The sequence below is a fragment of the Dipteris shenzhenensis genome, chromosome 23 (genome assembly GCF_047967505.1).
Source record: "Dipteris shenzhenensis isolate YYH24624 ecotype China chromosome 23, Dip_SZ_1.0, whole genome shotgun sequence".
NCBI lineage: Eukaryota > Viridiplantae > Streptophyta > Polypodiopsida > Gleicheniales > Dipteridaceae > Dipteris > Dipteris shenzhenensis.
In genome coordinates, this window is record NC_141618.1 from 2,305,259 (window position 1) to 2,581,403 (window position 276,145).

At 43.1% G+C, this 276,145-nt stretch overlaps 3 protein-coding genes and 2 pseudogenes across 4 annotated transcripts; 4 read left to right on the forward strand and 1 right to left on the reverse strand.

The window, feature by feature from the left end:
• Positions 1 to 11,833: 11,833 nt before the first annotated feature.
• Positions 11,834 to 12,340, forward strand: LOC147886859 (uncharacterized). The gene has a single exon (XM_087394989.1). The coding sequence runs from the start codon at positions 11,852 to 11,854 to the stop codon at positions 12,116 to 12,118; it is 267 nt and encodes an 88-aa protein (XP_087251115.1). The 5' UTR covers positions 11,834 to 11,851; the 3' UTR covers positions 12,119 to 12,340.
• A 24,116-nt stretch (positions 12,341 to 36,456) lies between these two features.
• Positions 36,457 to 113,425, forward strand: DWA1 (DWD (DDB1-binding WD40 protein) hypersensitive to ABA 1). The gene is made up of 13 exons (XM_087394588.1): positions 36,457 to 36,724; positions 53,043 to 53,074; positions 53,256 to 53,348; positions 84,746 to 84,822; positions 85,108 to 85,153; positions 85,661 to 85,721; positions 95,604 to 95,657; positions 95,761 to 95,841; positions 95,983 to 96,022; positions 96,138 to 96,262; positions 96,449 to 96,562; positions 96,993 to 97,109; positions 113,037 to 113,425. The coding sequence occupies exons 1-13, from the start codon at positions 36,545 to 36,547 to the stop codon at positions 113,118 to 113,120; spliced, it is 1,104 nt and encodes a 367-aa protein (XP_087250714.1). The 5' UTR covers positions 36,457 to 36,544; the 3' UTR covers positions 113,121 to 113,425.
• LOC147886861 (uncharacterized) lies at positions 49,246 to 50,239 on the forward strand (annotated as a pseudogene).
• Positions 113,426 to 130,254: 16,829 nt separating the features above from the next.
• On the reverse strand, positions 130,255 to 160,514 carry LOC147886862 (F-box protein SKIP28-like). Its single transcript, XM_087394670.1, has 2 exons — positions 159,668 to 160,514; positions 130,255 to 130,992 (listed from the first exon to the last, which is right to left on the reverse strand). Exons 1-2 carry the CDS (start codon positions 160,238 to 160,240, stop codon positions 130,378 to 130,380), a joined length of 1,188 nt encoding a protein of 395 aa, XP_087250796.1. The 5' UTR covers positions 160,241 to 160,514; the 3' UTR covers positions 130,255 to 130,377.
• Positions 160,515 to 165,246: 4,732 nt separating this feature from the next.
• LOC147886863 (uncharacterized) lies at positions 165,247 to 234,828 on the forward strand (annotated as a pseudogene). Its single transcript, XR_015543219.1, has 20 exons — positions 165,247 to 165,408; positions 165,874 to 165,947; positions 166,673 to 166,750; positions 167,030 to 167,258; positions 167,502 to 167,582; positions 167,777 to 167,968; positions 168,248 to 168,421; positions 171,103 to 171,174; positions 171,314 to 171,715; positions 176,313 to 176,378; positions 176,537 to 176,581; positions 222,092 to 222,151; positions 222,275 to 222,442; positions 222,528 to 222,668; positions 225,099 to 225,167; positions 225,324 to 225,674; positions 233,394 to 233,549; positions 233,669 to 233,754; positions 233,842 to 233,984; positions 234,080 to 234,828. The product of XR_015543219.1 is annotated as an uncharacterized LOC147886863 (transcript).
• Positions 234,829 to 276,145: the final 41,317 nt, after the last annotated feature.

Sequence of the window (276,145 nt, forward strand, 5' to 3'; positions counted from 1 at the left end):
TCTTGCATAGAGCTTTTCTTTTTATGTTTTTGATCTTTGGGATACTCTCCATTTTGGAGACCTCCAATCATGTATATTTATGAGCATATAAATATATACTAGATATTACCCCCAAAAAAAAAATATGTGTGTGTCTGTGTGTGTGTGTGTGTGTGTGTGTGTGTGTGTGTGTGTGTGTTCTTTGGCATGCTATTGGTCTCATGCTTGCCCCTTTTTTGCCGGCCCCTCCTTTGCAGCCTCTTCATCGGCTATAGGATTGGTGTCTCCTTCCGCGCTCCCCTTCTGGAGCTCCTATCTCTCTACAGGACCTTACTTCTCATAGGGTCTATCATGGGCTCTATTCGGTGCCATGGATTCAAGATCATGGTAATCGACTTTTGAGAGTGCTCTCAACGGAAGCAAGAACGGAAGAAGGAGAGAGAGACAGAGAGCCACACAAGTTTGGTAGGTGCAGAACCACCCTAATCTTCTTTTTCATTCATTTATATATGTGTTTGAGTATTGTACATAACCGGGTTAAAGGCACAGTGACCTTTAACCCCCACAACCTCCCACTTAAAGGACAATGTGCCTTTAAGGGAGAACAACCAGTGAGCATACTATCCAATGCCCATCAATACACGACAATACTCAAACCGCTGACTAGGTAGACTCTTCGTCAGCATATCTACAGGGTTATCATCTATATGAACCTTGACAAGCTCTATGTGCTTGTCCTCAAGTACCTCCCTGATGAAATGGTACCTGACCTCAGTGTGTTTGGTCTTTGCATGAAAGATCGGATTCCGTGCTAGCTGAATAGCACTCATGGAATCACTATGCAATGTCGGTACACCTGCATGAATCCCCAAATCTCCCACTAGCCGATCAAGCCATATAGCCTCCTTGCAACCCTCTGTGGCTGCAAACATACTCAGCCTCTGTGGTAGAGAAAGCAATGCACTTCTGTGCGCGAGACATCCACGACACTGCACCACCTGCAAAGGTGAACACATAACCAGAAGTGGATCTCCTACTATCCACATGCCCTGCATAGTCTGAATCTGTGTACCCAAGTACACGCATGTCTCCTTTACCAAAGCAGATGCACATCTCCTTGGTACCCTTCATGTACCTCATGATGCACTTAACTGCCTCCCAATGCCTCTTTCTTGGATTAGCCATATACCGGCTAACAACTCCCACTGCAAATGCAATGTCTGGTCTAGTAGCTATCATAGCATACATAAGACTCCCAACTGCTGATGCATAAGGAACCTTGGCCATCATGGCCCTCTCCTTATCTGATTTGGGACTATCTGTATGACTCAGTTTCACATATGGAGGCAATGGAGTACTCACTGCCTTCCCCCCCTCCATATTGAAATGTTGTAATACTTTTGTAACATACTCTTTTTGTGAAAGCCAAAGGAGTTTCCTACTCCGATCACACGTGATGCGCATACCAAGAATATGACCTGCAAGTCCCAAATCCTTCATATCAAAGGCCTCATGCAACTTGGCCTCCTTTAATGCATCTAGCTCATAAGTATTCTTGCTAGCCAATAGCATATCATCCACATATAGTGCCAGGATTATCAGGCTATTATCCTTAGCTCTTTTAGTGTAGAGGCAGTGATCAATTTCACTCCTTCTAAAACCCTGGGACCGAATGAAAGCATCAAACTTCTGATACCATTCTCTAGGCGCTTGCTTAAGACCATAGAGACTCTTCTTTAGCTTGCAAACTAAATGCTCTTTGCCCTTTTCTTCAAAGCCTTCCGGCTGCACCATGTAAATTTCCTCATGCAAATCCCCATGCAAGAAAGCTGTCTTGACATCCGTTTGCATAAGCTCCATATCCTCTACTGCCACTAGTCCAAGGATGCATCTAAGTGTGGTCATCTTCACAACCGGAGAGAATATCTCATCAAAGTCCACACCCTTCTCTTGCTTGAACCCTTTAGCAACCAAACGGGCCTTGTACCTAGGCACATCATCACCTGTGACCTTCATTTTGTAGACCCATTTACATGGCAATGCTTTCTTTCCATGTGGCAAAGAAACCAAGTCCCAAGTCTTATTCTTCATAAGTGAACTCATCTCTGATTGCATAGCATACTCCCACTTGCGTTGATCCTCACGCATCATAGCCTCTCTATAGCAAGAAGGCTCCCCGCAATCAGTAAGCATCACATAGTCTACCCCTGGAACAAACCTATCAGGCGGTCTAGACACTCTAGATGATCTTCTCAAGGGCATTTCAGCTTGCTATCCCACTTGCATATCAGCCACATTTGGCTCATCATTTCCACCAATAGATGATCCATCATCTACCCTTGATTGTATACCTGTGGGAGTACTTGGTGGCACCATTTCTTGCACATTTGGTGCATGGACAGCTTGCTGTCTATCAACATAGGCAGGTGGATTCACATCCTGGAAAGTTATTTTTCTCATTTCCACATCCCTCATGGGTACCTTATGCATCTTTTTCTCATTGAAGACCACATCATGGCTGCGTATGATCTTCTTTGCTTCTGGATCCGAGAGACGATAGCCCATCTCTCCACTTTCACCATAACCCAGAAAGATGCATTTCCTAGACTTAGGATCTAGCTTCTTTCGAAGCTCTTTTGGCACATGTGCATATGCCTCACACCCAAATATACGCAAATGAGAGTAAGAGGGCTTCTTGCCACTCCATGCCTCTTCAGGAATACCACCATCCAAACTCTTACTAGGTGATCTATTGATCACATGCACTGCAGTCTTCATTGCCTCAGCCCAAAAACCACCATAAAGACTTGCATTGGAAAGCATGCATTGCAACCTTTCTTGAATGGTACGGTTCATCTTTTCTGCAACGGATTTTGCTCTGGAGTATGAGGGGATGTGAGCTCCCTCTTAATCCCACGTGTATCACAGAAATGCTGAAAGTCATGAGAGAGATACTCTCCACCATTGTCAGTTCGTAGGCATTTAAGCATTCTACCTGACTGATTCTCAACCAAGGCCAGCCATTTCTGAAATATCTGGAACACATCACTCTTTCGAGCTATAGCATAAGCCCACACTTTCCTAGTTGCATCATCAATGAATGTCACATAGTATTCAGCCCCGCCTAATGACCGTGTAGGCATGGGACCACATACGTCTGAATGCACCAAATCAAGCATTTCAAACTCTTTCTTTCCCCTTCTTTTATGGGCTGATTTAGTATGCTTCCCATAGAGACAATGCTCACAAAATTCAAAATCAGAGAAACTCAAATGCGATACATAACCCAAACAGCATAAGAGTTTCATTCCATTCTGGCTCATGTGCCCCAATCTGCAATGCCACAAAGAAGTACTTGGCTGCTCGGTTATTGCAACAACATGACCAAATACCCCTGATACATGTAAGGGATACAAAGTCTCACACTTGGCACCCCTGGCCAAAAGCATAGAGCCCTTCTGAATTTTCCAACTCTGAAAGCCAAAAGTGGTGTGAAAACCAGCATCATCTAGCTGACCCACTGAAATAAGACTCTTGGTCAGCTTAGGCACATGTCTCACATGTTTTAAAACAAATGCAGACCCATTTGCAAAAGAAAACTTTATGTCACCTGCTCCCACTATGTCACATGCATAGTCATTTCCAAGATGCACACAACCTGTCTTTCCACTATCATAAGTGGAGAACCATTCCCTATGGGGAGTAACATGGAATGAAGCACCAAAATCCAAAATCCAATCCTGGGAATATGCATCATCTGAAGTGGTAAGCAACTCTGTAGATAAAGTAGACATGAAGAGAACATCATTGTCACTATCATGTGTGACTGCATTGATCTCCTCGATCTTCACTTTTCCTTTGTCCTCCCTTGGACTCTCTTCCTTTTGATTTGCACCCCAATTTGCATTCTTTTTCTTATCCTTTTGCTCTCTTTTCAGCTTGTAGCAATCCTTTTTCATATGGCCCTTCTTGCCACAATGGTAACACTCAATGTTCCGTGCCCTGGATTTGCTACATGACTTTCCTCTTTCTTGGGACTTCCCCCTGAACTGTGATCTGCCCCTTTGCACATTTAAGGCTGCATCCTGCTTGTTGCCATCCATAGACTTCCGTCTAATCTCCTCGGCCAACAAGCTACCCACAACATCATCAAATTTCAGCACTCCACCAGGTGCAGAGTTACTGACAGCTGTACGGAAGGTATCCCATGAGGATGGCAATGAACATAAGAGAAATATTGCCTTAGTCTCCGCATCAAAATTCATTTTCTGAGCCTGAAGCTGGCTGAAAATAATATTGAATTCATTCAAGTGAGAAGCAATGGAGACCCCTTCCTTCATCTGCAGCTCAAACAACCTCTTCATGAGGTAAACTTTATTAGAGGTAGTTTCCTTCTCATAAGTGGCACACAGTTTCTTCCACAAATCTTCCGTAGTCTGCTCATTTACTACTGTGAAATAAACTGACTCTGCAAGATGAAGTCTAATAGTAGACTTTGCTAATGCATCCAACTCATTCCAATCATCCTCAGACATATTTGCAGGCTTAGCTTCAATCCCTGCCAAGGGTTTAATCTGCTTCTTTTGAATAAGCACATCCCTTATCTATTCTTTCCACAAAGAAAAGTTTGTCCCATCAAACTTTTTAATGCTGAAAAACTCCTTTTCAGACATGGAAGAGGATGCCATGATGCAAATAAAGCAAAATCCTAAATGCTAGTGCCTCAAGAGAGAATCACACCAAATACCAGGTGCAGCCAAATGTGTATGCCACAATAGACTGAAATATCACAAAAAACTCAAAGCTCAAAGCATCAAAAGATGCATCTGACTCATGTGCATATACTATGCATCCATATGAGCAAATCTGACCCAAAAGAAAATGCCAATAAGTGCCAAATGACTCAAGCATAAACACCGTCCACTGGCATATGCATCAATAATATCTCATCCAAGAGAGCATAGCACTATCAATGCATCACCTGCAATGTGTCAAAGCTGTCCCTCAGCTTAAAATAGCATCCATGTGCAAAGCGTCCATAAAAATAGCATCCCACAAGGCAATTTGGGCCTATCAGCACATCCAATAAGGACCGCAATGCATCCAAATGGCCTATAAATCATCCATTGCAACCCAATGCATACCACGAATGAGCGCACACTGCTCAAACTGCAACCAGAGTGATCTGCATAAGGTATGCTCAAGAAATCATAGTCCCACGGTAATGAGCGCTACTGAAAATAGAACCTGAGATGCTTCAAAACATGGGCGCCATTGCATAATCGGACTCAGCAAGAAAATCTGCAAATATCTCTCTTCTGCCAGAACTCCAAAATCCCAACCGATGAGTGAGAAATGGGAGTCAATACTTATCCACTGCCATGTGGCATAAATCTAAGGTTTCAAAACCTTAGAATGAAAAATGCATAACAGAGAGACGAAATCGAATACACAGAGATTTATAACTCTGAAAATCCTCCACCGAATCACACAAGAACTGATAGGTAGGGGTTTTTGGGCATTCGGAACGCAATGGGACAGACGGTTTTGGAAACCGTGGTCTCAATCACTGGGTCCAACACACGGACTGAAAAACGTTTTTGGAAACAGAGCTATCTGTAAACTCCACCGGAGTGCGAATGATGAGCAACATAGAAGTTTTAGGACCTCCTGAGTCCACCGGAACTGACAGATCTGCAAATGGTTGCTCCAAACTTGAGTTCCAACACCCGGGCAAAAAACGCAAAAACTGACACAGAGAGCCAAAAATCCAATGAAATGATCCCGGATTCAGGAATAAAGGTGTTTCCAAGCTCCTGAAGTAATGTGGATACCAAAAGCAAGCAATAGTTGCCTCTACAAGTCAATACGAAGTCTCTGTCATCGAATGGAACAGGAAAAAGCTCAAAAAATGACTTTTTCTTTGAAAGCTCTTAAGAGGCTCTCAAAACCACTTCGCAAAGCCAAAGTGACTTTTCCAAAGGTTCCTCCAAGGTCTCTGCACACTCGAATGCAAGTAAAGTCACCCACAAAGCTTCCCACAGAGCTTCTCCTTCCTCCCACAGAGTTGCTGAGCTTCCAAGCATTCACGCACGCTCAGCTAGATGACCCGGGCTCTGATACCAGTTGAGAGTGCTCTCAACGGAAGCAAGAACGGAAGAAGGAGAGAGAGACAGAGAGCCACACAAGTTTGGTAGGTGCAGAACCACCGTAATCTTCTTTTTCATTCATTTATATATGTGTTTGAGTATTGTACATAACCGGGTTAAAGGCACAGTGACCTTTAACCCCCACAACTTTGGCATCTTTCAAAGCCTTTGATTTGGTGGCAACGAACTCTCGAATCTCTTTGGAAAAGTTCTTTGCCGCTCAAACAACGCCTTTTCCTCTGGCGTTGTTTGGTTGGAGCTTTACCGGTGGGCACTACTTTGGCTCGTCGCGGCATTGCTTCTTCTCGATGTCAGCGCTGTGCTGCTTCATTGGAGACCATCCCACATTTATTATGGTCGTGCTCCACCTCCAAGGATCTTATTCATCGGATTTCGTACTGTCTTCGGCTCCGCTTTCCTTCGGTGGTTTTTGGCCGCTTCTATTGGATCTTTGGTTGCACCCCTCCCCGACTTCACTCGTTTGCCTTGTTCCTCGCCTGGGTCCGTTTCTGGTCATTATGGAGCATTTGGTTGCAGAGGACTCATCTATCATTTGGCTCTGGTTCCTTTGATCCATTTTATTTCTTTCGAGGATCCCTTCGTCAGTCACTCTATGATTGTATTCAACAGGCAGATCTGGATACTTTGGTCTTGGATGTTTTTTTCCACTGCTTTTGACTTTCAAAGGTTGACTCCATCACGGAGTTCACCTTCTGTATTACATAGTCTTTGATAATTTAAGCTGTGGTTCTACCAAAAAAAAAGTGTGTGTGTGTGTGTGTGTGTGAGAGAGAGAGAGAGAGAGAGAGAGAGTGTGTGTGGAGGCTACCAATCGAGTAAAACATTGCTAGTTTTTTTAATTAAGTCCAGGCTACCAAAAGAGATTTGGTAATTATCTTGTAAACTTTTGAGCAAGAGCCGTGGTAGTGATCATTCCTAGAAGTGGTGGGGTGAGCCTAGAATGTCCAAAGGTCAACATGATTTCTTCATGCAATAGAGCTTGGAGAGGGTGGCCTTCTAGAATCAAATTGTGGCAAGTGACGTGGGAGGTGGGCATTAGTCAAAAATGTTGAAGAAGCCACATGGCAGTTAACCGATTGCCAGCTATAGTCCTTACTTATTATAAGTATATAATTCTAGCTTTTCATCCCCATCTCTTCTTCTTCCCCATCGCCATGTCTACCCCCATCGATCCTCCCACCTCCGATGGCCTCACTTGAGCTGACGAGTGGGACTATAAGTTTGATCCCCGCATCCCTTCCTCCAACCCTAGCACCGCTCTACTATGGTTGACTGCAATAAGAAGATCAAGTCTGCCACCATCATTAGTGTTGATAAGGCCAACATTGTTGCTTTTGTCAGTGCCAAGAAGGTCAGGACAGTCTCGAGAATTCGATGGATGAAAGAATGGTACCAGAAGAAGATGCGATAGTGATTTTGGTGAATTTATGTTGAAACATTGGTGGTCGCATCACACATTGAGTGGTCCAGCTCTTTGCGTATTACTTGCATAATTGAGTCATTTTGTTTTATAATATTGCGTCCTTCACTCTGGAAGGAGGATAAAATTTTTAGACCATGGTTGATTCACTTGTAACCATCGGATTTTTGGTGCATTCTTTAATAGAAGTACAATAATTTCTTGAGAGTTGACCCCTCACTGGAGACCCTCCTTGAGGACAACTAGCTACATGTCTCCTTTTTTGTAGGCTGTGTAGTGCACAGCATAATAATTCTTGGTCCTATAAGAGGCCAAAATACAATCCAAATTTTGATGAGACCATGAATAGTCCTTGAAAGAATTAAAAAATTTTCCTTTTCAATTACCTCATTCACATCTCAAAAAAAAAGCTTCCAATGATGGTCATTACGGATATGTGCTAGCATGGATCCTTTTCTAGCCCTAAGTACCGTGGTTGGAGGGAAACTAAGAGTGCACATTTGTTTTTGTTTGAAATATAATTGAGATGATGTAAAAGGAAAAATCTCCCAATGTGTCGAGAATCCACTCAAATTTGTGGATATCTTTTCAAAGTATAGTGGGATACATCATTTGATGTTATATCAAATGAGCATATGCTTAGAAGAGACTTAGAAAGTGTAGTCTACTTTAATTAGTCAATATAAATACATGGTAAGAAATACCCAATGAAAGCTTGCCAAATGCACAAAAAAATCACCTCACTATGCTCACCTTAACACGCTTGCTTGAGCATTCTTGCCAAAAAGTACAACCATTGGATTCTTCCTTATATTTGTGTCTCTAAGAATTCAACACAAGACCCTCACTTTTTCTGTGGTTGATCTTATTCTATACATGCACTAGTTTTACACCTACTCAAAATGTTGTTAAATACTTCTTATGAAAATGTTGTTAACTACTTTTATACATACTCAAAATTTTGTTAACTTCTCAAAATCTTCTTACCTACTTTTACAATTATTCAAAATGTTGTTAACTACTTCATATGAAAATTTTCTCAAAATGTTGTTAACAACTTCATATGAAAATTTTGAAGTCAAAGGGACTCACCAAGGTCCATGAAAGTATATTACTTGATGGAGACATCTCCATATAATAATCTTCTTCTTCAACTCCTCTTGCTATAGATTTGAATCTGTCATCAAATTGATGTGAATACAAAACACATCTTTATAGGTCTCTAATTTGGAGGCATGCCCATGATAGTATTTGATTTTAAAGATGCATGTTTCCTTTTGGTAGAATTTTGCATACCGTGTTATGTTCTAGGTTTGGGAAAAAGAGTTATGATATAAATTTCTATTTTTAGAGCACCAAAAATCAGAATGATTTCCCAATAATTGATGTTTTCCATTAAAATTGAGGTTTGATTGTCTAAATTTATTCCATATTAAATTGAGGGAGTTTTGTAGCAAGATGAAAGGCACGTGAAATATTCCTTTACAAAAAATAAGAGGGGTTGTTGTGTGTGGTATGAGCTCCCTATCTTCAAAAACACATTAAAATATTGTATATTCAAGAAATTGAAAATATGCCATGATTGAATATTTATGATGTTTAATAATATACTAAAAGATTTTTAAATGTTCTTTCACAACACAAAATTTAGATAAGGTGCATGAAAGTTATATGATTTCTAAAAGATGCACGTTTCACATTCATGTGTATTTTTTCATTTAGCCCCTCTGCTCTCTTGTCCAATTGACCTCCCTTTTTGGTCCTTGTATATTTTACAAAATATGTACAACTTATAAGATTTTCTTATTTACCCAACATAATGCTTCCACCTTTCTAAGGTAGGGTATTTTATTATGTCTTGGTTTTTATTTTAGATTTTATATCCACCTAAGATATGCAATCACCTACATTGAAAGTTTGAAGTTGGAACCAAAAGGGTTGTTGAAAAATATACTAATCCAACGGATAGTACACATCCAAATATAAACTTACAAATTATGAATTCTAACCATTAATTAAACAACCTAAGAAAATAGTAGGAACTTAGATAGTTGAGTATATATTAGTGAATATATGTAAGTTAATAGATGAATTAAATATCCTTATAATATTTAGTTACATATATTCCTTAGAATAAGATCTACATTAGTATTTAGAAGAGAAAATATCAAAAAAAAAAAGTCATTTTCTTTTGATATTCTCTAGTATTTTAAAGAGCAGTGTTATTTGGTCCTTACCTTCTAATGAACTTAGAAGCACCAATTAATCAGCCCAAGTTCATTATTTTCTCACATCAAGGACCATGATAGTTTGAGGAAAAGTGATAGACTAGATTTATTCATATGTTTGTACTCTTGTCCAATGGATGACTTCAGTATTATGGGTCTATTTCACAATGTTTTTTTTCCAAACCCCATCCTTGAATCATGGTAGTGCAATGGGCAACTTTTTCCACATATTGTGTAGTGTTCAAAATTAAGTGATTGTTGCCAAATTTCTTGGTTGAGGAAAAAGTGATAGACTAGATTTATTCACAGGTTTGTGCTCTTGTCCAATGGATGACTTCAATATTATGGGTCTCTTTCACAGTGTTTTTTTTCTCCAAACCCCACCCTTGAAGTATGGTAGTGCAATGGGAAACTTTTTCCACATATCAGGTAGTGTTCAAAATTAGGTGATCGTTGCCAAATTTCTTGTTCAAGTGAATTCAAAAATATGTACCAAAACTCCCTTCCAAGAAGGTCACTCGATTGCAACTTCTCTCTCATGCGCATGCTTAAAAATCATGACCTCCCAAATATCTGAGAAATTTTAAAATAGCAAATCATTTTAGGAAAGACTTATGATAGTGTATCTATGGTTGGATGCACAAGGATGGGTGGATGCTTTTGTCTCTTTCAATCTTGTGTGGGTTCCACGGATGCACAAGCATGGGTGTTACTCAACTTATTTATCTGGGTGTATGCTTTTGTCTCTTTCAATCTTGTGTGGGTTCCATGGATGCACAAGCATGGGTGTAACACAAGGAGGCAATTTCATTTGGTGTATTTCTTTTGTGAGTCAATGTTTGCCTGGTACATACAGTCATAATTTCTTTCATTTGCATATTCTCTCATTTGGAGGTCTTGGCTTCAAAATTCCCTTTCCATTTGATGCTAATGTTATTAAATATCATGCCTTAGATCTCTCCATCTTGCCAAGAACTCCCATGATGTTAATTTGACTTCTTGGGCATGGGCAAATCCTCATAGAAATAGATATGAAATTGTTTTGTAAACGATTTTCCATGTCCAATTAGTTCAAATTCAAAACAAAGTGATATTTGAAAATATTAAGACACAAATAATGCAATAAGGTAAGCAAGGAGTGTAAAACCTAGAAAATATAGCAAGGAGTGTAAATAATGCAATAAGATAAGCAAGGAGTGTAAAACCTAGAAACCATGGCAAGAAATTTTTTAACGAGATGGACTACATGCCCCATGAAGTTAAAAACTAAACACCAAACGCCATCAAGTATCTTGCCCAACCAGCATTAGAATAAGATTATTTCTTAATAGATAAAAACAACTAAGTTCTCATTTTTTAACTTGTTCAAAATCTCAAGCTCATTGACTAGTGAAAGCATGCTCACACTTGAGAGAAATCATCCATGCAAGGGTGGCACAATGACAATCAATTTGGGATGTCAAACATGAAGCTTCACATAACCCTAAAATACTCTAAACCATCCATTTGTTTTGAGAGAAGTCTAAGTATGGAGATGTTGTTTACTCAATAAGACTATAACTCTAGACAGAGGATAAGGAGACAAAATAACAAGCGGTGAGAGAGAAGGAGAAGGAGAAGGAGAGAGAGAGAGAGAGAGAGAGAGAGAGAGATGCACTACCTAGAAAATCTTCCTATCAAGTGGGCCCTTCGATTGTGGTTTGTTAAAATCAACATGCTTGTTGATTAAAACCTCAAGTCTAGAATCTTCTAGATTTAGTCACACCTTTTGAGCACCTTTACACAAAAGAGACTATAAAAAAGACTTTTATACAAGAAAGATAGTCAATGTCTTCCATTTGCTATAGGGTTGACGGGCAGGTGGGAGTGGCCTTCTGGAAGGGGGAGGTGACGTGGGAGGTGACGTGGAAGGAGGTAGTAGTCAAAACGCCACGTGGGCGTTAACCGACTGTCAGCTGAAGTCATTACTTGGAAAGTTCTATAAGTAGTATAAGGACGCTGTTTTCATCCCTGCTCCTCCTCCCCCTCCCCGTCTCTCCTTCTTCCCTATCGCCATGTCTACCCCCTTCGATCCTCCCACCTCCGATGGCCTCTCCTGGGCTGACCAGTGGGACTATAAGTCCGACCCTTCCTCCACCCACCACAACCCCCAGCACCGCTCTACCATGAATGACTACAACAAGAAGATCAAGTCCGCCGCCGTTACCGGCGTTGGTAAGGCCAAAACCGTTGCTTCTTCCGGCGCCAAGAAGCTCAAGTCCGGCACCGTCTCGGGATTCCGGTGGATGAAAGATCGGTACCAGAAGAAGACGCAAAAGTGATTTGGGCCGTGTTGGGCAGATCTGCCCTCAGTTTGGGTTCAATTAATGTCGGTGTTTCGAGCTCTTTGCGGATTACTTGCAGCATATTCGCGTCATTTTTTTGTACAGTACTCCTTCACCATGGAGGTAGGATAGAATTCGTAGACCATGATGGCTGATTCACTTGTAATCATCGGATTTTTGGCGCAGTTTAAGACTTGTCGTGATCAGATCACTTGTATATCACTCCTCAATTCATATCGGTTTCCCCCGGTAAAAATTACTTCTACAAATAATTTTACTTCTGCTGATGAATTGCGTTCAGGGTCCTCCTAAGGTCTCTCTTTCATGCGCCTTGCACAACAATACCGTTTTTAACGGAGCTAAGATATACTATTGAATACGATATTCTATAGAGGAGATCCTCTTGAAGTCTCGCTTTCAGGCACGCACTAGTGTTGAAGTCTTTATTCAGTCGCACGAGAACATGAACTGGCTGGTAAATAGTCGGAACTGCAAAAGGAACCGGCGTTGGTCTGTCGAATATCCTCGAATACCAGGACGCCATTTACAAGAGTTTACCCTTTAACGTGCTATGTTAAATTAAAGCAAGGAAGAATAGACCGTCGGCAGATATCGGAGCTTGCCTCTTACGAGTAGAACAGCAGCGAGGGGTACTTGCATGGGTGGCGTATAGCTCAACGGTGGTTAGCCACATCATCCAATATGTGCTTTATGGAAAACTCTAGATCCTATTTCAAATCCTTAGTGAACTGTCTGAAGCAACGCTGCGTTAGGTATCCTTTCCTTTTATGCCAGGTTGTTGAGTAAACGTTGTCAAAGCAATGTTCAGAAATTCATGTGGCACACACAATCAGGAAATCAGGAGGACAATGGAAAATTCCATTGGCTGAGTGATTTGATGTTAATCCAAGTATTCCGCTTGTTTTCAGAGCTTTATGGGAACTTCGTCCAACATGCAGATCTTTTTGTACCGGTTTCATGTGATCGTATCCATTCCCTCATCATCTTCTCACGTCCTCTTGCTTAGAATTAGGAACGTTAAATGTAGCACCGGGGGGGTGGTTGCAATTTTAGCACCGGGGGGGTGCGGAATTTGCAACCAGAGTCCAAACCCTTTTAAATATGCGAAACCTTTTTCCTGTATTTTGAAACACGTTTGTAGAATGGTCTCTTACACCAGGCTGTGTGGAGGAAGCATAATAATAAATAAACACTTGAATGCATCATTGAGTAAATGAAAGTCTCGGAGAGCATTGTGCCCACTTTGTCCCTTGGGAGTATCTGCTGTATCTGAACAGAAGTACAACGTTGAGCTCTCCTCCTGTCGACTGCGTGTAGGGCTCCATCGATGATCGGGCTGTTGCATCTTGGAGAGGGAAGATGCTGCAGATAGGGCGACAAGCCTCATATATAGATGGAGAGGACGGCTACTCCTGCATAGGCCCTTACTTCCACCTTAAAGAGGGCAGGCTCCAACCAGGACGTCTGGCCGGCCAGCAACAAGCTCAGTCATATGGCTGCATTTGGAAATTGCGTTTGGACTCGCCTTAAGCTCGTCCAAATGGTCACACCTTCTCCCTTGCTTTACTGAAGCCATTTGTGGGAGCTGCTTAGAGGATACCCTAGTGAATACATGTGCAGTCCCCTTCCTTTTAACGGATAAGGGATCACATGTGAAGGGGAGATTTCCTCATGCTTGTGTGACACTAAACTGCTCAAGACCGTATTGGACGTGGCCAAAGGGACGTATACTAGCTTTCATCTCTGTCTCCTGATATCCTGTGCCTCTGACTGTCCTCGGTGGTTCCAAACATGACTAATAGCTGGTTGTCCTCTCTGTGTGTGTGTGTGTGTGTGCGTGTGTGTGTGTGTCACTAGAAAGGCAATGTGTGATAGTGATCTCATTCTTGTATTGAGGCTTTGCTTTCACTATGATGACAATGACCTCGCTAGCTACTGGAATGGCTGGGGATCCTTTGTTGATTCTTAGTTGAAAGTGCGGGAATGCTTCTTATCACGATCCACTTTGTGATATTATAACTTCGATGCTGTTTGTTGCGCGACTGATGCATTAAGATAGCTACCAAACTGTCCCTCTGTGGGCTTAGAATCCTGTGTGGGTATAGCTATGCGGTTTCTTAATCCTTCTTTTGCCTTGCTTGCTTGGTTCATTTGGTTTGCGCATGTGGATCTTTGTGCACATCCCAGAGCTTTGAGCCAACTCGAAAGCATGCGTATGTGTAGCATGTTGATAACCGCGTAGTGTGTTGGTAACTGTGTACATACCAGTACGACTGAACTTTGTTTCTTTTTTGATTTTGCAATTTGACAGACTACTTTATTATATAATTCTAGTTTTTGTTAAACATCATTGTCTTTAACCCTATCGTATGTGATGAAGTGACCTTCTAATCATTTTCACATATCATCGGCTGGCAATCACGTCTTAATTGGTAAGAGTCATCTTGGAGCCAAAATACACTCGTAGATTGCCCAAGTGGACGTATTGGCTTATAAACTGGATGCATTGGTTACAAACATGAATCAAAATTGTTTTCATGTACATTGGTTAAAATCATCTCCTTGCAAAAACGATGTAGGAAAGAGCTACAAATCTTTCCAAAAGTAAATACCAATGCATAACTACCTTCATAAGAAACCCACAAGCTAAGCCAAAGTAACAAACGATGTAGGAAAGGGCTACAAATCTTTCCAAAAGTAAATACTGATGCATCCTTCATAAGAAGCCCACAAGCTACGCCAAAGTAACAAATATCTTAAAGCACCTTAACCCACCTGCTTTTTCGAGCAACCTAGCTGGTTAGAATCTCGTAGGGCTCACAAGCACTTACTGGCATGCCTCACATATTTATAGATATAATTGTCTTAGCAAGCCACCCAAATCAATAGTAGTACTTATCTTTTTTTCCAAAGAAAAGAATTTTATATTTATGCTTGAAAAAAGCAACTATACGAATCAACCAACCATGGGTGGTTGATCGAGGAAGAAATACTATAAGGAGAAAACCGGTTGTCCAACCAAATTTTCAAACACCCAACTCACTGCCTAGGGAATCTTTGCAATAGGGGCTAGCAACCAAGGTGGAGGGCTATACATCTAGCAAATGCCTCGCTCCATGAAGATAAAAGACACGTGCAAGCCAAGCCTTGGAGAAATGTGCCCAACACTTGGTGGCTGCAATCCTATGAAACACAAGATGTAGATGATGTCTTGCTAAATGGTACAACAAGGGTGGTTACCAAGGGACCTGGCCCAACCAGTGATGCTCAATACCATCTCCCATACATTGTCCTATGGTGATGGCAAAGGGCACACAGGAAGGAGGTGTCACATCTTGCGCCTATGTCCTAAAGACCTACTAGGCCTATATCCTGTAAGCTGGAGAGGCTAGATCAATGGAGAACGCATGGCCCCCCCCTACATCAACCAAGCAACAAGTCCGAGGATTGTTGTCAGAAGGGCACCCTGCCATAGCCTCTACACTGTGGGGCAGTCCCAAAGACTATGTGATTGTCTCCAGATCTCTATCCGTGCAATAGTGACATCTACTATCTACATGTATCTAATTGAGTAAGTTGACTTGTGGGATCATCTCAAAAGGTTTACATGAATCATTCTTATTCTAGCAATCTTGTCATTATTATGTGTCGTGGTGAAAGGGGCATGAATTCAACACTCAACTAGCACATAAATCATTTTGTAAGTTTAGGCAAAAGTGTTTGGTGAAATCATGATTATACGATGAATGAATTGCTCCAATGTACTAGTCATTGCAACCTCTCCATTCCTAAAAAACCAATAGGAGATGCGCATGTTCAAGCATTATCCTTACAATCATACTAGCTTGGGTAATCAATCCCTTGAACATTAAAAACAAACACAGGAATGCCTAATAGCAACTGGCATGAATGGTTTGTCGATGGTGATTGGATGTGGTTCAATGTCGGTGATGGCAGTGGCTAGACGGATTGATTGACATGTGGTGCAACAATTTGCAAAGGGTGGTGTGCTCGTGGTGTGTCCTACAGTGAGTGGTATCACAATCCATTAGATCTAAGATTAGATCTAATGGTTAAGAACAGTGTGATCTGTGCACTGTTGGATCAACTAGTCTCAATCTATGGTGGAGAATAGGTAGTTCGTGCATGCCATTGATGAAATTGAGATTAGATGGACGAGATTAATGTTTTGGCAATTTGACCATGATGCACTACATTCTTACATTTTGTGCACCGTTGGATACACATTAAGATCCAATGGCTCAAATCAAGCATTGCTAGTGAGGCCTTGATAATGGCGCTCATTGATTACCATATGTCAGATTATTAGCCGGTGGTTTTCATTCGATTCTTGTAATCTAGCCCATTACCCTCTAGGCCACCCATTATGATTATGAAGGCTTGTCCATTGAATGGTTAGGATGAAGCCTCTACTACACTCTCACCCAATTCTTCTATCCTTTCTTCACATTCCACTAAGAGCAGCATGGCCTATGCCCTTTCGAACTCCGTTAGAACCGAAAATGTTTAGCAGTATAAATCCATTAGGAGGAGGCACCTCCAACATTGGATTTAGCCTCCAAGGCTTTGGCCTAGTGGTTTTGGCATTGGGTTTCCAATCCCCAGATCACAGACTCAAATCTTGGATGCTGGGGCCTGGTGTCCTAACATATGGTTGGGTGTGTGTACGTGTGTGGTGCATGTGAGTTGACCATAGCTATGGACCCTATGCCCACCGGTCTAGCACATTTGCCCCTCGATAGGACCATGGGTGGGTGTCGATAGGACCACGGGTGGGTGTGTAACCACCCCCCCCCCAAAAAAAAGAAAAAGAAAACATTGGATTTGCTAGCACTACCTCCATAGGAGGGAGTGCTTTAATGAACCTTTGATTGTCCCTTTGGTAATTTTCCACGTGTATTATTCTTTTTCTTCTTCTTTTTTTAAAGCTTCTTGCTTTTTTTTTAAAAACACTTTGCAAGAAATTAGACCAAGTGATCCAAATAAGATATGGCTTCAATCCAAATTTGTTTGAGTCTCAATGCTTGTTCTTTATTGTTTTTTGCATAGTGCTCATAGATGACTAGTTATTCGAATTCTCTAATTCAGTGGAGATTAGTAAGAAAGGAATGTTATGGATGTCTACTTTTAGAGATAACAACCTATAAGAGTTTGCAAGTTTACTGGAAGCCTATTGCATATCATGTCCAATTCTGATGCGAGCTTGACTTCGACATCTGCAACAACAAGTTGGTCATGATGTAGGCTTATGGTGAAACAAGTGGCTAAAGTCAGCAACTCACAACTCTATTTCTTATGCGTGGGGTAGTGTTGTCCTTTTGCAAGCTTGCACAAAGAATTGCTCAAGGAGATGTTCCACTCTCCTTTATGAACTGAAAGTTACACTTACACATTGTCCTCTAAAATAGGTGGGGAGCGTAGCTCATATAGTGATGTTTAATTATTGGGAGCAAGAGTGATCCTTGTTGATCAATTCTGCTTTCTTCGTGTGCAATTGATACGTCTTCACATGAGGGCCTTGAATGCTGGTGCTAATATTGAGGAGAATTTGAGGATTTGATAGAAGCTATTCTAAAAGAAGTCACAGAGTAATTAGATGGTCAGATTATCCTCTTCATTGATGTAGGAAAGAGTTGATGGACATGATTTTTGGCTCAATGAATTCTTGTGTTGTGTTGTGTTGTGTAGTGTCATTTCGTGTCGTGTCGTGTCGTGTCGTGTTGTGTATGTGTAGGTGCTACAAAAGGAGCTATGGATGCAAGATACCTGTGAAATCAATGCTTGGTTGTCGTATCCATGCTACAACACTCGATGAGTCCCAACAAGGACTTTGAACATTTTAGATAATTTTTGTAGCTTGCTGCATCAGCGATCATTACTTGCCGCTTAAAGGTATCTGAATTACCACAGATTGGTGCAAGTTTGTTCACTTAGACTAGCTATGTTAGTGATTTCAAATTGTCTTGCTATGAAAATTTAAGAAATCACTAATTTTACAACGATTGACTTGGTGAACGCAATAGCAATATGGGCTAAAAATGGAAATAACTTTAAAGCCTACTGCTTTGGATGAGGTTGATCGACAAGTGTTAAAGTTTGAGGTGGAGAGTTTTTTGTTACAACATGATACTAATAAAGATCCCCGAGATTGGCTTAGCAAAATAGAAGGAGGAGTTAAAGATATTGCTTCTATCTATGGCCCTATTAATAGTTTGCAACTGCAAAGTTGGTAAGTCAAGCATCAACAAATTTCACCTCTTCTAATCTATTTTTGATGGCTTGCAAAATTTACTTATGCCATTTCTAAACGTGATCTTCGGATTTTCTCTAATGATGGCCCTTGATAATTCAATGAGTACGCACATGCACATGTCAGGGGGTACTATTGGAGATATTGTTATAGATATAGATACCAATATGTTACAGATATTGATACTAATCTTGTTACAAATATAGATACTGCTACTTCCATGTTGATACTTTCTTTGCTATTTGCATGGTATCATATATACTTGGTATTATGTGCTTGGAAATACTTGAACAAAATTATGATTACAAGAGCATAGAAACTTGAAAGTTGTTACAAATGACAAGTATTGAAATACAAATACTATTACAGATACTCAAAATTGTATGATCTGAATTTCTAGTCTTCTTTGCCCATTGGTATACTACCATACACCCCTTGTCTTATATACTTGGAAATACTTAGACAATATTTTCTTTACAAGAACATAAAAAGTTAATATAAATAACGATTGCTCATTCACAGTATCTACAGGCATATAGGCACAACCGAGGCCTACTCAACTGTGCTCATCAATTACCACCGAGTTACCACCCTAGATTCTATACTTCAAAACAAAATAAATCCACCCAACACCCTATAGGTAGCATTATTATCTTGATTACATTAACTCTAGCAACAGATATAAGACATTTTGTAATATGTCTCAGTGAACTAGGAGGTAGTGCATTCGAGCATTCATGCTCTCTTATTCACATGGGCCTACACACAAAACGGATCCTATTACCAGTTCCGTTGTTTCCACAAATTCAATATCCCTCCATTCCCTACAACATCCTATTCACCCTATGAATTCATTTTGCTCCATTTCATTTCCTACTTCCTCAAGCACCTTGCTATCACACCCATCTCACCTATAAAGCTTTAGTTGTTCTCCCTCTGTATACCCTAAAAACTCTCCATTTCCTACATAGCTTCTCTCACAAGAATTTATGCTCCATTCCCATCACCATTGAAACATTTTGTCCTACTATCCACCACATTCTACATTGAAAATTGTTATGTTGCCTTTGCATACTTAGGGCAATGGCATACCTTGCTACATTCTACATTGAAAGTTGTGTTGTTGCCCTTGCATACTTAGGCAATGGCATATCTATCCCACCACTAGTCTTAGGTATGGTGGTTAAAGCAATCCGGTATATGAAATCAATGATGGAATCAGCTCCATCCACGACCACGGTAAATAGTAGTAGCATAGTTTAGTGGGCAAGCAAGTGGAAATCACTCGAGGTCAAGCAGGCATCATTTTATAGCTTGAGCTTCTACATGAGGGTGATGGGTTTTAAAATGAGCACAAGTGCTGATTTAAGGCGATGGGTCCATCCACTTCCCTTTTCTATCATGGAGCAGATAGCTTGGAAGGGAGAGCAGCCATGGAGGAGGAGCGTTGGAAGGCATTGATGGAGTTGGAAGCCTTTTCCTATGTGCATTTGGAAGGGGGTTTTGGGCACTCTAATTTTGGTTCACAATCTATGCAAAAATTGATGATGTTCAATTGTCATGTTTCTACTTATTACTTTGCCCATATAAAGGATTGTCTCCAATTTCTTGCCAACCACTATGTTTGGGACACGTGAGGTTGTTACAAGGACCAGTCCAATTTGCATAGAGAACCACCAAAGGCAGATGCTTGTAGCTAGTAAGGAACACACAAAAAGAGAGGAAATCCATACATACACACGAAGTGAAGCATACATCCATTATAGGTGTGATCTATTACAGCACTTGCTCAGGTGCGAAGTGAATCATATGCACATAAAAAGAGAGGAAATACATACATACACGTGAAGTGAAGCATCCATCCATTATAGGTGTGATCTATTGCATCACTTGCTTAGGAAAGAATTTGTGGATTGACAGAGAAGGTTGACAGCTATCTATATGCCGTGGTAGTTCATGAGTAGATTATTCAAGAGAACAAATAAATCACCAAAAAGTCTCTCGAAAAGAAGCATTCAACATTTAAACATGTCAAACTCTTACGTGGACCACATGTGTGTACAGCTGCAATACTTGAATGCTGCAGCAATCCCATGCTATAAAATGGGCAAGGATGGGTGATTGCAGACAAGGTCTCGAAAGGGGAGTTTGAATTTCATCCTCTAAAATAGAGGCTAGATGGAAGCTAGCATTCCCATGGGTGGACATACCTTATTTAATGGAGATCTGGGGAGAGTGTGCGCAGTTGAATCATCATGCTTCTGCACCAAAATCAGACCTCAAACCACCCTAGGTGGCCAAATAGGGTGGAGTTGAGGCGTGTACAAAATGCAAGAGATGTCAAAATTGAATCGAAATCTCACAATTTTTTTCTATTTTCAAGTTGATTGGGACCTCTCCAACATTTTGTACACATCTCAACTCCACTCGCTATCTACTATGGTATTGAGATGTAATTTCTACTAAGAATGATGATGGTATAGTTGCGTGTACACTCCCTAGATCCCCATTAAACAAGGTTTTTCTTTTCCCATCAAAGTTCATCATTGGAATGTCAACTTCCATCTAGTCTCTATTTTAGAGGACCACAATTCAAACTCTCCTTGAGAGACATTGTCTATAGTCACTTCTCAATCACCCATGGGCCCAACCCTTTGTTAGTTGAAGGAGCTTGAGCAGTGGATGGCCGGGATGAGGATACCTTGATGGTAATAGTCAAGATTTTTGTGTCAAATCCGATGACGAGTCCAAATACTATCTCGCTTACTACAAGAAGCATAGAGGGGAGCCTTTAATCAAAGAGTTTAGATTTGGTCCTCGGTGTTGTAGGGCTCTAAGGGATCCCAAATTTGCCAAAGTTCTTCATGTGGCTATTTCTGACATAAAGGAAGAATTAGTACTATTAGTACTTGTATGATCTCCAAGAATGCATCATGGCCTGCTAATTGCTTGGATAAAAAAACACAAAAGAAGATGGGGGAGAAGAAAAGGAAAAGGACATGAATTTGAAGGAGAAAATTTGAAGCATGTTTTGTAGTATATTGGGGTGATGTATTTGAAGATCAAGCAATTTTATTTAACAGGTGGGGATCATTACTTTGTCATGATGCAAAGATCAACCAATTTTGTTAAACATATGTGAAGATCAAGCAGTATTGTTAAATGGAGATTTGACATGAGAAACTATTGTAATTCTTAGAGCAAATTTAAGCTTCCATTCCAAAACTAGATCCTTTGTCACATGCTACTATTGACTCTAATAAAATACAATGCCTTTGTATTGAACATACCCAACATTTTGTCACAAGAGTCTATAGAAGAAAGTGTACGAATTATTGTCATGCTGCATGTCTTTTTGTTGGCATGTGTTGTGATGGTGCCAGAATACCCACATTGTTGTCCTAGAGAAAAAATATGGTACTTAGTTGTGTCAGGCTACGTTGAATTAACCCTCTGTGATGTGAACTATATGATACACCAATCAATTGTCTTGAATCATGCCTAGATCTCCCTCAAGACTGAGTACATTGAGTTCCATTGTTTTAACCCATTGGTTTGGGGCTAAGCTATTTCTCTTCCAAATGAATGGGATGGTCTAACCACTAATCATCTTTTTGGCTGAAAAACAAATGTATTTTCTATTAGTACTAGTCTAGACTAAGGAACATACTACAACTACAAAACTGGCAATTGATGGTATCATGTTGCTCCTTAGTGATTATCTTAAGGCCTCTTGTCAAGGATGGAAACTAAAACCTTCTATTGTTGACCAATTGAAAGAGCACCCTCCAATTAGGAATGATGCACCTCCAAGACTAGTCCACACTTCTAGATCTAATGAATTCCCAATGGAATACCACAGGAAGAACTGGATCTAGTCATGCTTCCAAGTTAGATTTTATGTTAAGCTACTATTCACACCACAACCAAGGCTGTAATCAGATGCAAAGGACACTAACCTTCTCAAAAGGCCACCAACTATGATGGGCAACTGTTGCTACTCTTGCCATACTAGCCTAGTTGAGTTATTGTTGCACTTTGCCAAGATGCCATGTGGCTTTATAGCTATTGTAGGTAGTCACAACCTATTACGACTACTTGTGGGGCCTAAATTTTGGCATTAGCTATCCCAAAATTGTAGACCCCTAGCTAGCCCATCAATGCCCATGCCATGGACTTCATAGATAGCATCAATGAGTATCACATGCTTCTATTGCTAGCTAGAATATATGTGCCCTGATTAGATTTTGGTCATCTTGGGTTGGGGCCTAGTTGGAGAAGCCAGAAGCATGAATGACAATCTCTAGCAAGACTTGTAGCCCATCAATAGTCCATCTACAGGGCATGTAGCTAGCACAATAGACAGTAGAGGCTAGACATTTGGAGTCGATGACCATCACAACCTTGCCGTATAGGCAACCAATTTGTAGCAGCAAATATGTTCAATCACATCTAGAACATCCAAATAGGTCACATTTGTAGCAGCCTTGGAGTAGCTACCGAGAACAATTCAGACCCACTTAGCATAGTTAGTCTGGGTACCAGTCTACGAGCTAGGATAGAATAGTCATCCTATTAGACTGATTAGAAAGAGAGTTGACTGGGTGAAGAGACCAAGGAGCGGGGGGGAAATCTTATGTGCTAACTAGATCCATCTAGTTTGGTTTCATGGTAACTAAGTTCATATAGTTTGGTGACATGGTGACTAGATAGAGGTAGTTGAGTTCCAAATCTATGTTCCTGTGTACTTGAAAGTTTGTTTGTACTTAAATTTTGCTTGAAATCTTAAAACTCAAAGCTTAAGCTTATGGTACTCTTGTACTTGATTTGTATTTTTTTCTCAAAGGCTTGCATGTATGAACAACATAATTTGTTATACTTATGCTTTTTGAGTCATTGGTTTACCGCCATCCAGCCTTAGAAATCCTAATTCTTTATATTCAAAGGAGGGGCTCACAAAGAAGGTTCTTAGGATATCGGGTTCTCGAATGCAGGATGATTCTTGTTCTCTAGCAACATTGATCCTTTATGCCAATGATTTTTATCAATCAATTGCTAGGACCAAGAGACAAAATAGTCTCAGGTAGAAGGTTTCCATCTGCAATAAGATAGTCCCTAGAGTGGCACCAATTAGCAAGGAAACCAAGAGGTAGCCAATGGTACTTGGGTCAAAAGAATGGCCAAATCCAATTTGGAAAAACTCTAGAAAAGGACTTTCCTCCTAAAGCTCTCCACACTAGAGCAAACTACTAACTAGAAGAAATATCAATGCCAACCTGGTAGGCTAGGTACCAAATTGAAGTACCTCTCTAGATGCTAGTGAATCTAGGCTCCAAAATCCATGTTATAAATGCTGTTTAATTTGAGTTATTGCTACTCTTGGACGAAATATGTCAAATGCATTCTTGAAAGAAGCCAGAGTCTTGGGTGAGGTATTCAAGTAGATTATCGGATCATCAACAAGTTTACTTCCAAGTAGCTAGTAATATCACTTCTCAAAGGAGAGTTAAATAAGAGTCTATAACTAAGAAACAAGTCCATAGCCTTTGTAACAAAAAGGTAAAGTAATAAGAGGGCATCCCTAACAAATAGATCTAGAAACCTTGAAATATCTTCTCTCACATGTGTGATGAGAACCTAACTATGGGGGGTTGATCTTTAGAGGGGGATAAACCTATGATCCAAGAATGCGGGATTAGTTGCTGCTACGCTTGGACAAAATATGTCAAATGCATTACATCACCAAAGATTAGGATGGCCTCTTCCCATGAGAGCCATTGTTAGGGCTTGGTGTAGTTTCATTTTATGTGTAGGGTGAGAATCGGACTTATCGAATAGGATTGCACAAGCCTCACAAATAGTATATTGATGTTGAAGGGTAGCAAACCACCACCAAAACTCTCTTTCCAAAGATGTAAGTTAGCAACAGTTGAAGTGAATTCCAAAGTTAAATAATTTGCTTTGAAGTCAAATTGCACATATATGAAGTCATATGACTACATGTAAAATGAGTGCTAGGAGGATTTTTAGATTGGCAAAGATCAAGATGGCCTCTTATCATTAAAGTCATTGTTAGGGCTTGGTGAATTTTCATGTTGTATGTGAAGTCACACGTGGATGCACTTCATCCCAAAGTTGGCTAATTTGCTTTGAAATCAAAAAAGATGATTCTCAAAATGAAGTTGACAATAAGGGCCAATTGTTGTAGAAGTATGCTTAAATCTTGCCTTTTTAACATTAATGCTTAAATTACCTGGCCTTTTTGAGGTTGGAAGCAATGACCATGTGTGGATATTAATAGGATTTGATGACAAAATAAACCACCTCAAAAGTAATGTTGAGATCTTCTTTCGCAATCTTACCAACAAGTTAATATTCTAAGAAAAAATGAGCACATAGAGTACATCCACCATATCACATTGTTGACCTACGAGCACAATGGAATGGTGTTCCTTTCAATTCAAATGAGGATGTAGCTAAGAAAAACAATCTTTCTGAAAAGTCAGATGTGAATCATATCCACCATGAACCCACTAGGTTGTTTACTCATCACTTATGCGGGGTGATTGGACGACCATAAAAGTAGCATGGGGTGGTGTATCACCACAATGGATATCAAGTAGATGAATAATGAACATAATTAGTCTTATTAGCTATAGGACGAGGGGATAATAAGAAATTTTCACATAGTTATCGGCTTGATAAGAACCATGAGCTAGAGAATCATTGGCTTAATGTGGGGCATTAGTTTGCTCTTGCTACCTCTTATGTATTGTGGGCCTAGTGGCCTAAAAATCCACAATCATGACATGAATTTGCATTTTTGTGTTGAACATCTGCATTATCTATCGTCGAAAGGATTGTCATACATTGTGACAATATGAATAGTATTCAATTTGCTATCGATCCTATATATTATGCAAGGACCTAGCACATAAAGGTCCATTATCATTTCACTAAAGGAAGGTGCTACATGGACAAGTTAATGTGAAGACTAAAGAAACAAGCCTTTGGAATCTTTACAAAGTCACTTGGGAAAGAGAAGTTTTGAGTACTCACAAAGAGACTTAAAGCATTGAAGATGGATATGATGAGCTTAGCTAGGAGTGTTGAGATAGCAAGTTCATCAACGTAGTGTTAGTGTGTGACATGTATGTGGTGTGTTCTAGTAGTGGGTGTTTGTGTTATTCAAGTGGTGATGTAACCTTGTCTTACGAGACATGAAGCATAAAAAAGATAAAACATGGTATTCCCATCATTGTTTGAGCCTTCTGTGTATTTTCAATATCTAGTGGTAATGGAAACTTTGGATAACATAATTTTGTGGTTTTTGGAATCTGTACTTTGTTATTAGACCCTACTACAACTCTTCTTCACAAGGACGTACTTTATGCCTTTCCATTTACCTCTATCTCACTTAAGCTCATAGGTTTTATGATGATCGCTCCCTTAAATGTTGCTAAAAGGTGAAAGCCACTTTGAACTTTTATAAGAGAATATAAAATCCAACTTGTATATGCCTTATTGTGGATGTCTTATTTACCCCACAATCAATCTCCTTACTACCAAGATGGGGTTCATGCTCGCTTGAGCTGTTTGTCTCTAGGAAGACTCAATAACAACAAGCACATGTGATCCTGCTAACAACGTGCTCGATATAATGTGAGACATGCAAGGCTTGCGAGGTGGGTGAGATGGACCACATGTACATGTGTTTACAAGACATCGTGAGATGAGCCTGACCATCTTAACAAGACGGCATGAGACAAGTCATATATATATATACATGCATGCATGCATACATACATACATACATAAGCATGAGACAAGTCATATATATATACATGCATGCATGCATACATATATACATACATACATATATACCACACACATACGCATGTGTGTGCATGCACACACACACACATTACATTATTTATTTATTTATATGCACGTGTGTATGTGTGTGTATGTATGCCAAGCTTCATATACTCAAAGCTACAAAGAATAGGTGTGACTTGCTTGAATGGAGAGCACCCAACTCCTTCAACCTTACTAATTTGCACTCATCTAATCCAACAAGAGTATAACCATACCACTCACAATCCTCTGGCAAACCTATGTAGACAACTTGCTCCAACTAAGTTGCACGCAATATTCTGGGTGTGATTTTTTGGTGAGCTTTTGGTCATGAGTTTTTTTTCAAATTTCATGAGTTTTTTGAGCTTTTCATTCACTTGATGGGGGAAGTGGAGAGAGAGAGAGAGAGAGAGAGAGAGGGGGGGGGAGAAGGAGAGAGAGAGAGAGAGAGAAGGGTGGGGGGACGTGGAGCAGGGTTGGTTGGAAGTTTGGGTTGTGGTTATGAGGAGAGAGGCGGGGAGGGTAAGGAGATGAGGAAAGGGGGAGGAATGGGCGCATGGGTAAGGTAGCACAAAGAAGGGTTTGTTTCTTTTTTTTGGGGGGGGGGGAGTTGGAATGTATATTCATTATCATAGTGGAGAATGGAGAGGGAGAACATATAAGGTATGCAAAGAGGAGTGCAAGGAGGAGGGAGAGGATGAGGAATATGAAAGTTATGTTCATTTTCCAAATGTGAAGGGAAAGGGAGGAACTACGGGAGATATCATAATTTTGAAAGTTTTGACCTCATATATTTGACTGAATCCATGAAAAAAATACCATTTTTTCAATTTTTATCAGAATATGGTCATGTTGATACTCAAATTGATAAGAATTCGACAACGAATCCAACTACGAGTTCAAAACTTTCAAATTATTGGCACTTTCAAAAGTATCAAGTTCATCCCTTCTCCTTTGAATGTGAACATACCTTCCACTTTTTTTCCCTGTTGCTCCCACTCATATCCACTCTTCCTTTCCCCCCAACGCCCCCTTCCCCAGTGTCCCCCCCCTTTGTGCATAATATCCACTCTTCCACCTCTCCCACATGCTATGAAAATGAACATATCCTCTACCCCCACTCCCCCCCTTCTAACCTCCCCATCTTTTTCATTTAAAAAAATGGGTATGGATTTTTTTTAAAAGCTCACAAAAACAAAGGAATTGGTAAAAAAGATCACACTAAAAAGCTTGAAAAAATATTTCCCCCCAATTTTCTCAAGCTCAAGATAGCATGATTTACAATCTCAACCTTGCATGAGTCACAACAATTGAGACAAGCATGATGACTTTGTAGCAAGAGAGACAAGGTTTAAAAAGACAAGGGAGAATTTTTATGGAACTGTAGGTCATTGGGCAAAGCGTTCATCCACATAGAGTTATAAATATTATCCCATGCTACCATTTTCAGGGTTTCAATGGCTATAAGTATTTAAACATCATACATAAGTTATCATTTGAAAATTCTAGCCTTGTAAATGGCTTTGGATGACTAGTGCTGATCAAATTGCATAGCTATAGGGATAAATCAAAACTCACATGAGAAAGTTGCATTATTGGGTGAATTTATCAAATTTGAATTTGCTCTAATATTAGACCAACCAACTTAATCTTCCATAATGAGCCTCTTACGGGGCAAAGTAACCAATGGCGATATACTTCCTACTCTTGATGTGCAAGGGTTCAAAGTTGCAAGGCTATAATGCTCAACGACACAAGTGTGAACTTGGTGCTAGGTAGGTGCAAGTTGCCTAATGTGGTAGTCCTACCATTAATGGTGATGGTCCTTCTAGTACTTGAGCCATCAAGGTGGCACCTTCCATGTAAAGAGAAGTGGTTCTTGTGCTCCAACCACATATTCCTTGTTTAATCTAGGCAAATGTAGCCACATCAAACAAGTCAGATCCATGTGGCCGAGTCACCCCAATAGGTCTCCAACCAACACATTGTTGTGCTAAAGCCAATCTCATTAGTAGCAAGACAAATCTGGTCTAGTCCATCAAACCAAGCCAAGTTATGCCAAGCAAAGGAATCCAAGTTGGTCCAATTAAGCCAAGCCAAAACAAAACAAAGTTAGGACACTCTAAGTCAATACAATCTAGGCTTGGCCAACTCAATCAGAGCTAGGTTAGGCCAAGGTAATGTGGGGGTTAAAGGCCATTGTGCCTTAACCCTAGTTATGTACAATACTCAAAGACATACATATATGGATGACATAGGAGATTAGGGTGTTTTGCACCCACCAAAACTTGTGTGGCTCTCTTCTAGCTCTCTCTTTCTCTCATCCTCCTCCATTTTGTTTCCATTGAGAGCACTCTCAATTGGTATCAGAGGCCGGGTGCTATCTAATGCTTGTGGGCAATTAGCTGAGCCAGTGTGTATGCCTGGAGCCTAAAGTCTGTTGCTGCAGCTTTGTGGGAGGACGGAGCAAGCATGTGGGTGCTTGTTTGAGCTACCCAAGTGGTATTGGAACCTTGTAGAAGTGTGCAAGTGGTTTCTAGAAGTCTCTGAGTGGTTTTTGCAGGCCTGCAAGTGGTTCTAGAGCAAAAAGACGTTTTTTGATGATTCCCATGTTCCTTTTGATGACTGAGAGTCCAAAATGACTGTAGAGGCAACCATTGCCTGCTTTTGGTGTCCATTGCACTTCAGGATTTTGAAAACCCTTTCATTCTTGAATTTGGGATCATTTTGTTGGATTTCTGACTCACTGTCTCTACTTCAACGTTTTTCAGCCAGTGTGTTGGAACTCAAGTTTGAAGCAACCAGTCGCAAATCTATCAGTTCCAATGGACTCAGGAGGTCCTAAAACTTTTGTGTTACTCATCATTTGCACTTCAATGGTGTTTATAAATAGATATGTTTGCTAAAATATTTTTTGGTCCGTATGTTCGACCCAGTAATTGGTACCACAGTTTCTAAAACCATATGTTCCATTGCATTTTGGAGGCCCAAAAGGACCTGTCAGCTCTTGCACGATTCTGTGGAGATTTGGAGAAGTTTTGTCTCTCTAAGACGTCAAGTAATCTATTTCTTTGTCAAAAATCCATTCAAAGGTTCAAACCTTTGATTTTTTGATTACAGGTCAATTGCAAGGTTTGACTCCCCGTTTCCCATTCATCAATTGGAATGTTGGAGTTCCAGCAAAAGATAGATATTTGTAGATTGTCTTGCCAAGTCCGATTATGTAGTGACACACATGTTTTAAGGCATCTCAAGTCTTACTTTCAGTAGTGGTCATTGCCTTGAGGTTGTGATTTTGAACATACCTTATGCAGATCACTCTAGTTGCAGTCTGAGCCATGTGTGCTCATTCATGGTTTGCATTGAGTTGCAGTGGATGCTTTACAAGCCATTTAGATGCATTGCAATCCTTGTTGGATGCCTTGAGAGGCCTAGATTGCCTTCTGGGATGCTTTATTGATGGAGATTTAGCACATAGATGCTATTTTATGCTGAGGGACAGCTTTGACACATTGCAGTTAATGCATTGATAGTGTGATAGTGCTATACTCTCTTGGATGAGACATTATTGATGCTTATGCCCATGGACGGTGTTTATGCTTGAGGCATTTGGCTCTTATTGGCATTGAATTTGCTATTATTTTGTCATTGTAGATTGACATTTTCTTTTGGGCCAGATTTGCTCATATGGATGCATAGTATATGCACATGAGTCAAATGCATTTTGATGCTTTGAGCTCGGTGATATTACCCTCCATTGTGATAGACGTAGTTGAGTGCACCTGGTATTTGGTGTGATTCTTTCTTGTAGGAACTAACATTTGGGATTTTGCTTTATTTGCATCATGGCATCCTCTTCCATCTCTGAAAAGGAGTTTTTCAGCATTAAAAAGTTTGATGGGACAAACTTTTCTTTGTGGAAACAATAGATAAGGGATGTGCTTATTCAAAAGAAGCAGATTAGACCCTCAGAAGGAATTGTAGCTAAGCGCAAGCAACTATGTCTCAGGATGATTGGAATGAGTTGGATGCATTAGCAAAGTCTACTGTTAGGCTTCATCTTGCAGAGTTAGTTTATTTAACAGTAAGTAAATGAGCAAACTATGGAAGATTTGTGGAAGAAATTATGTGCCACTTATGAGAAGGAAATTGCCTTTAATAAATGTTACCTCAGGAAGAGGTTGTTTGAGCTACAGATAAAGGAAGGGGTCTCCATTACTTCTCATTTAAATGAATTCAATATTATTTTCAGCCAAGTTTAGGCTTAGAAACTGAATTTTGATGAGGAGAATAAGGAAATATTCCTCTTGTGTTCATTGCCATCCTCATAGGATACCTTCTATACAACTGTTCAGTAATTCGGCACCTAGTGGAGTACTTAAGTTTGATGATGTTGTAAGTAGCTTGTTGGGCAAGGAGATTAGATGGAAGTCTATGGATGACAACAAGTAGGATGTAGCCTTAAATGTGCGCAGGGGCAGATCACAATTCAGGGGGAAGTCCAAAGAAAGAGGGAAGTCTCTTTAGCACATCCAAGGCATGGAACATTGAGTGTTACCATTGTAGCAAGAAAAGCCACATGAAAAAGGATTGCTACAAGCTGAAAAGGGAGCAAAAGGATAAGAAAAAGAATGCAAATTGGGGTGCAAATAAGAAGGAAGAGAGTCCAAGGGAGGACAAAGGAAAAGTGAAGATCCAGGGGATCAATGCAAACATTGATGATAATGACAATGACATTCTCTTCATGTCTAGTCTACCTACTACAAAGTTGCTTACCACTTCACATGATGCATATCTCCAGGATTGGATTTTGGATTCCAGTGCTTCATTCCATGTTACTCCCCATAGGGAATGGTTCTCCACTTGTGACAATGGAAAGACAAGTTGTGTGCATCTTGGAAGTAACTATGCATGTGACATAGTGGGAGCATGTGACACAAAGTTTTCTTTTGCAAATGGGTCTACATTTGTTTTGAAAAATGTGAGACATGTACCTAAGCTGACCAAGAGTCTCATTTCAGCAGGTCAACTAGATGACGTTGGTTTTCAGACCAACTTTGGCTTTCTGAGTTGGAAAATTCAGAAGGGCTCTATGGTTTTGGCAAGGGGTGTCAAGTGTGGGACATTGTATCCCTTACATGTATCAAGGGTGTCTGATCATGTTGTTGCAATAATCGAGTAGCCGAGTACAACTTCGTGGCATTGCTATGAGCCACAATGGAATCAAACTCTTATGCCGTTTGGGTTATGTACAGCATTTGGGTTTTTCTGACTTTGAAAATTGTGAGCATCATCTCTATGGGACGCAGACTAAATTATCCCATAAAATAATGGGAAAGAAGGAGCTTGAAAGGCTTGTTTTGGTGCATTTAAATGTATGTGGTCCCTTCCTACACGGTCATTAGGTGGGGCTAAATACTATGTGACATTCATTGATGATGCAACTAGGAAAGTGTGGGCGTATGATATAGCTTGAAAGAGCAATGTGTTCCAGGTATTTCAGAAATGATGGCTTTGGTTGAAAATCAGTCAAGTAGAATGCTTAAATGCCTATGGATTGACAATGGTGGAGGGTATCTCTCTCATGACTTTCAACATTTCTGTAATACATGTGGGATCAAGAGGGAGCTCACATCCCCTCGTATTCCAGAGCAAAAACCAGTTGTAGAACATATGAACTGCACTATTTAGGAAAGGTTGCAATGTATGCTTTCCAATGCAAGTCTTTTTGGTGGTTTTTGGGCTGAGGCAATGAAGACTGCAATGCATGTGATCAATTAGTAAGAGTTTGCATGGTGGTAATCGTGAAGAGGCATGGAGTGGCAAGAAGCCCTCTTACTCTCATTTGCATATATTTGGGTGTGAGGCATATGCACATGTGCCAAAAGAGCTTCAGAAGAAGCTAGATCCTAAGTCTAGGAAATGCATCTTTCTAGGTTATGGTGGAAGTGGAAAGATGGGCTATCATATCCGGTATCCAGAAGCAAATAAGATCATACGAAGCCATGATATGGTCTTCAATGAGAAGGAGATGCATAAGACACCCATGAGGGATGTGGAAATGAGGAGAATCACTTTCCAGGATGTGAATCCACCTGTAGATGTTGATGGATAGCAAGCTGTCCATGCACCGGATGTGCGAGAAATGGTGCCAATAGGTACTCTCAGAAGTACACAATCAAGGACAAATGATGGATCATCTATTGGTGGAAACGATGAGCCAAATGTGGCTGATTTGCAGGCAGGATAGCAAGCTGAAATGCCCTTGAGAAGATCAGCTAGAGTGTTTAGACCACCTAAGAGATTTGTTCCAGGGGTAGACTATGTGATGCTTACTAATTGTGGGGAGCCTTCTTGCTATAGAGAGGCTATGATGCACGAGGATCAGCACAAGTGGGAGTATGCTGTGCAATCACAAATGAGTTCACTCATGAAAAATAAGACTTGGAACTTGGTTTCTTTGCCACATGGAAAGAAACCATTGCCATGTAAATGGGTCTACAAGATGAAGGTCACAGGTAATGATGTGCCTAAGTACAAGGCCCGTTTGGTTGCTAAAGGATTCAAGCAAGAGAAGGGTGTGGACTTTGATGAGATCTTCTCTCTAGTTGTGAAGATGACCACACTTAGATGCGTACTTGGACTTGTGGCAGCAGAGGATATGGAGTTTATGCAGATGGATACCAAGATAGGTTTCTTGCATGGGGATCTGCATGAGGAAATGTACATGATATAGCCGAAAGGCCTTGAAGAAAAGGGCAAAACGAATTTGATTTGCAAGCTAAATAAGAGTCTCTATAGTCTTAAGCAAGCGCCTTGAGAATAGTATCAAAAATTTAATGCTTTCATTCGGTCCCAGGGTTTTAGAAGAAGTGAAATTGATCACTGCCTCTACACTAAAAGGGCTAAGGATAACCAAGTTGCATGAGGCATTTGACATGAAGGATTTGGGGCTTGTAGGTCATATTCTTGGTATGCGCATCACGCGTGACTGAAGTAGGAAACTCCTTTGGCTTTCACAAAAGGAGTATGTTACAAAAGTGTTGCAGCATTTCAATATGGAGGAGGGAAAGATAGTAAGTACTCCATTGCCTCCATATGTGAACCTAAGTCAGGGAGATAGTCCCGAATCAAATGAGGAGAGGGTGATGATGGCCAAGGTTCCTTATGCATTAGTGGTTGGGAGTCTTATGTATGCTATGATAGCTACTAGACCGAACATTGCATTTGTAGTGGGAGTTGTTAGCCAGTATATGAAAGAGGCATTGGGAGGCAGTTAAGTGCATCATGAGGTACATGAAGGGTACCAAGGAGATGTGCATCTACTTTGGCAGAGGAGAGATGCATGTACTTGGGTACACAGATTTAGTCTATGCAAGGCATGTGGATAGCAAGAGATCCACTTCTAGTTATGTGTTCACCTTTGCAGGTAGCGTAGTGTCGTGGATGTCTCGCACACAGAAGTGCATTGCTTTTTCTACCACAGAGGCCGAGTATGTTGCAGCCACAGAGGGTTGCAAGGAGGGTATATGGCTTGATCGGCTAGTGGGAGATTGGGGGATTCATATAGGTGTACCAACATTGGATAGTGATTCTATGAGTGCTATTCAACTAGTACAAAATTCGATCTTTCATGCAAAGACCAAACACATTGAGGTCAAGTACCATTTCATTAGGGAGATACTTGAGGACAAGCACATAGAGCTTATCAAGGTTCATGATAACCCTATAGATATGCTAACGAAGAGTCTACCTAGTCAGCGGCGGTTTGAGTATTGTAATGTATTTGATGGGCATTAGATAGTATGCTCATTGGTTGTTCTCCTTAAAGGCACATTGGCCTTTAAGTGGGAGGTTGTGGGGTTTAAAGGCCATTGTGCCTTAACCCTAGTTATGTACAATACTCAAACACACATATATATGGATGCATAAATGATTAGGGTGTTCTGCACACACCAAAACTTGTTTGGCTCTCTCCTGGTTCTCTCTCTCTCCCATCCTCTTCTTTCTACTTCCATTGAGAGCACTCTCAGGTAAGGCCATGGTTAGTGAAAAAAAATAGTAAGAATGGAAGACCATCAACAAGACCACCAAATCCATCTATAGGCATTCAAGCCCTAAATGCTTCATTGTCCTTGATGAAGCCATGGGATAGGGCAATGAGCCAAGCCAATCTAGGGCCACCATTGGTGAAGAACATTAGGAAGAAGGTCTAGGAAATGCAATATGGAAGGCCAATAAATCCATCTATATTGGTCTCTTCATATGATAGTATATTATGCTTTGGATGACCAATGCAAGTTGGAGTGATATACATAAGGAACTCATGCACTCAAAGAGCTTCAAATTTATAAAGTGAATCCAAGGGTCACCTTTACAAGGTATGGGGATGTTTATCAAACTTGTTGGCTTTCCAAGAAACATATGGATTTCTTCCATATTGACATAATTTAGATGCACAACCTTATTAAGATTTTTTGAGAACCTGGTTCCCAATTATTACCACATATTGGGCATCCAGAATGTCCCTTCATTGTCAATCTATAAAATAAGAGCACACCTCAAATATTGAAAAGACGAGTGCACAAGCTGTGAAAACTGAGAAGGGGGATGTGGAAGAAAGAGCCAATTATAATGACCACTCAACACTAGGCTAGTTTGGCAATCTAACAAAGGAAAGGAGCATGAGCACCTTAATACAAGTATGAGACCTTATACATTTCAATCAAGTTGGAAAGGCTATGGCAACCTATTTAGAGTTGTCGTGCACACCCACTTAGGAATCACCACTTAGGGAAAGTAACCAAAGAAGCTGATTAAAGTTTGGGTATACTAGAGGTGCTCCACCTCCATGGGTCAACATGTCTCCATTGTGCCATTGGGCTCATTTTTGTGGGTCCACTTGTTTGAAAGCCCTTCGAAAGAGGAAGCCAATGCGATCATAAGCTCAACGAATGGACTTCAGAGTGTAAAGATAAACCAAATTTTCTCAAAAAATGATTATAATTTTATTCTTAAGCCCACATATGATGAATTGTATTATTAAGATCACTTATGATGAATTGTATTGTTAGGGTAACGCATGATCGGACATTGCAGTAGGAGATGGTGTTTGGGTGTTGATGTATTTCACACATGACTGAACATTGTAGCAGTGTCTACCCATTGGATTGGATCAACTTCTATGGTTGTCCACACCCTCGATTGGCCTCGAAAACAAATACGATGGACATGAAACTCTAGTATTTATTTTGTGCCAATGTCCCTGCCGGCCCAATGGTGCATTGAATGCATCTGAGCCGTGGCTTGGACATGGGTAGACAATCTTGCTCATCCATGAAGTGTCAGTGGGCTAAGAGTGCCTCCTTACGCTGACGCTGGTGCTAGGGATTGCGTTGAGCCAACAGTGGACACTGCTGGCATTGTGTGTCCCTCGTGTTGGGTCATCCATCTCGACCACTGTTTGCCTACAAATAGTCACCTTCTCAATTAGTAGTTTTTGCATTGGAAGCTTGGCAACGAGGGGTGCCTGCACCATCATCATGGCTGAAATTGCCTTCCAAACCGGTTCAGCCAGCTGAGCATTCGATTGCTAGGCTGGAATGGCTTCTTCTTTCATCAAGAGGTTAGATCTTCCCTTCATCAAAGACGGTCTCCTTCTTTGCTGATGTGCTCCTCCCTTCATCAATGTGTTTCTTATTTCTTTCATTCGGGGGTTGTATCTTCCCTTCATCAAATAGGGATGTCATAGGGGCTTATCCTTTCCTTCTTCATGGTGCAGTGTCTTGTCTTTATAAAAGAGAGCCTTTCTCTTTGTGGTGGCCAATTCATGTTGCATCTTTACTCTCTCTAAATAGATAGTTCTGGAAGGTAGGCACAATTGGTCTCTACATGTCTTGAGCATTGGTATATCATAATCTTTACATAAAGAGGCTACATGCCCAAACATCCCAATTCGCTTCTCCACGCTAGCAGCTCGCTGTCGGGATGTTGATGCCCCCTACCTGGAGCTGGTATAGTGCCACTGGCTGGCACGGGGAAGACGGGGAAGCGCTCTAAGTCTATAAACACCCTTAGGGTGTAGAGCCGCCCATGCCAGCCCAATGCCCATGGTGCATTTGAATGGAGGTGGGCCATGGGCTGGACACTCTTGTTGTTCTTAGTTTCAAGATCTTGAGAACTTTTGATGGCTCTTCCATGCACCCGCGTGATTGCTAGATTTATGGCATTGTCATCTTGGCAGTTTTGAGATTGTGTCGCCCACAAAAGGCTCCATGGGAGACGCGAGGAATTGGGACGAAGAAGCTTACAAAGCTCGCATTCGAGCTGATTTGGTGGCCTCCACCCGCACCGTCTTTGCTGCACGCTTCACTCCCTCACCTGACATTTTGGCCACAGCTTCCAGTGATGGCAGCGTCTGCCTGTATTCCATTCCCTCATGTATCCCTTCTGAGGTCAGTACTCTCCTACACATGTTTTGGTGTTTAAGATGCATGCCCAGCTCAGTTGCATTCCTTCTAGCTGAAAAGAGGACTTTGCACGATCTCGTGCCTTTGTTTCAAGAAATGCACCAGAGGAATTTTACGGGGAATTGTGCCGCCTTCTATGAAATTCAAAAGCGCCTTGTTTTTTGGTAACATGAACCCATAAGCCTATGTTAGAGTTTTTAAGCTTTTGTAGCCGCTACTAGCCACGTAGCGTAACATTCGTCCCCGAATAAAGGACCAATGTGGGTGGTTAGCGGATTTTGTAGACATCCGTGGGATTAGTCTGTGAAGGATGTTATTCTGACCTTCACGCCAACATTATGGTGCAGTTCATTCCTGAAAACACGGTTATCAGGATATGACATCCAATCTATTTTTAAGCCCCTATAAAACACCCCTGATATTCTTAGCAACATCCTCAATGCACATGGTTTAGCGGGGTCATGGGATCAAAAAAAGTATTTTATTAGAGGGATGAGGAGTATGATAAGCCCTCTTCCATCTTCTAAATGCGGTGATGATGTGTTCCCTGTGTGATTTTTTGGGATCATAAATGCATCTGATTCTCTCCTCATGGGGTACCATTTTGAATTCTTTCTTCGACAAGCAGTACAATAAAGACAAACTAGATTCTGGAGTGGGGCAGAGGTGTTTCTTGTAGGCTGCTTTACAAGAAATATTGTACAATGAAATGTCAGAGAGAGAGGCAGTCCGTGCACCAGGATACCAAACCTGCTCATCTTCTATCAGCTCCTTGATGAAGTTTAACCTCAATGTCCATGAGGTTCTTGGCAATGGCAACATAACTGTGGTTGTCACAAATGATCACCATCTCATCATTCTAATGAACATCCAGGTCTTCCAGAGTCTATTTATGCCACATGGTCACAAGCAGCTGCGCAAGCAACTGTGTCAAAGAGAGAGTGGCTGTTTCGCTGAGCCTCAAGATGGCCCTACCCCAAGCATGAACAAGAACTTGTAGTGGACAATTTGTGTCCAAAGCATCAGTTCCACTCCGAGTGGGTTCTGTCTTATAAGCAATCCCATAGTTGCATGTACCTCTGAGACACCTGAGTACCCTCACAACTGCATTTCAGTGAGTCACCTTCAGCACCCTTACTGCAAAACTGATGTCAATTCGCATATTGGTTAGATAGATCAAACCACAAGCTGGTACTTAGTCGTGAACCAACCAAGAAGTATCAGTTGTACTCATTTTGGCTCCAACCTCATGGATGTAACTGCTTTCTGAGACTTCCCTCCATTCTGAATATCCGTTTATAGTACTTCTACTGAGAAAAGGAGATTCTATTTGATTCCTGCAGATCTCTATGCCGAGCTGAAATTCCAAATCTATGAGCTTGAACTACTCTTGATGTATATCCTAGACCTCTTGGATCTTCTCCCCATGTTTCTTGGTGATGATCAGGTCATCCACATACAGAATGATGACCATCCTCTTGTCTCCCTCTAAAGAGTAATACAGTTGTTATCTATTAGACTACGAGTGAAACTTACCTTGTGTAATAATCGTCAATCCTGTGGTACCAAACTCTTAGGCCCTGTTTCAACTCATACAACACCTTGCAAAGTCTACATACCTTCTGTTATGATCTTGGGTATAGTAATATTTGTGGCTGCTCCACATAGATTTCTTATTCTAGGTCCCCATTCAAGAATGGTGACTTTGTGCCCATCAAATAATGAGCCGTTTGTGATGTGTTTTCCAATGCCATCACAATTTGAATCTTGGGCATCCTAGTTGTTGGGGAAATGTCGAGATCTTTAGCATGTACATGGCTCTTGGCGCCAAAAGAGCGGTCAGACTTAGCCAAAAGAGTGGTCAGACTTGTACTTAGCCTTGTATATCCACTTGATGCCAATAACTTTTCCCTTTTAGTGGTCTCTCTATCAAATTACAGCTGGACTTCAAAGCTCTTTGATGAATTGCATCATGCCTTTGATAATTTCCAAGGGCAGGTTCGTGGAGCACAATGTATACACAAACAAGCTCCTCTTTCCATGCAAATGATGCACCTGCATTGTATCTTTATTATTAAATGCAACTTAAAATATTTACTTTGCATCTTTACAAGGTTGTTAGAGATCACTGGCCCACGTGCAAGCCCACATATGAGGAGGACAAGGGGTCAGTAGATCCAGGGGTCGGTGTGGGCAGGCAGAAGTTGCAACAGACCTTATTCTGAGGCTGTTTGCAGTAGTTTAGGGACGAAGACAGAAGCCGTAATGTTTGGATTCTCTGTAGGCCTCTTAGGTCAACAGACCAGGTCAGGCGAGGTCTAGAATAGTTGGGTCCGTACAAATCCCGGTCGACTGCTTGGAGGGTTACTACAGACGCTGGCTAGCAGCCCTAGGCCGGTTAGAATTAGGGTTCAGGTCGGCCTGAACCCATCCAGCCCTTATAAAAGGGCCATATGCAGAGTCATTGGACATCCCACTGAAGCCCTCTTTAAGGCACGCAGGAGCCCCTACCTGAGCATCAATCTGCCCTTCTATACTTGGGTTTCTAACATCCATGCTTGGCTGTGTTTTGCCAAGCAGGTTTTGTGCTCACCTTGAGCTACTTTTGCCCACATTTATGGATGGATACACTGAGCTGTTTTTTGGCATATTTGTACGGTTGTGCCTTCTACATATCTATTGTTTTGTGGGTTCATCTACAGTGTACTGCTTGAGTAAAAATTAGAGAGCATTCGTTGTTTCCTTCCCTCACGAGAAAGAGGCGACCGCCATTTCAGCGACCTTGCAGGGCATTCCCCTCCTAAGCATTTCACATCTTTTTCATGGCCAGATTATCCGTCCCAAACTTTGGAAAGCTTGATTACCCACTCTAGAAGATGAAGATACGGAGCCACCTTGTGGTAAGAGTAATTGGGAGATTACGAAGATGACAGAGCTAAGACCACAAGACATAAAGAATGCAGCTGGGGTAGTTACAACTCCTGGTATCTTTGTAGACACACTTCCTACTCTTGGGATTAGCTTGGTCCTGGTATCTTTGTGAACATGAATCGAAAACTCTCCAGTGCTTGATGACAAGCTTTTACCTGAATATGCCCTCATGGGTATCTTCCCTTCGAATGCTTGGGCCGTTGTCCTGTTGCGGATGTGGGCAGCTGCATTGACCACCTCGCCCAACAGGTTGTTGGAAGATCATTTCCTTTGAGCATACTCAAACCATCTCCACTATGGTACGATTCTTCAGTTCAGCCACCCCATTCTATTGGGATGTCCATGCTGCTATCAATTGCTGCTCGATCCCATGCTTCTTGTAGTATTCATTGACCTCATCTGAAGGTACCCCCCCCCCCCCCCCCCTCTGTCCATCCTGAATATCTTGAGTTTCTTTCCCTTCTCATTCCCTACTTTCGCTTTCCATTCTTTGAGCTTGTTGAAAGACTGAGACTTCTTGGACATACAATACACCCCCATGACTTTGCTGAAATCATCTATGAAGGTGAGAAAGCACAGTGACCCTAAGAGTGTACTCCAATGCCTTTGTCTCCTAGAACCAACATTGTGCAGCCCTTCTTCGATTCCTCAAGCGATCATCTTGTCTGTCGCCATATTCTTGATGACCACTACGTCTTCATCAAAGATGACGCTCATCTCATTCAATTGCTAGCTAACTAGAGAACATTGGTGGGAATCTTATCCTGGTCGTGAATGGAACACTCTTGATCCCTTTGATAGCATAGCTACGATTGTCCCCCACCATGATGAACGGTCCCATACTATGGTTTTGCACCAATCTTTAGTCTTGGACATGTGTTTTGAAGCTTCACTATCAGCATTCTAATCATCACCATCTTGAGTCACTGAAAGTATTGAACACTTCTCTGTCCTCTTGGGCATGAATAGCTCCTTGTTGATGACAATGGCAGATTCTATCTTGGATTTTTGCCTTGGTTTTGTCTGTGTCTTCTTTTGATCTGCCTTTCTCTTCCGGCAGTCTTTCGCGAAGTGTCTAGTTTCTCACAATAAAAGCACTTCTTAGAAGCCACCAACTTCTCCCTTTTGAGTCCTCATCAATCTGGGACTTACCATTACTGGCCTTACCCTTGTCTGTTCCTTTTGCAAGGAACCTTATTGCTGGATCCTTCAAACTTCTTCTCTCGAGCTTCTTCTTGCAAAATTAGAGGCACTAGCTTTTTGAAAGTAACCAGTGCTGACTGCTGCCTGTTAATGATCACGGTGACAAAGCCCTTGTACTTCAAGGAAGCATGCCAAGTACAAGCCATGTAACCAGAGACGATTCTATTCTTTGACCAACCATTGAAAGCTTGTCCTAGACTACCTTCATTTTGGTGATGTAGTACTATATTGAATCCCCCTCGTTCGTCTTCATATTGTCAAAAAGCTACCTGCCTGCCTCTCCTATGCTGCATTCCCCGCCCCTTTCCCTTTTGTTTCTTCCCTTCCGCCTCTTCTCACCCTTTCCCTCTCCTTTCCGTGGATTCTTTCAAACTGTCTCTTCCCCTTCCAGCCTCGCTTTTGGTTCGCTGAGTAGCCACCTGGACTCGTGTGAAGTTTACTTGATCGTTGGCTCACCTGGGAGCTCCTAGGCTTGGTCATGGTATACAAGGCTTCCCCCCAGCAGGTCTCAAAGCTTCCCCCCCAGCAGGTCGCAGCTCTTCAAGGCTCCCTTTCAGCAGGTCGAAGCTTGCTGTGCAGCGGCACCAATTTGGCTCGTCTGGAGCAGCTCGTTTTGCTGGGCTTTCAGTTCAAAGCCCAGTTTTGGGGGTTGCCTTGCAGTTCGGACAGCTTGCAAGATCTACCTGTTCATTTTGTACTTGGGCCGGGGAGTTGCTGCTGGTTTTCTTGAGTTTCATGCTTCCTTGGAGCAGTTTTCTAGCTGCCTTTTGTGCGAGAGGTAGTGGCTGGTGGGTCCAAGCTCCTTGTTGAGCTTTGGTGTTTTTTCTGGCCTGTTTTGGCAGGAGCAGAAGGCTGTATCTCAGCCCCTCCTTCAAGCCTTTCTTGGCTCTGCTGTGCCTTGGGCTGGTCTTTTTTTATTCTTCTTTCCTTCCATTTTCTCTTTTGTTCCCCCCTTTTTCACAGCGCAAAGTTTTTGCTTTCACCTTTGGAGGAATGAAACTTGATAGTGACCTTTGGTCTGGCAAGGGAGCCTCCAATGGCAGCACCACTCGATTTCCACTGCCGTCAAGGTCCTACTCTCTCCACAAGACGAGCAACAAGCGGTGTTAGCAATTCAATCATTATAGAACCGAGCTGTGGTGGGCAGAATTGTTGGTCTCACACCATCGAGGATCAGAGACAAATTTGGTTATAGGCAAGCTTAGCGCTAGAAGGGACCACATATAGGAGGTCACCATCTGTGGGAGAGGAGTTTTCCTTCTCTAGTTGAGCCCACCTGACACCGCCCTAGCACTTGTGAAAAACCAGACTTTTCGAGAATGCAAATGTGTGCAATGCATGCAGAATTTAAATGCCAATTGGCCCTCCAATGGGGAAGAGCGCCCTCGTGAGAGTACTTGTTTCTATTTCGACCTACATGCAAGGTGGGAGAGAGATGGCGGATGAATGCAATGTGGTAGAGAGAATGCTACGTGAGATTTACAATGAAAGGGTGATACCCTTTCATTAATGTCCCTTGAGATCACTCAAGTTCCATCTTCCCATTTACACCTACCCTTATCCTATGACCCATGCACCTACCATTCAATGCACTAATGCACCCTTTGCCTTTCCTATTGCTCCTAGGACCTAGACACGTGTGTGCACATCTTTATCACTAATCATTGGCCAATGTTACATAGTTTTGGCGGTACTATCTACACTGCTTGATCGATCATAAATACAAACATATAACCGCACCATCAAATTGGGGCCTAACAATAATAAGGTTCTAATGACTATTAATTAACTAAATAATCATTTCTCCTGTCATTCCACTCTCTCCTGCTTGAATGAGCAGAAGTCCTCTTCTGGATTATTGCTTGTCTCTTCCTCTTACGTGCACTTTCTCTTGTTACTTCAGCAATTGCATCACCTCTTTATAATCTGTGAGTATCTGTGGAAAATCTGTAAAGAACTCTTCTTCCATCCATTGTGCATCACTAAACTTTAGTAAATACATATATCTCTTCTTTCCACGAGGTACATGATTTGTTCCGGAGTAAGAACTTGAGTCCCATCTTCAAGTTCAGGTTCTTCTTGATGCCGAGTATCCAAAAACGCAGCAGTGTCGCCATGGTATCTCTTCAAATTGCTCACATGAAAGATATTCTTCATACGCCAGTGGGCTGGTAATTTCAGCTCATACGCTTCACACCAGTGGGCTGGTAATTTCAGCTCATATGCTCCAGATCCTTCTTTTGGATATAAAGCTGCTGAAATCTGAAATGGACCATAAAACTTCGGTGCTAACTTGACATGTTTTGTACTTCCTCTCACCAACTTGATTCTTCTTTTATCAATCTTCAGTAAAACCCAATCATCCTCCTTGTAATAAACTTCTTTTCTTTTTTTATTGGCTACCTTGGATTGTTGAACCTGGGCCTTCTTAATATGTTCTCTTACCTACTCAATAATATCCTCAGCAAACTGGTCAGCAGCAAAAATTCGCTCCCCCAAGTGTGTTATTGGAGTGGGTAAACATTGCCCATAGATGATTTCAAATGAGGCTTTCTTGGTGGAAGTATGTACAATGTTATTATAAGCAAACTCTAACATGGGTAAGAACTCTGGCCACCTTCTAGGTTGGTCATGGACATAAGCTCGAAGTAAAGTAATTATGTTTTGATTGGCATTCTGACTTTGTCCATCTCCTTGAGGATGGAAGGCTGTAGTAAATTTCAGTTTGGTTCCGCGATTCTCTAATAGGGCTGTCCAAAAGTTGCTAATGAAACGGCCATCATTATCGGATACAATAGATTTTGGTAACCCATGTAACCTAAAGATTTCCCTAATGAATAACCTTGTTGTTTCAGGAGCAGAGAACTTTTTACAGGGAATAAAATGAGCTTGTTTACTCAGCCTATCTATAACAGTGAAAATCTGCTCAAACTGACCAACCTTGGGGAACTTGACACAAAATCCATTGTAATGTGTTCCCACCTTTCCGAGAAATAGGCAAAGGTTGCAAAAGACCAGTAGTATTACTTGTGTCAGATTTAATGCACTGACATATGTCACATTGTTGAACAAAGGTCAAAACTTCTTTACGAAGTTTAGGCCAATGGAAATATCTCTCAATATTGTCAATTTCAAAAAAGGAGTTTATTTTATAGCAAAAGGCAAGTGTTGTAGAGTTGGTGGTACTTATCCGACTCCCACTTCGTTTGTGTTGAGAAGACACTTAAAATGACCTCCTCTTTCTTCTCTTTTAAGCTTTTCTTCTTGTATTTCTACTGTAAACTGGTACGCTCTGTTTGGGCTACTTGTTTTGAGCGGATTGGAGCTCTAGATACCGTTATAGGGGGTACTTGATGGGTGGATCACCCCCTTAAAATCTTGTTCCGATCCGACATTCCGTTGGGGAGAATGGGGGGGTCCCTTTTCCTCACGGTTTAAGGATTTTAAGGGTACATTCACACCCGGGGGGGGGGGGGGAGTCACCCCGTTAGGACACCCGTTCACCGTTCAAAACAAAAAATTTTCAGAAAAATCCCTTGTTTCAGAACCTCAAGAATTCAGGGTTGGTCAGGAAGGAGATGTTTGCCTCAAGAATTCAGGGTTGGTCGGCAAGGATATGTTTGCAGCCCGTAAAGTTTGCTGGACATGCGTGCCGTCGAGGTTCTGCCATTAGATTTCGTTGTCTTGCATTCCTCTTGCGACTTTCGTGCCTTCTCCCGCCGTCCTTCTCTTCTGTCGTCCGCGGTTGTCACAAGCCGTGCCTTCCCCACACTAGTGCTTCTGCCACGATTCTGCACGTTGCTCTCTCGCCCTCTTCTCGTCCTGCTCGTAATGTGAAAAACCAGACTTTTCGAGAATGCAAATGTGTGCAATGCATGTAGAATTTGAATGCCAATTGGCCCTCCAATGGGGAAGAGCGCCCTTGTGAGAGTACTTGTTTCTATTTTGACCTACATGCAAGGTGGGAGAGAGATGGCGGATGAATGCAATGTGAGAGAATGCTACATGAGATTCACAATGAAAGGGTGATACCCTTTCATTAATGTCCCTTGAGATCACTCAAGTTCCATCTTCCCATTTACACCTACCCTTATCCTATGACCCATGCACCTACCATTCAATGCACTCTAATGCACCCTTTCCATTTCCTATTGCCCCTAGGACCTAGACACGTGTGTGCACATCTTTATTAGTAATCATTGGCCAATGTTACATAGTTTTGGCGGTACTATTTACACCGCTTGATCGATCATAAATAACGGCACCATCAAATCGCCCCCAAACAATAATAAGGTTCTAATGACTATTAATTAACTAAATAATCATTTCTCTTGTCATGATAGCACTTGTGGAGCAGAGCCTTCCTAGCAAGCTTTCTGCTAGCCCATTCAAAGCTTGGAGTAGCCTTTCTGTCCATGCCTTGGGCTGGTCTTTTTTCTTATTCTTTTCCGTTCCATTTTCTCTTATGTTCCCTCCTTTTTTCACAGCGCAGAGTTTTTGCTTTCACCTTGGAGGAATGAAACTGTAGACTAGGGCAAGCAATGAAGCAAATGGAGGTGGAAGCAATGGCACAAACCGTACTGCTGTAATGAATTGCAGGAATGAGAGAAAAGTACTAAGTACACCCAATATATCAAATCCCTAGGACATGCTGTACCTAGTGTACTAATTGGCACATGTCATAAGTGCCCTAACTGTCCTACTGGCTATATATAGGCCTACAAGGCACATACCAAGGATCAGAAGGCACCAATGGATAGCCCATGGGATGGCCTACAAAACCCCCTCCATTCATAATACCTGAAGAACTAATGTCATGGTTGCACATGTTCATCCTATATGGATGTAGCAACCTATGACTGTACAAAGCATAACAGATCAAGTTACGAAAGGTACTAAGCTCAAAGCTTGTGGAAAAGCTTCAAACTTAGGTCGAGGAAGAGCTTTCATAAAGAGACCTGCCAAGTTGTCTTCAATGGGAACATAATACAACTGAATATCACCTGCTGATAATCTCTCTTTGACATAGTGATAATGACCCTCAATATGCTTTGTGCGGGCATGGAAAATTGGATTCCATGCAACAACCAAAGCACTTTGACTATCAATGAGGATAACAATAGTAGCTGTCTGACATACATGGAGATATGCAAGTAACTTCCGGAGCCAAACACACTCCATTGTAGCTGTAAAAGCTGCTCTGTACTCAGCCGCACAACTAGAAGTAGCAACTGTAGTCTGCTTCTTGCTGAACTAAGAAATGCATGAAGTACCAAGAATGAAACAATTGCCGCTATGTGACACACGGGTGTCGGAACAACCAGCCCAATCACTGTCAGTGGATGTAACAATGAAAAGAAAAGGACTGGAGCAGAGCGGAATCCTCTATATGTCATGTCGCCCTGGTTGGTGCATAGCCGATGATGGGACGTTGGCGCCCGTCAAGGGGTGCCGTGCGTCTCGGTCTCCTAGACGAGACTTGACACAAGACTAGAGCCACCGTGACTCCCGTGGGACGTATCCTGGGTCTAAACAATGACGGGAGGTCTCCCGGAGTGATCTGTGTATCCCCTCGATGTCTTGTGTGTCGTGCTGCGGTCGTCGGGTTGGGGTCTCTGTCATTTCTGCGGCTAGAGACTGGACGAGCAATGTCACTCAATGGAAAGAACTCTGTGATCCTGCTCTGAGAGGTGTCTGATGATGTGGCCAAGCCTCGTCGCTTGAGTAAGTACTCTCTGTGTCGGACCCCCTCGTGAATGAAGGCTGCAAGGCATCTCTGATCTGGGTAGGCGAGGAATCTGGAAAGGAGCCCGGAGCCGTCTTTGAAGAGGTAGTGGTAGTGATCTTAGATCTCGTAGTACACTGGGCACCTGAAAATAAAATGCTCCTCCGATTGAACCTCCTGACAGTCGCACAATATGAATAAGCGATGCTCCCTAGGAATCCCCTCTGCTCTACGGCTCTCTATGCGGAGGTGGTGTGATGATACCCGAAACTGTCCGATGGAGATCCGTAGTGAGTGAGGCATATGAAGCTCAGTGTACCTCGGTGGTGTGATGAATCCCTCCTCCGAAATACGAAGACAGTAATCTTTATAGAAACTCAGCTTCACTGGAAGCTCCCTCGGCTTCAACCAGGTCCTAAAAGTGTGTAGCTGTAGGAGATCCTCTCGAATGACGTGTTGGTGTGTGGCCCAATCGGGATGGTGGGTGGGAGTACCAGAGGGGCATCTAAACTGTACTAAAAAGGAGGTATCCTATCGATGTAAAACCCTAGTCTCACAAACCATCTGTGAGTCCGTGCATACCAGCATCGCTCGTCTCTCTCTGCTACCAACCTCATGGAGGAATCGAGAGCCAACCATGGCAACCTCTGTCTCCCTGATGAGCAGTCCCCATATGAACTAACCCGGTGTAGATATGTGATGGTCTAAAAGGCTACATCTAGCTGGAGTGGAGAAGCACCGAACTTGGCCTGAATGATGTGATGTGGTACAGACGGTTTCCCCCGGATCATCCGTGAGAGCATGAGGATCTGCAGGCGCTCCACCCGTGTCCACTCTATCTCTGACATGTCAGGCCCCCAACAAGGGCTGCCATACATACCGGCTGGTCAGACCAAGGAGTCGAAGAGAAGAGCCTTGGTCCGAGGGTCCTGGAAGTGGAAGTAAAAGCATTGTCTCTCTAGCCGAGCCAGTGAGGCGTATCCCCTGCTCAGTCTGGCCTGCATCGCTGGTCTCATCGTGTAGATCGGGCCGGAGAAGATGACCCCCAAGTAAGTGTATGAGGATAGGATCTCAGCTGTTGACCCACCGAAAGTAAAAGTAACTTGCTTCCGTTGCATGTTTGCTCGAGAGGTGTTAAAGATAATGACCTTGGTCTTGCCAAGGTTGACCTCCAAATCATGGGATAAACAAAAAGCCTGCAGTGCATCCAGGTGTCACTGGAGCCCCTCGGGTGTGGACGACAAGAGTGCCACGTCATTTGCATAAAGAAGAATATTGATGATGATCCTGGCAAGTGAGCAACCGGTCCCTCCGAACGCCCCCATGAAAGTCTCAAGCTCATCGATATAGAGGCCAAACAGGGTCGGTGATAAGGGACAACCCTGTTTGATCCCTATGTGTCAGTCCGATGAGGTCTTGGTCATACCTGCTCCGTCTAGCTCCTTGTCTGGTAAGTATAGTTACCAAGGAACGCTGTTCCCACATCCAGAATGTGTGGAACACCATTCCAAAGAAGTGGGAACCCTGGAACCCCTCGGAACCTATCTGGAACGTTCCAGACTGGGTGTTACCAAGGAACTCCGTTTCGGGGTACCCGGAACCCATTCCGGACCTAAACCCGGCATTTCGGGTTTAGGGTTTCTGCCTATAGTCGTTTTGCAACCAGCGGCCTTGTTTTCTGCGCCATTTCTGCGCCATTTCGACCTCCACCTGCTTCCTCCCGCCTACTCCTCCAGCCAGCAGCTCTCCTACTACTCCCTTCCTCCCTCCTTTCATCCAACTCCTCCCTCCCTCCATCCTTCTACTCCATCCTTCCATCTACTCCCTCCCTCCATCCAACTACTCCCTCCCTCCAACTACTCCCTCCCTCCATCCATCTACTCTTGCTTCAGCCCCCTCCCTTCCCTCAAGCCTCAAGGCTCAAGCCCTCTCCCGAGTCCGGTCCCTCGGGCCTCAAGGCTCAGCCCCCTTCTCTCCCTGGGGGGCCCCCTTCTCTCAATGGCTCCTCCCCAAGGCATCAACCAAGACCACAAATCTCCGTGGTGGAAGGAAGTGGTGCCTAGAAGCTTCTACAACAAGTCAAAAGGAGGCGCACGTAAGTGGACATGCAAATTTTGTGGCGTAGAAAAATCTAGAGGCTCAGACTGAGTTCGAGCTCAGTTATTGCGAGTAAAGAAGAGAAACATTAACTGCTGCCCTGGGACTATTTCAAATTCAGGTACTTGTAGATAGATTGGATGTTGAGGAAGCACGGAAGAAAGTTCTTGATCCTCGAGGTCAAGCAAGGGCATCCTCACATGCAGCACCTTCTCCTACTGCTTCAAGCACATGCTCCCACTTCATCAGCCCCCACTGCGAGAGTCGTGTAGGCTAGCCTTGTGGCATCATGGAATCGTGGGAGGAGGGCATAGGTAGATGATGCGGTGGGCCGATTCTTTTATGGAGCAGATGTAGCCATAGCAAAGGCCCGCAATCCTTACTTCATTGATATGGTAAAGGAGATTGCAGCCTTTTGACCATCTTACACTCCTCCTTCATGTGAGGCCTTGCGCACCACAATTTTGGCAACAGAGAAGACCGCCATAGAGCAAGCTTTGACTCCCATCAAAGACATATGGGTGACCCTGACCTTACCTTCACTCCTTGCATGGCACATGGGCTGAATAATCTCTTGAAGGATATTGGTAAGTTGGATTGGGTGGATCCCACCATTGATATGGGGAATCATGTTGTCGCTTTCATCACTCGCCACCACTACATTTTGGCTGTTTTTTGCAATATATCCCCAAAAAAGAATCTCTTGAAGTATTCTGACACGCGCTTTGCCTATAATTTCATCATGTTGAAGCACCTTTATAAGCTGAAATCTCAATTGAGGCAGCTTGTTGTTTCTGCTGAGTGGGATGCATGGCGTGAACAAAACTCTGCAGGGGCTCGAAGAGTTAAGTCCATTGTCTTGGATGACATCTTTTGGGATGATGTTCGCCTCTTGTGTCAAGTTACTAAGCCCATTCTTTTAATGTTGAGGCTTGTTGATGGGGATGCTCCTTGTATTGGGAAGGTGTATGAAGGGATGGATAGAATGATTGAGAACATTCAAAGTATAGATGTTTTGTAAGCTTAGAGGAAGGAGGAGTTGAGAGTACTTGCAACCTCTCGGTGGACAGAATATCATTCATCTTTGCAGGCTGCAGCCTTTGTCTTGGATCTGGAATTTCAGGGGAAGGGGCAAGAGACTTACAAAGAGGTGGTGCAAGGATGGGAGAAGGTATTGAAACGACTTGTCTTAAGTGGAGATGATAGGAGAAAAGTGTGGGAGGAGCTGTCCTATTATAGGCAAGGCAAAGGGTTGTTTGGTTTGAAGGATGCACAGACTGAGGTTCAAGATTTCTTCCGTTCATTCGTGGGAGGACTATGGGGCAGATGCTCTATTGTTGCAGCATTTGGCCATTCGTATACTCAGCCAAGGCACTAGCTCATCACCCGTTGAGCGGTTGTGGAGCAATTTTGGAAACATTGCATCCAAAAAGAGGAACAGGCTTGGTTCAGAAGGCTAATGATCTGTATTTGTTATTGCAAACTTGCGTTTGCTTAACAAGTTCAGGGCAGAGTGCACTCCTGAACCATATCTTGGATTTTGACCAAACGAGGAGTCAAACTCTGACAGTGATACAGAACAGGATGCTCCTGAGCATGAGGATGATGAGACCCAGGACCAGGATAAGGATATTGAGGCTCAGCAGGCTGAGGGAGTGGGAGAGGCCTCTATTGCTATGTAGTGTGCGGCATCATGCATGCCACCTTTAGTCTTCAGCTGAGTTTTGTTCTATTATCCATATACCATGTACTTGGCTCGAGAGTCTCGAGTCCTATTTTGACATTTGTACTGAGGCATTCAGATGCTCGAGGCATGGCCTCCTTTTCTTGTATTTTGCATATTATATGCTCTCGGATCTATAGTATTGTCTACTTCTATGGCTCTATGCACATTGTAAACATGTACATTTCAGTTTTGAGTGTTCTAACTTCTTAGAGTGTCTTTAAATTTTAAAAGTCTAAAGTTGAAATGGAAAGTGTAGAGCTGCTATTAGCTAAAAGTGATTTCCTTTTCATAATTTTGTATATTCTCATATGAATTGATGACGTGTCATATGATGTGGCATTCTGGTTCTCGTTCCCCCGTTCCCCCTTCCTGGAATGTTCCCGTTCCGGTACCCGAGTTTTCAGAATGTTCCGGCTCCCTGGTAACTATGGCTCTCATGGGCATTTTATATTTCCATAAATGTAGGTTGATCGATGATGGTTATGTTTCCTATTAGTACATACAGTGTACACATGTCTTGTGAATCTGAGATAGTTTTTAAGTCTATTCCACTCCTCTTGAAAAAATAAAAACTAAATTGGTACCAACCAAAGAAAGCAGAACAACGAGTCCTGCAAAAGAGATGTCATGGGCACGCTACAGACCCTTGGACATCCAGCTATTCCCCAGGTAATCCAGGGCATGTCAGGGCAACAGATCAGGCCCAGCACAACCTTGAACAAGTACCAGGCTCATGTCAGCAGCCATGCAGGCAGATCATAATGAGTAACCAGCTGTACACGACAGTCATATGTTTGTCATCCTCCATGATGATCAAAGCATCTTCTGTAATATCAGGCACCTTCTAACGTTTTTAACCTACCAAGCACATGGTGATGCTATTGCCCTGCTCATCTTTCACCCATGGGACTTTATTTCCACTCTTAGTAGTGAACACTTCTAAAGCACTTTGGAGGTAAGTCTGGTTGTCATGACAATTTGAACTTTGGGTGTTTTTAAATCCCAGTAATCACTGTAGACAGTGAAATTGGTCTAGTTCAGTGGCACCTACTAGTGGACATCTAGGCAACGTTTCAGGTTAACATGATATCTGCCTTTAGTTATGCACTGCAAAGCAAAGTCATTTTTAGGGTCAGGAAACCCTTGGAACAATTAGTTTGAAGATTAGCATCTAAGGATAGGTATTTCTTGGAACAGTAACTTTGGAGATAACATATAAAGCTAGAGGTGTCATATGGATTTTTAAAAAAAGTATAGGTAATTTATGTCAACCTCTAACCCAGTGTTAACAATATTTAATGCGAGCCAGCCCTCTTGCATTGCTGTAAGTGTCTTGCCTGGTGTCCAATTCTACTAATGTCAGTTCTGGCTTATACTGAGCATTGCCATCAACCTTCCCACCCCACAGTCACTAGTAGACTGTAGCTCTAGAGATACATTGTCATACTGATGTTTGCTGGCCGCATGTGAATTTCAAGCCCTCTCCAATTGTGAATTGTTGTCTTGAGCACTATTGTAACTTTTGGAGTTGTAATTTCCTGTGTGGAGCCTCTTGCTTGCATCTTGTACAAAAAATTTTCATGTGTTTTTCATGTACATTGTCTGCTTAAGCAGTCCTCCTAACCTTGTGGAAATCATCTACATGGCAGTGAATCCTGCCAAAGAAAAATGCTATTTTGCAGACATGAATCAAGCAGCCTTTCATTTATGCATTGAATTTTCAGTCATGATTATGGATGTGCCCAATATATGGTGTTCTTACTGCTCAATCATGGTCCTGTGCAGTTCTATATTAACATGTATGCTCCTATAAACTATCTGCACTTCTATTAGTATTTGTAAGCTCCCTCACCCATTTTTTCCCTCTTTCCCTCCACTTCAGAAAAGCAAAGTAACAAATGTCATTACCATAATAATTCTACAAGTTTAAGGGTGTTCACAGTCTTGCATCTCAAACTGAATGATCCTTATGAATACTATAATGTTGATTAATAGATATGATTCATGCCTACGTGATGTGGTGCTGTTTATTCAGCATGGGTGTAAAGAGTCTTGCCCAAGTGGCTTAGGTTGTTGAATGTATTTTGTACTTAATCAATAGCAGAAATATTGTACAAGTACCAATGGAGGGGGTGGCTTCATTTTCACTATCTCCTGTTATGATTGCGGTTTTCTAAACCCTACATGCTTGGATTCTGTGCTCTTGTGTTTGGGTCAATTCATGATTTATTTAAGATGTTTAAATGGAATTTATGTGGATTAACGGCTCCATTGTAAGCTGTTTACTTTGACAGTGCGTGACTCCTTGTCAGTTGGATCCCTTTGAACCAGCAGAATTTCTTAATGCTATCTCTATCATCATTTCATTTTAAGTTCGTAAAGATCCAACATGGTCACGTAAAACTATAATCATGATCGTCATGGGTTTCTTGAGTCAACTCATCCTCATGTCAATTAATGTGTCGTACAGGCTGCGCATAACACTGAACTATTCAAACCAGTTTTGTCTCTGAACAGTTTTGATCTGCTGTGAATTTTCTCTGAATTAATCAATGTGTCATATGTTGTCCTTTCTTGCATGGCCTCTATCTGATGGGTCAGCATAATGGTTTGATTTGCAGCCGCTGAACTTGGATGACAGCAAGTTTCAACAGTAATTTTTCTCCTTCATTGAATCACCCTTCTGTGCCATAATTTTAAATATGTGGCAGATTATATTTGTCTCCTTCATTGAATCATCCTTCTGTGTCATATTTTCCAAACATGTGGCAGATTATGTTTTTTCTTCTTGTTTGTCTAAGCTCTTTGCACGTGTGTTATGAGACTATTAACAGGGTAGCAGAGCCAACCATATCACTGTCACGTCACAATGGGCCAGCTTATGATCTGCAGTTTTATGGGACAGATGAGCATGCAATTCTTTTAAGGTAGGCCTGGTTTTGGTCTTTGACTATGGCATAGTTGTTATAGGGTCTTATTGCTTGTAGGTTTTCTTTCAAATGCATTTATCTTGAAAATTTCAATGGTACATAGATTATACAGCATGTATCATGAAATATTGAGAGAAAAGAGTGTAGATGCATGTAGCTATACTTGTACATCATTAGGATGAGTAGTGAACACAAAGACCCATCCGTAGTCACGCAGTGATTGATATCTGAAAGGTGGGGCCTCAATAGCAAACTCAAGACCTTGGCTAAGGTCTTGTATGCGGTGTCCAATAGGGTAATTGGCCTCCACTGTCAAATCTCCGACCTGTCCCCCCCTTTTCGGGAGCAAGTAGATCCAACCACGACTTAGGGACTGTGGGACAGAACTTGTGTCAAAAATCTCATGGCAGGCCCACCAGAGCGAGTGCGGATTTGCTCCAAGAAGAAACAAAAGAAAGTCGGAGTCAGGCCATCCTCTCCAGGGCACTTTTGAGGAGCAAGGGCCTCGAGGGCCTCCCAGAGCTCCTCCTTGCCTCTAAGCATCTGCTCAGGCTCGGAGAGACCACCACTGGATCTTGCTCCCACACTGCCTCCCTGGCCAGGAAGATCGCGGTGGCCTCCTCCTCTGTCTGAAACAACTGCCTGTAGAAGTCAGTGGTCACCTCCAAAATCTCTGGGGGGTCCATATGCATCCATCTGTCCCTGTGCATCTCTCAGTTGCTGCAGCTACGTCCCTGCTTGAGCGTGGCCCAGTGACCTGGAAAATTGTTGAGTCATCCTATCCCCCAGCTGCACCCATCTGGCGTGGGAAGAGTGATACGAGAACTCGGCCCTATGCACCTCCATATTCTATAGGATCAGCCTCGTGGACTCATATCTCTCTTGAGCCACTGGGAGCCAAGCTCCTGCTCTCCGAGGTGCTCTATGGAGTTTAGATCCCTGCTCTCTCCCTCTCCTGCAGGGCAAGTCTTCTGCAGAGTGCCTAGGATGAAGCTCTGCGCTGCTACTCTGGATCGCCTCTGCTACCCAAGCTGCCCATCCCGCCTCAGGTCCTCCCTATAGCTGCTGCCATATCGCTACTATGGAGTGTTGGACCTCTGCCTGCTAAGATGCCAGTGGACCCCCCTCTGTGTAGATCCCAGTCCCCAACATAGAACCGGTCTGGATGCTTGAGTAGTCCGTCGTGTCTCCTCTGCCCAAAGGAGAAGTGGAGGCTGCCTAGAATCCTAGTAAACTTTGCCTCTCGCCAGGGGTCTCTGCCGCTGATCGCAAAAACAAATCGCTCCCATTGTTCCTCTCTGCTGCGGGCATCTCCAAGAAAGAGGTAAAGAGGTCCCCCCTTGCTTAAGATTGTTGTTATCGCCTCCACGAGTCGACATCTGGGAGGCACTCTGTCAGGTGTCTCCAAAAGGGGGCCGATGCTGTTTGAATGCTGGAGCATAGACTTTCAGGATCCCTGTCCTGAGGCCTCCCGCGTGAAGGACAATCCACATTGCCCTGCTTGCTATAAGGTCATCCTGATCAAAAAACCTGGAAGCTATTGCCTGCGAGGCTGAGATACACTCCTCTCTGCTCCTACCAATTACTGGGCACTAGATCTTGGGCCCCCTTCTTGGGAGGAGGTGATGACGACGTCCAATATCAGCCGCTGTGAACATATGTTCTTGGATCGAGAGGAGTCAACTGACCTCCTACCACTGCTCTCTGTAGCTCGTGGCAAAGAATCATATACTGAGGCTGACTACGTGCATGATCGTGAAGTTGTCGCAACTCACCACTATCCAACTCATGAGGAAGATGTCGAAGAGAACAAAGCTCGCCTATGAGTGGGAGCTTGTTCTAGAAAACGAGACTTCTATGATTTTGATGGGGGCTTGGACGGAGAGTAGTCTTTTGCGCCTATAGACCAGAATAGCGATTGGCTCGACACCCACCTTCCGTGCCCATTGCATCATGAAGGAAAAGTCTACCCCAAACGCCTCTGCACATTGATGTAGCGTTCAGTGCTGCTGTGTCGGATGAATCTTCACTTCAGGTGGCAGCCGTATCACTCCTACTGCCGGTCTCTTTGGAGTGAAACCAAGCTGGAAGAAAGCCGACGAGGCGTAGGCGAGCCACAGATCTAGCCCATACAGCCCCATCCACTTGTCCATCATGCAAGACAGCTGCTCCTTTATCATGTCATCAAACACCTCTAGCATCCACTTCTCCTCTCCTGTGAAGGCAAACTCTATACCCCAAAAGGGATGGGTGCGTGGTCTGAGCACACTAAAAGATCCCCCTTTACGGGGCTGCAGAATTAGAACTGTCAGCTGGAGAGACATGGGATAGGAGTTTGGAATAGGAGTCTGGAATAGCAAGATAATTTCATAGCCCCAAACGCCACTCAAAATCAAAACACATAACGCGATGCCCAGGTGGCTTTCCTATGAGCTGCAAAAATATCTTATATCTGTATCTGCCGAGTTGTCTCTCTCGGCAGTGGGGGGCGTGGTCTCCATGATCTCTATATCCAACACCATGTCAATAGTGATCTCTTTGGTTGGGTGATTCCCCTTGAATATAGTTGTGATGGGCTGGATGTCCATCGTGCGTGCCCTAGTCCATCTCTGCACCTCTGGCTGTGTCTCTCCATGTCGCCGTTTCATCCCGCTGGCCCACAATCCTCATGTCATCTATCTCTTTATCATCAACTCCACTATGTCCATAGGCAGACTCAAAAGTGTAACAATTTGTAACATGTCGCTATGCTCGATTCACCTCAGTCGCAGGTGCCAATGCCTCCTCTTGCTCTCTGATGCAACACTGTTAAGGTCTCTCTATGTTGTCACATCTCCATCAGATAGAGACCAACGTAGACGTGGTCTTGGAAATGAATCATCTGAGAGAGAGGAAATCACAGTAAGGGTGGAGCTACTAAAATGAGCATCATCACCCGTGTTGAATCCTAAGTCTGATCATACATAATCAAATACATCTGGGTATGACAATGAAAAGAAAAAAGACTAGAGCGGAGCGGAATCTTCCGTATGTCATGTCACCCTAGCTGGTGCATAGCTGATAATAGGATGCTGGCGTCCGTCAAGGGGTCCCGTGCATCTCGGTCTCTTGGAGGAGGCTCGACGTAAGACCAGAGCTACTGTGACTCCTGTGGGGCATATCCCGGGTCTAAACAATGACGGGAGGTCTCCCAGAGTGATCTGTGCGTCCCCTCGATGTCTCGTGTGTCGTGTTGCGGTCGTCGGGTTTGGGTCTCTGTCACGTCTGCGGCTAGACACTGGACGATCAGGGGGGGTGGATCCCAATGAATCATTTATGGTTGAAACAGACGCTAATGATTTTTTTGTTGGGGTGGTACTTTTACAAAAGGGATACAGATTCTATCTTTGATGCTATGTTGATTTGACGGCCAATTGGGCATAGAAAGCAAGCCATGTATGACAATGTGGGAATGTGGCCAGGCATGCTAGCCACATCACATGCTCCCATTCCTAATGTTCAGCCAAGCATGGCTCTCCCTAGTGAAGGGAATGCTGCAAAAATACAACCATCTTTGGGACAGCCAACATCAAATGTATATAAAGAATTTAAGGATGGTGGTTCTCATGTCAAGTTTGAGACATATAATGCAGTACAAAACAGGTACAAAGCCCTCACATTCCTTCAACAATTTGATGCTGCATTTCTTGGGGATTTGTTTACAGAAGCATCCAAGATGAGGAAGGTTGCCACATTTTTGAAAGGCAATGCACTTAAGTGGGACACCAACCTTATGCTTCATGGAGATGCACTTGCTACTTGGCTAGAATTTAAGCAAGTGTTCTCTTCTACTTGGCTTACTCCAACTTTTGAAGTTGAAGTACTTTCACACTGGCATGACTTGTCATACAAACTTAGCAAGAATCTTGATGATCACACCCAGAGGTTTTGGGATGTTTTGCTGCCATTAAGCTCTTACATGCAGCTTTCTTTGAAAGAGCAAATAGAGAGGTACTGTTGTGGATTGCCTAGTGAGCTACGTGATTATTGCCATCAAAACCAAGGTGGGTTCTATGACTCAATTAATTGAGAATGCAAAGACAGCATAAGGAGAGGAATTTGGGCTTTATGGACAGCAAGAAAGAAGACAACAAATGGGCTGCCAAACACCAGGATAAGAAGGACATCAAATGTGAAAACAAAAATTATGGGTAAACGAATGTTTCAAAAGGGAGGAAAAGCCCAATTCAAAGCTGGTCAAAGGCGTGGACAGCCTAATAAACAGCCCTGTACCAAGTTATCTGATGAAGAGAAAAAGTCACTCATGGAGCGAAACAAATGTTTTATATGCAAAGGAGAGGGACACCACTCTTATGATTGCCCATCCAAGAAAAGAGACAGGTCAGATGATGATAAGAATGATGATAATCAGGCTGATCGGAAGGGCAAAAGGCCTAAACCTTCTGCAAGACTTCTTGTAGATGTGATTGGGAGTTTGCCACATGCACATGATGAAGAGGAAATGAAAAAGACTGAGATGTGCAGAGCATGGGGAAAAATCAGAAATCAGAATTGTTTGTTTTTCTTTGATTCTGGGGCAAAGGCAAATTTCATAACTCCTGATATGGCAGGAAGGCTTGGCATCAAGCTTGAGGAAATGGGGCCATCCGGCATATGTGATATGGCCAACCCTGAACTCAACACACCTGTCACTCCTATCATTGGCAAGTTGAGGATGCATATCCAGGGATATCAGGATGCAGAGGACTTCTACATTATGCCTTTGCCAGAGTGATGCTTTGCTTGGGATGCCTTGGATGTACAGGGTAGGGACTGATGTACAGATGAGAAACAAGAAGATTTCTTTAACTCATAGAAGCAAAAATCATGTACTTGATGTAAAGTTGAAAGGGGAGTCCATCCCTGTAGTTTCAGCTTCTTGTATTTCCAATGTAATAAAGCGTCATATTTCAGCGTACTTGATTTTTGTCAAAGAGGACAGCCAACCAGTTCAGGAAGGCTCTACTCTTTCTGCTTTAGATAGAGAAAGAGGTGCTTTTATTTCAGATTTTCAAGATTGTTTCTAAGATGCACTTCCTCAAGAATTATCTCCCAAGAGGCCTGAGGATCATCAAATTGATATAATTCCAGGAAGCGCACCGCGTAATATACCTCCCTATCGTGTCAGTAAGGCACAACAGGAAGAGATAATGTCACAAGTGAAGGAACTCTTGAAAAAGGGATTAATACAGCCAAGTAATTCTCCTTCCTGTTCCCTTGTGTTGCTTGTGCAAAAGAAGGATGACAGTTGGAGAATGTGTATTGATTATAGGGCTTTGAATAAAGTCACACTTAAGAACCGTTTTCTAATTCCACGCATTGATGATATATTGGATCGGTTGGAAGGTTCCTCAGTGTTTAATCGTATTGACCTTAAAAGTGGATACCATCAGATAAGGATACGGCTTGAAGATGTCTACAAGACTGCCTTCCGCACTTCATTTGGCTTATATGAGTTCCTTGTGATGCCTTTTGGTTTGACTGATGCACCTGCCACTTTCAGTAGAATGATGGATAGAATTTTCAGAGCACACAGAAAGTTTGTGGGCACTTTCTTCGATGACATCATTGTGTTTTCTAAAAATGAGCAGGAGCACATGAAACACCTCACTATTGTGTTTCAAGAGTTGAAAGACACAAGCTGTTAATAAACGCCAAGAAAAGTGAGTTCTTTATGCATGAGATTCGTTTTCTCGGTCATATAGTGTCAAAGGATGGAGTCAAGACGGATCCTACAAAAGTTGAGGCCATAAGGAGTTGGCCAATTTTGAAAAATCTGCATGAAGTCTGAAGCTTCCTTGGGTTGTGTTCATACTGAAAAATCTGCATGAAGTCAAAAGCTTCCTTGGGTTGTGTTCATACTATTGGAGGTTTATAAAGTACTTTGCAGATATTGCTTCTCCCTTGCATGCTTTACATAAGTGTACTGTTTCGGTGGGGACCAAAGGAAAATGCAGCTTTTGAAGAGCTGAAGCAAAAGTTGTGTTCTGAACCTATTATCTTGCCAGATCTTGCAAAACCCTTTGCTGTAACTTGTGATGCATGTGGGAACATCATAGGAGACACTTTGATGCAGGATAGCAGATTGGTTGCACATGAGAGTAGAGTTCTCAAAGATGCTGAATTGTACTTGTAGACATACGAGGAGGAAATGTTAGCAGTGATACATGCTTTGACCACATGGAAACATTACCTTCTTGGAGCTGATTTTTATGTGCAGACAGATCATCAGTCACTTAGATATTTTCTCACGCAGAGAAAATCAGCTGAAAAGCACATGAGATGGGCTAACTTCCTCTCAACGTTTCATTTTCAAATTGTACAAGTGCTGGTTAACAAAAATGTCGTGGCTGATGCACTTTCCAGGAAACCACAGTCTGAAGCAGTCTCCAAGAAACCCAGTGTTTCAGCAGTGAGCATTGCTTACAACAATGTGTTAGATGTGATGAAAGATCAGTATGTTAATGATGCTGAATTTTCAACTATTTATGATCAGCTTTCTAATGGTCAAAGGCATGATCACTATATGTTGAAAGAGGGTTTCATTTTGATGCATGGACGACTCTGTGTCAATGATCAGATGCGACAGAAGGTCATAATCGAAAGTCATGCTTCTCCATATGCAGGACATAGGGGAATTATAGCAACAATTACAGCAGTGGAGCAATACTTTTATTGGCCATCTTTGAGGAAAGATGTGGAAGAATATGTGAGAACATGCATGGTTTGTCAGAAAGCAAAGTTTGATAGGCAGAAGGCACCTGAGTTGTTACACCCTTTGCCAATTCCGGATAGACCATGGCAAAGCATAGCTATAGATTTTGTGTTTGATCTTCCACGTACTCCTACTGGACATGATGGATTGTGGATAATAATTTGCAGGTTTAGCAAACAAGCCCGCTTTGTGCTAGTAAGAAAGAAAATTACAGCAGATCAAATGGCCAAATTGTTTCTGCAGCATGTCTTCAAGTATCATGGGATGCCTGAATCCATAATCAGTGATAGAGATCTGAGGATGACCAGCCTCTTTTGGAGAGGGCTATTTGAATATATGGGCACTACGCTGAATTTTTTGTCATCTTTTCACCCTCAGTCTGATGGACAATCGGAGCAGGAAAACTCTACCATCCTTGATATGTTTAAGTGCTATGTCTTAAACCACAAAAGCAAATGGGAGCATTATTTGCCTTTGTTGGAATATGCTTACAATAATACGGTGCACACATCCATAGGTAAAGCACCTTTTGAAATAGTGGAAGGTGCCAAGAAGATACCTCCCATTTTGCATATAAAAGAGAAAATCTTCAAAGCTGATCGTTTTGTGGAAAGCCTTGAAGAGGCTTACAAGAAGATCAAATATGCCTTGCAAAGAAGTCGGGACAAGCAGAAAAGAGCAGCAGAAGCACTGCAGGGAATTGGTATTCACAGAAGGTGATTGGGTTTTGTTGCGTTTTCAGAATGCAAGGCTGAAAAATAAGAAAGGCAAGGAAAGGTTGTACACAAAGCTGAACATGCGTTACTATGGTCCTTTCCAGGTTTCTGAAAATATAAACGAGATAGCTTACATGCTGAAGTTGCCTCCGCATTGGAAGATACATAATGCCTTTCATGTGAGCTTGTTAAAGCAATATCATGGAGATGTTCCCGAGGATTTACCTGATGAGGTACAGCCTAAAGTGGAAGAACAGGATGAACTTCTGGTCCGAGAAAGAAAGAAAGAAAGAAAGTTTATTAAAGTCTTCGGAAGACCGATGGGTCTATGAGACTGTGAAAATCCTGATACAACGAGCTGTGGTAGTGGAGCTACTATACGAGCGTCCATACCAATGCAAAATGCAAAATGCCAAAAATGCAGAATGGCAGTACTAAGTCCTAAGTACAACATAGTGATGTCGGTGGTTGACTATATATCAATCTCAGCATCATCATCAATATCATCATCATCCCCAGCAATAGCAAGATATCAGGATGGATGAGGCAGTGGAGGCATGAAGTCGGCAATAGAGTGTTGTCGGCCACTCAGAGGTGCGGTCCTGGCACGTCTCTTGGTCGTAGCTCTACGTCTAACCAAGGCTACTGTGACCCCCGTTGGTCGGGCTCCAACTCTAAACAAGGAGGGGATGTCTCCAAGTGTGATCTGTGTGTCGACCCTCTGTCTGAGCTGTCGGGTCACGGGTTTCGGGTCACGGTCATGTCGAGGCCTCGTCTTGTTGGGGTCCATGTGATCTAGCTGAAAGAACTCCGTGATAGATTTCTAAGAGGGATCAAGCGAGGAAGAAGTCTGCTCCTGTCTCCGTGCTCGGAGTATCCTCTCGCGGTGTCTAAGTGCCTCATGAATGAAACCTGTCAAACACCGCTGGTCTGGGTAGGAGAGGAATGGGCTAAAATCCCATAACTATCTCTGAAGAGGCAGTGGAAACATCCTTGGATCTCATAGTACACAGGACACCTGAAGATGAAATGCTCCTCTGTCTCAACCTCCTGTATGTCACATAGTGTGCATATGCGCCGCTCCCTGGGTAGTCGCTCTGCTGTGCCGCTCTTGATGCGAAGTCTGTGTGAAGAGACCCGGAACTGCCCAAGAGAGATCCTCATCGAGTGGGGTAGGTGAATCTGTGTGTATCGTGGTGGGTCAATGAAACCCTCCGCTGTGATATGTAAGAAGTGATCTCTGTAGAAGCTAAGCTTCACTGGGAGTTCACTCGGTTCCAACCAGGTCCGAAAAGTGTGTAGCTGTAGTAGATCCTCACGGATAACCTGGTTGACCTCGTGTGATAAGAGGGGAGAGAACAGAGCATCCATGCTATACTGAAAGGGAGGTAGTCTATCCACGTGGAGCCCCAGTCACTCAAACCATCTCTCTGTATGTGCATACCAGCACCTCTAATCTCCTCCTATTGCAAGTGCCATAGAAGAGGATAAAGCTATCCATGGTAGCGTGCTACAGCCCGAGGTATAATCCCCACATTCCCTAACTCGGTACAGATATGTGATGACCTGAAATGCAGCATCTAGCTGTAAAGTGTGTAGCTGTAGTAGATCCTCACGGATAACCTGGTTGATCTCCTGTGATAAGAGGGGAGAGAACGGAGCATCCATGCTATACTGGAAGGGAGGTAGTGTATCCATGTGGAGCCCCAGTCGCTCAAACCATCTCTCTGTACGTGCATACCAACACATCTGATCTCCTCTTGCTGCAAGTGCCATAGAAGAGGATAAAGCTATCCATGGTAGCGTGCTACGCTCCGAGGTATAATCCCCATATTCCCTAACTCGGTACAGATATGTGATGACGTGAAATGCAGCATCTAGCTGTAAAGGGGGTGACCCAAACTGAGCCTGAATGATCTGGTGAGGAACGGATGACTTACCACGAATCATCCGTGATAGCATGAGAACCTGTAGCCACTCCACACGGGCCCACTCTGTATCCGACAAGTCTGGCCCCCAACAAGGACTGCCGTACATCCCTGCTGGGCGAGCCAAGGAGTTAAAAAGCAACCCCTTGGTGCGTGGATCCTGAAAGTGTGAGCGGAAGCACTGCCTCTCTAGCCTGGCCAATGAGGCATACCCTCTACTCAAGCGTGCGTGCATCGCAGGTCTCATAGTGAAGCTCGGTCTGGAGAAGATAACCCCAAGATAAGTGTATGATGAAACTATCTCAACAGATGACCCCGCAAATGTGAACTGCTCCTGACGCATGATGGCTCGAGATGTATTAAAGATCATGACCTTGGTTTTACCCAGGTTGACCTTCAAATCATGAGACTCACAAAAGGACTGTAGTGCGTCTAGGTGTCTCTGAAGCCCCTCTGCTGAGGAAGATAAGAGAGCCACATCATCTGCATAGAGTAAAATCTGGATCAGCGTGCCTACAAGAGAGCAACCTACAACCCCGTGTGTCTGCATCACTGTCTCAAGCTCGTCAATGTAGAGGCCAAACAAGGAAGGCGACAAAGGACACCCTTGTTTGACCCCGATGGTACTCATGATCTCGTCTGTCCACCCGGATCCTACCCGAACTCTGCCAAAAACTCTCTCGTAAAGTGCCATGACAGCCCAAATGATCTCCTGGTCATAACCCAAGTCCTGTAGGCACCATATGAGGTGGGCTGTCGGGATTGTGTCAAATGCCTCGCGAAAATCCACAAAGCAACAATAAACCCTCTACTTCCGTGATCTCGCCTCCTCGATGATACATCTGAGCGTCAGAATGTGGTCCATGGTTCCATGATCACGCCGGAATCCGGCCTGTCCTGCTGCTCTGAGTCCTCGACACTCTGCAAGTCTGCTAACCTCGGAGTCAAGTACTGATGCATAAATCTTGGACATGACATGTCCAATCATAATGGTCCTGTAGTTCTTCGAGCTCATGGGATCCCCTGTCTTGTGGATGGGTGAGATAGTATTAATGGTCCAAGTGTGTGGAAATCCCAAACAAATTGCTTCATTAAAAAGCTTTGCTAAGATCGGGGCTAGGAGGTTAATCCCAAATGCAATGAACTTAGTACATAGTCCCTCATGATTCTTCGCTCGGCCATTATGAAGTTTCATTACAGCATCCTTTACCCCTCCTCTAGTGAAGAGGGTGCAGGATGTGGGATGAGGCATGTGTGAGAGGCTAGGGACTGGCTGATTTGGGATGTCATAAAGTGTGCGTGCATAATCAAACCAGATCTGGGTGTCAGTGAGTGGCGGAGGGGACCGTCCTTCTAGAAATCTCGGCCAGAAGTCCTTAGAGTTGTTCTAAACAAAATGTTCAGTAGCTCCTCCTCGTTTCGACGAACGAAGTCTAGTTTCTTCCTTCGTACCAGTCTACGGTATTCACGTAGCGTATGTGGTGTGCTCGGAAGACTGTTTTTGGTTTCGAATCTGAGTTGACGGCGTAAGGCCTTACACTCATCATCGTACCAACTATTACAGGGTATGGTTCCAGGGGGTGGTGGGCGGGTGGAGCGGGTGGTGTGGGGAAAGGCGTGAATGGCAGCCTCGTGTAGTGAGCGGGTGACAAGGGTAGCACGATCCTCTAAAAGGGGTATGAAGTCAATATAAGCGAGAAGTATGTACAGACGGCCAGAGTAAGAAGGTGAGTGATCCCGATCAAAGTGTATATCATGGTAGGTGGAGTAAGCCGTGAGTGGCGTGGAAGGTGCTGTGCGAAGGGAGGTGGAGATGCGAAAGAAAAGGTATGTGTGATCAGCCCCTGGGTAAAGTTCAAGGGTAAAGTTATCCGTCGCTACTTGGTAAAATTTCAAAATTACCCATCACTTGATGCGAAATGGATGGAGGAAGGTGAACTGGCAGATTCACCTAGGATATTGCAGCTTTACCTTGATGCTTTCCAGTTAGATCCGAGTGCGGTCTGGGCTCCTACAGGTAGTTCAGTAGAGCGAGCGTCTGGAGCATTACCTGGTGTTCGAGAGGGGGGTAGCACCTCCACTCCCTCAGTATAGACGGGCTCACCGTGGTTTCATGAGGTCGCTTGATGACACTGTATGTTTCATCCGAGATACTGAGCTGACAATATTTCTGCTGTGAGACTTCATGATATTGATGCATCTTGACTATTGATTGCTGAGGATCACATAGATTTTGAGCAGTGTATATGGATGGATGCATGCCTCTCCTAGCCATATTTTCACTGTCTCTGTATACTATAGCTGCGGCTTTCTTGTATACTCTTTCATGGTATATTTCATGCTCATTCCTGTGTTTTGGGGCAGCAAACTGTGGTTTATTGATTCAAGAGAGGGGTATGTCATGGGGGCGTGAAATTCTAAGTACTTTAATGTACTACAAGACTGTGACAACTTTGGTTTTAAAAGTCCAAGCGTGGGCTTAATAATGTGTAATTAAATGCGGCATGGTGCCTACCACATAAGCGTAATTAATCCCTAGGCCCAAAGGCATTCCAAGGAATTAAAAGAGTGGTTGTTGGGAGATGATGATGTGGCATTTTTAATGGGCCCCCTAGAGGGCCATGTACCTTCACTGGCCCTCCTAGAGTTCCAGGTGGCTCTAGTGCCTTCTACATGCTCCTTTGCTATTCCTAGATCGTCCTGGGCCTTCTAAACTTCACATGTGTGGTTTTCTCTCTCATCTTCTCCCTTTGTTAAGATTTTGGACTGGTTTTTCAGGCTCCTTCAGCTGCATTCCGTTTTTCTTCATAACTCCTCACCGGTTTGGATTCCTCGACATCCGTTTGGCTGGATGGCTTCCCCTCTGTCTCCCCTTAGCAGTGATATGCTTTTCCCTCTGTGCGTTTGGTAGAACGGTAGAGATGAGCACTTCTTTTGCCGGTCGAATTTGCAAAAGTGGCTTTTTTTGGACCTTTTTGCTTCTACAGCCTCATGGGCCTCTCCTCTTGCAAAGCTACAGCTTTCTGTTGAATTTCGAGTGGTCCCACGCACTGGTCGACTGGTTTTTCTCAGTATTGGAGGACTTTCCGGCGATGAAACTTCTCCAAAACCTTCTCAATGCATTCCCCTTTGAAGCACGCTTCTTTTGAGCCCAAGAACTCCCACTTCATGACATAAGTGCTTCTTTTCGCATTTTTCAGTGGAATTCTTGCTGGTCGGCTCTTGTAAATGCTCTTTCTTCGTGCCTTTGTACTCCTCTTTGGCTGAGAATGCAATTGGGCATTGGCTACTATGTCCTTCTGGCAATTGAGGACTTGGTTCGAGTTTTCAGGACTTGGTGAGTTGTGATTTTGCTGCTGCAATTTCTTTTTGCCACAAGCTATTCGTTGGCCTCGTGTGCCGCCTCTTTCTTGGTTCACAGGCGCCCAAGCAGTGCTACATGAGTCATTCTTTGGTTGGGTACTTTGCTGATTTGATTTTGGAGCTTTGGAAAGCTTTGTGAATGCCATCTGGAAACCACTCAAAGAGAGTGCAGTTGGAGTGCAGTGTGATTGCATCTGGACAGCCAATGGAATTGCACTCGGAAAAGAGAATGCCTTTGGATTGAGCCTATGGCTTTAGTGCACTTATGTGATGGTGTTCTATGCTTGAAAGCCTTGTGAAGGCTTAGTGAATTGGGGCTGCGTGCTCAGTTGCAAGGAAGGTCTCCCAGATGCAACTTGTAATCATTTCACTGTGAAATATAAAGAAATACCGAAAGGGGCGCCATGGTGTTTGGGGCCAATCGGGTGCACTTGTCTATGTTTGTTGAGCAGCGGCATTCTTGTTAGAATTATTATTATATTCTAGTAGTGACCAATGTAATGTAATAAGTAGGTTAGGGGCACTTTTCCCTGATTAGAGGTTTTTCCCCCTAACATTAGTTAGTTTACTAACTATGGTTAGGGAAGGATAAGGTATCGTCACTTAGACAAAACCTTTCCCTCTTCTTGTATTCAATTACTTCATCTATTGCAAACTGATGTTCAGCTCTCTTGCTTTCTTACTCTCCTCTTTCTTACATTTGGTATCAGAGCAGCAAGACCCTGCTCCTAGCGTCCTGCCCAGCTCCGTGCTCCTTGCCCGCAAGCTCTTCCTGCTCTAAGCACCCTGCTTGCAGCTCCTGTCTATACAATCTGTACAGATTGATTCTGTACAGCCATATAGCAGCCCACGCTGCTGTCCGTACGCCCGTACTAGCGAGATGAAGCTCCAGCCATACAACCTATCGTACATCAGCCTGTGAACAGGCCTGTACAACTTTTGTGGGATGTTTCGTACGTCTGTACCACACCTAGCTGCCCTGCGCCGTACTGCAGTTCCTATGCAATACTAGTTGTGCACCATCCGTACTTGTAGGTGTACATGTGCCCACAAGCAGTCGTACAACGTCTGTATGGTGTACGGATTTCGAGTTTGTTGTCTGTACATTCGCTGTACAGCCACACGTGCAGTCCGTACCTGCCTTCCGTACAGTACCTGTGCTGATTGTGTGTACTGTCCTGCGTCAGCCAGCCGTACAGAGCCGTACAGTCTTGCGTCAGCCAGCCGTACATCCATTCAGCACCAGCTGTACTTCCGTACAGCAGCAGCCCATACAATCATTTGCCGTACGATTGTACGGACTGTCAGTCATGTCGTTGCTATCTGTACAGGATACATCTGTTTTCGTTGATTCCTACAATTTTGTTCTAGCAGATTTTGTTTCAGAGCAGATTCTCTTTGCAGACTTTTTGCAGGCAACTGTGCATTTCAATTTGGGCAGGCTGATTTGAGAAAAAAGTTGGGCATTTTGTTAAATTTGGGGCTTTTGTCAAACTGCCCCAAGTTGTGCTGAATTTCATTTTGAAGCTTGGGGCTTCTATCCATTTTTTGGCACACTTTGCAAGCAAATTGCAAAGATTGTCCAAGAATTTGGGGCTTTTGCAAGAGATACTATTTAGGTGAAATTTGGCTCAATTTCACCTCAGAATTTGGGGCTTTTAGTTTTGCACTGCAATTTCTTGCATCTTTGGGTCTTTCAGGTAATTTGCCCTCTTTTGGATGCAAATTGGGGCTTTTGGCATTCTGTTGCAATTTCGTAGTGTACAAGCATTTTGGGACTATTGCAGGCAATTTTGGACTCATTTTGAGTGACATTGCAGACATTGGCAAATTTTGCAGTGTTTTTTGGCAGTTTTGGAGAGCATTTGCAGGATAATTGAAGTGCATTCTGAGCCTTTGACAGGCTGTGAAAGTATTTCTCAGTGTGGGCAGATTTTACTTGTGCATTTTATATCCCAGGAAGGGATTTCACTTGGTCAGTCTGCTGAAATTTTTTTTATTTTTTCTTGTAAAAATGGCTCAGAACAACTCCAATGAGGTGTTCGGGGTTCTCACACAGGAGGATAAGTTGGATGGCACCAACTACTCCTTGTGGAGTTTCATGGTTCGCAATATCTTGGTTGGCAGACATCTTTGGGATTATGTCAATGGAGATGAAGCAAGACCAGATACAGCGACTACACCTGTCACTCCTACAGCTGGAGGCAGGGGTAGAGGTACAAATGCAGCATAGGTAGTTGGAGCAGCTGCTCCAGGAGCTCCCACAGCAAAGCAGAAAAGATGGGACTTTAGAGATGCACAAGCTCTTTCAGTAGTTTCTCTTTCAGTCAAGAGGTTCATTATACCTCATATTCAGTCATGCAAGACATCTATGGCAGCTTGGGAGATACTAGAGAGTATGTTTGCAGCAAGAAATGATGCCAGGGTTTCCTTTCTGAAGTGAGAACTTTCCCATACATATATGGAGGAGGGAGATTCCATGAATTCTCACCTCACAAAGCTGCAGGACCTCAGGGAACAATTGCTGAATATTGATGAAGTCATTCCGGATTCAGAGATGATCACCACCACTCTGAACTCTCTTCCTGAGTCCTATCTCTGTTTCCACACCTTGCTGAATTTGTCATTGAGGGGGGGCAGCAATCCTCTCTCCTTTCACGAGTTGGTAGGACTTCTGTTGCAGGAGGAACAAACTCGCAGAAATATGGCAACCCGGACTGCCGAGCATGCTATGCTCTCCAAATTCAAGCCCAAGGGTAAAGGGCAGCAAAAGCCACATGGCAATCAGTCCACACATGAGCATAAAGCTGATTCTGGACAGCGTTCTTATCAGGCAAAGGGTGATACAAATAAGCAGAAAAAGAAGGGCATCTGTTATTATTGCAAGAAGCCAGGTCATTATATTGGAGAGTGCAAGAAGTGCATAGCCAAAGAGAAGGGATTGTGGTATGGCTGTGTCAGATGCATCAGTTCCACATTCTCATGATGGAGGAGATGTTGCAGCCAACTTGGTTGAAGAGCACTATGCCTTTCTGTCTTGCACTTCAGATTTTTCAATGGGTAGTTTTGATATTACAGCCACTAAAGATGATGACCCATATGCTTTCTTGACTTGTAGTTACGATCCTTCAAAGGATGAATCCTCCTTTAGTGTTGATGAAACACTTCATACTTGGTATTTTGACAGTGGTGCTTCAAAGCACATCACTTCCAAGAAGAGTCTGTTTGTAACTCTACATTCATCACCCACCAAGAAGAAGGTAACTTGTGCGAATAATTCTTCTTATTCAGTGTGTGGAGTGGGAGACATTATTCTCACATCCACTGATGGCACAGATTTCAGAATTTTAGATGTACTCTATGTGCCAGGGATAAAGAAGAAATTGCTTTCAGTGTCCTCACTCAATAGAGGAGGATTTCAGGTAGTTTTTTATGATGACAACTGTGCAGTCAGCAGAGACAAAGAAAATGATGCTTTGATGTTGTCTGGCACTTTGTATCGGGGTCTTTTTCAGCTTGATCTATATATGAAAAAAGATCCCATCTTGCATTATCAGTTAGCACTCCCACTGCTGCGATGTAGAATGCGGAGTTATGGCATGTTAGGTATGGGCACATGAGCTATGGCAGCTTAATGACACTTCAGAGGCACGATATGGTTGATGCATTGCCTTCTTTGGAGTCGCCTCCTCCTCATGCATCTGAAGGCTGCATTCTTGGCAAAATGCATAGACTTCCCTTCAAAAAGGATGGTGCAGTGAAAGCTACACGAAAATTACAGCTTATTCACAGTGATATCTGCGGTCCCATGAGGACACCTGCTTTTGGGGGTTATCTCTATTTTGTTACATTCATAGATGACTTTACCAACTACACTTGGGTCTATGGTCTCAAGGCAAAATCAGAAGTGTTTATGCATTTCAAACACTTTGTGACTATGATTGAGAATGAGACAGGACTCAAGGTGCAGACACTTCGAACAGATTGAGGGGGGGAGTATATGTCTCATGAATTTGAGACATTTGGCATCATGCATCAGCTTACAGTGAGGCTTACACCTCAACAGAATGGCAAACCTGAGCGGAAGAATCACACTACGATGGAAATGGATAGATGCATGCTCACAAGTAAGAAGTTGCCTCATAGATTTTGGCTAGAAGCCCTCATGTGTGCCAACTATATTTTAAATCGGGCTCCTACAAAGCCTTTGAAGACAATCACTTCCTATGAGGCATGGCATGGGAGAAAGCCTTCAGTGGACCATTTCAGAGTTTTTGGTTGTGTTGCATATGCACATGTGCCTATGGAGTTTAGACACAAGTTGTCAGATAACGCACTCAAATGCATTTTTGTGGGATATAGTTCACAAAGCAAAGGCTATTGTCTCTACAATCCTGCTACATGCAAGATTTTTGTTAGTAGAGATGTTATATTCTCTGAAAATTCTGCACATACACATGCTGAATTTCAGATTTCAGCCTCTTCAGATGATATGTTTGAGGGGATGCTTCCTATAGCATTTGGTTCCCCCGTTGAAACTCGCAATTTACATCAATCTACGCCAGATTCACATGTACAGATTCAGCCCCCAGCTGAATTAGTATAACCTCAGGGTGTGGATGAAGTTGTCCGGCAAGAAATTCAAGAGATACATGCAGCAAAAACAGTCCCGCATTGGTTGCTTTAGACTCTCAGGGAGAGTAAGCTTGAGGTTTCGTTGCCTGGCAGGACTCGTAGTGCAGTAAGGCACATGGGGGGGGGCTCTTTCAGTTGAATCAGCTTATGCAGGTACTCTTCTTGACGAGGAGGAGCCTGAGACATTTGAAGAAGGAAAGGATAATGTGCATTGGATGAATGCCATGCACGATGAATTGCAGTCCATTCATAAAAATCAGACTTGGGAGGCCGTGGATTTGCCACGAGGTAAGAATGCCATAGGTACATGTTGGGTTTTCAAAGTCAAAAGAAAGCCAGATGGGTCCATTGATCGGTACAAGGCAAGGCTGGTTGCAAAAGGATATGCTCAGAAAAAGGGCATAGATTATGAGGAGACTTTTGCTGCTACATCCAGGATGACCACCATCAGGTCAGTTATAGCAATGGCTCCAAATTTTGAATGGAATGTTGATCAGTTGGACATTAAAACAACTATCACACCCTTCACAGTTCTTCTCTTGCGTTAGTACAGTCACGGGCGATGGCACTCCAAAATTCCACCCAGCCAATTCCCAGGGACTTGATGCATGATCATTCGTTTTTTTCAACGTTAATTCCTTCATCCTTATCCCTGAGACCCACAATTCCCTAGATAGTTCCTGGCCACATGTCTTCATTTTAGGCCCTTACTTAGATGCATCCTTTTTCACCCCTCTCTTGGAGTTCCTTTAAAAAACAATTGCCCCTTGGCAATTTGCACATTTAGATGCACCTAGGCCCTAGCCCTATTAGAACTACCTAGTCAATGCCATTACGCGCTCACCTAGGACCTTGGCAGTTACTTCTCTTGACCATTTAATTACACACATTAACTATTACAAAAGTTGGTCATCTAAGAGAAAATGCCCACCGATCTATTCGAGGTCATGCTATCTCGGCTAGAGCATAACATTCCTTCCCTCTTCAAGCATCAGCGTCCTCGATGATGAAATTTGGGAATGCCCTCCGTAACTGGTATACGGATTCCCAGGTAGCTTCCGATAGAGGCTGACCATGCCATGCAACCAACACCGTGGGTATCTTCCGATTTCGTATCTGCATTGTTCCTCGGTCCAGGATCCTTGTTGGTTTGCGTCTTGCAATATCCTCTATCTCCTGAAACAAAACCACACCTTCGATTAGTGAGTCACCTGTATGCAAAAATTTCTTTAAGCGCGAAACATGAAAAACCGGGTGCACCTTACACCCCTGTGGCAATTCTAATTTATAGGCTACACTGCCTATTCTCTTTAGAATTAACCACGGCCCACAGTATCGAGGTGATAACTTAGCACACTCTCCTGAAGTCAACGACTTCGAGTGCGAAGGAATTCTGAGAAAAACTTTTTCTCCTTCTTCAAATACTCTTATAGACCGATTTTCATCCGCATACACCTTGGCTCTATCCATAGCCTGGCGGATATTAGCTCTCGCAAGTGCTAGCATCTCCCGCATCTGAACTACAAAGTTCGTGGCACTAGGCACTTTCTGAGGTACTCCAACTATAGTTGGATTGGCTGGTCTATAACCATAGTTCAGCTCAAACGGACTGAACCCAGTAGATGAATGTTTCCTATCATTGTAGGCAAACTCCAACAATGGCAACCACTTGTCCCACGTATGTTGCCTCAATGACACATATGCCCTCAGCATATCCTCTAAAGTCTGGTTGACTCTCTCCGTCTGACCATCCGTCTCAGGATGATCCCCACTATCTCGCTCCTACTTCGAATCACTATAAGTCTCAAGAAATGCTCATTCTCCTAACTGCTACTATGGCTACAATCAAATATCTTGTATAGCCTACTCTCTCTCTCTCTCTCTCTCTCTCTCTCTCTCTCTGTGCACATTAGAGAGTGTATAAAAGAAAGTGATATGGAGGGTTGAAAAATTCCCAACCCTCCATATCGCTTTCTTTTATACACATGTTCCTTTGTGCTCTCTAGCTTATAATTTGACATCTCTCTCTCTCTCTCTCTCTCTCTCTCTCTCTCTGTCTCTCTCTCTCTCTCTCTCTCTGTGCACACCAGAGAGTGTACAAAAAATAGCGATATGGAGGGTTGGATATCGCATTCTTTTGTACACCTGTTCCTTTGTCCTACCTAGCTTATAATTCGACATCTCTCCTCTCTCTCTCTCTGTGCACACTACAGAGTGTATAAAAGAAAGTGATATGGAGGGTTGGAAATTTCCCAATCCTCCATATCACATTCTTTTGTACACTTGTTCTCACAGAGAGAGAGAAGGGGAGATGGAGGGGGAGAGAGAGAGAGAGAGAGAGAGAGAGAGAGAGAGAGAGAGAGAGAGAGAGAGGCTGGCACAATGGACGGGAGCGACCTAGGCACGAATGGCAATGAGTGGTCCTAGCGTGAACAGCGAACGGAGGCAAATGTTTGAGGAAGCCGACAGATACGAGATAGATAGCGGATGTTTGAGGAAGCCAACAAAGTGATGGAGCCGTTTATGCTAATTAAGGAGTTGTACCCTATAAATAGCAAGTTTTTCTCAAGCATCCAGAAAAGGCCAAACTTATGCAAGATATACCATAAGTGATGGTATGCTAGTTAGAAACGGCAAGGTTGTAGTACCTGGTCAGAATGATCTCAGGCAGAGAGTCATTCGACAGTGCCATGATAGCCCGTGTGCGGGACATCCAGGAGTCGAGAAGACATATGATCTCGTGAAGCGAGATTTCTTTTGGCCAAAGATGAAAAAGCATATTCATGAATATGTGACACGGTGTTTCTCGTGTCAGGTAAGTAAGGCCGAGCGGGTGAAGCCACCCGGACTTTTACAGCCCTTGGAAATACCACTAAGTAAGTGGGAGAGCATTTCCATGGATTTTATTGTGGGGCTACCTGCAACACAAGGAGGGTATAATTCTATCCTTGTGGTGGTTGATCGTCTAACCAAGATGGCTCACTTCATTCCGACTAGAGAGTCTATTAGTGCCCCGCAAGTGGCGGATTTGTTTATTAGACATATATTTCGTCTGCATGGACTGCCTAGATCCATAGTGTCAGACCGAGATGTCAGATTTACCGGTCATTTTTGGACAGCGGTATTTGAGACACTAAGGACTGAGTTGGGAATGAGTGTCATCCTTTTCATTTTCCCCGGGTTTTAACACATGAGCCTTAGGCCATAAGCTCTGGACAAACTCGTCCACCTTCTGAGTTTCTTTGGTCTCGGTCATTAGAGCACTCTCTAATACCGTGAAACTCAGGTTGTGCATAATGCGAGACAACGCATCAGCTATCTTATTGTCTTTTCCTCTTCGGTACCGAATCGTTAGATTAAACTCCTGCATGAGCTCTGCCCACCTAGCTTGGCGGCCCCTCAAGTCAGGCTGTTTACAGAAATGTTTCAGAGTATCATGATCTACATCCACATAAAACTCTGAACCATACAGATAATGTCTCCATGTTTTCAAAGCATGGATAACAGCATACAACTCCAATTCATGAGTTGGCCAATTCCTTTGAGAGGGAGAAAGCTTCTTGCTTTCAAAGGCTACTGGCCTTCCCTCTTGAAGGAGGACTGCTCCTACCGCAATGCCACTTGCATCGGTTTCTAGGAACAACGGTTTCTGGGGATCAACTATTTTTAACACCGGTCCTGAGACCACAGCTTGTTTTATGGTGTTAAAACTTTCCTGTTGATTCTGTCCCCAAATAAAAGGTACTTTATCTGAGGTCAGATCAGTCAATGGCGATACTATTTCGGAATATCCTTTGATATGCCTTCTATAAAACTGGACAAATCCCAAGAATGATCGCAACGCGGTCAGACTCTGAGGGATTGGCCAAGTTAGTATCGCAGCCACTTTCTTCGATCCATTTCTACCCCCTGTGGAGTAATTATGAACCCCAAATACTCAAGCCTGACCATACACAGTATAGTTTTCTTTTTATTCACATAAAGACTGGCTTTCCTCAAAGTACTGAACACTATCCTTAAGTGTTCACAATGCTCAGTAACACTTTTACTGAATATCAAGATATCGTCAATAAAATGTACTACGAACTTTCCGATATACGGACGTAGTAAATCATTCATAAGCATGACGAAAGTCGCTGGAGCATTGGTAAGTCCGAAGGGCATTACCAAAAACTCATAATGACCAAACCTGCTTCTAAAAGCGGTTTTATGCACATCCTCGGCTCTAATCCGGATCTGATGGTAGCCACACTTAAGATCTATCTTACTGAAAATCACGGCTCCATGTAATGCATCTAGCAAATCATCAATCCGAGCCATCGGATACCTGTGCTTAACAGTGATATTATTTAATGCTTTGTAATCTATACAGAGGCGAAACGTATCATCCTTTTTCCTCTTTAATATCACTGGTGAAGCAAAAGGTGAGAAACTTGGTTGAATCTGTCCCAACTTGAGGTATTCTTCCAGTTGCCTACGCACCTCCGCTTCTTCAGCAAAACTCATCCTATAGGGAGGTCTATTTACAGGTTCTGCCCCCGGGATCAGTTCAATCTTATGCTGAACTTTCCGCTCTGGAGGTAACCCATAAGGTAGTTCATCCCTAAAACATTCAGAGAACTCCTCTGTTATAAGATTAGCCAGCTTGACCATCTCACCACTTTGCGTAACATCAGTGCTAGTCGAAGAATCATCCACCGACTCTACCGATGCTGTGCAAAGGTATAAAAACTCTACTTGAGCCTTTCTGATTTCCATCACGGAAACCAACGGTCCCTGAGGTATATCTTTTTCACCTCGCAAGACATAAAGCACATCATTCATCTTGAATTGATATACGTGCTTTTTCCAATCAATGGCTGGATTCTTCCTAGAATGCCACGCCATTCCCAGGGCTATATCCGCGTGAGCAAGCTTGGTCATTTCAAAATCAAGCTTCTCAGCATAGTCCTGAATACGAAGCTCCAACTGGGTAACCCTTTGGTCCCATACTTAAGTTGAACTTCCATCTGCCATCCTGACTGTATACGCATAGTCAGATGGACTTGTCTTTAGTTTCAGCCTCTTCACGAGCTTGGAGTTAATCACATTGTGAGTTGACGCCGAGTCAAACAACACAATGACATCATGACTGGCCACTTGCCCTTTCATTTTGATTAACTCCGTATCGTTGAAGGCTGTATACCCCGTTGCTGCGGGCTTAGATAGGATGTTATCAGGTGCACTCGTCACTAACTTAGCAACAGATACACATAACAAACAAGGTACTAACCTCTGAGAAGGTCCTGCCAGTTGCATCTGCATATGTTCCGCACTGGGACTCTCCCTGCATTTCTACGTCGCATTCAGATATTATCATATTAGCCGTGCGACGATCTTTATTCAGTGGACAATCCTTCCACTGATGTCGCTGAAGGCAGCCGAAGCACAATCCTTCTTTTCTAGCTTTCTCTTTTTGTTCAGGGGTCAACGAGGACTTTGACCAAGCCCGGGCTGCCATTGGAGTTATTTTCCTTTTCACCCCAACGGTGGTACTTGTTTTTACTGGTCCCTCAACCGGCTTCACCTGCTTGGTTTGGCCACTTGGCTGCGAGACACTTGTCTTCGAAACCCATTTCCTCTGAAATCCCCCTTTTCTCGGGTGCTCATACTGAGTCCCTGCCTGCACAAATCCACCAGATCTGCCTCTGGCATCCTCATAGTTCAGGGCTACTGCTATAGATTCATCTAGTGTAGTCACATATTTAGCCCGAACTTCCATTTTGATCTTGTCATTCAGTCCATAGATATAGTCTTTTAACTGAACCGACATAGGGAGAGGGTCTGTTATTTTCATAACACATTCCCTGAATTTGTCAGTGTACTCTGCCACTGACAAACTCCTCTGACGAAGATTTCTATAAGCATCCCAAGCTCGGGATTCTTCATCAGGTGGGAGAAAGTGTTTCTTGAATTCAGCTTTGAACCCTTCCCAGGTGGTTGGAGCAACTTGATCCCTCTGTTGCTTTATCCACCATCTGTCCGCTGCCTCAATAAACAGATGTGTGGCCTCGCGGATTTTCTTTAGATCGGATCTAATCTCACAAATGGCGAAGGCTTCTTCCCACTTGTGCAACCAAACCTCGATCACATCAGAGCTGCGCTCGGTCATCCGACCAGCGTACTTCTCCGGTCTATAATTAGCGATATTAGGCACTTTGACCCTTGCGCGCTCTAAGGAATGTACACTGGGCTCTGGCTCTGCTGGAGCTTTGCCCTTATCAATCCTAGACGGTCTAGCCGACAAGGCTTGCACCATCTCCCTAATCTCATTTTGACCAGCATTCACCTGAAGCTGCTGGTTCATAATCTGCTGTAAAGCATCCTCTAATATCGAAATCCTACCAATCAAAGTAGGTGTTGCCTGATGTGACATCTGCTGTGTAGACTGTACTCTAGACTCACTAGGATTCACTCTTGAATTCTGTCCTTCTGCTTCCATAGATTCACAGTGGAAGATGGGGTTTTTTTTTTTTTCTTCCTTTGTTGGGGGGTTTTTTTTTTTTTTTTAAATAATGGATTTCCCCCTATTTCTTATACACAGACAAGATAAACGACAATCCCTGCTGTATTGAACGAATTAACTACAACTCAGGATTTTTTTCGAAAAAGGAAAAAAAAATGCTTCCTGGATTCTCTAGTTCCAATCCCATTGTGCAGACTTGCGTTCCTGTTCTGATTTCAACCAGAAGACCCCCTCCGTCACGAGCCTTGACACGTCATGCTGGAATCATATTTGTCATCAATCAACGCACCTGCGACTATCTTCCCAACGGACGAACGTAATAGACTCCTTACGTGGCTATCTTCTCGTTTCAACCCCGTTTAACGTAGTCGACTATTTCATCTTGACGTCACTGGTTTCTCACAGGCTCACGATCCTGCAACCGCTCAGCGTTGTATACTCAGGTCTCCCACGATTCCTTTCCCACGCTGCGCTGATAGGACAGTTTTCCAAACGGCGTCACGACGTCACCAACCGTGGGTTTTCTAGCGGTTTCAATCCCGCGTTCCACATCCGTTGAAAGGCTTGCCTTATTTTTACCCTGTTATTTCTCCCATGCTCGGGTTAAAACATCCGCAACCTGTCCAACTTCTCTTTCACCAGCGCAATCTGCTCATCGGATTCGACAGCACAAAACCTACGTGAAAGCGCTTCCGTACTTGGATATCAATTTGTTTTTTAATCTTCAGCTCCACGCCTTTTCCCTTCGTAACCCGGCTCTGATACCAAAATATCACACCCTTCACAGTTCTTCTCTTGCGTTAGTACAGTCACGGGCGATGGCACTCCAAAATTCCACCCAGCCAATTCCCAGGGACTTGATGCACGATCATTCGTTTTTTTCAACGTTAATTCCTTCATCCTTATCCCTGAGACCCACAATTCCCTAGATAGTTCCTGGCCACATGTCTTCATTTTAGGCCCTTACTTAGATGCATCCTTTTTCACCCCTCTCTTGGAGTTCCTTTAAAAAACAATTGCCCCTTGGCAATTTGCACATTTAGATGCACCTAGGCCCTAGCCCTATTAGAACTACCTAGTCAATGCCATTACGCCCTCACCTAGGACCTTGGCAGTTACTTCTCTTGACCATTTAATTACACACATTAACTATTACAAAAGTTGGTCATCTAAGAGAAAATGCCCACCGATCTATCCGAGGTCATGCTATCTCGGCTAGAGCATAACAACAACCTTCCTTAATGGAGACTTGTTGGAAGAGGTTTATGTCAAACAACCTCCGGGCTTTGATATTTCAAGAAATGCACATCAGGTATGCAAGCTGAATAAAGCTTTGTATGGGCTGAAACAAGCCCCACGTGCATGGTATGCCAAAATTGATGCCTTTCTAACCAGCAACGGGCTGTACAATAGTCCAACTGAGAGCACCCTCTACATCAAGAAGGATGGGGGGGATATTTTGGTCATCATTCTTTATGTAGATGACATGTTGCTCATCGGATCAAATGAGGAAGTAATTGCAGATTTCAAAGTCCAATTGAAAGGTACATTTGATATGTCAGACTTGGGCTTGCTACACTTCTTTTTGGGGATCCAGTTTATTCAAGAGAAATGTGGCATTGTTATGTCTCAGCTTAAGTATGTTCAAGAACTCTTGGAGAGATTCAACATGCATGATTGCAAGCTTGTCCACTCCCATGGAGCTGGGGCTGAAGCTTACAATGCATGATGCAAGTGAATCAATTGATGTCACACTATAGCCAGGCTGTTGGATGCCTCATTTATCTCTACAATACACGACCTGATATTCAATTTTTAGTTTCTCAGGTGAGCAGATATATGCACAGCCCAAAGATTATGCATTGGCATTACTTGCAAGGTACAAAGTCTTTTTTGATGTTTTCGAGGGGGGGTGACCTGAGATGCTTGCTTACAGTGACTTAGATTGGGCTGGAGACTATGATACTAGGCAGTCCATCAGTGGGAATTGTTTCTTTCTAGGACATGCTTGCATTTCTTGGCTGAGCAAGAAACAATCTATAGTGGCTACCTCCTCATGTGAAGCTGAGTACAGGCAGCTTTCACAGCGACAGTTGAATGTGTTTGGCTGCATCGTTTGTTTGCTGATCTTCATCTTTCATTGGAGGGTCCTTCTCCGATTCTCACTGATAGTCAGAGTGCTATAGCAGTGGCAAAGAATCCTGTGTTTCATGCTCGCACGAAGCACATTGAGGTCACTATCACTATGTCAGAGAGAAGTTGCATGCATGGGAGATCAGTATGATCTATGTGTCAACACATGACAATGTTGCAGACATCTTCACCAAAGCACTTCCACGTGAAAAGTTTGAGGCATTTCGTAGTGTCCTGAACTTATCTCCTTTTGGTGATTGATCATTTCCTTGTACATGACATTGGCACTGCAGGGGGGTGTTAGAATTATTATTATATTCTAGCAGTGACCAATGTAATGTAATAAGTAAGTTAGGGGCACTTTTCCCTCATTAGAGGTTTTTTCCCCTAACCACATTTAGTTCACAAACTATGGTTAGTGAAGGATAAGGTATCGTCACTTAGACAAACCTTTCCCTCTTCTTGTATTCAATTACTTTATCTATTGCAAACTGACGTTCAGCTCTCTTGCTCTCTTACTCTCCTCTTTCTTACAATTCTAGCCTCCATCCCTTTTTCAGTGGTTTTGTTTGTGAATAAATGGGTAAATGCCAAATGGTGATCATGCAATGGTTAATGGTTGTGATATATGCTTTGTGAGCTGTAAATAAGTGCTGAAGTGATTAAAGGTTAAGTTCCACTACCCTCTGAGTGATTAGAGGCCGGTTTCATTCCTTGAAAGACAAATGTGAGTTTGATCGTCACTTTTTTGAAATATGGAAAGCAATCATGAGGGATCTAACAAATTAAGGAGATTTCATTGAGGAGTCACGTGGAAATGGTGACACACCATGGGTTGGTGATAGATGACTCAAGTGGTAAAAATATAGTATTGAAGATGGCTACTTTCTCTACAAGGGTAGTATGGTCTACGATAATAATGACATTAGGCACCAAATTCTTTTGAGTGTCATGGTAGTCTAAGTGCGGTATACCTAGAAATTCAGAAGACATGCGTGGTTTTGAAAAGGCAATTCTTTTGGCTTGGAATAGATAACGACGCCCAAGATTATGTATTAAAGTGCCAAATAATGCCAGGTCCACAGGTTGAACGTCTTAAGGTAGGAGGTCTGCTATATTCCTTGGAGATTCCATCTGGCAAATGAGAAGTATGTCCATGGATTTTATTGTTGGATTACCTCGGACACAGAGGCGACATGATTTTGTGTGGGTGATTGTGGATCAGTTGACCAAGATGGCTCAATTTATTCCAACCAATAAAGAGTTAAAACTCCTGAATTAGTAAAGCTATTTGTGGGGCATAACTATCTACCATCCGGTATTATTAGTGACCGGGATAGCAAATTTAACAACCATTTTTGGAAGGCTGTGTTTATGAGGTTGGAAACTACTTTAAATATGAACACTTGAGATACATCCACAGAATGATGGTCAAACTAAAAGGGTCAATCAAGTCATTGAGAATATGCTCTGAGCATGTGTAAGTGAACAGCAAGCTTATTGGGAACGGTATTTTTCCATATTAGAATTTGCATATAATAGTGCCAAGCATTCAACTACAGGTTTGACTCCATTCATGATGATATATGGATTTCAACCTAGAGCCACAATTGTGGTGGACTCAAAAAAGAAGAAGATCCAAGCAGCCAAAGGCTTTCTTGAGGATAGAATCAAATGTTTACATTAGCAAAAGATAGCATTAGAAAGGCTCAAGATAGAAGAAGATTTATGCAATCCCACACGTAGAAGGTTGGAGTTCGAATTAAGTGAGAAAGTCTACCTTAGAGTGCTCGAATCTTCAGAACCCCTAAAGACCGGTAAATGTACACAGTTGTGTCTCCTAGGTACTGTGGATAGAAAATTGGAGAACTTGCTTACAAATTAGCTTTACCAAAAAGATGTAGAGTACATCTAGGCTGAAAAGGAAGTTAGGAGATGATAACAATGTCATTGGAAATGAAGTCCTAGTTGCACTCATTGTTGCACTCATTGAACCTGCTTCTTTAACACATGAACTAGAAAGAATTTAGATAGACAAGAAAAAAGAACAAGGCATAATATATAAGGAATGTCTGGTTAAGGGAAAAGATAGACTCAAGAGAGTTCAACGTGGGAAAGGGTAAGCAATCTTTAGAGGAGGTTTCCCTATTTTGCACTCAAGGACATAAAACATTCTTAAGGGGAAGGGAATATGATGTTGGCCATAATCACGGAAGCCTAAGGCTTGGTTATGGTGAGGCAGGAAACCAAAGGGCTTGACCATGCTTGCAAATGTGGATTATAAGGCTAGGCTCTGGAAATCTCAGCAATCGATGGAGGAGCTGCTCGGTGAGGTCCCCCCCTCTGCCTGCAGCGGCCTGTTTGCTCTCCCGTTGCTGGCCCTGCCTCTCCCCTCCTCCCTCGCCGCTTCGCCCTGCCTCCCCTGCTCCACCTCTGCCCACCTCCGCCCCTCGCTCTATCTCCCCCCGCTTCACTTCTGCTCGGCCCGCCCCGCTCTACCCCCCCCGCTCCACCTCCGGCCCCTGCTCCGCCTTGCCTCCCCCGCTCCTCCTCACTCTCCACCTCCGCCATCTCCCCTGTTCCACCTCCGCCCCCCACCTTGCTTTCTCCCCCGCTCCACCTCCGCTCCCCCCCCGGCTGCCTTCCTTGCTCCGCCTCCCCCTTGTTGCTTCCCGCCCCCCCTCCCTCCCTCCTTCCGCCTCCTCGCCTCCCCTCCTTGCCGCCTCGAACCTCTTCCTGCCTTTCTACCCTCCCGCCAGTGCGCCCCCCCCCCCCCCCCCCGCCATTCCGCCGCCTCTCACCTTCTTCTCCCCTTCTCCCCCCTCTCCCACCTCCTTCCATTTCTTCATTCCTTTCTCCTCCTCCTCCCCTTGCTCCCTTCTTCCTCCCTTGCCCTCTCCTTCTCTCTCCTTCACCTCTCTGCTTCGTGCCTTTATCATTTGCCTCCCTGCAACGGGAGCACTCGTGTTTGTTACGTTGAAAGGAAATCTTGGTCGTGACCTTTGGTTTGGCCAGAGGGGCTCTATGGCAGCACCCTCGACTCCCACAGCCGTTAAGGTTCTTCTTTCTACAGTTGACAAGCAATAGGTACAACAGGCAGTCCAGTCCCTCCAGGAGAAGGCGCTTGTGGACAGGATTGCGGGCCTCACGCCTACATGGAGACAGGTGCGAGAGTGGATCTAGGCGAGCTTAACATTAGAGGGCGAGCACATCCAGGAGGTCACCATCTATGGACGAGGTGTTTTCCTCATCTAGTTGAGCTTCCCTGACACCGCCTCGACCCTTGTGGAGTAGAGCCCCATTCTCCTTGGCCGGCACCTTGTCTACCTCTTTCCTTGGTATCATGGGTTCACAGTGGAGGACATGGATACGACACACCATGTTCCACGGTTTTCGGTTACACTCCACTTCCCAGGGCTCCCCAAGGAGTATCGAGCCATCCTCCCTTCCATTGGCCGGGCATTTGGCACAATGCTCGAGTCCCTGCCAGAGACGGCCGCCTCTGTCCTAGCAGATGATGGAGTCCCCAGGATCAGACTGGTGGTGGAGAGTCCGGAGTCCCTCCTAGAGCTAATCCTTTTCGAGACCCTGGAAGGGAGCACACTTCGCCAGAGGGTGGAGATCTCGGGGCTATCAGGCCAGTGTCTTCGTTGCAAACAGATGGGTCTTCTCGCCAGAGATTGCCCTAGTGGCCACCCTCGTGCGCTTCCCCCTTCTCCTCCACAGAGTAGGTAGAGTCAGTAGGCCCGAGTTCAGCGCCCTTCCAGGTAGGAGCAGCAGGAGTCCCAGAGCCCATGGGTTACCCCCTCAGAAGGGAACTAGACACACGTTAAAAAGAAAAAGAAACCAAGCAAGTAGATACGTAACGTCGTAGACAGAGGGCCAACCTCAGGGAGAGGGTCAGGGTTGACCGAGAGGCCTTGAAAGAGGAACAGCTGGAGTCACCTCCCCCAGTAGCAGAGGCCATTGTCCATCTAGTCAATCCTCCAACTTCGGAAGTTCAGCCTCCGCACCCACCCTTGCAGCAGTAGAGAGCCCCAGGAGCTCCAGATGCAGCAATGGTGGAAGCCGTAGACACTAGCCCGACGAGGGCCATGAAGGAGCCGATCCAGACCTCCGGTGAGCCTGATCAGCAGGGGGGGCTTGTGGTGGCCCTTTTGCCCTCCTCCTCCCCCTCCCCTCCCTCCCCCTGACCCCTCCCCCTCCTCCTCTTCACTTCCCCCTCCCTCCCCCGCGTTCCCCCCGCCCCCTGCCCCCCCCTCAGCCCCCTTCTATGGTCACCCTCATTACCCGCCCACCATCCTTTGTCTCCCGCGTCCCTACCTCTCACTCTCCCGCCGCCCCCCTCTCCGCTTAAGTAGCAGCCTCTTCTGCTTCGACACCCCTGCCATCAGGCAAGGGAACGATGACGCTCCCTTTTGCTTCCTCATTGTAGCAGCAGGTCCACTCAAAGAGGGATCCTGAGGAACGAGGCTCGTCTTCCCGGCCAGCAACTCCCAACTTCCAGCCTGGGCATCCCTTACCGCGGGGAGCTGGGCTTCTCTAGAACAGGCCGGTTTTTCTTTCAGCCTTTTCTGGTTTTTTCATACTCGGCACCTTCCGGGCTGTTGTCTTGTATGAAATCTTTCAAGCATTAATAGAAGGTTCCTTTCTTTGAAAAAATAAATAAATAAATAAATAAGGCTAGGCTCTAGGAAGAAGATTCTACATGGTGAGCATTGGGCATAGGGGAGGGTTTTGGAGAAAGCTCCAATGAAGTAGAACACAGAAGGAACTCGTGGAGAGTTCACGTGAGAAAACTGAGACGGGAGCTTTCTAGGACCCATGGCTGGGTGGAAGACTTGCGCATAGCCCTCTTTGCTAGTTGATGTCACACCCCCTCCTTGGGTCACTCTCATTCATCCTTCTCTAAGGTTAAATGAAGGGCTATGTGTATGGATTGCCTTTTGGCAATCCGACACCCTATAGCCCTTTAGAATCTGCGCACGGAGAACCACCCATTGACATGCTTAGGCCTTGATCATTTAGTTTAAGTGACAAAGTCCGTAACCAACTATATTCACACCACAACAATATTTACATAGTCGGAACACTGATTACAACTTTCTACACACTCCAATTATGACAAGCTGCTAAATAATCTCTTTAAGGACCTCTATCCAGCGATCCATCCAATGTCATGCCACATTTGATTGGGATGTAACACTGGGTGAGTGAGCTTCAACGCTAGGGGTATATCTGTGCCACTCCAGTTAGCTTATTAGTAATTCATGGTAGATACATATTTTAGTAGTGATCTTGCATAAGCTATTAAATACCTGACCGTTTTGAGATTCTGCCCTGATTGATGTTCGTTGCAGCTGTGGGGATGATGGAAGAATTCAGGGATGGCGTTGGCAAGATATTGCACATGGAGTAGCTTCTGGAAATGATGTTGGTAAGTAAAAAGGGCATATCTTGGCTAGTTCTAGACTTTCTTGAGCCCATTTTATTTCCAGCCTTTTGAAGTATCCTGTACTAGGAGCCCCAAGATTGTTCATCTATCACAAGCAATATTAAAAGGCTGTTCAAATGCATGGTGTATCAAATAGGACTTTTAGAAGAAATTTGATGGTTTTTGGCATTGACATCCCTAGATAGCACATAGTCACGGATGCAACTTATTCTGAATAGTCGATTTTCTTTCTTCTCTTGTTTTTATTTTTGGTGAATTTGATTGCAGGAAAGCGGTGGGAACCAGCTTTTGTTTTGAGAAACCCTCAGCAGAAGTTTGTAACATACCAATCATTGGATTCCTCTATAGATGTTAAGCTTGTATGCGAACAGAGAATGAAGTCATTGTAAATCTATGAAATAAGAGGCGTCTTTTCATAAAGTCATTGATAAATTGTGGGAAGGGGCTGCATGCTGAACTGTTTACAGCTAGCGTTGCATGACAAAAAGGCCTCATATGATGTTATGGCGTATGGGTGCTGTATTAAATTTTGGATGTACATAAAATGAATACTGCTTTAGTTCGACATTCTGTGAGAAAGGCACTTCATTTTTCCCTGCTATTTGGAACTTGCACAAAGTGTTCAGGGGTAATTTATAGGGATGGTATCCGAAACGATAGCTATGTGACTTTGGTTATCCTTTGTCCTCTTGCACAAGTGCAGAGGACTGAGGTAGTGTATGTTCCTCTGAAGAGAAGAACAAGTTTGCAATTGTATTTTTGCATGATTATGCCTGACTGCTTGTTAAGGTGGAACCTTGACATAGTTGTTCCATTGCAGGGGCCCACGGGGGGCCTTAGCCCCTATGCCAGAGAATAATGGTCTTGCCACAAACTCACAGGTAGTCATTTGGTTCAAAGCAGAATGAAATGTGTATATTTAATAATCGGTTGTGAATTCTACGAATTACCCTTGCTAGCATGCTCATCCTACATATCAAGTGAATGATGTGTTTATATTTTCTTGTCCTTCGTCCTTTGGGAAAAACAAAAAGTACCCTTCTTTTGGTTTAAACTTTTAGAATGTCGCACTTACGGACTTCAATGCCTGATAATGCTAATCGGTTCACCTTCAAAGTGCAAGCCTTCATCATGACCAAATTTCCCCTCATTTCTGGACTTAAACATAAACTAATATGAATACCATTTTGTAAATGCTTGCCGGTGTGTGTGCTTGCATGCAATCTTGAAGTGAGTGTCTGTGCATGTGCATATGACTTGTTAATGGAATTATAGTTTTATGCTTGTGCAAAACATGTATTATTTTTTATGGGGAGGCGAAGCTTTGAAAAGACAAGGGGTCAGAATACACTTGGCCTGGGCTTGCAATTTCCTATAGATGGATTGTAGGTAAGATGGAAGGCTGCACAATTATTTCAGCAAGACCTTTCTATGTTTCCTTTATTTTCTGAATGGTCAATCCTCTTCACTCAACTTTAATACTGAAAAGTACACTTGGTCCTTGTTTTTCTGGTTTTATATGCATGGATTGTGTATGTAAATGTACAAATTTACAGGGGGAGAGCTCAGGGCAAACTGTTAGTCACTGTATTGCATGAAAGACTGCATGTAGATGCCATACATAGGTTGCTGGTGCCTTGACAGAGCACATGCAAAGTTCATGTTAGACAAATGGCAGCATGGAACATCATGCTTGCCACAGTCGTAAACCATACAAGAAAATTTGCGTAAGGCTGGCATGCACACACAACTGGTTGCAGCAACCAACATACAAGAAAAATATTTTACGGCCTGGGTGACCATGCAAAATAAAGGACATGCAAAAATTGCTTGTCCAATCATCTATGTCTTGCATGTCCAGTCATACTCTAGGTCTCAGTATGCAAGCTTTAGAGGTCTAGCTGTGCCTTCAGTCAGCTTCAATCTTGGTTTGTTGTTCAATTGACCCTTGTCAAGGAAACTCGGTCCAATACCAACCTATCTAAAGTTTGTATTAGGAAGAGGAAAAACACTGTTTTAGCTCAAAACAGGGCGGCACTTGTGCATCCTCTGCTCCCTTCCAGATATCCCACTTCAGTGCTGATTGCGTGCCACTTGCCATATGCATTTCTTGAGCTCAGAAGCCTTCATGCCAGCAGCCGGTTTCAGCTCATGTCAACCTTGGCCTACATTCAAAGCCTTGGCTTCTTTTTTATAATTGAATCTGATGGTTTGCTTGCAATTCTAGATCTTGTTCTTTAATGTCAATCTAGGCTTAGGCTGTATTTTTTTTGTATCAGTCTTTGTCTACATGTCTCCTGGTTCTATCGTTGTTGCTTTTATTGCAATAAATAGCTTATAACAAATACGTGAAGTTGGTGACAATGTGTCAATGAGCATCTCTTCTCTGCAGATGATTTCAATAGGGTCTTTGGCTTAGCCTGTCCCAGGCTTGCCCTTCCTATTATTCTTCTCTTTATTGCAAGCAATAATTGCCTTCTAAGACTACAAATAGAAAAGAACATACAGCCATGACACAATGCTACAGATGCACTCAAGCGGCAAACGTGCGTAAGGCTTCAGCCCACAAATAGTTACAAAGCTTAGCCACTAGTAAAACCACACATACTGACTGCAGCTCCCAAATCTCTGTAGCTGAGCCATGGGCTTAAAAAGTTGGTTAGATTCCTGATAAGATTCCTTGTTTGTGGATCTCAAGCGCGGGGAAGCGATGGATGGCAGTTCATTCCCGTGCAAAGAGAATTCAACCCATTCAATTCCGCAGTAACCATGAGAAGGAACAGGTGGAGATTTCTGGGCTACAAGGCGAGAGTGCCTTCGTTGCAGGAAGATGGGTCATTTAGCCAGAGATTGCCCTCGCGGCCAAGGCCAGGCTCCTCCCCCCCTACCCCCGCAAGGCAGGTAGAGTCAGCAGGCCAGGGCCCAGCAACCCTCCTAGGCAGGAGCAATAGGAGTCTCAGACTCCTTGGCTGACACCTTCAGAAGGGGTTTGGACATAGGTTAAAAAGAAAAAGAAACCAAGCAAACTGACTTGAAAGCGCCGCAGGCAGCGGGCTAGACGCAGGGGGAGAGAGAGAGAGAGTAGTTCAAGAGGCACAGCTGCAGGAGTAACTGCAGGAGCCTATATTTGGAGACCTCCCCCCTTGCGGCAAGGGCCACTATTCAACGAGTTGATCCTCCCGTGATGAAGGTCCAGTGTCTGCAGTCAGCCTTGTATCAGCAACGAGCCCCATGAGCGATGGCGAAAGTTACGAAGGTTAGCCCGCCAACGGTTGAGGAGTGGATCCAGAGCCCCAGCGAGCTTGATCAGCAGGGTGGGCCTATGGTCGTCCCTACTCCCTCACGCCTCGGATCCCTCTCCCTCTCCACTCCCTCCTCTTCCTCCCGAGCTCCCCCCGCCCCCTCCTCCCCCCCTTGCCCCTCCTGCTATGGTCATTCTCACCACCCGTCCCCCTCCCCCCCCCCCCTTTGCCCCCCTCCCCCTTCGTAGTAGGTTTTTCAGCCTTCCCGCCCCTCGACTCCCTTGCCATCGGGCAAGGATAAGATAACGTCCCCTTTCGCTTCCTCGTCGTAGTATCCCGTCCCCTCCCTCAATTCAGGAGGGGAGCCAGAGGGAAGAGGAAAGCAGCTCCCAAACTTCAGCCTGGGTGTCCTCTACCGCGGGACTTTTGGAGATTGGGGCCGTGGAACTATCTAGAGATTCCGGACTCTTACCCTCAACCCTTGGAGGTGATGCTTGTGATCTTGCAGTCCCAAAAAGTGGGTTCGAACAACGTAGTGGGCTCTCAGACACACCCAGTTTGGAGATTCCAGTTCACCTCCACAAGGTTGGAGAAGTGGTCCCCAGTGGTATTTGATGCTATGTTGGGAGATCAGATTTCACGCATGATGGACGAGTGGATGGGCCCACACGGACTGGACCTTTGGCATGCCCATGGTGCTCAAGTGAATTTTCAGGTCCGATGTGTGGTTTGGCAATAGGGGTTATCAGATTGCTGCCTGAGGCAAAGATCGATCAGGCATGCTGTTGGCCACTCTAGAAGTGTGCTGATTTGTTCGGGGTGGAAGTTTCCTTCATGATGAAGTGGGCACGGAAGTTGGCATTGAGCCAGTGTCCACCCTAGTACGCCGACCTACGGACACAAACTAGTGGCCCTCCAAACCCTTGGCAAAGTCACAAAAGGTAGTCTTTTTGGAAGAAGCACCCACTCATAGGAGAGCCTTGTTTTCTACTTCCCCGTCCTCATGAGCTGGACCATAGTGAGTTGGAACGTGCGCGGCCTCCATGACCATGCTCGTAGTCAACTGCAATACGTGATCCTTCCATAGAAGTTGTAGAGGGCAGTGGTAGGGTGGGCAGTGGCCATCCTTTTGATAAAGGAGCAAACACCAGACGGCAACACCATCTCCTTTTGGGGAGAGGCCCAGAGGTGTGGTCCTGTGCCATAGGACGGAGCGGAGGGGTATGCATCTCGGTCTCACAGACAATGGCCTTAGAGGTCTATGATCAGGGTGAGCTTATCCCAAGACAGGTAGTTTGGATGGGAGTCAGGATGGGAGAGTTTGGGATTGGGATCTTGAACGTGTATGCCCCGGAGTGCAAACGGCACCATCTGGCCTTTTGGAGGAGGTTGACAGAGTGTCTTCCAAATGTTAGACTCCTGGATTGTTGGAGGAGACTTCAACAACCTGGAGTTTGGGGAGGACAAGTAGGATGGTGCCTCACTCTCTGAGATGCCACCAGTAGAGCGGAGCACCTGGGAGTAGTTCATCTTCATGATTAGTGGCAGAGACCCATGGCAAGAGCTAGAGTTCAGAATGATACCTGGAAGCCTCCTCTTCTCTTTTGGCTAGAGGAGACATGATGGATTGCTTGAGAGGCTGGACCGTTTCTACATTGGGGGCTAGGCACTACACAGAGGCGGCTCTATCGAGATTCTGGTAGGTATCACCATGTCAGATCACTCTCCAGCAGTACTCCACCTAGAGAAACCCCGCCGAGGTCTTTCCCAAAAGGGGGTCTGTATTCTAGAGGACCTCCTGCAGGATGGGGAGATTCAGCAAGTTATGATTTGGTAGCAATCAGAGTCAACACCTTGCGAGGGCTTGGCTTCGTGGGTGGCCGATGCGGTCTAGAGGAGCAGTGAGGAGTTGCAATCTCACGCCCTTAGATGGAGGTGGGCTCTTCAGGAGCGTGAGCGTACACTGCGGAGAGACCTCGCCTCCATAGAGAGGCTCAGGGAGCAGGACCCAAGATCCCAGTGACTTAGTGACAGATTTGAGAGCGTATGCCTTGAGCTTCAGGACACGATGGTTCGGCGGGCTGAGTTCTCCTATCACTCCTCTCGGGCCCGGTGGGGGGACAAGATGACGAAGCAATTCTTTCATACCACTGGACCTAGATCGGCAGGCACGCAGTTGCAGCGTTTACGGGATCCGCAAAGCATTATGCACACTGATCCACATGAGATTCTAGAGCTGACCATGGTTTTCTACAGTCAGCTCTTTCAGACGGAGAGGAAGACTCCAGCTTGCCTTGTGGCCCGTGAGCTAGTTTGGGACCACGTTTTGACGGTAGTCTCGCCGGAGTTGTGTAGGAGTCTGGAGGAGCCTTTCACGGATGAGGAGCTCTGGGAAGTTCTCAAGGTCCTCCCGACCTAGAAGTGTCCTGGCGAGGATGGTTTGACTCTGGCTTCTTCCGAAACTTTTGGGAGATCGTTTCCACCCCTTTCCTCCTAGCCTGCTAGGAGATCTTCGACATTGGCTCCCTTCCTCGAGCAGGGGGTGGATTTGTTTGATCTTGAAAGGGGGAGATAGGTTAGACATTCGGCAGTGGAGACCGGCCACCTTGTTTGATATAGCATACAAGATCCTCGCCAAGGTCTTGAGTTTGCGATTACGGCCTCATCTCACCAACATCATCCACGACACATAGATCGGGTTTGTTCAGGAGCGCAGCATCGCGGACAATATCTTCACATTTTGGGAGGGAGTGGATTAGGCGAGGGAGGAGTCACAGCCTTGGGCCATCCTTCTCTTGGATTTTGAGAAGGCTTACGAGAGTGTGGAGTGGTCTTTCCTAGTGGGTATTATGCAGAGGTTGGGTTTCTCAGACAGATGGATTAGAGGAATTTATGCACTTTATGCAGGGAGCTCTAGTGAGATGCTTGCTAGTGGGACACACAGGCGAGGCCTTTCCTTTCTCTTGTTCAATCCATTAGGGCTGTCCCCTCACTCCCTTTCTCTTCTTGTTTGTGGCGGAGGCTTTGGGCTACTACTTGAGATCGCAGGTGACGGGCCTCACAGGGTTGAATTTCCCAATCAGACAAGAGGAGGAGCTGCTAGACTCTGAGTTTGCAAATGACATGGCCTTGTACGTAGAGGGCACCACAACGAGCTTTGAGAGAGTCAGGGTAGCCATGGCTATCTACTATAAGGCTTCGGGTGCGCTGATCAACTGTTTCTTCACAGGCTCTGGAAGACATAGGAGATTTGAGAGTGGGGGAGCGACTTTGGCTTCCGCTGGATTTCGTGGGGCCAGACAGCGAGATACCTCGAATGCTAGGTGGATATTGATATTACAACAGAGCAGTAGATCACCCTGGTACTTGAGAGTGTTCGGCACAAGCTTCTCTACTAGAGCTCAACCAAACTCTCCCTAGCGGGCCCTGTCCTAGTGGCAAACCAGGTCCTTCTTGCCACGGTCTAGTATGTTGCCTCGTGGTGGTGCTTTCACAAAGGGTGCATTGGGCAGCTCAGACAGTTGGTTCGGAACTTCCTTTGGGCAGGATCGGACGGCACGAGGAACACTAGAGCTTGGGTCGCTTGAAAGACTGTGATCATGCCGCCATAGGCTTTGGGAGGCTTGGGTATCATTGATCCGGAGATGTAGAGCAAAGCCCTCTTGGGCAAGCTGGTTGTGCGCGGCCTCACCTCGGGCGCAGAGCCTTGGAAGCTCCTCTTATAGCAAGGGCTTCTCAGGAACACCCCAGACTGGGGGGGCAGTGACAACATTCACACAGATGGATCTTCTCAGAGGTCTCCCTTACGGGGAAGGGTTCCCCCTTGATGAGAAGCCTCCATAGAGTCTGGCGAAGATTAGCAAGGGGCCTCATCCGTGCTCAGCCCGGTTGCAGAGAGGAGTTCGAGCGTTAGCGTAGAGACCAGGGATCAAGATGGGCATATGCTCGGGCAGTAGACTCACATTGGTTGGGCGCATGGCCCGACGTGCTCTTTTGGCAGATGGAGCAGATTATTCATAGAGGCAGATGCGAGGCTTGGAGCCTTAGCGCATTTGCAAGGGGCAGGGCAGCAAATGAGGGAGATTGACCTAGCCATCCCTGAGTCTTGGTGGGAGGGACTTCGGATGTGGAAGGACAGGAGATGGTTGGGTTACTTTTCTTGGATTGGGGTCCCCTTGAGGATGATGATGCAGCAAGGTAGCACGCAACGTGGTTTTTTCTGTGTAGGACATAGAGGTCTACCTCAGACACTCACTGAGAGAGACACAAAGATGGATGGGATTCATTGGCAGATGATTAGAGTGGTGGGCCGATTGGGGAAGGAGTGGCACAATGATCCTCCCAGCATCCCAGAGCAGGATGCCCCCAGATGGCACCTCTAGTTGTGGGAGGGTAGGCCATTGAGAGAGGTCCAGTGGAATCCGGGAGAGTGGTTTTGGCCCTTAGGGATCGGCCTCGCCGAGCGAGTGGACAAGGTGCCCTTTTTTTCCTACACCACACGGATTGGCAACAGGCTTCAGATGGACTCTTTGATTTGGACCCCTTTGAGGGAGAGGCACTGGGTGGCCTAGAGAGTGCCCCAGGAGGTCCGTTTTAGGTTTTGGAAGCGTTTATGGTCCAGTTTGCGGCCGAGGAGGATCTCCTACTTCTTCTGGTTAGCCGCCCACGAAGGCTTTCCCATTGGCCTGTGGTTGGAGTAGATGTGGGGGGAGGGGCAGTGTCACTGTTGCTCTGCTGGATTTATGGAGACGATCCCTTACTGTCTTTGGAGATGTCGTAGCGGAGCAAGAAATCCCTTAGGATTATGACCCGCATGCAGAGCCTTCAAAGGGACTACACCTAGGGGATGGTGGCTTGGTTGACCGAGGGAGGTCACACGTTTGAGATTGATGAGGTCTCTCCAGCTTACTGGATACAGGGTCAGAGCATTCAGAGGATAAAGCTCCATAAGACGGTCCCTCTTGATAGCCCGGATCCTCACCCCCCTCTAGTGGATAGCGTGTGGGAGGTAGTAGCCAGTATCACGGCATGGAACATTCGGGTCGCTCGCTTTAGTTTGGTGATGGATGAGCATCCGGTTTCACCCTCGGCTACCTTGGTGGCCATCTAGCAGGATATCATCTACACCCTGTGCTCCACCTGGGAGCGTGGGACCCCGGGCTCTAGGGCGATTGTCGCCAGGCGCGCACGTTTCTGCAAGGCTTGGCCTACAAGAGTTATCTACACTTCTACTCTGCGAGGGATTCACTGGCTGTATAGTCCCCGCACTTGGCTTTTAGCCCCTGTACCAGAGATTCCCTAGGCAATGAGCTGGGTTTCTTTGGAACAGGCTGGTTTTTCTTCTTTCAACCTTGATCCGGTTTTTGTCATACTCATCACCTTCTAGGCTGCTGTTTTGTATGAAGTTTTTCAAGCATTAATAGAAGGTTCCTTTCTTTGCAATAAATAAATAAATAACATGTTTTGCAGAGAATTGTATGAACTGAATGTTTTGCAGAGAATTGTATGAACTGAATGTTTTGCAGAGAATTGTATGAACTGAATATTTGCAAGTGTAAAATGCTGGAATATAATCAATACATAGGATGCCATCTTTTTAGAATGAACTGAATAAATATAAAGCCTAGTGATATGTAGATAGCGGATGCCATGTCATCAGTCCTATGTATGTGCAAATGCAATATGTCGAATGAAAGGATTGGGATACCATTAGAGACCGTCATGGATTTGTATCTTCACCTTCCACAAATTGTAATTGATTTGGTCCAATTTGTCTTCCTGGAATTGGCACACTTCACTGATGCTATAGTCCCCTTCCTTCATGCAAAGGGCCTCCTTCTGTTAGTGGTTGAAGTAGGTGACTGAGGCAGATCCTCTTGCCTCTGTAATCATGTCAAAGACAAACCTCACACACACACACATATTTTTTTAAATTTTTTTGGGTGAGAATTTTTGCCTTTATATTACAGAGTCAGCATCCCAAAGCAGGATGTGCTCAAATACATCAAGAGAAGATCTCAATATAGGACAGTTATACATCTTGATCTATAGACCCTGTTTGCAAGCAATCATAAAAGATTGCTACAAAGAGTTCCTGAAGAAAGAGTAAGGCGAGAAAATTGGATCACCAAAAATTCTATGATTTCTGTCTTTCCATAGAGTCCAAAGTGCCCAATATCTAACCCAAAGAAAAAACAAATCAAAATCTTGTCTAGGTGGGTGAACACACGTTTTTTTTTTAGTAAATCCAGTGCTATATATTTATAATATCAAAACTTTACAAGAGGGAAAGTCTCCAAGATGGAGAGTATTCCACAGATCAGAAGCATAAAAAGAAAAGCTCAATGCAAGATGCATGTATATCACCCTCATGGCAGGCATCATATAAAGATTGCCGCAATGAGGCTCTAAAGGATTCATATGACTTTTGAAACTGACGGCCCAAATATGCCAAATTATGTTCTTCCCAAATTGTCCAAAGAGCCCAATATCTCACCCATGAGAAAAAGAGTGAGTATTGAGATAAAGACGTCTTAAATCTGCCAAATAACCAAAAAAGTTTCCCAAATATGTGACTCGGGAAACAGAGGCGAAGATGATCTGAAATTTTCCCCAGGAGGTTCCGAGTAGACTGACATTGCCAAAGTAGATGAAGGACAGTCTCTGAACACACACACACGCACGCACGCACACACACATCCATCTCACTCAGATTTGGAAGAATATATAGCAAAGTAGGCAGCATATTTCTCAATTGGGGACTGATCAAGGAACGAAACTGTCACAGTAAGTACTCCACATAGGCAGCCTAGTGCTACCCTACCTACAGCCCTAGGCTGCACCAAACTGTGCACGACTCAGGTGGTCACAATGCTCCTCAACTGCTGTCACTCTCCTTGTTTGCATGCCTTCTAGAGGCTTCAATAGAGTTCTGGACTTGAGAGTAAAACCCAAAGATCTTCTCAACCAGGCCCCTGGAACAGACTGACCTGGTTTTGTAGGGTGAGTGGCCAAGCTGGAAGGGCTGACCCCTTGTTGCATTGACATGTAGGCAGCTATTTGAGGCCCTAGTTAGCTTCCTGTATGCCTGAATAAGGTAGGCCTTTGAGCCCCTTTGGCTGGGCCATATCTGCCCATGGCGTAGCCAGATATGCTGCCCATATGGGAGCTTGCTTGCTGTCCATATGACAATCAAACCGTGGCTCAATGGTTAGCCAAAATGTGGTACTCCATTATGGACTCCATACCCTAATTTGGGTTGCATGTAATGCCAACTTGGCACTTGCATCAGTCCCCTATCCAATTCCGAAATTGATCAATGTTGAGGCCTTGGTGCCCAAATTCAGAAAGCATTTATGCTCTTAATTAGGTCAATCCCTCAGGTTCTTCAAAAATTAGGCTATCAAAATATTCACATGATAAGCATTTGTGTGACCATGAGGTTCATCATAACAATTTTTATCATTCTGTGACATTTTATGGGAATAGTGAAGTTATTTGTGGCTTTTGTTTGGGAGGCAGGAAGGATGCATTTTCTCAGCTGCAGGGAATGGGCTTGCTTATTGCTGGGATTTAGTGAGTACATTTTATGGGCTTCTCTTATATTTTTTTTCCAAGCTTGATTTCAGGGTGGAATTCATCTTGTGGAATTCATGAGTTGGTATATTGAATTTTTTAGGAGACAGAAAAGATTAGCATGGTCTTTAAAGGTCATTCGGATTATTTACATTGCATTTGTTCAAGACCATCTCATAAACAGGTAATTGCTTATTTGGGAAATTATTGTGCTTCGATTCTGCTGTATCTTCGCCTTCATCTATGACTGCTTAATGTATGCAATTCTGTTTGATATTCTGCCCTGGATTCGAAGATCCCAGTGATGAACGAAATCTTCTTGCAGGTCATTACTGGATCTGAAGATGGAACTACTCGAATCTGGGGTAAATTACTGGACCTTTCACCTTTATGATCCTTATATGTTGCTGACTAGAGTTCAAGGATTTGGTTGAATCCTTCAAAAGAAGAAGTCTGAGTAATGATAGAAACGGATATCAGATTGCAGAAGTGCACATTGTATTGCCATCTTAGACCCTTGGAGAGCGAGTAAGATTTCAAAGGGTTCACAGAATAAATCTCCATGGGTTAGCTGCGCTGCAGTTGATTTAAGTGAAAAGTGGCTGGTAAGGATTGTCCTTAATAGCTTTCATCACTCCTCTTTCTTGAAATCAGATCACGGTATTGAACAATGCGGTGGTTTTCAAAAGTATGATGCAATAGTCTTGATATATAGGATGGTTTGTGTTTTTGAGGCACAGAGCAAGACAAATTTTTCTAACCCTTTTTTAGTTTGAGTCCTTAATATGTAGGTATGTGGGACAGGTGGACGCTGTGTAACTTTGTGGAGTCTTCCCGGTCTTGATGCAGTTACAAGGATTGCAACATTATCTTCTCCTCAGGCTATTACTATAGCAAATGACCAGGTCTCCTATCTTCAAAAAGCTATACATTTCACCTAATAGTTATGAGAGAAACTTGTCACCAATAGAATGCATAGTATCTTTTGGACATAGTCAATGGGATTTCAGGCATTGCTGTGCAATGCACTCAAGGCATATCAATGTAGGAGCTAAACAGAATAATTTTCTTGCAGCAGCGAATTATTGCAATTGAACTTGTTTTTGAAGTTTTCAAAAACCTGTTCTGATCCTCAAATACAGTAATGAGATCTATAACTCAGACAAATCGTCTTAAATGAATAGTCAAGGAATATAATGAAATACTGATTCTAATTTATCATGTGGTATTATGTTGTGAGCTGGGATTACCAATGTTATGCAACCATGTGCAAGAACAAATCCATACCTGCCATAACATGAGGACACTAAATCTACACACTGGTTTTCCGGACAGATAATGATGGTTGGAGCGCAGCCACACCTGTCCTGCTTCAATTATGGTGGAGATATTGTTTCACAAATCGCTATTGCACCCTTATCTGCATATTCTGTGTCTGGTCATCATTCTGGGGTATTCTAAGCAGCCCTTTCTCTTTGCTCAGTAGTAATCGTTGCATCCGAAATTGGCAAATATTGTCCTTGTATGCCACGGTGTGAAGGATAATGTACTTTCAGAAATTTCTAGTTTATGCTTTCATAAGGAGGAGTTGCTTTGGTGTTTCTAATCTGTTTGATCTTCTGGTGTAAGTTTGAGCATACAAGCCTTGCAGTTTAACCATTAACATGTGATCTTTCATGAATTGTCATGATGGAAGGTCTTTTATGAAGGACCGGTTGCATGAATTTGAGGAATTGGAGCAGTCAAGGGTGGCAGTATTGAGCAGCCAATTGTGATATTTAATATTTGAAACCTTACGTATTTACACGATCAATGGTGGTGCACATTTGATGCAGTTTCAGTCGATACAAATGTGAGACTGTTATCTCTTTAGTCACTTCATTGACCCACAAATTCTACTAAGTGACTCTGCAGTATCCTGAGCAGATGGAATCCTTCTCCAGGATCTCGTCTTGGAGGATTTGGTGTGCATGTCGCACACAGGCCATTGGAGGCAATTATGAGACGATAAAGCGATCTTGTCTCGGATAATGGATTGGTCAGAGGTCACCCACGCTTGAGGAGGCAATGGGAGACTGTTTAGGGACAGCCAGACTCAGGACAGACACATTCCTTAGAGTGGGGGATTGTTGGGTTTTCGCGATTGACGGAGTATGGCAGGACTTCGCATGATTCACCTCCTTGTTTGGTCTTTTTCGATATCGTTTAGGATTGAGACCTACTGAAGCTTCTTTTATATCTTGGAGTTGGGAATAGGGTTCTCCCTTACTTCATGTTGTAATCTAGGGTTTGGGTCAAGCTTTTGCTTTCCCAGTCGTTTTTTGTTGTTGAGACATGATTAATAATGTATATTTAGGGCCTACCATTTAATCTCCTGGAGAGATGCGGCAAGTCCTGAATATAAGATCAAGGAAGAAATGAAGATGAGCTCTGAAAGACTCGCTTAGTTAACAGGTTCCTGAAGCTTTCTTGCAAGGCTCTAGTGTGTCAAGTAGTCTACTCTAGTCTACTTCTATTTTAGTCTACCTAACTCAGCCTTGAGCATGCAGTACTGGGCATATTGTAGTGCACGGAATGGTAGTCTTAGGCAGCCTTCAAAGTTGTAGTTCCCCTACTGCTACATGGAAGTTAAAAAGAAGCACAACTTTAGGCAAGCAGCCCACATTCATCACCAATTATGTGGAGCTTCATGATTGAGTATTCACCACAATGTTTATGGATAGCTTTCATAAATTTCCTTAGTCCATGGTAGCTAGATGAAGTACAGACCCAACTGGTCTGTTGCAGATGGTCACGTATTCCTGGATGCTGACCAGTTGCCAGGCTATAAATGGCCCTACCCCTGCCATTGGCACTGTGCTGCACTCCTGCAGCAGTGCCACATGTCTGCTGCTGTCCGCAGCTACTCCCTAGCCTGGTGCAGCCCTTCATGGGCCTATGCCATCTTCTACTGCCTACTTCTACCCAGGTCTACTGAACTCCTCATATGAGGGCTCACAATTTGGTCAGTGACGTCTTCTAACAACTTATTCCCTTACACAATCAAAAACATGGTAAGTCACCCAAGGGGTTGTTAGAGTTAGTCATCTCCTATCTGTCAGTTAGGGAGAGAGGACTTCTATGTGGATGTGCCCACCTAGAGAGAGTAGTAGTATTTGTGTCCTTTCTTAGTACATTTCGCAGGTTAGGTGGAGGCTTAGCCAGGGCACAATGCCAGGGTTAGAGGCTGAGCAGCTGGGCCTGGTTGTGGCTGGGTTTAGTGCCGATTTAGGCCTGGTAAGAGCCCACAGTTTGGGCCAGTAACCAGGCTGGTTTGGGCCAGAAGTGACCCTGACCAGCGTCAGGTCAGCCAACCAGACCTGGTCGGGTCAGTCTGCCATGTCAGCAGGCTAGTCGGTTAGCTTAGCGGGGTTTTTCCTTTGCCCCTTATAAAATGGGGTATTTTGCCCTCTTGTATTCTAATTGGTGGGGCAGTTCAACCACTAATTGTTCACAGTTGATAGGCGCAGTTCACTCTACTCCTGGAGGAACTTGGAGGTGCAGTTCAGCCTCGGTCTCCAGTCCACCTGTGGTGCAGATCAGCTGTTATCATTCATTGGAGGTTCTCTCTCTCTCTCTCTCTCTCTCCCCCCCCCCGCAATTCTCTCTCTACTTTGATATGGTATCAGAGCGTCAGGCTGACTCTGAGATATTGTCACCACCTGTGTCCCAGCCCACCCTAACTGCATCACACATTGATGAAACCATTGCCTGTGTCTTGATCTTACAATGATATGGTGACTGATAAAAGCCTAAGCTCATGTAAAGTCTGATCTAGGAGAGCACTAGTGGCAGGTGAAAGTTGCTATTGATTTATGAAGGTGTGGATAGCATGGGAAGAAGGTGAACCATTCACGAAAGTGTTCTGAAGGTGTGGATAGTTTGGGAAGAAATCGACTTGCTGTAGAAGGTGATGGAGTGCTACAAGCGTGGAGAGCTTTGGAGAAGGAGATCCTGGAGAAGAAGGCATCACTTAAGCAGCCTATTCTTTCTCTCTTCGTTCCCGGCCACCCTCCCTTCTCTTCTTTCCCACCCATCCTGCCTTTCACAAGAGCAAGCTTTCCTCCCTGAGATGGCAAGTCTACGTGAGATGGCTGAGAAGCCAGTGCGGATCCCCGTTTTACCCACATTCCCAATAGACGGTCACTTGGACGGAAATAATTATGGAGTGTGGAGAGTGATGATTGAGTCATTGTTCGCAATCATGTGACTTGGCTGATTGTATTCTTGTTAGAGTTGTTGGACCAAATTCCGGAGGAGGAGGATCCTAGCATCATAGAGCGGGAGATTTTGGCCCAGTTGTGGGATCGGGCCAACGCCCAAGTCCGTTCCTTTATCTTCAGGTGAGAAACCGTGTGAAGCGCATGACACTGGCCAGAAGTATTTGGCAGCATTTGGTGTCTCTACACAACAGGGTCTCCCCAATGACGTGTGTCTCCTTGGAAGTCTAGGTGCGAGTCTTGAATCCCGCAAAGTCATATGCGGGAGTCGTAGGGTCTTCAACAGGAGTCCTTCAAGCACAAAAGGAGATCTCTTCGAAGGACATAGCCATTACTCGGCTGTCCCATCTTTCTGGTTAGTTACTCTGCATTCTACTCATCCATGATCATGAGTGGGAGCCTGAACACCCACTTGGGAAGAGTTGGTGCCGATAGTGTTGGACCAGGAGGAGCAGGTTCGACAACCCCTACATGGTGGAGGATCGGAAGCCTTGGCTGCCCCCCAAGTAAAAGGGTGGAGCAACAACGACAAGGAAAAAGAAAAGCCTTTTGAAAAAAAGTCTGATGCAGACTGCGAGGCCTTGAAGGCGAATCGGGTTGCAAAGAGTCACTATTAGAGAAAGTGCCCTTTGTGAAACCATGAATAGGGTATTGGTTCGTCAGCAGTAGCAGCAGTGCGACAACCCCAACATTCATACATCTGGAGATCATGGACGTAGGAGTCCATCTTCTTCAAGTTCAGATGTGGCAGCTCACACGGTGGTGAGACTTGAGAGTGGATTGTGGACAGCGGTGCTTCCCAGCACATTACATATTTGCGAGAGTAGTTCAAAGGCCTTGGATGGCGGTCAAGCGAGGTATGCATTGGTGATAATTCCATTATATACCAGTTGAAGGTCAATGGCTATTAGGGACAAGGTTTACAAGGAAGAGTGAATGGCCATGAGGGACAAGGTTATAGGCCGGGTAGTTTGGGAAGGAGCATTTGATGATGGGATCTATAGACTCCCTATGCTCTCTGAAGGAACATGTGGTAAGCTATTTCTAGGAAAGGAAAGGAAAGATGGCAAGCTTAATGAAAATGAACTCAAATGGAAGTAGGCAATAGCAATGAACCAAAATACTCACATGTAGATAGCTTGATGTTGATTGATATGAAAAGACTCAAGACAAGTACAACACTATATAGTGTGAGCCTCTAGACTCTAGAAAGTCACAATGCATATGGGATAATCTTCCATATGACACGTGTCAGTGTCTAGGACTCACTAGACTATAAAATAAGTCGTAGGGACCTAGGACACACAAATACACTCACTTTGACTTCATATTCTAACATCCCCCCATGAAGGAAAGGTGAGGGACTACTGGAATGAAGTCAAGAACAGAACATGACAATCATGGAGTCTATTGCTCTGTGCACCCCAAGTAGCTCAGAGGCTCAAATGAAGCATGGCTACTTGACCCAACAAATCGGTCTTGGGAAATGCACCAACATCCTGGAACTCAGCCAAGCGTGATAGAGAGGCCCATCAAAGCCAATAGAAAGACTTCCACAATACATCCCCCCTTGGCTTCATAGTAGGATCTGCTAGGAAGCCACACACCACTTGTAAAGGAAATACAACATCATTTGAGGAGGACTTTCCAAGGCTGAGAACCTTTATTGACTCAAGGACACAAGACTCATTATTACAAGCATTTTTGGGGGACTACCCAGGGCAGAGTACCCAAGCACACATAGAATAGATCAGAAACAAAAGTCCCGATCATCAGGTAGATAGACCTCTAAATGAAGAGAGAGATCTCTGATGTTGGCAGTAAGAGCATGGGTCGGTGTCAAAGCACCATCTTCTTCTTTGTCTTCACTTGTTGCAGCCCCAACCAAGTTGGCATGATCCTTGTGTTGTTGCTTGGGGATCCTCGGTGTGACCAAGCTTCCCACAGTGATTGCATTTGAAAGGCTTGAATTTGCCTTTGCCCTTGGAGTACAGTGCACTGGGGTCCGGAGTGTCTGCATACCGTTTTTCATGATCAATGAGCATAGCAACCATATCATGATAACCCATTTGTGTCACACCAATGCTGGTATGATCTCCCGGTACTTAAAATTTTCCTCAATGCTCAAGAAAAAAGGAATAAAGAAAGTTTATTAAAGTCTTCGGAAGACCGATGGGTCTATGAGACTGTGAAAATTAAAAAAATGCAGAATGGCAGTACTAAGTCTTAAGTACAACATTGTCATGTCGATGGTCAACTATATATCAATCTCAACATCATCATCAACATCATCATCATCATCAGCAGCAGCAGCAAGATACAAGGATGGATGAGGCATTGGAGGCATGACGTCGGCAATAGAGTGTTGTCGGCCGCTCAGAGGTGCTCTCCTGGCACGTCTCCTGGTTGTAGCTCTGCCTCTGACCAGGGCTACTGTGACCCCCGTCGGTCGAGCTCCGACTCTAAACAAGGAGGGGATGTCCCCAAGTGTGATATGTGTGTCGACCCTTTGTCTGAGCTGTCGGGTCACAGGCTCTGGGTCACGGTTATGTCGAGGCCTTGTCTCGTGGGGGTCCATGTGATCTAGCTGAAGAACTCCGTGGTAGAGCTCTGAGAGGGATCAACCGAGGAAGAAGTCTGCTCGTGTCTTCGTGCTCGGAGTATTTCTAAGTGACTCATGAATGAAACGTGCCAAACACCGCTGGTCTGGATAGGAGAGGAAACGGGCCGAAATTCCATAACTATCCATGAAGTGGCAGTGGAAACACCCTCGGATCTCATAGTAAACAGGACACCTGAAGATGAAATGCTCCTCTGTCTCAACCTCCTGCATGTCACATAGTGTGCATATGCGCCTCTCCCTGGGTAGTCGCTCTGCTCTGCCGCTCTCGATGCGAAGTCTGTGTGAAGAGACCCGGAACTGCCCAAGAGAGATTCTCAATGAGTGGGGTAGGTGAATCTGCGTGTATCCTGGTGGGTCAATGAAACCCTCTGCTGTGATATGTAAGAAGTGATCTCTGTAGAAGCTAAGCTTCACTGGGAGTTCACTCGGTCCCAACCAAGTGTGAAATGTGTGTAGCTGTAGTAGATCCTGATTCCTCAAGGATAACCTGGTTGACCTCGTGTGATAGGAGGGGAGAAAACGAAGCATCCATGTTGTACTGGAAGGGAGGTAGTCTATCCATGTGGAGCCCCAGTCGCTCAAACCATTTCTCTGTACGTGCATACTAGCACCTCTGGTCCCCTCCTGCTGCAAGTGCCATAGAAGAGGATAGAGCTATCCATGGTAGCCTGCTACGCCCTGAGGTGTAATCCCCATATTCCGTAACTCGGTACAGATACGTGATGACCTGAAATGTAGCATCTAGCTGTAAAGGGGGTGACCCAAACCCAGCCTGAATGATCTGGTGAGGTACGGATGGCTTACCACGAATCATCCATGATAACATGGGAACCTGTAGCCGCTCCACACGAGCCCACTCTATATCCGACAAGTTTGGCCCCCAACAAGGGCTGCCGTACATCCCCGATGGGCGAACCAAGGAGTCAACAAGCAACCCCTTGGTGCGTGGATCCTGAAAGTGCGAGCGGAAGCACTGTCTCTCTAGTCTGGCCAATGAAGCATACCCTCTACTCAAGCGTGCCTACATTAGAAGATAACCCCAAGATAAGTGTATGATGAAACTATCTCAAGAGGTGACCTATCAAATGTGAACTGCTCTTGACGCATGATGGCTCGAGATGTATTGAAGATCATGACCTTGGTTTTACCTAGGTTGACCTTCAAATCATGAGACTCACAAAAGGACTGTAGTGCGTCTAGATGTCTCTGGAGCCCCTCTACCGAGGAAGAAAAGAGAGCCACGTCATTTGCGTAGAGGAATATCTGGATCAACATGCCCGCAAGAGAGCAACCTACACCCCCCTGTGTTTGCATCATTGTCTCAAGCTCGTCAATGTAGAGGCCAAACAAGGTAGGCGACAAAGGGCATCCTTGTTTGACCTTGATGGTGCTCATGATCTCGTCTGTCCACCCGGATCCTGCCTGAACTCCGCCTGAAACTCTCTCGTAAAGTGCCATGACAGCGCAAATGATCTCCTGGCCATAACCCAAGTCCTGTACGTGCCGTATGAGGCGGGCTCTCAAAACCATGTCAAATGCCTTGTGGAAATCCACAAAGCAATAATAAACTCTTTGTTTCCGTGCCCTCGCCTCCTCAATGATACATCTGAGCGTGAGAATGTGGTCCATGGTTCCATGATCACACCGGAATCCGGCCTGTCGTGCTGCTCTAAGTCCTCGACACTCTGCAAGTCTGCTAACCTCGGAGTCAAGTACTGATGCATAAATCTTGGACATGACATGTCCAATCATAATGGTCATGTAGTTCTCCGAGCTCATGGGATCCCCTACCTTGTGGATGGGTGAGATAGTGTTAATGGTCCAAGTGTGTGGAAACCCCAAACAAACAGCTTCATTAAAAAGCTTTGCTAAGATTGGGCTAGGAGGTTAATCCCATATGCAACGAACTCAGTGCATAACCCCTCATGATCCTTCGCTCGGCCATTATGAAGTTTCATTACGGCATCCTTTACCCCTCCTCTAGTGAAGAGGGTAGAGGATGTGGGGCAAGGCATGTGTGAGAGATTAGGGACTGGCTGATTTGGAATGTCATAGAGTGTGCGTGCATAATCAAACCAAATCTGAGTGTCAATGAGTAGCAAAGGGGACCGTCCTTCTAGAAATCTCCGCCAGAAGTCCTTAGAGTTGTTACTAAACAAAATGTTCAGTAGCTCCTCCTTGTTCCCACAAACAAAGTCTAGTTTCTTCCTCTGTACCAGTCTACGGTACTCGCGTAGCGTATGTGGTGTGCTCGGAAGACTGTTTTTGGTTTCGAATCTGAGCTGACGACGTAAAGCCTTACACTCTTGATCATCTTCCCTGGGGTCTTCAGACTAGCAAGCTGAGTGACAAGGGATTCCATATGATTCAAGTGAGCAAGAAGAGAGTCTTTATGCTTCATTTGCAGCTTGAAGAATTCCTGTCTGAGGAATACCTTTGAATTGATGATTTTGTTGCCGAATAAGTCTTCAAACTTAGCCCATAAGTCGTGAGCAGTGGAGTCAAAATCAAAATGATGAATAACTTCATTACCCAACCCCAAACCAATGAGAGAAATAGCTTTGTCATTCAAATTTTCCCAGTGTGCAATTTTCTTTTCATCTGATTGTGGTTTTTTCTCCTTGCCACTAACAACATGCCACACTCCATCTTTCATAAGTACAAGACACATCTTTGTTTGCCATGTAAGGAAGTTCTTACCATAAAACTTCTCGAACGAAACGGTAGTTGATTTGGAAGACTCCATGGTTGGAAAAGAGTAGAAATGAGAGTGTAACTATGGAAAGATCACCTTGGTAAGTTCTTCATGACCTGGAGCAGGTTTGGAACTTCTTCATGGCAGACAGAAGTAGAAAGACAGAAACTGTAAAATCAGCAGCAGCTCTAAGAGAATGACGGGCACCAACTTGCGGACAAAAGGAGCAAATGGCAGGCTGGAGCAGAGGTCAACGATGAAGAGGATGGACAGCTCCGTGTTGTGCTGGCTGCATCATGCTTGGGCTGTCAAATCATTGAGCTCAAGAACAAAATCCGCGCGCAGAAATAAAGTTCGTCACTCCTTGCAGGAGCTATAACTTTTCACACAAAACTCGAATTGCAATGATGTAAAAACGAAATTTATAGTACTCAAGGTCCTCTACAACTTTGCTGAAGACACAAAGTCGTGATTCTGCTTTCAAATCCGGATAGAAGCGTCACATTGTCCATAGGTCACAGAAAGAGCAACAAAAACAGCACCACTCCAGGACGTCTTTGTAGCTGAAGGAAGGAGAAGAGAGATGGCAGATCATGGCATGGTGAAGAGAGGCGGTGGTCGATGTAGATCACCTCCTCAAAAAGCTCCAAACAATGATGAGGCTAAGGGAGGGGAAACTAGAAAGGAAGGAGGAGAAATGAGTGCCTTCCAAGGAGAAGGGAGAGTAGCATCATTGGCCTCCCTCACCTCATCCTCTTGGAAGGAAAAGGGAAAGAGAGAGCAGGGCTAGGAACATGGCTCTGATACCACATGAAGGAACATGTGGTAAGCTATCTCTAGGAAAGGAAAGGAAAGATTGCAAGCATAATGGAAATGAACTCAAATGGAAGTAGGCAATAGTAATGAACCAAAATACTCACATGTAGATAGCTTGATGTTGACCGATATGAAAAGACTCAAGACAAGTACAACACTATATAGTGTGAGCCTCTAGACTCTAGAAAGTCACAATGCATATGGGATAATCTTTCATATGACATGTGGCACTGTCTAGGACTCACTAGACTATAAAATAAGTCGTAGGGACCAATACACACTACTCACTTTGACTTCATATTCTAACACTCTCTTCTCTGATGGATACTCATCTTAGTGACTTGTGGCATTCTCGAGATTGTGGAGTGGGACTAAACCCCCAAATTATGAGCAATTCTGACTGGGAAGGTGATCCAATCAGAAGAAGTTTGACAGCAGAGAGTAAGTGTACCCTTGGTCCAGGAGTGTTTCTCGTCGAGCAGCAAGAAGCAGCCAGCCTTGTCATCCTCAAAGGCTGTGTCACAGGGACGTGAAAAGTGATGTAAAGTATCTTCGTAACTCAACCTACGCTTAACCCGAGATTAATCATGGTTAAGTGTTGTAATGGTTTGGCCGTGAGGGACTGGCTAGAGGAAGTGCACACTTCCTAGAAGTTCCTAGGGACAAAGTCTTGGTGTACCACTAGGTCCTAGGGGCAAGGAAAAGGCTTTAAAAGAGGGGTCTAAAAGTTGGGCCCAAGGACAACCAACGTTGTCCTTGGTATGGGGGTTAGGATTTTGATGAAGGGGAAAATGACAAGAAGGAGGTGTCATTTGTCATGCATGTGTATGCATGCCCTTCCCCCACCTTCCATCTCTCTCCCCTCACTCTCCTAGAGGTGCAGGATGTTGTGCAGTTTTGGAGTTCTTTCAAACCTGTTTCCAGCCATTTTAAGCCTGTTTCCAGCTGTTCCAAGGCTAGTACGCACGGCTAGGAAGTGCTAGAGGTCATTTTTCAACTTTCTAAGAATTTTTGTACAGAATGTGTGGACGTCCATACGTTTGTACAAAATCCATACGGACGTGTACAGAAGAGCCAAGGGTTCAACAGGTCAAGTACCATTACAGCTACTCGAAATGCGTCAAGAAGCAATGACGGTATCTGAGGAATAAGCATCAGCTAACTCTGTGCCAGCAACAGTGGTAAGACAGAGGATGCAAGCGTTATCCGTAATGATTGGGCATAAAGCGTCTGTAGGTGGCTTTTTAAGTCCGCTGTCAAATCCCAGGGCTCAACCTTGGACAGGTGGTGGAAACTATTGAGCTGGAGTATGATAGGGGCAGAGGGAATTTCCAGTTGAGCGGTGAAATACGTAGAGATCGGAAAGAACACTGAAGGCGAAGGCACTCTGTTGGGCCGACACTGACACTGAGAGACGAAAGCTAGGGGAGCGAATGGGATTAGATACCCCAGTAGTCCTAGCCATAAACGATGGATACTAAGCGTTGGTTGCCTCCAGCAGGTGCCCGGGGTTGTCTTTTCCTGTTCTGGACCTTTCTGCACGTGTTTTTAGCTGCATGGTGGCTTCCAGAGCTGTTTTGGACCAGTGCAGGGTGCAGGAGGAACTTTCCCTACTGCTTTTGGCATGCTCTCTTAGGACTCAAGCATAGATCTCGAGGCAATGTCATAGGTTTGGTTAGCAGTCATCTATTTTGCATGTTTGTCCATATGGTCTGTCCGGTTTGTCGTAGGTTTGTCCTTCTGGTTTGTGTGTCCAATTTACGCCCATCATAGATGTGTCCATCCCAGTCTCTTTATCTCTGTTAGTCCATGCTTGTATGGCAGCTAAGGAAGAGGATAAACGGGAAAATAAGCTCCAAAGAAGAGAGAAAGAAGGGCTTTGGTGAGGTGGCAACCTGTGCTGATGTGTCAGATAGGGCCTACGTGGCACCTTGACTTTGTCAATGCTGATGTGGAGTCAATGATGACTACTAGATTGCTGATGTGCTAGAAGTCCCAATGTTACCTAATCGCTTTGCATTCTTGCATCCTCATCATACCAACCATTCGGGAGACACAAAGTAAACTAGAGATGAGAGTCTCTGCTAGAGCTAAGACCCGTCCTCCAAGGGTGCCCACAAAGGAAGCCTACTCATTGATGTATATCCCAAAAGGGAAGGGAGGGGGGTGCAAAATTGAAGGCACCCCTACATCACACCAATGCTACTAATCACCTCCTCTAACATCCCTTGTGAAGTAAGGACTCTGCCCACCACTCTCTTCGATACAGACATAACGGACAATGCAAATGTGTTTTCTCCATAGATGAAACCAGACAAAAACCTCTCACAAGTTTGTACAGTCTTATCTTTTCAACAAATTTCAGCATCTGAGGTCACCACAAACCTCACTGAAGGCACACCATTTGTTTTGATTTGCTATAAGGCCATACTCATTGTATCTTTTTCTTGAGCCACACCGTTCAGAGGTGTCTTTTGCGCTCTGTCATATCCACAAGCACCACGCATTGAGAGCTTGTGAAGACACATTGTTTGTGTGTAGTTGCGTCATCATCAAGAACCATCCTTACATTTGTATACCAAAGTTCATCAATTAGTTGATCCTCTATTCTTATAGAGAAGGGCAATACACATTGCCAGTTGTATTACGTGGGCCCTATTATACCCACTTGATCCTCGGCATCAAGTGCTGCCCTTATGTAATCATCTCATACCGTATTATCCTCTCACACTAAAAGAAGGGCTTACGATAAGATCCTCTTTCACTGAGAGACAAGCACTAGCTGTCTGGATTCGAGGGGGAGCATCATTATCATTCTTGATCGACCTCTAATAAAGGTAAGGGATTAAGCCTTGTTTCTATTTGGTATCTAGTTCAATTGTGCTTCAATTATAAAGTATTAACCGCTTGCCTAGGTGTCATTACTTTCATTTGATTGATCTGTTTGTTAAGGCACAATGAGTCAGACCAATGAATGTCCTCTTCTAGAAAGCGTTAGGTTGGATGGAATCAACTATTGCATCTAAGCTTGAGAATATTCTAGAAGCTGGAAACTTGTGGGATATTATTGATGGGACTAAAAATCGTCCAAGAGAGAATTATGGGGTTACAATGAGAAGAGCCAATAGGTCCAGTGGGGAGGGGGAGGGGGGAAGCTTCTTAATAGCCTCTTCTAAGGCCTTTGCACATTATTTGAGCACCCATGGCGATGTATGAGAGAGTAACCGGCTGAGCGCACACCACCTAGGGGGGCGTCATAGAAAGTGTACAGCACCATTGGGTTGAAAGAGGGGTGTCCCTAATCTCTCTACATTGATGAGATGGCTTCTTTGTGTGGATGCAGTCAGATCGACCCTGGCACAAACTCTCATACCTCTTTAACTCTACTTTGATGGCGTGGTGTTGATCTCCAGCATGATAGAGGCACTATACATGCATTTGGCAGCTCTATAGACTGTTGGTGAGAGTTGGGACATGAAGGTCAACCTAGGTAAAACCAAGGTGATGATTTTCAATACCAATGAGACTCAGTTTCAGCGCGACTCATGATCCCTTCACCCTCAGGCGAGAACCAGTTGAGATACTCCAATCCTATGTATACTTGGGATGCATTTTCGCATGTCCCAAGTTTACTATGAAACCGGCAACATAGGCACACTTGACCAGGATTCATGCCTCATTGTCAAGACTAGAGAGGTAGTGCTTCCAAGCACACCTCCACCATGTAAAAACAAAGTCTCCTTTTCAACTCTCTAGTCTGACTAGCTGCTATATATGCAAGGGACGTTTAATCGTAGAGGTAAGCTAATGCATCTTTTGCTGTGTCAGACGCAAGAAGAGGGGACATCTAGCAAGTACTTATATGGAGGTAAATGATATATTGGCATGCTGTATGACTGGAACCATAGGGTGGCTCATGCGTACCAACACTGCTCATTGCAAGCTGCCTAGATGATGAGGGAGCTCTCCAAGGTGGTATTTGTCTGCCCATGTTTGTTATGCTTGTCTGACTTGGTCTGAGTAGTGGTGATCTGGAATGAGGTATCCGTGTGAAGGAGCCTCGCCACCACTGCAAACTTGGCCAAGATAACGTCATGTGGAGTGCATCTCTTCCCTTGAATCCTACAAGAGAGCCCACTCACTCTCTTTGAGATGGGATGACCTATGGCAGGTTTAGGTTTACAGGCCCCTATGAAGAAGACAATGATCTCTTGTTGTTGGGGACTGTGTCATGCAGCGGGCCTCATGACCCTAGATCTGAATTGGGTGATCTCGTGTACAAAATAACGCAGCGCATCTGTGATTGGGATAGTTAATGACTCCGCCATATGCTCATGTCCTTGAGTGAAAGAACAGTAATATCTCCCCGGGATCTCATAATACCTGGGACATGGCATCAGGCCATGCTCCTCAGTCTCTACCTTTCACGTGTCGCAAAGAGTGCAAAGTCTCCCAAGTCTCTATGAGCTGTGTGGCTGCAATCTCACGTCTGGCCTCAATCTAGAATCTGTGGGATGAGGTTTTGAGCTGGCCCATGGTCATCTTTACCATGCAGGATAGCCCAGGCTGCATACAGATACACATCTCATGCCACATGGGAGGCAGGATAAGAAGAGAGGGAAGGCTGTGCTCGGTGCGATACCTACAAGAGGTCGAAATATTCAGCTTTTATTGCCTGCTATGAGAGGGTTTCAGCTTTTATTGCCTGCTATGAGAGGGTTTCAGGACCTTGCCACAACCCATTGGGTACTCAAAAAATAGACAATAAGCCTTGTCTATGATTAAGATGAGGAGAGTGGGATTCCATTTGATGTAGTCATGCAGTGCACACCTGCAAGGCCCTACTTTAAGAGGCTGATTACATCCTTGTTTTGACGAGGACATGACCACTTACGGAGAATGCCTCTTAAAGCCTTACTCTAGATAGGCAAGGGTTGGAACCACTTCGTCCACCATACAGGTTGCTGAGATTTACTTGAGTGGATCCTCATAGTAGTCCACCTGGTTGTCCAAGGGTGATGACGGCCAGGCGCCCAAGTCTTTGTGGACAAGATTCAGGAGCCTATGGCTTTTCAAAGACAAACTATAGACATACTTCAAAGACATGTGCTAAGGTGTCCAATGCCCCTATTTGAATGTATCTGCTTTATGCAAATACATAACCATAAAGCAAGCGTTTTCCATAGTTCCAATCAAAAGTTTGGAGAATTTAAAGCATGATACGTTTGCGTGTCACAAGCCAAAATACCGTAGTCCAGAACATACTTGGCCTAACCCTAAGCCCCTTGCTAGCCCTCCCAGCAAAGCAAAAACACCACTTTCAAATAACATATTTTAAAATGCAGATGTATAAAAATTCAAACTGATGATCTATATTCATGATTCGTTATTCTTACAGCTTGTAGGCTACAGCCTACAGTGTACAAAGAATGACCAAGTCTTGAGATTCTGAAGCTAATACTACGTTTTTGAAGCTCCGAAGTGCAACAGGGCAGCATGTTTTGGTGATAAGAAGCAGCTAAAATGAAACAGGACCCAAATGTAGGTCTTAGGTCAATTCTACACGTTTGCAAACACTTGTCTCATGAAACATACGAGTATTTTATTTTTATTTTTATTATTTTCTGAAAGTGGTTTGGGGGGGGGGGGGCATTTTCCTGGGGCTGCGTGTTTTTAAAGACACACATACCAGATTTTGTGTCAGATGAAGCATTGAGGTGTTCGAAAGATATTAATAAAGGTTCCATAATTCTGTCTCTTGCACAATAAATCCAAAAAGTCTCTAGGATACCCATCATTCTTTTTTATATTTCAGGGATTTTAAGAGAATGTCTCCTTTCAGACTTCAGTGCAGCCTTAATGTTGAACCCCTCGTCCTTTGTCTCGTTAATGTCTCCCGTTTGGAGAGCCATATGTTACTCAGTCTCTTGCAAGTAGACTTTGGCAGGAAGAATGAATGATGGAAGGTTCTTTCCTCATGAATTTAATGGTGAGACTTTCCTATCGTCTTATTTGTTCAATAACCTGTCCAAACAAGACTGGTAGTTGTCTTTGGAGAATCTGTGTGTGTTCCAAACATCTTTTAACTTGTGTCTGGAGTGTTCTTCTGCAAGCTGGTGAACTGAAAGTGTCTAGATTGTAAGAGTGTTCCTCTATGGTTGCCTGGAGGGAGACACTGTCACATGGCATCTAGCATAACACCAGTTTGCAAATATTTGTGAATTGACAATTATATCAAAACTACTTTGTACATATTTTGGGGCATCTATCCAATATCTCCCCCATTGTTTTATGTTAACATTTGTAGAAATTTTCAATGACGAAAAGATGGGGGCAACCACTGGGCCTCTGAGGTCCTCCCGTAACTGGGCTCACTGGAGAGTCCTGTTAGGGGTCATAGATGTTTCTTAGCAAGCATCATTGAACTAAGTAACTCAAGTTGTAGGGCTCTTCCTCCGAGGATATACTGCCGGGAGTAGCATTTTTTGAACAAATGACAGTACCATGCAAAATTCTGGACAACTGCTTGCTTCAAAATTAAGCCCTTTGTCCCACAGGAGGGGATTAGTTGTCTACCCTCGTCCACTCGTACCATGTGTGAAAGATGCACCTGTTTGTATGAGGATACTTCTTAGGACGTGAACATCTCAGTAAGGCATCTGCATAAACATTTCATTTACTCTGGGCAGAAGATTTGACTTCATATCTGTTTTCTTATGAATAAAATATCACCAGCAGCAGAAGTGTAATGTTATAAAGATTGTGTCTTGCAGTACAACTCATAAGCACAATCCTTGTTATAGAGTGCATTCTTTTTGTGAAGGGTGAAGGGTGCACATGCAGCTCAAAAGGTCCAATAAAGGTTGTAGAGCATATCTAGATTGAGTTGCTAAGGACTGCAGTGCATCAGTTGTGCTCGTTAGAAGACTTTAGCACATCTTCAAGTGTGTTCTGCTTAGCTAATGTCAGATATAATTTTGCTGCAGGTGACACTGGTAGGTGGTTACGGTGGTCTTGTGGACCTAATATCAGAGTTTGGGAGCCATATTTGCAGATTTCGATGCAAATAAGACATTGGCCAGGCTCTTCAATTATTGCTATCAATTCTGTCAACAAGAGTAGATATTGCATGTTTCTTCCTCTGTTTCATCAACAAAAGCGCTCAAGCATTTCTTGGCATCTAATTGTTGTAAACACTGGAATCTTAAGAGTATCTTGTTCTTCAAAGAAATGCCGAGTGATTAAAGTTATCTTTGTGGTCCTTTTACGAGGTTTATCACATGGTTTTGTTGCATATACAATGGTTTCATGATACTATGGTGCTAGTCGTACGGGAGATGGTCCTTTCTGGTTTCGTATGAGCATGAAGCTCAGAGACAGATCTTTAAAAATGAAACGTGTAACTTAGCAACTTTCCCATAGCAGAGCTCAATAATTTTATTGCGTCTAGCTATGAAGTATAGCATAGTAAGTTAACAGAGGAAAATAGTTTATATTTACAAATACGAAGGGCACAATAATTGTATTACGTGTAACTGAGAAGAAATGTACTAAGCTAACAGGAGAATAAGTGGGAAAAGAGTTTATCTTTTCAAATAAGAAGAGCAAGAGTTTCATACATGGAGCTAACTACCTATGCAAAAATGAAAAGACAAGGAGTCGGAAGATTAGCTGGCAAGGATGTGGTACTTGGAAATAAGTTTAGGAAGCCAACCCTATAATAACTGCAAGTCATTTTATCTCTTGAAATCCAAGTTCATTGAAATCAATAATGAAAAGCACACAACAAAAGCAGTTCATAGGCTTGGAAATGCTGTTATTACTTGGGAAAAACTAGACTACTCACCAACCATCATCACATTTCTAACTTGTAGGTGCTTTTGGAAGAAAATATATACATGAGAACATCCATCTAGGATGTTATTTGTGAATTAACAAGCTAAATTCTTGTAGAATTTTTAGATGACTAAGCAAACAAGGGGTTTGGCTAGTGTGTTGGTTGTAGTACCCCAGTAGAAGCCATTTGGTCTAGTAATGACAAAGATTTTCTTATTCTCTTCACCTTTAGAGGGAGTCCTATGCACTGATGAACCATGGTGGAATGGATATTCCCCCCCATCCACGCGTTGGTGGACCAACCCACTCCAGTTGAGCCTTTGGTTGCTACGCCTCCTTTGGGGGATGAGGCGCTCTCCTGGTGCACCCCTTCTCAAGGAGAGGGGTTACGTGGCAGCAATGTTACTTCTCCTCTGCACGCAAAGTGTTCCTAGTGCTCGAAGGCGGAAAAGAAGCCACCAAAGGCTTAGCCTTTAGTGGCATGGCTGTGAGAATACCAATAAAAATTAGCATTGCTATAGGGATTTTGTTGGGAATGAGAGCAAAATAACTGTGTCAACTACATCGGGAAGGTAGGAGGGCCAATGATGAAAAGCATCAATCGTTTGAGATTGCAACTTCTACCCTTAGGAGTGCAAGGTCATCTTTTGTATGCGCCTCAAACTTCAGAAATTATTGTAAAGGTAGAGAATAGAGATAAGTAATTCACATGAATTTTTTGAATTGCTACCTGCTTTCGCTTTTCGAGGGTGACACCTTCGCACGTGAGGATGTGATATGCTATGAGAGCAGATCCCTATTCTCCAATAATGATAGCATTGCGTAGGTAAGCGTTCCCATCCTCAAAAGAAACTTCGTGAACCTCACTCAGCCATGGTAGAGGCTTTCACAGTATTATTTTGCCCTCTTGTTCGTCAATGTCATATTTGGTTTAACGGCCTCCAGAGTAGAGAGTGCATAAGAGAAGAACATACGAGAAGAACGTCTTTTTAGACAAAAAGTTACAGCAAACCAAAATGAACGGCCTAAACAAATGAGAAAATAAAAAGTTGATTAGTGAGCAAAAGAATCAGCACAAGGCCATTGTAGAAGTACCCAACTGACAGAGCAAATGCCAACAGCCTACTACGACAAGCCGTTCTAGTAAATCTTAGGCCATTTCTTTTCCATGTTTTGGGCTACGAGGGTGGTTGCCAAATTTCTATAAATGAGATACGTTTTTCCATCGCCGGTAAGACACAATTCCGCATTTACAAATGCTAAGAGGTCCACGAGGCGCAGAAGGAAAGCCTAGTATCAGGTAGTGCACATGATCATAACTGATAAGGATACAAACAATAAGCCGCGGAGAGAGAGAGACCTTATAAACATTTTACTATGAAGTTTATTTATTGGGAATGTTTATATTGTTTATTAGCAATGTTTATATTGTTTGTTAGCAATGGCTCTTCTAGAGATAGTGCTTAAGGAATGTTTATATTGTTTGTTAGCAATGGCTCTCCTAGAGACAGTGCTTACGGATCGAGTAAGGGCGTAGGTGTTTTTTGAATTTTTGAAATTCAAAAGTTGTATTTTTGGGTGAGTGAACTCCCCTTTTGGGTAAGTTCATCCCACCATGCTTTTTTGCTTCCACCATTCTTTTCCAACTTGCCTCTCCCTTCCCTCCCTCCTCTCCTTTGCTCAATGGTGCCGGGCTTCGCTCCTCTTGAGCAGAGCTTGACTCCACATGCATCGTCCCTGCTTTTTTCTATGGACTCCACTTTTGTTCAATCTACGTCTTTCAATTATTGCTCGTCGCTTTGGCTCACTATTGAACTTGTTTTGCGACACGTGTAGATTTGTACTTACCGTCGATTGTGAGCTTGCGCATTTTGTTGACCATGCCATTAAAGGCTACGGGGAGGTAGGTATAGCTACATTCCTTATATGGAACATAGATGTGACAATTTTAGTAGCACGATTACATTTAGATGACCCAGTTTGCCAATCCATAGAAAAGAGGAATGCGGCATCATCACGAGAATATGAATGGAGATTGGCCTATAGATGAGGGTGGTGGGCTATACAGGCTTTCCCATGAGATGGAGGAAGCAATAAGAAGCTTTTGGAAAGGTGCAACTTGCGGAAGGATGATGATCCATATTTGATTGTGGATTTGGAGCACTCATCATAAATCAATTTGGCAAATTTTCTTTGTGCAACCTTGTGAGGGTAGCAAGGACAGTGTATATCTATTTCATTAGGGGAGAATTGGGGTCTCAAAAGGGCCTCATAAGAAATTGATTAAGAAATGGATTAAGTTAATTACAAGTGAACCACTATGGTAACCCATGGGCTAAGGGCCCCTTAGCATATACTCAACTGAAATGGTTTGAAATTGATCAACCTTGGCCTTTGGATGGAGATGGGTGGTGGATCAAAGGCCTAGGATGGCTTTGGTGGGCTCCAAGTGGCAAGATCTGACAAGGGGAGGGCAAGCTTTGACTTTGTGGAGGCCTCATTAAGAGGGAAAAGGTGCCTTTTCATGTGCACCCTTGATCTAGATCCAAGGTCAATGGCCAAGATTGAGGCCCTTTGCCTCTCTTAACGCCCACGGTTGCTTTCTTTCCTTCCCTCATTGTTTCTCCGTGCCCGCAGCTACTTGCTTCCCTCCCTCTCGTCGCGACCGCTTTCTTCCCTCCCTCTCTCTTTCTTCCTCTCCCGCTCTTCTTCCCTTCCTCTCTCTTTCTCCCTCTCCCCCCACCTTCCTTTTCTCTGCCCCTCTCTCTCTCTCTTCTCTCTCAATTTCTCTCTCTTAGCTTTTTACAAAAAGTAAACATAAACTTAAATTTTTCATACGTGGCTGAAAGTTTTGTAGATAGGATGTAGATTCTCCATGCTCCTTGCTCCTTCTTTGTCTTTTGCTCCAATTGATTGAGATAAGAATGAATGAAGGGAAAAAGACCTTTTTATACATTTATAGGTCAAATTAAGATTTTCCTTCCCCTTCTTGTACGGATAGAAAATTTACGCAAGTTTTGGGAGGCGAGATTTTTTTGACTAGGCGAGCTTTTTTCAAGAAAATCAAATTAGGCAAGCTTTTTCTAGATTTATCACAGTGCCTTAGGCGAGCATTTTGATTCATTTCTCACATTTGCATGAGCAGACATTTTCTGAACTCTTTATGCAGATGTTTCTTTTGGATCAATAACAACACATACATGTACACATTTATCTCCCATGGGTGCTATCATTCATTAATATCATTTGTATCAATGTTGCATAGGTGGGAAACGGCCAATAACCCTACAAAAAGTATTGTATCGTTGTCACCCAATTATGAAAATAATGTATTGCGAACAACATCATCTAAAATTCCTACCACTACCTTTGAGATATATCCTTTACTTCAAAAAAATGCACCCCTTCTTTTTTATCCCTTAGCTTGTGGGCATAATACTTTTAGAAAGTAATAAAATGCAGGATGAACATTGCATTGCTTGAGGGCATAATACTTTTAGAAAAACGAAATCATCACTGGATTGCATAACTCTTTCACATCAAAGTGTCATTCATGGATGCTAGTTCGCCATCATGGACCACATAAAAACATGTCTGGGGTAAGTTCAAGATGTAAAAAGCTAAAATTCACAGCCTACTCCTCTCCCTCACCCTCGTTTCTTACAATTGCCATAGACATGGGTCATCGAAATGCGTCAAGCAGAGTGTCATCCCTCTCAAGCGAGACACAATGTCTCTCCAAATCCTGCACATGCACCCCACATATTTCCAGTCCTAGCCAAGGCATCGATGACTACATCTTCTTTCTTTGTGAATGCATCTAACAAAAACCTGCATGACAACAATAAACACAACATTTATATTAGCATGCACATTCCCCGCATTGTTAATTGACATGAAGAAAGATGTCATGCATTACCTGCCAAGACCAACTTGCCTCTCCACACCACCCTGAATGTATCCACTACCATATCCTGTTGAAAGCACATTTTCTTACCACTTGCATTCATGTATCCAACCGAACCCACGATGGCAGATGTCCTCTCCCATGATCCTCTTTGCTTTCTTCAGGGTAAATGTGCGGGCCACACAATTCTTGCAAAGAAATCTCCTAGTGCACCCCTTCTCAAGGAGAGGGGTTACGTGGCAGCAATGTTACTTCTCCTCTACACCAAGAGAGTTTTTGATGCTCGAAGGCGGAGCAGCCACCAAAGGTTTAGCCTTTAGTGGCATGGCTCTGAGAATACCAATAAAAATCAGTGTTGCCACAGGGATTTTGTTGGGAATGAGAGCAAAATAAATGTGTCAACTACATTGGGATGGTAGGAGGGCCAATGACGCAAAGCGATAATCCTTTAAAGATAAGTAATTCACATGAATTTCTTGAATTGCTACCTGCTTTCTCTTTGTGAGGGTGACCATCCCCTCACCTTCGCACGTGAGGATGTGATATGCTATGAGAGCAGATCCCTAATCTCCCAGAAGGACAGCATTGCCTAGGTAAGTGTTCCCATCCTCAAAAGAAACTTCATGAACCTCACTAAGCCATGGTAGAGGCTTTCATAGTATTGTTCTGCCCTCTTGTTTCTCAGGGCCATATTTATTCACGGCCTCTAGAGTAGAGAGTGCATCAGTGAAGAACAAACGAGAAAAACATCTTTTTAGACAGAAAGTTACAGCAAACCAAAATGAACGCCTTAAACAAATGAGAAAATAAAAAGTTGATTAGTGAGCAAAAGAACCAAACTCTTGGCTTTGCAAGGGGAGAATGTAGTGCCATTCTCCCCTTTGCAAGTGTAGTGCCCTTCCTCACAAACTCCAATGAGTATGTAGAGAATGGTATTAGTGCCATTCTCCCCATCCCATGAGGTTGTGGAGCTCCTCATTGCAATGGTGACCAAAATGGAACTAGTGCCATAAACCCCATTGCAAGTGGATAATGGCACTAGTGCTATTCTCCCCATTGCAATGGAGAGAGTCATATTCTCACCATTTGCAATGGCGAGAGTGCCATTCTTCTACCACAATATTTTCTTCACAATTGAGAATGGATTCCTCCTTTGCAAATGCAAAATCTTGTCTTTGCAAGTGGAGAATGACACTAGTGCCATTCTCCTACTTGCAAGTGCTTGCAAGTGTAGAATGGTACTAGTTTCATTGGTATTGGTGCCATTCATTTGAGTTTTTGGAGAATGGCAATGGTACGTACATTCTCCTCATTACAGTGGTCAAAATAGAACTAATGCCATTCTCCCCATTGTAGTTGCCAAAACATTCTCCCCATTGCAAGTGGATGATGGCACTAGTGCCATTCTCCTCATATAAAGACAAGATTTTGGATGGCATTAGTGCCCTTCCTCCTTTGCAAATCCAAAATCTTAGCTTTGCAAGGGGAGAATGGCACTAGTCCATTGTCCCACTTGCAAGTGTAGAGTTGCAAGTGTAGAATGGCACTTCCTCACAAACTCTAATGAGCTTGTAGGGAATGGCATCAGTGCTATTAGCCTCAGTCTTTGAGGTTGTGGAGAATGGCACTAGTGCCATTATCTTCATTGCAATGGCCAAAATGGCACTAGTGCCATTCTCCTTATTGCAATGGTTAGAATGGCACTGGTGTCATTCTCCCTATTACAAGTGGAGAATGGCACTAGTTCCATTCTCTCCATTGCAAATGAATAATGGCAATATGTCATTCTCCTATTGCAAAGCCAAAATATTGGCTTTGTAAGTGAGAATGGCACTAGTGTCATTCTCCTCCCTGCAAGTGTAGAATGGATCTAGTGCCATTACTTACAACCTCCAATGAGGTTATAGCGAACGGCACTAGTACCATTCTCCCCACAACCTCTAATGAGATTGTGGAGGATGGAATTGGTGCCATTCCCCCTTAAAATGGAGACATGTGGCACTAGTTCCAACCTCCTATTGCAAAGCCTAAATATTGACTTTGCAAGGGGAGAATAGCACTAGTGCAATACCTCTTCTGCAAATTCGAAATTCATAGCATTGTAAAGGGAAAATGGCCCTAGTACTATTCCTCCTCTACCAATCTCCTATTGCAAAGCCTAAATTTTCAAGGGGTGAATGGAACTAGTGCTATTCCTCCTCTACAAATCCCAAATTCACTAGTGCCATTCTCCATAACCTCATAGGAATTTTTTGGGGAATAGCACTAGTGCCGTAGTACTTTTTTGTCCTTGACTTTGTTTGCTTCGATGATTCCACTATGTTGAAGAGATTCTTTAAAAATGGCACTAATTTTGTTATCTGCAACTTCACAACAGTCAAAGATGCATGGAAGGAGATGGAGATAACAAGTATAGACGAAAACATACCATCAAAAGTGGGGACAACCAATGATGAGATGGAGACAACAATTGTTGATCTTTACATAGGACCAAAAATTGGGACAATTGCAAGGAACCTCGCTAATCCTATATTTTTGGAAGAGATCATGGCATGTAGAATTTCAGAGGATGCACATAATGACATGACATAGGAAAAAAAGAATAAATAATATTATTGTCGTTGCAACATGTATAAAAATTCTAGCACCTAGAACCTTTAAGGAGTCAAGAGCTAGAAAATTTGAGGCCAATCTGGATCTACATCCACCTCTAACACATTTGGATACACCAAGGATAACTATGAGATTGGACTTGAATGGCTTGCTATTGAGTCATTGCTTGTTCCACTCATCAATACACCCATATATTTTTGGATGACCACAATAGTTATATGGTTATTCATCGTGAGTGCATTGAATTCCTAAAAATATATTTAGAATGGTTTAATATACGCATTTGGTCAATTCCAATGGAGCATAATGTCCTTGAGATGGTAGGAAAGCTGAAAAACTATGCAGAGGAGATCCTCCCTTTCTTTGTGAGATGGGCTCACCAGGGATGCTACACTTATAACAAGAGGAGGATAAATAAGCCCGACAAGGTTAGTGTTGTGGCAATGTAAACCATTAGCAAAACAAAGGCATCCTTATTGATGACAATCCTTATTGATGACTCTCCATAACAAGGCTTGCATCAGTCCTCCATTAATTTGCAGACTTCCTTCTACATTCAATGTAAAAGACAAGGAGGATACCATTCTACTAGAAGAGTTGATACCTTACTTGCTATAACTCAATGACGCTAATGATGTGTGTAATATGATTGAGAATAATCAATATGGACAATTGCCTATGATGGAGGGACATAAAGATTTCAACCCCGTCTAAGATGTCCTTGATGAACAAAGTGAGGGAAATTAGCAATGGTGAAGAATGGAGTACAAAACATGAAAGCTTCCTCTTGCAAGCTTGCTAATAGAGAGGGCTATAGGTAACAAAGATAGAATTGGAGGGTGCATGCCCTATCCCAAGCCATGGTGGTGGTGGTTACATGATTAAACTCAATACATCACAACTATGACTTTTAAGGTGTGGTCCATTTATCTCTAGAATGAATTCCATGCAAGCTTCTCAATTGGCTATAGAACTAGGGTACAAAGGTTGTATATCAAGAAGCACATTGCTAAGGCCTACATAGCCCAACTACACACAAAATGCATATTTTCCATGAAGCTACAAATGTCAAAATTTTCTTTGTTTTTATCTCAAGTTACTATAATGGTTTCTAGTGCTAATTGGACTTCTCTTTTATCATATGGAGACATATACATTCAAATCTTGCTTGAGAGATACAAAGCAAAACGTGGTCTGCTTGGAACACCAAAGTTTCCTACCCTATCAATGAAGTGTTTCGGGCTTTCAAGGTGCATGAGTCAACCACTATAGGTGCACTAGGATTATTTGTGTATGATTCCCTCAAGAGAGGGACTACTCTTCTTCATTATGGAGGCAATAACTCATATAGAGATTGGAAAGAATTATGTAGATTTCATCCAAGGCTACAAAAGTATTCCATCTAAGGATATGGTGCACATTTTTTGTGATGTTTGGTATGGCAATGTGGTAGGGTTTATCAATAACAATAGAAATACAAATGCAAAGCCAAATGTTTGTTATATATTTTTCCCTGATATTCTACCTTGATTCGACTTCATGATGAAAATAGACATTACAAAATATGGGCACATTTGTGTTGAATCTATAGAGATATACGTGCAAGAGAGAAGCTATTTGCAACTATGATTTTTGATTAAAGACATCGTATTTCATTATACATTCATTACTAATCAAAATTATTACTTTCTTACCAATTGCGTAGTTTGGTGGTTGTATTATGTTGCATAACATGTGAATATGGTCAAGGAAATGTTTACATTTTCCATAACCACTTGGGAAGAATGGATCATAATAGATCTTCGATGGCTCTGTTACCATTCTTTCCCCAATAGATTATGGAGAAATTGCACTAGTAGAATTCAAAATTTCTCTACAATCATGTTTGATTTCATAGATTTCAATTGTGCATCAAAAAATTGTTAAGTTTGTAAGAAATACATATTTGTTGTCTTTGGAATGAGAAATCCACATAACATGTAAATTTATCCTTTACAATGAAGACTATTAGTCTAAAGATTGGAGGTGCATGATAAATGTTTGTCCTATAGATTTTTCATGTATGATGTTTTTCCTTACTTGGTCAAGTTTAGGATTCGATACAATATGAATGTGAATTCATGGTTACCAATTGTACTTTTGAGTTTTTTTAATGGTTTTTATGAACACCACTAAGGGTTATGACATGATGGTAGATCCTGATTAGGTATGAGAGATTCTATTTAGCTTTGGAGATGTGGAAATGCAAGTCTTACCAATGTAAAATCTATTACGATGTTTATAACACTATTAAGACCACCCAATCCAGAGTTTTTAGTATGCAAGTCTCAATGATGTAACTGTTGTTAAGGTGTTTGTAAAAACCACTATTCTCACAAGATGAGTCTCGCTTAATGAAAGATAATTGTTATGTACTTTCCCTTGATTCACCTCCTTGGTCTATCCCCAAGAGGAAGTAGATATAATTGCAAAATATGGAAGAATTTGTATTGAAACCATGGATCATATACGTACACCATAGGATATTTGCAAACTATGAGTCTTAATTAAAGACATTGTACTTCTTTATACATCCATTACATTCTAGCTTATTATGTGCTTTGGTGCTTAATTGTTGTGTATGTTGTGGATAATCTATGAACAATATGGAAAATCGTGATGCATTTTTCATAGACACTTGGGAAGAAAGGCTCCTAATAGAGCTTCAATGGCTCTGGTGCCATTCTCCCCATGGGATTATAGTGGAATGTCACTAGTGCCATTCTCCCCAAGGGGCCTATAAAGTTCAAGAATGAGGTTAGATTTTAGATTTTACATGTTCGCATCAATCAATTTTTTAGTTTTAAAAAAAAAAGTTATTTCTATGTATTTGTAATAAGCAATCCATGAAACACGCTTTTACAATGAAGCCTATTCAATTTAGTCTTAAGATTTGTCAGTATAAAATGAATGTTTGTGATTCAATTTATCAATTGCACTTGTGACCTTTTTTAGATGGACCTATTTATGAGAACCATATGAACACAGTTACACCACCAAGGGTCATGACATGATGGCAAGTCACATGAGTAAGTCTCAATATTAATGGAAATGAAAATAACAAAGCGAGTCTCAATAGTAATGGGAATTTGAAAGCCATTAAAAGGTGTTTATGAACACCACTATGGCTCATGACATGATTCTCACTCACATGAATTTGGGAGTTATTTTGTGAATGGTAGTGTCGTTTTCTATTTATTGATTGAGAACGTAGTTCATATTTCATACTTTTGTGAATGAGAATGTAGTCTAATTTACCTCTTTCTGTTGTTCTTTCATGGAAAAAGCCTGTAATTTTCTCAACGCTTGCTAGTCTAGAAAAAGTGGGAATTGGGATTTTCCCAAAATAACTAATATGGTTTTTTGGTTGCTATTAGAAGTAGTCAATAGGAAAAGAAGTGAAATATGATAATAGCTAGCTTGATTGTTATGGATTCTAAGTAAGAACTAGCCATGTAGATTTGAGTGAGACAAAGAACATACAAACATGAAAATAGCTTGCTTGTTGCATAATTAAATTCAAGTGCAACATGTAATAGACCAACCATCTTATTACATTCAAGCAAGGGAGAATAATCATTATACTTATCTAGTTGATTGTTGATGGAAATAAGCACCCCCCCTTGCTCACCACATGGTAGAAGGATATTCTAAGTGATTGAAGTAATTGTAACGAACCGGCTATTGGGGTTAAAAAGAGACAAAAAAACATGAGACTACCTAGATTAAAGATTAGAGATTTTGGGTTGGAAGTAAGGACTTGTTGCCTTTAGGTATGCAAAGACCACAAAACATGATCAACTAGTTGCATAAAGGAAGATAAGTGAAAAATATGATAGATTAGCCATCTTGTTACTTTGGGGTAGGAGAGAATAATGATGGTGACCAGCTAGTTGCTTTTTGCAACGAATAAGTACCACTTTCTCACTAGATGGCGAAAATATATCAATTATTGAAGTGATTTAAACAAGCTAACTAGTCCTAGAAAAGGAGGAAAATATTAGCAAAAGGAACTTGCTACCTCTACGTAGGTAAAGGGTACAAACATGGTACTAGCTAGCTTGTTGCACAAATGAAGAGAAATGAAAAGTATGGTAGACTCACCATCTTGTTGAGTTGAAGTAGGAGAAAAAAATGTTTATGATTACGCACTTGCTTACTACACAAAGGTGATCATGAATTAAGAATTACAAATTTGCAAGTTGCTGGCATTAGAGAAGATGACAAACTAGGTGGCTTAGATCAGCCAGCTTATTTTTAAAATTTGATAATATGTGTGGGAGAAAGAAACCAAATGGTTGGCTCCTACAAGAAGGCAAAGAACATAATACATGACACACCAACCAACTTGGTGCATAAATGGGAAAGGTGTCCTTATGAGCAATGGATAACCAGTGATCTATAATCTGATATGGGGAGGAGAATAGCACAATTGACCTGGCTACTACACACACATGTGCAGACGTGCATACAAACACATGAGCATGCGCACACATAGTTTGAGCAGTCAATGGAAGCAATAAAAGTAGGCAAGCACTTCAAGGTTTGATCACGAAGCATACCAAACTTGTGGGCTTACATAATATGCAACGCGCCTCCTTTGGCTCCAAGGAACATTAGGAAAAGACAGAGCTCATTTTGGGGCCTTTTAGGTTAGACAAAAAATAGAGATCCTCCAATGAGAAAGAGGCCAACATTACATAAGAAATGCTTTTCTTTTATTAAAAAAAAAAAGACTTTCTCGAGAGAGAGATGCTTAACATGCTGATCTTTTGAAGTTCCCGCTCTTGTTTTCTAGTGTTTCCTAAATGCTACACCAAATCGTGAAATAGGTAAACAACATCTTGAGGTTCCCGCTCCACTATTTTTAAATAAGAACGACCGAGATAGGCACCTGATAAGAATGTGCTTAAGAAAGTGATTTGGGCACTTGGCCTGGGGGCAAGTGCCCAAATTGATTTCTTAAGCACAAATGGTTTTCTACTATTTTGGTCCTAAATTTGGTGATTTTGGCATCACCATTGTGTCTTGCGCAGGCAAAAACCCCCAAAACGACTTTTGAATCACTAAATTCGACCTATCGGAGGGTTAAAACGACCAAAATAGGCGCTTGATAGGAGTGTTCTTTAGAAAGCGATCTGGGCGCCAAGTTGACAGGAGTGTGCTTCTTGGCGCCCAAATTGCATTCTTAAGCATGCTCCTATCAAGGGCCTATTTTGGTCGTTTTGACCCCTCTGCGAGACTGAATTTAGTTATTCAAAAGTCATTTTGGGGGTTTTCAACTGCTTTGGACACAATGGTGATGTCCAAACCACCAAATTCCATACCAAAATAGTATAAATCGATTTGGGTTCTTGGACATAGCATTTATGACACACTAAAAAATGCTCGAGCGGGAACTTCAAAATGTTTGTTTATCTGTTTCATAATTTATGTCTCTAATTGAATGCTTGATCGTATCAAGTTGTGCATCTCACTCTCGAACTTTTTAATTTTGAGCCAAGAAAATAAGAAACTCATGAATTTCTTATAGGGCCCCAAAATGAGCTCCGCTTTTTCCTAATGACATGATTTAGTTTTTCTTGAGGAAGTTCTAGCTACTATGAGAAGGTAAAGATGATAAGTGAGGGTTGCATCAATGGAAAAAAAAATTATCCATTTAAAAAAGAGTGATATCTACTTTACCCATCCTTGAACGTTTAACACGTTTTTAACCTATTCCAAAAGTAAGGGTTGTTTTTTTATTACATGCAAGAAACTTCACACCAACCCTTGTCAAGGCTTTAGCAAAATAAAAAGGCAATGAGAGTCTGTATCGCCATCATCATCTTTTCACACCACACAATCAACACTATGCATCAACGTTTTGTGATGCCATAAGCATGCTAGCGAAGAGCTTGCAACTATAGCAATCTTCTAATGTTAATTTGTGTCATACTTTGTTACCTATCTCTATATCGTTTCCTAGATTTTACAACAGGTCAAGTCCTTTGAAGGAAGAGTGTAGACTTATCAAAGCGTGCACATAGAGAAGAGTAGTGAAATGACTCCTACAACTAGTAAGAAAAGGCAATGCTCGAGCATCTAAGTAGATGAAAATAGCATTTTAAAGGCATTTTTCGGTTCATGAGTCTTTTCATTGGGCAAGTAAACAGCGGACATGTTAATGATGTCACATGTTTAATAGGATTTTAGTGACATAGTTTATGAGAAGGCTAGAGAATGATGTAACATTATTGTTGTGCATGTCGTGGCTCAAAAGACATCTAAAATCTAAGAGCCAATGAGAAGAGCTAAAAATTTTCAGTGGATTATATTAAATCCATGAATTAAGCTATGTTCTTGTCTAGGAGTCCTAAAGAACTATAGCAATGAGATCTTGTGTCTTAGAAAAGAGGCACATGATAGCTCCATCACAAAAGCTAGCTCACCCATCACATAGGTAGGTGATGTTTTTTTTTTTTCAAGAAATGGGAGTCTAATTTTTGGGCCTTGTAATAATCACTTATTGATGGAATAATAACTTAATTATTATAGGACCAATAGCAACTCTATGACCTCCCATTACATGGTTATTTTCCCATAGCTTTGATCAATTAAAGGCTAATGCTATGCTTCTTTGAGCTATTGAGGCAATAACTATCTATTTCAATGCTCAATAGTCATGGATAAAGCTTATTTACAATCACTCACAAAGAACAAAATTTACCCCACCGACAAAGTGCTCATACCTCTCATCTTTGCACGCAAAAGATGCAAGGAAAATAGTCTCACAAAAGATTAACACCAAAACAACATAAAAGAACAATGTCAACAAATTGACACAAGGGCTCTACAGCACAAATGTTTTAGGCAATCCCATGAAGAACCTACCTTAAGATTTGCATCATACCTAGGCATGTTATGTTAGCCATAATCATGGAAGCCCATGGTTTGGTTATGGCGAGGCAGGAAACCAGAGGGCTCAACTGCACTTGCATTAGCATTGCCTAGAGGGCTTGGGTCTACGGTCACACCTAGGCTTAGGCAATATTGAGGAGGTGCAACAGGAGCCCAAGTGAGGTCCCTTATGGTAAGGTGTCCTGTGAGACACATGACACTAAAGGAGAAGGCCAAATGGAAGTGCTAGGCATGGGGGAAGGCTCTAAAGAGAGACAGGTCCATTTGAGAGAGAGATGGTGGAGGGAGCTCGAGGGATACTCAAATTCATGCAACTCTCTAGCAGTCTTGTGGCTGGGTGGTAAAAATATGCAGGAGCTCTCTATGTTGGTAGAACGGTATAACACTGGCATCACAGCAACTATTTCCCTTGGAAATAAGACTTATAAATGGTGGATGAGCCTCAGAGAAAATGATAGGATCCCTAGGTATTGGGATGAATTTGAACAAGCCTTTTTAAATGAGTTTTTACCTGAAAATGAGCTAGAAAGAGCATGAGAGGCTTGGGACAATTGTAGCATGGGTAAGAACACTTTAGTCCAGTACATAGCAAACTATTGGGAGGTAGTCCTTAAGTTGAAAGGGATCGATGAGTTCCAAAAGATAAGGGGTTTTGTGAGAGGTTTGAAAGACACCTATAAGGTTGAGGTGAGAAGAAATTCTTGTACGACCTTTGAAGAAGCAATTAAATATGCCCAAATATACGACATATAACGAGGAAATCCAAAGCTGAAAATTCGGAACAAAAAGGTTTTGTTCCTAAGTTCAACAAATTTCCCAATTCAAAAAGAAGGGACACTTCAAGAAGGAGGTTTCTCAAGCACCACCTAAGAAACCTCAAACACAAAAATATCCTCTTCTGAACAAAAAGATTATGAAAGGGCAAAGCAAGAAAACCTTTGCTTCAAATGTTTGGGCAAAGACCATGCTGCTTTGAACTTCCCTAAAAATAAACAAGTGGGAGCTAAAGCCCCAAATAAACCTCCACAAAACAAGTACATGCAGTGTAGGTGTGGCTACTTAATGGTACTAAAAAATACACTGCGGTAAAGGTTCATGATGAGGACAACACCTACATGTGCTACCTATCATCGGCAATGTGGAAGTATGTATCATTGTTTAAGGATTTAATATTTAATTAAAAGATTTTTTCCCGAGTGTCTTACCTGATGGTTTACCTCCTGAGCGAGATGTTGATCATAAAATAAACATAATTCCTAGATCTACCCTTGTCTATAAACCACCGTATAGACTTAGTTAAACGAAAGAATGTGAGGTCAAAAGACAATTAGTGGAATACCTAAATTTAACATAGTAATTCACCATGGCCATCACTAATTTCACTAGTAAAGAAAAAAGACGGCACTATGTGTTCATGCATAGATTACAAAGTCTAAATAAAATCACAATAAAGAATAAGTGTCCCATGCCTCGCATTTCAACTACAAGGGATAATATTTTACTAAAATCAACTTAAGATCAAGATATCACCAAGTGCAAATTAGAGAAGAGGATGTCCCTAAGACATCAATGAACCATTCATGGTTGAAACAGATGCCAGTAATTTTGCTGTTGAGTCAATACTATTACAAAAGGATTGCCTAGTGACTTTTGAAAGCAAAAAGTTAGACCGTGCTCAACAAAATCACTTGGCATATGAGAAGAAACTGACTATAGCCTATGCTTTGCTGAAATGGAGGAACTATTTGTATGGTGCCAAATTCACGATCATTTTATATAACAAAAGCATTAAGTGGATTTCCAATCAGCCAGAGCTTAAAGGTAGAAAAAGCTAGATGGACTGAAATAATACAAGAGTTTGATATCCAATTGACATATTGGAAAGGCAAGTTTAATGTGGTAGCAGACACCCTAAGCCAAATGCCAATTGTTAATGAATTGAGTTTTACTCAATTTCAAAATGATTTCATTTAGTCCTTAAAATGAAAATGTGCCTTTGATCCTCAATTTTTTGAAATATGGAAAGAAATTAAGAAGAGAAATCTAACTAATCGAGGAACTTTCACTAAGGAGTCACATGGAAAAGGTGACACACCACAGGTTGGTGATAAAGAACTCAAATGGAAAAAGTATACTTTTGACGATGGCTACATGTTCTACAAAGGTAGTGTGTGTGTCTCGGATAATAATGACATTAGGCACAAAATTCTTTTCAAGTATCATGATAGTCTGAGTACTGGACACCCGAGAATTCAGAAGACATGGACTTTTGAAAAGGCAATTCTTTTGGCTTGGAACAGATAAGGACGTCCAAGATTATGTATTATGACAAAAATGCTAGGTCAATACAAATGAACGCCTTAACGTAGGCTCTCCTAAAACAAATGGAGATTCCATCTACCAAAAGGAAACGTATCTCCATGGATTTTATTGTGGGATTACCTAGGACACAAAGGAGACAGTGGGTAATTGTGGATCGATTGACGATTGCTCTTCTCCAAAAAAGCAATAGCTAGGACTAAGTGTCCTAGATATAGAGGTCATTATGAGGTCAAAGAAAGAGAGAGAAATGAACAAGCTGTGAAATGAAGCACCAAGAGAATCACACCTATTGCATGGACTGCAATCTAAACAAGTTGTCAATTCCAAGCATCCAGTAATTTATTGAAATATATCTCACATGACCCCATTTCATTTGCTTTACTATGATAGAAAACATTTGATCATCTCAAGGCCATGTCCTCCCTTCTCCTAATAGGAAAAATACAAGACCCCTTGATATTCATATTCATCAGGACTCGTACATCTTGAATTTGTGGAAGGCCCCAGTTCTTTAACATTCTCACTGGCAGAAAACCAAACTGTGGCCCTTGTACGACATTTTTCAGCTTGCTTTAACTAACCTCCTATTATTATTATTTAAACTTGTTCACATGTACAAAAAATTGTTTGAATCGTGTTCCGACAATCAAGTTTTGAAAGACAAAAAAAACACACCTAGCTCTGGTTGAGATTTAGCTTCAGATGTCGGGTCAAGCATAGGCATGAAATTCTGGGCCAATAGCATCAGGAGAACCACAGCAATCACCACAGAGAAATGTTGCCTCTGCAGTCCGAATAAAGTGATCCGCATGCCTGCCACAGCCAGGCCTGTTGCATGCTGAACATTTGGGTAACCTAAGCCAGCAAGAAGAGCATAACAAATCTAGACAGAAAGTCTCTTCGTAGTCATTATCATTAATGCATCCTCCACACTCTTCACATCGGACAATGCAGAATATACACGCCCGGCACTCTTGGAATTTACTCTCCCGTCTTTGCTGACACCTTTCCCTAGTGCAATCATACACTAACCTCACATTGGCACATTTAGGGCATTCTTCCACATCAATCGGTCGTTCATCATCACAAAAGAGTAATTGATGCCCATTGTGATAAAATTGAGGCTTCCACGAGTCAAAACGTGGTAGTTCCCCATTACAAAGCATGATCAGCAAACTATCTAGATGCTCTCTTGTCAAACCATAGATATTTCGAATTCTTAATTGCTTCAAACCAGGCATTCCAGGGACTCGGCAACTTGTATGTGTCTTTACCATTCGTATGACAGCCTCAGCACTTATCCTGCTGCAACCTGGGACAAAGAGCTGAACACAAAAAAAACTCAGAAGTAAGAAACAATGATCAGCACTCTCTCTCTCTCTCTCTCTCTCTCTCTAAACAGAGCTGATTACAAAAAAAACTGTTAAACCAGAATACATCAGGCAATGATCAACTAGCTCACCACCCACCTTCCAGTACAGGTTGGATGCTCCGTCCCTCCAGATCCCGCAAGATGAGATCAACCATATCATCGGTTGGATCTGCTCCAGCTCTATACATCACGGACTTGGGGGGGAAGCCAGGAATTCCCTACCAAGATCCAGTTTTACGATGCCCACTTCTTGAGAGTATCAGAGGATGGAATCATTATCAGAACCCAGTATCTGGAGGACAGATGGGTCTCACATGAATTGAGGATTTCCATCGAACAGATGCGGGTCTCACCAAATCAGCTGAGGATCGAGGCAGGGAGAGCCACAGGCACACCTAGAGAGTAGCATGGTCTGCAGATTATGCAGGCTGGAGGAGTTGCAGACAAAGGAGCACTTTCTATGTAGTTGCCCCGTCTACTATGAGATCCAAGGATGGTATCACCGTCTCTTTCAAGACAAGCACAGTTTCTCACCACTCTCCTGGCTGATCCATTTCCATGACCCGGTCTGCATTGGCCCATATCAGACGGCAGGAGGGGACTGGGCCACAGGAGACAAACAGATCAAGCACATCAGCTGAGGATAGAGATAGCGAGAGTCACAGGCCAACCTCGAGAGCAGAAGATCTACAGGTTATGCACTCTTGAGAAGTTGGAGACAAAGGAGCACTTGAGATCCATGGACCATACCATTGTCTCTCTCAAGAGGGGCTTGGTTTTGGGCCACACTCTCGACTAATCCACGTTCATGACCACATCAGTGTGTGCCTCTATCCGATTGAGATGCAGCGAGCTGCGACACTGAGAGACCTTACTGAAACAGACCGAACAACAGTAGGTGGTAGTGCCACGAGGGCAGAGACAGATCGAGCACAGCAACATGTCACCGATATCTATGCATTTGAGTCAGCCCCATGGCAGTGTGGAATAGAGGAGGAAATAGCTAACATGAGAGCAGAGTGCACGAACAGGAAGAGACAACGCGGAACAATGACCACACGATGCAGAGGATGACTAGGGCATGCACGATGGAGGTCCAACCTATCTCAGCTCTCCTCAAAAGGGACTGTCCGAGCCAAGGTGTCATTTTTGAATGGCTCACTAGATACAAAGATCACGGAGACCACGCCCCCTGCCACAACAAGAGTCGACTCGACAGACACAGATACAAGACATCTTCGCAACCCATGGAGAGCCACCATGGCACCTAGTTATGTATTTTGAGTACTGATACTAGTGTTGAGTTTTGAGTTTTTGAGCTAATTAGCATAGCACTCAGCAAGAATCCTAGCGAGCCCTTTGCCTCGGCCCACTGCGGCTTGTATTAGTTACTCTTTGATTGTACTTTGTTACATAGGCCTGTGAGGTCCCAAAGAAATTTCTCTCTCTCTCTCTCTCTCTCTCTCTCTCTCTCTCTCTATCTATCTATATATATATATATATATATTTGGAAGAGTGGATGAGGATAGACAAGGAACATGCGCTAATTGCAAGTTATGCTTTGGCACTGCTTATCTACGCAGATGATGTGGTATTCTTTGCAAAGACGAAATAGAACTTGCATGCACGTTCGGATGCACTGAGAGACTTCTACAGACACTCAAGAATGCAGGTCAATATTAACAAGACAAAAGTGATGGTGATTGGGACCCCTAATAGATAGATTGATGTCACCTTTGAAAGGATGCCCTTTAAGAGTGGAATTTACAGAGATGTGAATGGAATGCATGTGTGGATTCTCCTGGGAGCTTGAAGGCCCAGGTAACCTTAGAGGTAAACCATGCCATGCAACCTCTCAACATGCATATCTTCCAATTATGTACTTGCATTGTTCCTGGATCCAAGATTCTTGTTGATTTGCGCCTTGCATTATCCTCTATCTCCTGAGATAAAACAACACCCTCAATTAGTAAGTAACCTAAGTGCAAAAACTTCTTTGAATGAGAAACATGAAACACCAGGTGCACCTTACACCCCTGTGGTAATTCCAATTTATAGACCACCTTGCCTCTTCTTTTAAGTATTAGCCATGGCCCACAATATCGGGGTGATAATTTGGCACACTCTCCTACATTGAGAGACAAGTGTGAAGAAATTCTGAGAAAAAAATGTTATCCTTCCTTAACTTCTCTAAAAGATCTATTTTCATCTGCATATGCCTTAGCTCTATCTATAGCTCGGCGAATGTTAGCTCTCACAAGTGCTAGCATCTCCCACATCTGGACGACATAGTTCACGGCACTAGGAACTATTTGAGGTATCCCAACCTTGTTGGATTTGCTGGTCTATGATCATAGTTCACCTCGAACAGACTCAGTCTTGTAGAGGAATGTTTTCCATCATTGTAGACAAATTCCAATTTCCAAAAATGGACAACATAGTTCGCGGCACTAGGCACTTTTTGAGGTATCCCAACCTTGTTGGATTTGCTGGTCTATGATCATAGTTCACCTCGAACAAACTCAATCATGTAGAGGAATGTTTTTCATCATTGTAGACAAATTCTAATTTCCAAAAATGGTAACCACTTGTCCCACGTATGTAACCTTAATGAAACATATGCTCTAAGCATATCCTCTAAAATCTAGTTGACTATCTCTGTTTGACCATCTGTTTCAGGATGATCCCCACTACTCATTTCCAACTCAGTCCTTAGTGCCCCAAGTGCACTGTTCACTAACTTAGCAACAGACACACACAATAACACAGGTTCTGTCCTCTGAGAAGATCCCACTAGCTGAATCTGCATCTGATCGGCTCTGAACTTCTCTCCATCTCCACGTCGCACTCTGAGATCACCATCTCCGTCATCCGACGATCATTGTTCCGTGGACAATCTTTCCACTAATAATGAGGTTGAAGGCATCCAAAGCACAAACCTTCTCTCCTTGCTTTCTCTCTTTATTCTAGGATCAAAGAAAATTTTGACCAAGCCCAGGCTGCCATTGGAGTTAATTTTCTTTTCACCCTTATGATGGTACTTGGTTTTGAAGGAGCCTTTGTTGGCTTTGCCTGTTTGGCTTGGCCACTAGGCTATGACACACTACCTTTACTAACCCACTTCTTCTTAAACCCACTCTTTATCAGGTACTCATACCGAGTCCTAGTCTGCACAAACCAACTTGGCTTGTTACCTTTGGCATCCTCATAGTTTAAGCTATGGCTATAGCTTCATCTAGAGTATTCGCATATTTAGCCCGAACTTTCATCTTGATTCTATCATTCAATCCGAAAATAAATTCCTTTACTTGCACCACTGAGGAAGAGGTCCATAAACCTTCATTACACATTCTCTAAATTTATATATGTATTCAGCCACTGACAAATTTCTCTGACAGAGGTTCCTATACCGATCCCAAGCTTGAGATGCTTTGTCAGGAGGTAAGAAGTGTTTTCTACATTCTTTCTTGAACCCCTCCCAAGTAGTGGATGCCACACCATCCCTTTGTTGTTTAATCCACCACCTATCCGTTGCCTCATTAAACATATGTGTGGCCTCACGGATTTTCTTCATGTCATTCCTGATTTCAGAAATGGCAAAAGCTTCTTCCCATTTGTGTAACCCCTACGGTCAATCATTCAACCATAATACTTTTCTAGCCTATAATGCAATATTAGGTATCTTAGCCCTCCTAGGCTTGACATGGACGCTGGTTTCATGCTCCATTGGAGCTTTTCTTTAGTCCTCCTTGGATGGTCTTGCAAACATGCTATGAACCATTTGTCTAAGTTCATATATTACTGTTAATTTATCAGCTCTATGTGTTAAATGCCTTTATGAGGTTAACCATGATTCCATGTACCGGTGTCTTCTCAATGCATCTAATTCTTATGTAATCTACAAGGTAGATAAACTTTATTGACCTTCTCGATGTTTTAATAAATACAAATTTGGATCCAGATAGCTTTTTTTGATGTTTTAAGAAATACAAATCTGGATCAAGATAGCTTTCGACAATGTTTGAGAGTAGTTTGCCTTTCCGTTTACACAAAATATGCTATCTTTCTTTTTGAAAGTGTACCGTGAAGATTCCATTGTACCATTATGTGACACCCACGTTCATCATGTAGTATTCACCCACAATGGCCAACAAATGCAAAATATGAGTAAAAGCTGTTCATTGAGCCAAGATTTGTTGTAAGGTATCCTCTAACAAAGCAATCCTACCTGAAAATGTGTGGGCCGTTGGACGCGACACCTGTTGTGTCGGCCAGACTCCTGATTCTATGGGATCCACCCATGAGGCTTCTTCTTCGACCTCATTGCTATAGCTTTGCCTTTATCCATAAAAGTGTAAGTCTAAAAAAGGAACCCAGCTTGGGTTGGTTGGTTGTGCTTTTCTTTTAAACTGCCGAAACTATATTTAAAACTAGAAATCCCAACCTCCAATATGTATACACCAACTTGTAACTTTGACTACAAACTACCACTATACAAATATAATCTGAAACACTGGAAGCCTCCAACTACAAACTCTAAACTCCAAAGGCACCAGACAGCAGCTATACAGACATATACTATAAAATATGCAACTGAAAATGACCACACACTTTTCCCTATGCAAGGGAAATTCCTGCACCACCAAATAGCTGGAAAAATCTATTGCTGCAATCAGAAGACCCAGAAATTTCATTACACAACCAAAATAAGGAAGCTTCCTGGTCACTTCTATTTGCTTCTGTTCCGATCAAAATTTTGTCTTGATCGACCTCTAGCACTCTCGCACTGGCCTTCTTCTAAGTGCACTGTGTAGATGGCAAGAGAATTGAAATGATGGAGCCTGTATCCCCATTCAGACCATCGTATGTATATGGCGCTTCCAAAACACCATGTGTGGCCCAAGGCAAAGGCCTTGGGACCATCCAGCATGCGGGACTGCAAAGAGAAGGATCCCGAACCCCCACCTTGGACTCTCTGCCTCCTCCACTACAGCAAACAAGACACTTGGGCTAAGCAGCCCCTCTCCAATGGGGACACAGTCCACGAACAGCAGTCCTTGATGAGATATCGTATACGACCTCCATCTCTTCAATGCATCAGTTTACATGGTGTGTCAACCTCAAATTACTGACCATCGAATAACCATGTCATTACCACAACAACCCTTTACAAAGGGCTACAGCCACGTCCATGGATGCCCCAGCCTCCGCGATTCAGGCGCCCCCCCATGACCATGCTGCTTCACATCACGCAATTGTGCTTACCAGAGGTGGCCCTCTCCTTCGTCATGCAACTGACCGCATATGCGAAATGACCAAGCTTCCCAAGGATGTGCTACAAGACCACATCGACAATCGGACCCATGTAATGTCTTCAATTGTGTATCACGAAGCGCACATCACAGCCGTGTAACCTTGATTTCCATACGCTATACATGAAGTACACGATGACAGCGACCGCCCTACAGCTCTACATTGTGTCTGGCTCTGATACCAAATGAAATGAGCGAAATACAAATCACGTCACAATCACGGGCGACTTTTTCAATCCACCCAGCCAACCTCTAGAAAGAACAGCTAGTAAAATCCAGTACATGATTTTTTTCCCAGCATGTTTTCTCCAAAACCCTCATCTCCCTAGATGATGCCACATGTCAAAACCTAGAGGCCCCCATCAAACACCCTTTAAGCCCTCTCTTGGGATAAACATTAATTCCATTTGCCCCTTGGCAATTAACACATTTAGGTGCACCTAGGTCCTCAGCCTTCGATTCACCTAGTTCGTGCCATGTCACCCTCATTCCTTTGACCATTTACGTAAAGCACAGCGACATACAATATAAATCCAGTCCTCTAGGGAACCTCTAAAGGAAAATGTCGGCCTACCCTTCCAAGGTCATGTTACCTCAACCAGGGTATAACTAGACAACCTACCCCATTCTAATGGTTGAGACAGGTATGATACACCTAGTTGTAAAAATGAACGTCAGTAGGATACCACACAAGGCAATGGAATCTACGCAAGTCACGGGATGGCACAGAGAGGGAATGAAATGGATAGAATCATGGAGTATAACAGCAGCTGATACCTCAAAAGATACAAGTGAAATTAAAGAGATACTGATGCAGAAAATGCTACAGAAACTATGGCGAAACCCGGGGACAAAAATGCAGTTCTAAATTAGCTCAATGAAAAGCTATAATGGAGTGTAGAAATACCTTGCAGAAAACATATCAATGTGCAAAAGGAGTCTTATCTGCAAAAAATAAAACCAATTCACATGATATAGAGGTGGAGAGCCCTAGAGAAGAAAAGACCTGCAAAATCTAGCCCATAGGGGAGGCGGAAAATGAGCAGCATGTACTCCTAAGATGTAGAGCCTACGCACGTATCAAAGAAGGCTATGCGGACAGCAGAAACAATTTGAAAAATCTAATGGAGCAGCCAACCAAAATGATAGGAAGCTATTTAAAAGAAGTTTTGGAACACCACAACAAGGTATTAGAAGTAGCGCACAAGATAGCCCAACAAGTACTCACAACATAGCAAGTTTGTAATATTTTTCTTTTACTCATTGTCAGGGGATCACTATTAGTTAATAGTGATGGCCAGTCCCATATATTCTGAAGATTCTCAAGCGGACTCTCATATCGTCTCTCAGCTACAGATCGAGGTAGGGAGAGCTGCAGGCATACCCAGAGAGCAGAGGACTTGCACACTATGCCAGATGGCGGAGATCGAGACAGAGGAACACTTTCTATGTGTTTGCCCAGTCTACTATGAGATTCGAGGACGATACCATTGCCTCTTTCAGGAGGGACGGGGCTTTGGCCCATTCACACGATTGATACATTTTCACGATCAGGTCTGTGTTGGGCTCTACTTGCTTGAGATGCGCCGACAGAGAGACACACTGATGCGACAGGCCAAAGAGCAGCATGGGCCGATGCCACAATTCGCCATCGACAGATCACAGACTTGTGTCACAGATTTCTATGCATCTCAATCAGCTGCCAGCATAGCCGGGGGAGAGGAGCTTGATGAGATGAGAGCATCATGGATCAGCAATAGGGGCACACGAGGATCACACACTCCACATGCGACGTGGAGAGAGCCCAGAGTACACACAATTGAGGTCCGGTCTATCTCATCCCTTCTCAGAGGTGACCGCCAGAGAGGAGGCATCACCCTTGACGTAGCACACCGGATCCAAAGATCGAGGAGACCATGCCCTCCCCCACGTCGCGAGACAGCTCGACAAACACAGATACGAGAGCTTCTCACATCTCATCAGAGTGCCACCAGGTTACCTGGATATATGGCACCTGGGCACATACTAGGAGTGCTAGCCCTGAGCGCCTGACACGCTCCTGTTACTTTGCTACTCTACTATTTTGTTCACTAGCTGAGCATGTTAGTGTTTTAGCTTTTGTTTTCAGTCAATATTTCAGCTTTAGTTCTTAGCAAGGGTCTTAGTGAACCCTTTGCTTCAGCCCTTAGTGGCTTGTATGAGGTACTTCTTGGATTTGTACTTTGTCTCATACGCCCGTGAGGCTTCTTGTAGACGTTAATATATCTTTCTTTCTTTCTTTCTCTCTCTCTCAGACAAAGGAGTCTCACACGCACTGAGGATTGCCACTGGACACATACGGGTTTCATCCCATCAGCTGAGGATTGAGGCAGTGAGAGCCGCAGGTATACCCAGAGAGCAGCGGAACTGCATGCTATGCACATTGGGAGTGGTTAAGATAGAGGAGCACTTTCTTTGTGCTTGCCTAACCTACTATGAGATCCAGGGACGCTACCACTGTCTCTACCTAGAGGGGAGTGGCTTCAGTCCACTCTCAAGACTAATCCATTTCCATGACCAAGTCTGCATTGGGCTCTATCTAATGGAGATGCGCCAACACAAGGAGACACTCCTACGATAGATCAGAGAGCAGCAGGAGGCGGCTAGACCATAGGCTATAGAGGCTGACCAATAGTGACACGTCACGGATTTTTATACATTTGAGTCAGCTCCAAGACACAGCAGAGTAGAGGAGGAGTTAGCTGATATGAGGGCAGCCCGGATCAGCAAAGAGAGCCGACACAGTATCACTGAGAGAGGGACGCAGAGCCCACACGCGAGACAGAGAGCACCCAGAGCACACTCTATTGAGGTCCGACTTATCACAAGTTTCCTCAAGGGGGGCCAATAGAGACGAGGGATCACTCTGGACATAGCTCAGAGGTTCAAAGATCGGGGAGGCCACATCCCCCGCCACAGCGTGAGATAGCTCGATAGACGCAGATCCAAGATACCTTCACAACTCACCAGAGAGCCATCACTGTTCCGGGCTTCGATTTCTGAGTCCTAGCTACGAGATTGATTTGACTCAGTTTGTATCTAATTGTTTGTGATTTTGCTATGAGCTCAGTCAAGCAGCATAGATTAGATTAGTCATCAAAAGCCCTAGTGCGCCCTCTTCCTTTTGTGCACTTTGTCCCATAGGCCCACGAGGCCTCCTGCGGCCGTTAATCTCTCTCTCTCTCTCTCTCTCTCTCTCTCACACACACACACACACACACACACACACACACACCCCACCGACATATTACACCTAGATTGGAGGCCTAGAAGAGTGCTTAATATGATCTTTTTGACAATTACTTATTCCCAAATTGCTTGAATGTTGAAGTGTGGGAATGGAGCATATCAATGGCCAAGTGGAATGAACTGCATCATGTCCACAAATGTTTTTGACAAGTTCCCTCAAAGAAAGAACACAAACCCTCTTTCCCATCATCCTCCTAGAGACATGGAACCTTCCACTCAGGAGATAGGGCATACATCCCTTCAAGCTGATATTCAAAATTGGTCATAACTCACCCGTCCTAGGGCCATTTCCTTCACTGTTTGCTTGTTTGCCTCGGAACAACGCACTATCACCTAAATAAAAGTTGCTACTCGTTTTTGTTGGAACTCATAGGGTTGTTGCTTGCTATAGGCCAACTCCCTCACAGCAGAAGATTTACTCCGAGATGACAACAACTTTAAGAAGACACAACTCAACTTCGTGTGCTTACTTAACAGTAAAGAGAACAATACAGATCTGAAAGAGAAGTCAGATATACAACCCAAACGGAATATATAAAATCATAGAGACCAAGTACAAAAACTGCCAACAATTGTACCAACACCTTCAGTAAACAACCACTGATGTAGGGTACCAGACCTGGCTCAGATTGTTGCAACCTCTGAAATGGACTCCTCTTCTGCCATGGGCGTCTTTGTAGGCTTCAGGAGTAAGGTGAGCTCACAGATTAAGGTGAGGAAGATATGAGAGAAAAGAGGTGTAAGAGTGTGAAAAACATGGAAGAAAGCACAGGCTGTGTTGGAGTAGATTGTTCATTGTCCCACTTGTAAGCCACCGAATAAGGAGAGCATAGGGACATGAAGCATGTGTGTCAGGACTTTTGGATTGGGCCAATCATTTGAGGCCTCACGTCGTGGCTTGTGGGCATGTGGTATCCACCCCACATGCCACCAAGACAACCAAGAGAGCTCTCAACCCATATGCTGCCTAGCCGCCCAATTGACTCTCAAACCCCAAAACGGTACTGGGTTAAAGCCTCATTACATGGAGCAGGCCTTATATGCCTACCTCTTCATAAGCCCAAATTGTATGTGGGATAATATACACAAGGGTCACTGCCACATGGCAGCCCCTCAAGGTGCACCTATTTGCTTTATGGGCTTTGATTGGCCATTCCAAGCTATGGCTGGGGCTATGTGTGAGCCCAGCAAAGGGGCCCAGTACTGGAGTAGTTGAGACATAAATAGACAAGCAGCAGTCGTCCATCTTTAGCAATCTGTGGGTCTCAATCCCACAGAGCTGGTAAACCATTTTCCAGACTGAATAGTCTGTGAGATATGGCCAAGTAGTCCAGATTTGAAAGGGACGGGCAGATCAACCCTAAAGACGCTTATGAAGTCCACTGAAGCTAACTGAAGGAACACGCAGCCAGAAGCAGGTTAGGCAGAATTAGCGGCAGCAAAGGAGTCCTCAGCTGAGCATCCATAAGGAGCCCTTTGGTGCAGGTGACGGGATCTCTATTGGAGCACAAACATGGCCTATTTTGGCATATGTTTTGAGCAATAATCTGAGAGTTATTTTGGCTAATCTACTGCTGTTCATCATTCCAGATTTGAGTGTTTGCGAGTTTATTCTTGTGCACACTGTCAATTGAAGTTGGATCTACGTCAGTGTTCACCTTTAGTTCAAAGTTCTTCCATTGGTGCTCTACTCTTCCACTGCATGGAGGTCCAGCTAGGTAGAAGCATAGAGCCTCCAAGAGGTTGATGCCATCACATGATTCCAACTCTTCATCGGACCATGATGACTGTTCAAGGAGACTAATGAACTGGATCAAGCTTGGAGAGAAGCATGTAAAGATGAAGTATAATGGTGACCGCAAGCCAAGGATGGATTCAGAGCTTGGGTACTTACCTCACATGAGAGAAGCCCACAAAACGAGCGAACCTGACTTTTGTGACTCTCCTACCTGACGGCAGCAGCGTTGTGGCATCAAGCTCTCACTGTCGAAAATGTGGGATGGGTTCAAGAAGTAAATTAGAGAGCAATTTTTCTCCCGTGATCTAAAATGACAACTCTGTAGGGTGGGATAGATTCAAGCATAGGATGTGTGAACCTTTGAGGAAATATGGAGATTGATTTTGGGCTATCGTTTTAAAAGTTCAGACTTTCCTCTCTTTAACTGAGTGAGCAGTCCCAAAAGTTCAGTGAGTTGTCTAAGAGTGTGATGTGACAGATCCAAGGAAAATGCTTGCATTTGCAAATCAATTGAGGTTCACAGAAATAATGATGGCAGATTTGATTTAGGACATGATAGACTTGACTTCAAGAAGACAGATAAATTCCTAGGTCTCGATCATTTTAGCCCAAAGTATGAATAAACCAGATCCTAATCAAGGAGGAGGTAGTGGGACGAACACTTCAGCTCCACCACGAAAGTGCTTAGATGAGGAAACTTTGCAGAAGTATCAGAAGGAGGGCTTGTTCATCAAGTATGATGGTGCGCATAAATTCCTAGATTGTCTGTTTCAGAAAAATAAGGGACAAAAAAAATCAGTAGATCATATGGTTGTAACTGAGACAACATAGTCAGGTTCAAAACTTAAGAGCTGAAGAAGTTTCTGCCAATATACTTCTCCATATATGGGGATATATGACTCATTTTGTTGCGTTTTCAACACCTCAGAAATTCAGCGACGCTGGATGCATAGAAGTGGCATTTATTCGTAATTGGGTTTTTGACGGAAGTACTCATTGGAGTATCATCATTTTTCATTGAGCTCAATGAGGAGTTGTGCGGTTCCTCCATTCAGAAAAGAACTATACATATCCAGTTATACCTTTCTCGTTTATTTATTATTTGTGTAGATGCTTACTGATCATGTTGGCAATATCATTTTCCCAGGGTAAACCTTGTGGGGGGGTGAGTAAGGTAGGAGCATCTCGTAGTGGTGTGCCACTTGACACTAGGGGTTTCTTCATTACTTTTCTTGTATGATAGAAGAAATAGGATTAAATTGCTAAATTGGGAGATAAATGCACTCTTACTTGTTTAGAATTGGGAAGTAATCAGTCTTACTTGTGCAAAGACAAAGGAACCTATAGAATTGGAAAGTAATCATTCCACATTTAGCCATATCAGAGGTGTTTGAGTCAATGCCAGACAATCGTATGATATTCAACTCAGCATACTCAGGCTGTTATTGTTTATCATAGATACCAACTTCTAAACCTAAAGAAGATTGAGTAATGCTAAGATCCAAGAAACTACAATAGCTTCCACTAGCTGTACAATTAAATTTACAGAAACTCTACATCCTTGAGCTACAGCCAACTTGTAAGTTCATTCTCTAATTCTCTTTAAATATTAGAATTGGTCCACAATCCCCTTTTTTTTTCCAGCACCTTCACAGTGAACTCTCCTCACAGCCACTCATACATACTCACACACCCATCACTCAGGATACGGTTTAGCATGGTATCTTGTAATGAAGGGGAAAAAGAGGCCAAGTTAGAGGCCCTTTAGGTGGAAAATGTGGAGGGACTATATAAGTCTCTCCATCCACCCCATATTATGTACCTTTTTGATGTGACATCTAATCCTATCTACTCTCCCTTCTCCCTCTTGCTTCCTGCTCTCTCTCTCTCTCTCCTCCCTCTCTCTATCTCTCTATCCCCTTATCCTTCTCCCTCTTTCTCTCTCTCTCTCTCTCACCTATCCCCTGCTCTCTCCCTACGCTACCCTTGCGCTACCCCCTGCTCTCTCTCTCCCACTACCCCTCCGCACCCCCTCGCTACCCCCTCCGCTACCCCTCCGTACCCCCTCGCTACCCCCTGCTCTCTCTCTCCCACTACCCCCTGCTATCTCTGCTACCCCCTCGCTACCCCCTCCGTACCCCCCTCACTACCCCTCTCTCTCCCCCACTACCCCCTTGCTACCCCCTCACTACCCCTCTCCCTCCCCCGCTACCTCCCCCCCAACTACCCCCTCGCTACCCCTCACTCAGCCCCACCCCCTTTTTTTTTAAAGGTCGGAGCTGCGAGTGGGGGTTCTCCAACAGCTCCGACCTACTGCAATCCTCCAAATTTGCATACGCGTGGAGATGGGGAAGGGGAATGGTGACAAGGCGAAAACACAAAAGCAACTCAATTTGGAGGACTTCAACAAACGCAGCAACCGGAGCGGTTTGACAGTAGACAGCACCGCGGCCCAGAAGAAAGGGGCCCACCCAAAGCCCATTCTGCTCACCACATCCTCGACCTCTATGGTTACCACCACTATTTCACCACCATCGTCCGCCTCATCATCTACGCCACCTCTCTCCTCCCCCTCTCCTGCATCATCATCACAGGTCTCCTCTTCAGTAGCCTCACCATTAGCCCCACCGGCCACGGCTCCACAGTACTTTCTCCTCCTATCACCTCTACCTCTAAGTCAGCCACCCTTCATCACCTCATCCGGCCTTGCTACTCCTACATACCACTCTCCCGCCCATATCATGCTGTCCCCACCCTCACTACAACCTCAGCAGCCCACCTTCATTCCAACCCCTCTCGAGATCCAGTTCCCACCTGAACCAGGACATCTTAGGCCCCCACCAGATGCTTGGGACTCCCTATCGGCTGAGATACACAACATCCCGGCCCGTCAAGCAGAGCTAACACATTACACCCAAGAGCAGGCCCGATACACCCAGGAGCAAGCCCGCATTATACACGAGCAAGGCATCCTTATCCACGGACTCAGGCACGACATCACATAGCTTCAAGAGGAGCTTGGGACCCTCAGAGCAGTGCCTGGAGGGACCCCACTCACAGAGATGGAAGCACAGATAGCCACGATACAGTCGGCTATAGCACAGACGACTAGATGGGTGGACGTGGCGAAATGGGAGCCCGCAAAGGCAATCGTTTCAGCCGCCATTCAGGAGCAGCAGCAGAGTGACACGAACACTTTCTAATCCTTCAGCTTTTCGTTGAATCACTAGCTAATCCAAAATCACAAGCGCTAGCATCCCGAATATCCACCCAACCTATCTCGTGGATGGCATGCTCACAAAAGATACGTAATTCTATTCTTTCATGCCTATCCACAAGCCCACAACTCCCTAGATGGTTCCCTCTGCCACATGTCATCATTCTAGACCTTTAGCTTGGTACACCATTTACCCCTCTCTTGGGGCACAATTAAAACATTTGCCCCTTGGCATTATTACACATTTAGGTGCACCTAGGCCTGAGCACTCAGAACCGCCTAGTCGATGCCAATACACCCTCACCTAGGACCTTGGCAGTTACTTCCCTTGACCATTTTATTTACGCACATAAAATATTACAAAAGTCGGTCATCTAAGAGAAAATGCCGACCGATCTTTCCGAGGTCATGCTATCTCGGCTAGAGCATAACACAGAGGGCCCTCAACATCCGGATACGAGGGATCACGCTAGACAGCACCAACACCACTACGACGCCCATGGAGAAGGCGATCACCTTTGTGACCACTACCATGGGGGTCCCCAACCATGGCATAGAGAGAGCATGGCGTGTTGGGAGAGATCCCAACCAAGAGCAGCCCCTAGTCATTCGCTTCAGAGATTCACATGCTCGACTAGCGTCACTCCGACGCCGATCCGCTCTACAAGAGCATCCCACCCTGTCCATGGACGAAGATTTGACACCACTACAGATTGAGGAGCGACAAGTTCTTCTGCAGCAACGGGATGTTGCCCGCAAGGAGGAAAAATAGGCCGTGGTCTGAGATGGTAGGTTGTTGACTGGCACCCGTCCAGCTCCCAACCGTACCCCCTAGGGAGATGGGACCTATAAGACTCAAGTTTCCGAGACCCTAGATTGCACCATTTGGAACTATACTGGTACCTTATGGTCACACCCAGGGAACTTCTTGGAGTCTTATACAGGACGAGACATAGTCTTTTACATGGAGACACACCAGAGCCCAGAGCGTCCACTACCGATAGTCAGTGGCTACACATGGGAGTCAGCCTTCAGGGATGAGCCGAGGGATACAGGAGGAGTCCGAGGATCAGGCGGGGTCGCAGTATTGTCCAGGTCTTCCCTCGCTGGAGCCATCTCCATTGAGAGAAAGGACGCACACTCCCGATTCATGTGGATCCGGATCCGACGCACAGACACCCGTGACCTTTTCATAGCAATATGCTACTTTCTGCTAGACACATCCCACTTCGCCAGAGTGGCACGAGAGGAGGGTGAGACATCGCCATATGCACCCTTACATCAGGATATCCCAGACATTTCAGCCCGCGGGGAAGTTCTCCTTGTTGGGGACTTCAACGCCAGGACAAGCACGCGCCAAGCACCACTCCTTTCCCGAGACGACTCTATCATGCTACCAGACATGGACCTAGACGGAGCAGGTATGACCAGGACCTCATCGGATCGACACGGGCCTATTACACCATATGGACACGCGCTCCTTGATTTGGGCAGGATGCATAATCTCATCATCTACAACGGGCTTGACCTATGGCCCTCCTCAGGTGGCTTTACTTGCTTCCCACACGAGGGGGGCACTAGTGTAGTAGATTACATCATGGGATCCCCTACCTTCACTTCATGTATCACCAACTTCACCGTAGCACCACTCGCTCCAAGAGCTAATCACACATACCTATTCTTCACTATCGCCACCCCATGCTTAGCCACACCACATAGGAAGCACAACACCTACCACGACATACACTTTGATCACAGCCTCTCACCGGCCTACTCTAGACGCCTAATGTTGAAGATGTTATTAATTAGAAGGACCAACATGGCTCTAGCGGTTGAACATAGAGCAGAACCTCTTGGTTCTGTACCCTGCAACAATTCGTACGATTGCGGAGTGCAAGGCTTATCGCCGACAACTCCGACTTGAAACCAAATGTCACCTCCCAAACACACCAGACACGGTACGCAAGTACCACCGTCTCGTACGTCGGAAGAAGCAACCATTTCTTCGTCAAAATCAAGAGGAGCTGCTGCACATCTTGTACAGCAACAACTCTAAGGATTTTTTGTGAAGATTCCTTGAGCGTAGGTCTCCATCACTCCTCATCGACACGAGAGTCTAGCACATGTATGCACACCATCTTTATGATGTCCCACACGAGCCCACTCCAGATCTCATACACACACATCACCCCACCACTTGCACGTTGTTCACCAGAGGGGGAGTCAAGGACGCGACATTGAAACTGCACAATGGCCGAGCTAAGGATCACGAGGGGCTATGCACTGAGTTGATCGCATATGGGATCGACATGTTAGCCCCGATCCTAGCAAAGCTATTCAATGACACTGTTTGCCTTGGCTTCCCCTGCACGTGGACACTCAACACCATCACCCCCATCCACAAGGCACGGGATCCCATGGACCCGAGTAACTACAGGACTATCATGATTCGACATGTGATGTCCAAGATCTATGCAGCTGTATTGGATGCGTCGCTCAACCTGTTCGCAGAGATGAGAGGGCTCAGAGCAGAGGGTCAAGCCGGTTTCAAGCGAGACCATGGGACTATGGATCACATACTCACACTCAGGAGTGTCATTGAGGAGGTGGAGATAGAGTGGACACGGGTGGAGCGCTTGCAGATCCTTATGCTCTCACGAATGATCTGGGGGAAACCGTCTATACCACATCACATCATTCAGGCCGAGTTTGGTGCTTCTCCACTCCAGCTAGATGCAACCTTTCAGACCATTATATATCTACACCGGTTAGATCATATGGGGACTGCACATCAGGGAGACAAAGGTTGCCACGGTTGGCTCTCGATTCCTCCATGAGGTTGGCAGCAGAGGGAGAAGAGCGATGCTGGTATGCATGGACTCACACATGGTTTGTGAGACTAGGGTTCCACATCGATAGGATACGTCCTTTTCAGTACAGTTTAGATGCCCCTCCGGTACTCCCATCCACCATCCCGATCGAGCCACACACCAACCAGGTCATTCGTGAGGATCTCATGCAGCTACACACCTTTAGGACCTGGTTGGAGCCGAGGGAGCTTCTAGTGAAGCTGAGTTTCTACATAGATTACTGTCTTTGTATTTCGGAGGAGGGATTCATCACACCACCGAGCTACACTGAGCTTCATATGCCTCACTCACTACGGATCTCCATCGAACAGTTTCGGGTATCATCACACCGCCTCCGCATAGAGAGCGGCAGAGCAGAGGGGATTCCTAGGGAGCATCACTTATGCACATTGTGCGACTGTCAACAGATCGAGTCAGAGGAGCATTTTATTTTCAGATGCCCAATGTACTACGAGATCCGAGGTCGCTACCACTGCCTCTTTAGAGACAGCTCCGGGCTCCTTTCCAGATTCCTCGCCGACCCAGATCAGAGATGCCTCGCGGCCTTCATTCATGAGGGGGTCCGACGCAGAGAGTACTTACTCGGGTAACCGAGCTTGGCCACATCATCAGACACCTCTCAGAGCAAGATCACAGAGTTCTTCCCATCGAGTGACATAGATCGTCCTGTCTCTAACTGCAGACGTGATAAAGACCCTGACCCGACGACCGCAGCACGACACACGAGACATCGAGGGGACACAGATCACTCTGGGAGACCTCCCGCCATTGTTTAGACCCGGGATACGTCCCACAGGAGTCACGGTGGCCCTAGTCTTGCGTCGAGCCTCGTCCAGGAGACCGAAATGTACAACACCCCTTGACGGGCACCAACGTCCCATCACCGGCTATGCACCAACTAGGGCGACGTGACATACGAAGGATTCCGCTCCGCTCCAGTCCTGTTCTTTTCATTGTTACATCCAGATGTATTTGATTTGATTATGTATGATCAAACTTATGATTCAACATGGGTGATGATGCTCGATTTAGTAGCTCCACCCTTACTGTGATTTGTATCAGGTTTTCTTTCAGTCTCATAGACCCATCGGTCTTCCAAAGACTCTAATAAAATTTCTTTCTTTTCTTTTCTTTCTCCTTCCCCTTCTCCTCTCTTCTCCTCCCTACCTTCTACTATTATGTCCCCATCTCCAACTCTGCCCCTTCCCCCTTCTCTAGATTGGTATCAGAGCTCCCTTTTCTGGCACCTTTGCGCTTCCCTTTCACCCTTTAGTTATTGAGCTGCTGTCCAACAATGAAAATTGAAGGCACAGCCACAAGCTTTCATCCAAGCCTGACGATCAGTTCTGACCCTCCAAGCAAGACCTAAACGACAGCAAGCCCTCTTGCATCTACTTTCAAATCATGGTATCCGTGCTGACGCTCCAAGCAACGCCTAAACGATAGCAAGTCCTCCTGCATCTACTTTCGAATCAGCAACAACCAATCACAAACCATGAAATGGCTATCTGGTTCGACAGATTGACCCACAAGCTGCTCGTCAAGGATCCCAGGTCATACGTGAGGCCTTCACCCGCAAGCTGCTCATCAATCGTCAACCCCTGCAGCTGACCTCTCCTAGGACATCGTCCATGACGCGACCTACTCACCCTTGCTGTGCGTCACCATGACACCGCCGCAGCCCGTCCTCGTCACGCCGCCGCAGCCCGTCCAACTTTCCCAAAAGAACCTTAGTCCTCACCTATTTCCTAGGTTAAGTTAGCTAGGGTTAGTTTGGTTGGGTTTAGTTAGTGGGTTAGGTGTAAGTTTAGTTAGTTGGAGCTAGGTTAGGTTACTTCTAACTAGGGTTAAGTTGGACTAAGTCAGTGTCCTAACTATCTTACCAGTCTTAGGTTAGGAGTCCTAACTATCCTAGTGACTTAGGGACCCCAAAAAAAAAAAAAGGGAGGGGTTGTAAACAGTTCACTTTTCAGCCTCTTTTCAGGAGCCTTTCACAGGCCGTTTCGAGCCATTTTGGCTCCATTTCGAAGCTTCTTCAACGACCCTTCTTCGGAGCCTCTCCATAGACATTTTCGTGTTTCCATGCACTATCTCAAGTGCTCATTACGCAGGGTTTTGTTATCCATTTCTCCTTGCCTACATTCGAGCTCCCCTCTCCGTGGCCAGTCACCATGGCACCAAAGCGTGTTCCTCGTGATATATTGCATGACACTGATGAGGCTGCTCAATATGAGCAAGTGCTTGCCATAGTGGTTGCATCCACTGGTGGTGCAGAGGTTCCTTCCACTCAGCCTCTCTCTTCCACATCCCGGGAAGTGCAGGCAGCGCAAACGCAGTTTCTGGATGCCCTTTCCTCTATGCTCTAGGATGTTTTCCGCCAAATAGGACAGGAGTTTAGCCAACAGCTAACCACAACCATGGCTATGCAGGATACGGCTCTTGTCCAGATGGGACAACGAATTGGTCAGCAGATCACATCTGCTATTGTTATGCAGGATAAGGGTAAGCAGCCCACACCCTAGCACAGGGACCATTCAGACAGTCAAGATGTTTTGTTTGCTCCATGCAGGGGTTTTATGGCAGATGCCCATCGTGCCTATGAGCATCAATCTTCTGGACCATTGCATGTACCCCAACTTGGGGATTATCTGAACATAGATGATGCATTTTATGTGCCCCAGAGCAACTTCTTGCAGGATGTCAGGCCAACTTTTGGCTCTCAGCTTTCCGCATCTATGCAAGCTGAGCCGTCTCTTTTGGGCTGACCCGTTGGTGTGCATCCGGCTAGTGCTCCTTTCACCGCACCAGCGAGTATGCCTGGAGTTGGCTTGGGTTTATATGGCAGCCCACACCCCTGGGAGAGAGGTCAGTCCTCTTCTCAGCCCTTTGGTATGCCATCGTTTCGGAGAGATGCATTTGGCAGAGAGACCCAGCCCAGGGTTCATGCACCTATCGCTTCGCTAGCGAGCACATATACTCAGACACATCCAATGCATCAGATGGCAGTAGCTTCTACGCAGCAGGGGGTTGGTGGTGGGCAGCAAGCCACCTTTGATGGCATGTTGGCAGATTCTTTGCGTTCATGCAAGGCTACCTGAGGCCATCAAACTTGAGATACCCTTCTCCGATTATGAGAACCTCAAGTGTGATGATGCCCGCACTTCTGGAGGTTACACACACAAGAATTATGCAGCCAAGGATATCAAGGACAAACTCACAGTGCATAAGTTTAAAGGGGACACTCGCACTCCAAATGAGTTGGAGGAGTGGCTCACGAAGCTAGAAGACTATTTCCACTTCTATCCCAAGTCTGAGAGGGAGCGCATCATTTTTGCAAGTATGCATATGCAGGACTATGCCCACACATGGTGGCGATACATGAGGGATTCGCCTCACAGACCAACCACTTGGAGGGGTTTCAAAGAATTGATGGTCACTACATTTGTATCTCTACTTGTATTGGATCAATACTTGGCTGAATTTTATGCCTTGTCACAGACTGGTACCGTCCAAGAGTACTTGCAACGCTTTTGGAGGCTTTCCCTGTTTGTGCCGAACGTATCTGAAAAGGGAAAGCTGCTGCGTTTCATTCATTGGTTAAGTTCTTCTCTCGCTGCAGATGTGAAGGCACATAGCCCTCAAACAATTGAGAGGGCAGCTCAGCTTGTTAGAATTATAGATATAATTCAGCACTGACCAATGTAATTTAATAAGCTAGTTAGGGGCACTTTTCCCTCTTTAAGAGGTTTTTCCCCCTAACCGCAATTAGTTCACTAACTATGGTTAGTGACTACTAAGGTTTTGTCACTAGGACAAAACCTTATCTCTCACTCTTTGAGTTGTACTCTTTACACTCTTCTATTGCAACTCAGCTCTCAAGCTTCCAGCTCTCAAGCTCTCACTCTCTTGCTCTCTCTCTCTCCGCAATCTCTCACATTTGGTATCAGAGCAGGCTGATCCTACTCCCTACTCCTTCCTCGTTGAGCTCTTGCCTCCAGCCCAAGCTCCTTGTGCCCGTACAGTTCGTGCACCTGCTGCTTCATCCTGCCGTCCGTACCTACTCTAAGTTTGACCCGTACCTGCTACCTGCCTTACCGTACCCCGCCATACTGCTCCTACATCGTCCGTACAAGCGAAGCAACGTACATTCTGCATCTCCATTCCGTACAACAAACCTTCAGCCGTACAGTCCGTTGCCAGACTGTACGGTTCGCCGTACAGTTCCGTACCTATGCGTACGGTTCGTTGTCACCGTCTGTACGGTTCGCGGTCACCATCCGTACCTGCGCGTACAAGCCGTACAGCAAGTCATTGTCCCTACTTCCGTATTGCTTCCGTACAAACCCAACTTCCGTACTGCTTCCATACAAGCTCTGCTTCCGTATAGGTTCTGATTCCGTACAGCATGCGTCATCACCGTACGGTTCTGTGTAACTGTCCGTACAATCTGTACTCAGTCGTACATTCGTACTTGGTCGACTGTACTCAATGTACCAACAGACACTTGCAGTTCTTTGCTGTCATTTGGGTATTTTCAGGTTCACAGTTACTTGCGAAGCAAACATTGCGGACAGATCTGCAGATTTGGTCTGAAATTTGGGGCTTTTGTTCAGAAATTGCAAATTTGGGGCTTTTAGTGAATTTGCCCCTTCCTGATTGCAATTTCAAGCTCGAAATTCGGGGCTTTCAGTTTTGCAGTACAATTTCTTGAAGAAATTTGGGCATTTTGTGATTACACTGCAATTTTGCAGTAAAATTTGATGCTTTTGCATACAGAGGGTAATTCTTGCAACATTTGGGGCTTTTGATCAATTTGCCCTTCTCTGGTTGCAATTTCGGGCCTATTTTGGGGCTTTTGTGTTGGGAGAGCAATTTCTAGAGATTTCAATTCATAGTGCCTTTTTTGAAGTGTTTTGAAGCACTTTTGGCAGATTCTAGAGAGTTTTTGACGCTTGGACAGATTTCTGACAATGCAAGTACAGAAATCTGAGTTGCATTTACAGCCAGTGCTTGGCTGTGTTTTTTGGGAGTTGTGCATTTCATTCCCAGTAAGGGAATTCAGTTTTGTATCTGCTTAAATCTCTTTCTCAGATATGGCCCAGCAAAATCAAAATGACTTCCAGTTCGGTGGTCTTTCACAGGAAGACAAGTTGGATGGTACCAACTACTCCCTCTGGAGTTTTATGATACGCAATATTCTGATTTCTCGCAATTTATGGGATTATGTGAATAAGGGTGAGATCCGACCAGCAGGTATGGCACCTAATACCCCTCCTCAGCAAGGAGGTGGAAGAGGTAGTGCACAGGGTGCAAATGCAGAACAAGTTGTTGGTGCAGCTATAGCCACTACTCCAGAGCAGAAGAGATGGGATTCACGGGATGCCTTAACTTTGTCATGTATCTCTCTTTCAGTGAAAAGATTTATCATTCCGCATATCCGGTCGTGTAAGACCTTGAAGGCAACGTGGGATATTTTACAAAGCATGTATGCAGCCCGGAATGATGCAAGGGTATCTTTCTTGAAAAGAGAGTTAAGTAATACACAATGGAAGAGGGTGACTCCATGTCAGTCCACCTCACAAAGCTACAGGATCTCAGAGAGCAATTATTGAACATAGATGAGATTATTCCTGATTCAGAGATGATTACAACCACTCTGAATTCTCTTCCTGAGTCTTATCTCAGCTTTCATACCTCGCTGAACTTATCATTGAGGGGGGGTGCAAATCCTCTCACTTTTCATGAGTTGATAGGACTTCTGCTTCAGGAAGAGCAGACCAGGAAAAACTTGGCTTCATGTGTAGGTCAAGCTATGCTCTCAAAGTTTAAATCAAAAACAAAGGGACAGGCAAAGACATCAGTAAATCAGCCTTCCAGTGGGTCAAGACAGCCTTCACAAAAGGCTAAAAATGATGCAAGTAAGCCCAAGAAGAAGGGCTTTTGTCACTACTACAAAAAGCCAGGTCATCACATTGCAGAATGCAGGAAAAGGCTTGCAAAAGAGAAGAAAAACAGCTCCGGTATCGCTGTTTCAGATTCAGCTCCTCATGCATCTGACAGTGGGGATGCTGCAACCAACTTTGTTGGACAGGATTATGCCTTTTTATCTTGCATTTCAGATTCTAGGCTGGCTGCTCCAGATGCTCGGGATAGTACAGCCACTTGTAATGATGATACATATGCATTTTTGACTTGCAATTATGACTCTTCTACGGATGCATCTGCTTTCAGTGTCAATGAAACACTGAACACTTGGTATTTTGACAGCGGTGCATCCAAGCACATCACTTCTAGGAAGTGTCTTTTAACTTCCTTGCATCCACCTCCCGTTGGTAAGAAAGTCACTTGTGCCAATAACTCATCATATTCAGTACGTGGCACAGGAGATGTTGAGCTTACTGCCATTGATGGCTCAATTTTCAGACTTTCAAATGTCTTATATGTGCCTGGTATCACCAAAAATCTTCTTTCAGTGTCCACTCTTAACAGAGCTGGATTTCAGGTCATCTTTGAGGATGACAAATGTGCTGTCCGAGACAGGGAAGATGATTATGCCTTAAAATTATCAAGTACTCTGCTGCGTGGGCTTTTTCAGCTTGATCTTTTTCAGAAAAGAGCAGCCCATGCTCTTGCAATTTCTACCCCTACTGCTGCCATGCAGAATGCAGAATTATGGCATGCCCGATATGGCCACATGCATTACAATAGCTTGATGACACTTCAAAAGCATTCCATGGTTGATACATTGCCACCTCTTCAGATACCTCCTCCACATGCCTGTGAAGGGTGCATTTTAGGCAAGATGCATAGATTCCCCTTCAAGGCCATTAAGTGCATATTTGTTGGGTACAGTGCAGAAAGCAAGGGGTACCGTCTCTACAATCCTGCTACACGCAAGATCATTGTCAATAGAGATGTGATATTTGCTGAAAATTCAGCTCGCACTCAAGCTGAATTTCAAATGCCTTCTTCTTCAGAGGATGTTTTTGAGGGGTTGCTACCCATTGCCTTGGGTTCCCTTGTTGATATTTCTGATGCAAATCAGAATTTACAGCCACCTCCTGATGCTTTAGTTCCGCCACAGGATGTCTTGCCACCTCCACAGGTAGTGGAACAGGTGGTGCAGCAAGAAATTGCAGACATACATGCAGCAAAAACAATCCCAAACTGGCTGTTACAGACTCTCAGGGAGAGTAAAATTGATGCTCCGTTACCTGGCAGGACTCGCAGTGCAGCAAGGCACATGGAAGGTGCTAATTCAGTGGAATCAGCATATGCAGGTACTTTTCTTGATGAGGAGCCTGCCACATTCGAAGAGGCAAAGGACAATGTGCATTGGATGAATGCCATGCACGATGAGTTGCAGTCCATTGAAAAAAATCAGACTTGGGATGTTGTAGACTTGCCACCAGGTAAACATGCCATTGACACACGATGGGTTTTCAAGGTCAAATGGAAGCCAAATGGCTCCATTGACAGATACAAGGCAAGGCTGGTTGCTAAAGGCTATGCTCAAAAAAAGGGCATAGATTATGAGGAGACATTCGCTCCTACATCCCGGATGGCCACCATCCAATCAGTTATTGCAATGGCTGCACATTTTGAGTGGAATGTTCATCAGTTGGACATAAAAACAGCCTTCTTAAATGGAGACTTGCTGGAAGAGGTGTATGTCAAACAACCTCCACGCTTTGAAATTACAGCAAATGCACTTCAAGTATGCAAGCTAAACAAAGCTTTGTATGGGCTGAAAGAGGCCCCTCGTGCATGGTTAGCCAAGATTCATGCCTTTTTGACCAGCAAGGGGCTGCACAATAGTCCTACTGAGAGCACCCTCTACATCAAGATGGATGGGGGGGAACTTTTAGTCATCCTTCTTTATGTCGATGACTTACTGCTCACAGGGTCCAATAAATACAAAATTGCAGATTTCAAAGCTGATTTGCAGACCAACTTTGACATGTCAGATTTGGGGCTGCTTCACTTTTAATTGGGGATCCAGTTCTCTCATGAGACACGTGGCACTGTTATGTCTCAGTCCAAGTATGTGCAGGAACTCTTGGACAGATTTAACATGCATGATTGTAAGCCCATAGCCACTCCCATGGAGCCGGGGCTGAAACTCACAATGCATGATGCAGGAGAATTAGTTGATGCTACACTTTACAGTCAGGCTATTGGATGCCTCATATATCTCTGCAACACTAGACTTGATATTCAGTTTGCAATATCTCATGTGAGCAGGGACATGCACAGCCCAAAAACTATGCATTGGCAGGCAGTAAAGCGCATCTTCCGTTATTTGCAGGGCACGAAGTCTTTTGGCTGGCTATTTCCCAGGGGGGGTGACTTGCAGAGGCATGCCTACAGTGATTCAAATTGGGCTGGTGATTATGACACTAGGCAGTCCACTAGTGGCAATTGTTTCTTTTTGGGTAAATCTTGCATTTCCTGGTTGAGCAAGAAACAATCTACAGTGGCTACCTCATCATGTGAAGCTGAGTACACGGCAGCTTTCACAGCAACAGTTGAATGTGTCTGGCTGCGACATCTATTTGCTGATCTTCATCTGTCTTTGGAGGGTCCTTCTCCAATTCTCGCTAATAGTCAGAGTGCCATTGCAATGGCAAAGAATCCAGTGTTTTATGCTCGCACGAAGCACATTGAGGTTCACTATCACTACGTCAGAGAGAAGTTGCATGCAGGAGAGATCAGTATGATCTTTGTGTCCACACATGACAACGTTGCAGATATTTTCACCAAAGCACTACCACGTGAAAAGTTTGAGGCATTTCGCAGTGCCCTGAACTTATATCCGTTTGGTGATTGATCAGCCTTGTACATGACATTGGCACTGCAGGGGGGGTGTTAGAATTATAGATATAATTCAGCAGTGACCAATGTAATTTAATAAGCTAGTTAGGGGCACTTTTCCCTCTTTAAGAGGTTTTTCCCCCTAACCGCAGTTAGTTCACTAACTATGGTTAGTGACTACTAAGGATTTGTCACTAGGACAAAACCTTATCTCTCACTCTTTGAGTTGTACTCTTTACACTCTTCTATTGCAACTCAGCTCTCAAGCTTTCAGCTCTCAAGCTCTCTCTCTCTCCGCAATCTCTCACACAGCTTACAGAAGTATTCGAGCCTAAATATGCTGGCAAGCACAGAAATGCCATGGGCAGCTCGCATGCTACGGGGTATGACGCTGAGTCGAAGCCTAAGTTTGCTATGTGGACTGACAAGAAATCTGCAGCAGCACCATTTTCTCGCTTTCCTACTGTCTCGGGTAGTAAGATGCCATATGCCAAGCCTTACAGGTATCCTAATGCCAAGCCTGGAGGCAAGCCTACTGCTGGAAATGAGCAGGCTGAGATAAAACAGCATACGCGGGCAATAATGGACAGCAGAAAGAAGGCCAACTTATGTTTTAAATGTGGCGAGAAATGGACTCCTGAGCACAGGAATGTGTGCAAGATGCGCAACAGTGGTACCGCCAAGCTCAGCATGATCATTGACCTCTCAGATGAAGACGAATTGTTTGATGCCCCAGGTTCTTTAGATGCGTCTCAAGATGAGATGGCAAATAGACATGATGCAGATGAGGCTCCTGACACTAGAGCCACGAAGGGCACTGACTTTCCTTTTGATCCTGGTGGTGCTACTGTGCATGACACTCACACTTCGCATTTGTATGAGATTCTGCCCATTGGCCGCATGAGAGGCCGTAGGCCCACACTCTTTTCTGTGGAGCATCGCGATGCGATACCTTTTTATGCACGTGAAGATGCAGGTGGTAATGCTCCTGTGAACGGGGAGGAGGTTTATTGGGATGCCCAGCCAACACTTTATACTATTTCCATGCATGCCCTGATGGGTGCCAAAAGTGCTAATACTATCAGATTAACAGGGATGATTAATGGCAGGATTGTGCATGTGTTGGTGGACAGCAGTAGCACCCACAGTTTTGTTAACTGCAAGACCTTACACAGGGTGGGACTGATTGCTACTGAGATAGACCATGGGTTGAGAGTAGAAGTGGCCAATGGACAGCATATGATCAGTTGATCTTGTTGCCAAGATGCAAGGATTAAATTCTCTGATGACTATACATTTGCAGGTGATCTCTTGGCACTTGACATGGGCCCAACAGATGTTGTCCTGGGCTGTGATTGGTTGCAATCACTGGGCAAAATCAGCATGGATTTCAATGCCTTAACACTCAGCTTTGTCCACAAGGATGGATCAGTTACATTGCATGGTATTGCGGCTTCCATTCCTTTGTTAGTGAAAGGCATCATGCTCATATTTTCCTTTTAAGAAATCTACTAAGTTCGAATTGAGCCAAACTCAATTCCTTAGTCATTGGCATCCAACAAAGCCAATCTAGGACGACTTTAAATTTCTTCCGATGGAAATCAAATTCTCACATTAACATAGCCCATCAGGCTTTTCTTAAGCTCTACCTCATTACACATCCATTTGATTCTTTCTTGACCCAATAGAATTTCACCGTATGAATAATGCCTCAACTTTTTCAAAGCATAGACTATAGCACATAGCTCCTCATATGCAAGTAGATTTCTTGCTCTCAAAGCAATTGATCCACTTTGTAAAAGCACTACACCTATTGCACAGTTATGACTATCTACCTCAATCACCAATGGTTCACTACTTTTAAGACAAGCTACAGATTTAGCCACTTGTTAGTCTTTTAAGTCTTATTATTTAGGCTTTTTCCCATATGAATGTATTTTCTTTACCCTTGAGCTGATCCTGTTGGAATCATGCAGTCAGCTTCCAACTTGTCCCCCACATGGTGAGCAATCATGCGGTCAGCATCCCAATTCTGAGCCCCTGGAGCTCACATGTGGGGATGGGAAAGGGAGGGCCAGAAGGAATTGCCATGTGGGCAGCAAACTGGCTGCCACATGGGCAGCAATTCGTCCTTGGATATATTTTAGGGCAGACTGGGCCCCCTTGTCAACATCATTGGCAGACTGTACGCCCATATACCTAGATGAATCCAGGAACATTCCCAAACTCATCCTCTAAAAACACAACATAGTGCAGTTTCAACATAGTGCAGACTGTACGCCCAGGCTAAGGGCTGGCAAAATGGCTGGAGTTAGCAGTCAGATCTGGGGTCCAATCAGTTGACTGTATGCCCAGGTTAAGGGCTGGAGTTGCAATTCTTTAATCTTGTAAGGGTGGCCCCCTTCTCAACATCATTGGCAGACTGTACGCCCAGGTTAAGGGCTGGCAAGAGGGCTGGAGTTAGCAGTCAGATCTGGGCTCCAATCGGTCGACTGTATGCCCAGGTTAAGGGCTGGAGTCGGCAGTCTTTAATCTTGTAGGGTCAGAACTTGGGCCCAATTGGCAGACTGGCAGGTTGGCAAGTTAGGACAATTCAGAGAATGGCTAGTTTGGCCAGTCCTGGAGTAGTTCAGCTCCGATAAAAGGACCCCCTCTGCTCTCTTTTTCAAGCATGATGGTCTTGGATTTCCACGTCTACAACACATCTCATGGTATCCAAAATCTTTGCCAACAACACTACATAATTGTGAACAGTTGCAGCTTTATTTTCTTTGCTAAAAAGAAGCTCAAGCAAATATGGAATTCATTACCATAAAGCATTATACATACTTCAGCTGTAAGCGCCTAAAGCAAATCAAGTTATGTTTTAGGTATATGAGTAAGGGCCATTTTTCTTTCAATTGCTCTCAAAAGCAAAAGTAGGGACTTGACAAAAGCAAGTGCATGCGGTACAAGGTTATCGTTATTGGGCACTGTAGAGGTGGAGGTTTGTAATGAAGCCATATGCAATATGAAAGCTCAAGTTTGGACCTCATGATGTAGTAAGGATACATGCAAATAGAAGAGGGCATAAAGTAAGATCAAAAGGAGTTCGAGGGGATAGTCTTTTTTATGATCACAAATACTTTTAAGACTGACTCCTCTAAATACTTTGAGTAAGGGGGATTCTATAGCAGCACCTTGCAACTGCAGCTAGAAGCATTGGTTTTCTAATGACAACTTCTACCATACAATCAACAAACCCAACTCCTCTGCCCGAAATACAGAGGTCTGTATTCACCAATAAGGAAACGGTTGCCTATTAACTCACCAACATCTATCGTCCAAATAAAATAGACAAATGGATGCCATACAGAAACGCCAAACTACAAAATATGGAAAATGCTAACCTTAGTAAGCCTTGGATTCAAGCCGACCACTTGTTCTACGGCACTTTCAGTCACCCTCAGACAATCCACCAAACTCAGACACTGAAGCTGTCCGTTTGACCTGGATGCAAGATTAATGAGAGCTTCATCTGTAAATCTTTGACTTAAGGGAGGTTCAACATGCAATTGCTGCCACAGTAAAACATCATTCCTGGACCAATCTCTCAAATGTCTACACACTCTCTCCATAGTTAGAAGTTCCTCGAGACTCATATACGGGAGTGCATAGAAGAGTGCCTCAGCTGGCATGGTTCCTGACGTGATTCCATCTTCAATATCGCTGAGAACATCATCTTTCATTCCCACTTTAGAAGGAAAGCCCTCTTCTTCGATTTTAAATTCAGATGATCGATTTCCTTGAACGACCAGAGGTGAAGCGGTCCCAACACCAGGCAGTAAACTATATCCACTTGATACAGGTGACTGATCCAAAGACATTGCATGCCCTTTTTTAGAGTCCATTCGATCCACGAGCTCCATGTCTTCTCTCGGATCCTTGTCCTCATCTTTCTCAATATTGCACGCACCCTCCATCGCGGCCTTTCTGCTATCGCATTGCAGGTCCTCTCCTCACTTTCCTCTCAGGCGGACATCAGCGCCAGTAAAACCAATGCCAACCGTGACGGTCAATGAAGAAGGAGAGCGAAAAACTGGATAGGTGGGAGCCCGATGCGTTTGCCGAAATGGGCGCCTCCAAGGATGCGCAGAAACAGATTCAGTGGTAGTTAAAGCTCCTGCAAAGCTTTGGAAACGGAAGAAAGAGTGTATCCAATGCAAAGGGTCGCAGGATAAAGCAGCAGGTGGTGGATCGAGCATTGGCTCTTGCTCATCTCGTTGTCTATACTATCGCCTCCCACGTGGCACCCATACAACACACGTTTTTGCAGCTTTGATGTTGTCCACCATGATATACATGGCCGCCCCTGCACCACGTCACTGTCTTCCAAGAGTCAGGTAACTTTCAAATTTTCGAATTCACCTAAAATGAAAGCGAAGTATCCCCTCCCATGGCCCCCGGTACACAAGGACTTACTTGGCCCTACTAAGGGCCTTAGCACATGGATGGGGCTAGCATGGGTTTGGGATGGGAATCTTTTTGTCATCATTACTCCCATCCTACACCAAGTGGTCTAGGATGGATTTAGAATGGGAGTAGCCACTTTTTCTCCCATCCTGGACCATGGCCTCTAGACCCTGGCAGCCAAAATGGGTTCCCCACACCTCCCAGTGAATGTTGTTACCATCAGGGATCACTATCCCTTGCCCCTAACAGAAACAATATTAGAAAAAGTGGCAGGATTGAAAATATTGAGCTTCTTAGATGGGCTTAGCGGTTACAATCAAGTGTAAATAGATCCTAAAGATCAATCTAAAACTACATTTGCAATAGAATGGGGAATCTTTACTACGAAGTCATGCCATTTGGATTATGCAATGCCCCAGCCACATTCCAAAGAGTCATGCTCACCGCTTTCAAATCTTTGCTCAATAAGTCTCTACAAGTTTTCTTGGATGACTTGTGCATCCATTCCAACAAGCAAGCCCACCTACAGTGCCTTGAAGCAGTTCTCATCAAATGCAGGGAGTATGGCATCTCCCTAAATTCAACAAAATGCCAGTTCATGGTCACTTATAGAGTTTTTTTCGGACACATTGTCTCCATGGAGTTGTTTTGGGACACATCGTCTCTCAACATGGAATTGCTACCAACATAGACAAAATCAAAGATTTGGAAATCCCAAATCCCCCTAGTTAGAACCAGATTGTTCCACGTGCACTCAGTGGCATATTCACATTTGCACACTCACTAGCATATCCACGTTTTCGTACATAAAGTTTGAACTAGTTTGTTACACACTCACTCACTGAAGAGTCTTACATCATATAAATGCCTAGAGAGGCTAAGAGGTAAGGCACAGAGCATCCAATCCCAAGCCTAACTTCTTGAAGGCTGAAATCCATGAATGCAAGAGAAATTTCCTTATTCCACATCCTTTGTAACTACTATAACTTATCTATTGGAAATAAACACGTTTTCATGGCTAGTGAGGTGGAAGAAGGACCGGTTGAATGTGTAGCCATTATTCGTGACTTGTTGAGGAGTCAAAGAGGGGATGAAGAAACAAGTCACGAAGAGGGCAAAGCAACAATAGTGTGAATGAAAAGGGTAAATTTTAGAAAGGGTAAGAGCAAATAAATGTTTCTGCATCTCTTGAGGATGCAAAGGATTTAGAAATTCTAATTTAAGATTTCAAGTTTAAGGGGATAAGGGTAGGAAGAGATGGGAGAAAGAGAAGAGGAGGAGGAGGAGGTTTTAGGTTGAGGGCATGATAGTGTATGGTTGAGAGTGCAAGGTACCGTGGACACCTGGGAGAGTATAAGTATACAATGACGAGTCCTCAATATTGATGTGTATTTATACATGAGCCTCGGTAGTCTCTCTCTAGGACCATCTTATTTCTATAGTTTTGAGTGTATCACACTATGCCTTTGATGTCATACATCATACTTGAAGAAAAAAAACTCAATTTGGATCCCATTTGATATGTTTGAAGGAGTTGGAATAGTCACTCACAAACTCTAACTATAGTCTCTCATTTCTCTCTCTCTCTAACTTCAAAATTCATTGTGTTTGAGTCCAAGATCTTGATGTAAAATGTGTGCTCCATCAAATAGAAATGAAAACTGAGTCCCAATTAGAGAGACTCATCATTTTTTCATTAGCCCATAGTGAGCATCTTTCTCACTAAACCTAGGCTTCTCTGTCTAGAATATGATTTTGGAAATCTTTGTCTAGAGAGTGTATAATCTTGCCTTTTCTTCATATAATATCTCTTATTCTTATTTTATTACAAGTAGAGATCTACTACTACTCTCACACTTTTGCAAAGATGATGTATGAAGTACTTTTTCATTTGACTTGGTGCCCAAAATTTGTCACCTAGCACACACTTCAAGAGTACTGAACTGACTCGAAGATTTGGTAGTGGTTCTTGCATGTTGTGTTGAAAACTTAACTTTAAGCCAAGCTCATCAATGGCGATTAAAACTTCAAGAATTGTGGTCAATGTCTCATTGTAGATTGCACTATCTTTTGAACTACGTTTAGATGGCTTGTACATTACAATGCATGTATCCTCGGTGTCCCAATTAGAGTTTTAATATTGACCATTAACCTTGGAGTATCTTCCAATTTTTGGCCAATTGACTTTTGCCTTTGGATCATGCGTGGACTTTGGCTTGTACTGCATCATATTTGGGGTGCTTCCTATGATTAGGTGGCGCCATTATGTATTCCTTCAAAGTAGTTCTCTTGTGCAACTTCTTAAATTTCATCCATTCTAGCTTCAAAATAAGGCCATCATTTATTTCAATTATATAACTCTGTGGTATAAACTTTAAGTTCCATCCTCCTCTCAACCCTTCATTTGGGTATCCCTACCAATTTTTTTGAATTGGATTGGTTGGCATGAGATGTCGGGATACCTCCTTTGAGGCATGTTTCGTAGGTGTCCAGATTGGATTATCCTCATCGGATTCCCTTAGTTGATATAGGAAAGAACTACTTTTCTAGCTACTTATGGTATGATTAGAGGAACAATATAGCTCATTTAATGTGTGTTGGCACTAAAGAAAGGGAATGTTGGTTATAAAAATATCAACAAATTGTGAATGACTTGCAAATGGCAATAAGTATGGGCAAAAAAATATGAAAGTGAATATTCGTTAGCTATCCTAGAAAGATCTGATGATGGAGGTGGATGCGGAGATGGATACTAGGGGATTGTGTTGGACATGTGGTAAGTTTGAGGTGAGATAAGCAAAATGTTCCTCAAACACCTACTTCTCTTGATGAGTTGGGATGGTGAGATTTAAAGGGAAAAATGCCATTAAATAAATGGTATCAATCCACTGACTGTTCTGAAGGGAGGGCCCTGGGCTACCCATCAGAAATGATCTATTGTGAAGGCATTTTCTTGAACTTTTAGGAATTATACTCTTTCGACCTTCTATCAACTCTTGGCATATATATCTAAGAGTTAGCTCCCCCCGACTTTGTTTCGACATACCAAGTTCAAAATCTTAAGTTGTAGCAGTTTCACAACACTAGCACTCTAGCATCTAGATGATCTTCACATGTTAAGATGGTGATCAATTCTTGGTACTACAACCTTGTGATTGATTATAGTTGGACCTCTTCCACTAGGATCTCCGTTTCATCTTCATTTTGGTTAAGCATATGACATTCAAAGTTGGAATGCCTTGTCTTTTTAATGTTGTAATCTTTGACTTTTTTCCTTATATCTAGGTTTGATTATTTATAAGAGTGTTGTAATGCCAACATATCTCATAGCTTCGTCTTTTAAAGACTTCAACACGTTGGTCCATGCTATACATATTATTACCAAGCAAATGTGTGGGATGTGCCTCATTAGAGCATGCAAGCTTCACAAGGGACACACATACCTGAATTTTCAATATAGGGACCTATTACTATGCATGGATGAAAATAATTCCTTTCTCATATGAGAGGTTGATCTTTCATGTAGATCTACAAAGCATCCCTCCACATGTGCTCATCAATAATGTAATGTGAGAGGGTTTAGAAGTGGGGAGGAGTGTGGTTAGAAGCTCTAGTGTGTGAGGGAAAGCTCTAGTGGGGAAGAGTGTGGTCGCCTCTCCCTATTGCCACATTAACTAAAGTCAGAGCCCGTAATGAATACTCCGTGCCTCCCCCCAGCACCCTCCTCCCGTCGGCATTCTCTCAGCGCGCCCTTGCCACCATCTCCTCCCACACGACTTCCCTTTGCCTTGCCATCTCCCCGTCATGTCCCCAATCCACTCACCTTCTCCACTCCACCTCTCTTCCTCCGCTGACCCCTTGCTCAACTTCCCCTTACCCTTCACATATATAGGAGCCCTGAGGTAGTGAAAGCTTCCAGAATGAGGAAGGTTCTAGAAATCATCCTCAATTCTAACCTTTGAGAATTCGAACTGTGCCCTAATTTTTAAAGAATAACCTACGTTAATCCTTCGCAAATGTGACAACCTCCCTGCTCCTATTCACTAATACCTATTTTTCCAATGTTGTGGGCACCTATTCATACAACCTCCCCGCTGCTATTCACTGATACCTTATTTTCCAATGTTGTGGGCATCTATTCATATATTTCACTAATACCTATAATTTAACCAATGTTGTGGGCTTATATGTGGAGAACATTGAGGTAGGGACTAGGAGGTGAAAAGACTTATTAAAAGTGGATCAAGGATCAAACAAACGTACACAACATGGACGAGAGAGAGAGAGAGAGAGAGAGAGAGAGAATGGATTCATGTATGAGAAAAGGATAAAACTATATTATGGATTTTATGCGAGTACGAGAGGAGAAGAGGGGGGCTTTCATATGGTGAGGGAAAACGTAGCAAAATTATAGGTTAAAAGGTTAATTGATAGGGGGGGTCGCGTCTCTTAAAGGTGGCCATGAACGTATGTTGATTTGAATCCATCTCTCTCTCTCTCTCTCTCTTGCGTAGCCATGGCTGCTGCAGTGGAGGTGTTGGCATCTGCCCAGCAGGCCGTCGCTTGTGACGACGCAGACGAAGATATCATCCAGGAACTCCTCTCCACCCAGCAAGTCCCCGTTATGCCTAAACTCCAATTCCTGCTTCGCTCTATCTGTTCACGCCTCGCCATCCAGGTCCCTCTCTCTCCTCCCTCCCTCCCCGTCTTTGTTCTTTGCATCCACCTTGCACTACAGCCACTCATCTCGTCCTTTTACGTCTTCGTTAGACAATGCGCGCTCTGGGCTGTCCAGGTTCCTGCCTCAGCTGGCTGTATGATGAGCTGTGTCGAAGGAAGCCCCCAACAAGAATGCACGCAAATTCAATCTATACCACTTACCTTGAAACCTTATGAATGAAAAGGGTACCAAACAACAGCCAGCCTTTCATGGGCTCGCGTCTTGCCACGCACTCCAATCAAATTTGGAAAATAAGCTCACCTCGGGGTCATCACTGTCTTCCACTTCATCCAATCCTGACTATCGTTTGGAATTGACTTTTACTATTGGTTTCCGTTCGCGGTATACAGGCGACGAGTGTCATCGTTTGGAATGATTTCCTAGCATGTGGTTTCAACACTCCATCTGCATGGCTTGTTCCAGGCCTCTAGAATCGAGAAAGCAGAGGAGCAAGGAAAAAGTGCGGCTCTACTCAAAGATGAGTTTGATCAACTCAGGTACGCGGCAGGGGTGATTGATATCATCTTTGTTGACTACTCGAGCTCTCTCTCCATTACACTTCGTGACCCAGTGTACAATAGTTCAATGGTAACTTGCAACGCGACAAAACCAAACACGAGAGCTTATGGTCCCTAAGGTACAGAATATGCAACAGGAAAGGAAGATAGAATGAAGAGGGTCAGTCATGCCAGCAGTGCACGTTAAAAAAAGCATTAATGTTGAAAGCTTATTAATATCCATGCAACACCTACCGACAAGCTCGACAAGTGACTTAAATTGAACTCAAAAGTTTGGATAGGATGCATTGTGGAAGAAACCTCTCTCTCTCTCTCTCTCTCTCTCCCCCCCACGCAAACACAAGTTTTACTGCAAAAATACAACCAGGGCATACCTTGTTCTTTACCACACTAGTGTCTACTTTCTCATCCTGGGATGAGGTGAAGCAGGTGCTTCCTTCAATCAACACCGAACTAATCTCAGTTATTGCAAAGGCAGAGGTGTAAAGTTCTTGTCCCATCCTTGTATTAACCACTTGAAATCATATTTTCTTTGATGACCACACTCTATCAGCATCCTATTGAGGGACTTGATGACCAAACTTAAGATCTTTTATGAAGTATAGCAACCACTGGATCCAGCTGGATTGAAAAGTCTGTCTCTTTGTTGGCCAACCTTCTGTCTTTTGGTCCAAGAATTTAGTTGTTCCATCACGAAAATGCAGTAAGAAGGCTATGGAGGAGACTGATAAGGAAAGTGAGCAAAAGAACTGGTCCAAGTTGATCGAGGATAGGCTTAAAGGGTATATCCCTCCCATTTTCCTGCACTCTGCAAGATTTAAGAAACCAATATTTCCATGAATTTGAATTTGTGCTTCTTTTCTTGTAATAGGGCTTTGTCTTACAATAAGGTTCCCTCAAACAGCCTGTCAAAGTTGGGTTTGATCGTTTAGAAACTCCAAACAAATGGAAGTTTTTCACAGGAAGTCATTCTTGGCTAGATCTTAGGTGTAACGAGTAACTCTTAGAGTGTAACGAGTAACAGATTCAACTGGACATTATCCTTACTTTCATATGTGCAGACTGGATGATTTTGCCAATCAGTACAGCAAAATGGTAGAAGGATTGCAAGGTGTCGACCTTTCAATTCTGCAATCCCTTCCATCTCGACTGGCAGCAGTAGAAGAGACATCAGGTCTACAGAAAGGGCAAGAGAATGGTTCAGATCAGCAACCTAGCAAGGAACGAATGGACACCCTGCAAGCAGATTTTGCGGACCAGAGTGACAAGATCGACCAACTGGAAGACCAGGTGATACCAGTTGTTTGTCCATCAAATACTAGAGAGAAATTTGTGAAAAGGGCATTCATTCATAGAACAATGACATCGTGCTCTGGAATTCCATTGGAAGTCTGTGCAGACCTGCACTTCCACTTAGGAGGCTTTTGTTATGGGAAGTCATTCTTTTAGAGTACAGGAGAGTTTGTAAAGTCTGTGAAAATTCCAAATAGATATGAAGACTTCCAACTATACACCTAACTTTGTGAGCTGCAGATCAGGGACCTCAAGGTGTCAATGCAAGAGACAGCAAAAGCTCATTCTTCAGATATTGAATCCCTCCAAAAAATTTGCAGGGTAATGGGCTAATAACGATGTTTTGTCCTGAACATAGGGTAAATATGCAAGAAATACATGCTCCCTGGCAATGCGGCGCACTTAAGTACAAAAGTTATGATTATACAGTCAAGATTCTTTAATAGTTTGCAGTCACTTATAAGGAAAACGACAATGCACAAACTTGATGCTCTTATCTGCTTATGGTATTGCAGAATCTACGCTCAGATATAGAAATGATACCCATTTTAGATATGTCTGCACCACCACATGAAAATTTACATGAGCCTGCAGTCATGGACTCAGAATTGGGAGCAGTTCTGACAGAGCTTCAGAGCCGTTTACAAAGAAAAGCTGATCAGGACACCGTCGAACAGCTGATGCGGACCACAGCTCAAGCTAAAGAGGTATTGTTAACTTGGATAATTATCAATCAAGAAAACTGCCTCTTCAACCAACCTTTCATATTATATGCCACCATTCTAAACTCACAAGTATTTACATAAACTTCATGGGAATAAATTCCACCCACAATAGAGAGAGAGAGAGAGAAAGAGAGAGAGAGAGAGAGAGAGAGAGAGAGAGAGAGAGAGAGAGAGAGAGAGAGAGAGATGATAACTAATAGTTCCCTGTAAATTTTCCTGTATTAAATTCTTCACTATCTGATTGTCCTGATGTCTGTGCAGGGTATTGATAGGATGAAATCAGCTTTTGACGAACTCAAGCAGCAAGTGAGATCGTTCGTGCCTGGAAATTCAAGGAGAACCTCATCAGCAAATATCCAAAGTGCCCAGATCGAGACAACATCAGATCCATGGAGAAATTCTATCAGTTCACTGTCAGGAAAAAAAGTAATTGCTGCTGCTATTACTACAGTTCACTTTTCCATGTTGCTCATATTCCTACTACTATCATGATTATGACTGCCATGATAACAACCGCTACTTACCAGTACCTCTACCTCTACCATTAGATCACTAGCACTACTTGCAAGACTTTTGCCTCTACCAAATTGGTCCTCTCTTCTTTGAAGCTGCAATATTTTGTCAATGCATGAGTGGAGCGACAGGGATTTGTGACCTTTTTTTCCCCTTTTCACATATACAGTGAGAAGAGAAAAAGTCTAGACCTTGACAGTTTAGAGGCTGTATGTTCACAAAAGTTTATTTAAAATTGATAGCTTCTTTCCATATGGTTGCAAACTCTGATTAGTGTCCAAAAGACCTCGACCTTTTCTAAAGCAGTAGCTCCTTGGTCTCTCTCACTCATCTTATTTTTCCGTGTTGGAGAGCCTTTACCTTCTCCTCATTTTGGAATGATTTTCATAACAAAGATGCAGGTTGGTGTGCAATTTTAAGTGACACGAAATGGACACTATCTTGGCCTATTCAAGTAGGGCATATCTGCTCCAAAAATGTCCAGGATGATGATGATCAGCTGATGCAGCAGAGAAGGCTGGCAAAATCATCCAGCCTAAAACAAGCTGGTGGCAAAGGTAAATCTCTTTAATGCTAGGTTCTCTCCTTGGAGATGCCTTGCGACATGGCTCTTCCTTGTTTGCCTTCGTCCCCACAAAAATCCAGAAGTACGATTGGATATCGAGGGTTCTAAAAGAGCCAAATAACATAAGAGATGCTCTACCATCAACCAACTCATCTTCACCACCCTAGAGAAATCGTAATGATAGTTTAGTTTCTCCCAGAGTGAAAAGCTTGAATGTTTTTAATGACCACCCCTATCATGCTGGATATGTCACATGAGAAATTGGGCCTGTACCCACGACTCTAGGGACCGTCTGCCAGTGAGGAATTAAGGAGCTTGAGTTGCCCTATTTTTGAAGTAGTAAATTAGCTGACCATATTACCGCTTCTGTTTGTTCGGCATGTGAACTATTCAGTGCCCCTCCATTTAGACATCCTGTTGTTACAGCACATTTGTATTGAAGTTTTGCAATGTTTTTTTCAATCTCTCCATCTCATCCATAGAGAATCTGTCCTATCCCACCCTTAGGCAATGTGTTCATGCATCCATGACAGGTCACCCTCTCCGCCACAATAATAATTTCTCCCTCCATCTTCAAAGCAGCGGTATCAGTCCCTAGGTCACAGAAGGGGTCATGATACCTATTACAGTGAATCATAATGCAGATGTAAAATCATCAAGGAAAATATTGTAGATATTCTGAACCAGATATATCATTTTGAGACATCTGTCTTCACCACCTGCACATTGTTACCAGGGATTTGTGAATGAGACAAGAAAACCTTCCTTGTTTCACTTACTAAATCTTCTTTGGCATCCAGCCTGAAGGTACAACATATTCGTCATTAATTGGTGTTTTGCAAGAATCATGATCCATGTTTCAGCCAAAAAAATAATACTTGCATCTGCTACTGCCAGTCCAAGACAAGCCCCGGCCCCCTTTCCTTCATGGATAGCCATGGCCATTCCCAAATCACACCTTCAAGGCATCACATTGATCCGTGGTCCAAAAGCATCATAAAAATGGTGCTGTAACCATCTTCAAGAATATTATCTGGTACCACATGCTGTTTTGGCAGCTAGCCGTCAGCTCAAAAAATGTTTTTCTCTGTCCTTCCACTTTGGGATTTTACCGGTTTCTTCCCACCATTGGAGCCACTTTTGGAGTGGTCACTGAGGCCCCTACTTCCTACACTGTCTACTTCAGCAGCAAAGGCACAGGATGGATGTCTCTGACCATAAATTAGTGAGGACCATATTATGCTTCAGTCTCCAAATGGCTCCTTTTTCAGGTAGAAGATTGAGATTGTAGGACCCCAGGCGTCTGTAGAATTTTTGGGCATTTTGCCAACAATTTCTTGAAGAAGGCGGCATCCTAAAAGGAAAATACTAAGAGTTTTTTTCTCTACAGATCAGTAGGATCAGCAGGATCCTCCTTTTACTCATGCACCTTCGGGTTAAAGATGGGTAGTAGTTTGAGATGATAGGATTCCAGCTCCAGATCAGGCACACTCAATCATAAGCCTCTCTCTCCATCTTTGCGTAGGCTATTCATTTGCTTGGAGGATCCCATTGGAGGACAGCTGAGTGCAGGGTTTCCATTTTGGTTAATACTTCCTGTGTGAAGGTGATATTCCATGATTTTGATACAAAAATGGGGGGAAAACAAGTAACTACTAAAAAGCCTTTCAATACAAGTTTATTCTCCATTATTTTTAAAACCAATCTAAGAAGGATATATAAAAGGCAAGGGCATGGAGGTGTACACTTGTTGAGCTGATGAACACAACACAATGACTCTGCCTCTGCCTAAACAAGGCCAAGGGTGGTGTAAATGATGCTCCCGACAAAATTCTTATAGTATACATTCTTGCATAACTCAACCATAGGCTATACAATATGCCAAAAATTAAACCCTGAAATTAACTCATTGGCATCTATTCTATATGTCTATTTCTGCCATATTGCAAAGATAGTACCTTTCACGACAATCCATCTTATGAATCCCCACTTTCGAAGTAATTTATTGTGATCTGGCCTGTTAATGTTTTCATGACAGGATATCGGATCTGTGGATGAAAAGTCAATTGATGGTCGCTTCAAAAATCTAGAGGGAGAAATAATCACTCTAGTAAGTATATCGTATATCATTTAAAGATTATGAAAAATATTTACAGAAAAAAGTACTTGATTTTTAAATTTGAACTTTGATCAGTGTAAACGGTCTGATGCAAGAGCTTGACCACGTTACAATTTTTAACATTTTCCAGGCAACTCAACTGGCAGGTAAAGCAGATCGTGGGGACCTTGAGGGATTGCAAATACAGATGACCCTACTTGGTCAGGGACAGCCAACCAATTTCTTGTCCATGGTAGCCTATAACCCAGATGGAGTACTCATGGAAACTTCATCTGGTCAGGAGATCCATGAGGAGAACAAAGAGGATATAAAACCGAGTAAGGGAGAGGAGAACAAAGAGGACAAAAAACAGAGTAAAGAAGAGGATGACCAGCAACCAGAAAGACAGCAGCATCAACAAGAGGACCATTTAATAATCCGTCACCAACTTCTACAAGGGGAACAACAAAACCCTGGCTCTGACTCAGCTAATGAGTTTCAGAAAATGAAATCTAGCAATATTGCACTTCAAATGGCACTTCAGAAGCTTCAGGTTAGCTACAAAAATTCAGCTCCACTTATGCTTTTAAGTTTTTAAACTATATGATACTTTTTAGTAAGCCCTATAGATTCCCCTTCTCCAATTCCCAGAAAGCTGGTTTCCCTCCATTATTTAGATGCATCTATATGAAGAAAATTTGTCCACTGGTGTTCTGTCGGCATACATAAGCTTATAATTCCAATGCATGCATGCATTACACGATGCAGCATGTACTTTAAACTGTGTTTTCTTACCTCAAGAATGTCGCAATGTGGACAATCAATACACATTTGGTTGGATGTGATGGGACAATTTGGAAAGTACCTACTTGACATATGGAAATACATTCAAGTGTAACAAGGTCCCAATCTTATCAAAATTCAAAATTTCAAACATTAAGAGCTGTTATTCCCTTCAACGTTTTTATTCCTATAGCATGTTTCCTTGTTTTTAAACCTGACTTGCAGGAAAAATAGCCCTCCTTTAATTAAGTGAACAAGAATGACATGCAGAATGACTCTCAAAGCCGGTGGAGAAGTTAGCGAAGTATTATAAATACCTCTGAGGTCTATAGAGATTGTGAAAAACACGTGTATACGCGTCCACACACATCATGCAAGTCTAAAAGTAAAAGAGAACGAGTTGCAAGCATCAGTTAAATAGAAAATCAGTCTTAACATTTAAGGATAAAATTAGAGCCAAGACAATGGAAAGCATTAGACAATCTAATGAAGAGTTGGAGAATGTCGCAAGGCAGGGCATAGGAGTTGTTCTGAAAAGTCAAAAGGAATATTACAATTCAGAAGCAACTCAAGCTTAATGTGTCTAAAGTCTACTTCAGGGACTAGTGGGTGGTAAGATTGACAGACCAACCAGAGAAACTTTCAGACTCATCAGAAGAAAGACAACTAATAGGGAGGTGCCTTTTTTAGTAAAAAGTGACTCAACCCAGACCACTTCTAACATTTTCCAAATCTGCTGTCTACTTCAGTTCAAGTAAGTGTTGAAATAATGAGTGCAAGAGAGAAATGACAGCAGGCTAGAAAAAAATTCCCTACAAAACTTTGACAGCTTCTATCTTGAAAAGGAGCTGAAAGAGTCTTTTCATTGTATGGTTGATGGAAAAGCCCCTAGGGAGTTTTGTAAAGTTTTTGGGAGCTTATAGGGCCCTATCTTTTGACGTTGTGGCAAGAGATTGTCCTTAACCTATAACTACTTGGGCATGTCAACGGGGGCATAAGCAAGCTTATTCCAAAAGATGGCAACGAGGCAGAAAAACTGAAAACTACTCACCATGTTGACCTGCAGCTACAAGATATTTTCCAATTCCTTAGCTCCAAGAATCCAAAGAAGAATGGGCAGATCGATTTTACAAGAGCAGAAAGGTTTATAAAGGGTAGAAATTTGTTGGAAGGTATTGTCAACATCTGCAAGGGATGTGAATATGCAAGACAAAGACAAGACATCTGCTTTCTCAAAGTTGACTTTCACAAGGCTAATGAAGTATGGCGCATCCCCTGCAGTTCTTCAGAGCCTGCTTGCTAGGCTTCTTGTGTTTCACCCTGGTCACGCCGCTCTGGAAGGCCTTACCCAAGGTGTCTGGGACTCCATCCGTTGCCTTGGCCTGCTTTGCGCTCTCTGTGGGTGAGCAGCCCTCTGCTCTGGGCAGGACTGTGGGAGGTTCTTGCATAGACCCCCCGGCAGCACGAGCAAAGTGTCCCCTCTGCCTGCATCGTAAGCATTGTCCTTGCAGCTCCGAGATCTCAATGTGTTGCCTGAACTGGCTGCCATCAAGTGTCTCAAGAAAGATCTCCTTTGGAAGAATCTCTGCGCACTCGACTATCAGCCTGAGTCGAGGGACTCCGTCATCTACTACCACTATCGCTGCCTTCTGATATGGCAACTCTATCACGGTGCCAAAATCTGCCCCAATGGAGTGAAGGTTGGGCCGGGAGCCGCAGAAAGCGAAGGGTCACGGACAGGGAGGCACATGGTGTGTCAAATCCATGTCATCAACATTGAACCCATGGTACTTGGGAATGAGATAAACACGATGAGGCCCAAGAGGAGAGGCATTCACTCCACAAATGGAGGAGGAAGACCCCTCTCCCATGGATGGTAACCTCTTGGATGTGGTCACCCTCCAGAGCTAAGCTCGCCTAAATCCAATCGTGCACCTGCCTCTTTGTTGGCGTGAGACCAAGTATCTTGCCCACCGCTACTCTATCCTAAAGTGACTGAACTGCTTTCTTAACCTAGTGCTTGTCTTCTGGAGAGAGAAGAATCTTAACGTCTTGGGGAGTCAAGGGTGTTGCCATGTGAGCCCCTCTAGCCAGACCACTGGTCACCACCAACATTCGATCTTTAAAAGAAATAAGCATTGGCGCTACGCTGCCAGAAGGAGAAAGAAAAGGAAAAAAAGAGGAGACTAGGTGAAGACTGAGGCCCTCTCAACAGGCCCCTAAGGCTTGCTGTAAAAAAAACCAGCAGAAAGGGAGCTCTCAGCAAAGGTAAGAAGATTCAGAAGACCCTCAAATACATCTGCCAAAAACCTCAAAAAAAGAGCCCACAGCCAACCAAGGAAGGATTGACTATGGGGCTTCTCCCGGTTGCAAAGTACAAATAGCTCGAAAAAGGGCCCTTGACGTCCTCGAAACTTTCCAAAAGGGAGCACACAATAGAGGGCTGAAAGGCAGCTTTTACAACAGGCCTCCCAAGAAAGGGACCTATAGCAAAGGCACTAGCCACCCCTGGATGCCAGGGAAGTGGCCAACTGCCAAGGTGGTCGGCCAATAGAGGAGCCACCAGATGTAAGAAAGCCACCGAAAGTGGCCTAGGGGGAGCGCAATAACAGCTCCTGGGGAGCCCGGGCTTCAACTGGTTGCCCATGGAGCCCGAGAGGCGGCTAGAGCTCTCCTGGCCATTGACCAGGAGGCAGAAGGCTGCACGGGCCAACTAGGTACTTCGAGGAGTAAGGCAAACAAGGGGGTAGGAGCAAAGGCGTGCCAACATCAAGGGGGGTGCACCAATGGCGAGGGAGGAGGAGGGGGAACCAAGGGAGAGGAGAGGCAAAAGGAGGAGGCTGAGGCAAGGGGTGAGGGGCCAACGAGCAGCGAGCAGGAGAGAAGACAATTGTCACTTGATGTTCATTTACGACGGTAAGACATTGGTTAAACTCTCAATCTAAAGACACGGTTGTCAAATCTCAGAATGAGAGATGGGGATGCAGTGAAATTTTAATAAGATCAAGATGCTTACAAACAGATTGACTAAGAATGGCTTTGAAAAGGAAGACCTAGAGTTTGTTAAACGGTTAGTCTAGAGTCTACCCCCATCCTTTGAGAGCCTCACGGTGGCAATGATTGCCATAGGCACACTTATCAAGTTTGATGAACTGATACGCCTATTGATCCAAGAGGAGGATTGGAGAAAAGGACTAGGGCATTGGTAGCAAAGACGCACCATATGCGGATCAAAGGCAAGATGTCTCAGAAGAATACACAATATGCTGGAAGTTCTTTGGCCCAAGCCTAGACAAAAAAAGAACAATCAAGGTCAACAAAGACAACGGTCTTATGCCAAGCAGAAGCTAGCTGCAAAGAGAAACTAAAGTGTTATGATTGTGGTAAACTTGGGCCCATTACCAGAGATTGTCTTAACAAGTCAAAGAATGGCAAGAAATAGTTCAAGGCACATGTGGGAGAAGTAGAGTATGCTTATGAAGGGTCAAAAAGAGGTGCAAGAATGTCAATTGTGACAAATAGGTCATGCAAAGACCTTGGACATCTCAAGGAAATCAAATTATGCACAGCTTGGCTGCATCAAAGAAACCTAACCGAGATGTGTGGACAGTGGACTTAGGTGCATCACAACACGTGTTGTAGACATGACTAGCTCACGAAGCCTCATGCAGTCAGGGGAGCTCCAAGAGACAATCATCCACTTATAGTCAAAGGAATTGGTGACATACAAGTTTAGCTTCCAAACGGTAAAATCAAATGCATTTGTGATGTTCTTTATGTACCAAGACTTGCCATAAATCTACTGTCAATTCTTTATGTGCCAGGACAAAACACTAATCTCTACGATTTTTCGCCTAGTTCCAACCCAAAGCACTTGCATAGTCCCTTTTCTCATTTTCGTACTTTCTACCCTCCCCTTTGCCTCCATGCCCCCTGTTTTTGCAGTATCCCCAACGTTTATTGTTCAGTCTTATAACCCCTGCCTCCGCCATTCCAAGCACCTCTTAGAACCCTCACAATTAAAATTCATTAGGTTTTAGTTTTTTGTGATATAATCCTCCATTTCTTTTCTTATGGAGCACTATTTACATTATGTATTTCAACATATAAATGGTACATTATGATGAATCAATTGTCGTTAAAAATCAATGTTGTGAAAAACGTCCTAGATAAAAATTTGAGATAGATGGCTTTGTCTTTTATGTAGAGATTTTAACTGTTAAAACAATGTTATAAATTTTAACTGTTCCTTGTCAATTACTTTTCAAGGAAACTCACAAACTTCAGATGGAGCCCTCTTCAGCCTATCCGTAAAATAACTAGAGAAAGAACCTACCGGATTAACCTAAGCCATATATTTGCAACAGGAATTGATATCTAAGAAGGCTGATCGGGATGAGCTGCTTCAGCTGCATGACACTATTCACCGTCAGGTTTTATGAAGCATCTTAAATGAATTTCTGCAAAGTGTTCGTATGTTCTCTAGAAGAAGTGGATTAAGACTATATATATCATCCGAGTAAGACTTTAAAATGGTAGGTAAGAAATCATCGAGGACTCATACATGGAGTTTTTTTGTCCTCTGTAGCAGAGAGCTGAGAACCCTCATGTACCAGTCGAAGGCTTTCATAATGAGGTACTTCATTTTAAAATTTGTGAAATGGCATGTGTAAAAGAGGGAATTTGCTTGAAAATATTCCCATACAACTAGTGATGGCACTTAGCCACACATTGTGAGATAAAGCTATGATGAGTAATTTTCATTTTCTTTCTTCTTCATTCATAATTTTGTAACCAACTTGCCACAAAAAGATTGAGTACAGATCTATTTGTCTGAGTGTACATGTAGACATCAGCATGTGTGCATGAAGTAGAGGGAGAAATAGAGAGAGGGGGGAAGAGGGGAAGGGGGGGGGGGGGGGGGGGGGCTCTAATGGTGATGTAGGTTTTTGATAGAATACTTGCTGCTATGAGTTTCAGTTTCAAAGCGTCAAGATTCTGCCAGCCCAATCACGTAGCATCCTTTGGGCGAATGTTCAACTTTCCCATCGGCTTTGCCTTCATTGCCTATTTAATGTTGCAAATACACAAAGAATCAACACCATTTGAGCTCATGTCAATAGCGCTTTCCAAATATTGTACTTGCAGTGGAGCTTCAGTTTCAGCCTGATGGAAGGCATTTATTCAGATCTACATGGTTTCTTCTATCTCTATCGACATGGATCCCAACGAGACGAGGCCTCGACATGACCGTGACCCAGAACCCGTGACCCAACAGCTCAGATAGAGGGTCGACACACAGATCACACTTGGAGACATCCCCTCCTTGTTTAGAGTTGGAGCGCGACCGACGGGGGTCACAGTAGCCCTGGTTAGACGTAGAGCTACGACCAAGAGACGTGCTAGCCTGCGCACCTCTGAGTGGCCGACAACACTCTATTGCCGACTTCATGCCTCCACTGCCTCATCCATCCTGATATCTTGCTGTTGCTGGGGATGATGATGATATTGATGATGATGCTGAGATTGATATATAGTCGACCACCGACATCACTATGTTGTACTTAGGACTTAGTACTGCCATTCTTCATTTTTGGCATTTTGCATTTTTGCATTGGTATGGACGCTCGTTTAGTAGCTCCACTACCACAGCTCGTTGTATCAGGATTTTCACAGTCTCATAGACCCATCGGTCTTATAAAGACTTTAATAAACTTTCTTTCTTTCTTTCTTTCTATCCCTTGTGTGAACTGTTATTGGTAAAAGGTTGCTTCCACTGATGTGCATTGTGCATGCATGGTGAATTCTGTCACATGGCGTCAGAGCCATGTGAGATCTTGGTTAAAGAAAACCTAGAGAAGATGATAAATCAGTTCACCTATACCATAGATGCCTCCCAACGGACCTGAAGAAGCTGATTTTCATCAACAAGGCGGAAAGATTCAGCCAAGGACAACCTTGAGCTCAAGAAGGCCTACCTGGTGGTGTAGGTGTATAAGAGGAGAAGGAATCCAATTTAGAAGATCAAGGTCATCTATGTCCCTTCCTCCTTGCTCATCCCTCCTCTAGCCGCCCCTCTCAGTAGCCTCCTCTTCCTCACCTAATCCGCCCCCCCTCCCCTTGCTTGTTTTCCTACCCAACGTCCAACGTCCCTTGAATTGTTCCACTCTGCCTCCCAGCCCCTTCCCCCCCACTTTTGCTGCCCCTTCTGACTCTCACTCCTCTCAACCCACCTCTTCTCTCAGTTCTCTCACTCACTCACTCCACTCACTCAAACTTACACACCGCATACAAACACAAATGCTCTCCCATTTCTTCACTCACTCACTACTCTCTCACTTACACACACACACACACACACACCTGTTTTTTTTTTGAAAGAGGAATTCATTTGTCATTATACAACAAAAACTAGTCCCCAAGAAGGGAACATCCGGCTACAAACATCAAAATATATCATTATATGACAAGAAAATAGGATAATCAAGATCCTGTACATGTTGACAATCATAAAAGGATTGCCGTGGAGATGCCCAAAAGAAATGATACTTGGCCAAGGAAGGATCATCAAAGACCCAATGGTTACAATTCTTCCATAGGGTCCATAGTGCCCAATAATGACCCCAATAAAAGACAAGATCATATCCCTACTTACAGGCTGAAAAACAAACAACCAGAATTGCTGCCAATCTGCCAAAGCAAGCATTTGGGAAATGAGCCTAAAGCCATTACTATAGCAAAAGAAAGACATCATGAGATTCAAGGAAATGCCAAACAGATGAGGCATAGACTCCTGTAAGGACTGACATTGTCTACAATTGGCAGGAGCAATGTGACGACGATGCAAGCCCGGTTCAGATGGAAGAACCTCAGTCAAACTTGCCATTAAAAAAACTTTTGCTGAAGAGGGAGTTTTGAAACGCAATGTGAGGAAATTTTTCCGCCACCACCAAGAGAGCCACCACCAAGAGAGGGTGGTGTCATAGACAAAATGCGATTGGCATGAAGAGAAACCCAAGGAGGCAGCAAAACCTTATACAAAGATGCAACCATGATATCAGCCAATGGTAGTGCATGGCAAACATGATCATTCGATTGGAGAACCCAGTCTTTGAGGTGGCCAAGAATCTCAAGATGAGGTATTGTCTAAAAGTCATGGAGCATCATGACAATAAATGCCATAGGAGGGGGCCTATACTGTTGTCCCAAAACTGTTGTCCCAAAGCATACTACAGCTCGTGGAAAAAGAGATCACCATACCTGCAGCATCAAGCACATCATCCACAAGGCAAATTCCTTTGGATCAAAGAAAATAAAAATGGCGAGGATCCTACAAAGCCAATGGAGGTGTGAACACCTTCGACAAATGAAGGCTCTCGGCATGCAAGAAGTTTCCTACGAGAGTATCCATGCCATTCCATTTAAGGTGGGAAAGTAGGTGCCTCCAAGTAGAAAGCGAGCGAGTGACATCCCCATGCATTTTACGTCAACAAAGGTGATCCACTAAAAGCAGCTTGAGTGCTTTTCGTCGATAGCATAACTGCCATAAAATCTCCACGATATCAGGCATAAAACATGGGAAACATTACCAAGGGCATCTAAAACTGGATATAGGCAACGATAATCGAGTGAACTATGCGATAGCAGACATGTAATGGCACATGTAATGACCAGCTGGCCAACTTCCAGTATTCCAACTTCTTCCTAAGCATGTCCAGCACCTAATCATTTGGTGACACACTCACATTTGTCACACACACACACACTTTTTTTTGTGAAATCTTTGATTGATTATATTATATGAGTAGCAACCTCAAAATAAGGTGCTACAATTACATCAACTAAAAATTTTAGTATATTCCAAAAAGACCTCATGATCTATGCAGCGGGTCTGCAAGCAATCAAAGAAAGATTGCTGCAGAGAACGCCTAAAAAAGCCAAACAAAGAGAAAGTAGAATCACCAAAGACTTTACAATTCCTATATGTCCATAAAGTCCATAGTGCCCAGTAGCGAACCCAAACGAAGAAAAGATGAAACTCCGGTTTGGATGGATGAAACCCAAATGGCCAGAAGAACTTTCCAAACGGAACAAATGGGAATCTCACTCGCAGGCACTGTCGAAGTAGATAAGAAAACTCACGAGAGCACAGACAATGCCAAAACAAGTGAGGCACAGTCTCCGAAGAAGCACAACATATGTGGCACAGTGCAGAAGCAATGTGTCAATGAGCTAATAACTGTCCAGATGGAAACACTCCCAAAAGAACTCGCCAAAAGAAAATCTGTTGCCGAAGCGGTACTTTATAGGCCCAAAGTTGCTGTAATCTTTTCCTCCACCACTTGGTTGGGCGATGCATTCGCCAAACAAACTGAAACCCAAGGTTGAGGCAAAAGGATTTTATACAATGCAGGTACAATAATCTGAGATAGCCTCAAAGGACGAGAAGAGGACATTGGAGAAGTCAAAGTCCAATCTTCCAGCCGGTCCTAGAGTTCCAAAGGAGGAATCGGAACAAAAGGTGAAAGCATAGAAGTAATTTGTCGCCACAAAGGACAATAATGAGAGCCCAATCCATATGTAATAGTTGCTAGAGAAAAGGGAAGCATAGTACTAGCATCTCTATAACATCAGCAACCGAGGTGATGCCTTTAAACGAGACAAAGTAGGAACGTCGAGGTTTCTGTAAAGCCAAGGGAGGCTGAAAGACTTTCGACCAGTGAATGCTTTTAGCTCTCAAAGAATTCCCAAGCAAAGATTGCCGTCCATTCCATTCTAGATGAGAAAGAACATGCTTCCAGTCAAGAAGTAAGCACGAGACAAAAGGGTAGCCAGGCAAAGTGCCATCAGTTCAGCCAAAAAAGAAATCCTAGTGATCGAGTTGCCAATGACCAACTGCAGAAATACTGATATGAGTGACCAAAGTCCTAATCATAAGAGCCCAAGGCTGATCACCTTGCAGAAATTGCAGCAACATTTTACCCCTGTGGGCAAGAATATGCACATGAATATCCGTGATGTTCAATCCACCATGCATCTTGGGAGAAAAAATGTGATGCATCGAAAGCAACTTGAGATTTTTTCTGCCATGTTTGGATCGCCAGAATATTTCCATAAAGACAGACATGAAAGATGTAAGATATGCCTTAGTGAACATGATCAATGGCAAGTAAAATTGAATATATGCCACAAGGATGGACTGCACTATTCGAAGACGAACGTGCAAAGGCCAAGTTGCCAATTTCCAATACTCAAGCTTTTTTCAAAGATTAGCCAAAACCCAATCAGTTTGTTGTCGGCGAGTGAGTTCCCACCCCAAAGGGTAACCAAGATGACGAACAAACTGAGTGGGTGGAATGATGTCCCCGGGCCATAATAGACTATGCCAGTCTTTGGAATGCATAGAGAGCAGCTCAGACTTCTGAAAATTAACATGAAGACCAGCTGCCAAACCATAAACAGAGAAGGCTTGCATCAAAGCACCAAGATCATGGAGCGTATTCTTCGGGGTAAAGAAAGAATCATCAGCATAAGCTTGAGCAACCATGTTGCGATTAGCATCCAATTCCAAGCCATGAAGTGATCCTGTAGCAACAAGATGATCAATATATTACAGCATAGGATGAGTAGCAATGGCATACAATAAAGCACTGAGAGGGCATCCCTGGCGGACCAAACAACGAAGAGTCCACTCATCAGAGATATCCCCAGAAAGAATGCGAGCCGCATTGCTATCTCTGTAAAGCCAGTAAATAACCTGCTGCATTTTTTGTCCAAACCCCAAAGCTCGCATAGTTTGCGAGATGAAATCCCATTGAACTGTGTCAAAGGCTTTTGCAATATCTACCTGCAAGAGTAGAACATCCTGCTGTGTGTATTTGGCATATTCAATCCCAATATAAGCATTGGCAATGTTATCTGTGATATGGCGATGTGGAACAAAGCCATATTGGGAGGGATGCAACCATTATGCAAATAACCTTTGATCCGGCAATGATCTTGTAAATGATCTTGCCCCATGGTATGACTTCTTTTTATTCCAAAAAAAGAGACTTTTATTAAGTATGAATGAAACTCCGCAAGTAAAACTCAAGGGAAAAGTATATCATGCAAGGCATGAGAAAACAAAACCCAAACAAGGTAAAATCAAACTCCTATAGGTGAAAATGCTAGTGGGGATTTTGAGAAGAATGAGGAGGCGCTCCACTCCCTCAAGAAGAAAACCTTCCTCCTGGTTGAGGCTGCTCATGAAGACTATATCGTCCCTCAAATGGCTACGAAGGTGTGTACCGCTTTTTTCCCAGATACTAGCCAATGTATTTGCGGGGTGAAACCATCCAAAACCTTTGTACATTTGGACCTCCAAATATGCCACACTGATATGCTCCACCAGGATCTCCCATGAAGTATCCAAAGATGCATGCGCAGCCTGTAGGTCTGTACAGAGAGCCAACAACATCAACCAAATGTCATTAAACTCAAAGAGCCCAAGAAGATTCATGTTTCTCGTTGAAACGAAAGAGCCCAAGAAGAGAAAGCTTGCTATCGCTCCCCAAGAGGAGATTGCTCAATGGTATGACTTTGGTATAGAGATATCTACAATGATATGGTGTTGTAGGCCATAAGTCAACTATATGGTTGACCAGTACTTAGGTACTATATATACCAAGTACTTGTATTGTTTCATTTGAACATTTCAGTTGGAGTTCACTTGTGTTCGCAACTCTTCTCCATTCTTGTTCCTACATGTGGTATCAGACCATCCGTCACTAGAGTCCATTCCCGTGCTTGCTTTCAGACTCCTGCAAGCTTGGTGCTCTAGTTTTGTTCTTCTCACATTCTATTCCGTTTCAGCTCCCATAGCTTGCATTCGACCCCGGCAGCCCACATTTTGCTCCAGTTCAGTCCGGTGCCTCGTTTCATCACTAGAGTCCATCCCCATGCTTGCTTTAAGACTCCCGCAAGCTTGGTGTCCTAGTTTTGTTCTTGGTTGCCCACATTCTGTTCTGTTTCAGCTCCCATAGCTCGCATTCGACCCCGGCAGCCCACATTTTGCTCTAGTTCAGTCCGGTGCCTCGTTTCATCGCCAGAAACAGCCTAGCGGCTGTTTTTTGACTTTTTGAGGTCTTTTCAAAATTTCAGAGCTGCCCGCAAACAAACAAACCTGTCCCGCACCATTTCGGATTGGGGGGGGTTTTTGCAAAATTTTAACCGTATAGTTGTACGGACATCCGTACGACCATACGAATCTATACGGATAGCTGTGTGACAGTGCCAAGAGTCCGTACGACTTGTCAGAAGGCGATTCCGAGCATTTTTTGGAATTTTTGCTCAGATCTGGACTCTTTTCAATTCCAGGATAGTTTCGAGAACTTCTCTTGCCTATATTGCAAGTGCATTGCAAGGTACATTGTTCATTTGAACTGTTACACAGCTTGAGGCTATTTTGGGCAGTTGTTTTTAGTGGGTACAACTTCTACAGGTTGTTTGCATCTCTTCCAGATTTGCATTTGGATTCCCATTGTGTTGGTGGGTGCAAGATTTGTGGCTGGAACAAGCCTTTTTGGTGCTTACTGAGCTTGAATTTATAAACCTTGGGACTCATTGACAGCTACTTGCAGTTGAAATTGCAATCTAGCACGTGAAGTGCTTCAGAATATTGCAATTTGCGCCAGTGCTTGGCCGGTTTTTGGGGCAGAAGTACTTTGCATTTGGGCCATTGTTTGGCTGCAATTTTTTGGGGCAGAAGTACAGTGCTTGATTGCATTTTGTATCCCGGAAGGGGATTGTGATTGAGCAGATTTTTGCACTTATTATCTCAGTAGGGATTGGGCTTAGTGCAAGCAGTTTTTGGGACAAATTTACTACTATTTCAGAGCAGCCACTATCAGTATATGCCACTGAAGCGATTGCATAGCAGTTAGTTGCATTTCAGGTGCCCATTTGTTGCCTTTCTTTGCAGATTTATTTGAGGTATTCTCGAGCCAGTATCATGTCTCTTTCATAGAACTTTGGGACCATGACTGAGGCCGACAAGTTGGATGGCCCCAACTATGCTTTGTGGTCATTTACACTCAAGAATATCTTGGTTGGAAAGGGCTTATGGGACATTGTGAATGGTGATGAGGCTAGACTTGCTGGGTCTAGCATGAGTGCATCATCCACTTCGACCACTACCACTCGGTCTTCTACTACTGCTCCCATGCAAGATCAAAAGAGGTTTGATCGCAGGGATGTCCAAGCGTTTGCCTTTGATTGCATTGTTTGTGAAGACACACATTAAGTCCACTATCAAGTCTTGCAAGACTTCAAAGGGAGCTTGGGATAGAGTGAAAAGTATGTGGAATGTGAAGAATGAAGCAAGAAGCGTTGCTTTGAATAAAAGACTCAATGACTTGTTCATGCAGGAAGGTCAAACTATTTTACTTCATATTGCAAAGATTACTCACATTCGGATGAGCTTGCAGCTATTGATAAGGATATAGAAGACAAGGAATTTGTCTCTATCACCCTCAATAGTCTGGCACCCTCATATGATATGTTTGTTACTTCCTTGACTATTATGCTCAAGGCTGCTCCACTTAGTTTTGAGGAGTTAGGTGACTTGCTCTTACAGGAAGAAATGCGGACTTCCAATTCATCCCATTCGAGTGAGCAAGCACTTGCCACTCATGGAAAGGGTAAATTTTAGAAAAAGACCAGCCATGCTTATCAGCCTGAGAAGGAGGGGAATGCAAACACAAATGCAGGGAATGCTAATAAAGGTGCAAAGGTGAAGAAAGGCAAATGCAATTATTGCAAGAAGCCTGGTCATTACATTACTGAGTGCTAGAAAAGGATTACCAATGACAAAAAGAGGCAAGGCACAAGCAGTAATTATGTGGTACCATCTGAAAATGCCAATGCTTCACCGTCTCATGCAAACTTTGCACAAGAGGGAAAGGATTATGTGTTTATTGCATTTCAGGATAGCTTTGGTGCTAGGGGGGATTTAGTTGCACATGATGCTTCTCTTGCTTCATCTGGGGATTCTTCATTTACTGCCATAGATACTTGGTATCTAGATAGTGGTGCATCAAAGCACATGACTCATAGGAAAGAGTGGTTTGAAGAAATCAAACATATTCATGGCCGACATGTTACTTGTGCCAATGATGCCACTCAGGACATCACAAGAGTGGGAGATGTTCTCATCTTTTGGATTCAAGAAAGAAAAAGTATATCCGTAATGTCTGATATGTTCCTGACTTGAGAAAAAAGCTTGTTTTTATTCCATGCATGGCTCATGATCAGCACATGCTTGTGGAATTCCAAAATGATCAATGCAAGATCAAGGATTCAAAGAAAGGGTATGAGATTGTGGCTACCGGTTCTTATGAGGCTAGCATGGGTCTTTAAAAGCTTGATGCTCAGCCCGATAATCAGCATGCTATGGTTGTCTCTTCTTCTACTCCAGGTGATTTATGGCATGCCAGGTTTGGTCATGCACATCACAGAGCTTTGGCATATTTGCATAATCATAATATGGTTGAAGGATTGCCAAAATTACAGCAGCCCGCTCAAGAGGTGTGTGAAGCTTGTGCTCTTGGAAAGTTGCATCGCCTACCGTTCCAAAAGGATGGTCCAGGTTCAATAAGAGCACAAAGGGTTTTGCAGATTGTGCATAGCGATGTTTGTGGACCAATGAATGTCACAACCCATAGAGAGTATCGGTATTTTGTCACATTCATTGATGATTATTCCAGGTTCACTTGGCTCTTTCTCTTGAAAAGCAAATCTGAAGTGTTCAATTGGTTTAAGGAGTTCAAAGCATTGACTGAGAACCAAACCACTGCCCTACACAAGCATTGGTTGATAGGACACCTTTTGAGGCATTTTATGGATACAAGTCCAAGGTGAATCATTTACGAGTGTTTGGGTTTGTTGCATATGCTTTGGTACCAGCTGAAAATCGATCTAAGCTTGATGATAAAAGCATTAGATTCATCTTTGTGGAGTATAGCACTGTGAGGGTTATTTTCCCTTGAATGTTTCAAATTTGCAACAACCTCATGGGGAGGGACAGCCCAATATTTGGAAGCATTATCAGTGCTGTGCAAAGAATGTTATTCGAGATGCACTTCTAGACGCTATTCCCAACGGAACAGCTGAGAATTCAGTTCCTAGATGGGCTAGGTTGACACTTGTAGATGCTAAAGATCAGCCTATATTGGGGAGAACCAGGGCTAGCACTAAGAATGCCAAGAAGGAGGTGAATTTTGCTCTCATGACCCAAGTGATGGAAGCTGAAACTGAGCCTCAACGCTTTGAGGATGCTCAAGGCAATCCAGCATGGTAGAAAGCCATGGAAGCTGAGATTAGATCCATTCAAAAGAATGCTAAATGGGACTTGGTTGATGCGCCCATTGGTAAGAATGTGGTTGGCACAAAATGGATCTACAAAATCAAGTACCACACTGATGGTATAGTTGAGAAGTACAAAGACCGGTTGGTTGCAAAGGGGTATGCACAAGAAGAGGGGATAGATTATGAGGAGACTTTTGCTCCGGTGGCCAAGATGACTACCATTCACTCTGTCATCTCTCTTGCTGTGTTTTATGGATGGTCAATGTACCAGATGGATGTCAAGACCGCCTTCCTCAACGGGGATCTCAAGGAGGAGGTCTACGTGCATCAGCCCCAGGGTTTGGTTGTTTAGGGACAAGCGCACAAGGTATGCAAGCTCAGGAAAGCCTTGTATGGCTGAAGCAAGCGCCTCGTGCATGGTATCATAAGATACATCAGTTCTTGCTGTCCCAGGGCTTTGTGAACACTCACACAGAGCCAAATTTATATGTATAGCAACAGAAATCAGATCTGGTCTTGCTGGTTCTTTATGTTGATGACATCATACTCACTAGCAATAATTCTCAGCAAATTGTAGCAGTGCAGTGTAAGAACAAAGTGGAGACAGGTTGTGAACACAAGTGAGCAAGAGTGCACACACAAGAAAGCTCCAATAGAAATGTTCAAATGAAACAATACAAGTACTTGGGGTATATAGTACCCAAGTACTACTGGTCAACCATAGGGTTGACTTTATGCCTACAACACCATATCTTTGTAATCTCTTACAAATCCCCCCAAGATATGGCTGAAAGTACCCTGGAAACATCTCAGGTGTACCCTACAGTACCTAAAGTACCATGGTTGCACAAATACCTATGGGAGTATACGAAAACAATGTCATTGTGAATCACTTCACAACCCCCCTTGACATTGTGAGAATGTCTCTGATCCCCAAGCCATGTTGATGTCGTAAGAAAAGATCTGTTGACATGGCTTTGGTGAAGATATCCGCCACATTGTCCTCAGATGGACAATAGTGAAGGCATCAAAAATACAATCCCGTACATAATGATAATGATTTTCAATGTGTTTCATGCAAGCATGAAAGACAGGATTGTTGGCTATGGCAATGCAACTCTGGTTGTCACAAAAGATAGAGTTTGCTTCGCCATCCTGTGTATGATGCAAGTCATGCAAAAGCTTCCTTAACCACATTACCTCCGTAGTGGCTGAATTTGCATCTTTATACTCTGCTTCACTGGAGGAAAGAGAGACTCGCTCTTGCTTCTTACTGAGCCATGAGATACAGGCTGAACCCAATGAGAAGCAATAGCCAGTAGTGGACCGTCTGTCGTCAATATCCCCTAACCAATCTGAGTCGGTGAAACCACTTAGCCCTAGATCACAATCTGAAGCATAATGCAAGCCAAGAGAGAGAGTGCCATGGACATATTTGAGAATCCTCTTTACTACATTTCAATGTGTGATCGTGGGACAATGCATGAACTGGCTCAAAGGCCCTGTGGCGTAGGCAATATCAGGCTGTGTGGAGCATAGATATATCAAACTGCCAACCAATTGCCTGTACAAAGTGCCATCAAACTTTTCAGCAACATCATGCTTACTCAGCTAGAGTCCCTTTTCAAATGGAGTAGCCACAGGCTTATAGTTCTCCATTTTTAATTTCTGCAATAACCCCTTCGAATACTTTGTCTATGACATAGAAATCCAATCATGGGTCTGCTAAAACTCAATGCCAAGACAATAATGCAATAGGCCCAAATCTGTCATGTCAAAGTTGTGACATAAAAAGGACTGCACTGCTATAATTTGCTGCAAATCACTGCCAGTGAGTATGATGTCATCCACATATAGTACCAACATGACCAATTCTGATTGTTGTTGCCGAACATACAGATTTGTCTCTGTATGAGTGTTTACGAAGCCCTAGGACAGCAAAAACTGATGTATCTTCTGATACCACGCACGAGGTGCTTGCTTCAGCCCATATAGAGCCTTCCTGAGCTTGCATACCTTGTGCTCTTGTCCCTTCACCTCAAAACCTTGGGGCTGATGTATATAGACCTCCTCTTTAAGATCTCCATTGAGGAAAGCGGTCTTGACATCCATCTGGTACACTGACCAACCATAAAACGCAACAAGAGAGATGACAGAACGAATGGTGGTCATCTTGGCCACTGGAGCAAAAGTCTCCTCATAATCTAATGGTGATGTAGGTTTTTGATAGAATACTTGCTGCTATGAGTTTCAGTTTCAAAGCGTCAAGATTCTGCCAGCCCAATCACGTAGCATCCTTTGGGCGAATGTTCAACTTTCCCATCGGCTTTGCCTTCATTGCCTATTTAATGTTGCAAATACACAAAGAATCAACACCATTTGAGCTCATGTCAATAGCGCTTTCCAAATATTGTACTTGCAGTGGAGCTTCAGTTTCAGCCTGATGGAAGGCATTTATTCAGATCTACATGGTTTCTTCTATCTCTATCGACATGGATCCCAACGAGACGAGGCCTCGACATGACCGTGACCCAGAACCCGTGACCCAACAGCTTAGATAGAGGGTCGACACACAGATCACACTTGGAGACATCCCCTCCTTGTTTAGAGTTGGAGCGCGACCGACGGGGGTCACAGTAGCCCTGGTTAGACGTAGAGCTACGACCAAGAGACGTGCTAGCCTGCGCACCTCTGAGTGGCCGACAACACTCTATTGCCGACTTCATGCCTCCACTGCCTCATCCATCCTGATATCTTGCTGTTGCTGGGGATGATGATGATATTGATGATGATGCTGAGATTGATATATAGTCGACCACCGACATCACTATGTTGTACTTAGGACTTAGTACTGCCATTCTTCATTTTTGGCATTTTGCATTTTTGCATTGGTATGGACGCTCGTTTAGTAGCTCCACTACCACAGCTCGTTGTATCAGGATTTTCACAGTCTCATAGACCCATCGGTCTTATAAAGACTTTAATAAACTTTCTTTCTTTCTTTCTTTCTATCCCTTGTGTGAACTGTTATTGGTAAAAGGTTGCTTCCACTGATGTGCATTGTGCATGCATGGTGAATTCTGTCACATGGCGTCAGAGCCATGTGAGATCTTGGTTAAAGAAAACCTAGAGAAGATGATAAATCAGTTCACCTATACCATAGATGCCTCCCAACGGACCTGAAGAAGCTGATTTTCATCAACAAGGCGGAAAGATTCAGCCAAGGACAACCTTGAGCTCAAGAAGGCCTACCTGGTGGTGTAGGTGTATAAGAGGAGAAGGAATCCAATTTAGAAGATCAAGGTCATCTATGTCCCTTCCTCCTTGCTCATCCCTCCTCTAGCCGCCCCTCTCAGTAGCCTCCTCTTCCTCACCTAATCCGCCCCCCCTCCCCTTGCTTGTTTTCCTACCCAACGTCCAACGTCCCTTGAATTGTTCCACTCTGCCTCCCAGCCCCTTCCCCCCCACTTTTGCTGCCCCTTCTGACTCTCACTCCTCTCAACCCACCTCTTCTCTCAGTTCTCTCACTCACTCACTCCACTCACTCAAACTTACACACCGCATACAAACACAAATGCTCTCCCATTTCTTCACTCACTCACTACTCTCTCACTTACACACACACACACACACACACCTGTTTTTTTTTTGAAAGAGGAATTCATTTGTCATTATACAACAAAAACTAGTCCCCAAGAAGGGAACATCCGGCTACAAACATCAAAATATATCATTATATGACAAGAAAATAGGATAATCAAGATCCTGTACATGTTGACAATCATAAAAGGATTGCCGTGGAGATGCCCAAAAGAAATGATACTTGGCCAAGGAAGGATCATCAAAGACCCAATGGTTACAATTCTTCCATAGGGTCCATAGTGCCCAATAATGACCCCAATAAAAGACAAGATCATATCCCTACTTACAGGCTGAAAAACAAACAACCAGAATTGCTGCCAATCTGCCAAAGCAAGCATTTGGGAAATGAGCCTAAAGCCATTACTATAGCAAAAGAAAGACATCATGAGATTCAAGGAAATGCCAAACAGATGAGGCATAGACTCCTGTAAGGACTGACATTGTCTACAATTGGCAGGAGCAATGTGACGACGATGCAAGCCCGGTTCAGATGGAAGAACCTCAGTCAAACTTGCCATTAAAAAAACTTTTGCTGAAGAGGGAGTTTTGAAACGCAATGTGAGGAAATTTTTCCGCCACCACCAAGAGAGCCACCACCAAGAGAGGGTGGTGTCATAGACAAAATGCGATTGGCATGAAGAGAAACCCAAGGAGGCAGCAAAACCTTATACAAAGATGCAACCATGATATCAGCCAATGGTAGTGCATGGCAAACATGATCATTCGATTGGAGAACCCAGTCTTTGAGGTGGCCAAGAATCTCAAGATGAGGTATTGTCTAAAAGTCATGGAGCATCATGACAATAAATGCCATAGGAGGGGGCCTATACTGTTGTCCCAAAACTGTTGTCCCAAAGCATACTACAGCTCGTGGAAAAAGAGATCACCATACCTGCAGCATCAAGCACATCATCCACAAGGCAAATTCCTTTGGATCAAAGAAAATAAAAATGGCGAGGATCCTACAAAGCCAATGGAGGTGTGAACACCTTCGACAAATGAAGGCTCTCGGCATGCAAGAAGTTTCCTACGAGAGTATCCATGCCATTCCATTTAAGGTGGGAAAGTAGGTGCCTCCAAGTAGAAAGCGAGCGAGTGACATCCCCATGCATTTTACGTCAACAAAGGTGATCCACTAAAAGCAGCTTGAGTGCTTTTCGTCGATAGCATAACTGCCATAAAATCTCCACGATATCAGGCATAAAACATGGGAAACATTACCAAGGGCATCTAAAACTGGATATAGGCAACGATAATCGAGTGAACTATGCGATAGCAGACATGTAATGGCACATGTAATGACCAGCTGGCCAACTTCCAGTATTCCAACTTCTTCCTAAGCATGTCCAGCACCTAATCATTTGGTGACACACTCACATTTGTCACACACACACACACTTTTTTTTGTGAAATCTTTGATTGATTATATTATATGAGTAGCAACCTCAAAATAAGGTGCTACAATTACATCAACTAAAAATTTTAGTATATTCCAAAAAGACCTCATGATCTATGCAGCGGGTCTGCAAGCAATCAAAGAAAGATTGCTGCAGAGAACGCCTAAAAAAGCCAAACAAAGAGAAAGTAGAATCACCAAAGACTTTACAATTCCTATATGTCCATAAAGTCCATAGTGCCCAGTAGCGAACCCAAACGAAGAAAAGATGAAACTCCGGTTTGGATGGATGAAACCCAAATGGCCAGAAGAACTTTCCAAACGGAACAAATGGGAATCTCACTCGCAGGCACTGTCGAAGTAGATAAGAAAACTCACGAGAGCACAGACAATGCCAAAACAAGTGAGGCACAGTCTCCGAAGAAGCACAACATATGTGGCACAGTGCAGAAGCAATGTGTCAATGAGCTAATAACTGTCCAGATGGAAACACTCCCAAAAGAACTCGCCAAAAGAAAATCTGTTGCCGAAGCGGTACTTTATAGGCCCAAAGTTGCTGTAATCTTTTCCTCCACCACTTGGTTGGGCGATGCATTCGCCAAACAAACTGAAACCCAAGGTTGAGGCAAAAGGATTTTATACAATGCAGGTACAATAATCTGAGATAGCCTCAAAGGACGAGAAGAGGACATTGGAGAAGTCAAAGTCCAATCTTCCAGCCGGTCCTAGAGTTCCAAAGGAGGAATCGGAACAAAAGGTGAAAGCATAGAAGTAATTTGTCGCCACAAAGGACAATAATGAGAGCCCAATCCATATGTAATAGTTGCTAGAGAAAAGGGAAGCATAGTACTAGCATCTCTATAACATCAGCAACCGAGGTGATGCCTTTAAACGAGACAAAGTAGGAACGTCGAGGTTTCTGTAAAGCCAAGGGAGGCTGAAAGACTTTCGACCAGTGAATGCTTTTAGCTCTCAAAGAATTCCCAAGCAAAGATTGCCGTCCATTCCATTCTAGATGAGAAAGAACATGCTTCCAGTCAAGAAGTAAGCACGAGACAAAAGGGTAGCCAGGCAAAGTGCCATCAGTTCAGCCAAAAAAGAAATCCTAGTGATCGAGTTGCCAATGACCAACTGCAGAAATACTGATATGAGTGACCAAAGTCCTAATCATAAGAGCCCAAGGCTGATCACCTTGCAGAAATTGCAGCAACATTTTACCCCTGTGGGCAAGAATATGCACATGAATATCCGTGATGTTCAATCCACCATGCATCTTGGGAGAAAAAATGTGATGCATCGAAAGCAACTTGAGATTTTTTCTGCCATGTTTGGATCGCCAGAATATTTCCATAAAGACAGACATGAAAGATGTAAGATATGCCTTAGTGAACATGATCAATGGCAAGTAAAATTGAATATATGCCACAAGGATGGACTGCACTATTCGAAGACGAACGTGCAAAGGCCAAGTTGCCAATTTCCAATACTCAAGCTTTTTTCAAAGATTAGCCAAAACCCAATCAGTTTGTTGTCGGCGAGTGAGTTCCCACCCCAAAGGGTAACCAAGATGACGAACAAACTGAGTGGGTGGAATGATGTCCCCGGGCCATAATAGACTATGCCAGTCTTTGGAATGCATAGAGAGCAGCTCAGACTTCTGAAAATTAACATGAAGACCAGCTGCCAAACCATAAACAGAGAAGGCTTGCATCAAAGCACCAAGATCATGGAGCGTATTCTTCGGGGTAAAGAAAGAATCATCAGCATAAGCTTGAGCAACCATGTTGCGATTAGCATCCAATTCCAAGCCATGAAGTGATCCTGTAGCAACAAGATGATCAATATATTACAGCATAGGATGAGTAGCAATGGCATACAATAAAGCACTGAGAGGGCATCCCTGGCGGACCAAACAACGAAGAGTCCACTCATCAGAGATATCCCCAGAAAGAATGCGAGCCGCATTGCTATCTCTGTAAAGCCAGTAAATAACCTGCTGCATTTTTTGTCCAAACCCCAAAGCTCGCATAGTTTGCGAGATGAAATCCCATTGAACTGTGTCAAAGGCTTTTGCAATATCTACCTGCAAGAGTAGAACATCCTGCTGTGTGTATTTGGCATATTCAATCCCAATATAAGCATTGGCAATGTTATCTGTGATATGGCGATGTGGAACAAAGCCATATTGGGAGGGATGCAACCATTATGCAAATAACCTTTGATCCGGCAATGATCTTGTAAATGATCTTGCCCCATGGTATGACTTCTTTTTATTCCAAAAAAAGAGACTTTTATTAAGTATGAATGAAACTCCGCAAGTAAAACTCAAGGGAAAAGTATATCATGCAAGGCATGAGAAAACAAAACCCAAACAAGGTAAAATCAAACTCCTATAGGTGAAAATGCTAGTGGGGATTTTGAGAAGAATGAGGAGGCGCTCCACTCCCTCAAGAAGAAAACCTTCCTCCTGGTTGAGGCTGCTCATGAAGACTATATCGTCCCTCAAATGGCTACGAAGGTGTGTACCGCTTTTTTCCCAGATACTAGCCAATGTATTTGCGGGGTGAAACCATCCAAAACCTTTGTACATTTGGACCTCCAAATATGCCACACTGATATGCTCACCAGGATCTCCCATGAAGTATCCAAAGATGCATGCGCAGCCTGTAGGTCTGTACAGAGAGCCAACAACATCAACCAAATGTCATTAAACTCAAAGAGCCCAAGAAGATTCATGTTTCTCGTTGAAACGAAAGAGCCCAAGAAGAGAAAGCTTGCTATCGCTCCCCAAGAGGAGATTGCTCAATGGTATGACTTTGGTATAGAGATATCTACAATGATATGGTGTTGTAGGCCATAAGTCAACTATATGGTTGACCAGTACTTAGGTACTATATATACCAAGTACTTGTATTGTTTCATTTGAACATTTCAGTTGGAGTTCACTTGTGTTCGCAACTCTTCTCCATTCTTGTTCCTACATGTGGTATCAGACCATCCGTCACTAGAGTCCATTCCCGTGCTTGCTTTCAGACTCCTGCAAGCTTGGTGCTCTAGTTTTGTTCTTCTCACATTCTATTCCGTTTCAGCTCCCATAGCTTGCATTCGACCCCGGCAGCCCACATTTTGCTCCAGTTCAGTCCGGTGCCTCGTTTCATCACTAGAGTCCATCCCCATGCTTGCTTTAAGACTCCCGCAAGCTTGGTGTCCTAGTTTTGTTCTTGGTTGCCCACATTCTGTTCTGTTTCAGCTCCCATAGCTCGCATTCGACCCCGGCAGCCCACATTTTGCTCTAGTTCAGTCCGGTGCCTCGTTTCATCGCCAGAAACAGCCTAGCGGCTGTTTTTTGACTTTTTGAGGTCTTTTCAAAATTTCAGAGCTGCCCGCAAACAAACAAACCTGTCCCGCACCATTTCGGATTGGGGGGGGTTTTTGCAAAATTTTAACCGTATAGTTGTACGGACATCCGTACGACCATACGAATCTATACGGATAGCTGTGTGACAGTGCCAAGAGTCCGTACGACTTGTCAGAAGGCGATTCCGAGCATTTTTTGGAATTTTTGCTCAGATCTGGACTCTTTTCAATTCCAGGATAGTTTCGAGAACTTCTCTTGCCTATATTGCAAGTGCATTGCAAGGTACATTGTTCATTTGAACTGTTACACAGCTTGAGGCTATTTTGGGCAGTTGTTTTTAGTGGGTACAACTTCTACAGGTTGTTTGCATCTCTTCCAGATTTGCATTTGGATTCCCATTGTGTTGGTGGGTGCAAGATTTGTGGCTGGAACAAGCCTTTTTGGTGCTTACTGAGCTTGAATTTATAAACCTTGGGACTCATTGACAGCTACTTGCAGTTGAAATTGCAATCTAGCACGTGAAGTGCTTCAGAATATTGCAATTTGCGCCAGTGCTTGGCCGGTTTTTGGGGCAGAAGTACTTTGCATTTGGGCCATTGTTTGGCTGCAATTTTTTGGGGCAGAAGTACAGTGCTTGATTGCATTTTGTATCCCGGAAGGGGATTGTGATTGAGCAGATTTTTGCACTTATTATCTCAGTAGGGATTGGGCTTAGTGCAAGCAGTTTTTGGGACAAATTTACTACTATTTCAGAGCAGCCACTATCAGTATATGCCACTGAAGCGATTGCATAGCAGTTAGTTGCATTTCAGGTGCCCATTTGTTGCCTTTCTTTGCAGATTTATTTGAGGTATTCTCGAGCCAGTATCATGTCTCTTTCATAGAACTTTGGGACCATGACTGAGGCCGACAAGTTGGATGGCCCCAACTATGCTTTGTGGTCATTTACACTCAAGAATATCTTGGTTGGAAAGGGCTTATGGGACATTGTGAATGGTGATGAGGCTAGACTTGCTGGGTCTAGCATGAGTGCATCATCCACTTCGACCACTACCACTCGGTCTTCTACTACTGCTCCCATGCAAGATCAAAAGAGGTTTGATCGCAGGGATGTCCAAGCGTTTGCCTTTGATTGCATTGTTTGTGAAGACACACATTAAGTCCACTATCAAGTCTTGCAAGACTTCAAAGGGAGCTTGGGATAGAGTGAAAAGTATGTGGAATGTGAAGAATGAAGCAAGAAGCGTTGCTTTGAATAAAAGACTCAATGACTTGTTCATGCAGGAAGGTCAAACTATTTTACTTCATATTGCAAAGATTACTCACATTCGGATGAGCTTGCAGCTATTGATAAGGATATAGAAGACAAGGAATTTGTCTCTATCACCCTCAATAGTCTGGCACCCTCATATGATATGTTTGTTACTTCCTTGACTATTATGCTCAAGGCTGCTCCACTTAGTTTTGAGGAGTTAGGTGACTTGCTCTTACAGGAAGAAATGCGGACTTCCAATTCATCCCATTCGAGTGAGCAAGCACTTGCCACTCATGGAAAGGGTAAATTTTAGAAAAAGACCAGCCATGCTTATCAGCCTGAGAAGGAGGGGAATGCAAACACAAATGCAGGGAATGCTAATAAAGGTGCAAAGGTGAAGAAAGGCAAATGCAATTATTGCAAGAAGCCTGGTCATTACATTACTGAGTGCTAGAAAAGGATTACCAATGACAAAAAGAGGCAAGGCACAAGCAGTAATTATGTGGTACCATCTGAAAATGCCAATGCTTCACCGTCTCATGCAAACTTTGCACAAGAGGGAAAGGATTATGTGTTTATTGCATTTCAGGATAGCTTTGGTGCTAGGGGGGATTTAGTTGCACATGATGCTTCTCTTGCTTCATCTGGGGATTCTTCATTTACTGCCATAGATACTTGGTATCTAGATAGTGGTGCATCAAAGCACATGACTCATAGGAAAGAGTGGTTTGAAGAAATCAAACATATTCATGGCCGACATGTTACTTGTGCCAATGATGCCACTCAGGACATCACAAGAGTGGGAGATGTTCTCATCTTTTGGATTCAAGAAAGAAAAAGTATATCCGTAATGTCTGATATGTTCCTGACTTGAGAAAAAAGCTTGTTTTTATTCCATGCATGGCTCATGATCAGCACATGCTTGTGGAATTCCAAAATGATCAATGCAAGATCAAGGATTCAAAGAAAGGGTATGAGATTGTGGCTACCGGTTCTTATGAGGCTAGCATGGGTCTTTAAAAGCTTGATGCTCAGCCCGATAATCAGCATGCTATGGTTGTCTCTTCTTCTACTCCAGGTGATTTATGGCATGCCAGGTTTGGTCATGCACATCACAGAGCTTTGGCATATTTGCATAATCATAATATGGTTGAAGGATTGCCAAAATTACAGCAGCCCGCTCAAGAGGTGTGTGAAGCTTGTGCTCTTGGAAAGTTGCATCGCCTACCGTTCCAAAAGGATGGTCCAGGTTCAATAAGAGCACAAAGGGTTTTGCAGATTGTGCATAGCGATGTTTGTGGACCAATGAATGTCACAACCCATAGAGAGTATCGGTATTTTGTCACATTCATTGATGATTATTCCAGGTTCACTTGGCTCTTTCTCTTGAAAAGCAAATCTGAAGTGTTCAATTGGTTTAAGGAGTTCAAAGCATTGACTGAGAACCAAACCACTGCCCTACACAAGCATTGGTTGATAGGACACCTTTTGAGGCATTTTATGGATACAAGTCCAAGGTGAATCATTTACGAGTGTTTGGGTTTGTTGCATATGCTTTGGTACCAGCTGAAAATCGATCTAAGCTTGATGATAAAAGCATTAGATTCATCTTTGTGGAGTATAGCACTGTGAGGGTTATTTTCCCTTGAATGTTTCAAATTTGCAACAACCTCATGGGGAGGGACAGCCCAATATTTGGAAGCATTATCAGTGCTGTGCAAAGAATGTTATTCGAGATGCACTTCTAGACGCTATTCCCAACGGAACAGCTGAGAATTCAGTTCCTAGATGGGCTAGGTTGACACTTGTAGATGCTAAAGATCAGCCTATATTGGGGAGAACCAGGGCTAGCACTAAGAATGCCAAGAAGGAGGTGAATTTTGCTCTCATGACCCAAGTGATGGAAGCTGAAACTGAGCCTCAACGCTTTGAGGATGCTCAAGGCAATCCAGCATGGTAGAAAGCCATGGAAGCTGAGATTAGATCCATTCAAAAGAATGCTAAATGGGACTTGGTTGATGCGCCCATTGGTAAGAATGTGGTTGGCACAAAATGGATCTACAAAATCAAGTACCACACTGATGGTATAGTTGAGAAGTACAAAGACCGGTTGGTTGCAAAGGGGTATGCACAAGAAGAGGGGATAGATTATGAGGAGACTTTTGCTCCGGTGGCCAAGATGACTACCATTCACTCTGTCATCTCTCTTGCTGTGTTTTATGGATGGTCAATGTACCAGATGGATGTCAAGACCGCCTTCCTCAACGGGGATCTCAAGGAGGAGGTCTACGTGCATCAGCCCCAGGGTTTGGTTGTTTAGGGACAAGCGCACAAGGTATGCAAGCTCAGGAAAGCCTTGTATGGCTGAAGCAAGCGCCTCGTGCATGGTATCATAAGATACATCAGTTCTTGCTGTCCCAGGGCTTTGTGAACACTCACACAGAGCCAAATTTATATGTATAGCAACAGAAATCAGATCTGGTCTTGCTGGTTCTTTATGTTGATGACATCATACTCACTAGCAATAATTCTCAGCAAATTGTAGCAGTGCAGTGTAAGAACAAAGTGGAGACAGGTTGTGAACACAAGTGAGCAAGAGTGCACACACAAGAAAGCTCCAATAGAAATGTTCAAATGAAACAATACAAGTACTTGGGGTATATAGTACCCAAGTACTACTGGTCAACCATAGGGTTGACTTTATGCCTACAACACCATATCTTTGTAATCTCTTACAAATCCCCCCAAGATATGGCTGAAAGTACCCTGGAAACATCTCAGGTGTACCCTACAGTACCTAAAGTACCATGGTTGCACAAATACCTATGGGAGTATACGAAAACAATGTCATTGTGAATCACTTCACAACCCCCCTTGACATTGTGAGAATGTCTCTGATCCCCAAGCCATGTTGATGTCGTAAGAAAAGATCTGTTGACATGGCTTTGGTGAAGATATCCGCCACATTGTCCTCAGATGGACAATAGTGAAGGCATCAAAAATACAATCCCGTACATAATGATAATGATTTTCAATGTGTTTCATGCAAGCATGAAAGACAGGATTGTTGGCTATGGCAATGCAACTCTGGTTGTCACAAAAGATAGAGTTTGCTTCGCCATCCTGTGTATGATGCAAGTCATGCAAAAGCTTCCTTAACCACATTACCTCCGTAGTGGCTGAATTTGCATCTTTATACTCTGCTTCACTGGAGGAAAGAGAGACTCGCTCTTGCTTCTTACTGAGCCATGAGATACAGGCTGAACCCAATGAGAAGCAATAGCCAGTAGTGGACCGTCTGTCGTCAATATCCCCTAACCAATCTGAGTCGGTGAAACCACTTAGCCCTAGATCACAATCTGAAGCATAATGCAAGCCAAGAGAGAGAGTGCCATGGACATATTTGAGAATCCTCTTTACTACATTTCAATGTGTGATCGTGGGACAATGCATGAACTGGCTCAAAGGCCCTGTGGCGTAGGCAATATCAGGCTGTGTGGAGCATAGATATATCAAACTGCCAACCAATTGCCTGTACAAAGTGCCATCAAACTTTTCAGCAACATCATGCTTACTCAGCTAGAGTCCCTTTTCAAATGGAGTAGCCACAGGCTTATAGTTCTCCATTTTTAATTTCTGCAATAACCCCTTCGAATACTTTGTCTATGACATAGAAATCCAATCATGGGTCTGCTAAAACTCAATGCCAAGACAATAATGCAATAGGCCCAAATCTGTCATGTCAAAGTTGTGACATAAAAAGGACTGCACTGCTATAATTTGCTGCAAATCACTGCCAGTGAGTATGATGTCATCCACATATAGTACCAACATGACCAATTCTGATTGTTGTTGCCGAACATACAGATTTGTCTCTGTATGAGTGTTTACGAAGCCCTAGGACAGCAAAAACTGATGTATCTTCTGATACCACGCACGAGGTGCTTGCTTCAGCCCATATAGAGCCTTCCTGAGCTTGCATACCTTGTGCTCTTGTCCCTTCACCTCAAAACCTTGGGGCTGATGTATATAGACCTCCTCTTTAAGATCTCCATTGAGGAAAGCGGTCTTGACATCCATCTGGTACACTGACCAACCATAAAACGCAACAAGAGAGATGACAGAACGAATGGTGGTCATCTTGGCCACTGGAGCAAAAGTCTCCTCATAATCTAATGGTGATGTAGGTTTTTGATAGAATACTTGCTGCTATGAGTTTCAGTTTCAAAGCGTCAAGATTCTGCCAGCCCAATCACGTAGCATCCTTTGGGCGAATGTTCAACTTTCCCATCGGCTTTGCCTTCATTGCCTATTTAATGTTGCAAATACACAAAGAATCAACACCATTTGAGCTCATGTCAATAGCGCTTTCCAAATATTGTACTTGCAGTGGAGCTTCAGTTTCAGCCTGATGGAAGGCATTTATTCAGATCTACATGGTTTCTTCTATCTCTATCGACATGGATCCCAACGAGACGAGGCCTCGACATGACCGTGACCCAGAACCCGTGACCCAACAGCTTAGATAGAGGGTCGACACACAGATCACACTTGGAGACATCCCCTCCTTGTTTAGAGTTGGAGCGCGACCGACGGGGGTCACAGTAGCCCTGGTTAGACGTAGAGCTACGACCAAGAGACGTGCTAGCCTGCGCACCTCTGAGTGGCCGACAACACTCTATTGCCGACTTCATGCCTCCACTGCCTCATCCATCCTGATATCTTGCTGTTGCTGGGGATGATGATGATATTGATGATGATGCTGAGATTGATATATAGTCGACCACCGACATCACTATGTTGTACTTAGGACTTAGTACTGCCATTCTTCATTTTTGGCATTTTGCATTTTTGCATTGGTATGGACGCTCGTTTAGTAGCTCCACTACCACAGCTCGTTGTATCAGGATTTTCACAGTCTCATAGACCCATCGGTCTTATAAAGACTTTAATAAACTTTCTTTCTTTCTTTCTTTCTATCCCTTGTGTGAACTGTTATTGGTAAAAGGTTGCTTCCACTGATGTGCATTGTGCATGCATGGTGAATTCTGTCACATGGCGTCAGAGCCATGTGAGATCTTGGTTAAAGAAAACCTAGAGAAGATGATAAATCAGTTCACCTATACCATAGATGCCTCCCAACGGACCTGAAGAAGCTGATTTTCATCAACAAGGCGGAAAGATTCAGCCAAGGACAACCTTGAGCTCAAGAAGGCCTACCTGGTGGTGTAGGTGTATAAGAGGAGAAGGAATCCAATTTAGAAGATCAAGGTCATCTATGTCCCTTCCTCCTTGCTCATCCCTCCTCTAGCCGCCCCTCTCAGTAGCCTCCTCTTCCTCACCTAATCCGCCCCCCCTCCCCTTGCTTGTTTTCCTACCCAACGTCCAACGTCCCTTGAATTGTTCCACTCTGCCTCCCAGCCCCTTCCCCCCCACTTTTGCTGCCCCTTCTGACTCTCACTCCTCTCAACCCACCTCTTCTCTCAGTTCTCTCACTCACTCACTCCACTCACTCAAACTTACACACCGCATACAAACACAAATGCTCTCCCATTTCTTCACTCACTCACTACTCTCTCACTTACACACACACACACACACACACCTGTTTTTTTTTTGAAAGAGGAATTCATTTGTCATTATACAACAAAAACTAGTCCCCAAGAAGGGAACATCCGGCTACAAACATCAAAATATATCATTATATGACAAGAAAATAGGATAATCAAGATCCTGTACATGTTGACAATCATAAAAGGATTGCCGTGGAGATGCCCAAAAGAAATGATACTTGGCCAAGGAAGGATCATCAAAGACCCAATGGTTACAATTCTTCCATAGGGTCCATAGTGCCCAATAATGACCCCAATAAAAGACAAGATCATATCCCTACTTACAGGCTGAAAAACAAACAACCAGAATTGCTGCCAATCTGCCAAAGCAAGCATTTGGGAAATGAGCCTAAAGCCATTACTATAGCAAAAGAAAGACATCATGAGATTCAAGGAAATGCCAAACAGATGAGGCATAGACTCCTGTAAGGACTGACATTGTCTACAATTGGCAGGAGCAATGTGACGACGATGCAAGCCCGGTTCAGATGGAAGAACCTCAGTCAAACTTGCCATTAAAAAAACTTTTGCTGAAGAGGGAGTTTTGAAACGCAATGTGAGGAAATTTTTCCGCCACCACCAAGAGAGCCACCACCAAGAGAGGGTGGTGTCATAGACAAAATGCGATTGGCATGAAGAGAAACCCAAGGAGGCAGCAAAACCTTATACAAAGATGCAACCATGATATCAGCCAATGGTAGTGCATGGCAAACATGATCATTCGATTGGAGAACCCAGTCTTTGAGGTGGCCAAGAATCTCAAGATGAGGTATTGTCTAAAAGTCATGGAGCATCATGACAATAAATGCCATAGGAGGGGGCCTATACTGTTGTCCCAAAACTGTTGTCCCAAAGCATACTACAGCTCGTGGAAAAAGAGATCACCATACCTGCAGCATCAAGCACATCATCCACAAGGCAAATTCCTTTGGATCAAAGAAAATAAAAATGGCGAGGATCCTACAAAGCCAATGGAGGTGTGAACACCTTCGACAAATGAAGGCTCTCGGCATGCAAGAAGTTTCCTACGAGAGTATCCATGCCATTCCATTTAAGGTGGGAAAGTAGGTGCCTCCAAGTAGAAAGCGAGCGAGTGACATCCCCATGCATTTTACGTCAACAAAGGTGATCCACTAAAAGCAGCTTGAGTGCTTTTCGTCGATAGCATAACTGCCATAAAATCTCCACGATATCAGGCATAAAACATGGGAAACATTACCAAGGGCATCTAAAACTGGATATAGGCAACGATAATCGAGTGAACTATGCGATAGCAGACATGTAATGGCACATGTAATGACCAGCTGGCCAACTTCCAGTATTCCAACTTCTTCCTAAGCATGTCCAGCACCTAATCATTTGGTGACACACTCACATTTGTCACACACACACACACTTTTTTTTGTGAAATCTTTGATTGATTATATTATATGAGTAGCAACCTCAAAATAAGGTGCTACAATTACATCAACTAAAAATTTTAGTATATTCCAAAAAGACCTCATGATCTATGCAGCGGGTCTGCAAGCAATCAAAGAAAGATTGCTGCAGAGAACGCCTAAAAAAGCCAAACAAAGAGAAAGTAGAATCACCAAAGACTTTACAATTCCTATATGTCCATAAAGTCCATAGTGCCCAGTAGCGAACCCAAACGAAGAAAAGATGAAACTCCGGTTTGGATGGATGAAACCCAAATGGCCAGAAGAACTTTCCAAACGGAACAAATGGGAATCTCACTCGCAGGCACTGTCGAAGTAGATAAGAAAACTCACGAGAGCACAGACAATGCCAAAACAAGTGAGGCACAGTCTCCGAAGAAGCACAACATATGTGGCACAGTGCAGAAGCAATGTGTCAATGAGCTAATAACTGTCCAGATGGAAACACTCCCAAAAGAACTCGCCAAAAGAAAATCTGTTGCCGAAGCGGTACTTTATAGGCCCAAAGTTGCTGTAATCTTTTCCTCCACCACTTGGTTGGGCGATGCATTCGCCAAACAAACTGAAACCCAAGGTTGAGGCAAAAGGATTTTATACAATGCAGGTACAATAATCTGAGATAGCCTCAAAGGACGAGAAGAGGACATTGGAGAAGTCAAAGTCCAATCTTCCAGCCGGTCCTAGAGTTCCAAAGGAGGAATCGGAACAAAAGGTGAAAGCATAGAAGTAATTTGTCGCCACAAAGGACAATAATGAGAGCCCAATCCATATGTAATAGTTGCTAGAGAAAAGGGAAGCATAGTACTAGCATCTCTATAACATCAGCAACCGAGGTGATGCCTTTAAACGAGACAAAGTAGGAACGTCGAGGTTTCTGTAAAGCCAAGGGAGGCTGAAAGACTTTCGACCAGTGAATGCTTTTAGCTCTCAAAGAATTCCCAAGCAAAGATTGCCGTCCATTCCATTCTAGATGAGAAAGAACATGCTTCCAGTCAAGAAGTAAGCACGAGACAAAAGGGTAGCCAGGCAAAGTGCCATCAGTTCAGCCAAAAAAGAAATCCTAGTGATCGAGTTGCCAATGACCAACTGCAGAAATACTGATATGAGTGACCAAAGTCCTAATCATAAGAGCCCAAGGCTGATCACCTTGCAGAAATTGCAGCAACATTTTACCCCTGTGGGCAAGAATATGCACATGAATATCCGTGATGTTCAATCCACCATGCATCTTGGGAGAAAAAATGTGATGCATCGAAAGCAACTTGAGATTTTTTCTGCCATGTTTGGATCGCCAGAATATTTCCATAAAGACAGACATGAAAGATGTAAGATATGCCTTAGTGAACATGATCAATGGCAAGTAAAATTGAATATATGCCACAAGGATGGACTGCACTATTCGAAGACGAACGTGCAAAGGCCAAGTTGCCAATTTCCAATACTCAAGCTTTTTTCAAAGATTAGCCAAAACCCAATCAGTTTGTTGTCGGCGAGTGAGTTCCCACCCCAAAGGGTAACCAAGATGACGAACAAACTGAGTGGGTGGAATGATGTCCCCGGGCCATAATAGACTATGCCAGTCTTTGGAATGCATAGAGAGCAGCTCAGACTTCTGAAAATTAACATGAAGACCAGCTGCCAAACCATAAACAGAGAAGGCTTGCATCAAAGCACCAAGATCATGGAGCGTATTCTTCGGGGTAAAGAAAGAATCATCAGCATAAGCTTGAGCAACCATGTTGCGATTAGCATCCAATTCCAAGCCATGAAGTGATCCTGTAGCAACAAGATGATCAATATATTACAGCATAGGATGAGTAGCAATGGCATACAATAAAGCACTGAGAGGGCATCCCTGGCGGACCAAACAACGAAGAGTCCACTCATCAGAGATATCCCCAGAAAGAATGCGAGCCGCATTGCTATCTCTGTAAAGCCAGTAAATAACCTGCTGCATTTTTTGTCCAAACCCCAAAGCTCGCATAGTTTGCGAGATGAAATCCCATTGAACTGTGTCAAAGGCTTTTGCAATATCTACCTGCAAGAGTAGAACATCCTGCTGTGTGTATTTGGCATATTCAATCCCAATATAAGCATTGGCAATGTTATCTGTGATATGGCGATGTGGAACAAAGCCATATTGGGAGGGATGCAACCATTATGCAAATAACCTTTGATCCGGCAATGATCTTGTAAATGATCTTGCCCCATGGTATGACTTCTTTTTATTCCAAAAAAAGAGACTTTTATTAAGTATGAATGAAACTCCGCAAGTAAAACTCAAGGGAAAAGTATATCATGCAAGGCATGAGAAAACAAAACCCAAACAAGGTAAAATCAAACTCCTATAGGTGAAAATGCTAGTGGGGATTTTGAGAAGAATGAGGAGGCGCTCCACTCCCTCAAGAAGAAAACCTTCCTCCTGGTTGAGGCTGCTCATGAAGACTATATCGTCCCTCAAATGGCTACGAAGGTGTGTACCGCTTTTTTCCCAGATACTAGCCAATGTATTTGCGGGGTGAAACCATCCAAAACCTTTGTACATTTGGACCTCCAAATATGCCACACTGATATGCTCACCAGGATCTCCCATGAAGTATCCAAAGATGCATGCGCAGCCTGTAGGTCTGTACAGAGAGCCAACAACATCAACCAAATGTCATTAAACTCAAAGAGCCCAAGAAGATTCATGTTTCTCGTTGAAACGAAAGAGCCCAAGAAGAGAAAGCTTGCTATCGCTCCCCAAGAGGAGATTGCTCAATGGTATGACTTTGGTATAGAGATATCTACAATGATATGGTGTTGTAGGCCATAAGTCAACTATATGGTTGACCAGTACTTAGGTACTATATATACCAAGTACTTGTATTGTTTCATTTGAACATTTCAGTTGGAGTTCACTTGTGTTCGCAACTCTTCTCCATTCTTGTTCCTACATGTGGTATCAGACCATCCGTCACTAGAGTCCATTCCCGTGCTTGCTTTCAGACTCCTGCAAGCTTGGTGCTCTAGTTTTGTTCTTCTCACATTCTATTCCGTTTCAGCTCCCATAGCTTGCATTCGACCCCGGCAGCCCACATTTTGCTCCAGTTCAGTCCGGTGCCTCGTTTCATCACTAGAGTCCATCCCCATGCTTGCTTTAAGACTCCCGCAAGCTTGGTGTCCTAGTTTTGTTCTTGGTTGCCCACATTCTGTTCTGTTTCAGCTCCCATAGCTCGCATTCGACCCCGGCAGCCCACATTTTGCTCTAGTTCAGTCCGGTGCCTCGTTTCATCGCCAGAAACAGCCTAGCGGCTGTTTTTTGACTTTTTGAGGTCTTTTCAAAATTTCAGAGCTGCCCGCAAACAAACAAACCTGTCCCGCACCATTTCGGATTGGGGGGGGTTTTTGCAAAATTTTAACCGTATAGTTGTACGGACATCCGTACGACCATACGAATCTATACGGATAGCTGTGTGACAGTGCCAAGAGTCCGTACGACTTGTCAGAAGGCGATTCCGAGCATTTTTTGGAATTTTTGCTCAGATCTGGACTCTTTTCAATTCCAGGATAGTTTCGAGAACTTCTCTTGCCTATATTGCAAGTGCATTGCAAGGTACATTGTTCATTTGAACTGTTACACAGCTTGAGGCTATTTTGGGCAGTTGTTTTTAGTGGGTACAACTTCTACAGGTTGTTTGCATCTCTTCCAGATTTGCATTTGGATTCCCATTGTGTTGGTGGGTGCAAGATTTGTGGCTGGAACAAGCCTTTTTGGTGCTTACTGAGCTTGAATTTATAAACCTTGGGACTCATTGACAGCTACTTGCAGTTGAAATTGCAATCTAGCACGTGAAGTGCTTCAGAATATTGCAATTTGCGCCAGTGCTTGGCCGGTTTTTGGGGCAGAAGTACTTTGCATTTGGGCCATTGTTTGGCTGCAATTTTTTGGGGCAGAAGTACAGTGCTTGATTGCATTTTGTATCCCGGAAGGGGATTGTGATTGAGCAGATTTTTGCACTTATTATCTCAGTAGGGATTGGGCTTAGTGCAAGCAGTTTTTGGGACAAATTTACTACTATTTCAGAGCAGCCACTATCAGTATATGCCACTGAAGCGATTGCATAGCAGTTAGTTGCATTTCAGGTGCCCATTTGTTGCCTTTCTTTGCAGATTTATTTGAGGTATTCTCGAGCCAGTATCATGTCTCTTTCATAGAACTTTGGGACCATGACTGAGGCCGACAAGTTGGATGGCCCCAACTATGCTTTGTGGTCATTTACACTCAAGAATATCTTGGTTGGAAAGGGCTTATGGGACATTGTGAATGGTGATGAGGCTAGACTTGCTGGGTCTAGCATGAGTGCATCATCCACTTCGACCACTACCACTCGGTCTTCTACTACTGCTCCCATGCAAGATCAAAAGAGGTTTGATCGCAGGGATGTCCAAGCGTTTGCCTTTGATTGCATTGTTTGTGAAGACACACATTAAGTCCACTATCAAGTCTTGCAAGACTTCAAAGGGAGCTTGGGATAGAGTGAAAAGTATGTGGAATGTGAAGAATGAAGCAAGAAGCGTTGCTTTGAATAAAAGACTCAATGACTTGTTCATGCAGGAAGGTCAAACTATTTTACTTCATATTGCAAAGATTACTCACATTCGGATGAGCTTGCAGCTATTGATAAGGATATAGAAGACAAGGAATTTGTCTCTATCACCCTCAATAGTCTGGCACCCTCATATGATATGTTTGTTACTTCCTTGACTATTATGCTCAAGGCTGCTCCACTTAGTTTTGAGGAGTTAGGTGACTTGCTCTTACAGGAAGAAATGCGGACTTCCAATTCATCCCATTCGAGTGAGCAAGCACTTGCCACTCATGGAAAGGGTAAATTTTAGAAAAAGACCAGCCATGCTTATCAGCCTGAGAAGGAGGGGAATGCAAACACAAATGCAGGGAATGCTAATAAAGGTGCAAAGGTGAAGAAAGGCAAATGCAATTATTGCAAGAAGCCTGGTCATTACATTACTGAGTGCTAGAAAAGGATTACCAATGACAAAAAGAGGCAAGGCACAAGCAGTAATTATGTGGTACCATCTGAAAATGCCAATGCTTCACCGTCTCATGCAAACTTTGCACAAGAGGGAAAGGATTATGTGTTTATTGCATTTCAGGATAGCTTTGGTGCTAGGGGGGATTTAGTTGCACATGATGCTTCTCTTGCTTCATCTGGGGATTCTTCATTTACTGCCATAGATACTTGGTATCTAGATAGTGGTGCATCAAAGCACATGACTCATAGGAAAGAGTGGTTTGAAGAAATCAAACATATTCATGGCCGACATGTTACTTGTGCCAATGATGCCACTCAGGACATCACAAGAGTGGGAGATGTTCTCATCTTTTGGATTCAAGAAAGAAAAAGTATATCCGTAATGTCTGATATGTTCCTGACTTGAGAAAAAAGCTTGTTTTTATTCCATGCATGGCTCATGATCAGCACATGCTTGTGGAATTCCAAAATGATCAATGCAAGATCAAGGATTCAAAGAAAGGGTATGAGATTGTGGCTACCGGTTCTTATGAGGCTAGCATGGGTCTTTAAAAGCTTGATGCTCAGCCCGATAATCAGCATGCTATGGTTGTCTCTTCTTCTACTCCAGGTGATTTATGGCATGCCAGGTTTGGTCATGCACATCACAGAGCTTTGGCATATTTGCATAATCATAATATGGTTGAAGGATTGCCAAAATTACAGCAGCCCGCTCAAGAGGTGTGTGAAGCTTGTGCTCTTGGAAAGTTGCATCGCCTACCGTTCCAAAAGGATGGTCCAGGTTCAATAAGAGCACAAAGGGTTTTGCAGATTATTGTGCATAGCGATGTTTGTGGACCAATGAATGTCACAACCCATAGAGAGTATCGGTATTTTGTCACATTCATTGATGATTATTCCAGGTTCACTTGGCTCTTTCTCTTGAAAAGCAAATCTGAAGTGTTCAATTGGTTTAAGGAGTTCAAAGCATTGACTGAGAACCAAACCACTGCCCTACACAAGCATTGGTTGATAGGACACCTTTTGAGGCATTTTATGGATACAAGTCCAAGGTGAATCATTTACGAGTGTTTGGGTTTGTTGCATATGCTTTGGTACCAGCTGAAAATCGATCTAAGCTTGATGATAAAAGCATTAGATTCATCTTTGTGGAGTATAGCACTGTGAGGGTTATTTTCCCTTGAATGTTTCAAATTTGCAACAACCTCATGGGGAGGGACAGCCCAATATTTGGAAGCATTATCAGTGCTGTGCAAAGAATGTTATTCGAGATGCACTTCTAGACGCTATTCCCAACGGAACAGCTGAGAATTCAGTTCCTAGATGGGCTAGGTTGACACTTGTAGATGCTAAAGATCAGCCTATATTGGGGAGAACCAGGGCTAGCACTAAGAATGCCAAGAAGGAGGTGAATTTTGCTCTCATGACCCAAGTGATGGAAGCTGAAACTGAGCCTCAACGCTTTGAGGATGCTCAAGGCAATCCAGCATGGTAGAAAGCCATGGAAGCTGAGATTAGATCCATTCAAAAGAATGCTAAATGGGACTTGGTTGATGCGCCCATTGGTAAGAATGTGGTTGGCACAAAATGGATCTACAAAATCAAGTACCACACTGATGGTATAGTTGAGAAGTACAAAGACCGGTTGGTTGCAAAGGGGTATGCACAAGAAGAGGGGATAGATTATGAGGAGACTTTTGCTCCGGTGGCCAAGATGACTACCATTCACTCTGTCATCTCTCTTGCTGTGTTTTATGGATGGTCAATGTACCAGATGGATGTCAAGACCGCCTTCCTCAACGGGGATCTCAAGGAGGAGGTCTACGTGCATCAGCCCCAGGGTTTGGTTGTTTAGGGACAAGCGCACAAGGTATGCAAGCTCAGGAAAGCCTTGTATGGCTGAAGCAAGCGCCTCGTGCATGGTATCATAAGATACATCAGTTCTTGCTGTCCCAGGGCTTTGTGAACACTCACACAGAGCCAAATTTATATGTATAGCAACAGAAATCAGATCTGGTCTTGCTGGTTCTTTATGTTGATGACATCATACTCACTAGCAATAATTCTCAGCAAATTGTAGCAGTGCAGTGTAAGAACAAGTGTAAGAACAAAGTGGAGACAGGTTGTGAACACAAGTGAGCAAGAGTGCACACACAAGAAAGCTCCAATAGAAATGTTCAAATGAAACAATACAAGTACTTGGGGTATATAGTACCCAAGTACTACTGGTCAACCATAGGGTTGACTTTATGCCTACAACACCATATCTTTGTAATCTCTTACAAATCCCCCCAAGATATGGCTGAAAGTACCCTGGAAACATCTCAGGTGTACCCTACAGTACCTAAAGTACCATGGTTGCACAAATACCTATGGGAGTATACGAAAACAATGTCATTGTGAATCACTTCACAACCCCCCTTGACATTGTGAGAATGTCTCTGATCCCCAAGCCATGTTGATGTCGTAAGAAAAGATCTGTTGACATGGCTTTGGTGAAGATATCCGCCACATTGTCCTCAGATGGACAATAGTGAAGGCATCAAAAATACAATCCCGTACATAATGATAATGATTTTCAATGTGTTTCATGCAAGCATGAAAGACAGGATTGTTGGCTATGGCAATGCAACTCTGGTTGTCACAAAAGATAGAGTTTGCTTCGCCATCCTGTGTATGATGCAAGTCATGCAAAAGCTTCCTTAACCACATTACCTCCGTAGTGGCTGAATTTGCATCTTTATACTCTGCTTCACTGGAGGAAAGAGAGACTCGCTCTTGCTTCTTACTGAGCCATGAGATACAGGCTGAACCCAATGAGAAGCAATAGCCAGTAGTGGACCGTCTGTCGTCAATATCCCCTAACCAATCTGAGTCGGTGAAACCACTTAGCCCTAGATCACAATCTGAAGCATAATGCAAGCCAAGAGAGAGAGTGCCATGGACATATTTGAGAATCCTCTTTACTACATTTCAATGTGTGATCGTGGGACAATGCATGAACTGGCTCAAAGGCCCTGTGGCGTAGGCAATATCAGGCTGTGTGGAGCATAGATATATCAAACTGCCAACCAATTGCCTGTACAAAGTGCCATCAAACTTTTCAGCAACATCATGCTTACTCAGCTAGAGTCCCTTTTCAAATGGAGTAGCCACAGGCTTATAGTTCTCCATTTTTAATTTCTGCAATAACCCCTTCGAATACTTTGTCTATGACATAGAAATCCAATCATGGGTCTGCTAAAACTCAATGCCAAGACAATAATGCAATAGGCCCAAATCTGTCATGTCAAAGTTGTGACATAAAAAGGACTGCACTGCTATAATTTGCTGCAAATCACTGCCAGTGAGTATGATGTCATCCACATATAGTACCAACATGACCAATTCTGATTGTTGTTGCCGAACATACAGATTTGTCTCTGTATGAGTGTTTACGAAGCCCTAGGACAGCAAAAACTGATGTATCTTCTGATACCACGCACGAGGTGCTTGCTTCAGCCCATATAGAGCCTTCCTGAGCTTGCATACCTTGTGCTCTTGTCCCTTCACCTCAAAACCTTGGGGCTGATGTATATAGACCTCCTCTTTAAGATCTCCATTGAGGAAAGCGGTCTTGACATCCATCTGGTACACTGACCAACCATAAAACGCAACAAGAGAGATGACAGAACGAATGGTGGTCATCTTGGCCACTGGAGCAAAAGTCTCCTCATAATCTATCCCCTCCTCTTGTGCATACCCCTTGGCAACCAAACAGGATTTGTATCTCTCAACTGTGCCATCTGAATGGTATTTCACCTTATAAATCCATTTCGTGCCAACCACATTTTTTCCAATGGGCGCATCAACCAAGTCCCATGTGGCATTCTTCTCAATGGATTTAATCTCAGCTTCCATAGCTTTCTGCCATGCCGGATTATGCTAAGCATCTTTGAAGCTTTGAGGCTCATTTTCAGCTTCCATCACTGAGGTCATCAAAGCAAAATTGACCTTTTTCTGATTTTTCTGAGTGCTGGCCTTGGTTTTCCCCAAAGTAGGCTGATCCTTAGCATCTTGAATGGTCAACCTTGCCCAAAGTGGAATAGATTTTTTTGCTATACCACTCACGGCTGCATCAACATCTTTAGTGGCCTCACGACGTTGATAATGCCTCCAAACATGAGGCTGTCTATTCTCAATAATTGTCTGAAAATCTGAAACATTTGAGGGAGAGCCATCCTCAACATGTGGCAAGCCATCTGAACTATGAGAAATAGAAGGGGAAGCATCAAGAGACTCCATCTCATCATCCTCAAACTGGATGATGTCCAAAGGGGTGTCATCGTGGCAAGTCTGCACTAGCGGGCTGCATGCACTCATTCTTAGCAAAGAGAACATCTCTGCTGATTATTACCTTCTTGGTAGCGGGATTATAAAGCCTAAATCCCCTACTTTCAGTGCTATATCCCACGAAAATGCATTTGACACTCTTGTCATCAAGCTTTGTCCGATGTGCATCTGGAACCAAAGCATATGCCACTGAGCTAAAAACTCTGAAATGACTAACCTTTGGGTTAAAGCCATACAAAGCCTCAAATGGAATCACGTTAAATAAAGCTTTGGTAGGGCATCTGTTCTGAATATAAGTGGCTATCGCAACTGCTTCTCCCTAAAAAGCCTTTGAGACTCTCTTGAATTTCAGCATACATTTCGTCATCTCCATGAGAGTACGATTCTTCCTCTCAGAGAGTGGATTATGCTGTGGTGTGTAAGGGCATGTCAAGTGATGTTTAATCCCATGCTGCTCAAAATCCCTGGAATGCATGTGACATGTACTCTCCCCCTCTATCTGAGTTGAGTGTTCCAATTCTAGAATTGGTTTGGTTCTCAGCCATAGCTTTGAACTCTTGAAACCAATAGGACACCTCAGATTTTTCCTTCATGAGAAAAAGTCATGTGAACCTGGAGAAGTCATTTATAAAGGTCACAAAGTACCTTGCTCCTCTATGTGTGGGAATAGTCATGGGGCCACATACATCACTGTGCACTATCTGCAACACTCTGGTTGCCTTGACCCAATTCTTGCCTTGTTTACTGAATGGCAAGCGATGCAATTTGCCAAGTGCACACCCCTCACACACTTCATTTGCCTGCAATTTTGGCATTCCGTGAGTCATATTATTGTTGTACAAGTAGGACAATGCCCTGTGATGGACATGTCCAAACTTGGCATGCCATAAATCAGCCTGGGAAGTGTTTGCTATACAGCCAATACCTTCTGATCATAAGGCTGAGCATCAAGCTTGTATAAGCCTCTGTCATATGTGCTTGTTGCTACAACCTCATACCCGCCTCTGTCATATGTGCCTGTTGCTACAACCTCATACCCTTTTTTTGGATCCTTGATCCTGCATTGGTTATCCTGAAATTCGACCAACATATGTTGATCATGGGCAATGTTTGAAACTGAAATCACATTTTGCCTCAAACTTGAAACATACCAAACATCTCGGATATACTTTAACTTTCCCATTATCAAGCTGAATGGGAATGTGCCCAACTCCAATGATGTCTTGAGAAGCATCATTGGCACATGTAACCTGTCTGCCATGAACAGGTGTGATGCTCTCAAACCACTCCTGGCGAGGAGTCATGTGCTTAGTAGCACCACTGTCGATATACCATGTATCACTTGCAACAAGGGAAGCATCCCTTGATTGATTTTTAGCATTTAAATGCATCTGAAGCACGAGTTTCAGTGGGGGCAATAAAATTACTGCTAGGGCTGTCCCTTTGCCTTTTCTTTTCATTGGCAATCCTTTTCTGACACTTTGTGATGTAATGTCCTGGCTTCTTGCAATAGTTGCATTTGTCCTTTTTCTGAATTTTTCTTGAATTGCTTGCATTCCCCTACTTGCACTGAGTTGTATGGCTGTGTTTTGGCTCAAACTTTTTCTGAAATTTGCCCTTTCCACCCATGGCAAGCGCTTGCTCACCCTAACGAGAGGCTTGGGCAAAATTTGAGCATCTCTATTCTTGCAACAAAAGCCCAACTAACTCATCAAATGAGAGTGGGGCTGCCCTGAGAACAATGGTCAATGAAGTGACAAATGTGCCATATGAGGGCGCTAAGCTATTGAGAGTAATAGAGATGAGCTTCTTGTCTTCTATTTCCTCATCAATACTTGCGAGCTGATCACATAGATCAGTGATCCTGGCAATATGATCAGTGATGGCCTGGCCTTCCTACATGTTGAGATCCTTGAGTTGATTTGTCAAGGCAATGGCCCTTGCCTCATTCTTAATATGATATGTGTTTGCCAATCTTCCCCATGTTGCATTTGCATCCTTGCACGACTTGATAGTCGTCATAATGTGCCTCTTCACATTTGTGGCAATCAAAAACATCGCTTGGGCATTGCGGCGGTCAAACTTCTTCTGCTCCTCCGTCGATGCTATGGGAATAACAAGAGGGGCTATAGCAGACGACTGTTTGCATGTAGTCGACCCGGAGAAGCCGTGCTGGATGTAGATGAGCCTGCTAGCCTCACCTCATCCCCGCTAACAATATCCCACATGCCCTTACCAACCAAGATGTTCTTAAGCATGAATGACCACAAGGCATAGTTTGGTCCATCCAGCTTGTCACCCTCGGACAAATTGCCAAAACTGTCTGAAAGAGTCGACATGATGCAAAATGGGATACCCACAAGCTGCAAATGTACCTGCAACTTCACCCTGCAACCTTCAGCCATACAACCAGCCAGTTGTACAGTCGTACAACCAGCTAGCCAGTCAGCCGTACAGCCAACTAGCCAACCTTGAAGCCTTCAAGAGACCTCAAAGTTCAGCAGCCAGCTCTGTGAGTCGTGACTACTGACGGTGTAACCTCAGGATTCAGGAATTGATTGAAATTTGAAGGAGGACCAAGGCACTCCCTCTTATCTCTCCCATGTCTGTTGAAAGTTGAAACTTAAGTCTTGAGTCTTGAAGTTTTCTTCTCAGTCTAAATTTCAGATTTTTATCTCTCTCTCTCTCTCTCAGATGGAAGAAAGAAAGGAGAAGAAAGGGAATTTGTGGAGACACTAAAGCCATTGGGAAAGGGCCAATTCACTTGTAAATGCAAGTACTGCCCTCACAAATAGGATGGAGGACCTACCCGCATAAGAGCACACTTTCTTGGGCTGACAGGCCTTGGGGTTGACCTTTGCTCCTCCCCCCCTGAAAATGTGAAAGACACTTGCAGAAGGTTGCAAGCAAAGGCAAGTAGAAATAGATTTGCAGAAGAGCTTGATGCAGATGTGGTCGATTTGGAGATGCCTCGGAGAGTGGTGCTGCAAGTGCAAGTGCATCTACACATGAACCAAAACAGAAGAAACAAAAGGTGTCAAAGGAAGGCCTTGGCCAAGGCATGGGAGTCCCAGGCACGGAAGGATGCCTACATTGCTCTTTGGCGCTTTTTCTTTGTAGAGGATGTTTCTCATTGGAAGGTGAGGAGTCCATATTTTTTGGAAATGGTCCGTGCAATTGGCCAAGCTTGGCCTAGCTTTAAGCCTCCATCTTATAAAGCCTTGCGCACTTCGGAGCTGAAAAATGAGGTGGTATGCATAGATCAAGAGTTGCTGCTGTTTCGAGAGAAATGGAAAAAGTATGATGTAGCATAGTGTGTGATGGCTGGTCTGACACTCGGCGTAGGCCTATCATTAATATCATGGTCTCATGCATTTTTGGCTCAGTATTCTTGAAGTATGTGGATACTAGTGGGTAGCATAAATCGAGGGAATACATTTTTAGAATATTAAAAGATGCCATTCTTGACGTTGGTCCAGATAATGTGGCGCAGGTTTGCATGGATAATGCATCTAACTGTGTGCAAGCAAGAGAATTGGTAGAGGAGGAGTGGCCCCATATTTTCTATACTAGATGCACACGTCATTGCCTTGATCTCTTGTTTGAGGACATTGGGCAGCTTGCTTGGGTGAAGCCATTGTTAGCACATGCCAACATGATTGTGACATTTGTTACTCGAAAGCACACCGTGTTAGCTTTATATAGAACTTTCAACAAGAAGGAATTAGTGAAACTTGTACAGACTCAGTTTGCTTACATGTTTATCGTGTTAGCAAACTTATTGGATGACAGAGTCTACAATGGTTTGCGTCGTATGGTTGTGAATAATGAGTACTGCAGGAAGAAAGTATCACGCACTGTGAAAGCACAACAGGTGTCTTCCATTGTATTGGGTGCCTCGTTTTGGCAGGAAGCAAGAGTCATAGTGAAGATATGTGCAGCTATTTTGAAGATCCTTCGTTTGGCTGATAGGGAAGGGGCTACCGTGGGACTTGTATATGAGCTCACTAATCGAATGGTGGAGAAGATACAGATTATAGATGCCAGAGACTCCTCCAAGTTGGCTGATGTCAGAGCCTTGTGTATTAATAGGTGGGATATGATGCACTCTCCTTTACATATGCAGAAACTTTTGTTCTCCATCCTATTTGGAGAGAAAAATCCAGATGGTGATAAGGAGGTGCTGAGCATCGTAGCTGGCCGTGGAGAACTGGAAGACAAGGCGTTGGCCTTAGAGTTGCTGCTGTTGGCCTGTGACAGGAGCTTAGAGTGTTGGAGCCCACTATGGTCGATGATCCCGTAGGTGAGTTCCTTCCCACCGCCGATGGTGAGGTATAGTTGATGGGTTGTGTTGTAGGGAGCCGTTCGTTTGGAGCCTTGGAGCTCCTTAGTTTGTTGGAGAGTCTTTAATGGAGAGGCGGCTGCCGTGTGCTGCCCGTCGTGCTGGAGTAGTTGCTGGAGGTCGATCGTCGCTACAGGTTGCCAGGTTCCGAGCCACTGTTTGTGCGTTGCTTTGACTTAGTGTTGTAGCTCGTGGAGCTTTGGCTTGTGGAGCTTTGGCATTGGAGCCTTAGAAGGCGTCGTTTGGAGATCCAATACACGAAGTATGATGTTGAGAGGTAGGGTATCTTATTTGATGAGTTTGATGTTTACAAGTCCATGTCACGCACATTTGCTCGGGCAATTGCAAAGGATGATAAGAGGATGCACCAAGGGGTGAAGTCGTGGGAGACATTTGGGGCTCACACTCCAAATTTGCAGCCATTGGCTATTCGAGTGCTCTCGCATGGGACATTATACAGCCATACTAATTTGCGACCGATCTCCAAAATCAAGAAAAGGGGATTTGAGAAGATAGAAGTGACCTTGGAAATGATCAACAAGGAGAAGGATGATGAGAGGCTGCTTGCTTTGCAAGAGACTACAGAGGGAGAAGAGGAGATTTCAGCTAGACCAGCGCCTCTTGTTACAGGAAGGATGAATGTTGCTGCAGCTTCAAGGCAGCTCCAGTATTTTGGAGTCCCATGGCGAGGTAGATGAGATTGACAGTGATGAGGATGAGGATGATGAGGAGGATGGCACTGATGCTGATGATGATGAGGATGAGGCACATGATGAGGATGCACCTTGAGGCTTGAGCCTCATCAGTTGTGATGCATTTTCAGTTTTGTTTCCTGGCTGTGGCCAGCCTGCAGGCTCAGCCTGCAGGCTGGCAGCCTTTTCAGTTTGTTATATGATGTTTTCCAGCTTGCCTTTGACTTTTTGGTGTAGTACCTACAGCCTACAGGCTTCTTTCACTTTTCTAGTATCTACTACCTGCTACCTTTGATAATTGATCATGATGTTTTGGTGTCTATCACTATGTATCAAATGACAGAATCCAGTCCCTGGACTCTTCTATGAATGATGATTCATGATTCATGACTTTAAAATTAATAAAAGTGAAGTTGAAAGTTTTGTAGTTCTCTCTCAAGTGAATGTGTACAATGTATCTTTTCCTAGTAATTTTGGGGTAAAATTACGGTCACGTATGATTCAGCCCTGAGGGCTGAACCATACTCCAATCATACTTCCGTACCCGTATGACATATGCGTATGCTAACATATGGAAAAACTATGATTAGGAATAGACTCCAGAGTACTTCAACCATATCATTGAGAGGGGATTTGTATAGATATCTACAATGATATGGTGTTGTAGGCCATAAGTCAACTATATGATTGACCAGTACTTGGGTACTATATATACCAAGTACTTGTATTGTTTCATTTGAACATTTCAGTTGGAGTTCACTTGTGTTCACTTCTTGTTCTTTTGTGTTCACAACTTTTCTCCATTCTTGTTCCTACATTTAGCTAGTCCCCTTCTAGCTCCATCTTATCTTTGGAAGACAAGCTTAGGGTCCTTATGGAGGACATCATTGTGGAGCATGGATACAATTTGTTTAGCACAGTCTTTAGCTCTCATCTCTCAAGAAGACAGATTCTTCGTCTCGCATCTCTTGAGAAGACATATTTGTGATTGGCACCTCGTAGAGCTTTCTTCGGACCAGGTGTCCCATCTTAGGGACATCAAGTTACTTGACAAAGGTTTCTTCTAGCTAGCCTCCACCACCTCCTCGACCTCCTTGGGCATCAGCCCTAGTTCGGAGGGTAATGCAAGGTCGCAAATGACCTTGTTCCCCTATGGCACCCCAATACCTCCACCCTCTTATTCCAATCTCCATGAAATTACTTTGTAGTCCTTGCAGAGAGTGGGGGGCCCTTCTAGAGGTGGAGGACATCGAAGCAGACTTTGAGAGTGTTGGAGACCCACCTCTTCATGATCTTCACGACAAGGATACCATTACAAGATTCCAACAATAATTAGGCTACACAGCCCAAATATGGGCTTGAAGCCACCTACTTGAACTTCTGTGTGGGAGAATCAAGCCTCCTCACTAGAGCTGTTTATTTCTCTAGTGGAGTACCCATCTATCTTTTGATATATGTCAAGCAACGCCCTGCCTTCTACACTCCTAATGGGCCCATGTCCTCTTAGATAATACTTTCCCACCAGTCCTTTTTCTCCAATAAGGATTGTGAGCTACAATGTCCACAATTTAGGTGGGATCGCTACCCATCACAAGAAGCAGGTCATCAGAGACCTGCTTCACTCCTCGGTCACTCATGGGCCGATCAACGCCCTCCTTCTCCAAGAGCACGAGCTCATCGACAAGCAATGTTCCAAGACAAATAAAGTCCTATTATATAGATCCACTTGTAGTCATGTAGATTGCTATGGATTTTTACTCTTCTCTCTAATAGGCTAAGGCCTCCACCCCACCCAAATGCAAAGCCTAGCAGAAAGTTTGGGAGAACATGCCTAGAATATTCATAGTAGATATGCGGACCTAGTTGGATTTCCCTTTCATGACACTTCATCCCTTGCCAAGAGGCAAATATCCAAGCGATGATGGCATACGCCTTCCTTCTTCATCACCCATTGGAACTCTATAGGGGATGCCATCACTTCAGCCTTCTAGGAGATTTATGGCAGCAATACCATGTTTCTCTATCTCTTAGAGGGGGTCATTCATCGTATAACCAAGGGAGGGGGATAGGAATCTCATTTCCCTAGGGAGGCTTGTCACTCTTCCTAACTTCATATATGATGCTCAGACTTGTTGCAGGGCAGGAGCGTCTTAAACATCATCTTCTCATTTTGGCAACCTATTGAACGGGCCAAGGAAGGCCAAGGATATTGAACCACCCTTTTGCTTGACTTTGAGAAGGCATTTGACAAGATTACTAGAGCTTCTTGAACAAAACCCTACATTGAATGGGTTTCTCTGAGTAGTGGATCATCCGGACTAACAAAGAACTTCACAACAGCGAGCTTCAGACGACATAGCAATGCTCCTAGAGGCCTCCCTCAAGAACAACCTTTGTTGTTTCAGAGCAGCCTTGGAGGACTTTTCTCTTGCAGTAGGGGGCACTCATCTTCTAGCACAAATCCAGTGGATTTTGGGTTCGTGATGCAAACATACCAAGATGGGGGGGGCTCCAGATGGATACAACCACATAACTAGGATGTCAAGTAGGTGTGGATATTAGCCTCACCCTTGCTCCTTCCTGAAGAAACTTACGAGGAAGCTATTTCTTCTCCACATTAGTAGCAGATGTGATTTGAGGTCTGCAACTTCTTGCTGGAGTGAAAATATACATTCTTGCATGTGAGATAACTCACATTGCATTTGTACGACTTCCGTAAGGTGTTGAGTAGCCTCGGTGTTGACATCACTGCTGAATAAGACTTGTTTGAATCATCGGTCTGCTTGTATGGGATGTCATTGGGGGTTGGAACTTGGTCCCTTCGACATCAATTTGGATGTGGATGCTTGGGTTATGCATCTTGAGGTATTGTCCACCAACATGTCAACTACTTCCCCCTAGATTGTTGGGGTAAAAGGGGATTCTGAACAAGGGGAGGGAGGGGCACTGTGGATTGGCTAGAAAAGGGACTTGTTGGAGAGGCTTGGATGAGCAGAAGTGGAACATGGGCTAATTGGAGGTAGGAGAGGGGCAGGCTGAGCTAAGCGGAAGCAGTAGAGGAGCTGGTCAAGGCTGAGTGGAAGAGGGCTTAGCTGGGATAAGAATGGGGAGAGAGAGAGAGAGAGAGAGAGTCTATTAATGTCCACGGGAGACCAAAGGTCTATGGGACAATAGAAAAGCCATCCAATACATCAGCTTAGGGAGAGCTCATGGCAGCTCCGTGAGAGTGCATAAAGCAACTCCACTTATTTAGAGTACCTAGATTATGTCTTGGGAAAACATATAGTCGGCCATACATCATTTTAAGACTAAGAGTCTTTTGGTTTTGATTGAAACTCCTAAATGATTGTTATTCCTCCACGGTACACTGCCCATTTACCATCCTTCTTGGCAGCCTTAACTCTGGCTAATTCCGTTGCTTTATCTTTCAGCTGAGCCCTTGTGAATTCCTCCGCTATCCAGAGCTTAGTACCTTTCAGATTGTAGGATTGTCGTAAAATCTTGAGTCATAAATCTCGTGAATTAAACTTAAGGACAGCATGACCTTTACTCTGGGTGATAAAGACTGTTCTAGCTTCACCATCATCATCAGAATTATCAGACTTGTCATCCTGGTCAATGTTGTCAGGCATGGCTGCTTTGACATTTGATAAGGTATCACTGAATGAGTCCTCCTCCTTGTACCATCCTTCTAGGAGTCCCCCAACGACCTCCTATTTGGCTGTCCATATTTCATTATGAACTAAATCCTTGACTGTGGAGACTAACTGGGGGGTAGGGGGGAAGCCTTACAAGACTTCACAACCTCATCAATCACTGCCAGTTTGCCAGGCCCTTCTATAACCTGAAGTTGAGCCTTTACTTCTGCCAGCTCCAGCCTTGACTCTCTGACTGTTTGCTGCAAATAAAAATCTGTTCATGTTGTCCAATGATGGGTCGCTTTGAACCTTCTTGTTGGTAGTTGCGTGCAAAAGGAGAGGGTATCATGGTTGTCACTGTCGCATATTGTGCCTTGGTTGAGGTTAATGGTGTTAAGGGGGCTTTCGAGGAAAGAGTTGGCCATATCTGAGTACCCCCAAAGCTGAAGCTAACCCCCATACTGGGCCCGGGGTTCAGCCGGCCTGCGGTTACGTGGGGTCGGAGAAGACTAACTGACGAACCCTAACTAAACTAAAGTGACGGCATGAGCCCTAACTGGGTTGAACTGAGTGGCGAGCTGCTGCTGCTACTGGTCGACGGCGACCTGGACTGTTTAGTGACGGGTTGAGGGACGGTAACTGCTTGGACGAACGACGAACTGACAAGCTAGAACAGACGATCAGCGAGATGAGCGATGAGCATACGATCAGCAAAGGACTATTAGCGACGGTCGATGGAGATCAGTGATGGACGGAGAGGGGATCAGCGACGGATGGACGGAGAGAGTTACATGTGATCCTTAGGTATACTAAAGGGTCTATGTACAACGAGAGAGAGAGAGAGAGAGAGAGAGAGAGAGAGAGAGAGAGAGAGAGGGGGGGGGGGGGGGGATCTATAAAGTTAGTCTTGATTAATCATATACATCATGTTCCTGTTGTTTACTGACTATTTGACTATTGTATGACTCGTACTCAAATACTGCATCTTGTTCTTTGCTATATTCAAAAAAGAGAAGAGATACAACTGACTCGTTTTGGTCCTGAAGCAGAATTTTCAGCAAACGTACAAATCTTTGCTGCTAGAAATTGACAACCTTAATGATAAAATGAAGAAACTGGTGAGAATAAAGCAACTCACTCCGTTTCAGTATTACAATTTGTAGTTCTTAAAGTGAAACAATAGTTGAACTGCTTTAATTCAAAAAATTTCTTTGTGGTTTTCTGTTGTTGTGGTGGTGTAGGAAGAAAGGAGTGACTTGAATGTGCTGATAAGTAAAAGGTTGGAAAACTTTGCACAACCTGCTGCAACTATACAAGAGTCAAGCCAAGGCCTGGAGGATGTCAAAACTGCCATCAATGAGCATGCAGATCGTATGATGGAGTATGCAGATACACTCCTGCAAATGGAGGTGCATGCTGAAGCCCCTCTTGCTATGATACTTTGTCAGGTTTATCATTTGAATGTGTACCAATTCATTACGTTACACCATACAGGCTTTGTTGGCTAGCAAAGCTGATGCTTCTGGATTGCAAGCTTTGAGAGCTTCTATCTTAGAGCTCAAAAAGAGGAGAAGTAAGGAGCAATCACTTCAGGCTCCTCTGCCTTCTTTAGACTCCTCATCGCTGTCAAAGCAGGTCAGATCCCACACTCTTAAAAGGTCTTCTTCATTTTATGCATAATTATGAATTCAATATACCACTGACCCAAAAATAAACCCCAAAATTCCCTAGTCTCATCAACCCACATTTGAGACTGTTATCACAACCAACTGCATTCAAATTGGCAGTTGAGGCAGCAAAACGGTGAAGAAAAAAGAATCAATTTATCCTCTAAAGATCGAGGCCAAAAGAGACACCAAAAAATGAAGCAGAGTTTAGTATTGTACAGAAGATCAGGAGAAGGAATAAGATAATCCAGAATGGCCTCAATAAAGTATAGTGCCACTACCTGCTTCCAGACCACTGTGGGCTAGCACCTGATATCATAGGCAGATAACATATGGGGAAGAAATAAATAACTTCTTTCTACCTTGTGTCTGCAATCTGCAAGCATGAGGTCGGTTCCAAGCGTGTTGGTTACAAGGACTATTACCGTACAACATGTTGCTAGATACAGAGATCCCACTAATTTCAAATATACGCATAGAATTAAGTGGCAGATCTCCTCTTACTTTTAAGATCTTTTGCCTAGAAGCAATGCTCTAGCAATAAGGACTTCCTGAAATATTTGACCATGCCTGCAAAGTAACCTTCACAACCCGCGAGAGAGTGCTGATTATGTTCCTACAAACAGACAATATGTGGCTTTGAACGGTATATACATAGTTACAAAAGAGACAGCAAAAGAGAGGGCAGTGAGAGAGAAGCTGAGGACACAGGAAGTGGAAACAGCCAGACCAGCGAGACGAATGTAGGTGGAGAAAGCAAGCAGTGCGCAGAAGTTAGGAACCCCAAGGGACTTGGACAGGTTGTCCCAGCAGGAGATTAAGGCCTAAACAGGCCACACGACAGCCCAGCCAAAGAGTCTCATGAGTAGGGAGAACAGCTGCGAAGAGGGGGGGGGGAGGGGCGTGCAGCAACCCGAACAGCCCTAGAGGTGCCTCGTGCAGGGAACCACCATAGCTCGACCTCACTCACTCTCTCTCTCTCTCTCTCTCTCCACACTTTTTTTGTAAGAAGCAGCATTCATTTAGAATGAATATACATTCGTAGCTGTCCCAATTGAGACAGCTACCACTCAAAACTAAAAGGTAGTAAAAAATTTCCAACTGGACCAGAGGATGCACATTCTCTCTCTCTCTCTCTCTCTCTCTCTCCAGGATATATCGGCGTTCATATGTCGCACTCACTCAGGATTGCCTTGGGCCAGCTCAGGGTATCTTCCCACAGATTAGACGTTGAGGCCGGTAGGATGCGTCGTACAGCTACCGGACATAGACCCAGGCGAGAGACTAGGATATGCCCTTGTTGCACTATGGGGGAGGTGGAGACTGAGGAGCACTTTGTTTGCAGATGCCCTTTATATTATGAGATCCGTGGCAAATTTCACTGTTTATTTGGGCACGGATTTGGACCTCTCTCTCGGATTATGGAGTATGAGGATCAGTATTGCTTAGCGTTGTTCATCAGGGAGATCACCAGATACAGAGAGAGATTCCTCAGAGAGCACCGTCGCATCCCTGCCAGAGACCTGGTTATTCATGAGGAGCAGGACGAGGCGCAGGACCATGAGCACAGAGATAGCCCATCTTGCCAGAGAGCACCGATGGTTCCACCCCGAGGATGTACATATGACATGATCTGGCAGCACCGCACGATGATCTTACACAGAGGCCGTACCCGTCGCTTTATCTCTAGACGACGGAGGATGATGGCAGATTTTCGGAGGAGATTGCTCCATGGAGACTTGGCACCGCAAGCAGCCCACTTGACACTTGCCCAGATCTTCACACTCATGGCAGGAGGCATGGTCGATGGCCATGACTTCCATCATTTCTTTGGATCACAGACCCCTTAGGGAAGACGATGTTCCTCATATTTCATATTTTACATTTTGTATCTAGGCATTTTTGGTACTCTATTTCATTTCATTTTGTATCTAGGATTTTTGTAGCCATTTTTGGCATCTTAGCTGTATTACGATGAGGCCACCTAGTTGGCGCATCGTTGATGATGTATTTTCCTTTCGGATGATTTTGTGTCCCATAGGCCATGTATGGCCTTCCGTGGACCTTTCATAAAATTTCTTTCTTTCTTTCTTTCTCTACCTCTATCTCTCTCCACACACTTTTTGTTTTTTTTGGGGTGAAATCTTATATTTCTGTGTGGGAAACCCCAAAAGAGGTAAAAACCCATTAATAAGTACAAGGAAAAAATTCTCTCTCTCCACACACACACACACACACACAGAGGCATGTGTATGTGTAAAATTCATGAATTCAAATGCAATGGTGACTGTTTGACACCCAAAAGAATTTAATCTGCAAAATCAAAATGTTGCATTGCCAGCCAATGACTTCTTTGCATGATCTCACATACCACTTATGCTTCTTTTCCTGAGTACAGACTGAAAATGCTGGTCACGAGCTGTCATCAGCAGAAAAGGTTGAAAAACATGAAATGATGCTATCAAAGGTACTTCTATTCTCACTTAGCAGCCTTGGTGACTAGGTCGGTCTAAACAAGTCTTCTTTTCAAAGTATTTGAAAGACGCTTCCAGAATTTAAGAAATGGATATAGTTCTTCAATTCTATCTAGTAATCTGCTAATGTAACAGCATACACCTTTCAGCTTCTTAAAGATATGGAGCTGCTTGGAACTGGCATCCTCACGTTATCAGGGCATGCACACACTGCAGAAGTACAGCAAAATGTTCCAGATGGAGCTAAAAAAGACAAGGAATATCAACAGGGTTCAGCAATCAGTTTTCTGACACCTAATCAGGAAAGCAAGCAATCTTTGGCATTTGACAGGCCTTCAACGAAAGGCCAAGAGGCAGAAGCTAGAGTGCTTGATGACAGTGACAAGGCTGGTCATAATGGAAAGAAGCAGGAGAGCGAGCTTGTTGACCAGACTGGAAATGGCTCACAAGTTCAACAGATCAGGTCCAATAGCAGTCATGATACATTCCATGATATTGAGGCATGGATTTCACAAACCTTAAGCCTGTATTTTCTTTAAACAGTCAAAATCATAAGCACATTGATCGAATTAAAATTTTGGCTGATCCTTAGTTGAAATAGTTCAGTCATTGTTGTTGGCATTATTTTGTGTTGTTTCCTTATTGATCCTGGGCATTATTTCTTTCATAAAAATTTAATGGAAAAGAAAAATATTCAGAATGAAAAAGAAATAATAATTCTGTAGCAATACAAAGGACCCAATTAAGGCAAAGAAGTACTCGAGAGACAACCTAAAAATATAGGCTTAGCATAATGCAATCACCTGAAACTGTGAAAAAGTTATATGCAAGATTAGCATGTAGAATCCTATGGACTCTCTCCATGTGCTATCAGAAAATTGCATTGTATTATCCAGGAAAGAAGGGTTGATTACATCTCATCTACCATTGGGCTGCTCATGCCCATACCAGTTTTTGGTTTGGGCTTTTGCTTTTCAGTGATCTGTAGTGACGGTTTGGGAGCACTTTTTGTGCTTGCCCTGGTTCTTCCCAGAGTAGGCTGATCCTTTGCATCCTGAATGGTCAACCTTGCCCATTTTGAAATGGATTTCTCAGTTGTACCGCTGGTTGTACCACTTGGAGTTGTATTCTGAGGTTGATTTATTCCACAATGGTTGTAATGTTTTCCCTCACTAGCTGGCTGCTCATCTGGAACATTTGAGGGAGAATAACCCTCAACATGTGGCAAACTCGTTGAAGTATGAGAGGAGGAAGGAGTATCCTCTGGAGAACCCATATCATCATCCTCAAATTGAATTATATCCAAAGGAATATCATCATAAGGTGGCAAATCCACACTAGTGGACAGCACGAATTCATTTTCAGCAAATGCAACATCTCGGCTGATTATCATAGAGCCTGAAGCCTTTATTTTCTGTACTATATCCAACAAAAATACATTTGATGCTTTTGTCATCAAGCTTTGATCTAAGCTGAGATGGAATAAAGCATAAGAAACTGAGCCAAACACTCTAAAATGAGGAACCTTTGGCTTTGAGACATAAAACCTCTCAAAAGGTGTCACATTAACCAATGCTTTTGTAGGGCATCTATTCTGTATGTATGTGGCTGTAGTAATGGCCTCTCCCCAAAATGCCTTTGACACTTTCTTGCATTTCAGCATGCATCCTGTCATTTCCATAAGTGGCCTCTCCCCAAAATGCCTTTGACACTTTCTTGAATTTTAGCATGCAACCTGTCATTTCCGTAAGTGTCCTATTCTTTCTCTCTGGAATAGGTTTGTGCTGCAGTGTGTGTGGCACGGTTTTGTTTGTATCTTGGAATTGGTTTGGTTCTCAGCCAAGGCTTTGAACTCTTTGAACCAATAAAACACTTCGGAATTAGTCTTCATGAGGAAGAGCCATGTGAATCTAGAATAGTCATCAATAAAGGTAACAAAATACCTTGTTCCTCTATGGGTTGTCACATTCATGGGACCACATACATCACTGTGTATGATCCGCAAAACTTTAGTGGCTTACACTGAACATGAGCCATCCTTCTTGAAAGGAAGAGATTCAATTTGCCAAGAGCACACCCTTCACACGCTTCATTATCTGGCTGCTGTAATTTTGGCATTCCATGAACCATTTCATTGTTGTATAAGTAGGCCAATGCCCTATGATGAACATGGCCAAACCTGGCATGCCATAAATCATTGGGAGAAAAATGAGATAGCCAAAGCTTGCTGTACATAGGACTGAGCATCAAGCTTGTATAGCCCTTTATCATAAGTACCTGTTGCCACAATTTCATACCCTTTCTTGGGATCCTTGATCAAACAAGCATGTGTTAATCATGCGCAATAGAAGAAACTGAAATTAGATTCTTTCTCAAATCTGGGACATACCAAACATCTTCTTGCCTGAATCCAAAAGGATGGGAATATCTCCCACTCCTGAGATGTCCAATGATGCATCATTCGCGCATGTGACTTGTCTGCCATGAACAGGTGAGATTTCCTCAAACCACTCCTTTCTAGGAGTCATGTGCTTAGTAGCACCACTATCCAAATACCATTTATCAATGGCAGCAGAAGAAGCGAGCATGTGTAGTAGAATCCCTCCCGGCATCAAAGTTGTCCTGAACTGCAGCAAAAACAAAATATTTTTCCTCTTGTGCAAAGTTTACCTGTGGAGGGGCATTTGCATTTTCAGTTGGTGCAACAAAATTAATGCTCGTGCATTGCCTTTTCTTCTCATTAGCAATCCTTTTCTAGCACTCTACAATATAATGACCTGGCTATTTACAATAATTGCATCTGCCCTTCTTCACCTCAGAACCTTGATTTGTATTCCCCTCATTCTTGAGCTGATATTTATGGCTGTTCTTTTTTTTAAAAAGACCTCCCTTTTGCTGAAATTTGCCCTTTCCTTGGGTGGCAAGTGCTTGCTCACCTTGACGAGAAGAATAGGCAAAATTGGAGGTCCTCTCCTCTTCCTGTAACAACAATCCAACTAGCTCATCGAATGAGAGAGGAGCTGCCCTGAGCATAATAGTCAAAGAGGTAACAAATGTGCCATAAGAGGGAGCCAAGCTGTTGAGAGTGATAGAGATTAATTTCTTGTCATCTATTTCCTCATCAACACTTGCTAATTGATCTCTGAGATTAGTGATCTTTGTAATGTGCTCTGTGACTGTCTGACCTTCTTGCATCTTCTGCTCCTTGAGCTTATTTGTCAATGCAACGACCCTTGCCTCATTCTTGACATGATACATGTTTGCCAACTTTTCCCACGCATCCTTTGCATCTTTGCATGACTTAATGGTTGTCATAGCAAGAGGAGTAGTAGAAGTGGTGGCAGGAGTAGCAGAAGTGGAGCTAGTACTAGTAGCACCACTCACAATATCCCATAAGTTGCCAACCAAAATGCTCTTGAGCATGAATGACCACAAGGCATAGTTGGATCCTTCCAACTTATCACCCTCGGTCATCATAGTGCCAAAGCTGTCATTCTGAGACATCCTAACTGCAAATGCACCTGCAAAGAAGAATGCAACAGAACGGAAAATGCCCTCTGACTGCTCTGTGCAATCACTGCACGTATGGCATCAACCACTGCAAAGTGGAACCTGTTTTGCAATCAACCAACAAAATGCACCTCAAGTGCAAATGTGTGCACCTCGCCAAAGAAAAGTGCATGGGTTAGAGCAATACACAAACAGAGTGGAACAGAATGCACGAGCCGGAGCAAAGTGCACGCGTTGAGTGGAGCATGAGTTGTACGACGATTCAAAGAGCCCATGAAGGTAATCTGAAGTCCACGAGCAAGATGAGGTTAAAGGAGCAACACACTGACACCGGAGAACTTGCTTGGTGACAGGAAGCAAGACAAGAACGGGGAGCTAGTGAGTGTGGGCCGTGGCTTTGATACCACATGAAGGAGCAAATGGAGAAAGGTTGTGAACACAAGTGAACAAGAAGTGGTCACACAGAAACTCCAATAGAATGCTCAATGAAAATGAAGTACAAGTACTTGGTATATATAGTATCCAAGTACTTGTACTTCATTTTCATTGAGCATTCTATTGGAGTTTCTATGTGACCACTTTTGTGTGTAGTACTTCATTTTCATTGAGCATTCTATTGGAGTTTCTGTGTGACCACTTCTGTGTGAAGTACTTGGTATATATAGTACCCAAGTACTACACACTAAAATAGACTAAGTCCTAGTCTATCCTATGCCACCATATCATTGTATGTGTCTACATTGTGGTGGTGATTCCATAGTCTACATGGGACAGCTCGTTAGATTGGTGCCCAACTTTCTTTGAGCGAGATGATATGGTACACAGAATACAAGAGAGAGAGTTTCTTGGTAGATGATTCCTGTTCTCTAGAATAGAAGAGCCCCTTCAAGCTTTGTTCATGGACTACAATTTCAAACAGGCAAAGGACAGTTGGTGGAGGTATATGCCAAACTTGAACTTCTATCATTGCTTTGAAGGCTTTAAACATTTCAAATGTCTTGGACCTCCTTTACGTAACATAGATTAAAAACTTTTCTATGTAGTAGTAAAGGAAAGCAACAAAATATTTACTTCCTCCTGATGATGGGGTATCTAGCATGCATCCTTTTTGTTTCTCAACAGGGAGAACTTCTATGAGGTATGAACAAAATACAAAAATACAAGATAGATAAACTCCTTTGGGAACCTCATATAAAAATCATGCTAAAGAGAATGAGGTGGCCACAACCAACCCAAAGACTAGAATGCCACGAGTGGTCTATGGCAATATATGTAAAAACAAAGTGTGGTTTCACGTCCCTATGAAAATGCCCTCTTGACCACGAGGGTAATGATGCCCTGCTAGATAATATAGAGAGACTAAGAGACAAAGGCATGAGGCAAAAGAGCATGGAAATTGGCCTCACCCGCTAGTAGGATCTCCAAAATGGCCTCTAAAAGTGTGTTTGCATGGAGAGGATGTCAAATCTCTCCCAATGTGCTCTCTATGTAGGGTATCCACAAGAAACTTTGTATTTTCGATCGCATAGCATTACTGACATTGTGATTGAAGAAGGGGGAGTTCCTATGGGGATTGCATTAATCCATATCCACTCTCCTAGGTCCCACAGGAGGTGCTAAAGAGGACAACCACCATATAGCCAAAAGCACTAGGCACTAGGTTCCAATGTGCATCACTAAAACTAACAACTTTGATAGTGTGGAGAATAGCATCCTTGATCAGCCTTTGCTCTGTTATTTCGACCAGTCTCCACCCCTCCTCAATTGCATAGAGAGTTTTGTTGCCTTGTTGGATTTGGAACACCTTGCCAAAAGACGCAAAACCAGTGAATCTATACACTCTTTGTCTAGTCGTTTTTGTATTCTTGGGGGATGGATGTGTCAATTCGTAAGGTACGTCTATGAGTGTATGGAAAGCTTGAGTGATGATGTGACACTCCAATGAAGGCAGATATTTGAAGACTCTCTAGGTGCCAAATATTGAGGCTATTCCTCTGTCCCATTTGGACATCCTAAAAAGATTCATTCCACATAATGGGATCTGTCTTCCTTTCCTCTCGAACTTGAGAAGGTACCATGTGCTAGTTCTTCTAATCTGACACCAAGCTCTAATAATTGCCGCCATCCAGCACTTTTATTGTTTGATGATGGTGAGGGTAAGTTGCTCATTGAAGAGAGATTGCTTGGCCTCAACCTCAACGGCCAGTATCAATTGGATTAAGTCAATAGGTTTTTCACGTCTCCTCATTTGAGTGCTCACAGGTGGGTTAGTGACTTTTAACACTACCTACGTTCCATTAGAGCCAGAGATAGTTCTAGATCAAAGAGTGCATCAGCTCACGAATCATACTCGACAGATGGAAACGTAGGTCAAAAGATGGCATTTCACTTTTAGGACATAAATAGTGTTCAAGGTGCAAGAATGTTAAATCCGAAGTTGCTTGTTGGTCACTTTGACTCATTGAATAACAAAACTTTCTTTACCTATCAGCTGCATTGAAAGGTTCTCACTTGGAGGAACGGCTGGACAGGATACATAACGTGCTAGGTTGGAGTTGATACCACAAGTGAGCAGCACATAACTCTTGCCTTTCTAGAGCATGTGCCATAGGCCATTATTTTTTTCGAGAGAAAAGAAACTTATATTAATGCTTGAAGATAACTCCAATCAGCCCCCATAAGGAGCTGAAAAAACGGTAATTGCAATGGCAACATTGTGAAAAACAATTAGCCTATTCCTAGTGCATCGGCTCACTGCCTAGGTTGCCTCTGGAACAAGGGCTAATAGCCACAGAGGTGGTCTAAACATCCAATGGATATCTCCCGCGGAAAGAGTGTAGAAAATCCCTACAGGCCAGAAGTGGTCCCGCCTTACGGCAGTCCCTCTCGAACCTGGAGTGCCATGCTCCTAGGTAGCGTGCAGTGTGAAAATGATATCTTGCCAGATGGCCGCTAGGGTAGCCACTCGAGTCGTCGACTTTCCTCCCACCACCTGTCTGCAACGAGCAACCCAAATGTTCCAGGCAGTGATGCTGGCCACCGTCTCCGAGACACTATCCTCTGGTGAGAATGTCGGTCGTGAATAGGTGGGTGGTGCTGCGTCAAAGGCCTCTATCTGGGAGACCTACTGGCCATGGATCCTGTAAGCTGGTGACACTAGGTCAATGAAAAAAGCATGCCCGCCCTCTGTGACACATGCTAACATCCCCCAAGCGAAGTCGCTCTACATCCATTGTGTGTTGGCCACAATCCGAAATGTCACGAGCTGGATTCTCAATGGAGCCTTGTAGCCCCACAAGCAGTGGGGGATCATCTCTAGTACTCCCTCTGCATAACAAAGGCATCTGCCATCAACACGCATCTGCTCTAGCCAAGGACCAATGGACAGCCCTCCATGAGCCATCAACCAGAAGAAATAGGAGATCTTCCGTGGCCACAGACTAGTCCAGAGGTGAGGCAAAAAATGTGAGATGACCTCCTTGGGGACATCCTGCTCAACCTCCGACTCAGCATGTAAGAGGCCACTTGGTCCCACCCTGTAGAAGCAGTGGCAGCAAGAGAGGAGAGTCTCCTGGAAGAAGCGTATCCTGAGGGGAACCCTTATTCATGAGAACTGACCGGCCCAAACTTGAAAGCCCCTCTCACTAGGAGGGGGTTTGTGGAGACCTCACCTTATTCAGGCTAACCCATGGTGCATGGAGGAGATAGAGCGCCAGCCACTCATTTTGATACCTAGAGGTCTGAATGTCACATGGTTGGTCACGGGATGCAATTAGGTGAGCACAATAGGATAGTGGGCAAGCTAGTCCTTGGGGACATGGAATTATTTTCCATAGTAGTCAGAGGAGTCTCTCAAAAACGTCCGCACGCATAAGAGGAACAGGACATTAAATTGAGGTGATAGAGGCAGACATTCCAGAGGAGTTGGTTGTATAGACCATCACACAGGTTGTTGGCACCTGCTCTTGCATTACCATTGGCAGTGAGCTAGCACCCAGAGAAATAGGCTGCAAGGCATCTGAGATTCTCCTTCAGTGCCTATTCTTTTCAAAGCATCTATATGCAATACTTCTCTCTTGAAAAAAAGCGCCTTTTCAGAGTGTATCTGTAAGATCTGCAATTTAACATCTCCATCAACTGTTCACTCTTCTCACTCATTCATATCAGAACTCTAGGACATTACAATTTGTGTTCCTCTGCATGCTAGACAGCATTCTCAACTTCTGTTATTGAAGCTTTTTTGCATACATAAACCCATTCCAAACCAGGTTTTGTACTACTATGTAACAAAACAATCAATGTAATGGTATGTTGATGTGTCTTTGACAATATTGTTATAGAAGTGATTTTCAGATCTGCCAGTGCGTTGATAATAGGTTGAATATGCACGCCAGTTGAATTGCGGAAGAAAAAGAATATCTAGTTTAGAACCTGCTATAACCTCCATAGACTGCAAGAACATGGCTCAGATGTAGCTTGCGACACAATATAAAAATCCGCACAGAATCAAATGTGTACGGTTGAGCGAGCAAGACACAAATGTGTGGGTGGTGGAAGGAGCTTTATATTAGCAGTGGATCATCTTGATAATTATCTCGTTTTATTCACCATTTCAAGTCTCACAAGCTGAATTTATATTTCATGAAGCTAAGAAGCATTGAGGAATGGTGGTCACTTACTTCAATATATGAGACTGTTCGTTCTTGCAGGAAGCATTGCAAGAGCACTTGATCAAACCTAAAGGGGACGCAGATGTCGTAAACAAATTAGTTGAAGATTTCTTACCTCTTACCCTTAAAATGAAGGAGTTCAATGACACAATTCGTACCCTACAAGATAACACAGCTGAGAAAGATGAGCTCCAAGTACGTGCTTGCTTGTATGATAGAGCTTGGCTTGTTTCTGTGACGTTTAGACAGCATTTGACAAATTTGTTCTTGCTACTGAGACTGGAAGCTATCGTGTGATTGTATGTTGTGAGCAGAAAATGAAAATTTACTTAAAGCAGCGGCTTGATCGTGCGGAAACTGCCATGCTTAGTGGTAGAGGTCTTCCTGGATTTAAATGCATGTAAGTCTTTGTACATTCTGTTGCCATTTTGAGAGTTGAAAGTTGCTTGGTAAGTAGTGTTTATAAATCAACGCTGATGTTTTGCAGGTCGTGTGATCATCGACTGGACAAGTTAAACCCAAACCGTGCCGAGTTTTTGCCAACAAATTGTATGCCTCGTCAGCTGCTTCCCATGCATGCAGCAGAGCGTTTGTACCATGTAAGGTTGACAAACACAAGAGTAGAACTAAGTTTTCCTGTATAAGTACAGAGAGATATCTGGCAGACCAAGGATGTTCAACAAGATCATTCTTTCCCTCTATCTTCTATCACTTGTTCTAAACAGTGTGCAAAATGTATTGACAGAAGGATGGAGAAGAGAGTCCCAGGCCACCATTGGGAGCAAATAATTCATCCTGGGAGAATCAAAACAAAGGCGTACCTACAAATTCCAAACAGTTATTGTCGCCTAATGGGGGTGACCAGCAAGCGTGCCTTTCCCCTCTTAGCAAGCCTCCCAAACAAGCTAAGAAGAAGTAAAGCTCAAACCAGACTGTCAATTTCTTTGGCATGAATATTTGGAGTAGTACTTTGAGGTTGTTCCTGCTTGCAAGGAAACTGAGCTTCATCTCATCAGCTCCTTGCTTCCTGAAAGAGTGAGATTAAGTTCTGTAAAACTCTCCCTCAGCAGAAGCACGGTGTAAGGCACTGCGCATTCAGAATTGTAATTGGATGGAGAAAACACAAGAGACACGGCCGTATTGTGATGGGAAGGAAAACATTTAAATGAGAATGGCCTTTATAACTATGGTTAACATGATCCTCTCTCTCTCTCTCTCTCTCTCTCTCTCACACACACACACACACACACACACACACATACATATTTCATCTATTGGATCCTTTAGTCTCAACACACACACACACACACACATATATATTTCATCTATTGGATCCTTTAGTCTCAATCGATAGTAGAGACTTGGTTCAAATGAACCTGTCTTTGCAATACTCATTTTGTTCTCAAGTATAAGAACCCTTGACATATTATGGCAACAAATCTATTTGCAATAGTATTCCAATAATTTTATTGGACTCTTGGATATTCCTTCAACCTTTACATGACCTTTATGTTGACGTAGATTGTATATAAAGCTTTTGTAGCTTTATTGTCAACATTGATTGCAAGCCATGCAATTTGTGTCATTAACAATGTGCCAATGTTTCTTGAGATAAAAAAGTTTCTCCATTTTGGACTTCTAGGTACCAAAGTTGTTGCCATTCAACTTTATGTTGTGATCGAGTTAATTTTTGCCATACGTATTGTCAATGTGATTGTTGTTTGATAAATGACAGTTTCCAATTGTTGGAGAATTTCGAGGTTGAAATGGATCTCAATTTTGCTAAAGTGGCAAAATTTTTTGCTTGTTTAAGATTTGCCTCTTTTCTAGGCCTTTAGAAGGATCATTGGCATTATTGTTTCCCAATTTTGACAGATAAAAGGTGTAAAAACTTGAGGATATTGGGAGTACCTTAAGGCTTGATTCATTTCAGCCCTTATTTTTTAATCTCACCTATGAGAGTTTGAAAATTTTTAATCTCACTTGGGAGAGTTTGAAAATTATATGCCTCTTTCCTCTTGTTGAGCATGTGTTTCCTCTAGCAATGTTCACTTTCTCCTAAACATTGGTTTCCACTAGCGATATTTATTGTCTCCTAAACATTGGTTTCCTCTAACAATGTTAATGTCTCTTCAACATTGATTCTATGGGCTTGTTTATTATCTCTTGAACATGCTATTTCTTCTAGCACTCTTAAGCTAGTCATTGTCCTACCTCTAAGGAATTGACCGATGTCTCTCGATCATGCACTCTTATTAATTACTGGATATATCAAACCATCATGTAGCAACACTTGCGTTACATCCCTAGGTAGCCGTGGGTTTGCTAGTAGCTAGTCCAAGGGTTGGAGACCCTATGAATGAAACTATTAAGTTAGGTGCATTAAACATGGTGTAAATTACACAATCTAGATAGGGCATTAGGGGCAAGCCCTAACCCTCTTCTAAGGGTTTCTCATGTATATATTCATGATTATGTTCAATACAACATAGTGTACATGTAGCTATATCGTGTGCACTCCTCTCTCTCTCTTTCTCTCTCTCTCTCTCTCTCTCTCTCCCACTTTATCATTGTATGAGGTCTCTCTCTCTCTCTCTCTCTCTCTCACTTTATCATTGTATGAGATCCTATGGTGCTCAATCATTGAGAAAGATTATAAGCCATTTCTTGTGAAGGTTTAAGCCCTTGCTTTGTCAAGGAGATAAGCCCTATCCTTTGATACATCTTCTTCTTTTGTAGTGTTTTACTTGTAGAGCTCCTTTCACCCTTCACTTTGCTTTCGAAAGCTTCTAGATCTTATATCTAGAGCTGAAGTTATGGACCATGGTGATTATGATTTGTGAGAGGTTTGAGAGATAATTTCAAAGGTTTTCTGTGAGAGAAAGGTTGTTGCTCTTCCTCCAAGCATTTTGAATTTACTCGGGCTAATTTTTTGGTTCCTTTTGAATTTTGGTGGTTTCCTCAAAGACAACCTACTCTACAATTCTTCAATGAGAGCAACTAAAGCTATGCGAATCTCATGCAATGCCCCACAACACTCATAGGACACCCCAATCACAGCAACCTAGGGCAGTTCAACCAAGCTAGTAGAGGCAGACTGAAAGGCAACTATAATCATGACTCTCAGCTTCATCGACTTACATAACAAAGCAATAGTCTAACAATGCATTCCCCCACGGTCCATTTGAGCTTATAGTTCAAGAGGTTGCATGGAAGCTAGCCAATATGCTTCAATCTCTGGGGTCGTGTTGTGGAGTTGGTGGTGCCTCTTCGAAGAAGCCTCCTTGCAAGTCATGGATATTCTAGGTGCCATTGGGGCTACTGGCAACACAAGCAAGAGCTACTCAAGAAAGAGCTGCAACATCACACAAGCAATAGTAGACATCATGTTAGAGTTAGCTCAAATGTCCACCTCTCATGTAACCCACCAATATTCTGTGTACCCAATGTTGTAAGGCCCCCATATGAGGAGAAGCCATGATGGGTATCAGATATTGGGAGGGATCCCCAGTTTAGACACTGGAAGGGGTCTTAGAGTAGACCAGATGGTTATGAGACGGCTTAGGAGCCAAGAGTAGATACCCGTCTGCACAAAGGGGGGGTTCGGGGGGGCGATAGCCCCCCCGATAGCAGGGGGTCCGGGGGGCGCAGGCCCCCGGTGGGGGTCTGGGGGCAAAGCCCCCAGCGGCAGGGTCCGGGGGCTGCCGGTAGCCCCAGGCCCGACGGTATGACCTATGCGCGATCCTTCATCTACCCGACGGCATGTTTTCTGAAGGGTCGGTGGTCTTCCAGGCCGACTGTCTATTAGGCCGACTGCCTATTACAGGGCCGACCGTCAACCACTTACACTATATAAGTGGCCACCCCCTATCATCAGATCACCAGTTCTTCACGCTCATAGTCCTCCGTCCAGCATCTGTCTAGATCACCATCGAAGCTCTGTCTGTAGAGCGCACGGGTGGACAGCCAACCATCAGTTGTATCAGCAGTTTGGTATATCAGAATTTTTTTGTATTCTCTCCAGCTTTCCATCGTGTACTTGCGTTTTGTTGTTATCTTCCGCTGCGTACTATTTTCTTACACATCAACCACAAACAACCACAAGTGCAAGCTAGCACCAACCAAGTAGCAACACGCAGTGTGCAATGACAATGGAGAGACGACTTAGACAGATAACTCCAACTGATGTCTTGTGGTGACCTAATGATTGACTACCTAACAGATGTCTTGCAACATACCTAGGGGTTACTGCGGCATGGGAAAGAATCTACGAGTCTTAACGTGTCTAGTGCTAGTGGCAAAGCTATGTACAAATTGCAATGATCACATCTTCAGCAACCGACCAATAGAGGAAAGCATCAAAAATCTTAGTAGAGTAGAGATAGCACTTGGAGATTGACAAGGGCTTTGAATAAACAAGGGATGCTGCTAGAGATTCTTATCATTGCCTCATCATCACACCTCCATTGCCTTCACGAATCACCGTCGCCTCAAAGCTCTCTCTCTGCATTCTCTCTCTAAGCCATCCTTTCCCACGTGGAAGATAAGCACACACCAAGGTTAGGTCAAGTAGAGCTTGGGTTTAGCCAATGGTCAAATTCTGGCCACGAGGAAACCCCATTACCATGTCATCATCCCATTAGTTGACATGTCAACAAGTACCACATCATTAGCCACATGTCAAGTGCCACTTAGCATGCCCACGTCAGCATACCACATAGCATGTACATGTCGTCAGTGCCACATAAGCATAGAGTGCAACATAGGCACACGTTGGTATTTGGCATGTGACTTCAGTCTGCCACATCACCACATGCCACCTCATCATTTTACTCGATCAAAGTTTGGCACATATTTCAAATGGCCATAACTTTTGATTGAGAGGGAATTTTGCAGTGGTCCAAAAGCAAAAATGATCAGCAATGCAATGAGTTTGACTGCATCTACTATCATACATCAGATCAGTCCCTACAGTAGCATTCGGCACCTCATTCACCTCAGGGACATTTATGCATTTTCAGTGATATTTTAGGCTTCTAGGCCTTTAAACTGTCAGCTCCACCTTGAGTCTTTAACAGATGCTGCATCCTATGGCGATGGATGTTTAGCCATGAATACATCGCATGACCTTCAACTCATGACAATAGATCATACAAGTTGGACAGGTTCCTATACCTTGTCATTTTTATAGGCCTCTTCATCAGCAGAGTAGTGTATCATCCCTGCACCTTCGGCCTTAGATTTTCAGCCCTTGGAACACTCTGTCCACATCGACTATGTGCTCTTCTTTGACTTGTATCATTTGACATAGATTATAGCAGCTCTACTACAACATATCTCACATATTGCTATCAGTTTTTTTGGGTTGGTGACACACTTATTTGCCACAACCTACTCGATTCTTTCTCCATAGCTACATCGACTAGCTCACATTTGGATGCCTCTCCTACAGAGCAACTGAATAACACGACATTTTCAGCTTTGACATGTTTGACATGTACCCATACACACCATTCTTCACGCAGTCATCTTTTGATCAACTACTCTTTGATCTAGGTAGGCATCTTACTTTTTTAATTTCCTTCCTCTTCCCTTAAGCTTATGTTTTAGGCATTATTCCCAAAGGCAAAGGATGACCTACTACTTAAGAGGGGGAAATGCACATTATATACAAGATCTAGTAAGTTGTACTCTTTGTATAGGCTGTCACTACGTAGTCATTGTGCTCACACATGCACATACTACTAGGATACTACTCTGATTCTTTTTCAGTTTTCCTTTCCAACTTTGGATGCTATCATGTACACCAAATGAAATCCACAAAAAGATCTTGCACATGCACCCTCTACTTACCAAGTGCAATTTAAGAGGGGGTGTTAAGGATAGTGTAAATTGCACCATCTAGATAGGGCATTAGGGGAAAACCTTAACCCTAAGGGGTTCTCATGTATATATTCATGATTACATTCAATACAACATAGTGTACAAGTAGCTATATCTTGTGCTCTTCTCTCTCTCTCTCTCTCTCTCTCTCTCTCTCTCTCTCTCTCTCTCTCTCTCTCTCCCCACTTTATCAAGGTGGAAGGCCTAGGCTAAGGTTAAGAGATACTATTTGGACTAGTATTTTAAGGGCTGAAAAAGCATTCATAATATACTTGGCATGTCCTAGGCTATATATTGGCATGATGAATTGGGCCATGGGCATTTGTTGAATGGCACCTAGATTGTGGATCTTGGCCATAGGCATGGTAGGTTGGCAATCTAGTCTGATGCCTCCCTTGGGGAGGGGATATCCATGGTATGGGACATGAATGTTTATTATGGGGGCGAATGTCACACCATAGACATTGCCTGGGGGTGAGTTGCATAAGCTCTATGGTTGGGTGTCGAGTTTCAAATGGTGAGACTCATGTAGTTCCTTCCTATTCTATAGATTGGTGAAGGTGACTAGGGATGCTAATTGAAGGAGGAGTTGTCTTAGTGGTATCAAATCAAGAGTTTGCCATGTGAAAGTACAGTAGAAAAAGTTTTATCAAATCTAAGTGGTCGGGTTTTTCTTGTATTGTTATTGATTGTTCTTTGTGCTCTAAAAAGAACAAGAAGGATTTGCATTTCTATTTTGATGGGAGTGGAAAGCTTCTCCCATGATCTCGAATTCTCTTTCAAGTTAGCTTATCTTATTTTTGCAATCATGGAAGATAGGTGTACCATTTCAGTGCTCCGTGCCTTGTTATTGGATATTTTCATGGTAGGCTATAAAGTATGACCATAAACATAGTAGACAAATATCTAGCATAACAAAACCAAGTAGAGGGTAGATGGCTCTGCCAAGCCTTTGATTTGTCACGCTACCATATGAGATCAAATCTTTTGTGGGTAGCATGGCTCATAGGTGGAAGCAAAATTTTGCATTAAAAAAATGGGACATACTAGACTATGTATAGTTTGGCCAGTCATTAGAATCTAGATAGCATGACTACATGTGTGAAGACTACAACAAACCTAGAAATTAGCTAGCCTAGACCAAAATTTCACTTGCTAATGTGCACAATCGAGCGAACTTGGGTCATAGAAGGTTTAGTGTGGGACCCATTGCAAATTTGAGTTGCCATCTAGTCCTTAAGGTTGATGAGCAGAGAGTCGGTCTGTAGGGTTTCTATGTAGCTATTTCTTGCCTTAGTTCAAAGCGATTTGTTTTGAGTAGCCTATGGGATGTAGTATTTCAAGATAGACTTAATAGGCTATATGGGAAGCTTTGCAATGACATTTGTTTGGATTGAGGTCAAAAAAGCTTGCTAATTAGAGCTTACTTGACCACATCACCCAATTTCAAACTATTTGTGTGGATTTGATTTGATCATGGGATATAGACCTAGGTAGAGACTAGATCTGTCCATCATTGCATATAGACAAGAGAGGTTCATAGAAAGATTTTAAAAACACATTAGTACAGTGTGCCGACAAAACCATAGGTGGGAAAAATAGGAGACTAATGATTGATTGGCTAATGTAGTAGGTCAAGCTCTAAGAATGCACATACAAGGGTATACTCCTACACAAATAAACAAATAGTGAGATTAACCTATATGCTATAGTTTGACCAATAAGCAAGACTATATGCACCAGTAGAATAGAGTTCATCAGAAGAGTTGGAGTTCATTAGCATAGCCTTGTGGAGCTTGAGGCAGCATCAATCAATGATATGTGAATTTCAAAGTTCAATGTAGCTTCAAGAGAGCATTTATAAACTTTTAATACAAACTCTTCAAACATCTACAAGTAAAACAATAGGGCAAAACTATCTAATCATCATGAGATAAAGATAGGTATGAGGATCAAATAGCTCTTACTTTTTTCCATCATAGATAGAGTGAAAGTGTAGACAACTAAAGAACATTAATGAATCAATCAAGGATATTGGTAGAGAGATTATATAAGATCTCAAATTTTATGAGAACTATTGATTGAGACACTCTGATGACCCAAATATTATTGTCTGTATGCAATTATAAAAAACGTTCTATATTTTTGGTTGTTTTGATTTCATCCATAGGTATTCATGCATGAATCCACCGATTCATACATATAGGAATTATATGACAAACAAATTCAATAAAAAGTGATCATATAAAAAACAATTCTTATACCTTGGGGTTATGAAAATAATATCTGGTAATGTCCTAAACAAGAATCTTATACCTTTGAGTCATGAAAAGAATATATGGTAAGGTCCTAAACAAGAATCTTATAACTTCTTGGAATTTCTTCTATGCAAAGAGTCTTTCTAGAAATGAAACCATAGAGATTTTGTTGACTTGAAATTATTCTAACCTTAAGTAAGATCCTAAGAATAGACTTGTACATTCCTATCTTTGGTGGACAAGGTACTCAATTTGATATTCAATAATTTGATCATGGGGCTATTTAAGTCTCTAGATACAAATGAAACCATTATGGTGAGTTTCATTCATGTTTATGGTTGAAACCTATTCTTGGAAATTTTAATGAGCATAATCTTCTATCAAGTTATAATCGACCCCCATGATGAGCAAAGACTGGTATATGGAAAATTACTTAGGAGAATGTGTTTGAGTCTCTAGTTAAAGACATGCCTATAGTCTTGTTGGTACCCTACGTAGACCACAAAGATAAGGAGTAGTCTATAATTTTCATAATGATAGGTCGATATTGATATAGACTAGGAAATAGACCTTTCCCATACCTGAGTGTATAGGAATTGAAACAAGTGATGACTCTTATGACAAAATGATTGTTCCAAATATTAGTTTTATCATGGATTGTGTCAAGATAGTATGAATCAATTTGTTGTTGACATGTCTACGGCTAATGGATAATTTGGAAGTACAATAATTGATGCAATACTCAATGATTGTTGTATTTTGGTATATTTCTTTTACCATATTATGTCATTTTGCTATTTTGAACAAAGAAATACGAATGACTACTTTTGCTAAAGGAAAGTATACCTTATATAGATATATAATTTCAAACAAGATTTTATTTTTGGATACATAACCTATGTACCAACTATCCTATAGGATGATCCAAAAGGAAATAGAAATTATTGCTACTACAAATATAGTAAAGAGGTTTTGTGATTAGTACATATGAGACTCAATAAATCCCTCTCCTAGGTATCAATGTGTTCACTGAATAAAAAGTAGTGGAATAGGATTGGAATGTCTTGATGGATTTTGGGTACTTCTCTTATGGCAGGTAGGAATAAAGATCATGATTACTATCCTTGTAGACAATTAGTAACTATGGCAAAGGATATGGAGGCGATAGCATGGAATCTAGTATTTTTGTCATCTAGGAAAATGGAACCCTTAAGAGGATTTTATGTTAAAAAAACAAAAAATGTCATAAGGATAAAAAGGCTAAATTTGATATTTTATAATGAGAGATTCAAAGTGAAACGGAAATTGCATAAAGGCAATATATGCAAAAAAGTAAAGTCCTCACCAAAATGGCATTCTCAAATCAAGCCATGTAAGATCAAGATATGGTCACATGAAAGCACACTTAATCATTTATGGCAAGAAATCTAAGGTTGGGGGCTCCTTTCATGAAGAGCATACAACTTTTGAAAAAGTTGGTAAGAATTGATGTTTCATAAATGTAGGTTTTGATTAGTAGATCAAGATGGATTTAGTCATTAGAGATACCTTATTCTCTTGGATGCTAGCGAATCATCTTGGTATCTACAAACCTACAAGTAGATTGAATAAAGATGGAAAAATGATATGTTGACTAGTAGTGGCTAAAAGTGTTGATCAAGTCTATAGTCTTTTTGAGTGGAATAATTTAGACTGACTTACTTGCTATATTCTCTATGACTTCCTTGGGAAGGTAAGAAATATGTCCAAGGTAAATGTCCAAGCTTTCTCTAGGAAAATATCAAATTGATACACAACATAGTACTACTCAACTATTGAAATTGGACATTAAAGATTGATTTGTGACATAGTCAAGAGTAAAGCTTGAAGTTGACTGGAAACTTCTTGACATGCAGTTTATTAGGGGGGAAATTTGGGTGTGAGAATGTTGATCACCCTTAAATTATTAGGCAACTACTAAGGATATATCCTATGAGAGTATATGTCAAGCACATATATCTCAAGATGACCACTAGATTGCGAGAGAGACATCCCAATTATGGAGCCCATGATTATACTAAACATGCTTGCCTATAGGCCATAGATTAGAAATGCTTAGACAAAAAATTTAGTCCATATCCTTTTTAACAAGATATGGGATGATATGCAAAATGTTGATTCTTGTGGATTGTGCATGGCCTCTTGCATAATTGAAGAAAGGCTATCGAGATTGCTCAAGGTTGAGCTAGATGGATTTTGACAAACACATTTTAAATGGGTCTTCAAGAATCATGGATATGAGGTTGTATGGACACCTATATATTATTTGAGATTTGGAAAGTCTCCTATTATATCTCATAATATTGGCTCTAACTTTACTCTTTGACCATGTCTCAATTATAAATTACAATTTTATCTTATTCTTAGAATTAATCTACTTCTCTTCTTTTGTAAAAGAAGAAATACATGCATTGTACAAAATTTAAATTTTAATTGATAGACCTAGCATTAATTTTTCATGGGAATCTACGAGTAGGGTGGCATGATGTGAAGTGTTCTAATCAGCTATAGGACTGAGTTGAACCAAAACATATTTCATGGCTTAGTCTAGCTTAAGAATCCTCTTAGGAATGATGTGCATGGTATGAGATGCCATAAGGATTGGTTAGGAGCTAAATATGAAATGCAATTTAACTTCTAAAAGTTTGACTTTGTAATGAAGTCAAGATTTGTTATCTTGTGTAACTATGTTAGGTAGATCCAATGTAAAGAGAATTATTAGTTCAAAGAGAAAGGTTTTCCCCACTCCATTTATAAGGATGTAAATACCTCAAAGGGGAAATTTGTTACATATCTAGCTAACCATGGCCTTCAATAGCTAGCCCAAGGTTTAGGGAAGACCCTAGGGTTAGGATATTAACATAAGGTAGAAAGCCATAAGGCTAAGGCTAAAAAATACCATCTAGATTAGATATCTAAGGGGTAAAAAACATTCATGGTATATTTCTAGCCATGGACTATGCAATTGGTCCAAGGGCATTCATTGATCAACATAAATGAATTGTGGATCTTCACCATCAGTATCAAGGGATAGCAGGTTAGTCCAATGCCTCCCTCATAGAAAGGGTATCTCTGGTATGGAAATTTGACAGCTCTATATCACTCACTCGAGCATGATGCTTTGGTGGTTCTTGTTCCCCTATTTGCTCACATTCCTCCATTTCCTTCTCTTTGGAGGTGCCCTGTTGGTTGTTCCCCTCCGAGTTCTCCTATTGTCCTTTGGAGGTGTCATTGCCATTCCCCTCTTGTTTGCCCTATTTTGGCTCAGAGGTGCCCTCATTGCTACTCCTATCTCCAACCTCTTTTCTCCTTCTTGCTACTCAGTGAGCTGCCTTTCCTATTGCTCTTGCTCCTTTTCACCTTGTCCTTGCTCCTACTCACCCTGCTCCTGTTCTTGTTCTTCTTGTTCTTGCTACTTTACAAGGTCATTTTGGTGAACCGCATGGCTGCTCTCAATGCCTTTGGAACCAATTTTCAAGGTATGGCATTGACGGCAGCAGCCATGTCCCTGGCCAGCAACGACAATAGCAATGACTCTCTATCGACTAGTTTAGAGATAGGAGTGTATTTGGGAATTCAAAGCCCAATGTTCTTAGTGTTTTAGAGAAGAGAGAAAGGCTCTGAAGCCTTATTGTATAGAAATTTTATTTTATATGAATACAGCTATACTTTTTATACAGTGCCCCATTTTGTGTTCTTTTACAAAATTTATTTTATAATGTCATTGTATTTTGTAACTTTAATTGTTGTTGGCATTAATATTTTCATTCACTATTCTGTTCAAAAGCATGCGATCTGATAAATATTTGCGCTATAATGGTCATTTCTGAGCAATCCAGTAAGAATCTCACCACGTGGTAGAAGGCAAATGTGTTCAGCATTGCGCGAGGAAACCAAAAATGGCAAAACCCGCTATGGTACATATGGGGCGTGTTTGACTTGGAACCTACTATGGCACGTATGGGGCCCGTTTGACCAAGTCAAATAGGCCCCATGTGCGCCATAGTGGGTTTTGCCATTTTTGGGCTCCCTGCGTGGTGCCGAACACATTTGTTTTCCGCCACATAGTTCAAACATGCCCCATACGTGCCATAGCAGGTTTTGCCATTTTTGGGCTCCCCGCGCGATGCCGAACACATTTGCCTTCTGTCGCACGGTGAAAAAACATCATTTGACCACTCAAATTCACATTGAACTTGCATAAACTGATGGAAAGCATCACGTAACATGTATAATAACATGGGAACAGTAATAGAACATAAAAATATCTTTTATTCATTCGCCTCAAAGGGCAGAGATTTACAAAATGATTTAGGTTACACCAAATGAGCCTAAACAACATCTAGGGCCTAAGGGAGGGATCGGAGTGGATGTGCTTGGTGAGTGCAAGGTCCTTGTCCATCACTGTTACTCTTTTGGCATGGATATCACATAAGTTCGCATCTTCAAAAAGACCTATTGTCATCTGCTCCGTTGCCTCTTGAATTGCTCCCATAGCACCTGAAGTGAAATGCACATCACTCTTGTAATGTTGTGCTATTTCACGGTACAACACGCTAGAAGGGTGCATGGGGAATGAGATTGTCCACAGTGGTTTGGAACTTGCGGATCTCTTGAAGTGCCTTCACTCTTGATTTTTTGCGCCTCTTAATCTTTGGGGGACCCTGCAGTGGCCTTTGGACATGGCTCCATGGCCGCTTGTCCACTTTGAACTTCTTTTGCCTCTCCTCCCTTGCAACCACCTCTTTAGACTCCTCTTCCTGTGTCTGCTATGTCATTCGAGGTGGCCTCTGGCACCTAGGGGTTTGCTTTGTCCTTGGTCTCTTTTCCTTTTAACGAGGCTGTGAGACAGCAGGTTGAGGCTCTTGCTCAGCTTGTACTAGAGGCTCCTCATATCTGATCATCTCTAGGCACAGAGGGTTGATGGTGCTCTTCTCTGCGGTCTGCTTGGTTGGAGGATTGGGGCCAACGTTCATTATATTTGTGAGCCTGCCAAATACTTCCTCTTGTTGTGGGCCCTGTAATCTCTCCATCTCCTCTCTTTGCCTTTCTTGCTCTCCTTGTTGGTCTAAATGCTCCACGCCAGGACCCCACGGAGGAGGGAGGGGCAGTTGATCAGGATTGAGTGGACTATTTTGCCCCTCTCGAGAGACCTCTCTACTTCCACAATTAGTTGTGTGGAAGGACTGAGAGGACCCCTCATCGTGCTTGGATCCTTCATCATGCTGGGATTCTTCATGGTGCTGAGATCCCTGGGATCCCCCATGAGAGCCAGATGGTGGGGACTCGCGTTTCTTGGACTCCTGATGAGGAGAACCACTTTTAGATCCTTGGTGATCATTGCCCTCTTGGCCACTGGGGCTTGCAGTGTGTTCGGAGGCCATGGCGTTGTGAGGAGGACAACGTGTAGCATTTAAACGGCGTCCAGTGGGTCTAGCAATTTGTTTAACTCGTTCCATAGAAATGAGGGATTTTAGGGTTTTGAAGTGCTTTATATAGTCTTTTTTAAAGCACTTTAGGGTTTTTCTTTTAAATTAGGGTTTTTTGAGTGCACCTCCTCCCCCCAATCTTTTGTCGCTAGTTTGGTAATACTTAATCTTTACCACCCTCCCTCCCAACCCACTCACCCCTTCGCCCTGCTATGTCGCACATGCAATTCTGTAATTTCCAAACAAAATTTTGAATTTTGGAATCTATAATTGAGTCAAAATAGTGTTAACTTTATTCATCAAACATTTTACATTTGGGGCTCTCTTAGAACCCAACACCTTCCCTGTCTGACTCTGTTGCAACCAAAGCGCAACCCCTTGGCTCCCTATTGAGGACTTCCAAGCAGCACATCTCCTTGTCTTCTTGACATGTTGAACTGCTTTTGTGAGACTTGAGACCTCTACCTTATCGCGCTTGAGAGTCCTGGCCTCTAGACATCTATAAAACCAATCGAACATTTCGTGTAGTGCATTGCTTTGTGCGATACCACCCCCATGCCTTGTATTCTTGAAGTATGCTACCTTTGCTCTGTAGTGTGATTTCTCCATTCCTTGAGTATTCCAAATGGATAGAGGGCCCCATTGCTCCACAAACCATGGTGTATGTGCGTAAAGAATATGCTGTAAAGAAAAACATTGTATTAGAAACATAAACTGACTCAAGTTTAAAGCACAAAATTTCAACCTAAGGAAGATTACCATGTAATGTGTAATATGTGACTCCCCCCATGCTTCTACCATCAATGATATGAATTCTCCCAATGCTGTCCTGAATCTCTCATAATAAAGCTCATCTATTTGACCTTGTCTAAGCAACTTTATAAATGCATCAAGCTTTGTCCAAAGTTTTGCTCTCAAAGTAGCAATTCGCGGATGTGAAGCTTGATTTATGGTGCACTCACACAAATCTTTCCAGTACTCCCAACCTAGGGTGCTTTGAGCATATGTATGTTTTTCTTTATCAACATTGTGGTTAGACAAGAACCTCCTTGCCTTTCCTCCACCCATGGACACTTTAGCAGGAAGATTTTGTGTCTTTCCTGATTATTTCTTGTCTTGCTTAAGCTTCACATTGCCCCATTAGTGAGAGTAGTTCTTCAGCTTTTGCAATGCATTGTGCGGATACTTGTTGTGGCCTCAAATTCCAAGCATAAACTAGATGGAGATAGAGTAACTTATCAAGTATATGGAGTTCAACATGCAAAGTACATAGGTGTACCCGCTCCAATGAAATTGGTAGAATGGGATTCCACTTAGGATCCTTTGTGTGATGATCAGGGGCTGCACTTTGGTTGCAAGAAAGGATGCCATTTTCCCACTGTAGGCTTCCCTTTTGCATCTTCTGAGAGTGGGTGTAATACAAGCATGTCCATTTTGCATATGCACCTGTATCACAACCATACAAGCACTTGAGGGTCTTCAAATCACCAGCTAGATGCCATTCAACTTGAAACATTCCATGCCCATCCACAATTAATGTTTGCGTTGCCTCTTGTCTTCGAATAATCGACAGGATGCCGGTTCTCTCTAAAACCCACTTCAATGTCTCGTGGCACTCCTTTGGGGTCTCAAAGGCTGCAAGCCACCATATGTCCTTCTCAGATTGGACTCAGAAACCCTGCTCAACTTCCTCATCCCCTTGAGCAAAATGCAAAGCGTCATTCATAATAAAAATGCTCACACTCTCTAGCTTGTGCTCTTTTCATCCATTTTTATAACAAATACTAGCTTGCCATCTATACAATGAAAGAGAAATTCAGTAAGGATATAGAAATAAGAAGAAATAAAGTTGAATGTGAAGAGGGAATTTCTCTTACCTTCTTGTCTCATCCCATAGAATTTGACCATGCCTCTTTGCAAATTCTCTACATCCACGTAAACATTATTGAAAGCATTCATCTCAAACATTTGGATGCCAGATTTCTTTTTACTCTTCCAAGTCATTGTGCCACTTACACAATGGTATCCTCCAAGCTTTTCTCTAGCACATTGGTTTGTTTCTTGACGTGCAAGCCTTACAGACCACGGTGTTGGCAATGGCATTGTAGATATCTTATACTTTTCCTCCATAGCAGACTTGAAAATTTTAAAAACAAAGTTATAAGCTTCACAACTTACACTAGCAGCATCACAAGCTCCAAGCACCTCCTTTGCTTGGACGAGGCCCATGAAATCCTTCATTACCTCTCTAGCAACTTGTTTACGTAGCCCTTTTTATCTAGGGTCTTTCAACACTTCCATGACATCACTTGGCTTTATTAAACTTCTTAGAACATATGAAGGATCACTATCATCCATTTCCATTGTTCCCATCACATCCTCCATGAAATTCCTAAAGTAGAGTACAAATGAGTCTTAATGGAAAGAATGCAACACCACAAATATTTTGGGGTAAGAAATTTCATTGAAAATTTGGGGAACTAACCTTGTAGCCCGTATTATCCTCTTTCGGGCACCACTATTGGTTGACAATGCATCCATAGATTTTCCTCTCCTTCAGTCCCAAATGTGTTCCCTTCAACTTTTGTGCTCGTTCTATCAACTTCTCTCGTTCCTTCTCCACAGCACATTGAACTTGGCCATAGATAGACCTTTCCAAATCTTGTTTGCTTTCAGCAAGCTTCTAGATTAATTCTTCCAATTCATGTTGCTCCAAGTCCAGTGCATGTGCTTTGTCACTGAGTTCTTTGTTTTGCAATTGGAGATCCTGCATACTATTATGCACTGCCACAATATTAATATTTCCCAAATGTGCAAGTTCTTCTGCTTGGGCTCTCTGCACCTCGCTTGCTTGCATAGCCAATGTCTGAGAATGATTTAATTGATTGCAATAACCAAGCAATCCAGCATGTCCCTTGCCAACAAACCGAACAACATCATGCACTGTATGAAAAGGAGGACTCTTTTGGGTGGCAGGGTCTAAAGGATACAAGTTTCCATCCACCCAAAGGTCAAGATACTTCTTCCCTTGCAATCGAAGACTATGGAGCACACTCTGAGGAGTTCCACTACATCCCAAAGAGCATGTGCTTGCATATTCTGCCTCCAGTTTTAGGTTCACATGGTACTTGTTGGATATGTCCTCGAATGGGGCCATTTCCATAAAAGGATCTTGGGGCCATATGTGTGCTACTTTTGACTACATCTTGGCTAAGAAAATATATCTCCTTGGATCCTTTCAAAAAGATTTGTTGCCCAAAGAGTGAATAAACCAAAATTTCATAAGGTTTCTAGGATCTTTAGTAAAAAATAAGTCTTCAAATTTCGGATGCATTCAAATTGAAAGTAAATAAATGAATTTGGGTCTTTAAAAAGCCCAAGAGATTGGATGAAAGGGCCCTATGAGCATTTTTTTGTTGCATTCGAATAAAAAAGAAGTCAATAAATTTAGTTCTTAAAATGATCCAAGCAAATTTTTACCGATGGAAGAGTCCTTCCTTTCTAATAATTTGGGGCATAATGCAAAAAAAAAAGCACAAAGGACCTTTTGCTAACCAAATGGTCCTATGGTATTTTTTTAAACCAAACTTGATTTAATTTTGTGAGGCTCAATACAACAAAGAAAAAGTCAAGGAGACCCTTGGGGCAACAAAAGGATCCTACGGATGTTTTTAAGACCTTAATTTAAGATCAACTCTCTATGTATTACTAGCCTTTCTCCATTGCAACTTGCGTCGCTTATCTTTTGGAGTATCAACTTCACTCCCCCTTTTGACCTTCACCTCATCGTTTCCCCTCCATTAAGGGGAGGTATGATAAATGGAGGTGACCTTTCAAAAACCATGGAAAGTTATCATGATGATGGTTAACAAAAGTGCTTATAACTCTCTAACCGTAGCTTGGATTAATGAGATGTAAAAATATAATGTGCTGTCCTTTTTGTGTTGTCTCTGACTATGTACTCAAAAATAAATATTGGCATCTTTTTAGGACCCTTTCACTAGCAAAAGATTTCATGGAGATGTGATGATGGTCATAACTCTTAAACTATAGCTCAGAATGATGAACTATAAAAAGGACAAAAGATGTATTTATAAAACTCTATCGATCCGAATGATCAATATAATTTTTGAAAAAAATTTGGTCCTCCCAACATTATGAGAGAGAGAAGCACCTAAGTCCCCAAATTTTGAATGAGATCCTAAAGGGCTTAAAGGTGTTTGTATGGCTAAAGAACCACTCCTTGGGAGTGTGACTCCTATTGAAAATCCATCACTAGTCTTACAAAGCAAAAAGCTTAGAAAGTTCAAACCCAATGTGAGAATGAAGAGTGAAATGGTGAATAGTAACAAAAAATAAGAACAAGGGAACAAAGGTGAATTGGACCAAATATCTTAAGTGGAGCTAGCAGCCAAGCAAGCACCTCAAAGTGCCATGAAGGCCTAAGGGAAGTTCCTAATTACTTGAAAAACTACACTAGGACAGAAGCAACAATAGCAATGCCTAAGCCAGTCAGGGAATCAGAGCTCACAGAACCAGAAAAGGATACCCCAGTTTATGAAGGACCAAAGCCAAGACAAGGAAACTAAATCTTGCCTTGGGCAGAGAAGAGGATAAGCCTCTATACATTAGTGAACAACTCACTCTAGAAGAAGAAAAAGAATTGAAAGCATTGTTGATGGAATATAGAGATTGCATGGCTTGGTCCTACAAAGAAATGAAATGGATTTCCCAAGAAGTTGCAATACATACCATACCAATAAGGGAAGGATCCAAACCAAAGGTATGTGGAACTTACAGGACGAATCCCAAGTATGGCACCCATGTCTATGAAGAACTAGAAAAATTAATGGATGCTCGTTTCATTTATGAGATCGAGCATACCAATTGGGTGTCACCAATTGTCACTAATTCCTAAGAAAAAACAAGAAGCTCAAAATATGTGTGAATCTCAAGAACGTCAATGCAACAATAATCAGAGATCATTATCCCCTACCCTTGACCGAAATAGTTTTAGAAAGAATTATAGCTGGATCTAAAGTGTATAGCTTCTTGGATGGGTTCAGTGGTGGGTACAACCAAGTACAAATTGCACCTCAAGATCAGGCAAATACAGTGTTTGCCATAGAATGGGGCATTTTTGCATACAGAGTCATGCCATTCGGCTTATGCAATGCCCCATCTACTTTTCAAAGGATCATGTACTCCGCCTTCAAGGAATTTCTCAACAAGTTCCTACAAGTCCTCCTCGAAAACTTGTGTGTACACTCAGGAAAAGGATCACTTGAAATGCCTTGAACAAGAGCTAAAAAAATACAGGGAGTATGGAATCTCTTTGAATCCTCTAAAATGCCAATTCTTGTCACACATGAAGTAGTCTTGGGACACATAGTCTCTCGATATGGGATTGCGATTGACATGGACAAAATAAAGATCATCATGGAACTTCCCCCCCCCCCATTAGATGCCAATAGAGTCCAAGTCTTCATGGGAGATGCTGGATACTATAGAAGGTTCATACTAAGGTATGCCATGATTACAAGGCCCCTATATAAACTTATAGTCAACTTCATCTGGATAGACGAATGCGAACAAGCATTCGAAACCCTCAAGTGGAGATTGATCATAGCCCTTGTTCTAACGGCACCAAATTGGGACATAGAATTTCATGTACATACTGATAGTTCCAATTATGCAATAGGGAGCGTGTTATGTCAACCTGGAAAATACAACAAAGACTACCCAGTATACTTTGCAAGCAGACAGCTAAATGATGTGGAGGTGAAATACACCACAACAAAAAGAGAAGCCTTGGCAATGATCTATAGCATGAAGAAATTTCAACACTATCTATTGGCTACTGACTTTATCGTTTGCACAGATCATCAAGCCTTATTATATCTTGTGAATCGGCCATGTACCCTAGGCCTGATCACTCGATGGCTTCTACTGCTACAAGAATTCAATTTCAAAATCGTGGTGAGAAAAGGAGCTCAACATTGCATTGCCGATCACATGTCACGATTGAGGGCATGGCATGAGAAGAGCCGGAAGGAATAGAAGATGACCTACCAGATGCCGCATTATTTTAAATAGATGTTGTGCCTGATTGGTGTGTGCAGACATCATTGGGTACTTAATGGTAGGAAGACCACCCCTTGAAATGAAAGCAGTGGATGCTAGGAAACTAATTCTAAAATTTGCACCCTATCAACCCATTATAAGGCAACTATACAAGATGGGAAAGGACCAAATTTTAAGGAGATGTGTGATGCCACATGAGATCATGCTAATCCTCAGTGAAGCCCATGAAGGCATTGCAAATGGACATTTCCAAGGGGAAGCAACAGTAAGAAAAATCCTTCTCGCAGGATACTGGTGGCCAACACTTTGGTTAGATGCCTATGATATGTCAAAAGCTATGATGTATGCCAACGAACTACTAAACCACAACACAAGGACTTCAATGCCCTAACAATAGTCGTTGCACAAAAACCCTTTAAAGTTGCACCCTATCAATCCATTACAGGGCAACTATACAAGATGGGAAAGGACTAGGTTTTAAGGAGATGTGTGATGCCACATGAGATCATGCCAATCCTCAGTGAAGCGCATTGCAAATGGACATTTCCAAGGGGAAGCAACAGCAAGAAAGTCCTTCTTGCAAGATACTGGTGGCCAACACTTTGGTCAGATGCCTATGAATATGTTAAAAGCTGTGATGTATGCCAATGAACTACTAAACCACAACACAAATACTTCAATCCCCTAACAACAACCATTGCACAAAAACCCTTTAAAAAATGGGGGATTGATTTTGTGGGTCCCATCCATCTAACTATAAAGGGAACACAGGAACACTACATCATTGTGGCCACTAATTACTTTACCAAATGGGCTGAAGCTAAAGCAGTCACAAAGGTAGATGCTAGAAGCACAGCAAGGTTCTTGTACAAGAATGTGATCACCCGATTTGGATGTCCCATTGAAATTGTGTTAGATAGAGGCACACATCTCAATGAGGTCATCCAAGAACTCTTGTCTGGGTTTATGGTGATCCATAGAAAGAGCACATCTTACTACCCCTAAGGGAATGGACAAGCCGAATCCACCAACAAAATATTATGCATTTTCCTCACCAAGGTAATAGAACCAAAGCGTTTTGATTGGGCAGAGAAACTAAATGCAGCCTTATGGGCATACTGAACCACACTCAAGGTCAGTATAGGAAATACACCTTTTCAATTGGTGTATGGCCTTGAAGCTATGGTTCTAGTGGAATTTGTAATACCTGGTCTACGCATAGCAATACAAGAATGTATGGGAGATCATGCATCATTGAAAGAAAGACTCTACCAATAATCAGAGAAGCATACAGAGACCAGATTAGTTGCCTACCATGCCATGACAATAGAAAAATGAAAAAGAAAGGCATGGTTTGATAGAAACCTCAAAGACAAAGACATCAAGGAAGATGACTTGGTTTTGTTGTACAATACCAAAGTCCATAGGGGCAAGCTGAAATTTCTAGGTCAAGGACCTTATAGAGTCAAAAAAATGAACCCCATCGGAGCTGTGCTACTAGAAACATTTGATGGAGTCTAGTTCACAACAACAATAAACGGGAGCCGACTGAAGCGCACAAAAAGAGTAAAATGCATTAGCCACTTACAAAAGAAACAAGCACTCTTAGCACAGGGCATTATATTGGCACTGTCAAACTGGGACCTGATTCATGTGTGCAATGCCAACGTGAAGACAATCCAATAAGAAGGGAAAAAGGCCTACAATGCCATCGATAAAGTGACACCATGCCAAATGGCCCAAGTCTCAACCTCAACAGCCCTCCTCAAATCACCAACCTGAAGGACACGATCCAAAATTATCAATCGATAGGTTAGCACCAAAACGACCACGGCTAGTGGTTCTAGATAGTGATAATAATGAGCAAATAAATGCAACATGCCAAGAAGATATGCTGCCACAGAACCTAAGGATCCTAGAGTCAAGAGAAATCGAGGTAGAGCAATTGACTATGCAGGATGCAGGTGCAGAACACCTTGATGACTAGACCAACAAAGAGCTAGCCACATATGAAACAATATAGCTTGTATGGCCATGAGTCTCAATGCTCACCATGTCACATGATGCTTACAACTTCTTGCAGTCAAAGGGATTAGGAAGTCTTTTGGAGAAGCTAAATCCTTTTTATCAACACCTGCTATGAAAGAATACATTTGTCACTTCATAACATCATATAAAAGCAGAGAGTTGGAGAAAGATAAGTACGACATAGTAACATATAAAGAAAATCCCTTACAGATCTACCTCAGTAGATCCACTATGCAAGAGGCTTTCTCATTTCTAGAGGCACAAGAAGAATTTCCAAAGAAACATTTGGATGCAAGATTCTATGAGATTCAAGATTTATTCCCACCTAACACAAAGTTACAAAGCGGGGGAATACACCATGATATGATTCTGGATCCCATATGCAAAGAGGCAGCTAAGTTTTGGCTAATATTTTCAATCATATAGGAGTGAGGAAAAATTATATGTTAGTAAAAACTCTTACACTCCTTTGTAGAGCAAAACTACAAGACTGGGCTCAACACATATCCTTGCTGCTAACCACTTATGTATCCACTACACATAATGGCAAAAGCTACATTGCCCATCTTTTAGCCATAATAATTGGGTTTGTAATAGGGCAAGAGGAAGACTCTACAACCCTCTCAACACAAGATATAGAGGACTTTGAAACATTGATATTATCGCCAAAATTGGAATTAGACCCTCCACCTACTCTCAATGTGGATAACATGGATGGGCAACAATCCGAACAAATTCCAGAGAATGACAATGTGGAACTCTGCCAAAGAATACTGCAACTCAGTTCAGTCTTGCTCCCGTAATAGAAGGACTCGAGCGTGGAAATCCAAGAGGATACCATGCCACATAATGACTTTGCAAGTGAGCCAAATAGCATGCCTCTCCAAGAATCACAAGTCACCAACATTGATGACTCCACGGCTCTAGAGTCACAACCCCCAAATGTCTCTAGTGGCACCATACAACATACTGCTGTTCAAGAAATAGATCAAAATTCCACATGGGCATAGGGGAGTCAATTGTATGTCCAATACAAGCATGGCCATAGAACATTCTAGATCATACAACATCACAACCAACAGTTACAACAATGGTCTCAATTGTTTGCTACCATGGCGTCATATGAGCAGGAAAGAGAAATGCAAAGACAAATGCTCCCATCACTCCAAACCAAGTCGCAAGGTGTCGAGGCAGAAATTATTAAGCTTAAGGAAAGCATGGTAGAACAAATGCAACAATAGATCCTTGCACAAAATGCTCCAGAAAGTAGAAAGGATGCCCTACAAGCCACGGTTTCTCTCCAAGAAAAACACCTACAGCTATCTAATGCCTTGAACCAAAAGGAAAAGGTTGAGTTATCCCTCTCCCAAATGCAAGCCAATTGTGATAATATCAAGAAGGAAATGGTGCACTTAAATGAAATATTACTACTTAAATAGGATCAACTCCATGCCACATTAGACACAAACAATGAGTTGCAGAACAACCTTAAAGAAGGTAAATGTCAAATTCAAGCACTACAGACAGAATGCATGGCATCAAGAGAGATAATTGTGAACACCAAATAAGAATTGGATGCTCAAGAGCAAGAGATACTCCAACTCTGCATGTGTAATGATCAATTTCCAGGGCATCCAAAAGCAGCTCAATAGTTCAATAATTTAAAGCTTGCATACACCTCCACACTAGGTAAGTATAAAGACAAGTGCATGGAGTGGTGAAATCAAAAGGCAATAATTTCCAATTTGGAAATTCAACTACTAGGTCAAGTTGAGGACGATGCGGAAGGGTTAGCACAAGATCTTTTGCTACAAGGCATCACTACATTATACCAAGAGCTTTTGCAATCCTCCAGCAAGAGCGTCACCTTGAAGGAAGAATATGCATACTATGGAAACACTTGCAAATCAAAATGTTACATGTAATATCTGGTCTTGATTGGACCAGACCATTAAGTACAAAGACTCTCTGAGATCTATGCCAGCATATGGATGAAGACGAGAATAATGTGTTCTCTCACAGTGCATGCAAATCTCATACAATTAAAGGATGATGCCATACTACTATATGAATGCTTAATGGGAAGCCCCCCTCTTTGGGTAGTATCTGGACTCCTACCCTTATTGCAACAATCACCAGTAACTTCCATGGGATATAGCTCCCAGAAAACTCCAACATTAAAGCTGTCAATGCCTACTAGAAGCGACAAGGATCTGCCAGAGGAATATGTGGTCTACCTTCAATCTAATCTCCCCTATCTTGCCACTCTCTATTCTGATCTACTCATATCCCTCCCTAACTCCAGTACTATTCTCCATACCTTTCCAGAAATCCACACTAACCCATATTTCTTGCCATGCCTCTTTTCCCATGCCTCTCAACACTATCGCCTAATCCAAGAATATAACTCCTATCATCCAGTTACACCTAGCTTTTTTCCAACACTTGATAATCCATCCCTTGAGGACTATCAAGTTGCTAAATCAATTTGCCCTGCTCTCCCTCCACTTTCCACCAACATCCCTACTTCTACCTTCTCAAATTCACTACTTGGTTCAACCTCAAGCTTTTTTCCTATAACCTCGTCCTCTCCCCCAAGACCACATATTCCTCCAATCTCCCTTGAGTTTTCAATGGAAGACACCATTAATGATTCCATCAATGAGATTCAAGAATTGGATAATCCAATTCGCACACTCACATGGGAGTTGCAACAAGATACAGATAGGATTCCCATGACCAATAATCCCATTGGTGATCTTTGGAGAGGCAATACCCAAACATGCAATCAAGAGGAGGATGGGACCTCTTTGGAATTTCAATGAGTATCCACCAAGCACAAATCACTCCAGACATTAGCAACCAATTGGAGCCACAGCCTGCTTGGCTTAGACCAAAGCTGCTCAATGAAAAGTACCTCTTTGAATACTTTTACAAGCTCCATCTTCTATTTGCATGCATCCCACATTTGATGGGGTACCCCATCGCTATTGGTGGGATGCCAATCATCATGATCCAGATAGTGTAGATGCTCCTCACAATTGGCTATTAATCAATAGAAACTCTAAAATAAAATGGACAAGCTAGAAAACACTCATCAGAGCCTTGGACAAACATGCATCTTACAAGGAAAAGATCAACAACAAGCTCGCTCCATCTATCACCATCACCATCTTTACCATACACATTGGGTGAAGACAACTGCAACACAACATCATCTATAGAATCAACCATAATCGAGGGATGGGTAATCAAATCAGTCTAGGGGAGTTGTTAACCCTATGACAACAACTATGAGAGCATTATGTGTGTAGAGTAGCAGGGCAAATATCCGCTTGTAATATCTTGAGCCTAAAAGATGGTATGATGAATCTTAAAGGATGAGGATAGCCGAAATGCTCTCTAGAAAAGTCCAATCATTATTGCAAAATCAAGATCTAGAGAGAGAAATAGAGAGAAAGACTAAAAGCCTACACTTTTGGAGGTCCCCCCACTTTGTGTAGAGACCCAAAAGGTCCCACCACTTTGTGTAGAGACTCAAAGGTCCCCCCACTTTGTGTAGAGACCCAAAAGGTCCCCCCCAAAAGTGGAGGGACTCCTGTCTGAAAGGTCTCCTATACAAAAGAGGTCCCACCACGGAGGTACCTACGGATTATGTAGAGACCAACATGTATAAATATCTCTCACTTGAATGAAGCTCCCACTCTTTGGGTTTAGTGTTCAAGCTCATTCTTGTGTTCATGTGATTGATCTCCATTGCGTCCATGCTCTCTTACACTATCATGTTCTAGCATGCCCTTACCCTTATACTCCCTCCTCCTCCTCCTCCTCCTCCTCCTTCCTTGTCCCTCCTCCTCAACCCTTACCCCTCAAAACTATGAAGGAGACTAGCTCTTCACTCCTCAAACTTGAACTCCTCCTAAACCCTGCAACCCTATCTGAACCCTGGAACTCCTAGATAGATCTCTCAACCCTGTCCCCTTTCTGAATCCTGAAATCTCCTTCTAAACCCTTGAACTCCAGTGGAGGTGAGAGCCTCCATCAATCGTTATGATCGAGCCCTCTTTCTCACCCACGCGTGCATGAGATCTACTTTCCACGCTTTAGCCTACACCTCTCATTGGAAGGCGACACGAGGACCTATGCTACACTTGTGAACACCTATGCTACAATGAGCAATGACATGACTGTAGTAGGTAACCAACACCCTCGGAACCTGCACTTGAGAGAAACAGTGACAACACGTGTTGATGATGGAATTTGTCACTCTGTGCTGCCCTAGTGGCAATAGTATTATGTCCAGTTATTGGAGATCCCCTACTACAATAAGTTCTTGTGATACTATCCCCATGATGGGGATAGGTTCTTGGGGAGCTGTTGAGTTGGAAGGATGATGGAGCTCATCTTTTTGTTGTCTTGTTGAAGTCGTTTGATGAAGATTGACAAAATTAGAATAGTAATTGTTGAAGGTTGGGCCACATAAAATCTTGCATGCTCAACTTCATTAATCTTCATTGGATAAGGAGTCTTCTAGGTGCACTGCGCACTGCCAATGGTACCTTAAATTGGTCTAATGAGAAGATGGAGGCAAATGTAATAGTTTTCCTTGATACACATATATATTTTACTTTGGGTATTCACATGATTGACCATGCATCTTTGAGAAAAATTTTGACACTCATTGGTGATAAGATGATGGCAGAAATCCATCAAAGAGACTTACACTTGAAAGACTTACACTTGAAGATGCAATGCCAGAACTTGAGGTATTTTTTTGTGATGGAAAGTTGGCTATGTGGCCTATTGAAGAGATAAATCTTAATCTGAGGCTTACAGAATAGAAATTTGTAATAGAAGGAAATTCTTTGTGCATACATTTGTTACAATAATGTAATAAAATCATTTTGTGCACATATGTTACAATGATGTAATAACATCAAATTTGCAGTCTCATTATTAAGACTCTTGAGTCTAATTTCCTAAATTTTGCAAATGTTAATAGCATCGTGATACATCATATCGTGTTGCATCACATCATGTTAAATTGTCATGTTAAATCGTCATGCATCAAGTAAGCATGCAGCCCTCATATCCAGTGGGGGGGCATTTCTATTGCAAAGAACAATGTAAAAAACACCAAAAATGTGGCACCAAATGCAAATTTGGTTTCAAACAAGAAGTCCAAATTTATAAACCAACATCAATAGAATCTCTCCAAATACAATTGACACCTCATATGAATATAGAGGGAAGTTGTGCCATCTCCCCAATCCAAAAATTGAACAAAATAATGGCTTGGAAATCTCATAACCCACATAATCTCCTTTGCATTCATTGGCATGTAGTTGTGGTTGACCCTTACCTCAACACACTAGACATCAGAGTAGTCGACCACTTTCGTAACCACAATGAACACTCTCTTCCATCACCCTCTTTCTCTGATGAATCAATTGTGATCCACCTTGCCCCACCACATTAGGTGTGGAAGCTATGGACTACAATCTTGTTGAATGAATTGTGCTAGGGGCTCTTAGAGCAAGCTTTTCATAAGAAAATTACATATGTGAAAGCCTATCAAATGCCTATCGAAATCCTATCAAAAGAAAAATATAGATGGAAATGCCTATTGATGGCTTGTACTATCGATATAAATGGTCTTATCATCGACATTAAGGATATTACTACTACTATATTTATCCACTGGTGATTTTTCTAGGTTGCCGATGTGATAACATTATTTTCAAGTATTTTGGCCATTAGATGATGAATGTGACAATGTGAGGCAAAAATAGTGGATGTAAATAGAGATGAACACATGAGAGCCATGCCATTTAAATTGGTACAACATGAGTTGAGAGGTACAATGAAGATTATGGATAATAACATATTGTATACTAATTGTATAAACAATCATTGGTTCCCAAGGAATGTGAGCAACCAATAGAAACAATCATAGTGTCTTGGAAAGCAAAGGATAAGAAAATAAAGATTCAAGAGTCACATGAAGGAAATGTTAGAATACAAGAATACTATCTAGGGCATATGAAAGGGTTTCTAAGGATGCTTACCAAGGAGGAAGTAGAAGGAGATGGCGTAGATGAAGAATTACCATAATACTTCATGCTCAAGTCAAGTCCATAGTGTGACAATATAGTGATGCAAGAAAAGGCAATGTAGCATTTTCTTTTCAGTCGTAACCTCTTGAGAAACATGACTCACCAAGTTTCTTTCTGGATCTTGAGAAGTTACATGTAATTTGCATCAAAGAATCTTAATATTTCTTGTGAACATATATTAATGTACCCATGCATAGCTTTTATTATTCTTTGGAGTAAATTTTTTTTCCCAAGTTAATGTAAATTTATATACCTTGTGAGCATTGTTTTTTATGTTCAAGTTTAATGTTCAGAAGCCCTCTGACCACACTAGTTATTGTTAGCCCTCCATAAGGAGTTCCCCATTATTGTGGGGGTTAAAGGTCACTGTGCCTTTACCCTGGTTATGTACAATACTCAAACACATATATAAATGAATGAAAAATAAGATTAGGGTGTTCTGCACCCACCAAAAACTTGTGTGGCTCTCTATTTCTCTCTCTCCCTCTTCCGTTTTTCTTCCATTGAGAGCACTCTCAATTGGTATCAGAGCTCGGGTGATCTAGCTGAGCGTGCGTGAATGCCTGGAAGCTTAACAACATTGTGGGAGGAAGGAGAAGTCTGTAGGAAGCTTTGTGGGTGATTTTACTTGCATTCGAGTGCAAAGAGAACTTGAAGAAACCTTTGGAAAAGTCACTTTGGTTTTGCAAAGTGGTTTTGAGAGCCTCTTAAGTGTTTTTCAAAGAAAAAGTCATTTTTCTAGCTTTTCCCTGTTTTGTTTGACAAACAGAGACTTCGTATTGACTTGTAGAGAACCATTGCCTAATTTTGGTGTCCATTTCACTTCAGGAGCTTGGAACACCTTCATTCTTGAATTTGGGATCATTTCGTTGGATTTCTGACTCACAGTGTCAGTTTTAACGTTTTTCTGCCCACGTGTTGGAACTCAAGTTTGGAGTAACCATTTGTAGATCTGTCAATTCTAGTGGACTTAGGAGGTCCTAAAACTTCTATGTTCCTCATAATTTGCACTCCAGTGGAGTTTACAAATAGTTCAGTTTTCAAAAACGTTTTTCAGTCTGTGTGTTGGACCTAGTGATTGGGACCACGGTTTCCAAAACCGTCTATCCCATTGTGTTTCGAACGCCTAACAATCGCTATTTGTCAATTCTTGCATGATTTGATGGAGTATTTTCAAAGTTATAGATCTCTGTGTATTTGATTTCGTCTCTTTGTTATGCATTTTTCATTCTAAGGTTTTAAAACCTTAGATTTATGCCACATGGCAGTGGATAAGTGTTGACTCCCATATCTCACTCATCGGTTGGGATTTTGGAGTTCCAGCAGAAGAGAGATATTTGCAGATTGTCTTGCTAAGTCTGATTATGCAATGGCACCCATGTTTTGAGGCATCTCAGGTTCTATTTTCAATAGCAGTCATTGTCGTGGGACTCTAGTTGACCTTATGCAAATCACTCTAGTTGCCATTTGAGCCATGTGCGCTCATTTGTGGTGTGCATTGGGTTGCAGTGGATGATTTATAGGCCCTTTGGATGCATATCGATCCTTATTGGATGCGCTAATAGGCCCAGATTGCCTTGTGGGATGCTATTTTTTATGGACGCTTTACACATGAATGCTATTTTATGCTGAGGGACAGCCATTTGACACATTGCAGGTGATGCACTGATAGTGTTATGCTCTCTTGGATGAGATATTGTTGATGCATATGCCCATGGACGGTGTTCATGCTTGAGCCATTTAACACTTATTGGCATTTTGGATTGCCATTGCAGTTGGCATTTTCTTTTGGGCCAAATTTGCTTATATGGATGCATAGTACATGCACATGAGTTACCTGTATCTTTTGATGCTTTGAGCTTTGAGTTTAGGTGATATTTCACTCTATTGTGGCATACACATTTGGGTGCACCTGGTATTTGGTGTGATTCTCTCTTGTAGGCACTAGCACTTGGGATTTTGCTTTATTTGCATCATGGCATCCTCTTCCATGTCTGAAAAGGAGTTTTTTAGCATTAAAAAGTTTGATGGGACAAACTTTTCTTTGTGGAAAGAATAGATAAGGGATGTGCTTATTCAAAAGAAGCAGATAAAACCCTTGCAAGGGATTGCAACTAAGCTTGCAGCTATGTCCACAGATGAACGGAATGAGTTGGATGCATTGGCAAAGTCTACCATTAGGCTTCATCTTGGGAAGACAGTTTATTTCACAGTACTTACTGAAAAGACTACGGAAGCTTTATGGAAAAAGTTGTGTGCTACATATGAGAAAGAGATTGCCTCAAACAAAGTCTATCTCATGAAGAGATTATTTGAGCTGCACATGAAGAAGGGAGTATCCATAGCTTTGCACTTGAATGAATTTAATATCATTTTCAATCAGCTTCAAGCTCAAAAGCTGAATTTCGATGCAGAAATGAGGGCAATATTTCTCTTATGCTCATTACCATTCTCATGGGATACTTTCCATACTACTATCAGTAACTCTGCATCTGGTGGATTATTGAACTTTGATGATGTGGTTGCACTGTGGTTGGTGGCTTGTTGGCCGAGGATATTAGACGGAAGTCAATGGAAGGCAACAAGCAGGATGCTGAGAGTGCTCTCAACGGAAGCAAGAACGGAAGATGGAGAGAGAGCGAGAGAGAGAGACAGAGAGCCACACAAGTTTTGGTGGGTGCAGAACCACCCTAATCTTCTTTTTCATTCATTTATATGTGTGTTAGAGTATTGTACATAATTGGGGTTAAGGCACAATGACCTTTAACCCCCACAACCTCCCACTTAAAGGACAATGTGCCTTTAAGGGAGAATAACCAGTGAGCATACTATCCAATGCCCATCAATACACGACAATACTCAAACCGCTGACTAGGTAGACTCTTCGTCAGCATATCTGCAGGGTTATCATCTGTATGAACCTTGACAAGCTCTATGCGCTTGTCCTCAAGTACCTCCCTGATGAAATGGTACCTGACCTCAATGTGTTTGGTCTTTGCATGAAAGACCGGATTCCGTGCTAGCTGAATAGCACTCATGGAATCACTATGCAATGTCGGTACACCTGTATGAATCCCCAAATCTCCCACTAGCCGATCAAGCCATATAGCCTCCTTGCAACCCTCTGTGGCTGCAACATACTCACCCTCTGTGGTAGACAAAGCAACGCACTTCTGTGCGCGAGACATCCACGACACTGCACCACCTGCAAAGGTGAACACATAACTAGAAGTTGGATCTCCTACTATCCACATGCCCTGCATAGTCTGAATCTGTGTACCCAAGTACACGCATGTCTCCTTTACCAAAGCAAATGCACATCTCCTTGGTACCCTTCATGTACCTCATGATGCACTTAACTGCCTCCCAATGCCTCTTTCCTGGATTAGCCATATACCGGCTAACAACTCCCACTGCAAATGCAATGTCTGGTCTAGTAGCTATCATAGCATACATAAGACTCCCAACTGCTGATGCATAAGGAACCTTGGCCATCATGGCCCTCTCCTCATCTGATTTGGGACTATCTGTATGACTCAGTTTCACATATGGAGGCAATGGAGTACTCACTGCCTTCCCCCCCTCCATATTGAAACGCTGTAATACTTTTGTAACATACTCTTTTTGTGAAAGCCAAAGGAGTTTCCTACTCCGATCACGCGTGATGCGCATACCAAGAATATGACCTGCAAATCCCAAATCCTTCATATCAAAGGCCTCATGCAACTTCGCCTTTAATGCATCTAGCTCATAAGTATTCTTGCTAGCCAATAGCATATCATCCACATATAGTGCCAGGATTATCAGGCTACTATCCTTAGCCCTTTTAGTGTAGAGGCAGTGATCAATTTCACTTTTTCTAAAACCCTGGGACCGAATGAAAGCATCAAACTTTTGATACCATTCTCTAGGTGCTTGCTTAAGACCATAGAGACTCTTTTTCAGCTTGCAAACTAAATGCTCTTTGCCCTTTTCTTCAAAGCCTTCCGGCTGCACCATGTAAATTTCCTCATGCAAATCCCCATGCAAGAAAGCTGTCTTGACATCCATTTGCATAAGCTCCATATCCTCTACTGCCACTAGTCCAAGCATGCATCTAAGTGTGGTCATCTTCACAACCGGAGAGAATATCTCATCAAAGTCCACACCCTTCTCTTGCTTGAACCCTTTAGCAACCAAACGGGCCTTGTACTTAGGCACATCATCACCTGTGACCTTCATTTTGTAGACCCATTTACATGGCAATGCTTTCTTTCCATGTGGCAAAGAAACCAAGTCCCAAGTCTTATTCTTCATAAGTGAACTCATCTCTGATTGCATAGCATACTCCCACTTGCGTTGATCCTCACGCATCATAGCCTCTTTGTAGCAAGAAGGCTCCCCGCAATCAGTAAGCATCACATAGTCTACCCCTGGAACAAACCTATCAGGCGGTCTAGACACTCTAGATGATCTTCTCAATGGCATTTCAGCTTGCTGTCCCACTTGCATATCAGCCACATTTGGCTCATCATTTCCACCAATAGATGATCCATCATCTACCCTTGATTGTATACCTGTGGGAGTACTTGGTTGTACCATTTCTTGCACATTTGGTGCATGGACAGCTTTCTGCCTATCAACATATGCAGGTGGATTCACATCCTGGAAAGTGATTCTCCTCATTTCCACATCCCTCATGGGTGCCTTATGCATCTTCTTCTCATTGAAGACCACATCATGGCTGCGTATGATCTTCTTTGCTTCTGGATCCCAGAGACGATAGCCCATCTCTCCACTTTCACCATAACCTAGAAAGATGCATTTCCTAGACTTAGGATCTAGCTTCTTTCGAAGCTCTTTTGGCACATGTGCATATGCCTCACACCCAAATATACGCAAATGAGAGTAAGAGGGCTTCTTGCCACTCCATGCCTCTTCAGGAATACCACCATCCAAACTCTTACTAGGTGATCTATTGATCACATGCACTGCAGTCTTCATTGCCTCAGCCCAAAAACCACCAGAAAGACTTGCATTGGAAAGCATGCATTGCAACCTTTCTTGAATGGTACGATTCATCTTTTCTGCAACTGGATTTTGCTCTGGAGTACGAGGGGATGTGAGCTCCCTCTTAATCCCATGTGTATCACAGAAATGCTGAAAGTCATGAGAGAGATACTCTCCACCATTGTCAGTCCGTAGGCATTTAAGCGTTCTACCTGACTGATTCTCAACCAAGGCCAGCCATTTCTGAAATACTTGGAACACATCACTCTTCCGAGCTATAGCATAAGCCCACACTTTCCTAGTTGCATCATCAATGAATGTCACATAGTATTCAGCCCCGCCTAATGACCGTGTAGGCATGGGACCACATACGTCTGAATGCACCAAATCAAGCATTTCAAACTCTTTCTTTCCCCTTCTTTTATGGGCTGATTTCGTCTGCTTCCCATAGAGACAATGCTCACAAAATTCAAAATCAGAGAAACTCAAATGCGGTACATAACCCAAACGGCATAAGAGTTTCATTCCATTCTGGCTCATGTGCCCCAACCTGCAATGCCACAAAGAAGTGCTTGGCTGCTCGGTTATTGCAACAACATGATCAAATACTCCTGATACATGTAAGGGATACAAAGTCCCACACTTGGCACCCCTGGCCAAAAGCATAGAGCCCTTTTGAATTTTCCAACTCTGAAAGCCAAAAGTGGTGTGAAAACCAGCATCATCTAGTTGACCCACTGAAATAAGACTCTTGGTCAACTTAGGCACATGTCTCACATGTTTCAAAACAAATGCAGACCCATTTGCAAAAGAAAACTTTATGTCACCTGCTCCCACTATGTCACATGCATAGTCATTTCCAAGATGCACACAACCTGTCTTTCCACTATCATAAGTGGAGAACCATTCCCTATGGGGAGTAACATGGAATGAAGCACCAGAATCCAAAATCCAATCCTGGGAATATGCATCAACTGAAGTGGTAAGCAACTCTGCAGATAAACTAGACATGAAGAGAACGTCATTGTCACTATCATGTGTGACTGCATTGATCTCCTCGATCTTCACTTTTCCTTTGTCCTCCCTTGGACTCTCTTCCTTTTGATTTGCACCCCAATTTGCATTCTTTTTCTTATCCCTTTGCTCTCTTTTTAGCTTGTAGCAATCCTTTTTCATATGGCCCTTCTTGCCACAGTGGTAACACTCAATGTTCCGTGCCCTAGATTTGCTACGAGACTTCCCTCTTTCTTGGGACTTCCCCCTGAACTGTGATCTACCCCTTTGCACATTTAAGGCTACATCCTGCTTGTTGCCATCCATAGACTTCCATCTAATCTCCTCGGCCAACAAGCTACCCACAACATCATCAAATTTCAGTACTCCACCAGGTGCAGAGTTACTGACAGCTGTACGGAAGGTATCCCATGAGGATGGCAATGAACATAAGAGAAATATTGCCTTAGTCTCCGCATCAAAATTCATTTTCTGAGCCTGAAGTTGGCTGAAAATAATATTGAATTCATTCAAGTGAGAAGCAATGGAGACCCCTTCCTTCATCTGCAGCTCAAACAACCTCTTCATGAGGTAAACTTTATTAGAGGCAGTTTCCTTTTCATAAGTGGCACACAATTTCTTCCACAAATCTTCCGTAGTCTGCTCATTTACTACTGTGAAATAAACTGACTCTGCAAGATGAAGTCTAATAGTAGACTTTGCTAATGCATCCAACTCATTCCAATCATCCTCAGACATATTTGCAGGCTTAGCTTCAATCCCTGCCAAGGGTTTAATCTGCTTCTTTTGAATAAGCACATCCCTTATCTGTTCTTTCCACAAAGAAAAGTTTGTCCCATCAAACTTTTCAATGCTGAAAAACTCCTTTTCAGACATGGAAGAGGATGCCATGATGCAAATAAAGCAAAATCCCAAATGCTAGTGCCTGCAAGAGAGAATCACACCAAATACCAGGTGCACCCAAATGTGTATGCCACAATAGAGTGAAATATCACCAAAACTCAAAACTCAAAGCATCTGACTCATGTGCATATACTATGCATCCATATGAGCAAATCTGGCCCAAAGGAAAATGCCAATAAGTGCCAAATGACTCAAGCATAAACACTGTCCACTGGCATATGCATCAATAATGTCTCATCCAAGAGAGCATAGCACTATCAGTGCATCACCTGCAATGTTTCAAAGCTGTCCCTCAGCATAAAATAGCATCCATGTGCAAAGCGTCCATAAAAAATAGCATCCCACAAGGCAATTTGGGCCTATCAGCGCATCCAACAAGGACCGCAATGCATCCAAATGGCCTATAAATCATCCATTGCAACCCAATGCATACCACGAATGAGCGCACAACTGCAACCAGAGTGATCTGCATAAGGTATGCTCAAGAAATCATAGTCCCACGGTAATGAGCGCTACTGAAAATAGAGCCTGAGATGCCTCAAAACATGGGCGCCATTGCATAATCGGAATCAGCAAGAAAATCTGCAAATATCTCTCTTCTGCCAGAACTCCAAAATCCCAACCGATGAGTGAGAAATGGGAGTCAATACTTATCCACTGCCATGTGGCATAAATCTAAGGTTTCAAAACCTTAGTATGAAAAATGCATAACAGAGAGACGAAATCGAATACACAGAGATTTATAACTCTGAAAATCCTCCACTGAATCACGCAAGAACTGATAGGTAGGGGTTTTTGGGCATCCGGAACGCAATGGGACAGACGGTTTTGGAAACCGTGGCCTCAATCACTGGGTCCAACACACGGACTGAAAAACGTTTTTGGAAACAGAGCTATCTGTAAACTCCACCGGAGTACGAATGATGAGCAACATAGAAGTTTTAGGACCTCCTCAGTCCACCGGAACTGACAGATCTGCAAATGGTTGCTCCAAACTTGAGTTCCAACACCCGGGCAAAAAACGCAGGAATTGACACAGTGAGTCAGAAATCCACTGAAATGATCTCAGATTCAAGAATGAAGGTGTTTCCAAGCTCCTGAAGTAATGTGGACACCAAAAGCAAGCAATAGTTGCCTCCACAAGTCAATACGGAGTCTCTGTCATCGAACGGAACAGGGAAAAGCTCAAAAAACGACTTTTTCTTTGAAAGCTCTTAACAGGCTCTCAAAACCACTTCGCAAAGCCAAAGTGACTTTTCCAAAGGTTCCTCCAAGGTCTCTGCACACTCGGATGCAAGTAAAGTCACCCACAAAGCTTCCCACAAAGCTTCTCCTTCCTCCCACAGAGCTGCTGAGCTTCAAGCATTCACGCATGCTCAGCTAGATCACCCGGGCTCTGATACCAGTTGAGAGTGCTCTCAACGGAAGCAAGAACGGAAGATGGAGAGAGAGCGAGAGAGAGAGACAGAGAGCCACACAAGTTTTGGTGGGTGCAGAACCACCCTAATCTTCTTTTTCATTCATTTATATGTGTGTTTGAGTATTGTACATAATTGGGGTTAAGGCACAGTGACCTTTAACCCCCACAGATGCAGCCTTAAATGTACAAAGGGGGAGATCGCAGTCCAAGGGGAAGTTTCAAGAAAGAGGGAAGTCCCGTAGCAAGTCCAGGGCACGGAATATTGAGTGTCACTATTGTGGCAAGAAGGGCTACATGAAAAAGGATTGCTACAAGCTTAAAAGAGAGCAAAAGGATAAGACAAAGAATGCAAATTAGGATGCAAATCAGAATGAAGAGAGTCCAAGGGAGGACAAAGGAAAAGTGAAGATCGAGGAGATCAATGCAGTCACACATGGTAGTGACAATGACATTCTCTTCATGTCTAGTTTATCTACAAAGTTGCTTACCACTTTAGATGATGCATATTCCCAAGATTAGATTTTGGATTCTGGTGCTTCATTCCATGTTACTCCCCATAGGGAATGGTTCTCCACTTATGACAGTGGAAAGACAGGTTGTGTGCATCTTGGAAATGACTATGCATGTGACATAGTGGGAGTAGGTGACATAAAGTTTTCTTTTGCAAATGGGTCTGCATTTATTTTGAAAAATGTGAGACATGTGCCTAAGCTGACCAGGAGTCTCATTTCAACAGGTCAGCTAGATGATGCTGGTTTTCAGACCATCTTTGGTTCTGGGAGTTGGAAAATTCAGAAGGGCTCTATGCTTTTGGCCAGGGGTGCCAAGTGTGGGACTTTGTATCCCTTACATGTATTAGGGGTGTTTGATCATGTTGTTGCAATAATCGAGCAGCTAAGCACTTCTTTATGGCATTGCCGGTTGGGCCATATGAGCCAAAATGGGATGAAACTCTTATGCCGTTTGGGTATTGTACTGCATTTAAGTTTCTCTGATTTTGAATTTTGTGAGCACTATCTCTATGGGAAGCAGACTAAATCAGCACATAAAAGAAGGGGAAAGAAAGAGTTTGAAAAGCTTGATTTGGTGCATTCAGACGTATGTGGTCCCATGCCTACACGGTCATTAGGCAGGGCTAAATACTATGTGATATTCATTGATGATGCAACTAGGAAAGTGTGGGCTTCTGCTATAGCTCGAAAGAGTGATGTGTTCCAGGTATTTCATAAATGGCTGGCCTTGGTTGAGAATCAGTTAGATAGAACACTTAAATGCCTTTGAACTAATAATCGTGGAGAGTATCTCTCTCATGACTTTCAGCATTTCTGTGATACACATGGGATTAAGAGGGAGCTCACATCCCCTCGTACTCCAGAGCAAAATCGAGTTGCAGAAAAGATGAACCGTACCATTCAAGAAAGGTTGCAATGCCTGCTTTCCAATGCAAGTCTTTCTGGTGGTTTTTGGGCTGAGGCAATGAAGACTGCAGTGCACGTGAGGCATGGAGTGGCAAGAAGCCCTCTTACTCTCATTTTCGTATATTTGGGTGTGAGGCATATGCACATGTGCCAAAAGAGCTTCGAAAGAAGCTAGATCCTAAGCCTAGGAAATGCATCTTTTTGGGTTATGGTGAAAGTGGAGAGATGGGCTATTGTCTCTAGGATTTAGAAGCAAAGAAGATCATACGCAGCCATGATGTAGCCTTTAATGAGAAGAAGATGCATAAGGAACCCATGAGGGATGTTTGTCAAGGTTCATACAGATGATAACCCTGTAGATATGCTGACGAAGAGTCTACCTAGTCAGCAGTTTGAGTATTGTCGTGTATTGATGGGCATTGGATAGTATGCTCACTGGTTGTTCTCCCTTAAATGCACATTGTCCTTTAATTGGGAGGTTGTGGGGATTAAAGGTCACTGTGCCTTTACCTCGGTTATGTACAATACTCAAACACATATATAAATGAATGAAAAAGAATATTAGGGTGTTCTGCACCCACCAAAAACTTGTGTGGCTCTCTGTTTCTCTCTCTCCCTCTTCCATTCCGCTTCCATTGAGAGCACCCTCAATTATAAGTCAGGATTTAAAAAAAAAAAACGACCACGATCATGCAGATTATGTGTAAAATATAGGTGGAATATATAAAGCAAGCCATTATGAAGCTTTGAATCACTACAAGGTGTAAGGATTATTAAATAGGCATGGTCATGCTAATTTCGATAACGTGTACTTTTGTGATGTTAATTCAAGATATAAACTGCTATTCTTTGCACATAGTTGTTGGACCTTTTCTTGAAGCCTTCATAAGGTACAAATGTGTTTCCTTTGATAGCCTAGTCCTTTGCTTATTATTGCAAAACTATAGTGTCTCAAAATTAAATTTTCATTTGGGAAGGATATTTTAGGCTTTGTCTAAAAACAAAGAAAAAACCAAGAATTAACAAAATACGTGTTAAATGACTTTCATACATGATAATCATGTTGATCATCTAAACTAGTCTTTGAGAACTACCAAAAAATGAGAATTTGTTAATCATACTAAATGCACACTAGGGCACTACCTAGGCATGCTATATATAAAACTAATATGGTCAGGGAATCCAGCACCAAAAGACATATTTATAAGGTATGAAGACACATTATAAGTTATGCTAGATTTTAAGTATGGTTTTAAAAGTATTTTGCCCATAATGAAGATAATTAGTCATTCCAAGCCACAAGTACATACAAATCCATTATTCTATCCATGAAGATGGGATGTCATTCTCATGTGAACGTTGAGGTTTCTATTGGGGAAAGGGGGTTTTATTTTGGCAAGCATTTCATAGTAACATGGAGAAAACCGATTATCTTAGAAAGAGAATTTTAGCATGAGAAAAATGGTGAACTTATACAGCTATGTTTAGTGCCAATCGCCCCTATATGTTGGACCTTTCAAAGCCCATCTCTCTCTCTCTCTCTCAATACATAAAATAAATAAGATGTGACTTTTTTATTTGTTTATTTATTATTATTATTATATGAGAAAAATGAGATTTTTTATTAATAACTTAAATTTACATCGTGTGCATACAACTGCATAGGCTAATTACCTATTACACATGCATTGGTTAATACTCCAACCAAGATGGAGCACTAAAAATGTCCAAATAATATAGTGCATTCTAAGGGCATAGCAGTAACCCTAAAAGAATCATTGCAAAGGTTTCTATTTGGTTCTCAGCACATTCAATCGTTGTTTAGCTCTAGTGATAATACTACCTTTTATTTCTTAATGTCTATCTTTTTCCCATCTACCAAGGAACATAGTATAATCACATACTTTCGCACAATAGTTACATCTCAACTATAGAGGTTCTATCACAGCTTCCATGGTCATCACTCATGCTACCCCTATACATTCATTGCTTAGCACTATTCTCCTTTATTGTATCATACTTGCTCTCTTTTGTGTACCCTTGTCCAAGAAACCATGCACACAAAACATCGTATCCATGCATGTCTCCTTGGTTCTCTATCCATGGCTCTTTACCATTGTTTGTTACTATTAATCTTTCATCGCTTGCTATTTTCTCACAAACATGTGCCAAAAGGGTCTCATTATCACATAGGGATGGAACATTGGCAAAGGGCTCGGGATTCAATGAGATGGTTGGGGCACTAAGATACACCATTCAGATTAGGAAAGGGAAGTATGTGGAGAAGAGAAAGAAGACAAGTTCTTCGAGGTGAAGAATGAGCAAGAGGAGTATAACTCCATGTCTATATTCTTAAATGCATATTACTAGCAATCTTTGGTAGTTATGTGTAATACTTTAATCATGTCCATCTGTCCAAGTTGCTTTATATCATAAAACCCATCTATCCATGGATTACAACCAAGGGGAGGAGGGAAGAAAGAAGCAAAGGCTCCTGTGTGTGTGTGTGTGTGTGTGTGTGTGTGTGTGTGTGCACGAGTGAGTGCATGCGTGCACGTGGTGAGGTGTGCATGCGTGCGTGTGGCAAGAGGTGCGTGTGTGCATCCGTGCGTGTATGCGTGCGTGTGTGTGTGTGGGCCTACCTTACCTACCCACCCTATGTCTCCCCCTCTCCTTCCCACCCCCTTATTTCTACTGCACCCCCTTCCCCATCGTTGCAATCATTATAAAAAGTAGTGATATTCAATGTTTTTTATAAAAACTTACTATCTTATTATTCTTCATTTTTACAATCTATCTACTCTAGGCACATTGGAAAGTACAATAAGAACATTCTTCTTCATGTTTTCCTACCTAAACATGATCCATGCAATATCCAAAGTTCAGACTCACCCTCATCACTTTACTAAGTTCACTTTTGTGATCTCTGTACTCCCTCACCCCTCTTACACATCAAATCAACTTATATTTACTCAATATGAAAGAATGGGCTTAGCACAAGATCTTTATTGCATGAAGAATGAGGACTCACAAGGCTAGTTATCCTCAAAGACACAACAAGCACCTTATCAAGTTAGTAAAATGTCAACACCAGCAATGGAAACTTGTGAGGACCTCAAACAATGGGCCTAAAGAATGTGGAATAACCTGTAGTAGGTTGGAAATAGCTAGACACCTACCTTGAGTTGATGTTAGAACTACCTACTGGAAACTAAGAGTGATTGTTAAGGTTCAATTGATCATGGCCAAAGAAAATTACATTTTCCAAGTTGCTTTGGCAAAGTTGTAGACCTATATGTAAGATTTATTTCATGTGAAAATAGATTGGTGAGTTAACAATTAGATCTTCTAGTAAGACTAGTTTGGTAGGAGACTCCCACCAAACCAGACTGAGTTGATTTTACCTTCCTTCCTTGGTAGAAGACTCCCACAAAAAAGGGGGAGCCCTTAATCTTAGGCAAATTTCCTTTAGTAGCTCCATCCTCTAGTAGATATATCCAAAATGACATGAAGCAAGATTTGGTAGGTGGAGGTTGGTTGCTTCATGATGGTGTTCACGTATGACACGGCCTCAGAGTGGGAGATACCTTTTGCGCATTTGGACATGCGGTTTCAATCCCTAGATAGTGATTATTACAATACTCTCTTGGACTGCTGAGATCGCCTAAAAGAAGAGGGCAATATTCAAGTTGGAGACACTTAACTTTGAAAAATAGGATGGAGGAAGAGGCTTGGTAGAAGCTCAAAAAATATTTTACACATGTTTGAGGATCTTGAAAGGTTCATATTTTAGGGTATGAACCTTTGCATGATAGGAATTCATCTATTTTCTTGGAAAATGAACGCAAACCATGTCACCCGCAACAATTTGTCTATGTTGCTTGGCTTGGTGTTGAGGGACAAATTAAGGCTGCTCCAAAGTATTGTGCATCAACTAATGAATATCAAACAAATGCTTAATATTGACGAAAAATGCATAGCAATTTTTCATGGTTATAATTCAAACACATAATTTGCCAATTTACAAATTAAAAAATGAGGGTCTCGACACTTCGGGCTCACTGTTATAGGCTCAATGTAGTTTATGGATAGAGTGTCTCTCAAAATTTTTTGGTAGTTTGATCAAACGTGCTTCCAAAGTCCCATCTCCTGCAAGCGATTCTTTACCATAATGTATAAACCCTTTCATAAAAGCAAAAAAATGTTAGGCAACAACCTCGGGTTGAAGAGAGATAAACATAGGACGATTTCTAGTCCAGTTATTCTAAGAAGAGCATGCGATTCATGATTAAACCTTATTAATAGGGTTGAACACCAAATATAGCAAAGTTTCTTTTAGAAATGTAGCATTGGATAAAGTAGCTCACAATCATCTAGATTTGATGAGGTCACCCTACGAGTGAGGGTTCCAAGCCTATGGAGACATAACAAGCCACATCTAAATTTAGGAACCTTCCCAATACACCACCCATATAGAACTTTATGTTTGTTTGACAAAGAATGATTTTTATATTATACTTGCAATGATATTTCTACTAAAAGTAAGCTTCTTTTAAAGTCTCTTAGACCTATGTCTTACACTGACTTCACAAATTATGATGTGCTTCAAAGATGATCATTTGAACATCCTTGAGTCTCCATGCTAATAGCACACCAGTTCACCTTCGTGCATACTTGCTAAAAACATTTAAGCATTTGAAGCATTCCGGACGTAACTGTCTCAAAGACATTTTAAAGACGTAACTACAACTACTTGTGAGGACAACAATATTTCATTAAATGTGGCCGATTCCAGCAAACATAGAATAAATATCATAATATCAAGAAGTTCCAACTTGAATCCAAATATCACAATAAAGAAAGTGCATGTCCACTATATAGCAGCTGTAGGTATTGATATTAACTTGTCAATACTCCTAATGTAAAACAACCTAATACTGAGAACTTCAGTCACCCCACGAGTTACACTTCTTTATGTATAACAAGGACTAGCTACTATGATATTGGACATCCACATGTAGATTTTCAAAACCCAATGAATGGTGGATGCAGATGGCTAGCATTAAAAAGTGCTCGGATCCATACACTTGAATGAAAGAGAGAATGAAGAATGTTCTACTTATAGTGAACCTAAAAGAACTAAAAAAACCTTAAAAACTAGTGATATCCTTCAAAGTTAGGTGAACTCAAATATCTAGGCTTCCAAATGC

What these genes read in the sequence shown, in the direction of transcription:
- LOC147886859 (XM_087394989.1), top strand. Translation starts at nt 11,852, where the DNA reads ATGTCTACCCCCTTCGATCCTCCCACCTCCGATGGCCTCTCCTGGGCT.
- DWA1 (XM_087394588.1), top strand. Translation starts at nt 36,545, where the DNA reads ATGGGAGACGCGAGGAATTGGGACGAAGAAGCTTACAAAGCTCGCATT. An exon ending in GAGCATGCAATTCTTTTAAG is followed by an intron (nt 53,349 to 84,745) that starts GTAGGCCTGGTT and finishes TGTTCGTTGCAG; the next exon opens with CTGTGGGGATGATGGAAGAA. An exon ending in ATTTAAGTGAAAAGTGGCTG is followed by an intron (nt 96,263 to 96,448) that starts GTAAGGATTGTC and finishes CTTAATATGTAG; the next exon opens with GTATGTGGGACAGGTGGACG.
- LOC147886862 (XM_087394670.1), bottom strand. Translation starts at nt 160,240, where the DNA reads ATGGAGGGTGCGTGCAATATTGAGAAAGATGAGGACAAGGATCCGAGA. An exon ending in TGAATCCAAGGCTTACTAAG is followed by an intron (nt 130,993 to 159,667) that starts GTTAGCATTTTC and finishes TTTTGTGTTCAG; the next exon opens with CTCTTTGTCCCAGGTTGCAG.